The sequence below is a fragment of the Lampetra fluviatilis genome, chromosome 39 (assembly GCF_964198595.1).
Source record: "Lampetra fluviatilis chromosome 39, kcLamFluv1.1, whole genome shotgun sequence".
NCBI lineage: Eukaryota > Metazoa > Chordata > Hyperoartia > Petromyzontiformes > Petromyzontidae > Lampetra > Lampetra fluviatilis.
Genome location: NC_136313.1, coordinates 9,502,954 through 9,791,311, shown reverse-complemented (window position 1 = coordinate 9,791,311; position 288,358 = coordinate 9,502,954). Strand labels below are relative to the sequence as shown.

Below are 288,358 nucleotides of genomic sequence, written 5' to 3'. Positions count from 1 at the left end.
GTTTATTTTTTATTTTTAAACGATGAAATTTGTTGAGGGTGAAGCTTACAAGGTTGCAATCTTGAGCTGAATGCCGAAACCCACAACAGCAATTTTGTCGGCAGTATATTTCACTCGCCCCCCACTCCCCATCACGGTGATTAACAGCGGTTGAAATATGCATCGTTATTTTGTGTTTGTTTTACAATTCATAGACGGTTTTTGTTACTACAATTTGATATAATGTACAAAGTGAAATGTCGAATACGTCTCATTGTATCTTCTCTTGAGCTTTAACGGGGAGGTGGGTGGGAGGGCTGGGTGATGTTGGCTGTAAGTCGGTCAGTGGTCGCCCAGGATCGATAGATGTTAACCCTTCACGGGTCTAACGTGACTGAGCGTGCCAGCAGCAGCATCATCATCATCGTCGTCATATTTAAATGTTGAGTTTGTTCCTTTAAAGTGGCACAGTCTTACGTGACGTACAGCAACATTGGAGACGTGACCTCTGTGACCTCCGTGACCTCCTTGACCTCGCCACCAGTCCATTATTTGTGTTTGACAAATTCTCGATATGTGAAAAAATAATCTGTTTAAACTTGAGCTACTTTTATGAAGTCATCGCGTTATGAAGGATTACCAGCATTGAGGGAGGGCCTGAGGATTTATAAAAATGTGGGATTTTTACATTTACATTATTGACATTTTTTTGTATCCGGTTTAAAATGAAAACTGATTTTTTTTTGTACAATAAAAATTGTGTGGAGCAACCTGTTGTCCAACCAATGGCTTTATTATGATTTCAAAATTATAATTCAAACAAACTGATCTCTCTCTATATCTGAATCATCTCAAGCCTCCCCGTAAATCACGTGACGTTTGTGGCCACGCCCACTCTGACCCTCTCCCCTCTCCTCCCCGCCCACTGTGAAAACAGATGCCGGCCTCTCCGTGCAGCAGCGCCAAGGCCTTCGTGCCGCCTCTTCCTCCCCATCTTCGTCGCTCCTGGCTCCCCGCGCTGCCGTTTCTCCATTCCCGCATCTCCGATTAGCATTGTTGGCTACGTACGGAGCGAAAGAAGTTCAACATCAGGCGTGGTTCGTCCACTAGGGGCGTTGGGGCGCTGCCCCACCAAGCAGCTGGAGATGAGAAATGATTGTCCTATTAAAAATACTTTTCTATAAATTGTTTTGTTGTGTTACATTTTTTAAAATCATGATTCTTTCAACGTGAATTGCCTCCTAAAGATAACATTTTAAGTTGTTCATATTAGAAACCGCTGCCACACCACAGTCTGATTTGTGCCTCTGGGAGGTCTCGGGGCGGCTGTGAAGGCGTCCCGAGTGAGAGATGTCCCCCTTCATTCACTGCATTGCAGCCACGCCGCTTGAGACCTCTTCAGGGCGATGGTAAAAGAGGCGCTCGCGGCCTGCACGCACCTGAAGGCTGTGTCAAAGGTGCTGTGTAGTGTGGACTTGTGGGTCACGGGGACAAGCATTGGAGTGCTTTGTTGTTTAGTTTCGTATTGATTATTGGTAGACAAGACAGTTGCATCACGGGAAGGCCAATAAGATGACGAGGAGGTTCTTCATGAGAACGTCTTTTCAGAGGTCACTCACGACAGCCCCATCTCGTAGTAATGTCACCAGCCGCCACTGACTAACAACACGGGAATTTGCCATCCTTTTACTTCCGATTTCCCCATTCTCTCTCCTCTCCCTTCTCTTCCCGCTCCACGCTCGTCTCTCCATGCATCACATCCCTGACTCCACCTCCTTTCGTTCGTTTATGATTTCATTTGTATACTAACGCTACTATTTAAGTTACATTAAAGGGTAAAAAACTATCAGATTTGGTACAGAATTCTACGATACATGGCGGTCCAGATATATTGTGACCCCCCATTTAATTCTGTAAAACCTTTTTCTTTCAAAGTGAGGTTTATTTCAATGTTAGGGGTCAATTAATTTTGGGGGGGGTCACAAGACATCTGCACATGTATTGAATTAAATCTCCAGCCACCCTCCTCGAGCGAAAGAAAACTGCGTTGTATTTAAATTGTAAGACAAGACAGACACACATTGGCTTCATCAAGAAGGAAGCCCGAGGCATCGTGAACATGACCCAATGAGCGGAGCTGCTTGCAGTCAGCAGCCTCATTGCAGCTGGTTACCATTATCTCAACAGCTATTGTTGTTTTCCTAGTCACATACAATAGCTCTTATTATTTTATTATTTCCCTTATACGTGACTTTACCGAAAGAACCAAGAATATGAATCCCTGCAGTCACGAAAGCTTTAAATCGAAAAATAGCTCTTCGTTCATTAGATCATGAAACATGCGTTTGCAAGACTGGACAGAGTGAGCACGTGTCTGGGAGGAAACAATGCCTTGTTCGTTACAGTCGATAATCGACCAAATGGGGTCTGTTGTTTGTGATCTAATGACGCATATGACCAGGCGAGTGTGTGTCTCTCTGTGTGTGGGGAGCGGTGGCACAGTGGTTAGCGCGCCGCGTACGCAAACGAACCCGACAAACCCGAGTTCTATTCCCGCTCACGGCCAACACCAGTGACGATGATCTGAACCGGTCCTGGGGCCTCCCCGAGGTCTACTCAGCCTTAAGCGAGTACCCGGTGCGGTGCGTAATCATCAGCACTGGGGGAGACAAAGGCGGCCGAGGTGGGGGCGTTGGCTACTAACGCCCTCGTGTGTGCTGTTCCGGCCTTGTTCGCTGCTCGGGGAACGGTCCTCGGACCGGTCCCCTTAAAACAGAGACCCCAGTGACCCCGTGCCGGACTAAGCTAGTGCGGGGCCTGTAGCACATGTTATAAAGGGGCCCTAAATAAAATAAAACCATAAATATTAAAACACTAATTTTTAACTTGAACAGTAAAGTGATTGTATTTTTTCATTTGATATACAGCCAGCTAATACGACAAATCGCTAACCTTAAACACCCAGTCGTTCATAAAAGTTGAGGGCGGTATAGTACTATAGTAATAGAGCAAGTGCAGAATCACTGAACCGAAATTGATAGCTTGAAAGCATTTAGCGCAGGGCCGTTGAAAGTGCGGGGCCCGTAGCTACATTTGTAGCGACTTTTGCTACGATGATCATCCGGCACTGCAGTCACCTGCCCCCCACAAAGTCCACGGGTCCGTCGCACGTGCTGACGGCATGGGCCTGGCTCGCCTGGCTCAATAAACTCCGGGTCACTGGGAGAAGATGAAGAAGACAAAAGCCACTCACTGCACACCCTACGTTCTCTGTAAGGGATAAGGTCGGGAAATGGGGAGGCTCCCACCAAACGCTGCGAAGATTGTCGCCGCTTCGGCCGTCCACCGGTAACGAGTCGAAGGTCAGACCTCACCTTCCTGTCCGGTCCTGTGGCCAAGCCACTTATTATTATTATTTACCCACGGTCTAAACACCAAAAACACCCTGCCATCGCTCTTGACCGTACGCTCACCGACCGGCCAGCACCTACCAGTAACACGGGGTCAAAGGTCAAGGCGAGGTTGTGAACCTCGTGGGGAAATTGCCGGGCCCCACCTGGGGCAGCTGAGCCAGGGACAGCCACGCAATGCGTCACTCGCCCAAGGTACCCGCTTCATGGCACCTCCTGTACCGTGCTGCTCAACCCGGCTCAGCAGTCGTCTGACAAACCTGGTGAGACGCCCACCTCCGGGCAGCCGTGAGCACCACCTCCCGGAGCACTGAGACCCAACTACAGCTCGAGTGGGCTTCCTGCCCTAGCCCACGCTTGTACCTACAGACGCCCGCAGAGGGGAGACATTCCCCGAAACGAACACCAACTGGCTCTGAGCCCAGCGAAGCCTTTGCACTGACACGGGACCTCAACATCCCACGCCAACACAGCTCTGAAGTCCCGCAGCCCCGACTGGAATCCACTCCAAACCCCGACTCGGACGGTATGGGGAGTGGGGCGGTTGGATCGGCCACTGAACGGCACGGCGGAGAGTTTTGTGGGGGCTACGAGTTTCTTTTCCGATACGGGGTGTACTCTATTTACGAAAGGGATGCGTTCTTTAAAAAAAACGCGTAAAACGACGTCGTGAATCGGAATAAATTTTATCATTAATAGATTTTTATTATTTTGGTCATTAAAACTCTACTCTTAACCTAAAACAATATACACCTACATCACTTTTCACAACACTCAAATAATGAACAGAAATATTAAAACGGTTGAATAGTTTAAAAGAAAAAATAACCTTTCCAGGGAACTCTCTGAAAGATATTGCTGCATCTTGGACTGGCGATGCGATGTCGGAGGCATTGTGTGATGGGGACACCATGACGCGGTAGCGGATGGATGACGCCAGCCCCCCTCGTGGCTTCTCGTTTGATGTCACTGCGCGTGTCGTAGAGAAATTTCGCTAACGCGGAAATTCGATTGCGTTAATCGGGGGAAAAAAATTGTGTCCGTAACTTGTCAATTTACGTTAACGCGAAATGTCGTTAACCGAACGTTCGTAAAACGAGGGATACCTGTAATTGGGGGGGGGGGGGAACTCAGATGCGAAGCTCTGCATTGTCCACCCCTATGGTGTGTGCGTGATTTTAAATTTACAACCTGGATGGTCCATTTCTTATACAAGGGACTCCTTTACTTATGAACTTACTTATGAACTTACGAACTTTCGGAGATACGAAAAAACCTGTCCGTATGACCATTTGCCGCTTCGAACCGACAGTCGTAAGTTCAACCACCGAGCAATAGATGGCGGTGGTGGCATCCACAGGAGACTATACAACTGTAGTGACATGGGAGGGGAGGGGCTGCTGGGGGGCTCTGGGACCCTGGGCGGCCCAGGCGCTTGGGCCCCTTGGCGCCGGGCGCTGGGTTCCCAGGCGGCCCAGACGCTTAAGCCTCTTGGCGCCGGGCTCCCAGGCGCTTAAGCCCCTTGGCGCCACCAACGGGGGGGGGGCTGTGTGTGCTCTGTGGGATATCTGGGGGCGCACACGGCCCCACCCCTCGTTGGGGACGAGGCATAAAAGGGGAGCTCCCTGGACAATCAGGGCCAGTTGTAGCTCAAGACCCAAGACCAGCCATGTGAGGACCCTGGGACGTTGTGAGGGCCAGTGGTGGGACTCTGGAACTCCTGACTCTACGACCTTGTGAGGGCGAGTTCCAGAGCGTAGCCAGAGTAGTGTATCTAGGTACCTAGGCTGTGTACCTAGGCTGTAACAGAGTAGTTGGACTGTTGGAGTGTTGGAGTGTTGGATTGTAATAAAGAAGTTACCTCTACAAGTGTCTCCGGAACCCATTACATTTGGAGTCAGAAGTGGCCATGGAGACAAGAAGTAAGCCACGTACCTTCAGTCCTGATGGCGATGTCGAGGAGCAAGCAGCGATGGGGCGGCCAACGCCGGCCGACAACAACACCGCACCGCCGGCCGACAACGATGCCGCACCGCCGGCTGAGCAGCTGTCTGCTCCGCCGACCGTCCCCTCTCCAGCGTCGGGAGCAGGGATGGAGGAGGCGCTGCTTCGCCTCACACAGCTTCTCTGCGCCACCGCCTCCCTCCTGGGCGAGATGCGGCGCTCACAGGCAATGGCGGGAGGGAGAGAAGAGGCGCGGCGCTCGCCCGAGCCCGCCGCCACCGCCGTTCTCGCGACCGGCATTTCCGCCACAAATGTGGGGGATACTTCCGGGTGTGTCGTCATTTCTGCCGAGGGAGCAATGACCGCTGGGAGTAACGTCACTTCCAGGCCAGCGCGGTCAAACCAAACAACGCCGCGTCATCAGCGCTGCGACCTTCACTGCCGGACGACAGCTGGCTTCAACCTAGCATACCGCGTCATCAGCGCTGCGACCGGACAGTGAGAGCGCCATTCTTACTGTAACCGGCGCCGGGGCCGGCACATCGACCGACACGCTGGTCGTCGCCTCTGCTCTGGCCAAAGGTTGGAGGTCGGGAGACCAGGCCCCTGACACTTCGTCCATTTACGCGCTCCGGATTAATGATTTTTGTTGACATTTTCTTCGTTGTCGTCGGGGAGTCGTGATTGTTGTTGGGTAAACTGTGTGGAGCTTCGCTCGTGTTGTCAATGTGTGTGCGAAACTTTGCTTGTGATTGTTAACAATGTATGGTTTGTATTGAGCTTTGTTCGTGATTGTTAATGTATAACTTGTGATGTCATTGTTAACGATGTATAGACTGTATGGGGCATTTATCTTGAGATGGTGACATGCTGCCAAGGATTTGGAATTGTCGTGCTGGCTCTCAAATATCTTGGGGTGCAGATCCTGACCAGGATGGCCCAGCGGGTGTTGCGTGTCTAACACGAGAGTTGTGGTCCCGTCATGCTATGGTTGACGGCTTGACCTGACAGCCCGGAGATTGAAACACTCCGTGGCATGTCTAGCCTAGTGGGCTGTGCGCTCACATGGCTCGGAGAGTGTGGTCCCGTCATGGAATGGCTGACGGCTTGACCTGACGGCCCGGAGGTTGAGACCCTCCGTGGTGCGTCTGGAGCTGTAGGCTCGCCCTGACGGCCCGGAGATTGAAACACTCCGAGGCGCGTTGAAACAGTGGCTGGAGATTCGTGGTGTTCAGGTGTAGTTGTCCCGTTACGTTGGGACTGTATCCCTCAGTTGTTAGGGTGCATGTTGTGCAGGGAGTGAACGATGGGTCGTCTCAGCTCGGTCGGTACAGCTATATGCTGCGATGCGAGTCTTGGAGAGAGACTGGGTCGTCTCAGCTCGGTCGGTACAGCTATATGCTGCGATGCGAGTCTTGGAGAGAGACTGGGTTGAAGTTCCCCCGATATGGCCGACGCGTGCTACTGGTTGTGACACCGCGTCGGAAAGGCGGTGGGGCGGTAACACGGAAATTCCCCCCCCCGATATGGCCGACGTGCGCGGTTTTAGGATGGAGACGCCACGTTGGAAAGGCGGGGGGTGCTAACAGTTGACATGTAATGTCGGTGGTGGTCCTCATTGAGGGCTGCTGGGACGCAAGCACGGGATGCCTTGGAGATGCGGTTCGCGCGTGCGGCCAGCATTTATGGACAGCAGGCAGATTTATTTTGTTTGTGTCATGTCAATTTTATATATATATTTAAAAATGTAGATACTGGAGCAGCCCTGAAGTGCGACTTCTTTGCCCAGTACATGGGTCGGCCCTGAAGTACGACTTCTCGACCCAGGACGTAGACAGATGTCCGGATTAGTGTGTGTAGAGGGATGCTCGACATGTTGGTCTTCGCCTTCTCTCCACCTGACGGATGGGAGGCTGGCAGGGTGGTGTGGAACCCTGCCATCCATGTGGTGGTTGTGCATCCGCGTCGGAATCTGTATATTTGTTGTTGTTAATTCCCCGTTTTCTATGCGGATCCCGAGGAGGGCTAGGTGTGCCGCGGATCGTTTGTTCACGTGTCATTGCTTCACCGTTTTGTTGATTGATGCTTGTATATAGTGTAAAGTTGTACAGGTTAGTTATGGTATTTATGGTTGCTTTCTTGTTCTCTTTTCTTTTCCTGTTGAGGCTCGCATATTTTTTTCTCTCTCTCCCTTTCGTTAATTTAAACTTTCTAATTATTGACAGCCGGGACGGCTAGAGGCTACATAGAGGAGGATAATGTAGTGACATGGGAGGGGAGGGGCTGCTGGGGGGCTCTGGGACCCTGGGCGGCCCAGGCGCTTGGGCCCCTTGGCGCCGGGCGCTGGGTTCCCAGGCGGCCCAGATGCTTAAGCCTCTTGGCGCCGGGCGCTGGGTTCCCAGGCGCTTAAGCCCCTTGGCGCCACCAACGGGGGGGGGCTGTGTGTGCTCTGTGGGATATCTGGGGGCGCACACGGCCCCACCCCTCGTTGGGGACTAGGCATAAAAGGGGAGCTCCCTGGACGATCAGGGCCAGTTGTAGCTCAAGACCCAAGACCAGCCATGTGAGGACCCTGGTACGTTGTGAGGGCCAGTGGTGGGACTCTGGAACTCCTGACTCTACGACCTTGTGAGGGCGAGTTCCAGAGCGTAGCCAGAGTAGTGTATCTAGGCTGTGTACCTAGGCTGTGTACCTAGGCTGTAACAGAGTAGTTGGACTGTTGGAGTGTTGGATTGTAATAAAGAAGTTACCTCTACAAGTGTCTCCGGAACCCATTACACAACTTTTAAAGCCATTCCCCGTGTTTAGTGTACATGTCGTGCAACGTGTTTGGTATCGACAGACAGACCTCTGGAACCTAACTAGTACGTAAGTAGAGGAGTCCCTGTACACGTGGATTACTCCTGTGCCTTAACAGCTTGGTGTTGGTGAATTTAATTGAAATGACCTTTTAAACAAAAAGTGACGTGAGCCTTTAATGTTAGGGGTCGTCAAAGCACAAGACGCTACAAAGGTAGACGCACCAAAATGAGCCACACACAGTCATCGATTGCTCTGAACCGATGGCAACGTTTTCATTTGTTTAATTCCTCCCAAACACAGGTCAACACATTAACCGACTGTATTTCTCATAATTTTGCGGGCGAACGATTCGGTGAAGTGGATTACTTCTACGTGGAAATCACAAACAACGCCGCGCGTTAACGCAGTGTCGGCGTAACCACTTGGGTATGAATTGTTATAGGCGACAGATCGAATTGGCGTCTTCTCTGAATCGCGTAACAACGCGTGTGGAGTGTGTGGAGGTGCATGTTTACCAACAGAGTGCTTGGTACCCCCCTACATCCGAAACCTCCCCACCACCCGCGTCCCCACCCCCCTTACCCGCGCGTTGAATGGCACGTGGCTTGAAGCCAATCAGAATGGTGGAACGTGGTGGTGTGTAATATGACGTTCTAGATTTGAAGCTTTCGTGACTGCAAGAATTCATACTCTTAGGTTTTTTTTTTCCTTACGTGACTTTACCAAAAAAACCTAAGAGTATGTAATATGACGAACACTGGGTACAAGTTGGGGGGGGGGGCAATGTGGTTTGGGGGGGGGGGAATACCAACCCGCATTGACCAGTGCGGTGAAGTATGGTCAAAGGACAAGTGTGGTTCACACGGTTCGGGTGTCCTCCCACAGCGAACACATCGTGGCTGGTGATCGATGTCTCCAGATAATTATAAGACGCACTTATTCCCCACCCCCTCCCCACTAACCCCTTTATCGCATACCGTGTCAACCCATACGGTGTGCCCCGTATTCTTGCACAGAGGAATTGAGTTGTCAGGTCCATAAGGCGTACAGCCGTTTCAATATGGGCAACAACAAACACGTCTTTGTTTGTATTTCTGCCTTGTGATAGCACTTTGTAGGATGAACGTTGAGATTTACAAGGGGCACCGGGTGACCAACAAGGTGTGAATTGGTCTGTAATAAGGCAGGCACTGATAAGGGGTTGACGGGTATGTAGTCGTATTTTAAAGCAAATGTTGGGGGTGCATCTTAGAGGGGTCCCGGTAGGCGTGTCACCAGACTTGTCGACTCACTGACGCCGCCGTGCCTAGCAACGGCGGCGTGACGTCACAACGCACCCGGCTCGGCCAATGAGCGCTCGCGCGCGTGTCCGCCGAACCGAGAGCCGGCAGGAAAGAATCGGCGCCTACCGATTTGGCCGGACTTCTGACGCGACCCCACCTACAACCGCTGACCGTTAGCTCCATGCCACAAATGCTCTCTTGTGGCTGCTTTACAAGGACTTGTTCGCTAGACGGACGAGCCCTCCGGAGAGCGCTTCTGCCCCGTCGAACGCACCGCAGGTTTTGGGTGCGTCTCACTTTCCAGAACGTCTTCACGATCCGGGGGAATGCGGTAAATAAACACACGAGTATTGGGCGATGCCTTATTCGCGAACACTCACACACACACGCGCAGATTTTCGACGGCACGGAATCCTCGTCTATGTGCTGTTGTAGCTTTATACGCTACGCATGTCACACGCACGATATAACTTAACAACGATCAGTAACGCGAGCGAGGAGGCTATTGTGTGCCGCATTGCATACTCGTTTGCAGGGGGGGTCACGGACACTCTGGAAGCTGGGAGTGTCTGAGAGGTGGGCGGTGGGGGATGGTTGGTGGGGGGTGGCCCTAAAATTCGAAGGTTTTCCAATATGGCCCTACGTTCATAATAAAGACAATTTATTTTCTAAATCGTCCCCCTCCCCCGTCCTTCCACTTGGATCTGCCACTGGGCTTGTCCCACTAGCTGGATGTGGATTACTCTCCTTTACAAAGGTGACGGAGAGTAATCCGCGACGTTCACTACACCTCACTGCGCTCGAATCGGAGGAAACTCGACGCATCCTCCGGCCGCTGCCGAGCGAGTTGCTGAACCCTCCCACAAGTTTCTCTGCGCAGCCCAAGTGAAGTAGGCATGAGTTTTGCATTTCTGATATTTCAGATGGTGGATTTGTCAAATTTTGGATATGTTTATTTTTATTTAAACTGATGAACGTTTATTGGGTTTAATTGTTTACGCACCAAATGTAATACCTTCACGTTTCTAATGTATTTTGTTCAACAAGGCAAGAAATCGGGAGTCCAAGATGAGTCCATTGCAAGAGTGACCTCGGGGGAATTCGTCTGCCAGGAGGTGGCGGTGATTTCCGTTTACCATCCCAATTCAGTAAATTTGCGGTGTAATTCTTCAAGTGTGGACCCTGACGCCGGCACACACAACGGCCGTTGCGGCGCATTATTAACGGGGGCGGCCGTCGCTCGATTCGAACCTTGAACCTCTGTGACGAGCGGCAAACGCTCCACCGCTCGAGCAACCTCGCCGCCAATTTTAATAACGTGAAAGCATTCGTCGCTGAATCGTGCAATTTGTAACGCGAAGTTGCGAGCGTAAACCAAGTAATTGTACCGTGAACACGAGTGTGCGGCATTTTATCGTCGCGCTAATCGGCTTCTAGAGGGGAATATCTTCGATTTGGTGACAACGGGTTTCTAATTCTAGCGCTGCCTTCCGCCGCCGCCTGCCACCGTGATGGCCTCTCCCCGCTGCTACATGCCACGTCGTTGATGGATGATGCCGAGCTGAGCGCCTTGACGTGTGATCCGCCGCAAGCATCCGGAAGTCTAATTCGACCCCCTGATGAGCAAAAAGATCACCACCCCTGGCTTCGTGGGAGGTCTCTCGTTCTACTCTGCCGTCCCCGTAGTCTGGAACGCCCTCCCAGCCATCTGTGCTGTTGACTCCCTGCCTGCTGCTCTCTAGTCCAGCCTCAAGACCTTCCTCACCATCACTCACCTACGAGCGCCACGTCCACCCCACGACCTGAACCTGCCCCACCGTCTCAAGATGCCGTTTTTTCCATCCATGATGCCACACCAACATAAAGTCGCAACCGTGAAGAAGGTTATCGTAGCGGGAGGCTCGGTGGCGCGCGGTCGACAGCGGCGCACGAGGTCCGGCCTGCCTGGCGACCTTGCCGGGCCACACGCGTGCTCGAGGGCCCGCGAGTAACCACGCTGTCCGTCGTGCTCCTCCCCTCACCGCTCAAGCGCCTGCTTCCCGCACGGCATTGGCTTCAGGTCGCACGGCGAGACCCGGTGCTCCTCCCGTCGCGACGCTCGTTGGCGTCCCACGCCGCCGTCACTTTAGCGATCGCAATCATCTCCCCGTACGATGCAGAGGGGTGGAGGGAAGGGGCGGGAGGGGGTGGGGGACAAGGGGGTGTTCGTTGAGCGACGCGAGAGAGCACGCGACCAATCGCGTGCTCTCGCGCAAACTCGTCTCGTCTGACAGCCTTCGCTGGCGATGCCCAGGAGGAGGGAGACAGCCGGACGAAGTTGGGTTGCGTTTTGCGTCGGTCCTATGCGCCCGCCCGCCACCCCCCCCCCCCCACACCGTGCAGCGTCGTCGAACTTTTGGTTTCGTCGGACGGCCAACCACGGTGCGACGTCGCCGGCGAAGTCGCGGCTGCACCCGCGAGGTGACGCGCCCCCCCCACCACCCCCGCTCACCACCCCGGGCCGACGCCGTCACTGCGAGGTGGACGCCTCCGACTCCCTGCTGGAAGACGGCAACGCGAGGGTGAGCACCCGCGCTGCAGCGCGCCTAGAGCAGGGCGGTCTAAGCAGGGGTGACCGCGATGGGCAGAGTGGACGGTGGACGGCAAGAGGCTCCTCTTACACTCGCACATCTGAGCCGTGCCACCGCGGTAAACGGGTGTTTGTTTCTTTTCTTTCCACTGGCTGCTAAACGAGCTGAGCTGCAATACGAGATTGCTTAGGGGAGGCCCAATCCGGTCGCGTGCGGGGAGCGCGCTCGAAGCGAGCGAAGCCTACGGCGAGACCAGATTGGCCCGGTCCACCTCGGCATTCGCGGCGCGATGCTAGGACCGTGTCGGTGCCTGCGGTCGTGCCGCGGCAGCTCTCCGATGTGCGTTCGGGGTATGGATGTCCACGACGCTTCGCTCCACGTGCCGGGAGGGGTCCTGACGTCACGGCCGTTGGACGTCACGCGCTAACAACCACCCAAAACACTCGCCGGAGGGGCTCTGCTGATTGGTTTTGCGAAGGAAAGCTTGGGGTGAGCGGTGGGGTGGGGGGGTGTGGGGGGTTATGGGTCAGGAAGGTTATGGGTCAGGGGGGTTATGGGTCAGGGGGGGTTATGGGTCAGGGGTTAGGAGGAGGAGCTGGGGCTTACATTGCGGCAGCCACGGCTTTAAACAAGGCGTCATCCATTCTGTGTTAAGGCGACAAAACAAAAACCAAATCTGAAACCAACGCAAAAACAAAACGAGGGTAGCAAAACGAGCGACGAGGTGACGGGAGAGGTTCAATAGAAGAGGAATTAATCGGGAAACGGAGGACGGGCGATTAGGACAGGGCGATGTTTTACGGTTGCTGCGATATGGCGACGCCGACGTTTCAATCATGGCTCGTTCCCATCTTATTCAATCTTTCCATTTTCCCGACCAAAATGTTTGTGAAAAAGCAATAATTAAAAGTTCGTAATAACAAGAATGATTAAAGTTCGAATTATGTGGGTATTACCTGCTAAACGAGTGCCTTGCAAAGCGTGTTCTGGTCCAATTGGCGGCACGTGGTTAATCTATACATTAAAAAAATAAATTCTCGCGTAACTGACGGCACGTGTGTTCGTAGGCACTGTGAAAAAGTTACGGTGACTGGCACGTCCGTCCTATGGCAGGCTTGCGCTGCCGCGAACCGCAGTCGAATGACATTCAAAGCGACCTTCATTCCCTGGCGGCAGGCACGGCGAAGCAACTAAAGCGACACGATTGTGAAACGAAAATTGCCCTAGTTGAGGGAAACCTGCCGTCATGAAAAATCATTCCACCGCGGACCTTCAAATTGTATATTTCAAGATTGTAAAACGATATCGCGGCAACCCTGGCGAGCGTGCATACGTAGGGGGAAGAGGAGGCGTGCTGCATGCGGATCCTGGGAGTGAGGGAGAGGGGAGGACCGTGGAGAGGTCAGAGGGCAGGGGGGCGAGAGAGCCCTTAACCTTTGACCCGCCCCGCTTATAAGACCCCTCGCATGGTGTGGTGGGGCCGGCCTGGGAGAGGTCGTGGCTGGGCGTGTGGGCAAGGCGAGGTGAGGCCTACCTCTCCTCCTCGGCGACGGCCTCCAGCTCCTGCCGAAGTCTGCACCGTGACACGCGGGGACCCCATTAAGCACAGACCGTCCAAAAGCCAGGCTCTTCGTCGTCATCATCATCCACTGCTGGATGAAGGCCTCTCTAAGCCTTCACCATCTCTCACACATTCTCACGAAGCTATTAAAACTACTAAACCAATTTTATTTTTTTCACCAGGTTAAGGCCCACTGAGCTATGCAGCTCTTTTTCAGATGCGACCTGGCCACAAATGATAGCTCAACGAAGTGGCTTATCACGTGGTAATTTATAGCAGCCAAATGAGCGTTGATTTTAAATGTGGAGGGAAAAACCGGAGGACCCTGCGAAAAATCCAAGCGACCACAGGGAGAACATTCAAATTAGAAATGTACAGGCATCAGGGTCGGGATTGAACCCAACGACCTCCTGTATACCGGGCAAGGGCGTTAACTTATCGCCATCGTGGCGACTTCAGTTAGATTCTCTCCGTTCCGTCTCCGGCTCGACGCGGGTACGGTGGAGTCCAGCTCAGAGGTCGGCAACCAAAATAACCAGAAGAGACATTTTTTGTCGAATTCGGTTCACAACTCAACATTTCAAGGGCCGCAATGCACTGCGATGAATACGAGACGGCGGTCCTTCATAAATAACGTCACGGAGCAGTCCTCAAAGAGCTTCACGCGGCTCCGAAGCTGCACGTTTGCCGGACCCCTGATCCAGCTCGATCAACAATCCATCCTGCTCCCGACGGGCGCTTTCCCTCCTTTGGCCGCCACTCTATCATTCGTGTCGACCATCGTTTATCCTTTGAGCAACGCGGCCTGTCCAAGCCCCACTGGACTTTTTTTGACGGCCGATGTGACGTCTGGAATGTGTGTACGTCCCCTAATCTACGCGTTCCTCTTCTCGTCTCTCAGTTTGGGAGTTCAAGGGCTCACTTCCCCCCCTACCCCCCACTGCCCCCCACCCCCACAGCTAGGGGAGGGAGAGCCGCGCTGGAAGTTGAGGAGTGCCCTGAAGCGAATGCTTCCAGCTGGTCACCGCGGTCCACCACAGAGATACGTCCCTTGAGGTTCATCCCTCCCCTGGCTTCATCACAGATAAGAGTGCTTCGATGGCACTATAATCACATTCCGTCTACTGCTGCTGCTCGTGCGCCGCCGTGCAAGTGCAAGGTCCCCTCGTCATTGTGATCCGCAGCTTCTTTCGTTTTGTTGAAGAGAGAGAAACCGCGGACCCAAAAAAGACGATGCGTTTTGTAAAAAAAGTTGCACGTGCGCGTATCCATGCCGGATCAAAACTCGCTGGTGGTGATCGATGAACGAATGGTAGCACCTCCAGTGGCTGCAAGGGGTGACGCAACTCCATCGCACAGAGCAGCAGTGGTCAACACGTGGGTCGCTAAATATGAATTTGTGGATCTCAGGGATTAATATCCGTGACAAACGCTCACATAAGCACAGACGGCTGTTTTCGTTATGGCTGATGGCAAATAAAAATCCGCCACTTCAAAATTCGTACACTAAAAAAATACATGTATATAAAACAACTTCCTCTAAATAGATGGCGCTTGTACTTTGTCTCTCGCATATTCCAGGGTTAAATGCATTCGGGTAGCTGTCAGTCAGAGCTTTCTGGTGGAGGCAAGTAAAAATCCTTGACTAAGAATTAATAATGGTATTCCTTCGTTATTCACAAACTTGCTGTCCGCGAATTTGGCTGTCCGCAAATCGCATCTGGAATTCTACACGACGACTGCTGCATCGAGAGATAAATTGATGATAGAGAAAGCGATGAGAGATAAAGTGACGATAGAGAGTGATGAGAGATAAAGTGATTAAGAGATAAAGTGATGATAAAGTGATGAAAGATAAATTAATTAAGAGATAAAGTGATGATAGAGAAAGAAATGAGAGATAAAGTGAAGAGAGATAAAGTGATGAGAGATACAGTGAAGAGAGATAAAGCAATGAAATAAAGTGAAGAGAGATAAAGCAATGAGAGATAAAGTGAAGAGAGATAAAGCAATGAAATAAAGTGAAGAGAGATAAAGCAATGAGAGATAAAGTGATGATAGAGAAAGTGATGACTGAGAGAGTAATTAGAGATACAGTGACGAGAGAGAATACGATGAGAAAAAGTGATGAGAGAGAAAGCTAATGCATTGATTTGAGGTAATTCATGATATAGATTTGTTTTCGTAGGCCAATATTGTTATCCGCGCAATTTTCCATTCATGAGCCTCTCCGGAACGCATCCCTTGCGAATAACAAATATTTAAACCACAATATATGCCGCGAGTACTTCACGTCCCGAGTATATTACGAGGTTAAATCCATCCGGCTAAACCGGTGGTCAGACCCCTTGTGGTGGACGACGACGGCGGAGCGCGTTGAGAGGCACCGACGTGGATCAGAGCACTCCTCGGACCGGCCACCGGTGGCACGGAGCGTTTTGGCGAATCTCACGACGCCGCCGGTTCCTCGCAGGCGATTCGGCACGTGCGTCTGCGAGCTTAGGCTATTGGCCAAAGTTGCCCGCAAATTACTCGGTCGGCCGCACGTCACACAGACGTCGCTCTACCGACTGTGAGGACTGGGCAGGTCCCTCCGGAAAGAGACTTGCACGGCGTAAACAGTCGTAATTGTAATCATAGTAACTGACCGATGTTAAAGAATGATATCGATGCATCTTTTTTTTGTTTGTTTGGGCTGGCCATCGAACAAAGACGGTCACCGCATCGCGCACTTTCAGATGCGCTTCTGCAGAAAGTCTGGAACGCTCTTCCAATATTAGGAAGCCACTGGAGCTAGACACTTTTAAATAATCTAGATTGAAATCTCATTTATTTAGAACTGATTTTTGTGTTTAGTTTGTTGTCCTTCCCCTGCACTTCCAATTATCCACGGTTGCCTATTCATGGTGCAAAAAAAGTTCAACGTACAGTATTTACATTATATCTGTGGGTCTCACCTCATTGTTTCGCTGGCTTCCCTCAACTCCTCCTCGAGCCTGCACACATCGTCAGCATCAACATAATCGTTACCATCATCATTAAACACCATCATCACCATCAACATTAACAATGTCTTTTTTTCATTTAAATATTTCACCGGGATAATAACCCTGAGATTGGACGCCTCGTTTGCAAGGGTGTCAAGTGACACATTCATAACAAGCTCGTGATGACAACAAACAAGGAAAAGATCCCCCATATAGCCTCAACAGACTGTTGAGGCAAGTGCTGTTAGCAAGTATGAAAGCCGGAACGGCATGTGAAGGGGTGGGTGGCCAGCACCACGCCCGACCGCCTTTGTCTTGCTAGTAGCGATATTTACATACCGCACCAGGTACTCAGTCGACATAGGGGAGGCCCAGGACCGGTTAAGATATTCGTCACCGGTGTTTACTCTGAGCGGGAATCTAACTCGGGTCGCGGGGTTGGTATCACGGCACAAAACCACTACACTCCCGCTCCCCACACACATAACCACTACACTCCCGCTCCCCACACACATAACCACTACACTCCCGCTCCCCACACACACAACCACTACACTCCCGCTCCCCACACACATAACCACTACACTCCCGCTCCCCACACACATAACCACTACACTCCCGCTCCCCACACACATAACCACTACACTCCCGCTCCCCACACACATAACCACTACACTCCCGCTCCCCACACACACAACCACTACACTCCCGCTCCCCACACACATAACCACTACACTCCCGCTCCCCACACACACAACCACTACACTCCCGCTCCCCACACACATAACCACTACACTCCCGCTCCCCACACACATAACCACTACACTCCCGCTCCCCACACACAAAACCACTACACTCCCGCTCCCCACACACATAACCACTACACTCCCGCTCCCCACACACACAACCACTACACTCCCGCTCCCCACACACATAACCACTACACTCCCGCTCCCCACACACATAACCACTACACTCCCGCTCCCCACACACATAACCACTACACTCCCGCTCCCCACACACACAACCACTACACTCCCGCTCCCCACACACATAACCACTACACTCCCGCTCCCCACACACACAACCACTACACTCCCGCTCCCCACACACATAACCACTACACTCCCGCTCCCCACACACATAACCACTACACTCCCGCTCCCCACACACACAACCACTACACTCCCGCTCCCCACACACATAACCACTACACTCCCGCTCCCCACACACACAACCACTACACTCCCGCTCCCCACACACATAACCACTACACTCCCGCTCCCCACACACATAACCACTACACTCCCGCTCCCCACACACATAACCACTACACTCCCGCTCCCCACACACACAACCACTACACTCCCGCTCCCCACACACATAACCACTACACTCCCGCTCCCCACACACACAACCACTACACTCCCGCTCCCCACACACATAACCACTACACTCCCGCTCCCCACACACATAACCACTACACTCCCGCTCCCCACACACACAACCACTACACTCCCGCTCCCCACACACATAACCACTACACTCCCGCTCCCCACACACACAACCACTACACTCCCGCTCCCCACACACATAACCACTACACTCCCGCTCCCCACACACATAACCACTACACTCCCGCTCCCCACACACATAACCACTACACTCCCGCTCCCCACACACACAACCACTACACTCCCGCTCCCCACACACATAACCACTACACTCCCGCTCCCCACACACATAACCACTACACTCCCGCTCCCCACACACATAACCACTACACTCCCGCTCCCCACACACACAACCACTACACTCCCGCTCCCCACACACATAACCACTACACTCCCGCTCCCCACACACACAACCACTACACTCCCGCTCCCCACACACATAACCACTACACTCCCGCTCCCCACACACATAACCACTACACTCCCGCTCCCCACACACATAACCACTACACTCCCGCTCCCCACACACACAACCACTACACTCCCGCTCCCCACACACATAACCACTACACTCCCGCTCCCCACACACATAACCACTACACTCCCGCTCCCCACACACATAACCACTACACTCCCGCTCCCCACACACATAACACATAACCACTACACTACTGCTCCCCACACACATAACACATAACCACTACACTACTGCTCCCCACACACATAACACATAACCACTACACTCCCGCTCCCCACACACATAACACATAACCACTACACTACTGCTCCCCACACACATAACACATAACCACTACACTACCGCTCCCCACACACATAACACACAGATAACCACTACGCACACAAAACCGCTACATTACCACTCCCCACACACAACACACACATAACCACTATGCACACATAACCCCTACACTACCGCTCCCCACATACATAACACACAGATAACCACTACACACAAAAACGGACATACACAAACACGGCAAACCGTATACAGTGCAAACGTTTTCAATATTAAACTTCTAAAGTATATATTTATATTCATATTCTTTGGGTCTTTCGGTAAAGCCACATAAAAAAATAATCACAAGATCACGACGTTTCGATCGCAACACAAGCAATCGTCATCAGGTGAGAGCCGCTGAAGCAGGAAAGAATATCTGGCGTGAGCGCTGCTGAGGCAGGGGAGTTATAAAGGTTGGAGATGGGTGTGGCCCAGGGGTCAGTGGGCGGGGCTAGAGATGAAATTTGCATGTAAAGATAGGAGAAATCTTGATAAACGAAGCTGTGGGGGTGGCCATTGCATTGTGATGTATGCATGCAGGGTTAAATACGCGGTGTCACGGCCAACGCGGCTCGCGCGAACGTGAGACCGCGAGCACGTGAATAGATAAAACATCGCGCGGCCAGTGTGGCGGGACCCATTGTGCCTCCCAGCAAGAGGGGTCCCAGGCTCGGTTCCCTACTCGGGGGCCTGCGTAGAGATATTTGTTTGTTGATCTCCCCCCGTTCTGCATTGGGGTTCCTTCGGGCTTTTCCGCGTTTCCTGGCACAGCAGAGAAAACTCGCAAGTGCCACCGGACTTGGCCAACCATCCCAATGCTGAAAATTTGACACTGCAAATTACTCAATTGTGAAGCCACGCACACCACAGCGACAGTGACCCCCCCCCCGCCCCCACTGCCAAACATCGGCAGAGCCCTTCTGAAAAAGAGATGAGACTCGCTGACGCTTTCCTGGGTAAACAAGTGTGATACTAATAAATCCAATTCTAATAAATGACAGAATAATAAACTGGCAAATGAAGAATGGCCGGTGGCTTTTGAAGTGCAGATATAAGAGTCATTACTGGCTGGACCAGAAACATCATAGAGTGCAAATTAAAAGCCGGTGGAAAAATAATGACGACGACGACATAGATGATGAACTCAACGGTATACACAGCGTCTCGCCGTGTACCCCAAGTCGCATTCGAACGGGCGCAGAAGACAAAACTAAACAAACACTCTGGGCCAAATTGTGGTCTGGTGATATTGTGTGACGTCATCGGTGACTTGTCCGAGACCATCATCAGCTCACTGCACTCAAGAGAGCCTGGTTTCATCACTGGTGGCCGAACCCCTAATCTGGCACTCAGGTTCCCGGTGGTGCTGGCTCAGTTGTTAGGCAACCACTGTCACCGCCTCCAACTCTGGGATCTCTGTTTGAGTCCCACGCCGCACCACGAGCCTCCACCCGTAACGTTACACCCGAAACATTACGACTTTGCTGTTGGTGCTTGCGAGTGCGTACAGTGGAACTTCTTTCGCACCGTACGTAGCCAACCGTGCTCATCGGAGTGTGGCGATGGTTGGACAGCGAGGGGTTGGGGAGACGATGGGAGAGACACCAAAGGGGGAGAGAGAGGAATGCCTCGTTTCCACAGGCTGTGGGAACAGCCCTGGCTCTGGGTCGGCACCAAGCCAGACCAAATGCCCCTTTTCCACTGGCACATCTAAGCCGAGCTTGCGCGGGGCCCCTCGCAGCAGGGGGCCGTTCTCCACCGGATAATTGCCGAGCCGGAAACTAGACCATGACAGGGAGGCCTCACATACGTCTGCATGTGGATCGGGCCCAAGCAGGGCCTAGAGGCGGATGGGGCTCTCTCGCTCGGCCCTCGCTCCAGGCCCACCTGAAGCAGGGGAGGGGCAGGGATGCGGAGCGAGAGAGGCCGATCCCAGGTGGCCTCGTGGTACAAGGCAGCCGGGCCCTGCCGCTGTGACCGGGCCACTGGGCCACTCGGCTCCCCGGCATTTGTGGAAACGAGGCAAGCAGAGTGCGGGGGGCCCCGAGGCAGAGAGGGGAGGTAAGCACGTGGGGGGGGGGGGGGGCGTGCATGGGGGGGGAGGGGGGGAAGGGTATGGTGGGGAGGGATCGGGGGATGGGGGGAGCTGTTACCTTCGCTTTCTCCTGCGGAACCGCGCCTCCTCTAGCCTTCATTGGGGATGGGGGTCAGGAGGTCAGGGGGGGTCACACGAGGTCACATGCGATGGGGCACAACACACGGCGAGGACGCTGGACCGCGGGCAAATAAAAACGGCAACGGCAGCGGCGGGATCGATGGCGGAGACGATGGGGCACAAACATGCAGTGTGGCGCGGAGTGTTGCGAGTGCACGCGGGAGTGTGTGTGGGCGAGTGTGGGCGAGTGTGGGCGAGTGCGGGCGAGTGTGGGCGAGTGTGGACGTGCGCTCACCGCATGACCCCGTCGGGGATGTGGATGTGCTCCATGGGCAGCATCTGAGCCAGCTCCACCAGGCTGTGCACGTAGCGGACTTTACTCGAGAACTTGGTGCTGTAGAGACAAAGATCCCCATATAGCCTCAATAGATTGTTGGGGCAAGTGCTGTTAGCGAGCACCTATGAAGACGCGCCTCCGATTAGCACGGTTCAACATACGTACATACGAGACCGCATGTCACACGAGGGGGTGGGTGGTCAGCACGACATCCGGCTGCCTTTGTCTCCCGAGCGGCAATGCATACGCATCGTGTCCGGTAATTATTTGATGCTGAATCGACCTAGGGGAGGCCCAGAACCGGTTCATATAATCGTCACTGGTGTTGGTGGCCAGGAACGGGAATCAAATTCGGGTTTCCAGGTTTGTAGCGCAGCATGCTTACCGCTACACTACTCAGTGCTGCTCACGCGCACACACAGCATCGTCGTCGTCGTCATGATCATCCACGATCGATCCACTGCTGGATGGAGGGCTCCCCAAGCCGTCGCCAGCTCTCGCGGCGCCGCGACGATCAGTCTCATGGCCCGCACGCGAGCCCACGGCACCGCTCCACCTGTGGCCCGGTGGAGCGTAACGCTCCACGTGGAGGGGCTATGCAAGATACGACTGACAGCCCCCCTCTTTCTCCCGACTCACTTTTACTCAAATTGCTACGATGTTTTTAACCCCGTACACAATAATACATAGGCGATAACTATATATGTGTTATGTTAGTTGCACTGTCTTTTGGGTCGAGAGGAAGTCAGTCTCAGTGACAGTGTTAATAAATAGATTTAAAGGTACAATTACTCGCGATTAAGTTATCGTGCGTCTTGCTTTCATGCCGGCCCATCGGTCGAGGATTTCCTCAAAGGGGGTGGAACTTGATGGTGCTCTATTGACACGTTAGCCAGATGCGTTTAATCGGGTTTGGTTCATGGCAGGCAGCAGGTAATTTTTTATGAATATTTTTAATTCAGAATTTTTCTTAACGTGTTCTTACTTACTCTTTGACTCTTTCGGTAAAGTCATGTAGGTGTAAAATAAAATAAATCACGACGTTTCGGGCGCAACACTTTCCCACCTGATGATGGACGCTTGTGTTGCGCCCGAAACGTCGTGATTTTTTTTATTTTACACCTACGGGACTTTACCGAAAGAGCCAAAGAGTATAGATTCCTGCAGTCACAAAAGCTTCAAATCAAGAGTGAACTTACTTATTTATCTGTTGATTCGGGCCCCCCCCCCCCTTGTGGCCGACTAGCCCCCTACGCATCGCATAACGCTGCCACATACCCCCCCACCCCCGCCCCATTGTCGCCCCCTGCCACGAGCCCATCGTCTCTTGAGGCGGCGTCTCGCCCAGGCCCACTTCCCGCTCTTAACGGTCATGAACCTGCGTACTTGACGCGTTCCTCTGTCTGCCCATGTCTCGGTGTAATTCCAAGCGTGCACTTCCCTGTGCTCGCAGACTCACAGCGCACATGCGGACAAACGTTTGCCGTGCGGCTGTACAGACTGTTGGTGTGGGACGTGCGAGCGAGCACCCATTGAGGCCGGAACATTTAAAAAAAGCCTGGTGTTGGTCGTCTCCGGCAGGGCCTTACCGTCCCGTAAGTACCGCTGAGTACCTGTGAGTACCCGTGAGTCCCCACGAGCATCCCCGAGTACCCCTGAGTAACCGAGAGTACCTGATGAAAGGCCGGGAGAAAGCCAGCACCGTCCGGATGAACCAGGATGGGTGAACGATAACCAGCGACTTGAGGTTCTTCCGTAACCTGCCGGCACAAGGGCGGTTAGAACGGCAGCGGATTCAAGGTGGCCGGGCGGCTCGGAGGGCAGAGACGCCGAATCCAGGTTTCAGTCGCTGCCTGTGATTACACCGGGCTCTCGGTTGTCGCGCCTTTAGCCGGATCACCAACGGCTGCACGAAAAAAATCCCCATCACATTCAATTTGTTTGTGCACTTAATTATGGGTGAATTTCATCTGAGCGGCCACTTTGGTTGCGAGCGCGGTGTCCCTCCATTCACGAGCGTTCGGTTTTCTTATCGAAATCTCGCGACGACGCGATTGACACATTTATTATTACTACTACAGGAACTTTTTCGACGGACGAAATCAAATTTCCGTGCGAAACGAAATTTGACGATGGCCATGCGCCGTGAGATCATCAAACAGTTTGTTCGTATCTCTGAAAGTTCGTAAGTCGAGTGTTCATAAGTAGAGGAGTCACTGTATAAGAAATGGACCATCCAAGTTATAAATAAAAAATCACGCACACACCATAGGGGTGGATAATGCAGAGCTTCGCATCTGGGGTGCCCCGTGTTTTTCTTTCTAATTACAGGTATCCCTCGCTTTACGAACGTTCGGTTCACGACATTTTGCGCTAACGTAAATTGACAAATTACGGACTCAGTTTTTCTTTTTCCCCGATTAATGAAATCAAATTTACGCATTAACGAAATTTCTCAACGGCACGTGCCGAGACATCACCAAACGAGGAGCCGCCCGGGAGGCTGCCGTCATCCATCCGCGACAGCGTCACGGTGTCCCTAAACTACAAATTATATTTTACCAGGTAAGGCCCACTGAGCAACGTAGCTCTTTTTCAGAAGCGACCTGGCCAACGTTGTACATATATTCCTGCAGTGTAACAGCAGCAACGCCTCCACATCACCGCGCCAGTCATTCCAACATGCAGCAACTTCTTTTGTTCAGTTGCCTGAAAAGGTCATTTAAAAAAAAATGTATTATTCACTCCTTTTAATATGATGTTCTTTGTTATAATTTTTTGTGCATTGTGTAAAGTGATATAGGTGGATATTTTTAGGTTAGTAGTACAGTTGGAAGGACTGTTTGAAGTGGGTGGGTGGCCAGCACTTTAGTGGTGATGTTTACACATCGCACCGGGTACTCAATTGAGGCTGAGTCGAACTAAGGGAGGCCCAGGACCAGTTCAGATAATCGTCACTGGTGTTGGCCGCGAGCGGGAATCGAACCCGGGTCACCAAGTTCATAGCGCGAACTGCTACACTACCGCTCCCCACGCACTGAAACACGAACACTTATACACATGCGCAGACACACGCACTGAAACACTAACACTTATACGCATGCGCACAGATACACGCACAGAAACGCAACATGGTCCCACAGAGAGACACACTCACACACAGTTATGCACACGTACAGGCACACAGCAAAGACACACATACATAATTATGCACACGTGTAAAGACATTTGCGAGCAGTTATAGACACGCATAGATACCTAAATAAGCACACAACACTCCTGCTTCACAAATCTGTCCCTCCATACAGATATTCCAGTATTTTTTACCCATCCCATCAGCCAGACGGCCTTCTGGGAGTGCACCATTTCAGCAGCATTGGTTCAACGCAGGCAAATTCAGGACTGGTTTCGACACACAGCGTCCCATCGGTAGAGTCAGGTTTGTTTAAGCCAACGCCGGTGAACTGCCAGGCGTTCTTACAGGCAAGGAGCCCTCTCTGTTAGACACGGGCCTGAGCTAGGCTAAGGTGAGCGAGCGTGTGAGCACGCGTGTTCCCTACCGCCGGTCGATCATGGTGTAGCAGCGCTTGAGCCAGCCCAGGCCGGGCATGCGCCGGTGCGGCGTGGCACCGTTGAGGTACACGATCATGTAGTCCTCGGCCACGAGCAGCTCCAGCGTGTTGATCACGTAGCTACGCATGGCAACGCAACGGCAGCAGCAGCAGGTCAACTCTCACCCCCCGACTACGGCGCAGGAGACTCTCTCCCCTCTGGGTGTCTCAGTGGAGACTCTCTCCCCTCTGGGTGTCCCAGTATAGACTCTCCCCTATGGGTGTCCCAGTGGACACTCTCCCCTCTGGGTGTCTCAGTGGAGACTCTCTCCCCTCTGGGTGTCCCAGTATAGACTCTCCCCTCTGGGTGTCTCAGTAGAGACTCTCTCCCCTCTGGGTGTCTCAGTGGAGACTCCTCTGGGTGTCTCAGTGGAGACTGTCCCCTATTGATTTCTCAGTAGGGACCAGTGTGTGCCTTCTCTATTTGTTTATTACAAGGGTAACATTCATCGTCCGAATTTGCAAACATCACGTGCAAATTTCTCAATTGTAATTTACATATCAATCCGTGCCTCCAATTAGCACGGCTGGCTATGTACGGTGCGAAAGAAGTTCAACGTGCATACAAACATAGCCCCCCTGCTGTGGAAACTTGGCAGGACCCTCCAGAAAAAGAGTCGTGAGACTCTGAGGATCTCCTGAGTACAGAGCGAAATCCACAAATATATTTCAACTTCATTTGGGTGTAATTTGCGTGTATTCTACTGTTGCTGTGGGTCTATACTGCTTTGTGTGTTTGTACTGTGCCACTTCGTGTCTCTGTGCTGCCGTGTGTCTGTGCTTTGCCACTCTATTCGTCTCTGTGTTGTGCCATTCTGTGTGTATCTGTGCTGTTCTGTGTGTCTCTGCCGTGGCGCTTTGTGTGTCTCTGTCCGTTAGCTTCGCTCTATGGGTTTGTGTGCTGTGCCGCTCACAGGAAGAGGTTCTCCATGATGTAGCTGTAGTTGGGCTGCCGACTGTCCGGCATGTAGCAAGCGGCGAACACGATGATGGCGTTGAGGCCCTCTCCGTAGTAGCCTGCGGTACACACACACAGACAGACACACGCACACAGATAGACACATGCACACAGACACACACACAGACACACAGATACACACAGACAGATACAAAGACACACACAAAGATCCCCGTATTGCCTTAACAGACTATTTGGGTAAATGCTGTTAGCGAGCACCTATTAAGGCCGGCAACGGTACACGAGGGATGGGTGGCCACCACCACACCAGGCCGCCTTTGTCTCCCCAGTGGCGATGTTTACACACTGCACCAGGTACTTATTTGAGGCTGAGATAAGCCCAGGACCAATTCAGATAATCGTCACTGGTGCTGGCCGTGAGCGGGAATTGAACTCAGGTCGCCGGGTTCGTTGCGAATCGCACTAACTGCTCTGTCACCGCTTCCCCGCATTAGTTTGTGACTGGCCGATCCGATAGATGAACATCCTACGTTTATTCAAGCCGTACAGTCAACACCAGGTGGGAATTGAGAGCCAAAGGCCACGATGCAGCAGGGCGATATTTGGTGAAAAATGAGCTAAGTTTTCCCCAATCCTGGCCCGCTGGCTGCAAAACGTAATAATCTGTCGCACCGTTATATCTTTAACCCTAAAATAGTTTACGACAGCCCAAATGTCGCGCCAATCCGTGAGCAACTTCACCACAGCCATCGTGCGAGTTGAACACCGTGGAACAAGCGCCTGATTTGACGGGGGTATTTCCACCGCTGACTTCACGAGCGAGGCCCAGCAGCGACGCGCCGGCGGTGGCTCACCGCCGTGCGACAGCACGCGGCGGTACGGCTCGATGGCGGACATGTCGATCCGGTACTCCTGCTCGCCGATCACCACCGAGCGCCACAGGCTCGCGCCGCCGCCCCCCGGCGCCGCGTCGTCGTCCCCGCCGCCGCCGCGATCCGAGAGGCCCGGCGGGGCGCGCTCCCCTCCGCCGCGGCCCTTTATCGGCGTGTCGTCTGCGCGCGTCACACACGCACGCAGGCGTGAACATGCACACGTGCGTACATATGTTGAACTTCTTTCGCACCCATACGTAGCCAACCGTGCTCATCAGAGGTGCGGGGGAAGGACATCGCAACATGCACACGTGTGTAGACACGCACGCATGTGTTCAAGGTATTTGTCATGGAAACAAAGATGCCCCTGCCCTCCCCACCCCATAGCCTTAACAGACTTTTGGGGAAAATGCGGTTAGCGAGCACCTATTAAGGCCAACACAGCACGCGCAGAGGTGGGTGGCGAGCACCCCACTAGGTACTCATATAAAGCTCAATCGACCCAGGTCCGGTTCAAATAGTCGCCACTGTTATTTGTCATAAACAGGAATCTAATTCAGGTCCCTGCTTACCGTGACACTACCGCTCCACTACACAGGAACAGACACACACACGCAAATAAAGATTCCCCGTATGGCCATGCAGACGGCTGGGGCGAGTGCTGTTAGCGAGCACCGATCTATGCCAGCTTGGAGTATGGGGGGTGGTGTGGTCAGCGCCACGCCTGGCCGACTTGGTCACTGCACCAAGTATAAGCGGAGGCCCAGGACCGGTTCAAATATCGCTCGCTGCCGATGCTAGGTGTGACCGGGAATTGAACCCAGGTTGGTGGGTTCATTGCGCAGTTCGGCAACTGTGAGTGTAAAGGAGGCTTGTGAAGGAAGCTACTGGCCAGTTGAAGGCAGCTGCCCTCCTGCAACAGCGGAGGGCATAGGGAGCGATGCTCGGAACAACAAGCGGAGCACTGGGCGGCTAAGACGCATTGAGGTGGCACAGGTGGTTGATCTACCAGTCATTTCAGTCACACCATAATGCCCGGGTCTGTCAGGTGGCCTCCTGCACCTAGGGGGCTGGCACATTAGTCAGCTCATAACACCCGGCCGGGTCTATCCCAGCGAGCCTTCCACACTGCACGTGACAGCCTCGAAGTGTACCTAGCCTGACACAAGCACTGTGCAGTGTCGTCACCGCCACGTAGTGACGAACGGCGGTCGTCGTCGTTGTTGTCGCGTGCGTGTGTCCGTGCGTGTGTCCGTGCGTGTGTCCGTGCGTGTGTCCGTGCGCGCGCGTCCGCTCACCCTCCCACTCGAGCTCGTTGCCCGGCGTGTACTCGATGGAGTCCGCCTCGTCAGGGGTGTCCATGCCGTCCACGTCGAAGTCGAGGTCGTCGGGCGTGTCGACGCCACCGTCGTCCGACAGCAGTGAGCCCTCGCTGCGGTCCAGCGACAGGCTGATGTCCGGCGCCTGCAGCTTGCGTCGCCGGGACGACGCGCCGGCGGCCCCGCGGCCTTCAACGCCGCCGTCTGAGACGCGCCGGGGCACGCGGAGGAACGGGCAGGTGGGTATGCACGCGGTTACGCACAGACACGGGACGACGGGTGCAGATGCAGACGGATGCAAGATGTTCGCACACGTGCATACAACCGGACACACACACACACAGATAAATACAGATACAAAGACAAAGATCCCCTGTGTGGCCTTAACAGACTGTTGGGGCAAGTGCTGTTAGCGAGCACCTATTAAAGCCGGCATGGCACACGAGGGGGTGGGTGATCAGCACCCGCCCGGCCGCCTTTGTCTCCCTTGTGGCGAAGATTACACATCGCACCAGGTTCTCACTTAAGGCTGAGTCGGGCTAGGGCAGGCCCAGGATTGCTTCAGATAATCGTCACTGGTGTTGGTCATGAGCGGGAATCGAACTCGGGTCGCCGGATTCGCAGCTCGCTAACCGCGACGCTACCACTTCCGACCCAGAGACATATGTACAGATACACGCACATAGACACATGCAGACACGTAGAGAGACATACAGACACGTAGAGAGACACACAGCACACAGGTGTTGCACCGACATAAACATATACAAATGTACGGACACAGACGCAAATGAACGCCACAAGCACGCGCACAGATACGCACACCGATGCACGCGAGGTCATGAGTATGTGCGCACGACTGCGTGAATGTAATAGGTGCTCGCTAACAGACGTTACTTCAGCAGTGATAAGTATTTAATTGGGTGATATTTGTCTGTGTGTGTAGGGAGATATTGGTGATCCTGACTTAACGTGTTCTTCACGTGTTCTTAACGTGTTCTCACGAAGGGCATCCCAACAGTCTCTGCAGCTCAACGGGAGATCTGTCCGAGGTCTGCGTGAGGAATCCGTTCGTTATGGTTCAAATAAAGAGCTTCATTGCGAGTTTTGTGAAGAACGATGCAGTCATGGTTATGATGCCCTTTATACAGGAAAGCCTTGGCTTAGCCTCAAGACCCCTCTTGAGGAGGGTCCTGCCACATTGGGACGGTTGTCCGAGTCCACGTGCTCGGCTTCGCGTGCGCGGAAGCCGCGGAGTTGCCCAAAAAATTTTTTTTCACAGAGATGGCTTCAATACTCCACTGGTGTACTGTACTGCCATCTCCTGGCCACCGCTTGGCATTAATGATTGCCAATGGCACTTTGAAATCTGGCTCTCTGCTGATTAAAACTAATTATCCGGTGATGCTGCTGCTGCGATGGCAGTGGTACACAAGCACAAATAACAAAACCCTCAACCTTCTAAAAGGAAAACATATATCATAGACGTTTCGGGCAATAACCCTTCTTCATATAAAATGAAGAATGGCCTCTCCAAGGTCAACTTGGTCTCTCCTAGGTCAATCTTAGCACCTGACAATGAGCACCTGGTGAAAGGGGTTCAAGAGAGACAAAGGTGGCTGGGGCAGGTAAGGGGAAGGATGCGATGGTGGTGCTGGGGAGCTGGCTCCATCCCAGCCGGGCTTTGCGTGCCAGGGCCCGGCCTTAGCCGGCCGTGGGGGTGCGCGTTAACGAGCCGCTCTGCGCGGCTGCCGTTGGCGGCGCGTGCCGGGCGAACAAAGCCAGGCCTTGTTATCCGCGTGCGTGCCTCACCAGAGCCTCTGAAATCCCCCTCGGGGGAGGACCCCTGCGGGTCTAGGGGGTACGAATGCTCCATGTCCCCGTCTTCTGGAAGGGGCCTTTAACACACGCACACACACAACAACACAGAGACCACCCGTGCATAGCGTTAGCAGGCTGTTGGGGCAGGTGCTGTTCAGGAAGGGCTGTGTAAAAACCGGAACGGCACGCAACAGGGTGGGTGGTCAGCACCACGCCTGGCTGCCTTTGTCTCCCCAGTGACGATGTTTACACACCGCAGCAGCTTACTTATTTGAGGCTGAGTCGACAAAGCGGAGACCCAGAACCGGTTCAGATCATTGGTGTTGGTGGCCGTGAGTGGGAATCGAACTCGGGTCGCTGGGTTTGCAGCTCACCGCGCGAACCAATGCGCCACAGTTTGTTGTTCTTCCCCCGCACCTCCGATTAGCATGGTTGGCTAACTAGGGGCCATCCATTTAGTACGTACGCATGGAGGGGGGAGGGGGGGTTAACTCAAATGCGTTCGCTTGCGTATGGGGGGTCCACTGACAATGTACGAACGCATAGGAAATGGGGGGGGGGGGGGTGAAGCCTCAATCATAATTTGTCTACATTGGCCTTCAAACTATCTGTTTGCTTAAACACGTTAATATTATTCATCCTTGATCGTTTCTGCGTGGATTAAATATCGGCGTCAAGCGTACGTACGCAGGGGTGGGGGTGGCGGTGTAAAAAGTCCGCGTGCATACAGGGAGGGGGGGAGGGGTCAAGTTGACAGATTGTTGCGTACCTACTAAATGGATGGCCCCACTACGGTGGCGAAAGAAGATCAACATACAAACACACACACACAGACATACACAGAGACAAAGATCACCTGGACACCCTTAACGGACCGCCATAATTATTATACACATTAAGGCGCATGGATACACATATTACAATATACCACCTGGAACATCCCTCGTGATGGTGGTGCGTCTCATTCACAAGGGTGTCCATCGCTGTCGCACGACTCGCGATGACCCCTGGGTATTGTAGTGCCCCTACACCGCGCCTCACAATCTCCGCCGCTCCAGAGGAATCGAACTCTCTCCCTGCCCTCTCGTGTGTCCGTGACCCCCACTTACTCTGCATCATCGTCACCATCGTCACCGTCATCATCATTAACACCCACAATGAGAATCAGGGCTTCGTCTCAGCCCGACCTCTCCAGGTCCATGTCCACACACCGCACCCTGCATCACCATCTCGCTGTGACCACCTGGGCCACTCTACCAGCGACTCGCAAAACTATTACCGCACCCGGCACACCACATCCAGACTGACCATCTCGCTGTGGCTTCTACAGTCACGTGCCGCCTAGTCCCGTCCATAAGAGCGACTCGGGTAAGGTCTGTGAGAAATTGAGCCCTGATAAGAGCGTCAGTTACTAAAACAACAGTGGTCCTGCTGGGTCCCCACGATGACCGTGAAACCAATAACGGGCAGCAGCAGCGATCGGTGCACGCGGCAGGCGAATAGTGACAACAATCCGCAGCGCTGCCTTTGTTCCATTCTGCTGCCACCGTTTGTTCGGTGGGGAAGCCCTCGGGGCGACCCCGCAGAAGCCTCGGACATGACCCGGACCTCATCGTCCAGCAAGCAAAAAAGTCGGCGCGCAGCGACCACGGGCAGACGGAGAAATGGACAGACACACACACAGATGGACAGACACACACATAGATGGACAGACACACACACAGATGGACAGACACACACAGATGGACAGACACACACACAGATGGACAGACACACACACAGATGGACAGACACACACACAGATGGACAGACACACACACAGATGGACACACACACACAGATGGACACACACACAGATGGACAGACACACACACAGATGGACAGACACACACACAGATGGACAGACACACACAGATGGACAGACACACAGAGATGAACAGACACACACAGATGGACAGACACACACACAGATGGACAGACACACATACAGATGGACAGACACACACACAGATGGACAGACACACACACAGATGGACAGACACACAGAGATGAACAGACACACACAGATGGACAGACACACACACAGATGGACAGACACACACACAAGCCAGACGTACTTCACGCATTGACACACACACGGGGGGGTGGGGGTGTGAACGGATAGACGGACGGAGCGGACGGAGCGCACGACACGGATGGACACGCACAGCGGATACGCCCGACGGGAGAGCACACAGACTGCCATGCTGATGGACAGACAGACGAGCACACGGATGGATACGCGGACAGATCTCTGAACGGGCTCGCTGGCACGGGGGGGTCAGTGGACAAATAACAACAATCAACAATCGCGTGGAAGCGCAGAGCCACTGAGCAGTGCACTGTACTGGAAGCGTCTCAAGATGCTGCAGGGGGAGGGCGGGGGGGGGATGCAGGGGGAGGGGCCGGGGGGGGATGCAGGGGGAGGGGCCGGGGGGGTGCAGGGGGTTCAGGGGGAGGGGCCGGGGGGGGGATGCAGGGGGAGGGGCCGGGGGGGGATGCAGGGGGAGGGGCCGGGGGGGTGCAGGGGGTTCAGGGGGAGGGGCCGGGGGGGGGGTGCAGGGGGAGGGGCCGGGGGGGGGGTTCAGGGGGAGGGGCCGGGGGGGGGGTGCAGGGGGAGGGGCCGGGGGGGGGTTCAGGGGGAGGGGCCGGGGGGGGTTCAGGGGGAGGGGCCGGGGGGGGGGTGCAGGGGGAGGGGCCGGGGGGGGGGTGCAGGGGGAGGGGCCGGGGGGGGGTTCAGGGGGAGGGGCCGGGGGGGGGTTCAGGGGGAGGGGCCGGGGGGGGGGGTTCAGGGGGAGGGGCCGGGGGGGGGGTGCAGGGGGAGGGGCCGGGGGGGGGTTCAGGGGGAGGGGCCGGGGGGGGTTCAGGGGGAGGGGCCGGGGGGGGTGCAGGGGGGGAAATAAATCCGACGAGACCGCTGGGAACAAATTCCTGGCGACGAAACGAAATGGGCGGTAAAGACGGAGCGGTGGGGCCAACGTAGCGCTAACGTTGGGCTAACGTTGAGCTAACGGTTCCCAACCTCGTTCTGACGTTGACCCAACGTTGGCCCCAAGCCCACGCCACCCAACGTTGCCACGTCTATTGACTGGGTCGCGACATCGTCACAAGCGCTGCGAGCCGAGAGGCCGCGTCGCCCCCCCCCCAACCGCACTGCGCCCTCCCCTAACGGAGACGATGGCGAGGGAGGGATGATGATGGTGGTGATGATGATGGTGGTGGTGATGATGGTGAGTAAATATTAAAATGTGGATGATGAGCGCTGGTGAATATGAGAAGCCGCGCGAGGTTTCACCGTCGGAGCGTGACGCGAACTCTCCCGCCGCGAGCGATGCGCGGCCCCGTCCGAGGCTGCGGCTTGTTTCTTTATTATTATTTCTCTTGCGGCTCTTGCGGCTCCTCACGGGGTGATCACCGGCGGCGGGGGTCGTCAACAAGGCGCGCGGACAGCGCAGCGCCCCACAGAAGCCTCCTCCCCCTCGTCGTCGTCATCGCCCGCGTCATCATCCGAGCACCGCCCCCACGCACGTGGCGCGTCACCGCGTGATGCAGCGCCCAGGCCTCGAACGGCGCCACGCGCTCTCCTCTCTCTCCTCGCTCTCTCTCTCACACGCTCCCTCTCTCTCTCTCTCCACTCCCGCTCCTCCCCCCCCTCTCTCTTCTTCTTGGGGCATGACATCCACGCTTTCTTCTTTTTTTTACGATCAGAGGAAACAAGAAGATGCTCGGTGTATTCGGCATTTTGCTTCGTTCATCATTTAGTTTTTTTTGTAATGCTTTGCTCTGCTCTCCTTACCCCTTCCTTCTCTATCTCTACCCCCCTCTCTCTGTACCCCCTCTCTTCCTACGCCATGTCGCTCTCTTTTTTTTTACGATCAGTGGAAACAATAAGATGCTCGGTGTATTCGGCACTTTGTTTCGTTCATCATTTCGTAAATTTTTTTTTTAAAACGGGGTTTTATGTAACCCTCGCTCTCTCGCTCACTCTCTCGCTCACTCTCTCTCTCGCTCTCTCACTCGCTCGCTCTCTCTCTCGTTCTGTCGCTCATTCTCTCGCTCACTCTCTCGTTCTGTACGCCGCCCCCCTCGCAGTCCGACGGCCTCCGACGGGTAGCTCATAACAGCATGCAGAGCTCCCCGTCATCTGCCACGGAGCACACGGCCTCCTCCATCGCCCACCGCTCCATGAAGGCCGGCACGGCGTGGGTCAGCTGCGCATGGCGGAACTCCAGCCACACCCTGGCTCCGACCAGAGCGCGGAAGATGCCCAGGCTGCTGGCCAGACGTTTCCCCTCCAGGGCCACCTTCCTCGCCCTGTAAATGGCGAGCTTGGCATAACCGACGAGCACGTTGACCAGCCCCTGAAGATGTTGGGATCCGTCGCCCTTTCGGTATCCAAAGATGAGGACCGTCGGGGAGAAGTGGAGTCTGAACTTTAGGAGGATGTTTCTCAGGACCTTGAACAGCGAGTCCAGGCTCTTGCACTCCACGTATTGGTGCGCCACCGTCTCCACTTTACCGCAGAACCGGCACTCCGGGGGCGTGTCGGTGAAGCGCGCCAGGGAGGCGTTGGTGGTGACGGTGCCGTGGGCGATGCTCCAGCTGAGGTCGCCGATGCGGTTGTACGTCGGGCTGGAGTAGAGTTGCCTCCAGCGAGGCCTCTCCGGAGAGATGCAGGGCAGGGCTTTCCTCCAGGCATGGTCCTTGTGGCTCCTCAGGGTGTCCTGTTGGTGAAACCGGACCATGTAGGAGTAGAGCACCTTCCTCTTGACATTTGCGAAGGCCACCTCTGGTAGGTCTTCCAGCCGGCACAGGTTGTGATCCGCCTTCGCTTGTCGGCATTGGCGATGCAGCGGCACGACGGAGAGCTCCGGTGGAGGGGGACCGAGAGGGGCCTCGTCGTCCCCAACGCCGATGGGGGGCGTTCTCCCCGCTGCCGCTGAGAAGGCCCCCTTGGCTTCGGCCAGGATCCGGGCAGCCACCCGGAGCGATTGCAGCCCTGTCTTTGCGGCCATGTCTGCTGGTCCGAGCCACCGGCCCCGTGTTCCAGGCTCCACCAGATCTCCCATCCTGGTGAGCCGCGCGTTGGTGAGGCGCCTCTCCATGCCGGGGGTGGCGGTGGTGGACGGCAGCTTTGTCTGCGGGTTCCTGAGGATCGGTTCGAAGACCAGATCCTCGGCCGATCGCGGCTGGTTCAGCCTCCTGACGGCGAGGGAGATCCACGTCTGCAGGACGCTCCTGTAGAAAGGTGGCAGCTGTCCCAGTGGGAGGCCCTGCAGGTCCATATAGAATAGTTGTTTGGAGCACTGCAGACCCCCCAGCTGTTTGAGTAGGAAGGAGGCCGTGACGCTCCAGTCCGGTGCAGGGGTGGTGTTCTCCACCTCTCTCCTTCACTCTCCACCTCTCTCCTTCACTCTCCACCTCTCTCCTTCACTCTCCACCGCTCTCCTTCACTCTTCACCTCTCTCCTTCACTCGCCATATCTCCTGCACCACACATACATCTCTAATCCCCGTTCTCTCACTCCCGCTCCATTTTTCTTCTCCCCCCTCCCCTGTGCCCTACATCTCCCTCCCTCTCCCAGAACACGCGCCCCCCCCCCCTCCGCACCTCTACTCTCGCCCGTCCCAACCCCCCCCCCAGCCCCAACCAACCGGGTTCATTCAAACGTCCTGCGGTGCTCGCAAGAGGAGAGGCCACGCGCGGCAGTGTCAGAGCCGGCGAGTTGTGCAGGCGGAGCTACCTGCACTGGGGCCCGCGGGCCGGAGGGTTCAGGCGCCGGTGTACGAAGTGGGGCCTGGCGGGAGGGGGGGCGAAATTGGACTGGGGGCGCCGTTTAATTCCCGACACAGGGGCCCACCGCGCCAACCACACTGTGCCACTGACCTACGCGTTGTGCGTGTGTGACGCATGTGACGCATGTGTACTGTGTGCGTGTGTGATGATGCGTGTGCAGTGTGTGCATGTGTGATGCGTGTGTAGTGTGTGTGATGCAGGCTTCCCAAACTCGAGTCCTCAGGGCTCACAACCACCACCACGCAACTAAAGAGTTTGCCTTTAGACTAAACAGTTTGCCTTTAGAGCAGGGGTGGGGAACGTCCGGCCCGTGGGCCGTATAAGGCCCGCAAAATCATTTGGTATGGCCTTGCCAAGGCAACCACAGGCGGGACTCGAAATCCAATAAATCTAGGCACAAACCTGGAAAAGCAGTTGCGAGTAGCAACATCATCAATACCAGCTAACATCACACGCCTCACCAAAGAGAAGCAGTTCCAGCCATCACATTAGGGGTGAGTTAATGAAATGTTTGACCAAATATAACAGGCTAGTTTTTAAGTTGATAATTTTGTATGGCCCGCGAATGATGTTATAAATATCCAAATGGCCCTTGGCAGAAAAAAGATTCTCCACCTCTGCTTTAGAGGCTATAACCCCGCTTTTCCTGATTACGACCGCTTGTGTTGCGATCAAAACGCCGTAGTTTTGTGTGCTTTTTATCACTGAAAGAACCAGAATAAATCTACATTAGACTGCCAGTACGCTCACTTTTATTATTTTATTATTATTTCTATCTACGTGACTTTACCGAAAGAACCAAAGAATATATATTTTATTTATTATTTGGCCAGCAGAGGGCAGTAGGGACAAGCAGAGTTTGACACGTAGGAGGCTTTCGCGACCAATATCCATAGAAAAAGGTTGTTTTGGGGTTAGATCGCGCAAATATATAAATGTGTCGTCAAAACCCGCCACCACCCGACACAGCCAACTAGTAAGGGTGTTACGTAAACAGAAAATGCCAATTCGTCACTAGTACAGCACACCAGTGTGTTGGGGAGCCCAGGCACAACATTTACAATCCGAGTACGATGTTTCGCCAGTAATTGCAACTAGCTTCATCAGGCGACAGCCAGATTTGTGGAGTCCACCTGTTTCGTTCCTTAAATAGAGGCGTTGATGTGATGACGACACTTGTGCGCCCTTCTTGCGCAAGAAGTGACAACCCTTACTGATTGGCTGTGCGGCTTGTAGCGGTTTTACCGACACATGTATTTACGCGATCTAACCCAAAAAAAACTTCGATCATCGAGGTACAGCAAAATTCACGCGCTGTTCAGTGCATGAGGGTGAGGTGCTGAACGCATTTGAGGGGACTTGCAGCTGCTCACTTTTACACATTTCCCATTCTTGCGCTGCAACGTCCACGCCCCCCCCAATCCGCCAACCGGCACGGCCCTCATCCAGCAGTGGATTGGCAAAGAGGCTGTACTGTACTGTGCCGTGATGGCGAGATGTTAACTACCTCGCCTGGTATGCAGGAGGACGTGAGTTCGATCCCGACACTCACGACGCCTGTATATTTCTGGCCAGGTCGCTTTTGAAAAAGAAGCTATAGTATAGCTCAGTGGGCCTTACTTATGTAATAAAAGACTTGACCACGATCTCTGGCTCAGTGTCCTTTATTTGGTCCGTACTGTATTACCCACACGGCTGTCTCCTCTTTGCTCAGTCCCCACAGTGCTGACTCCGATGTCTCTCTCTTCTCCACCAGCAGCCCCTCTGTTGGCCTCTGTCGCTCCTGTAGCCCCCACAGCAGCTCCGCTGCTGTTACTCTCAGCCCCCCTGGCTGTAATCGCTGCTGCTCTTCTCCCTCTTGCTTACTCCGCAGCGCTGACAGCCTCGTGCTGTCTCTCTCTCTCTCTTCGTCGCTCCTGCGACTCTCTGCAGCCACACCGCTGCCTCCGACACACAGCCTTCCTGCTCCTGCGACTCTCTGCAGCCACACCGCTGCCTCTAACACACAGCCTTCCTGCTCCTGCGACTCTCTGCAGCCACACCGCTGCCTCTAACACACAGCCTTCCTGGCTGTACTCTCCGCAGCTTCTCACCACCCTTTAGCTCCCTGCTATTGTCCGGGGTTGGCTCCCGCTGGCCAACGGTGCCCCCTCCTCACGTTCGCCCGCGCGGCCCCACTCTTTTCCATTCACACCCCGACTGCCTTCTCCTTCCGGTTTACCCACTTAAGGACCCCAACCTTTTCACCCACGTCACCTGGCTCCGCCTCCCCGTGACGTCACATCCGGAAGGTCGCTTACGCCCGCATTACACTTATAAAATGTAAAAATATTTTTGTTAATTTTTTTTCTCCGAATCATCCAGTTTTTCACTCAAGATTTAGAAACGTGCATTTAGAGTATTTGGCTGCTAGAAATTTCCACGTCATAAGCCATTTCTTTGAGCTATCATTTGTGGGCCTGGTAAAAAACAAAATATAAAATAATGCAATAAATATGAAAATGATGTGCTCATATTAGCTGTAGGCAATTGGAGTGAACAGAACCAACAAGACACACAAAAATACAAATGCGGCGGTACAAATTACACGGCAAAGAATTGATTCTTGCATCGAATCGTCACCCTACCTTCATCGAGGGAATTAGTCGTTCAGCTGGTTCCAACAACTGAACGATCAGTTGCACACAACCAAGTTGCACCCAACTGAATTGCGCAAACACGCGGACCTCTCTGCAACCCGTTGTTGCTGCCAGCGGAAACGACAGAGTCAACTCTCTCTCGCATCGACCTGCTCAGCCAATCGGAGCGCCATGTATCATCATCCTCGTCATCATCGTCGTCGTCACGTGACACATTTTTGTGAACTATGAACGGTCGTCACGATCACGAATTACAACCGCTGTACTATTTCGTTGTCGCACCTAGACGTGGACACAGCGGTGGCAAGCGGGCGGATGGGTGATCTTCACGCTATTGGGAGGGTGACCTGGCCCAGGTGCGGATCCGGCGCCACGCTCAGCCATCACCCGTTTAACGAACCCGCCGTACTCGGCAGACGTGGCCAAGCGTTAGTGCGGTTGCGCTTTATTCTGCAGAGGTTTTCGCACTTTGTATTCTGCCAGTCGCCCCGATTATAACTGCGAGTGGGTGTAACAGCCGCGGCAAAGAGTATGCGCCGTCTGATTCACTCACAGTGGATGTTAAAGATCCAGTGACGTCAAACGGCGTGAGGGTCAAAGTAGAAAAATTGGCACATTACACCGCAAATTTTCAAACTTGCCAAAATCGAAATTTACACCGCAAATTACTCAATTAGGATTACACACACAGCATCAGCAATAATCGCCGCCTGGTACTAGCAGCCAAATGCATCACGGTCATGCTTGCAGATGAGACTCAATCCTGATCCCTTGAGTTTTCACCTGGTCACAGCAAAAAAAAACTTGCAAACTAAGCTACAAACTCACATGGGGAAATCTTCATCCTGCCACTCCTCCTTGAACTCGGCTCCCTCCAGCAGCATCACCGTCCCCGCTTCTCTGCGCACCGCAGCCAACACAGACGGCGGATTTCACACGCTCATCGCTCCGTCAATCAACCCACCGTGCTGGACGAAGGTCGTCCACTCCCCCCCCCACGCCGTATCAGTCGGGGGGGGGGGGGTTGTTTGTCGATACTTCATCACGCTGGTTTGGCAAAGGGGGGGTGGGGGAATGGGATGTGCCCCAGGACCTGCTGCAGACATCACTCTCGCCAACGGATGTCAGCCACGCAAGAATGGAACAGGGGTCACCGGGTCGTAATTTTGACCCTCCTCCTCGTAGATAACAACACCCTAAAAGTCTTACGGTTGCATTTGTTTAAATTATTTTCCTTGCCGCGGTCCATATTTCTCAACAGCGTTGCAATACGTACCGATTGAAAACTTTCCTCTCATGGATCGCTTCGTTTCATTATCAAAAGAACTCCGGCTTGCTCCTGCCTGCTCAAATTCTCCTCTCCGCTTCCTCATTTTAATCCCGATCCACCTTGAATGATCTAGCCCGGGCATCCACGATCGCACGTGTTCTCGACGGGCACGCGTCTTTTAGCCTACACGCTTCACTCGGCGGTGCACGATCTGCCTGCAGTAGCCGGGACGCGGCTGGACAAAAAACGTAAACAATCTTGAGTAGATGAGTAGAATTAGGGGGAGGCGAGAGCCCATATCACCCACGCAAAATGAGACCGCATCTTGGTCTCTTGAGTTCGCCCCTGGGTAACCGACATCAACGTTCCTTGAGCTGACTGCACGACAGAAGCAAGCAGACCGTATCGCCACTCCCTCTGTTTATCGTTTGTTTTAAAGTGTTGTTAACGTCCGGTGCGTCCTGCCTTCCCCCAGAGTTTTGTATGGGGTGCCCCCCCCGGTGCCCCCCCCCGGTGCCCCCTCCCGGCGCCCCCCCCCCAGGTGCCCCCCCCCCCCGGTGCCCCCCCAGCTTTAATAAAAGTGACACAGATTTGCCGCCCATCCTCATCGTTCACCGATCATCCGCTGAGATCGGTCTCACCCTCTCCTGTAAAACATCCTTCGTGGCGACGCACCCCCGACCTCTTCTTTCAAACAGTCGAACTTAAAAAGGTCCATCTCACAATCTGGAAGATACGCTCATTGTTGTTGTTGTTGTTATTTTGCCGCGTGGCATTAAACAGGAGTGCCCGGAGACAACCTGCCCCCCCCTCCCCGTGAGTAGGAAGACGCGAGCAGAGCGGCGGCCTCACCTCCGATCCCACGTCTCCTCGCCCGACGCGTCGCCCTGGCTCGGCGCGTCGCTCCCGGCGGCAGCATCGCGGCACGACCGCTCCTGCCCGCCACGGGGGCCCCCACCGCCCACATCGTCTCCGGCCCACGCGGTCGCGGCGCTGTCCCCGGCCGCCATGATCCCAGTTGCGATCCCATCCGTGATCTCATCCGTGATCCCAGTCGCAATTCCATCCGTGATCCCGTCTGTGATCCCGTCCACGACGCCATCCACGGTCCGATCTGCGATCCCACCGGTGATCCCATCCGTGATCTCACCAGAAATTCTATCCGCGATTCCGTCCGCGATTCCGTCCGTGCCGCACGTCAGGTAGAGGTATCTCAGGAGGTCGCCTTTATCATCCTTGAGTTGGCGGCCGTGACGGTACGGTCTACCGCCTCCTCCTCCTCCTGTGGATGTTAAGTCCACCTCCTCAGACTGTTTGAGGTCCTCATCCTCCTCCTCCCTCTCATCATCATCATCATCTCCTTCATTATCGGCATCACCACCATCGTCGTCATCACCGTGGCTGTTCCTCCGCGCGGGACTCCACTCGCGTCGCTCCGGAGCGGCGGCCGCGTGGGCGATACCTCCGCCACGATCGCTCATCCCGACATCGTCCACGCAACTCCCGTCCTCCTCCTGAGCCTCACCCCTCGCCGGGGCTCTCTCCTCCTCGCCGGCCGTCGCGAGGGAGCGCTCGCCTCGTCGTCCCCGGGCGCTCGACCCGCGGTTCGATCCATCGAGGCCTTGGGTCTCAGGACGGCGGTGGAGCCGGGCCGGCTCAGTATCCGTGGTGCCACCGGCGCCACCGTCGCCGCGTCTGTGGAGTCCGGCCTGGAGGCTCCTCCTGCCTTCTTCCTCTGCGAGCTCCATACGGACCTCCCCTCCCAGGCTACGCTATGGTCACAAAAAGAGGAGGTCTATTAAATTTACAGAAATCGCTCCGGCGTTGCAGATCCAGTGGTGGAATGAACCTGCACCCCAAGCGGCGGGCCAGTTCACATCCACAATAATACAAAGTCTCGCACGCGCTCGCCGACAATAATTTCCAAGCCAGTTAATGTTGATATTTTAAAAATTCTCTGTTCAAAAATAGTTATGGCCAAGTCCAGCACCCGATGCGATAACAACACAATGGTGACGATCAGAGTCGCAACGCCGGTCTATAACGTGGACACTTGCGAGCTTATCAGAACGCAGCTTTCGAACCACAAAGTTAACGCGTGCATGACTCGATCAGCAGCGGCACAGGGGAAGTGTGACCGGATACCTGAGTGCGTGTGGCTGTGTGTCCAAGTGTGTGTGTCCGTGTGTCCAGTGTGTGTGGCCGTGTGTCCAAGTGCGTGTGTCCGTGTGTCCGAGTATGTGTAGCAGTGCGTGTGGCCGTGTGTCCGAGTATGTGTGGCAGTGCATGTGTCCGAGTGCGTGTGGCATTGCGTGTGGCCGTGTGTCCGAGTGCGTGTGGCGCAGCTCGGGAAGTGGGCGCTCCCGTATCTCGCTTGGCCGCGCTTCCCGTGCGCAGCAGCGGTGGCTGCGAGCGGCGTGGCGTGGCGTGTCGCATGATTCAGCAGAGTGGATTGTGCTTCCTGCCGGTCGGCTGAAGCACGGGTACACACACACACGGGTACACACACACGGGTACACACACACACGGGTACACAACAACACAACAACAACAACTACCATTTGCCACTAAGTGGCGGTGACGTCACCCCGACGCTTGTGCCAGGCTATGTGCATGTTGAGGCCACGTGAAGTGTCGAACGCCCGCTGGCAGGAGGTCACGGGGCAGACCAAGGTGACACGCGTCTACTGGCTGAGATGCCTGGCTGATGCACCACCTGTGCCCTCTACTGTGCCAACTTGCTGTGCTGTAGCTACCCAGCGCTCCGCTCGTTGTTGTGAGCGTCGCTCCTCCGCCCTCCGTTGTTGTTGGAGGGCGACTGCCTCCAACTGCCCAGTAGCGTCCTTCACCGCCTCCTCCACAGAGGCCGATCTTGACACTGCTGGTACCACTCATCGGCAAGTCCACTCAGCTCCACATCCTCCTGTACCACATCACTCCATCTCTTCTCTAGCTCATGCTGTGCCCGTTTAGCCCCCTCTATCCGGCTGAACAAAGCTATTTAGGCATGCGGTGGCTGGGCATGCGGGCTACATGACCCAGCCAACGCAGCCTTGCCTGCCGGAGAAGCTCACCAATGGGACTTTGTCCAGATCTTTCAGGATTTGGGAGCTCCTCACACAATCCAGCCTGGTTAAACCCAGGATGGATCGTAGGCAGGCCAGCCTAAATGTTTCTAACTGGCGAAGATGTTCGATCAGGGGGGTCCATGTTTCGCAAGCGTAGAGAAGGGAGGGAATGGCCGTGGCCGAGAAGACCTGAAGCTTCGTGCGGAGCGACAGACCAGGTAGCTTCCACACGGCGTTACGCAACCGATGAGAAGATAATGCCGCTCGACTGATTTGGAGTAAGACCTCTGCTGTTAAACCGGAGCCGGTCATGAGTATACTGCCCAGCTATGGGAAACTCTCCACTCTCTCCACAACTGCCCTATCACCAATTGGGAGTTGTGGGGGTGGAGTGTCAGATGATACAAAATGCCCAGGCAGGTGCTTAGTTTTGGTGGGGCTGATGGTAAGGCCCCACCTCTTAGTGGCAAGCTCCAAGTTCAGCAGCAGTGCCTCCAACTCCTCCTCTGAGTGAGCAGCAATTACCAGATCATCGGCATACGTAACATGGTTGACCAATAGGGAGCTATCCCTTGACCGCACCCGGGCATCAATCAGCCTCCCATTGTATCTGTACCAGATGGAAATTCCTCTGGTACAGCCATCGAAGGATTCACGAACTACGTGGTCAAAAAAAATGTTAAATAATGTGGGAGCCAGAGGACAGCCCTGTCGCACCCCAAGGTGAACAGGGAATGGCTCTGACTCCCAACCACGTAATTCTACCCGGGCCCGCTCACCATCATGAAGGTCCTTAATGAGAGAGTCAGGGACTCCGAAAGCACGAAGAACAACCCAGAGCCCAGGCCTACTGATGGCCTTGACCCGGTCAATAAAGCAGAGATGTAGGTCCTGTTGGAATTCCCTACACCTCTGCTGTAGCAGACGGACAGAAAATATGGCTTCTGTGCAGGACCGCCCTTTCCTGAAACTGCATTGGGGCTCCGCAAGCCTCTCCTCAGCATGCCTGGAAAGGCGATGTTAAATAATCCTTGCCAGGACCTTTCCCGGCACACTGAGGAGTGAGATGCCCCTGTAGTTGTTACAGTCTGAGCAGTCCCCCTTCTTGAAGAGGGGGACCACCAGGACATCCTTCCAATCCTGTGGAACCCGTTCAGTAGTCAAGACTGTTGTTATGATGTCATATAGGGCATTCTGTGCACAATCGCCACCCTCTCTCAGCATTCCGCTTGGGAGATCATCTCTGCCCAGTGCCTTTCCTGATCTCAGACTCTTGATCGCCTTCAGTACTTCCTCAAAAGATGGCACCTCAGCCAGCCACTCACAGGGGGTAACTTCTTCCAATGTTTGAGGCACCGCAGCCTCAGCAGGGTCATTCCCACTTTGTTCCACGATGTTTTCCCGGCTGAGGGATTTCCCCTCCCCCAGGACCTCACAGAAATGCTCAGAAAATCTGCAAACCTGTTCCTGGGGGTCGGAGATTGGATCACCGTTATATCCCCTAATGATGGTAATAGGTGTGGCTATGCAAATTACTTTTTGATCGAGTTACAGTATAGAGTGATTTGTGATCGCGGGTCATTGAGGCAGACTCCATCTCCTCAGCAACCCGCAACCACCACCCATCCTTGCAGCGCCTCATGGCTCTCCGAACCTCCGAGCCAAGGCTGCGGTAAGCCTCCTCATTCTCTGATGTAGGATGCTGTAGACGATGAGAGTGGGCCTGTCGCTTTTTCTCAGCCAGCCTGAACACCTCCTCTGTCAGCCAGGGTGTCTGGGGAGGTCTGGACCGTGTACCCAAAGCAGCCATTGCAGCTGCATGAGCCACAGTCTTAAACTTCGCCCATTTCCCCTCGACATCAGGAGGAATGGAGGATGATGCCACTTTAGCTAACACCTGTGACAGGAGGTCATAGAAGGCATCTGACTCATCGGCCTTGCCTGCATCCCTCCATGGATGTTCGTCTTCGGTGGGGACATGAGTAACCACGACCACCACACCTCACCTCTGGTTGATGGGAAGGCGAGCCCAAAGTAGCCTGGGGTTTACAGCTTCCCATACCTCACCGCCACGCTCCCACGACCCCTTCATTATTTTGTTCAGAAGAAGAGCCTCTCCCTGTTGTTTGGCAGTCTCCTGCCCCGAGTAGAGGACTGTCCACCCCTCATAGTGGCAGGAGCCAGAGCCGGTCCACCGGACCTCCTGAATACCACAGAGATCCAGGCGGTACCGGTCCAGCGGAGTGACAGCCTCTCCTCCGTGGCCACCCGCAGTGGTTTTTGGTTGTTTGTGGTGGAGCCAGGGTCTCCTGGCTCCTCCACCAAATGGGGTTTGGCCAGGAAACATCATAGACGCTTGTCCCACACACACACAGGTACACATGCACGGGTACACACGCACGGGTACACACGCACATACATGGAGAACTGGTACACACACACACACGGGTACACACACACGGAGAGACACACGCACACACAAAGCATGACCACACACATACGGATAGACACCCACACACGGAGCACGGGTACACCAATACCCCGCCGTTCGCCACGAAGTGACGGTGACGTCACCATGGCGCCTGTGCCAGGCCAGGTGCACTTTGAAGCCACGTGAAGTGTCGAAGGCTCGCTTGCAGGAGGTCACGGGACAGACCCTGCAGGTTCCATGGGTTGACTGACTGAGATGGCTGGCAGGTGCCCCAGCTGTACCCCCTACTGTGCCAACTTGCTATATTTTATCCGCCCGGTTGTTGTGAGCGTTGCTCCTCTGCCCTCAGTTGTTGTTGGAGGGCGACTGCCTCCAACTGCCCAGTAGCAGCGTCCTTCACGAGCCTCCTCCACAGGGTACACACACGGGTACATACACACACGCAAAGGTCTCCCGTGCAGCCTTAACAGACTGTCGGGGCAAGTGCTGTTAGCGAGCACCGATGAAGGCCGCCACGGCACACGACGGGGTGGGTGGCGAGCACCACCCCCGGCCGCCTTTGTCTCACTGGTGGCGATGTTTACACACCGCACCAAGTACTCGTTTGACCGAGGGGAGGCTCATGACCGGTTCAAATAATCGTCACTGGGTGTTGGCCGTCAGCGGGAATCGAACTCGGGTCGCTGGGTTCGTAGCGCAGCGCGCTAGCCGCTGCACTACCGTTCCCCACACACACACACGCGGGCACACACACACGGAGCACGACACACACACACACACGGAGCACGAGACACACACACATACACGCGGGCACACACACACGGAGCACGACACACACACACACACGGAGCACGAGACACACACATACACGGAGCACGAGACACACACACATACAAGGGACACAGCACCTGTATGCCCTTACAGATTGCAAATGCTGTTAGCAAGCACGGGTGAAAACAACACACTGAGACGCACATCACGCGTCGTGTGCTCATCCAGGCTGCAAGTGCTGTTAGCGAACACCCTGTTGAGATGGCGATCGGCTCGTGAGCGCACGTGATGGCACGGTCGAGATGTTTCAAGTTTGAGATATATTTTGTTTAAACCAGGTGAGAAGCCGAGAGGCCAGGGGTGAGTGTCACTTGCAAGAGTGACCTGGAGCATCCAGACTGCCAGTCGGGGCGATGATTGGTGCTGTCGTGTGTAATCCCAATTGAGTAATTTGCGGCTAATTCTCGGATTTGGACAACTACTGACCCTGACGCCTGGCACTCTTGCGAATGTCGTCACGGGATCTTTAACGTCCACGGTTATTGCACACCGCAGTATTAACCAGGGCGGTCTGCTGTTGTCGAACCGTGGAACTGCTGCAACCAGAGGCGAACGCGCGACCACTCGGGCCACGTCACCGCCAAATTGTGAGGACGAGGTCACTTGGGAGCGCCTATTAATGCTGGAACACAGCCGCTAAGCACACTGGCCCACGAACCACCCGTATGCCCTTATGCACAGCACATGGCAGGTGAACACACAGGATAAAGGTCCCCCATATAGCCTCAACAGACTTCTGGGGGCGAGTGCTGTTAGCGAGCAGCACGCGAGGCTGTAGGTGGGCAGCATCACGCCCGGCCACCTTCGTCCCCCTAGTGGCGATGTTCATACCACACCAGGTGCTCATTTTAAGGCCGAGTCGACCGAGAGGAGGCCCCAAACCGGTTCAGATACTCGTTATTGAGCGGGTAATTGCACCCGAGTCACCGGTTTCGCGGCGCCGTGGGGGCGGCCCAAGCCTTCGAGCTCACACACGAGAGCGGAGCGAGAGGCACTGGCAGACGAGGCGAAGGTTTGGGGACCCAAGTGGGTCAGAGGGGCCCCGTGCAGAAATTAGGGACGAACAAAATATCGCCTCGAACTCGGATCGGAATATAAACATCCCGATGAATCTCCATACCTCTCAGCCCCATATCAGTGCCCTACCTTATTGCAGACCAATTCAGACCTTATTGGTCACCCCGTGCCCTTATAAATTTCAACGTTTGTCGTACAAAGTCCCATCAAAATGGAAAAACACAATCAAATAGACAATCATCTCATTACACATTTATCTCATCTCGCTACGGCACGAGCTCTTGTCCGCATCGCATGTCGCGAAATCTCTCTCGTCCGCATCTCTCTTCTCTCATCTGGCTCTGACACTCCTCGAAGACTCGATTGTAATCATCAACCACATCAGAGCATCAACAAGGCCGATGGGCACATCTCCGTGATGAATGGGGAACTCAAGACACACCGCAAGAGTGCGAGTGTGGCCATGCAACCCAAACTCTGGACCATAAAGTAAACCCACTGTGGTCTGTGCTCCTTCAACGGAGGAACAGCAAAGCTACCACGAACTCTCTCTCTCTCCCCAATGCATAAGAACAGAGCACAGTGGCACCATCAACACACACACACAAAATATAAACATCACCCGAGGGGGTGGGCGGGCCAGCACCACGCCCGACCGCCTTTGTCTCCCTAGTGGCAATGTTTACACACCGCATCAGGTACTCATTTGAGGCTGAGTCGACCTAGGGGAGGCCCCTGGACCGGTTCAGATAATTGTCACTGATGTTGGCAGTACGCGGGAATCGAACCCGTGTCGCCGGGTTCATAGCACAGCGCGCTAACCGCTACACTATCGCTCCCCACAACACACACGCACGCACACGCACACACGCACTCTGTAGACGCCCCATGTGCGCTGCTTACAAACACAGTTCGCGCGCCGCCAGTCGAGTGCGTTCGAGGTCCCCTGCTCAACGAGCGCCCGGGTGCTCCGTGACGCTGGTAGCCACCGCGTGATGATTCATTGATGAGTGCCGCGAGTGTTGCCTTTGTAAGGACAGCCGCGCGAGCCGGGCTCCGCTTCGCCTCCGCGCTCCCCCAGCACAAGCAGACTGCATCACACACGGACAGCGCTCTCCGCGTCTCTGTGTGCGCGCGCGCGTCTTGTGTGTGCGCGTGTGCGCCGGCCGCATTAGTTACCGGTCATTCGTATTTTTGGACATCTACTAAAAATCGCAGCTTCCGAGTAAAATCCGCACGGAGGGCCGCTGCTGCGCTGCTTCCGCACGGCGGCTCTCGATCCGCCGCACTTCACGACAGCGACCGGTCACTGCGCACGCCTCTTCAACGAGTAGGACATTAAGGATGACCCCCCCTCCTCCTCCTCACACAGTGCAGGGACTGCGGCCACCAGAATCAAACAGTGGACCACGTCGCCAACAGCTGCGTCGTGCGCCCGCTCCTCCGGCGGACCGAGTTCGTGTCGCTGTTCCCGCAGCTATTATCGCCCGGCTCACAAACGTAAACCTGGCCGTGTAACTTGCACCTAATTGCCATGCGCTACAAGAAGAAGACTACATATCCATTAGGGGTCGTCAACAAACATCGGCCAGTCAATCTACTGCGGAAGGTCTTCCCCCAGGCAACCGCTACCCTTTCTTCTTCATGGTGCTTCGAAATAATCACCCAACTCCTTCACTCTGTCCTTGTTCTGGCCACCGACCATCATCTACTTTAGTGGCGCGTCCAGCCCACTCACATTTCGAAGCAGGTTGAATTGCGTCCCTAACCCGCGTATGCTCTCTCATCCACGCGTTCCTCTTTATGTCTCTACAACTAATTACAGGTATGCATATTGAGATATATTGAGATATGCATACCTGGAGTTACACAGAGGGCGCCGCGGTGGCGAGATGTTAACTACCTCGCTTGGTATGCAGGAGGTCGTGGGTTCGATCCTGACCCTGTATATTTGGAGTTTGCATGTTCTCCCTGTGGTCGCGTGGATTTTTCTCCGGGTCCTCTGGGTTTTTCCTCCACATGTACAAACACGCGTTCAGAGTATTTGGCTGCAATAAATTTCCGCATGATGATAAGCCACTTCGTTGTGCTATCATTTGTGGCCAGATCACTTCCGAAAAAAAGCTATATAGCTGAGTGGGCCTTACCTGGTAAAAATTAAATAGTATATAGTAGTAAATAGCAATGCTGCCTGCAATGTGGTATTGCTAATTCGTATACAGAATTGTCATTCGACCAAATATCCAGTCGGGTTTCCCACTGTAGGCGAGATTTCAAACACACAAAGTGGTAACCGAGGTGGCTGAGTGGCTCGGGGTGTCAGATCGCTGAGCCAGCACTGCTGAGGTTCTGGGTTCGAATCCAGGTTCAAGATGACTCTGGTTAAACTGGGCTCTCAAATGTAGCGATGTTGATGACCTCAGCCCGGTTGTCAATGACTTGCACGGAGACCCATAGATCCGCATAGTGACCCATAGACTTACAACTCTCGTAGAGACCCATGAACTTACATAGAGACCCATAGACTAAAACAGTCACCCACGTACTCACTTAGAGACCCAAAAACTAAATAGAAAACCATATACTCAGAGACCCATTAAGTTATTTAGAAACCTATAGACTTTTGACTCACTGAGACCCCTAGACTTTCTGAGAGACCCATAGACTCGCATAGAGACCCACCGTTTCGCGTACAGTGAGTTGGTGTATTATACGTACATGTGTGGAATAGCGATGAAATACGTTTGCGCGCAGGAGTGAGACGGAGTGTGGCATTGCAGGCTCACGAGGCCCCGTGACGCAGCACTGGATAGACCCGTGGGTTTTTGAATGTCATTGTCCAAAATATGTTTTTTACCGCAATACGCATCTCGCTCGATAATTCAAATGCGTGGAAATTGTTTTAATAAGCTGAAAACGGCGGTGACCTAAGTGAGCCTAGTAGCGTGTCTGGCTGTTTTCGTGATGAAATCCCGGCTAGCTGAACGAGAGCTTTGCACAACACGGGATGTGTTCTTGTGAAACGGAACTCCGGATCGTCCGCACCGAGCGGCAGGGCTGCCAGCGAAACGCACGGACGCCGAGATGCGCTGATGCGCAGGTTGTGTCACGCAGCCCTCCGATACATGGCTTCGGGGTTTTAATACTAATAACACCAACAACAATATCAATATGCACTCATAAGGAGGGGCCTTTATATACATAAAAAAAAGTTTTAAGCCCCCGGGAATGAAAAGGAGACGGCTGTTAAAGAACTGTAACAGCAGGGTGGCTCATTCATAGCCAAAGGGGAACAGCCCAAATTAGACCAAACGTTGTTAAACGGAGAGGATTTAAGATGTCAACACTGTCCGAGAGTTCCACTGACCAAGGTGGTGAAGTATGATCAAACAACAACCAAAACTGGCAGCTCGTGGATGCCTTAATCCAGCAGTGGATTGACATTAGGCTGTACTTTGGAACTACATTTTTGCTTTAAAGTATCCTGAGATATGTTATTTTTACAACTGATCATGCTGCATAAATATAAATATCGCGGACGATGTACTTATAAACGGGTTACATTAATGAGACCCGTTCGTAAGTCGAGTTGTTCTAATCTCGAAACTCAATATTTGATTGTACATGGGTCAGTGTTCTAAAATGTGTTACGGTTCAACAAAAAAGAGAAGCACTGTTAAACTCATAAATAAGAAATATTGGACATTTGCACATCATACTGTAATAAATACTGTATAGTAAATAAAACATGAGCTAAAGTAACATGAAAAACAAGGTTTTACTTTCACTTTCCTTGAGTCCTGATGCTGGCTTGCTTGTCGGAAGGGGATTAATGAGTCTCCACAATTTCCCACGCACACGCGCACGTGAGCGCACACGAGGCCAAAAATCCCCCCATATAGCCATTAATAAGACTGTCGGGGAAAGTGATGTGAGTGAGCCCCTATGAAGGCCGGCACGGCACACCAGGTACCTATTTGAGGCTGAGTCGACCTAGGGGAAGTTCAGGACCGGTTCAGATAATGATCACCGGTGTTGGTGAGTGGGAAACGAACACGGGTCGCCGGGTTCATAGCGCAGCGCGCTAACCACCCACTACACTACCGCTCCCAACACGCAATCACTTGCACACACTCCCAGCGGGATTCTCTGCCGAACAAACCAGTTCCCCGGGTCGGTTCGTAAGTACGACCGAGCGTTCGCAAGTCGGATGGCAAAAAAATAGTTTCATCTTATGGCGGTTCGTTCGTAAGTCGGATGTTCTTATCTGGGGGACTTCTTGTCCACTGATATCGTGTAAATTAGCATAGGGCAGGTACTATAGCGAAACATATTCCACATGCATCATCCATAAAGTTTACAATCTCCGTATTGGTATCACACATCGTCAGCCATGATCAATCCACTGCTGAATGAAGGCCACTCCCAATCCGCCGCAATATCTCGCGATCTTCTGATCTCATTGCTCCATCTCCTCCGTGGTGGATGGAACTCCCAGGACGCGTTCCGCTCCCATCCGTGGCTGTCGTCGTTCCGTCATTAAACTTGACGATCGGCAATGATCCCTGCGAGCAGTGACGTGCCCTGCCCTACCCCATGGCCCCACTTAATTGTCCGAATGATGTCACCAAGACTCGTTGAGGCTTTCCTGGGTAAACAAGCGTCGTCGTAATAATAAATAATAAATATCCTGCGTACGTTCTCTCATCCACGTGTCCCTCCTACACCGCATCCAGGCAGACGTTCATCTCCAGCAGGGAGCTGTCGCGGTCTTAATGGTCGGCGCAATGGGCAATCCACAGGTGTCATCTCCGGGCCGATTCTGTCTCTCTTCGAACAATGCAGGTCTCTCGAATCACCCACAAACACCACCGCCTCCTCTGTCCACCCAGAGGTAAACATCGGTAACAACTCCAGTTCGTCGATGGGAAAGGACGCGTTTGGTGGGGTGAAGTGTGGGTACTGCCACCGCCTGCGACATGTCTGAGCAACGCACGTGGAACGAGTCGGCCACACGCCGTCTCGAGGGTTCGCTTGGAGCAAGAGGCCCTTCCCCGGCAGTGACGTGAGCGAGCAATTGCAGCCCTGCTTCTTTGTCTTTGTTTTGTGCACACGCGCAGGGCACGTGAACACATCAAGTGCAACGCGCTCACGGACTGGAAAGTACAACAAAGAAGCGCGGGGTCGAGACGCATCCTTGGGACTTGGGCAGAAAGAGCGAGGAGGAAAGCGAGCGCGCGGCTTGCCGGAGAACACCGCGCAGCTGTTGGGAGGAGCAATTCTGTCCGCGAAAGAGAAGGCGGCGTGGGGCGCGGGGGCTTGGGCAGGACACGTCCCGGCTTAGGGGTGGGGGGGGTAGGACGTGGGGCCAGCGGCGGCCACGTCTTGACGACGGAGTCGCGATGGCCAAAAAAATTGTGAACGACATCGCAGGATCGTGGAGGGATGGCAGCGGCTCGGCGAGGAGCCGTGGCTGCACTGCGATCGTGGCGACGAACAACAACGCAGCGCGCACTGTGCGAGACGTACACGGATGCCGAAGTTTACACAGAACATGCGCGCGCGTATGTGTGTGTCAAGCTGAACGCGCATTCGACGCGAACATATGGTACAATGACTTACATAACATGTTGCTTGTTCTTGCAAGTGCTTATTGACTGCCCAGCAATTCCTCCGAACAATAAACACGCATCATCATCATCGGCATCATCAGCAGCAGCAGCAACACACAAGTCCGTGTCAGAAGTCCGTTCCGCCCCTCCTGCCAGAACGGATCCTCAGTGCTGCGCCGGCGAGAGGCACGTGGGTTGGCATCCTGTTCACAAGCACTCACTCACTCACACGCGGCGTCCGCTCTCTCGCTCTCTCGCTCGCTCACACAATGCTACAGATAAAGGCACCCCGCTGCGCAGCCGACGTGCGCTGTTGGTAGGCAAGTGCTCTGTGCTGTTAGCGAGCCCCTGTGGAAGCCCGGAAACACACCGCGCACATACACTCACTCACTCTCTCTCTTACACGAACACATCCACTTTCTCTCACTATCATACATAAACTAACATACACTCAACAACAACAACATACACTCGAGCACTCTAAAACAAACATACACGTGTACATACACTCTCTCAAGCACATACAAATGCAAGGGAAAAGGTCACCCGTATTGCTGTTAACAGACTTAGGGCAAGTGCTGTTAGACGGCACTTATCAAGGCCAGCACACGAGGGAGTGGGTGGCTAGTACCACGCCCGTCCGCCTTTGTCTCTCCAACGTGGATGTTAACACAACGCACGAGACACAGTCCTCATTTACGGCCGAATCGGCCACAGGGAGGCAGACGATCAGGCCACACACATGTCACCGATGCTGACCGTGAGCAGGAAGCCAACTCGGGACACCCAATTCGGAGAGCACGTCCACCCTGGCGTACGAAGGGGGGGACCAAATATTCCAGGGGGTCTGGGTGTCTCCCCCCAGAAAAAAAAGAATCTAAATTTGAAAACGAATTTCCGGCCTAAAATATATTTTTAAAAAGTCACGAACACGTAGGATGGACTTTTTATTTATGTTTTACAATAATGTCTAATAGTGTATTATATTACACTGCTCTGTTTTTTTTTTACCTTTTCTTGTTTCATTGTTTGTAATGGCAGAGATTATGGGTTAATAAAGTACAACCATAACCACAATCATAAAAACAGAAATCTATTTTATAGCAATATATGGGGGGGGGGGGCATTTTGAGTATATTTGAATATTGGGGGGGATGTGTGGGGGGATGTGTCCCCCCCAATATATTTTAATAAATACGGCCTTGCTCTCTAGGATACGTCGAGAGCTCCTAGACGCGCGTGGTTGTTCGTTGTGGGGGTGTTTATAGGACAAACAACAAAACCCCCGTAACACAGAGTCGCCTGGGAAATGCCCCAAATGCCCCGCATGTTCCCTTCAACCTTTCCTGCCTCTCCACCTTCAACCCCACCGGACCCCCCCCCCCCACCCCGACTCAGGTGAGCAACGCTAGGGGGGTCCCAAAGCCCCCCCCCACCCCTCTTTAATCTCTGATGTGATCGCGATGATGCTAATCCACGTGCCACTCACCCTTGGCCCAGCGTTGAGTATCGGCGACTGCCAGACCGGCCCGTATCCCACCCCGATGGTGCACGTCTGCCTGTTCCACCTTTTTTCGCGCCGTACGTAGCCGGCAAGCGTGCTAGTCGGAGGTGACGATGGTGGTGTAATCTGCGTGCGGTCTACCCCTGCAGCGTCCCTTCGTGAAGGAGAGATGCGGTGCATGGTGCGGGCACTTGTTAAACCATTAACTGTCCCCTTGTGTGTGCCGGGGTGAGCGGTGAATAATATTACATTTAATTTAATTCGGGAAGCGTTTCGCGACGAAACAAAAATCCGTCCCCGACTGTGGCGGCTCTGAACCTGGTGGAAGTGTGTCCGGCGGTGTGAGCCCACGAGCGAGTTCGGCCCGCATCATCCGCCTCGAGTTGCCGCCAGCGAGCCGGGGTCAGTCCTAAACCTCGACTGGTGTGCAGGAGGTCGTGGGTTCGATCCCGACCCTGACGCCTGCTGCTGGAAATTTGGAATTTGAGGTGTCTCTCTCTCTCTTTCTCCCCGTGGTCGCGTGGATTTTTCTCCGGATCCTCCGGGTTTTCCCCTCCACATTTAGAAACAACGTCACGCGTTTAGAGTATTTGGCTGCTATGGATTTCCACACGATAATAAGGCACTTCGTTGAGCTATCATTTGCGATAGCCAGTGTTGCTTATGAAAACGAGCTGCATAGCCCAGTGGACTTTACATACAATGAAACAAGAAAAGGTAAAACATAAATAAACAGAGCAATGTAATACAATACACTATTAGACATTATTGTAAAAAAAAGTCCATCCCATGTGTTAGTGATTCTTTTAAATATTGTAGGCAGGAGATGGCAGGAAATTCGTTTTCAAATTTTGATTTTTTTTCTGGGGGGGGACCCCCACACCCCCTGGTAGATTTGGTCCCCCCCCAATGTTGACTCCATGGCTACGGCCTTGTGGTACAATACAAACAAAATGTTGTTTAGTTTTAACGTGCGATGGGAGACTTGTTGGTTTGGCCTGGTGCAGCGACTTGGGCACCGCCGGGAGCGACTATCTTGAGGTGGACAGTCGCCACGGTGTTCACGCGTTGACCCTCCGGGCGGGGTCAGAGCCAGATAGAGCGGCGGCATTTGCGAGTCTCGAGTCTTCTCTCTGGTGGGACGAGTTGCTAGGAGAACTCGTCTTTGTCTTCTCTTGAGCCACCTGGCTTAGCCGACCCCGATGGTCGGTCTATGGCAGAGGTCGGGAAGCAAAATAACAAGAGGGCCCATTATTTTCGATTTTGGTGGAAAAAAAAGTTATATTGACCCTCAATATTTCAAGAGCCGCGATGCAATGTGAATAACGCCACGAAGCAGGCGTTAGAAAGAGCCACATGCCGCAGGGCTGCAGACCCCTTGTATGTGCATTCGTTTGTTGTCCTTCCCCCGCACCTCCGACTAACACAGTTGGCTACGTACGGTGCGAAAAAAGGTCAACATACAGGTACTCCTCTACTTATGAGCGAGTTAGGTTCCAGAGGTCTGTTTGTAAGTCGATTTGTTCGTAAGTCCAACTTTACTCCTGTCGATACAGTAAATTTAGCTGTGACGGTCCCACCTGATGACGGAGACTTGTGTTGCCTCTGAAACGTCGTGATTTATAATTTTATTTCTATAATTTTTTCTATTTTATATTTACTTTTACCTACGTGACTTTACCGAAAAAACCTAAGAGTATGAATCCCTGCAGTCACGAAAGCTTCAAATCTAGAATTGATATCAAACACGTTGTACGGCATGTACACTAAACACAGGGAGTGGCTTTACAAGTTGTACAATCTCCTGGAGATGTAGATGCCACTGGTTCTTCACGTTCTGCAGATGTAGATGCCACCATCGCCATATATTACGCGGCGGTCGATCTTACGACTCTCGGTCCGAACAGGCAACTGGACACACGGGACGGGGTTTGTTCGTATCTCTGAAAGTTCGTAAGTCGAATTGTTCGTAAGTACAGGCGTCCCTGTAAGAGTACATACCTAAACCGTAGGGCGGCCAATGGTCCGGACGGTGATGAGATATTGGCCTGAATAGTTGCAGCAAGTACACGATCGTCAGTGAGTGTCAACGGGCGAAGCAATATCGCTGCTCCGCGGACGGTAGTCGGGTTCCCGTACACGGCTGCCGTGCGCGATAACGACTTCGATGCCCCCCGTTACCGCTTCCAACGCAGCCGCAGCAGTAGCAGCAGCGCCAGAGAGCAGCGTTGTGTGTGTGCTTCGCTCGTCGTGTGTGCCTCACTTACAGAGAGGCACTGCCCCCGTGTGGAAACACGCGAGCAAGCGACTCAGCTTTCGTGACCAATATTATCCATAATGGATGTTTTTTTGGGGGTTAGATCGCGTAAATAACAAATGTGTCGTTAAACCCGCCACCACCCGACACAGCCAAATTATCCAGATTTGTAACGTAAACAAAACGTGGCAATTAGTTACTCGTTCTGCAATCGGTGCGTTGGAGAATCCACCCACAATACTTACATTCGAGAACGACGATTCCACGGTCATTACAACCAGCCTCATCAGGCGACAGTCAGAATTATGGATACATCCTCCAACTGTTTCGGTCTTTTCTGCTTTGCTAACCATCGGGTGTCCTGTTTATCCGATTCTATTCCCGCTTGACACAGTCGAGGCGTCGCCCTCGTGGGATGAGGTCAAATCCATTCGGAAATCCTGCGTTGCCGTCACTTCTGTGTCCGTGGACGGCCCGCGGAAGTTGACATCACAGAGCCACCTTGTGAGATCCCTTCAAGTGACACCTGGTGCACGGTAGAGGGCAGCACTTTCTAACCCCCCCCCCCCCTGCCATAGAGAGCACAGTCCTGCAATGCTTTAGTCCAGGGGTCGGCATGCGGCTCTTTAAGGACTGCTTCGTGTAGTTATTCGCATTGTGTAGGGGCTTTTGAAATGTTGATGGGTTTTTTTTTACCGAATTAACAAAAAATATAACTTCTTGTTATGTTGCTTGCCGTGCCTTGCTCTCGTCGCACAACAATCAAAACAATAGTGTACATACTTGATGTGAAGCTTTCGTGACTGCAGGAATTACCCTTTGGTTCTTTCGGTAAAGTCACGTCGAAAGAAAAGAAATTAAATTAAATAATAGAATACGATGTTTCGATTGCAACACAAGCAATCGTCATCAGGTAGAACTAAATTTGAGAGAGACAAAACACAGACACGGAGACGCACAGACAGTCACACAATCAGAGAGAGACAACATGACCGGGTTCGTAGCTCAACAGCAGAGTACATGTTCACGTGCCATTATTTGGTGATACTGCTCCGTTGGCAGTGGTGCACAAACAAAACAACTTAACGCGTTCGTCAACAACACTGTGGGCTTCATGGGAAAATATATATCATAAGTCGACGGTTCGGGGAATGGTCCTTCTTCATAGCCCGTGTCACTTATTACATTTTGAGGACTTGGCTGCTGCTCTACATTTCCATGTGTACAAGCCACTTCGTTGAGCAATCATTTGTGACCAGGTCGCTTCTGAAAAAGAGCTATGTAACTCAGTGGGTCTTAACTGGTAACATAACGACGTGTTCATAAAGCCTGTCTTGGCCGGGCAAACTTTTAAATAAATATAATAATGAACCTCATATGATTTGTTAAACATTTCTTCACGTACCATCAGACACTAAAAACTAAAAAAAAATGGGTATTTTTCCATAAAAAATTTGAATTTGTTGACGACTTGATTCAACTTCCTCTATGTAAAGACGTATTCATCGGAAAACACTCAATTGAAAATGTACGTTCCTTTTTTATTAGAAAGAGCACAAATGTATGAACGTAATGCTCTATGAGGGTAAGCTCCTATCTTTTACCGTTTTCGAATTATTCAGATTTGAACATCGTAAAATGCGTATTTTTTGCGTTCATAACCGCTTTAATCCGAAATTTCTCAAAAACAATAAAAGATAGGACAGAGGTTCTGGCTTTAATTGTATTTGCTGTTTAACGCTCTATCAAAGGAAAGAACCCGCAATCTTATATTTTTAACGGTTTCTGAAAGACACGCACAAACATGTTTATGGGGCAATTTAAAGCGAGATTTGGGGAGCTTAAAATTAAAAAATCTCGGATTTCCAGACTCTTCCTGTTGTTTGTGACCGAAGAGCTACCTATGCACCAAATTCCAACTTTCTATTTTGTTGGGAAGTACCCTAGAGAGTTTTTGAGACATACAGATGAAGGTCTATATTTAGGAAAGTTTTCAATGTGGCAAACAGAATCGATTGCCGCAAACTAAATATCGAGAATCGTGATAAGGAATCGAATCGTTACTTCCTCATACATCACCGCACGCGGGATCCGGATCCCAGAGTAAGCGAATGCAGCGACTGCGTGACCGTATCGATTAGCAATTGTTGCGATTCAATTCCGGATTATTGGAATCGATCCTCTCTCGTCTCGTTTTTTAAAACGGATGATTGCCGCATTGACAACTCAAAGTGTAATTAGCATCGACTTTGTGTCGTTAAACCCGCCACCACCCGACACAGCCAATTAGCACGTGCGCTTTCTCACGTAAACAAAACATGACAATTCGTTCCCAGTCCAGCACGCGCTTCGTTTACGCGACAAACCTTCATAATTGTGTCGGGTGGTGGCGGGTTTATCGACACATCTTTACGCGATGTGGCCCAAAAGGCCTCTTGGTCGCGAAACTGACTTAATGAAGGCATATCGTAATTGCCGATGGAAGAGTTAGAGTGCATCATCTTGGTTTTTTCGGTAAAGTCACGTAGAAGGGAAATAATAAAATAATAAAAATACAACATAATAAAATACAATTCTCACGACGTTTCGGCCACAACGCAAGCAGCTGCTGCCAAGCTTGGTGGTGTTCATTCAGACGCTGTCTTTCCGACAGCCCTGTTCTTCACCTGAGGGCGGCTGCTTGCGTTGTGGCCGATACGTCGTGAGAATTGTATTTTATTATGTTTTATTTTTATTATTTTATTATTTCCCTTCTACGTGACTTTACCGAAAGAAGCAAGAAGATGAATCCCTGCAGTCACGAACGCTTTAAATCGAAGAGTTAGAGTGCCCGTCACCCTGCACCATGCAATGGAAGCCCCTTTCCGAGCGAGCACTTTCAGGGCTGCATCTCTACCTCCACCTTACACTCTTACGGACGTGTTCCACAGTTCTGGTCCAGACGTCTTGTGACTACCATTCAATTCTCTAAAAACTTAACGTGACTTCTTTTTTTAAAAGGAAGGTTTATTTCAAACGAAATCAATATGCAAACGGGGAAAAAAATGTTTGGCAGTCAATTAATTGTGGGTCACAAGACTTCTGGACCACCCTGCACATTCACACAAAAACACGACAATCGTCAATAACACTGTTCATGTGGCCTTGACAGAAAACAAATATTACAGGCGACGTTTCGGACCGTGGCCCTTCTTTATGACACATGGCCTTTTTCATTGTGCTGTGAAGAAGGGCCATTGCCCGAAACGTTGCCTATTATAGATGTTTCCTTTCAAGGCCACACACACAGAGTGTCGTTGAGCAACATAGTGCATGTTTCTGTTTGTTAATTGTGCTTGTGCACCACTACCAAAGTAAATATAGCACGGCAAATTAATTACTGATTTCCCCTTACACTTTCTGCCACAATGGTAATGATACCGGGTGGATTAACTCATCCAGTGTCGATTCGTGATCCGCCACAATGTTGTGAGTCGTCCTTCCCCAGCACCGCCGATGAGCTCGCTTGGCGACGTACGGTGCCAAAGAAGTTCAAAGACAAAGATCCCCCGTGTAGCCTTAACAGACGGTAGGAGCAAGTGCTGTTAGCGAGCACCTATGAAGGCCGGAACGGTACACGAGGGGGTGGGTGGCCAACACCACGCCCGGCCGCCTTTGTCTCCCCAGTGGCGATGTTTACACACCGCACCAGGTACTCATTTGAGGCTGAGTCGACATAGGGGAGGTCCAGGACCGATTCAGATAATCGTCGCCGGCGTTGGTCGTGAGGGGGACCACCAGGGCATCCTTCCAATCCTGCGGAACCTGTCCTAGTGGTCCAGACTGTTGTTATGATGTCATGTAGGGCAGTCTGTGCACAAACGCCACCCTCCCTCAGCATTTCGCTTGGGAGGTCATCTCTGCCCGGTGCCTTTCTGGTCTCAGACTCTGGACCGCCTTCAGTACTTCCTCAACGGATGGCACCTCAGCCAGCCACTCACAGGGGGTGACTTCCTCCTCCAATATTTGAGGCACCGCAGCCTCGGCAAGGTCATCCCCACTCTGTCCCACGATGTTTTCCAGGCTGAGGGATTCCCCCTCCCCCAGGACCTCACAGAAATGCTCAGCAAATCTGCAAACCTGTTCCTGGGGGTCGGAGATTGGACCACCGTTCTTTCCCCTAATGATGGTAATACGTGTGGCGCTACAGGTTACTTTTTTATGGAATTACGTAGGGATTTGTGATCGCGGGCCATTGAGCAGACTCCATCTCCTCAGCAACCCGCGAATCACTGTTACATTGTTTGTGTGGCTTTATTTTGGTGATTTTGAGGACGGTTTGGTCTGGCCATGTTTGTTTGTTGTGGTACAGAGTTAGCCTGATAACTTTAATCTAAATAGTCTTATGGTTGTTATTGTTTGACTTGCATCCCACTGGGATTTTTTGCACACAACGTTGAAATGCGGTGTTGTTTCCTGGAAGACTTTGCTGTTTCTTCCAGGATTTTTCTGTTGCGTGTAGTCACTTTAAGATGTTTCTCGTTCATGTTTTGTTGCGGTTGCACCCGAGTCAAGAGCCGCATGGCTCACAGGGTTATACCGAATACAGTACATGAAACTGAAATCACAACAACAACAATAGCCATTCGCCACTAAGTGGCGGTGACGTCACCACGACGCTTGTGCCAGGCCATGTGCACCTTGAGGCTACCACGTGAAGTGTCGAACGCCCGCTGGCAGGAGGCCACGGGGCAGACCCAGGTGCCACGGGTCGACTGACCGAGATGACCGAGATGACTGGCTGATGCACCACCTGTGCCCCCTACTGTGCCAACTTGCTGTGCTTTAGCCACCCGGCGTTCCGCTCGTTGTTGTGAGCGTCGCTCCTCCGCCCTCCGTTGTTGTTGGAGGGCGACTGCCTCCAACTGCCCAGTAGCGTCCTTCACGAGCCTCCTCCACTGAGGCCGATTTTGACACCGCTGGTACCAGTCATCGGCACACACACAGTGAAAAAACTGAAATCACACACAGACACACACACACACGCACGGGAGAATCGGCTTGTTAATCGACTCCCTGTTGAATCGTGCCCGGGAATCGAATCGCTCCCGCTACTGCTGCGCACCCGTGGACCCGGATCGCAGAACGGAGGCCGCCTGCCGCCTGCAAGTCGACATGAGCAGCAGTAGCAGCAGCAGCAGTATCAGTAGAAGCAGCAGTAGAAACAGCAGTATCAGCAGCAGTTCGCCTCTCCTGGGGCTATCAGCGGCCAATTGAACGGCGTTTGGGGACTGATTGTGCGTCCGAGATGGTGTTCGAGTCGCTGGTGGTGGATCTGCTGAACCGCTTCCTCGCCGACTACGTCGTGAACCTCGACACATCGCAACTCAGCCTGGGCATCTGGGGGGGTGAGGAGGAGGGCGAGCAGTCGCGCGGAGCCTGCTGCTTGTTGTTGTTGTTGTTTCTTGTTGTTGATGTCGTCAAGGGTTCCAAAGCGGGTTGGGCGCACAGGCGCATTTTCCGGAACTCGGCCCCGGCCAGCTCCGCGACATAATTGCTCTGTGTGGCTTTGTCGGGTTTGTTATTTGTGTCGCTCGATATTTTCCGGACATCAGCCGCTGTTTAGCGCTGCCTTGGCAGTGTAGGGCTTTGTCGACGTAAGGCACTACCACTACGACCTGTGATAACGCCTGCAGGATTGTAAACCGCGTTCCGATGGTCGTGGGTGAATGAACACAACACGGCGAGGTTGGATCTGGCGTGCCAAAGCAATTACCGGCTTAAATGCATCACTTGATTATAAATTGTGTGTAATTGCAAATGTCACGTTGTATTGTATTATAAAAGTGCCAATTTAGGTCAGTTTGTGTCGGTTAGAAGTTAAATTTAGTGATGGATTGGGGGGGTTTGGACAGTTTCACTTGATGAAAACTACGTGTAATAATAGTGTTAATACAATGGTCAGCATGTGTTCACAGCAGCTGTGTTTGTGTGTGAGTGTAGGGCGTCTTCATGTGCGTTTTAGGTAGACTCGGCATGAAATGAGCGCTCGATGCGGTTAACACGAGCGACGGGGATACAAAAGTGGCCGGGCGTGGTCGCACGTCACACTAGCCCTTGAGCACTTGCCCCAACAGTGTTAAAGGCTACACAGGGGATCTTTGTCTCATTCACGTGTATGGAATTGTTCACGTGTAGGGGTGTGTCTGTGCAATGTGCATGTCGATGAACCTGCAATCAAAGTGCACCTAGCCTGGCACAGGTGCGGTCGAGTGACGGCTGTTGTTGATGTCGGTGTCTGTGTATAGGGGAGCGGTAGTGTAGCGTTAGCACGCTTCGATATGAACCCTGACTCGCTCCTGGGACTCCCCTAGGTCGACTCGGCCTCAAATTAGTATTTGGTGCAGTGCGTAAACATCGCCATCAGGGAGACAAAGGCGGCCGGGCGTGGTGCTGGCCACCCACCCCCTCGTGTGCCGTGCCGACCTTTATAGGTGCTCGCTAACAGCACTTGCCTATACAGTGTGTTAAGGCTACACGGGGGATCTTTGTTGTGTGTGTAAGTGTTTGGGTGTGTAGGTGTTTGTGGGTGTTTGTGTGTGTGTGGATGTTTGTGTGTGTGGGTGTTTGTGGGTGTGTGTGGGTGTTTGTGTGTGTGGGTGTTTGTGTGTGTGGGTGTTTGTGGGTGTGTGGGTGTTTGTGTGTGTGTGGGTGTTTGTGTGTGTGTGGGTGTTTGTGTGTGTGTGGGTGTTTGTGTTTGTGTGTGTAGGGGGTTCTGTGTGTAGGTGTGTGTGGGTGTGTGTGGGTGTTTGTGTGTGGGTGTTTGTTTGTGTGTGTGGGTGTTTGTGTGTGTGGGTGTGTGTGGGTGTGTAGGTGTGTGTGGGTGTGTTTGTGTTTGTAGGGGGTTCTGTGTGTAGGTGTTTGGGTGTGTCCTTGGCTGTGTTTATGGGTGCCTCGCCTGTTTTTGTGGGTGTGGTTATGTCTGTGCGTCTCTCGGTGAACCTAGCCTGGCACATGCGCCTTGGCGACGTCACCGCCGCGCCTCGTTGAGAACGAAGGTTGCTGTTTACATGTCTGTTGTATGTACAGCACATGTGGTGAGCGGTGGCGCAGTGGTTAGCGCGCTGCACCACAATCCCAGCCACCATTCTGGGTCATTGCTAACATCAGTGGCGAGAGATACAGGAGCTGGCGCTGTCTCCCCTAGGTCGACTCAGCATCAAATGACTACATTGTACAGTTTGTAAAGATCAGCAATGGGGGGAGATGAAGGTGGCTGGGCATGGTTCTGGCCACACCACGCCCCTCGTCCACCCAGCCTTCATAAGTGCACGCTCGCAGCCTTGAACAACAGTCTGTTCAAGGCTATATGGGGGATCTTTGTGTATGTGTACACGTACAAACAATATAAGTCAATGTGTGTGCATGTGTGGAAACCACATTGCAATTATTCAACGCTCTAATATTATGTAACTTTAATATGACGAGTTTTGAATGCTGAATTACAATGCAGTTGCGCAATGCATGTGAATGAAAATGCACGCATGCTCATGTCCTACTTGAAGCTCATAGTAACTCGACCCTTTCATACAATGAATGGGTCCAAATCTTGTGGCGCTATTATGCAAAGCAGACGCTAGACACAACAACGAAATGCCTCTACCCAGCATTGCCATGAGTACAGAATAATGTATCCACAGTATGTTTGCAATCGTGTACATCACTGCCATCCATACCCAGTGCTGTTGTTCTGCAGTGGTAACTATAATAATTTATACCCAGTATTGCAATGTACTACGTACACTATAACCTACACCCATTATTCGAATGTACTGTACAGCTTAGACAATCGTGTGTACACCCACTGCAGTAACCTTAAACATGCACAGTGCTACCATTCATACATAACAGCACTTTGGTATGCACTCAGTAATTCGTACACGGTATACAGCAGTCGACACAGCATTGTAATTTGTGTATATTGTGCATCGTACACATTGCTGCGCAGTGAAACGTGGGTGCGTGGGTCGTTTTAAAAGGCGAGGGTTGTTGGAGCGTGCAGATCGGGGAAACTTCAAACCCGCTGCAGTTGTACGATGGCGCAGGAATGTGGCAGTACAGCAAGTAGGTGCAGACTTTTGAGTGTTATTCCGATGTAAGTTGCTCTGTCCCCCCCCCCCCTTAATGTGCGCAAAGCCCCCTGCTTGAAAAATAATTGGACGAAAATATCGACGCTGGCCCATCCTTAAATAGCCAGGACACTCGGTGAGGATTTCCCGGATAAATGGATTACGTCATTAGAAACCTCACTTTGTCTCCAACTAACCCCGTGCATTACATTTTAATCGCTACGACCCTGACATACACACATGCTAATATCATCCCCGGACACTTAAAATTATACTTGAAACACTACTAGCTCCTACATTAATCCAAACACTGCGAACCATAGCACCGGCATCAACTCTTTACTTTAACTCGCACCGAAACCTAATACTAAACCAACAGTAATGTGAACTAACGCTACAAATACTCACGTAAAACTAACTTTAACTTCAGTAACCTTATCTCCTATCACCGAAGCACGGTATCGCAATAAATATGTTCTATGTTGCACAAACCCTACTACTAACATCGGAACACATTTTTCCCAGTGACTCTTACAACAATCCGAGCACTAACTACCTAACACTGACCCCACACTATCGAATCTACCCCATAACGATCAAGTCAAGGTCATGAGGTCATCATGGCCAATGTTGCCATTTCTCCTGCCAGTTCCTGAACTTGTTTCAACTTCGACGCCTGCCCTCCCTTATGCCCCCTCACAGTGTCTCCCACCTTCTGGATATCGTTCTTCCCTTGGCCAGTGGCATCCGGATGCTGAATTCAACCCTAATTTCTGAGTTGAGGAAGCAGGGTCCACGAACTCATTCTGCGTAGCCGCCTTCGACTGTCCCCGAGCGGCCTACACAGGCCTTGCTCATCTGGTTGAGGGCTGAGATAGAATGCGGCAAATACTTTCAAGAACTCGCGTCGGTGTGTGGTGGATGGTGGCCGGGTGAAGCACTGGTCGGTCAATAGCCATGCCCTCCAGAAGTTTGTTTTTATTGAACTATTACAAATAAAGTAGCAATAGGTTTTTACCCTTTTATCTGGCACCAAAAACTGACACCTTTATACAAGGGATCATGTTTGCAATAACCACAACACAAGCAGTCAAAATGCAAACAAAAAGAGACAACTCTGATAATGATATGCACTGTCCTTGAAATTGATTGGTCCACACCCGAGACGGGGTTTTTTAGAGCCTCGTCTCCACTGGTGTTGGACCAGATGACGCCAAAAAAATCCAAAAATTTGATGCCTTGAGTTTCCTGGCTGGCTGCTGCCTGGGCTCCTCTCCAGCTCGACACTAATCCTGTTGTTAGTAGCTGCTGTGGGTCGTTGTCACCGAAACGGCGTTAGAAGTTCGGAAGACATATAATAAATAGCGATCATAGAAAACAAACTCGCAATACACATCTTATAATTTTATTACGTATGAAAGCTAATTACTTTTGAGTGGTCGGAGTACAGGATTGTGAGAAGTTTAAAAATGACAGCTCTCTGTTAAATTTTGTTGCAGAGCAACGGGTTTTTTTACTCGTGAATAATATTAATAATGACCATTGTTTATCCTGGAAAGCCTCACGTAGAGTTTCATGACTCCTTTTCATGAAGGTCCTGTTACATGGAGATGTTTGCTCAAGTCCATCAGTGAGTGGTTGGCTTCATTTGGCAATAAACGGGAGTACATGGAGAAAACCCACCATGCATATGAGAGAACAACAATCAAAGCTCTGCAAGGATATATCCATCAGTTGTTTACATACTTCTTGCTGCCAAAGCACTCTCACTCAGTTAAAATACAGCACTTTAGCCTAGGACAGTTTACCCTAACCAGGTATATGCCCGTATTCTTAATTTACTGTTGAGCTAGGCCACTTAACGATTTGGCAAAATGAAATTGTCACGTGGTGCACGGCGATTATTATTTCAGCTCGCTGGTGAATTTAAAGAACGATTCTCACAGGCAAATTTAGAAACCAGATATTATTTGGCTTGAAACTGCATTACGCATCTTTAGGACAAGGTCCAGGAAGTAGGAATAAAATCCAGAAGATTAGAACAAAATAATTATAACAATTATCATGTTAAACGCTTGTACATGTGACAGTTTATTTGATTGGAAATGTCGGGTAGTGGAGGTGCAACAGAAATTTGCCTTGGCCATTATATGGCCTAAGCCAAAAACCAATTAAGAATCATGACACCGCCTATGAAAATCTGCTTGTTAAATTACATTCCCTCACAACATTAAGTCTGTACACTTATTGTGACAGCGCGGAATATCAGAGGCTTTTTATTTTATTACTTTGCTGGTTTACTCACTGAGTCTCATGACCCTTTTTCAGGAGGGTCCTTCCAAGTGTTTGCAGTCACGGGTGATGATTGCTGAGTATAATCCTTCAAGTGCACATGGCCTGGCACAAGCACTGTGGTGATGTCACCGCCACGAAGTGGCGAACGGCGGTTATTGTATAATCGAGATTGACTAATATGCACACATTGGCCTGCCTACTCTTGCGAATTATGTCACGGGGATGTTTAATACACCCGCAGTATATTACCAGGGCGGCCTACTGGGGTCGAACCGTGAACCTCTGCAGAAAAAGGCAAATGTGCTACCACAAGGCTGGGTCAATGTTAAAACTGCCAATTTGATGAATTGCGAGCGAGTGTTATATACAATCAGTACATGACAAGCAGCTTTGGAGAGACACGTGCTTAAACAGCGGCAATTTGTCGCGACCTTGCTGACGCAGCTGCTGGTGACACATGGATCAGTTAAGTCACATAGCAGAAGAAAGTTGTGCGAATAATATTTATTGATTTATATTTAGCGACTTGCTTACCTTTCCTATACTTTGTGCTCCTACCGGTTTTTTTTATTGTTGTAACTTTCTGACCCCCTGCCTCTACTGGACATCTGTGAAAATAAACTCCTTAAAAAAGTAAAAAAAAACAACGGTTTTATTCACAACTTCGTTTAACTCACGGTGGAGAAGTACGTCAATGATGCGGCACCTGCTCCCACATCAACGCTTACTTGAATTAATTGATGACTTTATAAATTAATCTTCAATGTACAACTTTTGTTTGTGTGGAGTGAGGGTGCCTGTAACTCGTTGACACGGAGCAGGTGCGCCTGAGACGACACGTGGCGCCTGCTTCTTGGGCGAGGCGGTTGGAGAGTTGAGGGACTGCGACGTTTTTGACCTACACATATATATATAAATAATAAGGCGTCCATACAAAATGTAAATTGCTTTAAAGTAGCGAATTAATTGATCCATTAATACCGATTTTGATACAGGCATGCATTGTCACCGGATCTGAGTTCGTGTGCAAAAATTGATTGGACTTCAGGAAGTCGACTCAATTTTGATTACAAGATTTGACCACGACACAGGAATCAAGTTAAGTAAAACCGTTGAATAAAACCGTTGAAAAAGAGCTTCATAGCTCATCGGATTCCTCCTTGGTCTAAATCAAGCTTCTGATTCTGAAGTGTCATAGCCTGCCCTGCCACAGGGCATGGCTGTGCCGCTATGGAGAGATGTCCTCACGCTCGGGGTGATATTCCAAGCCCTGAGCCAAGAGTTTAATGTTCGCATTTCTATTGCGGGGGTGACAGCCACCGTTAAATTCCCTACAAAGTGGCACTCAATTTATCGACCCCTGAGGGCTGATGGGCTCACTCAATATCAAACTAGGATTGTGAACTTTCAACATTCGGAATGCGAGCCGCTCACTCTACCTGGTGAGCCACTTGGCCGGATCTTGTTTAATTGTCTCACTCCACCTTGTGTGTAACTTGCAAATACTATTATGTTTGCACATTTCTCATTCGAGTTATCGTTCAGTGCTTTCCTCCCGTAGCTAAAACAATTATGTAACTACTGTATGGTTTTTTCGGTAAAGTCATGTAGGTAAATAATTAAATTACATAAATTAAAACTAATTTTTTTTTATTAAATACAATTTTTACCTACGTGACTTTACCGAAAAAACTAAAGAGTATGAATCCTTGCAGTCACGAAAGCTTCAAATCTTGAATTAAGTATGTAACTACTCTTGGCCCAGCATCGAAATGCTGAAATGCTACTTCCTGCAAATTCCTCTTGAGATTACACGTAGCAGCAACATCACAAACCTCCTGCGCAAAACGTGGCAGTTCAGTTTTCCAAAAGCACTCCAACGTGATCGCGACTCCTTTATTCCGTACGTCTCAAGAGGAAGTATCCGCGTCGTGATACGGCAGAAGCTTTTTGCTGTACAGTACTCTTGCTCAGTTTTTGTTGGCTTATTGGTGGGATTTTAGCCAAGATGTCCTTGGTGAGCCAGGTGTGGCAGCTCGCGTCTGCGTTCCCAGTGACTTGAAGGTAAGGGCGGCATTGCAGTGGTGACAACTTGCACCTTAGCCAGGAATGTCCTGGGTTCAATACCCGACTCGGGCACTTTTCTCTGTGGGAGTTTGTATATTCTCCCCCCGGTTTTGCATGGGTTTGCTCCAGTTTCCTTACATAGCTGACCACTCCACCCTCCAACAATGTAACTGGCATTAGCCAAACATCCCAATGCTGAAAAATTACCTGAAAATTACCCTATTGGGATTCATCATCATCACGATCCATGGGCAGATTGCATGTAAGTGTCCTCTGCACATTTCGTCATTTGTTTCCGTTTTCCTGTCTTGTGGCGATCTGCTCAAGATTTGGGATTACACAGAGAGGAATAGCTCCACAGCTCAGCCTACTGCTAAAATAGTCTTGAGACTCGGGCCTTCCCGAGTAAACAAGCGTATGTAATGTTAACGACGAGGGTTGGTCGATCTCACGCAGACATGAAACTCCCACACCTGCCGAGGCTGTGAGAGGTAATGGAGATGGCAGTACAGCAAGTGGGGTTTGTGAGTCAGGCGGTGTGGAACTTGGAACATTATCGGCTTGTATCTCGTGGGGTTTCCCCTTGTACTCCTGTTTTTTGTAGCATGATAAAGCTCCTTGAAAAGGAATTGGCGAAATAATTCCTTTTCAAGGAATTGGCAGGACCATCCTGCGTACAGGTCTTGAGACTCGATACGTTGCTATTACTGTCCAAGGCTTGCTGCCATCACAGGAGACGTAACGATTCGGCAATTAAAATTGATTCTCACGTTCACGATACATGCGTAGAATTGCGTGCTCCAATTTTTTTTACGTTTAAGGCAAATTATATAAAAACATAACCTTGTAAGCAAATTTGCAAGAAAAAAACAACGTGGTATAAGACGAGACTTTACAAACGAGACGAACATTAAAACACATCATGGGATCTCTCTTGCCAGTATCAAAATATAAGAATATGTTTTACCCTTTCTGGCAATAAAACATTTGTGTTAAGATGTTCACATCGAGCTCTCAATGTCCTGATGGTGGCATTGTCTTTGTGCTGTTGGCCTTTTGGCGTCCTCTGGTCGAACGCTGTTTAAGACGAGGCTCTAAAGAAAGCTGTCTCAGTGGTGGACCAATCAGTTTCAAAGACAATGCACATACTGTCAGAGCATGTTTCTTAATTTGCATGTTCACCACAAGTATATGTCGTTAATGCACACATGATTCCTCGCAAAAGGCTTCTGTTTGGTGTTTTAACATCTTAACACAACTGTTTTATTGCCTGAAAGGGTAAAACATATTGTTATATTAAAAACACAATGTATGATTCTTGATCCTGAATGGTGAATACCAAATCTCAGGAGAGGTGGCTTGTAAATGTGCTGAGTAGTCTGTCCGTGATTACTGCGCATTGGGCCGCAACCATCATAACTGGTTTTTCCGGAACCATAGCGGTCGCATTGTTTCGCCAACGTGCAGAGCTTAAAATGAAACTCCGCAATTCCCCAATGCGTGTTTGCGTGACACAGAGAGAGAGGGGGGAGATCCGAGTCAAGAGACTTGGCACCGACAAATGTACATTGTTGAGAAATGTACTTCTACAATGTAAGACGTGTCATTTGTCAGTCTGCTAGGCACGGCATCTGTTTGAGTAAATATTATTATGCGTATTTTAATCATCTGGGTTAGGCCACACGGTAGTTTTTGTGCCAAAGTTATTGGCACTAATCGCCCCTACGACGCAATAAAATGGTCACGTTTCCAAACGATATTTTTTTCATTTGCTTCATGAAGCTCAAAGCAGTTTGAGCGAAAAGTCCTCTCTTGATGTTGAATTCAGCCACGAAAAAATGTCTTGAGCCACCAGCGATGAGGATCTTTATCGGTGAGAATTTGATTGCTACATTGGTCATGCGTAAATTATGTATTTGCATAAAGGTGGCATTCTTGACGGGTGGTGGAGGGTTAAAGACGAGAACTTTGGCGTGAAACTACCACCAGAGTTTTAGACATTTGAAAGCTCTGCTCATTTACGAGCCTTTTTGAGTTTGTCATTGCGTTGTCGTATGCCGGCAAATCTGGGAAATGCTTGGCGGTCAAATTGAGTCTTTGGGGAGCACTTAAACTGTGAAATTTCATGGTCAGTTTTCTGGTTGACTCTAAAATAGGGGAAGACGACAGCTCGGACTTCAGAGAGCTACCCATGGCCATGAGAATGCAGCAAGGCTTAATAAAATATTAAATGTTGCACCCCTTTGTCAATCCACTGCTGGATGAAGGCTTTTCCATGGTGTCGTTTGACCATACTTCACCACACTGGTCAGTGCAGGTTGGTGAAGGGGGTTGCAGGGGTGGATGCGCAGGAACGGCCTGGGCTCACCGTAGTTACTGTTACTAGCCATGGTCGGGAGTTGAACTTGGGTTGCCGGGATCATAGTACAGTGAACTAACCACTGCGCCACTACCCCACCGCTCCACCCTAAGGGTTCATTATTGAGCAAAAATCCGGCACGAGTCGATCTCTGCCTGATCTTAGCAGTTTTTTTTTTGCCTAGCCCATGAGCAGCTCAGCGTGCTTGCGGTTTTGCGCAGTCAGCAGGAGCCAGGGGAATCGACGTGGACAGGACGGACAATGCGCAGTTTTCTTGGGGACGTGGGCGGGCGAGCGGGCCGGCGGGCGGGTGGCTGAGCGGGCGGGTGAGCGGGCCGGCGGGTGGGTGAGCGGGCCGGCGGGCGGGTGAGCATGCCGGCGGGTGGCTCAGCGGGCGGGTGAGCAGGCCTACGGGCGGGTGAGCGGGCCGGTGGGCGGGTGAGCATGCCGGCGGGTGGCTCAGCGGGCGGGTGAGCAGGCCGGCGGGCGGGTGAGCATGCCGGCGAGCGGGCCGGCGGGCGGGTGAGCATGCCGGCGGGTGGCTCGGCGGGCGGATGAGTGGGCCGGCGGGTGGCTGAGCGTGCGGATGAGTGGGCCGGCGGGTGGCTGAGCGGGCGGATGAACGGGCAGGGGGGTGGCTGAGCGGGCCGGCGGGTGGCTGAGCAGGCGGATGAGCGGGCCGGGGGGTGGCTGAGCGGGCCGGCGGGTGGCTGAGCGGGCGGATGAGCGGGCAGGGGGGTGGCGGAGCGGGCCGGCGGGTGGCTGAGCGGGCGGATGAGCGGGCCGGGGGGTGGCTGAGCGGGCCGGCGGGTGGCTGAGCGGGCGGGTGAGCATGCCGGCGGGTGGCTGAGCGGGCCGGCGGGTGGCTGAGCGGGCGGATGAGCGGGCCGGGGGGTGGCTGAGCGGGCGGATGAGCGGGCCGGGGGGTGGCTGAGCGGGCGGGTGAGCATGCCGGGGGGTGGCTGAGCGGGCCGGCGGGTGGCTGAGCAGGCGGATGAGTGGGCCGGGGGGTGGCTGAGCGGGCCGGCGGGTGGCTGAGCGGGCGGATGAGCGGGCCGGGGGGTGGCTGAGCGGGCGGATGAGTGGGCCGGGGGGTGGCTGAGCGGGCGGGTGAGCATGCCGGCGGGTGGCTGAGCGGGCCAGCGGGTGGCTGAGCGGGCGGATGAGCGGGCGGGTGAGCATGCCGGGGGGTGGCTGAGCGGGCTGCCGGGCGGCTGAGCGGGCCGTGGGGCAGGCGCTGAGCTGTCCTGCGTCTTGGAAGGGGATGCGGTTGGGGAGGGGGGCGCAGGGTCTGGGCGTGGTCGAGGTATGTGAGAGGGGATGGTCACTTGGCAGTAGCCCATTTTGACGATAGGCCTCTCCTTTTTCAAGGTAAACCAAGGGGTGGATGAGGGGGGGGGGGTATTTATGGGGGTGATCGCCCCTCCCTCTACTACCATTGAGACCCCGAAAATTGGTATCTTATTGGCATTTCGCAGACAAAATGTTTGGATATTCTTTGGATCTTTTGGTAAAGCCACGTAGATAGAAAATATAATAAAAATATCACGACGATCGAAATGTTGCAACGCAAGCAATCGTCATCAGGTGAATAAATTTGTTATTTTTTTTTCACCTGATGACGATTGCTTGTGTTGAGATCGAAACGTCGTGATATTTGTATTATTTTTTCTATCTACGTGGCTTTCCCGAAAGACCCAATGAATATGAATTCCTGCAGTCACGAAAGCGTTAAGTCCAGATTTAAAATGTTTGGAATTATTTTTAGTTCATTTAAGGCCCGAATTAAAAGGCTTGAAATATCGGGTCTGGACAAATCTGGGGTTAGTTAGTTTGCACAGAGAACACAGCAGCAGATTTAGCACATGGAAAATAATAAAAACATTGTTAATCCATTCATAAAAATGCTACATAAACAAAAAACTTGAAACGTGTTCTATACATAGTGGAGAGTTGTTTTTTTCTTCTTGGTTCTTTCGGTAAAGTCACGTAGAAGGGAAGTAATAAAATAATAAAAATAAAACATAATAAAACATAATAAAACAATTCTCACGACGTTTCGGCCACAACGCAAGCAGCCATCCTCAGGCGAAGAATGAAACACCCCAAGCTTGGAGCGTATATTTAAGCTGGGTTAGAGGGGGGGGAGGTGGGAAGAAGAGCGCCTAAACAAAATAATTTGCATATCAAGAGGAATTCAGCATATGGAAAATGCGTAGGAGGTGGGCGGGGGGGGTTCCAAATCAATACTATGCCCGTGCATTATGCAGGATTAGCAGCATCAAAGGGGGGGGGGAAGGGGGGGAGCATTAACAAAGGAAAGGAATGTTAGTATGTAGCTGTAGTTACTAAACAACCACGTAAAAAACTACAGTATAAACTGCATGACAAACTAAAGTATAAACTACATAGCATCATCAGTAAACTTACTATACTCTACAATAAGCTGAGTTACTAACAGTAAGTAATACATGAAAAATTCTACGTTGTAAAAATTATATAATATGCTTCCATCTAAACTTTATTCTCTTACATCACACGCGTCTATACCGTACTATATACTTCCATAGGCAAAACCAACATTAAATTACATACTGTATTGCTATAAACCACCCTATACCTTATACATTTTTAATATAACACTATGTATTATTCTACCCACCCTAATGTGTATCAAAATGGTTTATTACGTCCTTCCAGTGATTGCTAAGCCAGAATCCATCTTCTCGGTTAAAATTGTCTCTGTGTTTGTAAATGTGGATCGCCTCATGTACGAATCTCTCATGATAGCCAGATGGCTTGCAGAGAACCTCTGTCTTGGAGAAGTCAATGTCATGTGAGCCCACTGAGTTGTAACAGTGATCTGCCACGGCTGAGGTGTTTGTCCTACAGTGTTTCAGGTCAGCTTTATGTTCACGGATGCGGTCCGAGACATGTCGTTTGGTTTCCCCAATGTAACTGCTACCACAGAGGCAACTTAGTTTGTAGACACCAGGGTACTGTATGTCTGGAACCACATCTTTTACAGACGGTACCAGATCACGGATTTTATGTACTGTGTTGAATCGGACCTGGATCTTGTGTTTAATCAGGATTTTGGAGATCTTTTTTGTGACCCCAGCAATGTAGGGTAAGGTGATGGTCTTGAAAGGCTCCTCAACAGGATCCTTCTTGGTGGTTGGAGTGATGGCTTTGCGGATTGTGTAGTCGGAGTAACCATTAGCCTTAAGAGCTTGGCGTACGTGTTTGAGTTCACTGGAAATGTGTTCATGGTCGGAGATGCATTGGGCTCTATGATATAGAGTCCTGATGAGGGAATTCTTCTGGGATGGATGGTGGTGGGAATCCGGTTTTAGATAAGCATCCGTGTGGGTGGCTTTCCTGTAGACAGAGTGGCTCATTGAACCATCAGGTCTCCTTTTGATTAGGACATCCAAAAAGGGGAGAGTTGTTTGGCAACGTTTATATGTTTGTGTCGAAGTTGGCGACTGATGGAAGCGGGCAGTGGCGTTACTGTATGGGCTATCCGTTTGAAATTCAATAAATGAAACATTGAAAGCGTGGGACGTTGCAGTTTTTCTCAAGCCTCACTGCTCCGCTTTTAAATTACCGTTGGCCCTTTAAGACCACGATTGGTATTCGAGGCTTCGGGACTGAGCGAGTGTCGATCGATCTCGGTGCTGTCAATGCCGTGAAGAAAGAAGAAAAAAACTCTCCGCCAATTTGTGACCGCGCCGCAGACCTTTCCAGCACCAGAGCGAGGGTCATCCGTTCTCCGGCGTCCTTTAGCGGCGACCAGATCCACGTTGGCACCGCGGTGACGTCACGCCGCGGCTTTTCTTCATCGGTGCCGCCGTCCGTGGGAGTCTTCGTCACGCTGAATACACGGAGCGATTCCCGGGCACGGAAGGGGAGACCGCCACAGTGGGAAACTTGTCCAGCCTGCCGTAGCTCTGTGCCCGGGCAGGTCCCACGCCGGACACGGCGGGGAGGGTCTAAGCTGTGTTAAATGAACTTCTCATTAGCAGAGCCTCGGGGTGCGTGATTAGTCAGCCTTGGTAGATGATGGACAGAAGAGAGTTGAAAATACGGAGTTTGTTTTTAAGGAGAAGCAGAAAAAAGACGGTCACTGCATCGCGTGCTTTCAGATGGACTTCTGCGGCCGTCTGGAATGCTCTTCCTTCTGATATTAGGAAGCCGCTAGAGCTATGCACTTTTAAAGATTGAAAACGAATTTCTTTAGAACTGCTATTTTGTGTTTAGTTTGTTGTCCTTCCCCCGCACCTCCGATTAGCACAGTTGACCGCGTACTGTGCGAAAAAAGTTCAACATATGCAGAGTAGGAGTAACGTACAGTGTTGTGATGTTTCCCCACATCACCCCCACTGCCACCACCACCAACGCTACCACCCATCGCAATCACAACACCTCCATCACCACAACTACTGCCACAATCGCACCATTCACCACCACGTTTGTTAGCTCTGTCCATGCAGCACACATCAAACAACAAACCCCATCTCTCCTGACCCTAACATTCAGAGTATATATTTAAACTGGAGGAAACCGATGAGCTCTGAAGCTCTTTTTCACAGTGGTGGAAGAATGTCACTTTCCTTTAGTTGGGGTCAGGCTATCCATGGCATAACCACTGTTTTCTCCTCCAAACAGTGGCACTGATTTCATCCAACTCAAACCAGGAGTTGAACTCGCACGATTCCGATTGGGATCGGCTCGCTGTACTCCGTGAGCCAGCTGGCTGACCCTACAGCTTGCAAACACCCGACCGCCGCCGCCACAAAAGACAAAGATCCTCTGTGTAGCCTTAACAGACTGTTGCGGAAAGTGCCGTTAGCGAGCACCTATGAAGGCCGGCACTGTGGCACACGAGGGGCTGGCGTGGCCAGTATCACGCCCGGCCGTTTTTGTTTCCCTAGTGGCGATGTTCACGCATCGAACCAGGTACTCATTTGAGGTTGAGTTGACCTAAGGGCAGACCCATGACCCGTTCAGACATTCGTCACTTGCGTTGGCCGTGAGCGGGATATCGAACTCGGGTCGCGGGGGTTCGTAGCGCACTCCGCCGCCACCGCCACCCGCGTCTCCCAGCCTCTGTCCGCGCCGCACGCCACGCGTCGTGTTGGTTGCGGCTGTCAGGGAGTGGTCGCCTCGCCCCGACAGTAGCGCTCGTCCCGTCACCCCTCCCCGCGCACTCTCTCCCGCTCGCTCCCTCGATCTTTGCCTCCGTTGCACTCTCGCGGTTTTCGCAGTGGAGCATGCGGGGACTGTTAACGAGCGCGCTGGGCAAAGCGGCCGTGCCCAGCGGGTGCGGCGTACGCGTGCGGGCACCTTCTGGAAGGTGCCCCCCATGTCGCCTTCTGGAAGGTGCCCGCTGCCTGCCAAGCCCGTTGGCAGCGGAGGGAGCCACGCCCGAGCGTGCGGTGGGGTGGACGGTGCCAGGCAGGGTGAACTGCAGCGCTAGCGGCGCTCTCTCTATGTTGAACTTCTTTCGCACCGTACGTAGCCAGCTGTGGTGGATCGGAGGTGCGGAGGAAGGACCACAAACTAAACACAAAAAGCAGTTGTAAATAAATGATTTTTATTTTATTTGGATCGGGTCAAAAACGAATAGATAACGAAGAAGGTAAGAGTGGTAGTGTCCATCTCAAGACAAGCTAGGAGAAAGTGTTCTCGGATGGTGAGAGGGACATGTGAGTTACGGTTAGGGGTGCCCATCTCAGACAAGCTGGAAGAAAGCTAGCTCGGATGGCGAGGGGGAAATGTGACAAGAAGAAGTAAATCCATAACGGAAGAAACGTTGATGGATGTGGAAGCACCAGGTTGGAGACCGACAGAGAGGCCGACAAAGAGGTCGTTTCAAAGCTGTGAATGAGGTTAAGAGAAGCACTTAGCAGTGGACGTGGAGGTGATGCCCCAGGACTGGAATAAGTGGACAGAGGGGAGCAAGGAGGCAGTGAGAAGACATGAATCCCTGCCCACAGCACAGCAGACACAGCACATAGGGGCCGAGTAAGGTGCCCACGTGCAAAGACAAAGATCTCCCCCATGTCGCCTTGAACAGGCTGTAGTAGCAAGTGCTGTTCGCGAGCACCTATGAAGGCCGGCACGGCACATGTGTAACACACATACACACGGGGGCACCTCAACTCGGAGCCCTAGTGCATGGCGTAGATCTTGGCCAAGTGTCCACGCAGCGTGTGTTGTGTCTGCATTTGGATTCGATCCACGAGGTCCATGTGAGTCGTGATCTGGGTGAGGCTCGGGTCTCCACGCGCCTTCCTCGCATCCTTGATTTGATTCTTGAGCTGTTCTGCCTCCTGGCGGAGTTGCTCCACCTAACTGCCTTCATGTGCTGCCAGTGAAGCAACCAAATGAAATGTGTGTGTATAAACCTGACGACCTGTGTTTCGATTCCCGCTCCCGACCAATAACAGTGGCGGATATTTTAATCGGTCCTGGGCCTCCCCTAGGTCAACTCAGCCTAAAATGAGTACTGTACCTTGTGAACTGTGTAAACATCGGCGGGGGGGGGGACCAGCAGCCGGGCGAGATGTTTGCCACCAACTCCCTCGTGTGCTGTGCTAACCTTGATAGGTGGTTGCCAACAGCACTTGCCCCAGCAGTTTAATGAAGGCTATACGGGGAATCTTTGTCTTGTGTGAGTGCTCCCGTGGCCAGGAATAGAGAGGTAAGGGTTAATTAAAAGTAAACCAATAAACAGATCACAGCCCTTTGCCAATCCACTTCTGGACGAGCGTCTGCACATGGCCTATATTGGTCATGCCGATTTGTTGAACCGTTCCTAGGACCCGTTTCAGAAGTCACTCGCCACTGACATTAGTCGTGGTTCGGAGTTGAACGCTGTTGGTGGTTGATGATTATTTGGTATCTTCCGCGTGCACGGGGATTGCCTCTCGATCCATCATTTGATTGCCTTCATCCGGCAGTGGGCAGAGAATGGCAGGTGTGGACAGCACTGTTTTGCGTTAGACGCGCGAACTCTGCCTTTGTCCACAGCACCCAATTACAGTGCAATTTTGGATTTATCTTCCACAGTCCCTGCCCCGGTGGAGAAGTTGATTTATTTTTTATTAGGCCCCTCTATTAAACCAAACTGGATGTTTTACGACTAGGGCTGCGTTACAAACTCGGGGCATCTGTAATGTTTGAATTGCATTAGCCTGTTACCAGGGGCGCAGCAGGCCTGATCAAATATGCACACATTACACAGGCCACAATATTTTAAAACGCTGCCTCTGTGAGAGATTTTAACTTTTAAAGTAAACATGATTAAGTAGGTGAAGCTTGCTGTCAAATATTTTCTCAGTAAACGGGCTTGGTGTTTATTTGGGCTGATGTTATTCCTGTAGAAGGCTTTCTGCTGCCTCTTATGCGCCCATGCACGGGTCTCGTCAAGAGTTACTGGTTTTTACGCTTTATTGAGACATTTTGAGAGTGGTTGTCGCAACTCCCCCATCCTTGAGCCATTGCGCCCAAAATATTTTTCAGTCACGCTAAGGGTGGCAAATGCTAACAATGATTTCCCGGAAGCATTTTTGTTTACAGATCACAAACAAATGTGTCTCATAGCAAAGTCTCCGTGGTTGCTCCTTTCGACACGAATGTTACGGGAAGGGTGCCATAATCCGTCGGATAGAGAAAATAATTTTGGATAGAACTACATCTACGAAATGAGTGAGTGTAAATATAAATGTGTCTTCTTGGTTCTTTCGGTAAAGTCGCGTAGAAGGAAAATAATAAAAATAATACAAATAAAACAATAAATCATTCTCACGACGTTTCGGCCACAACGCAAGCAGCCGTCCTCAGGTGAAGAACAGGACTGTTGGAAAGACAGTGTCCGACAGACCTGTTCTTCACCTGAGGACGGCTGCTTGCGTTGTGGCCGAAACGTCGTGAGAATTGTATTTTATAATGTTTTATTTTTATTATTTTATTATTTCCCTTCTACGTGACTTTACCGAAAGAACCAAGAAGATGAATCCCTGCAGTCACGAAAGCTTTAAATCGAAATTTATAAATGTGTCGTTAAACCCGCCACCACCTGACACAGCCAATTAATAAGATTTGTCACGTAAACAAAACGTGCCAATTCCTTACTAGTTCAGCACACCAGTGTGTTGGAGAGTCAACCCACTACAACATTTACAATTCGAGTACTGTGACGTTTCGCCGGTAATTACAACGAGCATCATCAGGCGACAACCACAGTAGTGGAGAAATCTTCCTCCTGTTTTGGTCTTAAATCGAGGGGATAAACGTGATGTCGTCACTTGCGAGCCAATCAGGTGGCAAGACCAGAGGTGGGGGGTTAATGTAGTCATATACATTACAATGGATTTATTTTATTGGTCTCGAAAGCCTTATGTTGGAAGAGTGTTTATAGGATGGACAGTGTACATACACGAAGATTTCTGCTCATGGTGGATGTTGCCCATGGTATAATCATGGTTGTATTTACCACGTTAGGTGGTACCGACCAAACCCCTCGGCTCATGGGCTGCTTGGCTGATCGTCCTGGTACGTGCGTCACTGTGCTGCGAGGCCAGCCCTTTCGAAGCCTCAATTGATCAGCAACTTTTCTCGACACTTTTAATGCCAGTGAAACAAGTGGACTTGGCTATTTTTCATGCAAAGTACAGGAGGATAATTGTTGAGGGTGGATCGGGGCCAGACTGATTAGCAGAGAGTTAAACAAGAGCTAGGATGGAGCACTCTTTGACAAAGCAGAACTTTAAGATACATCGGGACGTAAACCCAGCGCCGCCTGTTCGCCTAAAATCACGGCACCCCTTCTGGATCACAGCAGCCTCACTCCACGCCACAAATACAAATGGAGGCGAGAGATGGAAGCGAGAGTCTGGATTGCGGCAGACGTCAAAAATCAACGCCTCGTACGGCGACCCTTCCGTCGAACCTGCCGGTCTCAACCTTCCACGCCGCCGACGGTCGACCATCAACCGAATCGGGACCCGGGGCTTGTGGCCGATGCGGCCGCCTGATGCACAAATGGCGATTCAAAGATTCGGCAGCTTTCGAGTGCGGCTACGAATGCCAAACCATCGACCACATCGTAAACACTCCGCTGCTGCTGCTGTCTTTACTTCTTTAAAGGAGGAATGGACGAGATCCACTCTGCTTCTGAACAGACAATTTAGTGGATAACAAATCTAAAATTACATCTTTAATCTGCTGTTATTAATCTATACGAAAGAAGAAGATCAACTCTGTAAACGATGAGAAGACCCAATCGCAACAGAATTTATGCAAGGCCATGCGCCTCGATACATCACCCCCCCTCTAAGAATGGGGCCCATTGTTTTCCCTCTAGGGCAGTGGTGTTATTGACCAATGTTTGGAGTTTTTATCATTATTCGCTTTGGAGATAGGGCAATCTCCACCGAGCAGAATGCGTACTTGCAATGTTCGTGAACCCAGGCAACTGGGTGGAACAGAATGCATCTCTGCCAACGCGACACTGTGGCGCCGTGCACGCTGTTGCCACTTCGCCCGTTTCGTTTGTCCGCGGAGGGGAGAGAAGGGGTTGGCACGGGACACCGGGGAGGGGGTGGCGGTGCCGCGGGGCGAGAGGGTGCGGCATGTGCGGTAAGGGGAAACTCTCGCGACCAAATTTAAGAGCCGCAGCATGAACGGAATCTGACCGTGTGCCCGAGCCACCCGTAGAGCGCCGTGGGGAGGTGGGGTGGGGGGGTTTCTCTGTTGAAATGCTTTGCCCACCATCGCAATTGTAAACACTGCTGGCAGTTGTACGCGTGGTAATGTATAATTCAACGGATGTCTGATTGGCAGCACAGTGGCTCGTGCAATGTGCCATGAACCCAGCGACCTGAGGAGTGCGAGTCCCGTATGAACGGCGGAAGTAGAATTGGCTGGGTGGCTGTGGCGGCACTGCTGAGATGCTGGATTCAAATCCAGGAAGCCGCCTGCGATTTTACAGTCACCAATGACTGTAGGAAGAAGACCCATCACGTGACAATTTTGTTGTGCTCTTAATTTGGCTAAATTTGGCTACATTCCAGCTCTTGAGAATTATAGTAGTGATGCAACATTACGCTCTGAGGCAATTGCTGCCCCCTTGCTGTGTGGACCAGATGTCACTTGAAGGGATCTCAGATGTAGCTCTATGATATCCACATTCACCCGTGCTGCATGTGCGCGCCGGCTCTCGTGTCGTCCCCCGCCCCCCCGTGTAGAGGAGGGGCGAGCTGTCTGCACGAGCCTCGCTGGGCAGATAATTTACACACTGCGGATCGCAATGCGGACGACCCCACACCGCTCTGCCCCGTCTTTCGCGATGTCTTGTCGAACACCCGTGTCTGCATGCGCGTGCATGTGTCTGTGTGTGTGCCCCTTCGTGATGCCGTTTGTCCGCACAGTGCATCTTGTCTGGCTCAAGCTACTTGGCAGCATCGCAGCCGCTTAGTGGTGAACGCCAGCCCCTGTTTGTGTGTGTATGTGTGTTTGTGTGTGTTTGTGTGTGTGTGTTTGTGTGCGATCAAGGGATGGCTCCCTATTGGTCAACCACGTTATGTATGCCGATGATTTGGTAATAGCTGCTCATTCAGAAGAGGAGTTGGAGACGCTGCTGCTGAGACTGGAGCGTGCCACTAAGAGGTGGGGCCTTACCATCAGCCCCACCAAAACTAAGCACCTGCCTGGGTATTTTGTACCATCGGGCACTCCACCCCCACAACTCCCAATCGGTGATGGGGCAGTTGTGGAGAGAGTGGAGAGTTTCCCATACCTGGGCAGTGTGCTTATGACCGGCTCCAGTTTATCAGCAGAGGTCTCACTCCGAATCAGTCGAGCGGCAATATCTTTTCATCGGTTGCGTAACGCTGTGTGGAAGCTACCTGGTCTGTCGCTCCGCACGAAGCTTCAGGTCTTCTCGGCCACGGTCATTCCCTCCCTTCTCTACGCTTGCGAAACGTGGACCCCCCTAGTGGAGCATCTTTGCCGGTTGGAAACATTTAGGCTGGCCTGCCTACGATCCATCCTGGGTTTAACCAGGCTGGATTGTGTGAGGAGCTCACAAGTCCTTGAAAGATCTGGGCAAAGTCCCATCAGTGAGCTCCTCCGGCAGGCAAGGCTGCGTTGGCTGGGTCATGTAGCCCGCATGCCCAGCCACCGCATGCCTAAACAGCTTTTGTTCGGCCGGATTGAGGGGGCTAAACGGGCGCGGCACGGGCTAGAGAAGAGATGGAGTGATGTGGTACAGGAGGACGTGGAGCTGAGTGGACTTGCCGATGACTGGTACCAGCGGTGTCAAGATCGGCCTCAGTGGAGGAGGCTCGTGAAGGACGCTACTGGGCAGTTGGAGGCAGTTGCCCTCCAACAACAACGGAGGGCGGAGTAGCGACTCTCACAACAACGAGCGGAGCGCCGGGTGGCTAAAGCACAGCAAGTTGGCACAGTAGGGGGCACAGGTGGTGCATCAGCCAGTCATCTCGGTCATCTCGGTCAGTCGACCCGTGGCACCTGGGTCTGCCCCGTGACCTCCTGCCAGCGGGCGTTCGACACTTCACGTGGCCTCAGGGTGCACATGGCCTGGCACAAGCGTCGTGGTGACGTCACCGCCACTTAGTGGCGAATGGCGGTTGTTGTTGTGTTTGTGTGTGTGCCTCTTGCGAACTCTGCTTTACGAACCCGGTGACATTCTATTCCTAGCCATGACTGACATGAGTGGTGAATTGATATCAGAATTGGTGCTGAGCCTCCCTTTCGGTGGTCAGTTCGGTCTTAATGGAGTACCTGGTGCGGTGTGCCAACATCAGCATTTGCAGAGACAAAGGCGGCCGGCCGTGACACGCTTGCCACGCCACCAATTTGTGCTCTTTTTTTGATAGACGCTCGCGAACACTGCTTGTGGTTATATGCTCAGCGTCAAATCCACTACTACTTTTAAGAGGCAGCTGAAGGCCCCCGTCCGTTCCATCGGCCATATGAGGCACTGAATGCGAGTAACGACTGGGAATTGCCTTCCTTCTTGTGAAAACGTATGCGTTTAGAAATTGTATATTATCATTTTCTTTACATAGAATTCTCGGTTTTCTTTTCACGTGTCCCCTGGAGCAGTGCATAATGATGACCAATGTATCCATAATAACAAAAAAAGATTTATTGTTTGATTTATTATTCCGATGATTAACAAAAGCTTGTTCTGCGTGTGATGAATGTGTTTTGGTGCTCAACATAGATGCAGCTAACTGTGCTCGTAAAAGCAATTTTCTACAATTCGTGTGTGTTCACACGTTACTTGACCCCTCGCGATTTGAAAGAATTGCATGACTTTTATTGAAGCATTCGGTAAAAAACCCGAATGGTCGACTGGACAGTGACGACCCACTGAGCAGCCAACAGCAGCGATGCTCACCCCGCCTTGCCCATTTGATGCACACACAGCCGGGCGGTGCTTCGTGCCTTGGCCGCCTTCCCGGCTGCCTGTCGTCACACTTGTTTATCTCGCAGTGTAAGTCGCTCGCAGGGGGGTTACGCCATTAAGCTGCATGCGTGCGTTTGTGTGGCGAGCGGTGGCGCAGCGGTTAGCGCATTGGCGGTGGGCGTGACGACGCGTGTCTGCGTGCACTGCGGGGAGCAGCGGTCAAGCCATCAGCGCGCCGCGCTCTGAGCCCGCCTACCCGATTTCGATTCCTGCTCATGTCCAACACCGGTGACGATTTTCTGAACCCAGTCCTGGGCCTCCTCTAGGTCCACTCCGCCACAAATGATTACCTGGTGCGGTGCGTAAACATCGCCACTGTGGAGACAAAAGCGGTCGGGCGCGGTGCTGGCCACACCGCCCCCTCGTGTGCTACGCCAGCCTCCATAGGTGCTCGCTAACAGCACTCGCCCCAACAGTCTGTTAAATGCTCCATGGGGGATCTTTGTCTTTGTGTAATATTATTTATGGGTGCGAGCCAACTGAGATGCATTCCCTCTCAGGAGAAGGAGACCTGGGTGGAAAACTAAGCGTCCTTCCTTTAAGCGGCGGTGCTTGAGAGTGTGTGTGCCTCTTGCAAGGTCGATCTGGCAGTCACCGCAATTAGATATTTGAGTGAAACTTAATGAGATTAATTTACAGGGGCTGCGTTTGTTATTGTGTACATGGATATATGTGTGTGGAGCATAATGTTCCTGTTTCATAGCGCGAGTGTCATACGTGGTTGGCCCTTTCTCTATGGCGGCAGGGTGGCGATGCAGTGACGACGCTTGTGCCTGACAGCAAGAAGGGGCCCGGGTTTGGTTCCCTACTGTGGCGTCTCTCCGCGTGGAGTTTGTAAAAAAAATTAACCGGCGGTGTCGCCGTCCACCGGACGATGTTGGCATTAGCAGGATCAGAATCTTTATTTATCACGGAGGAATCCGATGATTAACCACATTAGCAAATTGGAGTTTCCTTCCTGCAAAAAGAAAACGCTGAAAATAAACAAACAGGGTAACTATTAAGCTAGAGCGAACTTTTTTTTATTTTACCAGATAAGGCCCACTGAGCTATACAGCTCTTTTTCTGAAGCCCACAAATGATAGCTCAAGGCAGTGGCATATTATGTGGACGTTTATGGCATACAAGTCCTCCAAACACACGTTTCTAAACGTGGAGGGTAAAACCAGAAGACTCGAATAAATATCCACGAGACCACAGGGAGAATACACAACCTCCAAATATACAGCAGCAGCAGCAGGCGTCAGGGTCGGGATCGAACCCACGACCTCCTGCGTACCAGGCGAGGTAGTTAACATCTCCTAGCCACCGTGCCGAGATATTTTCAGGCCAACTGGTGTTGACGTGAAAAATGACTCAATCGAGATTACAGAAAGTCGGTGAAGTTCATCCTGTATGTATGTTGAACTTCTTTTGCACCGTACACAGCGCACCGTGCTAATCGGAGGTGAGGAACAAGAGCGAAATAAAAGAATACTGCCGTGTTGTCTTGTGCTGCTGCAGGTGATGCCGTGTTGGAGAACTTGGTGCTCAAAGAAAATGCTTTGGTAAGGATCGCACGACGACAAACTCGTATGCTCACGTCTACGCAACAGTAAGCATGCACACAAAGACAAAGATCCCTCGTATAGCCTTAACAGACCTTTGGGGCAAGTGCTGTTAGCGAGCACCAATTAAAGCCGGCATGGCGCACGAGGGGGTGGGTGGCCAACATGATACACAGCTGCCTTTGTCTCCCCTGCACTGATGTGTACAGAGTGCACCAGATATTCATTTAAGGCTGATTCGACCTAGGGGAGGCCCAAGACCGGTTCATATATTCGCCACCGATATTGGTCGTGAGTGGGAGTTGAACTGGGGTCGCCGAGTTCATGACGCAGTGTGCGACTCAAGGTGCTGTTAGCGAGCACCTAGATACAAAGACAAATATTCCCCTATAGCCTTAACAGGCTTTTGGTTGGTGGCATTTGCTGTTAGCGAGCACCTATGAAAGCTGGCGCGGCAAACGAGGGGGTGAGTGGCTAGCACCTCGCCCTGCTGTGTTTGTCTCCCAAGTGGCAATGTTTATACACCGTACTAGTACTCATTTGACGCTGAGTCGACCTAGGGGAGACCCAGGACCAGTTCATATAATCGTCACTGGTGGTGGCCGTGAGCAGGAACCGAACTCTGGTCGCAGATTCGTAGCACAACACACTTAACCACTACACTACTGCTCCCTGCCTGTATACGCACACATGCATGCTCACACACACGCACAAATAAACGCACACACTACACCCGCAGTAATAACCAGGGCTGCCTGCCTGATTTGAACCACGAACTTTTGCACCAAGTGGCGAACGCGCTACTGTTGGACCACATTCCCCGCCCCTGTTATCTGCCCTTCGGACTGTACGGCGAGTGACATAGCGCGGCACAGAAGAGGCCCGCGGCTCCCTTCTCGCATAGCTGGGCTGCCGGCCCGAGCTATTTTAGTGAGACCGGAAAAGCTTCTGTTTCCCGAGGCCAGGGGCTGCTGTATGAGAGCACTGGCCTTGCCAGAGCGTGCGCCGGTATGCGGGGCAGTGCGGCTGCCCCCTCTCGCCTCGTTTACTGGCTGGCCCGTGATTGAGTTGCTCAGCCCAGTTAGGGGCTGGTTGCCCTCACCAGCTATCTATCGTGGGTGTTTAAACGATTGTCTGGCTGACTAATTGCCCATCTGGTGGACGTGTGTATGTCGACACAACAATGCACAGAGGTGTGCTCTCAAGGAGCAGGAAGGCAAGACTCCCTCCCATGTTTTGATGGCTCTTATAGTCATTTACAGAACCGGTTGGATTTGAATGTTTACTAAATTATTAAACTATCCTATGAGACCTCCTTTGCCAGTAGCAAGATATCGTAATAGGTTTTTACCCTTTTTCTGGCACAAAAAACAGACACCTTTATTTATACAAGGGGTCATGTTTGCAATAACCACAACACAAGCAGTCAAAATGCAAACAAAAAGAAAAAGAAACAACTCTGATAATGATATGCGCACTGTCCTTGAAATTGATTGGTCCACACCCGAGATGGCTTTTCTTAGAGCCTAGTTTCAAGGACAGTGCATATCATTATCAGAGTTACACTATGAGATCTCTTTTACCAGTGGCAAAATATAATGGTAGGTTTTTACCCTTTTAACTGTTTGCTTTATTGACTACTTGTGTTGTGGTCATTGCAAACATGATGCCTTGAATAAAGGTGTCAGTTTTGTACCAGTTAAAAGGGTAAAAACCTACCATTATCAGAGTTGTTTCTTTTTGTTTGCATTTTGACTGCTTGTGTTGTGGTTATTGCAAACATGATTTCTTGTATAAAGGTGTCAGTTTTTTTTGCCAGATAAAAGGGTAAAAACCTATTACTATTAAACTATTTTTTTTTTCTTTTGCCAGGTAAAGCCCCACTGAGCTATATAGCTCTTTTCAGAAGCAACCTGGCCGCAAACGCTAGCGCTCCGAAGTGACGTATAATGCGGACGTTTATTGCAGCCAAATATTATAAACGCACGTTGATTCTAAACGTGGAGGGGAAAACCGGAGGACCTGAAGAAAAATCCACACAACCATGGGGAGAACGTGCAAACTCAAAATATATATTCGTCAGGGTTGGGATCGAACTACCACCTCCTGTATACCAGGCGACGTATTTAACGTCTTGCCGGATGGCGCCCTTGTGTGTTTATTTATAGCCCTTTAATCGAACCACTGCTGGATGAGGGGCTACCCACGCCTGGCTGCACGGACCATGTGGGTTATTTGTCCAAACTTGAGGGCACTGGGTGGTCTGAGAGTGTCAAGGGGAGGGGAATGTCCATGAACGGTTCTGATGTCACTCACCGTCGATGAGACCTGTGGTTAGATATCGAACTTATGTCGCTCGGTGCGCAGTACATTGCGTAACACAGTGCGCTACTGCTCCACCCTCATTATATTATTGCCAAACACGAAATACAAGTATTATGTAATAAATATACGCATAGACGTGCGTGACTTGAGTGCTTGATGTAATTACTATGGAGGTTACAGAAGGTCAATGCAGCTTACATTTGGCACAAATATCGATTTGAATACATTTTTGCATTGGGCATCCCACAAAAGTTGGAACAGCTGTTCACTCAGAGGGCAGCGCCAGCTGAAAGTGCCAGACGTTTTTAAGTGTCATGCTAATCACAATGTTTCCACCAAACACGGGCATCTGTTATTTGTTAACACATTTGACAGCCGAGCAGGGGAAGCGTACTGGAACCCGAGTGAGATGGAAATGAGTGCCAAGTTTATTGTAGAAGCTCTCAGACTTGGCCTGCCTGACATGTGCTGTCTATGTCAGTTGAGCGCGCGACTCGCGAAACGTCAGGATTTTGTTGTTGCGCAGCTATGAATGATGCGAGTGGGCTTGACAGTGTGGGTGTGTGTGTGTCAAATCGGCCTCAAGTGAGTACTTGGTACGTATGTAAACATCATCACTGCGGAGATAAAGGCGGCCGGGCGTGGTGTTGGCCACCCACCCCCTCGTGTGCTGTGCCGGCCTTCATAGGTGCTCGAAAACGGCACTTGCCCCAACAAAGTTTGTTCAGGCGATAGGGGGGATCTTTGTCTTGTGTGTGAGATTCTGAGGATTGAGGTAGACACGCACAGAGTTAACCCTTCCGTCCGTCTCTGTCTGGCAGAGTGAGCTGGACGTGCCGTTCAAAGTCAAGGTTGGGCACATCGGTAAGTGTCAATATCATTGCGTATGGCATTGCCATTCTCTGTCCACTGCTAAATAGCAGCCTCCCTGACTTGGTGCTTTTGTTCTATTGCATTTATTTTATGATTCCCACTCCATCGGTAAGTCGATGAATTTGGCATCACAGTTCGATTACAAGAATCAAGTTATTTTTAGTTTTGCGCTCCAAAATCATTGACCCGAGTTTGATTCCCGGCCACGGCTAACATCAGAGACCAGTCGTATATCTGCTCCTCTCCTAGGCGTACCCTAGGTCTACTCAGCCTTAAATGATTACCAGGTGCGGAATGTAAAACATCAGTTCTGGTGAGACAAATGCAATGCTAGCCCCGCAGTGATCTCGCGCGCCACGGCGGCCCTTCATAGGTGCTCTCGAGCAGCACTTGGCCCGGTGGCCTGTACGGCTCTACGGGGGGCCTTTGTCTTTGTGTCTGCGTCCCTCTGGTGATGCCCTGCCACGGCCACCCTGCCGCTGCCTCCCGTAGGGAAGCTGACCCTGAAGATCCCATGGAAGAACCTGTACAAGGAGGCGGTGATCGCCAGCCTGGAGGGCGTCTACCTGCTCGTGGTGCCCAGTGCCAGTGCGTTGCCGCCGCCGCCACCGCCGCCACCTCCCCTTGTTATCCATGATGTCATTAATTGTTTAATTGTGTTTATTTAATTGGAGACAATTTGTCCCTTTTCCCGTATTTTATCCTGATTGTGTTACCGGTGTGTGTGCTTGTATGTGTGCATGTGCGTGCATTCCTGCGTGTGTGTGCCTGCATGCATGTGTGCACGTATGCGTTTGTTCATGTGCGCACACGCGTGCATGCGTGCGTATGTCTTCGCGAGTGCATGCGTGTGTGTGTGCGCACACCTGTGCGTGTACGTGCGTGCGTGAGTGTACTCGTGTGTGTGTGTGTGCGTGACTTGCAGGCATCAAGTACGATGCGGAGAAAGAGGAGAAGCAGCAGTTGGAGCTGAAGCAGAGGGAGCTCCGGCGCATCGAGGAGGCCATGATGAAGGCAGCCGAGCGCGGTGAGGGGGGCGCGGTGCGGCGCAGGGGGAGACGTCGGTTAGCGGAGGGCGGTGAATTTGAACGAAGCGTTCAGAGGTGCATGGAGGGAACGTTCGCAAGTGAGAGACGTCTTGTCGACCGTGGGTAGGAGGGTCGGTGGGATTGGGCAGGACATGTCGCGAGAAGCTGCGATGGCCGGCGGTCGAGACTAATGATGGAGTGGCAGCCCAAGGGAGGGAACGCGCCCCGAGAGGGAGTCCACCGCGGAGATGGAGCAGGCAAATCGGCTCGTGTGCAGGTGCTAGGTGTATTGTTATATTGCTGGACCGTGAGCTTGAGGATGGTTTCTTCCTGCAGTGGATTGATGGTGGCTTACGACAATATCGATTAAGGTGCACAATCAAGAGCTCGCAATCAAACAAGCTTGGAAAATGTTAGGGGTGGGCTACAGAGGGTGGCCGCATTGGAACGCACAGCATCTTGGGAACACACAGCATTATGGGACATCACTTCGCAAGAAGGGAGAGTGCTGAATTGGGCAAGGCTGAGGAGATCAGTGGTCGGTGATAATCTAGGTCAGTAGAACACAAACACGGGGATGATGAAGGCAGTAGCAGAGAGTTGGGGGGGGGGGTGGAAGGGGGTGGGGGTGGGAGGAGGGCGGTAGCGGTTGCGACATCTTAAAGCAACTACGGTTGCTGCAATATCGATATTTTGTACGATATACGATCCATAATAATCGTATCGTCCATCTCGAAAAATATTGTTGTACCGTGGCTATCTTTGCTCATTTTAAATCTCAAATACAAGTACAAAGTTACGGCTAACTGACATTGTGATATTCGTCGTATCTTGAAACTCGGCACCGCATCATATCGTTTAAAGCGACATTGCGGTGATGCTCGTAACCAGAGAGGTGGAGGCGTGCAGCGGTGGGCGTGACGACGCGTGTCGGCGTGCGCTGTGGGGAGCAGCAGTGGAGCGCAGCAGTGGAGCGATCAGCGCGCTGCACTACGAACCCGGCGACCCGAGCTCGATTCCCGCTCATGGCCAACACCGGTGACAATTATGTGAACGCAGTCCTGGGCCTCCCCTAGGTCCACTCAGCCACAAATGAGTACCTGGTGGGATGCGTAAAACATCGCCACTGGAGAGACAAAGTGGTCGGACGTGGTGCTGGTCATACCGCCCCTTCGTGTGCCACTCCAGCCTCCATAGGCGCTCGCTAACAGCACTTGCCCCAACAGTCTGTTAAAGGGGGGGGATCTTTGTCCTTGTTACCGCAGAAAACCCGACCACGGTGCAGGCCGACACGTTCACGGAGAAGCTGGTGGCGCAGGTGATCAAAAACCTGCAGGTCACCGTCTCCGGCATCCACGTGCGCTACGAGGACGAGGTGAGCCGGGCGCGGTTGGCGGGGCCATGCCGAGTGTCGACCGCGCGCGTGGTCGACCAGACGAACGGGTTCCTCACGCCCAGTTTAAAATAACGTCGCACCTTACCCTTTTCCACTGGCATATCCGAGCCGAGCCAGCGTGGAGCGCTCCCGCACGGTGCGGATGCTTTTCCGCTGGCTGCTCGATGCGCCGGTCTCACGAGACGTCTCGGTACGCTGAGGATGCGGGGGCGTCACCGCTCGTGTGTGTACGTGTGTGTACGTGTGTATACGCGTGTGTACGTGTGTGTACGCGTGTGTACGTGTGTGTACGTGTGTACACACGTCAAAGCGTAGCCAAATACGGACAAGACTCAAAATCACAAAGGATCGGAGAGAGCAGGTTTGTGCAGCATATGTGTATGTACGTGTGTTCTTCTTTTGCACCGGATGTAGCCAACCGCTCTGATCGGGGGTGTGAAGGAAGGACAACAAACCGAACACAAAAAGCAGTTCTGAAGAAATGAGTTTTCAATTTAGATTTAAAAGTGCATAGCTCCTGTGGCTTCATAATATGGGAAGGAAGATCATTCCAGACAGCCGCAGACGTGCATCTGAAAGCGTGCAATGCAGTGGCAGTCTCTGTTTGATGGCCAGCCAATAGCATTGAGGCACTGCTCGTCTCCTGTAGGAATGTGGAAATTCCACATTCCTACAGCGGGGGTGAGTCTGTCCATGGAACAACCAGTGGTGACTTCCTGACAAAGTGATCATCAACTTCTGTGTATTCATAAAGTGGTACTCATTTGATCAACCCCAGAGGAATGATGATCATGGGCTAAGTCAACCCCCACCAACCAGGATTTGAACTCGTAACCTTCCGGTTGTGATCCACTGTATATTGTTACATACATTGAACACAAATGTTTATCGTTCTATACAAAATGAGTTTTAGCCATTTGTCTAGCACATGGAAAAGTCCCCTTGTGAATTTTCTGAATTTTGGCCAGGAATCAGCTGGCGTGGGTTAGTGGCCAGGCTGATCCACTTTGGTAGGAGCACTTTATGTTGCCAGTGGGATATCTACATGGAGATAAGGTCTTCTGGGAAAGCTTGTTCTGCCATATAAAAGTGACGTCAAAGTGTCTGCTGTTCGTCATGGTTATGAGTACTGTTAACGTGAGCGAGGGCTGTGTGTGTGTGCCTGTGCCTACGCGTGTGGAGCGGCAGTGTAGTAGCAGTTAGCGCTCTGCGCTACGAACCCGGTGACCTGAGTTCAAATCCTGCTCATGGCCAACATCAGTGACGATTATTTGAACTGGTCCTGGGCCTCCCCTAGGTCGACTCAAATGAGAACCTGGTGCGGTGTGTAAACACCACCACTTGGGGGTTGAAGGCGGTTGGGCGTGGTGCTGGCCAACCACCACCTTGTGTGCCGTTCTAGCCTTAATAGGTGCTCGCTAACAGCACTTGTCCTAATAGTCTGAAAAGGCTATACGGGGGATCTCTGACTTTGCTTTGTGTGTCTACACATGTGTGTCTACACATGTGTGTGCATTGTCTGTGTGGTTAGTAGGGTTGCTGTTGTGGTTAGCGCGCTGCGCTGTAAATCTTGAACTGCTTCTGTGTCTCCCCGAGGCCAACTCAGCCCTAAATGAGTACCTTGTGCAATGTTTATACATCAGCACTGGGGCTGGTGACACCATCCCCTCGTGTGCCATATTGACATTCATTGGTGCTCGCTAATAGCACTTGCCAAAACGATATACGTAGGCTGTATGGGAAAGCTTTGTTTTTCATATATATGTGTGCGCATATGCCCGTGTGTGCGTGTGTGCAGATTAACAACGCAGCAAAGCCGATTTCAGTTGGAATCACGCTGCGCGAGCTCAGCTTCAAGGTGAGATCCATATGACGGTCGCTCTTCCCATTGACACCACCCAGCCATTCTCTGTCCACTGCCAAATGGAGGCCCACCCTCCCACTTTACTGCTATTGACACCCCGGCGTGCGGTCTAAACCACCAACGTTTAAATTCCATCGTTGACAACGTTTCTCATAATGAGTTGGTGTTCGTGTTGTTGATCACTTTGTGGGGAAGGCATCAGTGATGGAGCTATGGATAGACTTGAGCCCCCTGCCAAAGGAATGTGGAATTTCCACCACTGGTTCGGGGCTTCAAGTGGGAGATGAGCATCGCCTCTGTTCATTCCTCATTGAAGATAGCGATTTGAGAAGATAGCGATTTACGGTTATTTTTCAGTTGCAATAGAGGTCCGATATTGGCAATGTGGCAAGATGTTAACTCCTCACCTCCGATTAGCACGGTTCGCTGTGTACGGTGTGAAAGAAGTTCAACATACATACAGGAAGAGCTTTACTGAGCTTTTATGTTGCTTTGTGTAATCTCAATTGAGTCATTTTTCACGTCAATACCAGTTGGCCTAAAAATATCTCGGCACGGTGGCGAGATGTTAACTACCTCGCCTGGTATGCAAGAGGTCGTGGGTTTGAGCCCGACTCTGACGCCTGCTGCTTTATATTTGGAGTTTGCGTGTCTCTCTCCACGTGGTCGCGTAGATTTTTCTTCGGCTCCTCCGGTTCTTTGCTCCACATTTAGAATCAACACACGTTTGGACTATTTGGCTGCTATACATTTCCACATGATGATAAGCCACTTGTTTGCGCTATCATTTGTGGCCAGGTCGCTCGCTTCTGAAAAGAGCTGTGGGCCTAACCTGGTGAAATTAAATAATAGTTTTAGTTTGAAGTGTTCTTTGCCGATGATGGCGGTGGTGGTGTTCATGATTTCAACTTGTTTTTCAGACATCAGACCAGAACTGGAAGCCATGCTTATTGGATGACAAGGCCAAGATTTTCTACAAGGTAGAGGGCTCGGGCTGACCTTTGCCACATTGCATCGTCGTTATTGCCTTCACTCATCCAGCAGTGGATTGTCAAAGGAGCTGTATGTGTACCGTGTTGCCATTGAGGGACTGCGCGTTGTCTTGGTGTGGTCTGGGACTGTTTTTCTTGTTTTTCTGGCTTGCCCATGCTTGCATTTGATGTTGAAAAATCTGCAGGAATTTATGTATTGACACAATTAGTATTTATATACGGTACTTAATTTATAATTTATTTTTTGTGACTTTCTTACCTTTTCTCTGATTGGCACTCCTATCGTTTTGTATGTATTGTTTGTTGTTGTAACTTGCGGAACCGCCTCTCCTGGACATCTGTGAAAAAGAGCTTCATAGCTCATCGGATTCCTCCTCCAGTCTAAATCAAGATTCTGATTCTGATGATTCTGTTCACCGCAGCTTGTCTGCCTGGACTGCCTGTCCGCCTACTGGAATGTGGAGAGCACCATGTACTCGAGGGACAACGCGGAGAGGGCACTGGTACGTCCCCACAGGGCGTTTCCGTGTGAACGAAACAATTCTTATATTACCAGGTAAAGCCCACTAAGCTTTATAGCTCTTTTTCAGAAGTGACCTGGCCACAAATGATCGCTCAATGAAGTGGCTTATGATGTGGAAATGTATAGCAGCCATGTTTCTAAATGTGGAGGGAAAAACCCAGAGAAAAATTTACGCGACCACAGGGAGAACATGCAAACTCCAAATATACAGCAGGCGTCAGGGTCGGGATCGAACCCACAATCTCCAGTATACCAGGCGAGGTAGGTAACATCTCGCCACCGTAGCACCCTTTACATTCTTTAGCACTCTCCAATCCTTCCTTCTGTTACGTAAAGATGGTCCAACATGAATGAAAGGTTGTGCTGCAATTACGGACCTACCCCAGCGAAAACAGGCCACATTTATGTCTCTCTGAAATGGGGAGATCACAATAACTCTCGGAGGGACGGTTTAATATGAACAAAAGTTTGGCGTAAGGCTGTGTTGCTATCAGAGACCAACCCGATTGGAAACCAGTCAACTTGATGAAAGGGTTATTGCCCTGTACTTGGAGACACAAGTCAAAGCCCAAAGACTATTCGCATTGGGCTGATTTTCAATCGGCCGAATCCCTAAAACAACACAACTTTTTAACAGTATTTGGTTGCTATTGGATAATTTCTGCAAGAGACACAGAGATTGGAGCACGGTAACCGAGCCCACACACAAAGGTAAAACGTGAGATGACCAGCGTTGTAAAACACGATTGTGTTTGTCTCCTTCAGGGGCAGCTGAAAGACACCGTTGCATCTTCCAAGTTCATGCCCAAGGACTTCTGCTACAGTAAGTGGCCTCGGAGCAAAGCTTGCGCTTTGCCATTAACAGAGGTATGAGGAAGAGAAAGGACATTTCAGAGTGGAAGAAAGAACAAGGCCAATACATGTACAATTTGTGGCTCTCCTTCCTCACACTACCTGTCAATGTTGGGCAAATTCTGACCTTTAAACCTCAAGTTCGAACTAAGGTGGCTTTAGCCCACGCTGCACCCAATCGCGTTGCAGTGATGAAGTAAGGGATTGTGGGTCGAGGCGGTGTAAGTCAGGTCATAGTGGCGGGCTCGTAGGGACAGCCTCAAGAGCCTTCCCTGCACCTGTGCCGTGACCCGTACGGGAATTGCTGAATGAGGGATGTAAAGAATTGTCCTGTGGATGGCGGCATTGACACAGAAAGCACGTTTTTACCGTGGTACGAAGCCCGATTTACGCGCGAGTCTTCTCCGGGTGCTCTGTGTTCTTCTCTCATGCACGGAGAAAACGCAGTAGGATGACCATACGAAGTAGGACCCTCCTGGCAAAACGATCTTGACACTCTGGTGATACTTTCCCGGACCGAATAAAGGAATTGCAACAAGAGAAAAGTTACACAGACTCGCCGCTGATGTTCGCCATGGCTGGAAATCGGACGCGGGTCGCTGGGTTCTCACCACGTTAAACCCCCTCTGGACATTCTAGAATAAGCGTTATGAAACCCGTAATTATGTGAGGACGCCAAATTTCCTCACCATCTCGCGTAGTCGCGTGATGCTTACAGTTTTGCTTGTTAATAAGAATGAGGCTGTGGTTGTCAGAGCCGCTCCGCTTAAATGCCGTTGCATCTCGAAGCGCTGCACATGCGGATTAGTGGCTTGCAGCTCAACACAGATTTGAATGGGGCACCCCCAGGGGTAGTAGCACCAGGCCTGCAAGCGGGCATTAGTCTGCCAGTCGGGGGCAAAGTTGAATGTGTGTAATCCCAAGCGAGGAGTTGTCAGGTAATTTTTTCAAATTTGGACGCCAGCACACAGCGGCCTGCTCTTGCGATCGTGAACGTCCACTGTGAAACGCAGGAGTATCATTACGGTTCGTACACAGCGGTATTAATCGGGGATGGCCGCTCGATTCGAACCGTGAACCTCTTGAACGCGTGACCGCTCAGGCTACGTCGCCGCAAAATTGTCAGGACGAGGTCATTTTCTTAGCGCCTACCAAATGACATTTAGGCATCTTGAAAATTTGTTTTTAATATTTTTTTTTTATTCACATTTTCCGACACATGGTGCACTCCAGCAGTAAACATACAGCTTGACATAGGTCCTACGTGTTCTTACTCATAGAGCCCATCGTTGGAATAGCACAAGGTTGGCTGTGTTTTTTAATAAATACCGGAGAGGTGGGGAAAGAGGGGGGCGGCATCTTGGAGGCATCATTTTCATAATTAACGTCTACTCTGAAGCAGACGATGCGGAGTAATTCATGGTTAGTACGCCGCCGATAATAACCAGGGTGGCCTGTCAGACTCGAATCGCGAGTCTCTGCAACAGGCTGCGTGCGTGCTACCGCTGGGCCATGTCACCGTGAACCTAGCCTGGCACAAGAGGCGTGGTGACAGCAGCTTGTTAGTCGTGGCGGCGGTTGTTGTTGGACGTCACGTTATGTACGTCTCTTCGTCCCCACCCCCTCCCACGGCGCTTGCAGTTTTCCGGCCGATCTCCGCGTCGGCAAAGCTGCGCATGAACCCGAAGGGCGACGTGGAACTCACAATGCCCAAGATCAACCTGGACGTGACGCTGCAGGACATCGACACCGAGCTGTGCCGCCCGCAGGTCAGGGGTTCACGGCCTTGGGGGCACGGGGGGGTGGGGGTCAGTGGGTCGTGTCCGGGGTAGCGTGGGTAGCGACGCACGCCTTTAAAAAAAATTATCTGGGATGTGAGCATCGCTGGTAAACGAGCGTTTACTGCCCGTGCCGAGCGGTGGCGCTACTGGGCCTTCTGCTTGGACGGCCGCAGCCCTTGTGGTGAGGGTGGGGGGTGGGGCCCCCCCCGGGTGGGGCCCCCCCCATGGTGCCGTTTGTCGTGGAGCTCCAGGATTCTAGGACTCGGCGACGGTGAACGAGCGGTGATCGACATCCAAGTTGGGACGGTGCGCGACTGGCAAGGGGGTCGATGAGTTACGTGGAGATGTTGAAATGGAGCTGTCGCACGTAACAGTCGCCTGTACAGCCATGGAGCATTGCCTGCAGCAGGCAGGACAGCAAGCGGGTGATAGACCTATATTGGGAGCTTGGTTATGTGATGCGGGCGTGGTGTAATGGTGAGCAAGCATTATGCACTTCACGTGTCCTCAGTGCGCCCAGCCTGGCAGAAGAGCCACGATGACGTCACCGAGTGGCGAATGGCGGCTGCTTTGTTATCGGTGGCGATGACGACATTGATGATGATGATGTAGACAACGAGGGCACTTTTTTGACTCGACAGTACCTGAGCATCATGGAGGTACTGGAGTCCTACGACCTCATGACCCGCAACCTGCCCTACCGCAAGTACCGCCCCCAAGTTCCCGCCAAGGGACATCCACGTGCATGGTGAGTGGTGTCCCACGCGCCTCCCTCTTTGCCTCCCTCCATCTCTCCGCTCTCCTCTCTCCAGCCTCTCTCCTCGCCTTGCTCCTGCGGCCGTCTGGAACGCTCTTCCTTCCGATGGTCATAAGCCACGGGAGCTATGCACCTTTCAGTCTAAATTGAAAACTCATTTCTTTACAACTAATTTTTGTGTTTAGTTTGTTGTCCTTCCCCCGCACCTCCGATTAGCACGGTTGGCTACGTACGGTGCGAAAGAAGATCAACACACGCACGTAGACACATGCTCCACAGCCATGCTCTCCGATCCCTCATGATTTTGAGTCCTGCCTGTATTTGGCTGCTCTTTTATTAGTGGCTCAGCCAACCAAATTCGATTTGACCTCCAGGTGAGAATTTAAGGGACCAGGACAGGAGTCTCATTTGCAACAGTGACCAGGGTCACCAAAATGACGAACGCAAAACAAAATAACATCAAGTACAGCGATGACGCAAACATAAGTGTCGGAGCAAAAACACAAAGAGCGTCGCATGAGAATTAGAAATTATTGCACGAAACATAAATTAACTCTAGATTTGGAGCTTTCGTGACTGCAAGGATTCATACTCTTAGGTTATTTCGGTAAAGTCACGTAGGTGAAAAAATAATAATAAAAAAATATAATAATAATAATAAATGAAAATAACTAAATGTAATCACGACGTTTCGGAAGCAACACAAGCCTCCGTCATCAGGTGTAACTGCTCCAGTAAAATTACTGTAGCGTGTGAAGGAGTAATTTTACTGGAGCAGTTACACCTGATGACGGAGGCTTGTGTTGCTTCTGAAATGTCGCGATTTAATTTATTATTATTATTTTATTATTATTCTTTTTTTTACCTACGTGACTTTATCGAAAGAACCTAAGAGTACATAAATTAACGTTAAATTATAAATTCCCCGTAGTGTAAGTCGGCTCAGGCAGATAATGTTTAGACTGATTACAGCACAATTAAAATATTGAGTTACTGAAACCTTAAAGAGATATAGTGTGACTATCATATGGATGTACGTATCTATGTTGAACCTTTTCCGCACCGTATGCAGCCAGCAGCGCTAATCGGAGGCCAGCACGGTTGGCCGCAGACGGCAATATGAGGATCACCGCCCCTAATGTTTCCGGTGCGCGTGCCCAGGTGGGGCTACGTGACCAAGGGCGTGCTGGAGGAGACGGTGCGGCGCAACGCCTCGGCGTGGTCCTGGAAGCACATCCGCCTGCACCGCACCAAGCTGCGCACCTACTGCCAGCTCTACCGGCAGAAGCTCACGCAGCGCACGGCGCCCGCCTACCTCCTCGAGGAGCTGCAGGTGAGGCGGTCGCTCCGCTCCGCCGAGTACCGCCCCAGCAACCACCCCCCCCCCCCCCCCCCCGCATGTAGTCATGTCAACTTTCGGAGGACGTCCTCTTAACGAGGCGTGGTCACTTAAAACTTAGAGTATTAACCTACCTGCGTGCAACCTTTGAGCGTTATTCCAGTGCATTGGCTTTCTCTGCGGGTTCTTCGGGTTTCCTCCCGACATGCATGGGGGATCTACGGGTGAAATGCGCCTTATAAATGTAAATTATTATTGTACACTGCTTATTTTTTGTGAAACTACCGAATGTAAATGTATCTACGTTGTCTTCAAAATCGACGTGATTTTCTGCTCCAACGAGCATTGAGGCATTGGTGCTTCTCTCATGTTTACAGCCCCGAGGCATTGCTGTAAACTCCACATTCCTATGGCAGTGTTGAGGTCATCCAATGCACAACTCCCTGTTGACTTCCCCCGCAAAGTGGTATGAATTTTATCAGCCCCCGGGAGATGATGGGCTGAGTCAACCCCCAAACCGGACTTGGATCTCGTAACCTTCCGATTGCGAAGCTGCTCACTCTACCGCCGAGTCACCTGGCGTGGCGAGCCCAAGAGTTGAATTTAGTCGAGACAAAGAGGACAGCGACAACAAAATGATGACACCCTACAGAAGGTGGCTGGCTCGTGCACGGCTGGGGCATGGTGTAAAATTCACGGTGGTGGTGGCGGTGGTGACGTTGCAGGAACTGGAGAAAGATCTGGACGTCTTCAACATTACTCTGGCTCGGCAGCAAGCAGAGGCCGAGGTACGTACATCGGGCTGAGGTCAGCAAGTGGTTTCATGAACCTATCCGTGTGGACGTTTTGAGCGTTCTTCCAGAGTGTGGCATGCGTGGGCTTTCTGCACCGTTTCCACCCGCATGCAGAGCACGCGTCTCTCGGTCTGTGCGAGATTGTGCGTGTGCGAAGCGGTCGCGTTCTGGTTAGCACACCGCGCTTCAGAATCAGAATCTTTATTTATCCTGGACAAGTCCGATCAGCTATGAAGCTCTTTTTTTACAGGAGTGTAGAGTGGGGGTGGGTCAGAAGGTTACAACACCAAAAGATACACGAAATGATTGGAGTTTAAAGTAGAATCAAATCACGAAAAATAAATACGTAAATAGACAAGTACAAATATAAGTACAAATGGCAAACGTATATCAATTCCTGCCGATATATATCTATCAATTCCTGCTACAAACCCGGTGACCTGCGTTCAACTCCTGGCGACGGGTAGCAGCAGTGGCGCGTGGTATCTGAATAGGTCCAGGGGCTCTACTAGGTCCACTGAGCTTTAAACGAGGACCTGGTGTATTGTGTCAACTTTAGCTTTAGGGGGGACAACGGCGACCGGGAATTGTGCAAGCCACGCAGCCCCCGTTGTGTGCCGTGTTCACCTTAATAGGTGCTCCCTAACTGCACTTTCCTCAACAGTTAAGGCAACATGGGTGATATTTGCCCTTGTGTGTGTCTCTCTATGGACGTGTGTGTGTTTGTGTGCACGCAATCCTGTGCGTGTGTGTGTGTGAGGAGCGGTAATGCAGCGATTAGCAGGTCGTGCTCTGAACCCGGCGACTCGGGTTCAATTCCTATTCACGGTCAAATAACAATGATCTGAACCGGTCCTGGGCCTCCCCTAGATCGACTCGGCCTCAAATGAATACCTGGTGCGGAGTGTAGACATCGCCACTAGGGAGACAAAGGTGGCTGGGCATGGTGCTGGCCACCCACCCCCTCGTGTGCCGTGCCAGCCTTCATAGGTGCTCGCTAACAGCACTTTCCGCAACAGTATGTTAAAGCTTAACAGGGGATCTTTGTCTTTTTTATGTGTGTGTGTGAGTGAGGAGCGGTAGTGCAGCGGTTAGCGCACTGCACTACCAACCCGTCCAGTGTCCCCGTTTGCCACTGTGGTGGTTGTGAGGGTGCCATGTGGGTAAACAGCTGACTTTGCATCAGCCCAATGGCATTGCTCACAACGCCACACAGCGTGGCCGTCCGCCACCACAAAAGAGGCGGGGGCTGTTTTGACGGCGTGTGTTTGTGTGCGTGCACGTACGTACGTGCGTGCGCGTACGTACGTGCGTACGTACCTGTGTGATTGCCCGGCACTGACGCAGGCCAAGAAGTCGGGTCTGAAGATTTTCGGCTCGTCACTGGTGACCCAGGGCCAGGAGGAGAAGAAGGAGGGCTGGTTCAGCGGCTGGGGGTGGGGCGGCTGGGGCGGGGGCGGCGCTAAAGAGGAAGCCAAGCCCGACGTCAAGGACCCCAAGTCCGTCACGCAAAGTACGCCATCGCCTACCTGTCGCAACCCGTGCTGTTATGTGCGCGCGTGCATATGCACGTGAACTAACGAGCGTGGGTGTGCGTGAGTGGGGAGCGTTACCTACCCGAATTCTGCTCACGGTCAACACCGGAGATGATTATCTGAACCAGTCCGGGACCTCCCCTAGGTTTACTCAGCCTCAAATGAATACCTGATCTGATGTGTACTCATCGCCACTGGGGCGGTTGTGGTGCTGAAGACTCACCGCCTCGTGTGCCTTGCCGGCCTTCAAAGGTGCTCGCGAACAGCGCTTGCCCCAACAGTCTGTTAAGGATATATCTTTGTCTTTGTGTCTGCCTGCTGCAGGCCTGAGCCAGCTGATGACCCCGGAGGAGAAAGCCAAGCTCTTCTCTGCCATCGACTACAGCGAGACGACAGCTGATCGCAACATCCCCGAGGACGTGAGGGCTCGCCTAACATCGCACACTGCCTGACGTAGCACTGCCGTGCTTTCCACCACCTGATACACAGAGAATCCCGTTCTGTTGCACAACGCGACACTTGGCAAGCGCGGCGGTTCCGCCCCAGTGGGGGTGGAGAGAGACTATTGCGTCGCGTTCCCCTGCACGGCGTACCGTGACGTGGGGGCCGTGCCGTGCCTGCGCCTTCCGCAGTACGTCTCGCAGAAGCTCTTCTTCAAGCTCACGAGCCTCTCGTGCACGGTGCGTGAGCGCGACGCCGACCTCCTCAAGGTCAAGGTCACGGACGTGTACGCCGCCATATCCCAGCGGCCCTCGGCGCAGGCCTTCCGGTGAGGTCGCGCGCGGCAGGAGGTTTGTGAGGAGGTTGTGCGGGGTCAAGGGGTTGGTGGGGGGGGAAGGATCACTGGCATAGGCCCTGATGCAAGAAATGAAATGTTGGGGGGGGGCCTTGTCCCTCCTCCTTCCTCTTCATAGCCCGAGGCCCGGGCCCGCCAAGTCACGTCAATGGTTGATGACTCCGAATCTTTAGCCTGAATATCGACCACGAATGTTCTTGTCATTACCCCTTAATCATTGATCCCTGAATCTTGAACTTGAATGTCGATCTTGAAATGTGACCCTCGAACCCTGCATCCTGACCTCTGAATTTTGAACCCTCAATCCTGATCCCTGAATCTTGAACCCTCAATCCTGACTCGAGGAACGTGACATCAAAAATCACGAGTTGGCGGATCATCTTCGTCGTTCTGGTGTCTGTCCTTGCCCCACCTCTGTCCCTGAGCCAGCCTTGACGCCCGCCTGGAGCAGTGCTGGGTGACGGGCCTGGCGCAGGCCGGCAGGCCTCCGCGGCTGCTCACCTCCCAAGGGGTGGCGCTCGTACCACGGCCGCCCGGCTTCACCGCCACGGCCGTAACCGCCGTCACCGCCACCAGCGGCGCCGGCGGCCGTGGCTCGCTGCTGGAGCTGATGTTCGAGACGAACCCGGCCGACAAGAAGTGCGACCAGCGGCTGCGCGTGGAGTCGCTGCCGCTGGAAATCGTCTACGACGCCGTGAGTTGGCTTGCCGGAGAGGAAGCACCGTCCGTTCCGTTGACGCGGACGGCTCTCTGACGTTACGTCATTATAGGCGCGAGTCCCATGACGTACACGTACGTCATAAGTTTTTGACGTACACCTCATCAGAACGGGAAGGGGTTAATGATAATTTTATTTATAGAGCGTCTTTCATCAAGGATCTCAAAACACTGTACAAGACACGGCAGCAGCCACTCGGCGTGAGGATAGCTCATTAAACAGCAAACTAAGAAATGGAAATGGAATACAATTATTATTTAAAGCCATTTGCTGATTAACTATCAGTTTAATAAACAGAAGTGTATAAATACGTGTTATGATGAGCTTTAAAAATGTCCACAGACTCAGAGGTCCCCCCGATATCTTGTGGGAGAGAAAGAGAGAAAGTTCCAGTCTGGCGGCTGCTACAGGGTAGTAGCAGCTCAGTTGCGCATAGACCATAGCCTTGGCCTCGACCGCAGAAAAGATCTGCATACCCAGATGTTAGAGGCCTTGGGCGGACGTTTGGGATGCAGCGTGTCTCAGGTGATGTGTGGGCTGACCCTACGAACGATCACCCACGTGTTTAAAGTGTCCACAAGCTTACGTCCGAAAACGTGGAACTGCCCCTGGGTTGACAGGTGTGCGCACATCCAGCCTCTTGCGTGTCTCACCCCGCCCCTCCCCCCATATGCCCTCTGCCTCCCCGTGCGCCTGCAGGCCACCATCAACAGCCTGGCCGACTTCTTCAGGCCGCCACGCGACGTGCACCTAGAACAGCTGGCGTCCGCCACCATGAACAAGTTGGAGGAGTTCAAGGAGAAGACCTCCACAGGTTTAGATCATTTGTTGTTGTTGTTATGTCACGTGCTTGCTGAGGGAAGTGTCGCAGAATCTCACGATTCTTCTTCAGGAGGCTCCTGCCAAGTTTTCGCAGTCAGGGGGCCGACTATTGCTGCGTGGATTCCAATTGAGTAATTTGGGGTGTCATTTTGTCAAATTTGGAAAATTTCGAACGGGGTGACCTACTGTTGCGAGCGACGTAACGCGACCTTCAACGTCCGCTGTGAAGCGTACGGCGCGTAATATTTTACGGTTAGTATACACCGCAGTAATAACCGGGGCGGCCACTGCAATCTAACCGTGAACCTCTGCAGCAAGTGGCGACCGTGCTACTCCCGGGCTACATCGCCCCAGGTGAACCTAGGGGGTGCGGAGGCGCAAGGGGCACGTGTGGTCGTTTTGGAGTGTTGGCGTTGTTCACAGAACTACCTCTTGAATTATTTTAGTTTCCTCCGTTATCCACTCCGCACACTAGGGGGAGCACACCCGCCAAACCCATCTGGCTACGGGATAATGTTTGGAGCACAGCAATCGCCGAAGTTTTTAATTCTTACAGATGAAATGTAATGAAATTAAGTGAAAAGCAAAACACTTTTTTACGTGCGATCATTGGTGACCGGGCTGCCACCATCAACCCACCGCACTTGAGAACACAATTTAATCACGGGCGGCTGAACCCCAGATATGGAACCCAGGATCTTAGCCGGTGGCTCGTTCGCGGCGATCCGACATCCTGAGCCGCCCGGTCACACTCAATGTCTTCGTCTCACTCTCGACCGTCTCCTCGGGCGGCCAGGGCTGGCGTACATCATCGAGACGCGCAAGGTGCTGGAGCTGAGCGTGGACCTGCAGGCGTCGTACGTGGTGGTGCCGTACACCGGCTCGCTCGCCAGCGCCGGCAGCCTCCTCATCCTCGACCTCGGCCACTTCAAGGTGCCCTGCCAGCTGCCCCCCGCTGCCCCCCGCCGCCCCCTCCACTCCGACCATCCTGGCTATTTCACTCTGTTTTGTGTGGTGGTGGTGGTGGTGGCGGAAGCACACGTGGCCTGTAATCCTCCAGCAATGTGGAGGCAGCAGCGAGGGTTGGTGGATCACCGCACACACCACTGGTGGTGCTGAAGTGGTTATAACTTGACCCTTTTGTTCATCACGGGACACCTTTATTAATTGGCCGTGTCGGGGCGGAGGTTCGTTCGGCAAATCAAAGTCGTACGTTGACGGTGTCCTGTGATCACTTCACCTGGAGTGCGCCTGATCTCGTCGGATCTCCGAAGCTAAGCAGAGTTGAACTGGATAGTTTTTTTTAGATGGGCGACCACCACGCACGGCAGGTTGTTAGAGATTGCTGCAGAGCTAAGTGCTGGGCAACAGATGGCATTGCAGAAAAAATCCACATCTGTGATCTCTTTAAAATGCTCTCCAAGTTCACAAACCCATACTCACCAGCAGGATGCCAGTTGGGCCATGGATCTCTGTGTGAGTCTAATGGTCCCTGTGTAAGTCTGTGGATCTTTGTTGGAAGCTATGGGTCTCTGTCTGTGCGACCCTCATCCGCCAGTCAGTTGACAAAAAGGGCTCTCAATATGCGTGCAGTATGATGATGACATTGAAGACGACGACGAATATGACACGCAGGGGTGACTGGCCGTGCGTGCAGGTGTGCAGCGTCCATACGGAGCACAGCAAGCCCATCACCGTGGGCAAAACGAGCATCAAGGAGATCATGGAGCGCGCCTACGAGAACTTCAACGTGGACCTCACCGACGTGCAGATCCTCTACGCCCGGGCCGGTGAGTGGGTGGGAAGGTCGGGGGAGTTGCGGGGACAGGGTGAGGGTAGAGAATGGCAGCCGGAGAGCAGAGGCACGAGGTGGGGGACGCCTTGCGTGCGTACGTGTGTGTCAGTGAACGGGCCGCAACGTGATCGATTCTTGAATCGCGATTTCTCTGCTGTGAAGAGAAGGGCCATTGCCCGAAACGTCGCCCGTTATATAATTTTGTCGAAGAGCAGTGTTTTGGACGAATGTGTGTTGGTAATTTTTTGGTATTCGTGCGAACGCACTACCGCCAGCGGAGTATCGTAAAAGAAATACATACGTGCGATTCTTGTATCGGATCACCACCGTGGTTCACGCGAATTCATCAAAGCGGGGTTGGCCAAGGTGTCAATTGACCTGCACGTAGCAAGCACATTACATGCCTCCTCACTGCTGGCCATAAGCTCGGGGGTATGGAAGCTGATCGCTCGTTTGCCTGCCTGTCTGCCGTCTGCCCACCCGCCCTCGTCCGTGCGTGTGTCTGCGTGCGTGTGTCTGCGTGCGTGTGTCTGCGTGGGTGTGTCTGCGTGCGTGTGTCTGCGTGCGTGTGTCTGCGTGAGTGTGTCTGCGTGCGTGTGTCTGCGTGAGTGTGTCTGCGTGCGTGTGTCTGCGTGCGTGTGTCTGCGTGCGTGTGTCTGCGTTCGTGTGTCTGCGTGCATGTGTCTGCGTGCAGATGACGACTGGAAATCCGCCCGTGCTCAGAAGCACACGTCCATGCACATCCTGCAGCCCATGTCGCTCATGCTGCAGCTGGCGAGCGCCCTCGTCACGACGGACGCCCGCATGCCCAAGTGGGTCCCGCCCACCTCCCACTTCGTCGCGGCTCAAGCGCCGTCGATCGTCCAAGAAAATCGCACGCTCACAAAACGTGACATCGTCATCGCCACCGTAGTCACTGTAGTCATCGCCACCATCGTCTTCGTTTGTTACTTCTACCATGCAGTGCATCTCGAGGGTCGGCAGCGGCGGTGGTGGTGGTGGCTACGCTGCACGTGGCTGCCTGTAACCCAGCGCTGTAGAGGCAGCGGCGAGGGGTTTCTGAATCCACACGAATGTTGCGAAACTCCCTTCCCGTGGAGGTGCCATACCCTGCCACGCCAGAACACAGGGCGGTGCAGCAAAGATGTGGGCTCTGCGTGTTTTGTCTTGTCGCCTTCGCACATACGGGTTCTCTCCGTTTGCTCCTGTTCCTCCCACATGTGGGCACGCATGCAGTGGTTGATACACCTTCACGTGTTGAGGACCGCAGAGCTTGGGAAATGTTTTGGTGCCGGCTCCTTGCGTGGCTGCACTCGTCTGTGGTTCCTCCTCGCACCTCTGAGCCGTTCTCTCTCTCTCCGTTCGGGAGCAGGCAAATTCTGTGCTCGTTACAATTTAAAATGACTTATCGCTCAGCAAGGAAGTGCTTGAAGATGAAGAAATGCAACATTCACCAAAGCAATGCAGTTGCGACCGGTGGTTCCGAACGTGCCTGGACCCGCCGGGCCACAGTCAAACCCTCCAAAAGTTTTGCCGATTGCCGCTCAGTTACAGAACGTGGTGTTCCATGGGAAAAAAATGTCTGCAATAGTTTCGCGGATCGCTTACCAGGGCATTATGGAGCAACGTAATGTACGGGTTGTCCGCGGAACCGCTGGTCTATATGGACAACGAGACACCAGAAACGAGAATAAGCAAAATTTTAAAGCTCAAATGCACTTGGCACGACTCTCATTTTTTGTCCACCTGGTTTGCGTTGTACGTTTGCCACCTGCCAGTCGTGTCTTTAACTTACATTGAATCATTGCGGGGGCATTAATATTAATAATATTTACGCCATATGCTGTTCAACTACTTTGGTACCAAAATGCGCGGGTGTCCCTTCAACAACTCTAAATTTTGTCCGCCGTCCTTGTATTGAATCCAAAGTGGAGCGTAACCTACAGCTGGGAAGATATCTTTGCAATAATACTGATAATTAGAGTGGTGCTCAATTGTGTATGGGTTAAACGTTCATCAACAAGATGTTACATTCAACATCTCGTGACTGACGGCAGCCAGGGCGGTTCACGGGGTGGAGGAGCGACACGGTTCGTCGCACCCGCCACGCGCGGACTGCTGATGCCGCTCGAGTAACCGTGTGCTTACTGCGCATGCCTGCGTGCGTCTGTGCGTGCGTGTGTGCGTCTGTGCGTGCGTGTGCCTGTGGGTGCGTGTGTGCGTCTGTGCGTGCGTGTGCGCCTGTGCGTTCGTGTACGTGCGTGCGTTTGCGCGAGCGAAGGTTCAAGGTGTCCGGCGAGCTGCCGTCGCTGCTCGTGAGCATCTCGGACCGCAAGCTGCGTGGGGTCGTGGAGCTCATTGACAGCATCCCGTTCCCCCAGCAGCCCAAGACCGCCACGCCCGCGCGCATCGCCAGCAAGAAGGCACGGCCCTCCGTCCGTCTCTTTGTTTACGCGGCATACGGGGAGGGGGGTACGAGGGGGGGCACGGGGGTGAGGCGGTCGCGTGGCGTGGCGCTGGGTCGCGTGAGTTTCTAATGGACAAATGTCTCGCATTAGTGTAATGTGATTGTGGATGGGGGAAATGCATAGCGATTAAACATTACGACTGGTTATGGTAATGGCAGCCACAGCGAAGATATTTTGCTAATTGTGATCATAATGCTGATAGTCATGATGGTGGTGGTGGTGGTGATGATGATGGTCATATCAAAATCAGAATCTTTATTTATCCTGGAGGAATCCGATGAGCTATGCAGCTCTTTTCACAGCTGTGCAGTAAAGGTGGGTCATAATGGTGGTGATGATGGTTAATGATGTTTATAGTGATGTTGATAACGTTGATGGTGACGATTATGATGATATTGATCAGATTGATGATGTAAATTTTTTTAATGATCATGATGGTGATGTGATTGATAGTCATTATAAAAATTGTGATAATGTTGATTATCATGATTGTATATTGATGATATTATTGTTGATATTGAGTGTGATCGGAACAGTGTTGTTGACAATCGTGGTGTTGGTGGTGGCGTTGACAACGATGATCATGATGACGTCACTGCAGGCGCTGCCGGCTGCTGCGAGTCCACAGTTCAAGCCGGACCTGCTGAACTTCCCCGCCACCAGCATGAGCAGCCGCGTCCCCTCCAGCGATCGCATCACCGGTACATGGGCCTATCGACACGCGTGTCTCCTCCCCACCGTGCTTTTCCACCACAGGCACAACTGCAATCACAACCACAATCACAACCACAATCACAACCACAATCACAACCACAATCACAACAACAACAGACAGAATGAAAAATAAAGTTTGGACTAATCGTGCGAATGCACAGATTGCATAACGCTTCCCAACATGTGTTTGTCTCTGGAAGTGTTTCATTAGCGGTAGGGACGACGATGACCGGTGGCCGTCGGGGCACAGTGCTTTGCCTGTTTGCAAATCGTGATGTTTTTGAGCCACCAAGGTTTCGGGCCATGTCGTGGTTTTCTCCAAGCTGAGTCCCATGTCGCAGCAGCTCCACGCGAGCGTTTGGTTCGTCGTGGATCGTCTTGGCGAGAGTTAAAGCGCGACACCACTGCCACCCCCCCCCCCGGTGACAACCACACGGGCACGTGGCCGTCCTCTCGAGGGAGAGTTCTGACAGCAGAATCAGCTGGCACCATATCGGGTCGTAGAGATGAGCTCTGTCAGATGGCCGCCGTGTTTATCGGAGCCCGATAAATTAACCGCAAACGAACGTAAGTCGAACGTCACGTTTCGACGCTCAAAAATTCGACCAAAGCGCCCGATCGCTCCGTCCCCGATGGAACGCGAAGCGCCGGCCCTCACCGCGCTGCTCCCACACCGGTGACGCCGACGGTCGTGCCCCCCCCCTCCCCCCCCGTCTTACCACAGACTCGGACTCGGAGTACGCCTCGGCGGAGGAGGAGTTCTTCGACGCGGAGAGCTCGGTGGAGGCGATCCGCGCGGGCGTCGCCGGCGCCGGCTTGGGCCGCGGGCCTCCCTACTACTCGCGACCCTTGTCCGGTGCCTTCCCGGCGGCCTTGCCCCCCATCAAGCCCGTGCTCAAGGAGCCCCCGCAGAACATGACCGACCTGCAGCTGCAGTTTGAGATCAAGCAGGTCGGCCGTGCATCCGCCCGCTCGTCCCCGCGTCTCCTCGCTTGTCCCCGCGTCCGCCCACTCGTCCCCTCGGTGTCGTTTGTTGGGTCGCGGTGGACTTTGTGTGTTGGCTCGTGAGGCTATTTTAAGCGATTAGCTCACTCGCCCGTTACTCGCTCGTCCATGCACTCGCTCGCATATGCACCCAATCATTTCACTCACCCACCCACCCATCCATGTACTTGTTCGCTCATTAAATTATTCACTACTTACCCACAGCCCCCTGCCACCTACCCTGCCACCTACCCAGCTACCCACCCACTCACCCACCCACCCAAACCCACCGAGCCACCCTCCCATTTCTCCAATCGCTCAATGACTCATGCACTCGTTTGCTTATCGAGTACTCACCCATCTATACCCTTGCTCCCACCCACCCATGGCCACGCATTCGTTCACTTGCTATTCGCTCTGCATAGGAAAGCGCTGCCCTCTCTTGTGTGGACCAGAGGTCACTTTGAATGGATCTCAGAGGTAGCTCTGTGATAGCCACTTCCATGGGCCGTACTGCTGTGCGAGAGATCCGATTGGCTCGTTCGCCTCCTGACATGACGCCGCCGCCGTCGCCGTCCCGTCCGCCGTTCACCGTTCCAGATCTTCCTGGAGGTGTGCTGCCAGGTGACGGGCGGACAGGAGGGGGAGCAGAGCGGGACGACTGTGAAGGAGCGCCCGGTCATGCAGCTCGAGGCGGCGCACCTGGGCACCGAGCTGACGATGCGACGCTTCAACCTCCACGCCGCCTCCTACCTCAAGGAGATCCGCCTGTCCTGCCTCGAGTTCACGCGTGAGGATCGACCGAGCGGCTGAGCGAGTGGGCAAGCGCGTGGCGGGCAGGGCAGGAGGACGTGTGGCATGGCCGTCGAGCTTGCAGGCGGTTCAGCTGCACACTTGTCCATGGGGCGAGAGGGACGACATAGGTCGCCGCGGTGGCGAGATGTTAACTCCCTCGTCTGGTACACAGGAGGTCGTGGGTTCGATCCCAGACCTGACGCCCGTTTATTAGGAGTTTGCGTGTCTCTCTTCCCCCTGGTCGCGTAGCTTTTTGTCCGGGTCCTCCCGGTTATTCCCATTACATTTAGAATCAACTTGCGTTTAGAGTATTTGGCTGTGCTACTTGTCCACGTAATGATAAGCCGCCACCTCGTTGACATATCATTTGTGTCCAGGTCACTTCTGAAAAAAGGCTTTCTTGGTCAAATAAAAAGTTGGGTGTCGTTTTAAGTGTGCCAGTCTACAAAGACATACAGGGTTTATTTACCCGTTCCATTTCTTGCATCAGGGCCCATGCCAACCACGATACCCCCATGCCAACTACAAGAGTTACAATGGACATTTATTCTTCCTCTTCTGATGGGGGGCCGATAGTGCAATTGAAATATAACTGTGACGGGGGGTGAGGGGGGCGGGGTGGGGTGGGGGGTAAAGATACCAAGCATGGACGCCGACGGACCGTGACGTCATGCCGTAGATTACCACTTTGTCTGTCTTGCCGACAGAGCCGGACGGTAAACCCATCAACATCTTAAGCACGTACGACAACGAGCAAGAGGACCTGCTGATCATGAAGTACACCAAGGTGGGCCGGCACCACGATCCGCGACCTTTCACCCTCTAACATCGGGCCCTCTCTCATGCTCGTTTTGACGCTTTCCAGCCAGGATTAAACACATTTATTTTTACCAAATAAGGCCTACTTCGCTATATAGCTCTTTTTCAGAAGGGATGTGGCCACAAGTGGCTTATCACGTGGGAATGTATAGCAGCAGCCAAATACTCTAAATGTATGTTGATTCTAAATGTGGAGGGAAAACCCGGAGGACCCGGAGAAAAATTCACATGACCACGGGGAGAAAATGCAAACTCCAAATATTCAGGAGTCAGGGTCGAGAGCAAACCCACGATCTCCAGTATACCAGGCGACGTAGTTAATATGGCACCGCTGTGGCACCCATATCATGCCCTAACTACTCAACATTTCTGTCGTAAACCTTAACAAGTGTTTTCTTTTTACGCCGTAAAGCTCAGATTTTAAAGCATCGGCGCATCAGCTTTGTTCATCTCTCCGTCCGTTAACGAGGGGGCTTGATAATTCTTGTAAGCAACATCCAGTGTGAACAAAACTTTTGTAAAAAAACGCGTGCTGCTGTTCGGGACTTACCCGCTTAGATACCAGCCACGTTGATCGAAGAGAGTCGTCCGAAACACGGGAGACGCAAACGAGAGAACAAAGGACAATTTTCAAATATGCCGACGCATTTTGCCCAGACGGCTACCCGTCGCTGCCTCCTGTAGAGCTAATTAACTACTTGCCAAGGACCGGCGTGTGGCAGAAAGCGCTGCATGGTGTGATTTTGACTTCCAAATTTGCTTTTAATCACATTAATTGCGGCTGCGCATGTGTTTGCCTTGCCGTGTTGTGCGTGTGCACCAGGCGTACAAGAAAGGCCCCGAGTTCGACACCACTTTCAAGCGCACCATCCAGAAAGTGCAGGTGAGTGAGGTGCTCGTGCGTGAGGTGGCATCGTATTGCAACCCCAAAACGCGGCTCGGAGCCATCGTCTCTTGCAGTTCCTCTCAACCTTTGTCGCTCCACTTTAGAGCGGCCTACACTGAACTGCAACATCGCTGTTGGTCCCGGGTGGGTGGGTTTGGTGAGTGGGTGGGTTTGGTGGGTTTGGTGTGTTTGGTGGGTGGGTTCGGTGGGTGGGTTTTTGGTGGGTTGGTGGGTTTGGGGTGGGTTTGGTGGGTGGGTGGGTGGGTGGGTTTGGTGGGTGGGTTCGGTGGGTGGGTTTTTGGTGGGTTGGTGGGTTTGGGTGGGTTGGGTGGGATGGGTAGGTTGGGTGGGTGGGTTGGGTGGGCAGCCAGCCAGGGTTGGTTGCTGACGGTCGACGTGCCAGCCTACATAGGTGCTCGCGAACAGCACTTGCCCCAAACGTCTGTTGAAGCTATACGGCGGGGGCATCTTTGTCTTTATGAAGGTGTCCTTCTCCTCGCTGGACGTCCTGCTGCACACGGAGGCGCTTCTCTTCTGCATGAACTTCCTCATGGGCCTCGCTCCTCCGGCCAAGGAGTCCGACGGCGGGGCGGCGGCCGCCGGGGCGCCACCGCCGCCGGCCTTGGTGGGGGACGAGGAGGACGAAGAGCCGGGGGCCGTCGTGCCCACGATGACGGCCGATTTGGACTCGTCCCACGAACTCGCCCTGTCCGGACAGAAACGTGAGCAGAGAGCGCCGTAACAAGTCGGCGTTACATCGTAGGCTTCACGCGTGCGTTTTCGGCAGTAAATATTCCGATTCGTAGCAGGTATTTGGGTTGGAAGAGATTTTGACTTGATGGGTTTCATGACCGGAGGATGCTTGATGTGAGTTTCAAGCGAAGCGTGTGCCGTGCTAACTGCACTTGCCCCAACAGTCTGTTGAAGGCTATATGGGGAACCTTTGTCTTCGTGCGAATGTAAATGGAAAGCGAGGGTACAGCTGTTAGCACGCTGCGCTACGAACCCATCAACGTGAGTTCGATTCCCGGCTCAGGTGCTCGCTAACAGCACTTGAGCACTTTCCCCAAAGGTCCGTTAAGGCTGTGCGGAGGATCTTTGCCTTTATTCTTGAATATAAACTAGCAAATAATTGCACATCCCCAGACAAATGCGGTGTGCGTGGAACCCAAGCGTTGTAGTTTTTCTCCCCAAGTTTTTTTATTCCGCTTGTGCTGTGGGCGCCGTGTCACGGGAAGAGAAGTGTCGAGTGGCAACTCTCGCCCGAGCAGCGCAGGTCCACGCGCAGGGACACGCGGCTCGTGCTGTACGTGATCTGCAGGTGCCGTCCGTGGGTGCTGTCTCCCCTGGGATAAGAGACCCCTGCTGTTTGTCGTCGTTGTTGTGACGCTTTTGTTGTCGTTGTTTGGCTCCACCGCCGACCTCCCTGTTGGCGCTGCGCAGCCGAGAGGAAGGTCAAGGATGATGAGCTCATCTGCTTCCACCTGGAGGCCAAGCTGGACGCGTTCAACGTGTGCATGCGCAGCCAGCAGCATCGGATCACCGACGTCATCATCGAAGGTGCGGGCACCCCGGCCAACCGCTCCATTACCACACCCATCGCCCACCCCCCTAACCACGTACCCACCTCTGGTTTTCGGAGCGTAGTGGTCAGAGTGATACCCACTGGGATTTTTGATTATCAGTGTCCGCCGTCCGCTGGACTTCTTGGAATTACTGTCAAACTATTGTTGTTATTTTACTTGATAAGACCCATTGAGCTTATATAGCTCAGAAGCGACCTGGCTACAAATGATATCTCAACGAAGCGGCTTATCTAAATGTGGAGGGAAAACTGGAGGATCTGAAGAACAATCCACGTGACCACGGGGAGAACACGCAAACTCCAATTATACAGGCGTCGGGGTTGGGATCGAACCCACGCCCTGCTGTATATCAGGAGAGGTAGTTAACATCTCGCCACCGTGGCTCTCATGCCCCCTGGCAAGGTCTCGCAGCTGCTGAACGGTAGACATGGGACATCCACGGTTTGGGGAACGTACGCATGAGGGTTAGAGACGTCATCATTGGCTGGTTGAGAACAATGAGTGGGCCGGCGGTCGAGACTGACGACGGAGTGGCAGTGAAAGGAGGGAACGTGCCCAAGAAGAGGTGGGAGTTGATCATATCGGTAACAATTTGAATTTGTAACGCACTCAATATTCACTCTCGAAGAGAGAGCACGACTCGGATGCACCAGGAACCAAAGACAAGCGGGGAAGGCAGCAGCCACGTGCTGAGTGGGTGCCAACAATTGCTCAGGCTCTGCAGTCCTCTATATATAAAGCTGTTATTGAAGATGCAGCGCCCAAACAGAGCTCATGTATGGGCGTCGCACGGACCGTTGCATGGCAGCACCATGAGGGAATGTGACAGGTTGGAGGGGGAGGCCTTCATCCGGTGGTAGCGGATTGAACAACAGCCGATTACGATGTGACGAGCCGTGTGGTGCGTGCGTGCCGGCTGCCAGGCCTGGACGTGAACCTGTCGCAGAAGAAGACGCAGACGGACGTGTCCGTGGGCCTCAAGAACATCACCGTGCTCGACGCCGACCCGGACACCATCCACAAAAAGGCGAGCGATCCGTCGGCGGCCCAGACTCGCACAGAGACTCAGAATCGGTTATTGTCTTGGATTATTCCGCGATTACCCCCATCCATAGTGCCACGGAGCGATCCCTTACATCGTTTAGCCTCACCGCACCGTCTGGGCTACGCGCGCAGAGGAAAGGAGGCAGATTTCAAAAGGACGTGGGATCCATTCTTAGATTAAAAACACACTTTTAAACTACCAACCCCCCCCCCCCCCCCCCCCACTTGTCCAGGACCTCCGGGCTCAGTGCCCCCCTGGGACGCCCATCGAGGCCCCCCCCCCCACTCCCCCCCCCCCCCCAACTCAGCCATCGCACGCAGCTCCTCACTCTCCCGCACCTCAGCCACTTGCCCTCCTTCCCCTCCCCGCACCCCCCCCGGTGTGTTTCATAATGGCCAACCCTGTGACATGAAGCAGTCCTCCTGAACCTTCCTCTCTTCGAACCTCATCTCCACTACCCATTGCCTTCCTCTTCCCTCCCGCCGCCCCTCTTTCCCTACCCTCCCCAACCCCTCCCCTACCCTCCTCTACCCTGCCTTACCCTGCCCTAACCCCTAAGCAGAGGTCGCAATCGGGTACCCGATACCCGTACCCTATCCGATACCCGGCTACCTGTACCCGGCCGGGTATCGGGTAGGGTACCCGTTTGCGACCCTGGTGCGGCCGGGTACGGGTAAGGAATCAAAAACCCGTTTGCGACATCTGCCCCTAAGTACCCCCTGTCACGGCCACCCATTGCTCGTACCTTCTACTCACCTGCCATCTAAATCATTCTTGTGTTTCCCGTTTCTTTTTTTAACTAACTTAAACTCGGTTTAACACGTAGGCTTTCGCCACCAATATTATTCATAATAAACGTTTTTGGGTTAGATCCCCTTATTTATAAATGTGTCGTAACCCTCCACCACCTGACACGGCCAATTGCCCGATGATGCTGGATGTAATTACCAGCAAAGCGCCGTACAACTCAAAACTTGTAAATGTTGTGGATTCACTCTCTAACACACCGGTGGGCTAAAGTAGTGAACTATTTGTCTTTTGTCAACGTGACACATTCTCTTACTGATTGGCCATGTCGGGTGGTGGAGGGTTACGACACATTTATAAATAACGCTATCTAACCCAAAAACGTTTATTATGAATAACTTAAACTCCTTGAACAAAGGCTCCTTATAAAATAAGATATATCCAGCCGTAGGCTCTCTAATTAAAGGCGTGCGCAGCCAGTAACTTAGGGCAGTGTGTTTATTGTTGGAAATGTACCAATGCTTTTGAAAAGGTTTATTTTTTATTTTTCAACCACCCGTGGGTGTTCCATTCTGCCTGTTTGCTGCGCAGGTGGTGTCCATCATCGGCAAGGAGGTGTTCCGTTTCGGCATGACGTCGTACGTGGACGCGACCAAGGGGGGCGCCTACACGGACATGGCGGCGGTGGACGCGCGGATCCTGCTCGTCGTCGGCTGCATCCAGATCGTCTACCTCAACAAGTTCATCTCCGCACTGCTGGTACCCACCGTGGCGGGCGGGCGGGCGGGCCCGGCGACCCCACCGCGGGTTTGTGTGTACCGTGGGTTTGTGCGTACCGCGGGTTTGTGTGTACCGCGGGTTTGTGCGCACAGTGGGTTTGTGCGTACCGTGGGTTTGTGCGTACCGCGGGTTTGTGTGTACCGTGGGTTTGTGTGTACCGTGGGTTTGTGTGTACCGTGGCTTTGTGTGTACCGCGGGTTTGTGTGTACCGTGGGTTTGTGTGTACCGTGGGTTTGTGTGTACCGTGGGTTTGTGCGTACCGTGGGTTTGTGCGTACCGTGGGTTTGTGCGTACCGCGGGTTTGTGTGTACCGCGGGTTTGTGTGTACCGTGGGTTTGTGTGTACCGTGGGTTTGTGTGTACCGTGGGTTTGTGCGTACCGTGGCTTTGTGCGTACCGTGGGTTTGTGCGTACCGTGGGTTTGTGCGTACCGTGGGTTTGTGCGTACCGTGGGTTTGTGCGTACCGTGGGTTTGTGCGTACCGTGGGTTTGTGTGCACCGTGGGTTTGTGCGCACCGTGGGTTTGTGCGTACCGTGGGTTTGCGTGTACCGTGGGTTTGTGTGTACGGTGGGTTTGTGTTTCCCCTGTATACTACATTGGACTCGCCCCTCTTACCCTCACTTCCCATTGTGCTCCGCTCTGTGTGTCTTCATTAATTCTACTTCAGTCGTTCGTGGCCACATCTTAGTGTTGCACTTATCTTCTTACTGTGTACGTATGTACGTTGAACTTTTTGCACACCGCACATAGCTAGCTGTGCAAGGCTTCAAGGTGTAGACTGGTCCTGTATCACAGCAATGTATTGTGAAATACGACCGTGTCATCGGTTATACCGCATTATAACCGCGGAGCACTGCATCATCATTATTATTATTTCACGTGGGTGAACGTGGGATTTTGTTTGTAGGCCACACGTGTAATGTGTCTGCTACTGCTGCCCCTCTAATGGCAAACATCTGGAAAATAAAAATATTGTGCATCAGGTTCCGCGGTTATGCCCCATTCATTTATTTTTTACGTTTGACCAAAAAATCGAAATGACGCAGAGTTTACAGAGTTAATTAAATAAAGTGGCTGGCTGCTGGGTGACGTCCAGTTGAAAATCACGTGGCTGTGAAAGGGTTAAACATTATGGGCGCTGCCTACTACAGTGGGGCGCAAGTGCCAATCTAATACAATCGCTGCAAAAAAAAGTATATATACACGGTGAAATCCAGGAATCTTTGTACTATTTCCACATTTTTTTCGGAAAAAAGAAGTTGTGCTGCATTCGTTTGGTTATCCACATTTTTCTGTGGGTAGAGCGCAATTTCAGAAGTGGCCACCAAGGGCGCTAAAGTTAATTCTATTGTTCCGAATTTTTTTGTTCAGAAAATCTTCACCAATTTACAAGTTTCTGAAAGACCCTGCAAAACCTTACCCCGAGTACGATTCTTTTGGATAACACTCAATGGTCCACGCAAATGGTTTTACAAACCCACTTGCATTGCAAGAGGTAACACACAAAACTCCGCACAGATAGATTCAAGAATCCTTTTTCAGTGCCGGAAAAATCGCATCCCCAGCGGGTTTGGGTGTTTCACAAATCTGTGGCGATCTGCCAACCCCCTTGCCGTGCAAGTGCCGTATCGCAAGCGCCGTTCCCCCGTTACGTTTCTCCCGCACGCGCAGGACTTTGTGAACAACTTCCAGCAAGCGAAGGAGGCGGTGACGGAGGCGACGGTGCAGGCGGCCGAGAAGGCGGCCTCCAACCTGAAGGACCTGGCGCAGCGCAGCTACCGGCTGGCGCTCTCCGTCACCGTCAAGGCGCCGCTCGTGGTCGTGCCTCGCAACTCGAAGTCACGCGACGCCATTGTGGCCGACCTGGGCCACGTGGCGGTGTCCAATGCCTTCTCGCTGGCGCCCGTGGGGCGGCCGCTGCCGCTGCCGCCCATCGTGGACACCATGACCGTCCGCCTCAGCCAGATCAAGCTCAGCCGGTGATGGCCTCATCTGCCCCTCGCTCCCCTGCTGCCCTTTTGTCATGGCCGTGTTGCCTCCTTGGCATATCCTGCGCCGTCACCCCCGGCCGCTGTCTGTGCTGCTTTAATTAATTTCTGTGCCACCCCCCTTGTCCCTTCCTGCGCTGCCTACCTCGTCAGTTCCCGTGTGACGTCGTCTGTATCGCTCGCATCGTTTACTGTACCGTCTTTGTCACAAATCCTCTGCCACCCTCCTCCGCACATTCTTGTGCCACGCTTCATTTCACCTCCTGTTCTCTTCTTCTCGTCGCTTTCTCTGACGCCCTCCTTGCCTGCGCCACGCTTCATTTCACTTCCTGGGCCGCCCTCTTCATCGCCGCATGCGGCACCCTTGTCATCACTTTCCGTGTATCACCTTACCCATTTCGCCCCGCGAACACCGCACCTCCGCACCACCCGTCCACCACGATTGTCACAAACGACATTTCGCCTGTTGCCTCGTTGGCGTATGCAGCGCCGTGGTGACGGACTCTCGCGTGGACGGAGAGGTGATGATGCTGGAGCCGGTGAACATGGACCTGGAGCTGCGGAGGAACCTGGCGGCGATGTGGTACACGGAGATCCCCGACGTGGACATCTCGGCAAAAATACGGCCCATGATGGTGCGACCCATACAAAGATCCCCCGTGTAGCCTGAACAGACGGTTGGAGCAAGTGCTGCTAGCGAGCACCTATGAAGGCCGGCACATTACACGAGGGGGTGGGTGGCCAGCACCACGCCCGGCCACCTTTGTTTCCCCAGTGACGATGTGGACTCAACACACCGGGTACTCATTTGATGCTGAGTCGACCTAGGGGAGGCCCAGGACCGTTTCAGATAATCGTCACTTGTTAACGGTGAGCGCGAATCGAACTCGTATCGCCAGGTTCGTAGCGCAGCGCGCTAACCACTGCGCCACCGCTCCCCATCGCCACCACCACCACAGACATCTCCCTGTCTCTTTGAACACATGCCAATGTGTGTGACGCTCTCGCGTCCTGAAGCCGTGCGGTCAGGATTAACGCTCATGGCGCTGCATTGTGGATGACGGCTGGTGCCGTGACGTTTACGTGAAGCCACTGCTGGATAGAAAGACTCCCTGCGTCGTGTCGGTCGGGGGGGTGTGACCGTACTTCACGCCGCTCGGTGCAGGTTGGTGAAGGGGGGTGGCACAGGAACGGCTCGGCTATCAGTCGCCACTGATGTTAGCCGTGGTTGGGAAATGAATCCAGGTTGCCGGATTTTACCGTTGCGCCCCTGGACACCCAAGTTTGATTCCCGTCCGTGGCTAACATGAGTGGCGAGTGATATCTGAACCGGTCCTGGGCCTCCCTTTTTACCAACCCACACTGAGGTATAATCAATCAACCTCCATGACCGACACGGTGCTGGGAGGCCTTCATCCAGCAGTGGATTGACAAAGGGTTCTGAATACGTCATTATCGCGTAACAAGAGGCGAACGTCATGGGACCTCCTTTGCCAGTACCAACATGAGAATAGGTTTTCCCCTTTTTTCTGGCAACAAAACAGGGGAAAACCTATTCTCATATTTTGGTACTGGCAAAGGAGGTCCCATGATGTAGCTGCTCACCCTGAGCTCTCATTACTCTGATAGAACATTGTCTTTGTGCTGTACGCCTTTTGGCGTCCTCTGGTCTAACACCTTTTGAGACGAGGCTCCAAAGAAAGCTGTCTCTGGTGTGGACCAATCAGTTTCAAAGACAATGCATATATTATCAGAGTATGTTTTTTGTTTGCATTTCTGACCACAAGTATTGTGGTTAATGCAGACATGATTCCTTGTTAAAGGTTTCAGTTTGGTGTTTTAACATCTTCACACAGCTGTTTTGTTGCCAGAAAAAAAAGGGGAAAACATCTTCTCAAGAGGCGAACGGTTAAAATGTCACCCGCAGGTGGTGCTGAGCCAGGACGACCTGATGCTGGTGATGACGACACTGAACGAGAACCTGTCGGAGGGGGCGGTGGCGCCGGCGGACAAGGAGCTGCCGCCGGTGGACGCGCAGAAAGACGTCGACGGACGCAAGGCGGTCGCAAGCGACGCGACCAGCCAGGGTGAGCGACCGTGGCGGCATCGACAGGCGTCCCCTTGGGGCGCGGCTCGCGAACATTTCCCTTGCCGAGCGCCGAACACCTCCTGGCGGTGGGCCACGCACGGACAGGCGCACACACCTCGGCCACTTCCGTCACTGAAAGGGCACCTTGCGGTGGGTCACTGGGATGGATGACAACTTCCAGTTAGATCACAGACGGAGGTCACTTGACTACTGTGTGCTGTGTAGAACGATCGCTGTTCGTCAACGCTCCTGTCGGCAAACTCCACTTTCATTGAACAGGCACAGCGTCGTCACTCTATAGAATGTGGGGGGGGGGATAACCTCTTCCTCACCGAGGGCTAACAGGACTGTCAAAGGACTTTGGCGGGGAACGAACATTAAGAAAGACAAATCCCCCATATAGCCTTAACAGGCCGTGAGGGCAAGTGTTGTTAGCAAGCATCGATGAAGACCGGAACGGCCAGCGAGGGGGTGGATGGCCAGCACCACGCCCAGCCGCATTTGTCTCCCCAGTGGCGATGTTTACACACCGCACCAGGTACTCATTTTAGGCTGCGTCGACCTAGGGGAGGCCCAGGACCGGTTCAGATAATTGTCACTGATGTGTGTGACGTAATGCAGCGCGCTAACCGACACACTACCGCTCCCCACACATTAACGCACACACACATCTCGGTCACGTTTGTCACTACAAGAGGCCCTTGCTCATATGGAACTAAGTGCACTACAAACACGTTCCTTCGGAGTGGGCAGGTAGGAACTTGGTTGGACAGCGCATTTGTGTGATCCGTGTCACACGGCGCAAGCTGCGTGGGACGGCGCAAGCTGCGTGGGGCGGCGCAAGCTGCGTGGGGCGGCGCGCCACGTGGTGCTGAGCCCGCCCGAAGCATTCTATGAAATACAAATCGAGGGCGTGGCTATGCACGACAGACAGTCAGACAGACATAATCCCTTGTGGGCAGTGTGGAACTGTTGTTCGTACCTGTATTATCAATGCAGTATTCCCCTCTCTGGCTTTGATTAGTGCAGCTAAGCCGTATCAAATCGGGAGGTAGGCCTCATGTGGCCACTGTCCATTTGAAATGAAGTCACGCGTCGGATTTGGCGGTTGATGAACTCCGTCGTGATCGTGATTCTCGGTTGTCGTGGTTCGTGGTTGTGGTTGCGTGACCGTCAGGCGAGAAGGTGGTGACTTCGGCGGTAGTGGAGACGGGAAAGCCTCTGGTGACGCGCACGACGCTGAAGTTCGAGTTCAACCTGGAGGCGGTGTCGCTGGTACTGCTCGTGGGCACGCCCCAGCAGGCACGTGGGGGCCCTTGTTTCACGTCCCTTGTTCATCACTGTCATCATTCTCCCCGCGCCTCCGATTAGCTATGTTGGCTACGTACGGTGCGAAAGAACTGTAGCATGTATACGTACATAGAGCATCAGCTAGGGCTGTGAAGGCCTCCCCATGCAGTCGCCGTCGCTCACGGTCCTGCGATGTAGCGATCCGTCTGACACCTGCACACGAGCTCATTTCATCGATCCGAATGACGATCCGTTTATCGTATTCGGGCCGGCCCCTTACCTCCAGAGGTCACCGGTTTGTCTCTCGGCACCGCCCACTTGAGAAAGAGTCTTGAGACTCGGTGAGACTTCCCTGGGTAAGCAAGCCGAGCGCTAATGGAAACTATTCACGTCCCGCGATCAGATCTGCAAGCGCGACCCGCTGTGTCGGCTGGGCGAGTTCCGGCTGCAGACGATCCGCACCGGCGGGCGGATGATGTCGGACGGCACCATGACCGTGACGCTACGCCTGCACAACTGCACCTTGGACGACCTTCGACCCGGGGACAAGCTGACCGCCCGGTGAGCAGGCGTGCATCACGTCATTAAATGAACATTGTTTTATACTCTTTGTTTTTTTTTTCGGTAAAGTCACGTAGGTAAAAAATAAAATAAATAAATTCAATTAAATCATGACGTTTCGGAGGCAACACAAGCTTCCGTCTTCAGGTGGAACCGTCACAGCAAAATTACTGTATCAGTAATTACTTGAAACGTCGTGATTTGATTTAATTTATTTATTTTCTTTTTTTAACTACGTGACTTTACCTAAAAAAACAAAGAGTATGGACCCTTGCAGTCACGAAAACTTCAAATCTAGAACATTGTTTTGTTTTGTTGCTCGTGCAAATTGCATCGAAAAACTTCAACTATTGGAAATTGCATTTAGACGTAAAAAAGGGGGCGAGAATTGAAAAGTGAATTGACACGAACCAAGGGTGCGGAGGTAACAAGGTAACAACAACACAAACGCCAGACCCTAATGGTCTGTTATGCGGATGATGTCATTTATACAAATCAGGTCTCAAAATAATCTGTTGTTACGCGGGGAGCTATCCGCACAGACGATTTATCTCGCGGCACGACTGCGATAGCGTGATCAGGATAAAAAAAATTAATCTGCGTACAAATATCGACGTTGCTTATTAAAAACTAGCTTTATTACCCGGCTTCGCCCGACACTTGGATTCTTGTCTTGGATTAATACACGGCCTACGGGGAGGGATAGGGGGGATGCGTGACGTCACCAGGCACACTGCGTGACGCTGCCGCATGCGGGTGACATCACAGATGTGACGTCACCGCTCACTTGCCGTGCAAAATATATCTATTATTGCGCCCCCCCCCAAAAAGACAAAAGTCTATTTGTATTCTTTTTGCATTGTGTACAGTCTGGAAGCTACCCACATGCCAAATTTCAAGTTTGTTTCATGTTGGGAAGTATGCTAAACATTTCGAACAGACACACACATATTCACAAATTTCCCTTTTAGATATATATAGATAAAACATTGTGTCTCCCCATCGCGCGAACATGCGCCAGCATGGTGTGCATGCGTCTGGGCGAGCACCGCAAGGCCATGCTGGAGCTCGGCTACCGCCAGGGGCGCGAGGGCATGCGCGCCGACGTGACCCTGCAGGACCTCGCCGTGTGCGCCAGCGTCGAGTTCCTGCAGACGGTGGCCGACTTCTTCGTCAAGGGCATGCCGGCGGCGGCCGACGCCAAGGCGCCGCCCACCGCCGCCGAGTTGACGCCCAAGGGTTCGGCCATCAGGGCGGCCGCGCGGTCCGCCAGCCAGGAAGGTGCGCCGCGTTCTGCCTGTGGCGATGACAATCCGGGTGGTTCTTGGTGTTTTGATGGAGCCGTCCTCCTGTGCTTTAGGCCGGGGGGCCGCTGTACACGCGATGAGCAGATTGCATCACGTCTTGTCTCAACACGTTTGAAAGGGGCACCCCCCCTCCCCAGTGGTTGCTGTCCCTTTGCAGCACAACAGTGGCTCAGTAACTGTGGCTCAGTAACTGGTCTGCCAGTAGGGGGCGATGATTATACACTATGTAAAAAAAATTGTTCCTGGGTAGGAAGTGTTATTTCCTAATTGCTTATGCCTCAAAAGTACAGAAAATGGCTGTGATTCCCCACAAACTTTGCTTTTGTGACCAGGACAGTGATATTTTAAAATTTACCTATTTTCAATGAGACAACGTGTGCATTTGTGTCTTTTGTTCGCATAAAGTCCCGGTCACAAAATCTAAGTTTGTGGAGAATAGTAGTCATTTCCTATAGTTTTTAGGCATAAGCAATTAAAAAAGAACACTTAGTACCCAGGATAAAAAATTGTGTTACATAGTGTTACCATGCTATGCGTCATCAATTTGTGAGTACATTTTTTAATTGGGCAAAATTTGGACCGTGATGCCCAGTCTCAAGCTGCACTGCCCTCTGCTGCTCACATGCACTCACTTGTACCATGTACAGCCCTATCGTCAATCCACTGCTGCACTGCGTACGCTCGTTTTTGTGCTGCGCAGCTCTCAGGTGTGTTTTCGGGTTGGTGCCGTGCGTCGTTGGGCACGACGTCCGACGTTTCAGCTCCAGGAAAATTCAATTGGGGAGGGACTCAATTCATGCTCCCGCTGGCAACACCCCTCGCCGAACAAGAACCGATTTAGGTTCCTGAAGAACCTCCTCGCTCGTAGTTAAACAGTATACAGTAAATATAAATATATATTTTAAACTAAACTATTTGTTATTTTATTAGGTAAGGCCCACTCCGCTATATAACTCTTTTTCAGAAGCGACGTAGCCATCACAAATGATAGCTCAACGAAGTGGCTTATCGCGTGGAAATGTATAGCTGCCAAATACTCTAAACGCAGGTTGATTATAAATGTGGAGGGGAAAAACCGGAGGACCCGGATAAAAATCCACTCAATCACGAGGAGAGAGCCATGCAAACTCCAAAATATACAGGCGTCGGGTCTGAATCAAACCCAAGACCTCCTGTATACCGGGCGAGGCGGTTAACATCTCACCACCGTGTACACGGCACATTCGCTGCAACCAGAACTCGCATCGGGGACCCAATCCACTGTTTCTTTTGGCAACAGGCGGCAGCAGCATGGGCCAGCAGCAGGTGGCGACACCACCACCTCCGAGCCGCATGGTCGTGAGCGTGCGCGTGCGCGACCCCGAGATCGCGTTCGTGGCCGACCTCCGTCGCGCGGGCAGCCCCGCGCTGCTCGCCTCCATGCAGCTGGAGTTCGACATGACCCGCGAGGACGACGGCGCGCAGGAGATGATGGCGGCCGTGCGTGACCTCAAGCTGCTGGCCTGCCCCTTCGTGCCGGACCAGCGCACCGGCCACACCACCACCGTGAGCGGCGCGCACACCCTGCGGTGGCAATAATGGGGGTTGGGAGCCGGCAGTGGGGAGGCAATGGGAGCCCTAAAAATATATATACAGGTAGTTCTCTACTTGCGATGGAGATGCGTTACGACGACCCCATCGTAAGTCAAAAATGTCGTAAGTCGAAGATGGCCTAGCCTACCCAGGAGTCTTAAACATTGGTGATAATTTAGAAACCAGAGCAATTTACAGTACCGTACTGTATAAACTATATACTGTATGTATTCATAAAAAAAAATACACGCGCTAACACCGAAACAACTTAACTCCGTCGACCGCTGGTGAGAGTGAGGCACCACACAAGGCGGGAGATGCGTACATCCCGGCAGCGTCCCAACATACACTACCGTACGTCGTACGCTGCTGCGTTTGCCTGCCGCGCGAAATTTAAAATATTTAACAATTTTTTCGTATCGATCCCGCCATCGTAAGATTGAAATATCGTAAGTCGGACCATCGTAACTCGGGGACTATCTGTATAATTATTATAATGAGAATTTCTGCTGCGATGATTGTAGCGTAGAGATTGAGCCGTCAGGCTGCTGCTCGTTGGGGTGTGCCACCGCAGTGCGGGGTGTCACCCGCGATGACGTACGAGCAGTGGGAGGTGCGGCTACTTCCTTGACATTGGTGCATCGTATCTTGGGCGTGAGAATTGATGAACTGTTTGTATGTTGAGCTTCTTGTGCAACGTACGTAGCCAATCGTGCTTATCGGAGGTGCGAACTGGCCCATTGGTCAACGGGTCGATGTGTTGGTAATTGGATAGCGAGTTGAGTGGGTTGTGCGTGGGTAGGTAGGCAGACAGGTGGGTGGGTAGATAAGCAGATAGCTAGGTGAGTCGGTATTTGGTTAAATAGGTAGGCATTTGTAGGTAAATAAGTGGGGGCGGGTAGGTGGGTGGGCAGTGGGAATGTGTAATTTCCACCACTGGCCCTGCAGGGGGCTGTAAGCGGGAGGTGAGCACCAATGCCTCGATGCCCCTTTGCAGGTGCTGCAGCCGTGCTGCCTGCTGTTCGAGAGCAAGCAGCAGGGGGGCAACACCAGCATGAACGTGGAGCTCAACAGCCTGACGCTCAAGGTGTCGCCCGTCATCATCAACGCCGTCATGTCCATCCTCACCGCTCTCTCCACGCCGGCGCCCGAGCCCGGCGCGGATCGCGACGCCGACGCGGAGCAGCGGGACCCGTGGGCCGTGCGCTCCCTGGACGACGTCAAACTGTGGTTCCTCGCATCCTCGTCCTCGTCAAACCTGTCCCAGCTGGCGCTGACGGCGGCGCCCGCGGCGGCCGCGGCAGCGAGGGACGCCGATCAGGCGGCGGTGGTCGGCGCGGAGCACCTGGAGGTGAAGGTGGAGTCGGTGACGTTGACGCTGGAGGCCGGCGTCGGTCACCGCACGATCCCGCTGCTGCTCATGGAGGCCGAGTTTGGGGGCGACGTGGAGAACTGGAGCTCGCTCATGCGCGTCCAGTGCCAGATGGCGCTGGAGGTGAGAGGGCCGGAGGCGACCAACCGGTGTAGCCGCGGTGATGGTGGCCCGCGGCTGTGCGGTGGGGCGTATGGCGGCAGTGGCATTGTGTGTTGTGTGTGTTGTGTGTGAGCGGGGAGTGGTAGCGTAGTGGTGAGCGCACTGCGCTATGAACCTGACCGGTCACGGATGATTCCCGGTCACGGATGATTATCGATAGCGAGTTGATATCTGACCCGACTCAGTCTCAAAGAGTATCTGGTGCAGAATGTATGCTTCGGCACTGGGGAGACAAAGGCGGCCGGCTGTAGTGTTGGCCAACACCACCCCCACATGCGTTATGTTGCTGTTCATTGGCGCTTGCTAACAGGCTATAAGGGGAATAATTTATTTACTTAAATGTACAGTATATGTATTAGAGTGAGTGTGTGTGCGTGGGTGCGGTAGTTTAACGGTTAGCACCCTGTGCTAGGAACCTGGCGGCCCGAGTTTGATTCTCGCTCACGGCCAAGACCAGTGACGATTATCTGAACCGGTTCTGCGCCTCCCCTAGGTCAACTCAGCACCAAATGAGTACCTTGTGCGGTGTGTAGTAAACATCACTACTGGGGAGACAAAGGCGGCCGGGCGTGGTGCTGGCCACCCACCCCTCCTGTGCCGTGCCGGCCCTCCTAAGGCGCTCGCTAACGGCACTTGCCCCGACAGGTGCTATACTACAACGAGGGTCTGGCGGTGTGGGAGCCGCTGCTGGAGCCGGTGTTCCTGGAGGAGAACGCCCGGTGGCAGGGCACCGACGTGAAGAACGACAAGAAGAAACGCAAGAAGATGAAGGGCAAGATCCTGCAGGTGGCCGAGGAGGTGGAGCAGAAGCGCTGGGAGCTGAGCGTCAAGGTGCGTGCCCAACGGTGCGGGTGATGCCGTTGGCGATGGCGATGGCGGTTATAGTGAACGTAACCATGCGAGCGGTGGTGGCGGTGATGGCGGTGGTGACCGTGGTTATGAGAGTAATGGTGATGAAAGTCTTGGTGGTGACTTTACGAATGAGAGACAATCCAAAATAAGTGGTAAATCACAACAACAACACATGTGCATGCAGATGTAAACGCATCTTAACGTTATTTACAAAAATGAAAGAGGGCATTGAGGTTACAAGAGCGGTGGCAGGTGGAGGTCAGGGTGGAGGACACGAGCGAGAGACAGCAACTTTAAGCAAGATGCTGACTCGTGACCCCTAGCACCGAGTTGCCAGCGGGGCAACTTGTCACGTGGCTGACGATGACGATGGTGGCGGTGTTGCAGCTCAACAAGAACGCGGTGGAGCCCGCGCAGACGCCCGACGAGATCGACGCGCTGCTGGAGATGCCGCCCGAGACGGTGATCTGCGTCTCCTCCGAGGACCTCATGAACGTCACGTTGTCCAAGAGCAGCATCGCCATGCTCAACAACCTGGCGCGGGTGAGCTCCTGTGCCCAGCTCGCCGGCACGCCCGTCCCCCAGTCACGCAGCCTCGCTGTCACACTGCCACACCTGCACACCATCACTCTGCCACCTATACACCTACCTGGCAGCCTATTTGATTGACGCATGTACGTCTGTATGTTGAACTTCTTTAGCACCGTACGTAGCCAAGCGTGCTAATTGGATGTGCGGGGGAGGGACAACAAACTTAGCTCATTAACCTCTTACCTACCCTCCCAGCTATCTACTTATCTACATACCTATATATTTGCCTACCTACTAACCCATATGTCTGTCAACCAGCCTGCATACTCACACATCTCTTCGCAAACCCACCCACCCACACAACAATCCACGTACCACTCCATCTCCTCCGTGGATGACCTCTCCCGCTATGACACGTGGATCAGAAACACCGACACTGACAATGGAAGTGGAAAGTGCGCTAAGAAGCATGGGAGAGGTGCATGCTTAGACTTACCCAATTGGAATGCAATCCCTTTTAAAAGCCAATGATCTGGCCAAGTTGATGTTGTAAGACCCTTAACCACCCACACCAGGCCAATCAGTTCAATGGCGCGCGATCGTTTACCGGCACGCCAAGTATTATTATTTTTGTTGCCATTTGAGCTCGCGGTTGGTAAATTGAAGAGCATTTCTGGCAACGAAATTCAAAACATTCGGCCAGCTGAGTCGCACCGCAGGAGGGGGAGGGTCGGGGTGGGGGGGGCGGGGGGCGGGAAGTGGGGGCGGCGTTTGAGGCGCCGGCCGAGGTTGGCGGCAGTCGGCAACGCCGTCGTCACCGTGCCGCCCGCCGCAGGCCTTCACGGAGGCGGCGAGCCAGTCGCAGGAAGTGCTGTCGGAGCAGGAGGACCGCGCGCCCATCATGGTGCTCAACTGCCTGGGCCAGCCGGCGTACGTGGCGCACGGCGCCGGCGTGTGCTCGCTGCACGCGGCCGAGGGCGGCGCAGTGGCGCACGCGGCCACGCACAGCCAGCTGCTGCGGGACGGCGAGCGCCTCAAGCTGGAGTACGTCGTCGGGGAGAACGCCAAGGATCGCTCTTTCATGGAGCGCCAGGCGGTCAAGTTCGCCGTGGGTGAGCGCCGGGCCGCGCGGGAGCCCTGGGGGCGTCGGTGAGCGCCGGCGCCCCTCGGGGAGAGACTTGGAACGCTCCGGGCGGTTTTCTGACGGTCGTTCCGTTTGCGCCGAGTAGCCGTGGTTACCTTGGCTCTCCGACGTGTTTTCGACTCGGCTCCCATCACCTTACACCACCGACGCAACAAAACCTACGCTGCGGTGTTGTAACTTAGTATGGCAATGTGATAAAGAGTACTGTCTATCCAATCAAAACATTCGCTGTGATATTTAACCTTGTTCCACCTTGCCATGACCTTTTGCTTACCCGATACCCTAACTGATTCCACCTCAGTCCTTTCATCTTGGGCCAGATGCCTCCTCCATTCCATGACCTCCTCCTCGAGTGGCCAGCAGTGTTGAACCCTTGCCGTGTGCTCAATTTGATGAGCAGCTCACGCCTCTGTTTCCCCATTTCTCGGTATTCCTATGTCCTGGTATCCCCATGTTCACCTTGCTGCCATATCTCCATATCTTGTGCCCCATGCCCCCATGTCCCCATGTCTCTGTACCTACATGTCCCCCGTGCCTCTGTGCCACCACTTCTCCATGCGTTCCTGTCCCCATGTAGCTCCGTGTCTCTGTGTCGCCATGTCTCCATGCTTGCGTGTCTCCGTGTCCCCGTGTCTCCATGTCTCCATGCTTGCGTGTCTCCGTGTCTCTGTGTCGCCATGTCTCCATGGTTGCGTGTCTCCGTGTCCCCGTGTCTCCATGTCTCCATGCTTGCGTGTCTCCGTGTCCCCGTGTCTCCATGTCTCCATGCTTGCGTGTCTCCGTGTCTCTGTGTCGCCATGTCTCCATGGTTGCGTGTCTCCGTGTCCCCGTGTCTCCATGTCTCCATGCTTGCGTGTCTCCGTGTCCCCGTGTCTCCATGTCTCCATGGTTGCGTGTCTCCGTGTCCCCGTGTCTCCATGCTTCCGTGTCTGCGTGTCCCCGTGCCTCCGTGTCCCCGTGTCCACAATATCTCCAACGTCTCCTTGCCCCCGTGACCCCGCGCCCCCCATGTTCCCAATGTCCCCGTGTCTGCCCCCTCCCCCCGCCCCCTGCAGCGCTGGTGGGATTCTCCAAGCTGGAGGTGCCGCTGTCGAAGGCCGGCCGCTACGTGTACAGCGTGGCCAACGAGAGCGACCACAAGGTCATGAACCTCGTGTGTCAGGTGGACGCCGCCAACGGCATCAAGACGCTCACCCTGCGCTCGCCGCTGCAGGTGCGTGCGGGCGCGTCCGCCACCTGCATTGTCATCGACATCGTAGCAGCTCCGTCGTCGTTGTACGGGCGTCCCTCGACGCACGCAGTGGATGCGTTCTTGCAAAGTTGCGCGTAAAGCGGAATTCCGTATACAAGGCCCGGTTTATTTTCCCCATTGACTCCCATTGTAGAATTGGAAATGCGTTGCTAAGGGAAAAAAAATCGGCCTCGACCTAAATCAAATCACACTTGCAAGGAAACCTTTTTTTAGGCACGTATTTAATGGAAAATGTATAATCGTATAATACAATATTAATAATAGTACTCAAAATCAGATGCAAAATTAATATACTGTACGGTACCAGAAACTGTGGTGAGATGCATGCAAGGACACATGACAGACCATATATTGTTCACATTTGTTCGAGATTCAAAACTCCGTAGCTGCGAATTTAACGTATATCAAGTTCATTCCCAAATGTATAAGTTACATTTTCGCGAAATTCTATATATTGAGATGCCGTATAACGAGGGATAACTATTTGTTACTGTTTACACCACTGACCGAGAAGCTATGGAAAAACACAAGAAAGTCTGGCGTGTACGTACGGTCATTGCCACCGGGGACTCGGCATCTTGTATGTATCTATGTTGAACTTCTTTTGCACCGTACGTAGCCAACTGTGCTAATCCTGAGACTCAGCGACGCTTTAATTGGGGTATCGATGAAAGGACTATTCCTAGACGCGCTTGGGTAGAGTAGTGGCGCAGTGGTCAGCCCACTGCGCTATGAACTCACATCCTTTTGTACGGATCTTTATTTTTTCATTCTCCCTCGTAAAAACGATCCAAAAATGAGTCCCTTTCTTTGCTTGTTTACTCAGGGAAAGCCTCACACGGAGTCTCGGGACTGCAGTGGGGGGTGATTATTGAGTAATTTCCGGGTTATTTTTTTTATTTGGGCCATGATGCCGGTACACAATGGGGCCAACTCTTGCGAATGACGTCACGGGATCTTTAACGTCCGCTGTGAAGCGTACGGCGCATGGTTAATTTACGGTCAATACACACCACAGTCAATAAAGAGGGCAGACTGCTGAGGCCGAACCGTGAATCTTTTGCAACAAATGGCAAACGCGGTACCGCTAGGCCGCGTCACCGGCCCGCTGGTCGGTGCTGAGCGATGTCCGAACTCTGTTGAACTGCCTCCCTTCACCGCTTCACCAACCCGCACCGGCCAGCCTGACTCTTAAACCAGCCCCGTAGCCGACGCAGTGTGGGAGCAAGGCCTTCGCCCAGCTGACGAGGACGACGACGACGATGATGACGGTGACGATTACTGACACCACCGCGCGCTGCGCGTCCCGCAGATCAAGAACCACTGCTCGGTGCCGTTCCGCGTGCTGATCCGGACGAGCGACGGCGAGGAGACGGTGGTGGGGACGGCGGAGGCGCGCGGAGAGTTCAACGTGCCGTTTCCGGCATACAGGTGTGGGCCTCCCTCCCCCCTGTCCCCGAGACCCCCCCCGCCCACCCCTGTGGACCCCTCCCCATGCCCCGTCTTGAACGGGGTGACACGACTATTCCCGTACAGATGATTTGATAATGTAGCAGACTGTCTTACAAAATCGTGTTACTGATAGTATGTATGTTAAACTTCTTTCGCACCGTACGTAGCCAACCGTGCTAATCGGAGGTGCGGGGGAAGGACAACAAACGAAACACAAAGTAGTTGTAAAGAAAGTAGTTTTCAATCTAGAGGATTTAAAAGTGCATTGCACCCAGTGGCTTCCTAATATCGGAAGGAAGAGCATTCCAGACGGCCGCAGAAACGCATCTGAAAGCGCGCGATGCAGTGACCGATTTTGCCGCAGCAAGGATAGAGCCTTCCCCCTTGCTGTAAAGCCATGTTCACGTCGATCAAAGTGTTGCCCAACACGTGGAGCACAACCAGCGCAAAGTGGAAGATTTACTAACAGGCAATTATTGCCTTCAGCCCCGACAACAACCGCATGATTATTTACGCGCATCGGCTTTCACAATATTTTTTATCCACGGTTGATTTTTGGGTCCGATTGCTTGAGTAAAATGTATCTTTGTGCACCCTCCTCCACGTGGCCAATTAATAAATGAATCGCGTGAACAAACCAGTGTGCTGGAGAGCAAATCCGCACACATTTACACCCCAATGTTAGATGTGTGCGGGTGGCTCTCCAACACCGGTAGTGCTGCTGAAGCAGCAATACATTGGCAGTGTGTTTGTTCATGACGTGACAACTTTATTAATTGGCCGTGTCGGGTGGAGGAGGGCGTAGTACGACACACATTTTTCCATTTCAATTTTTTTCTTAGTATTTTTTATTTTACCAGGTAAGGCACACTGGGCGATATTGATTTTTTTCAGAAGCTACCTGGCCACAAACGATAGCTGAACGAAGTGACTTAGCATGTGGAAATGTACACCAGCCAAGTAATCTTAAACGAATGCGGATGGAAAAGCTGGAGGACCTGGACAAACATCTACGCGACCACGGGGAGAACACGCAAACTCCAAATATACAACTAGCGTCCGGGCTAGGACCGAACCCGCACGACTTCCTGAATACCAGGCAGGAGGTTGTAAACATCTCGCCACCGCGCTCTGACCCAAAAATCAATGCTGACGCGTGCAGTCTTCTCGGCCGGCTCGTTAACCGTCCGTATCTTGTTCCCGCTTGCATTGGGCTCACGTCGCCCTCGGACGCTGCGCAGGCAGGACCTGTACGTGCAGCCCGCGGGGCCCGGCCTGGAGGGCTTCGGCAACGCCGAGATGTCCTGGGTGGGCCTGATTGGCAACGCTGCGGTGTCGCGAGCCGTGCTCCGGTGCCCCGCGGCGCAGGAGGGCGGGCGCCCTCTCACCATCGTGGCGACCACCGTGGACGACTGCGTGACGTACCGCTGCTCGGAGGAGGAGCGCACGGGCCCCGCGTGCCTCATCCACCTGCGCCCGCCGCTCACGCTGCGCAACCTCATGCCTTTCCCGCTCTCCTACCGCCTTAAGGTGCCGCGTGCCACGCCTCGCGATCGTGGTGGCGCATTGTGCTGCGCTGTGCCAGGCTGTGCCTGGCTGTGACCGCGTATTGCCACACTGTGCCTCCTTGCACGACGCCGTCACGCTGTGCCACTAACTAGCTAAACTAAACTATTTTATTTACCAGGTGAAGTCCACTGAGCTATTGGTTACAGGTGGCCTGACCACACATGATAAGCTTATTGAAGTGGCTTATTTCAACATTGCACGTGGGATTTCACAGTAGCAGCCAAATAATCTACACGCACATTGATTTTAAATGTGGAGGGTGGCAAAACGGAATGACCTGGAGAATAATCCACGTGACCACCACGGGGAGAGAGAGAGAACACGCTAACTCCAAATATAGAACAGCCATTGTCAGGGTCGAGCCCCTGACCTCCTGCATACTAGGCGATGGAGATAACATTTCCTTGCCACCGCGGTGCCCCAATGCCACTTAGTGTCGCGATGTGCCACGTTGTGCTGCCATGTGTAGTGCTGTACTGTGTAGGCACGTGACAACTCAGGAATTGGGTTATGCCATGCTTATCCCATCATTGCCTGATTGGTGAGAATAGGATTCGGTTTATTAAGTGACCGGTCTGGTGGCTCGGCGGAAGAACGAGCGGCTCGGTCAGAAGGTTTCGAATTCAAATCCTGGTTGGGGGTTGACTCGGCCCATCATCTCTTGCTCCATGTCACTAAAATTCATACCACTTTGTGGGAAAGTCAGCGATGGTTATCCTTCGGATAGATTCACCCATGCCACTGGAATGTACAGTTTCCACTGTTGGCTCATGGCTGAAAAAACAGGATATGGGCACCAATGCCTCAATGGTCATTTAAACAGGACCTCACTTGGGACTTGGGCTTTCAAAGTCACCGATAGCTTTGCTTATTGAAAAACTGCAGGTAAAAGTACTTTACGTAGGTTGCTTGCTAACAAACAAATTGGTCGCACTGCCCCCCACCGCCCCCCACCGTGCGACCCAGGGGTCGGACGTCCACGGGCGGCTGGAGACGGGCCACTCGGCCGACGTGTGCCAGGCGAGCGAGTCGAGCGCCGAGCTGGAGCTGTCGCTGCACGGCTACCTGGGCCGCGACTGGACGTGCTTGTGCGGGGCGCGCGACGGCCAGGACGAGCTGTCCCACCTCTCCTTCGCGATCGACGCGGCAGGGCCCGGCTCCTCGTCCGGCGCGGCGGCGGCGCCGGCTCAGGACGAGACGCTGCTGCCCCCCCAGCGGCAGTTCGACGCGAAGCTGCAGCTGACGGAGAGCGAGGGCCGGCGCACGGCGGCCGTGTTCAGCCCCTACTGGATGCTGAACCGCACGGGCCGCATGCTGCAGTACCGCGCCGACGACGCCTATCACAAGCACCCGCCCGGCAACGAGGGCCCCTACCTCTTCGCTTTCAAGCCCAAGGTCATGTTCAACAAAAACAAGGTGAGCGCATGTGCGTGTGCGTCGGTGCGCGTACGGTTAGTATGTACTGTATGTTGCACTTCTTTCCCATCGTACGTAGCCAACCGTGTTAATTGGAGGTGCGGGGGGAAGGACAAGAAACTAAACACACAAAGCACTTGTCAAGAAATGAGTTTAAATATTGATTTTAAAGTGGCATAGCTCCAGTGGCTTCCTAATATCGGAGGGAAGAGTGTTCCTAACGGACGCAGAAGCGCATCTGAAAGCGTGCGATGCGCTACGAACCCGGCGCCCCAGTTCGATTCCCGCTCAAGGTCAACACCCCTGACCTTAACCAGTGACCCTGACCCCTCGTGTGTCGCCCCCCTCCTCCGCGTGCCGTGTGCTTGTGTACGTGCGTGCGTGCGCGAGCACAGGTGCAGCTGCGCGTGAGCGACAGTGATCCCTCCTCCGACTTCTCGCTCGACACGGTGGGGAGCAGCGGCTGCATCAAGTGCAGCTCCAAGAAGAAGATGGAGTACGCGGTGAGCGTCCGCCCAGATCCTCGTCCAGATCTCCCCCCCCCACAATTCTCCCCGTCTGGTCACGATTACGATCCGCCGGGCGGCGGTGGTGGCTGCGCATGTGGCCTGTAATCCAGACGAGGGTTGGTGGATCGCCGCACGAATGTTGCACAACTCCCTTCCTGTTGGCATCGAGGAGGAGCCATACCCTGGCTCGCCAGGAGAAGGCGGTACAGTCCAGCAAAAGCCTGTTTCCACCTTTACGGGATCGAGTGTTTCCTCCTCGCACGCGTGGGTTTTCTCCGGGTGCTTCGTTTTCCTCCCACGTGCAAACGCTCATGAATGGGCCGGTAACACCTCAATATATAGAGGCCCGCAGACCTTGGGGGTGGGGGGGAATTTGGCACCGGCTCACCACGCGGCTGCCTTCCCGCTCGTCCGTGGTTCCTCCTGACACCTCGTACGACGTTGTGGTTTCGGGGTGTTAGCCGTGTCATTGTGTCGACGTGTTGACGTTCACGGGAGAGGCGGGACAATGACGTCAAGATGCCGCGTACCATGACATCTGTCCGCATCTTCAAAGTTATTTTTATCTTCGTGAAACTTAAAAACCATGTCGGACAACATATCTAAAAGATTAAAAAGTTTTTCCACTTATGTAATTTTCATACGTGGTCCTCTGTACTGATAAATCTACGAACACAGGCACAACTAATTTTGTATAAAGTTTTCAAATTAATTAACTAATTTTGAAAGATTGTGTACACCACCCCCCCACTGCGCACCCCTCCACCCCCAACCACCATCGTTAATCCCACCTCCCTCCCACCTCCCTCCCACCTCCCTCCCACCTCCCTCCCGCCTCCCTCCCGCCTCCCGGCCACCCAGGTGGGCGTCACGATTTCGCTGACGAGCTTCACGCTCACCAAGGTGGTCTCCTTCCAGCCATACTTCTCGCTCGCCAACAAGTCCCGTCTCGACGTGGAGGTGTCCGAGACCGGCTCCGACGCCTGGCTGCTCGTGTCGTCTAACAAGGTATGTATGTGCTATGTATATATATATACACCATATGTTGAACTTCTTACGCACCGTACGTAGCCAACCGTGCTAATTGGAGGACAACAAACTAAACACAAAAAGCAGTTCTCAAGAAATGAGTTTGTCAAACTCGATGATGATGATTTGAAAATGCAAAGCTCCAGCGACTTCCTAATATCGGAAGGAAGAGCATTCCAGACGGCCGCAGAAGCGCATCTGAAAGCGCGCATTGCGGCGACCCTCTTTGTTCGAAAGGTGCCGACGCCGGAGGAGAGGTGGGGGAGGGGAAGCGCCACCGCTCACGTTCAACGACGAACAAATTATTTTTCAGACTTCATCGGTTCGGGATCCTGTGACACTTGTTTGCCGTGTCTCCGACATTCTTACGTTCCCCCACAACCCCTCCCCCCCGACTCACGGCCGTGCCTTTCTGTGCCCCACGGTCGCCGTCGCGCCCGTCGTCCGGGCTCCGCAGTGTGTGCCGTTCTGGCCGGAGGACACGTCCCAGCGGCTCCAGGTGCGCGTTCACGGCTCGGGAGAGTGCTCCAAGGCCTTCAGCTTCACGCAGCAGGACAACGGCACTCTGCTGCAGCTCGAGGGCAAGGTGCGTCCGCCTGCTGTCCGCCCGCCGTCCGTCCCGCCGCGGCCCGTATCTTTCCTCGCCTCCTACTTGCTGCCCGTTGCGATTTCGTGCCGTCGAGAATCAAAGCCAAAGATCTTTTCGCACGTTTTATTTTTCTCCACCTAAAATGACCTTCGTTAAGTCTCTGCAGTGCGATGTGCGTCCGCACGGTTCAAGGGAGGGTGCTGAATTCCACGTGGCGGCCCACAGCACAAGACGGCGGCTGTGTCGCACTGGCGATCACCAATCGCGACGTAGCAATGCAAAGCCCGTTGGGCTGTTGGTACCCAAATGTGATTGCAATGCCATGGGCGCAGTCACGTACGTACGCTGGCAGTTCAGTCGGTCAGTATCCGGTATCTTTTATTTAGCCAGGAGATAGGACAGACCCATCGAGTCACATGCAACATCATTAGCTCTTTTGCAAGGGTGACCTGGCTTTCATCAAGATAATCGCACATCAATTAAAACAAATATTTTAAGTTAATCCAGCTTACCAACTTAACTTCCCGTTGGGAAAATCCCGTCACAGTCCGATCCAATCAGCCAACGCAAGAATAATGAGACAAATGAATGCACTCGGTCTATGGACTTGTCGATTATTCCCCCGAGATGGACTTAGCCTGAAATTAATATTTATTTTTTCCGGAAAGATCACAGTCTGGCTCATCCCCGTCCCATCTGTCCTGTCGTATCCCATGTGCCACACGCGAAAGGCTCTGGTCATGATTCCCTTGTCCCAGTGCGCGTTGTCATTGTTGTTGGTGCCGAGTTGTCGTGGCGCGTGTGCGCCGAACGGCACATGCTCTCCAACCGCGTGCCGATGTGATTTAACGTCTCGGCTTATTTTATATTTATGATGGCTTTAATCTCTTGCTCAAGCCGTGAGGCCTGCGCGTCACGCCGAGGGTTCACCGGTGCCGGTGAACAATGCTCGTTCCCTGTCACGTTTTAGAACGGCGGAGACAGCTGAACCTTGGTGTAAATTGTCGTCAAGTCGAGAAGTATGAAAGTTCCTGTCATATTTGGGCTTCCGAAAACTACGACCCCGGAGGTTCATTTGTTTCATTCGTAGAGCAAGGTCAGCCTGCAGTCCTCCACGGTTTAATGTCTCTTGCTAAAGTTGGTTAAATGAGCAGAAGTCGGGGAGAGTTTCTAAAGGGCCGCTTACACGTGTCCCATTAGAAAGACGATCTGGTCGAGAAAGACTTTACAAGTCTCACGGAGAGATCATAATTCAAGCACACCAAGGCTATAGGTAACTTCGGCCCTGATTGCTGGCCCGGTTGGAGGCATCTGCCCTGTGCGTGTGTGCATGCATGTTTGTGCGTGTGTGTGTGTCGCAGCGAACCATTTTAACACCGTCATGTGTCGAGTCCCACTCCCACCCTAAATGTTCCTCTTTGTGTCTGCGTGACCATCTCGATGTCAAAGATTGCCAAGGGCAACGTCCAGGTAGGTGACGCTCTTTTGCAGCTTCATTTTTTTCCCCACGCAAATTCCCCCCCCCCCTTCCCCGTGCCGACCGTTGTTATGACAACAGCCGCTAACCGCGCGCTCCAGATTACACGCCGCACACCGGTCACCTGCGTGGCCATCCGCGAACCGGCCACCGTCGTGATCACACTCCGCGGCGCTCACCGAGTGTCAGGAGTGTCACGTGGTCAGGACTGTCGTACGAGGAGAGGGTGGGAATGCGCTGCCCCCAGCGACTGCTCGTTGTAGCTTGGATACACTTGAGCCGTGAATTTGCAAAGTGACACGCGAGCGCGTAATGGATGGGCGAGCGACGCGTTGGCATCACGATGCCCTCGACTCGAGACTCGGTCTCCGATCGAGCAGCGTTGGCCGCTAAGCTCACGGCGTGGGGCGTTCGACTGGGAGCGTTGCACGCACGCCGTGCCGTCACGACGGGGGTCCTGGTGAGTTGGGGGTGTCTTGGAGGGGCTGTGGTGGGAGGGTGGGGGGCACGGGGACAGGAACCGCTGATGTGAACTTCTCACAGGGGACGTCGTCAAGGCACAGCGAAGGGCGCGCGGCCTCCTCTGCCCTGCCCTGCCGCTGCCGTCCCACGCGCTTCACTAAGCCAATTGAGCACAAACCAAAAATACTCTCACCACCACCACCACCTTAATGATGAACATTGACTTACGATAATCATCATTACATAGCAGGCCGACGTTTCGGGCAGTGCTGCCTTGTTGAGTGCACAGAGAGACGAGACAAACCTGTTGGATTGGTAAAAGAAAAACTCATTACGCTCTTGAATAACACTGCGGCTTTCGGAGGTATCGTACAGTTGCACATGGTGCTATGAAGAAGGACCATTGCCCGGAAGCATCGCCTATTATATATATTTAATTGTTGCTTGAAGGCCACAGTTTTGTTGATTAATGAGTTGAGTTTTGTTCATTGCGCTTGTGCACCACTGCCAACGCAGCAGCAGCAGAAGCAGCAGCAGCCGCCTCGCCACGTAACATGTTTGGTCGAATAATAGGCGATGACGTTCGGAGGGAGTTGACGTGAACAGTTTTAAGTTGAGAAGTGAACAATTCCCATGAACAGACATTGAGTCTGTAATAGGCCTGCCCTTGCCGTGTCGGTCATGGGAGTTTGTTTGACCATTCTTCACCGCGCTGGACAGTGCATGGGCCCTACGGTGGTGCGGTTTTAACTCCCTCGCCCGGTATGCAGGAGGTCGTGGGTTCAATGCCGACCCTGACGCCTGCTGTATATTTGGAGTTTGCACGTTCTCCCTGTGGTCATGTGGATCTTTCTCCTCCACATTTAGAATCGACATGCGTATTGGAGTGTTTGGCTGCTATTATACATTTCCACGTGAATAAGCCACTTCGTTGAGCTATCGTTTTTGATAGCCAGGTCGCTTATGAAAAAGGGCTACAAAGCTCGGTGGGGCCTTACGCTGATAAAATATTAAAATGTAATAGCTTGTAGATCGATGAAGGGGGGTGCCCAAGTCCGGTTCCCACCACTGACATTAGCTGTGGACCAGGAATCGAACTCGGTTCGCCGGGTGCACAGCACGCCAACTACCACGCCAGCACTCCCCGCAGCCCGAAACTTTACCCTGCTGCTTTTGTCCGTGACAAGACAGTGATCGAGACATGAAAGGTGGTGAGGGTCGTTTAGGTTTGTGCAGAAACATTCCCTTAACGTCCAATTGTTAACGATGTCCTCTTGGACCTGTACAGCAATCACAGGGTAACACACTTGGGGCGGAATCGATGTTGCATCTGAAGGGGCGATTGATTTTCTATTGTAACTTTCTGAACCCGTGCCCCTACTGGACATCTGTGGAAAAAGAGCTTCATCGCTCTTCGGATTTCTCCAGGACTCTGATTGGCCCCCGCGCGTCAGCGTTGGGGATAAATTAACGGGCAGTCCGTTGAGCCGAACGTGCCTCAAGGAAATCGCGCACAGGGTCAAAACGATATAAAACAAATACAATAAACACTCCTAATGGGCTCGTGCGATATTTCAAACCGAATCTTATGCAAGGGTTTATTTTGTCGCTTTGTCGTCAATATGATTTGCATCTTGAAAGCTTCGCCCTTCCCGAAGTGGCGCAGCCGCTGCCGGGTCGGGACAGTCTGGCGTTGGTCGCCGATGCGCTGCCCGGTGAATCGTCTCTGCGTTCGATTCGAGAAAAAATGTGATCAAATATGGGCGAGGTTTTGCATTTGATGGTGAAGGTTTTTTTTCTCCAAGTATCGAGTGTTTATTTTTGACTAGGTGAGAGCTCAAGAGGTCAGGATGAGCCTGCCATTGCGAGAGTGACCTCGTCACTAAAATGACAGAAGCAATCAAATAAAAAGAAACAGTAGAATTGCGAGGCAAAGAGAAATCGGAGTAACAACCACCAAATAGGAATTCCAGGCATCTGTCACTAACACTCTGGTCTTAAAAAGAAATATATGTTTGGTAACATTTTGGGGCTATGGGCCTTCTTCATAGCACATAAATAAAATATATCAACATATATTATTTATGTGCCATGAAGAAGGTCCGTTGCCCAAAACGCCACCTATTATATTTATTTCTCCTCTTCAGGTCACATACAGCGTTGTGATGGACGGGTTGAGTTTTTTTACTTGTGCTTGTGCACCACTCCTAGCGCAGCAGCAGAAGTGGCATCGCCGAATAATGTTTTTCAAATATTATTTAGAGCCAAAGCAACAACGCTGGGTGGCTGTACGGTGATTAATGTTGCATACAGCCAAGTGTAAGATGTACAAACAAAAGTAATGTGCATTTTGAATTGTAAATCACTTTATTTTCGTCTGGTGTTGGATTTTATCAAATATCTACCAAGAGTGGATTTGTAGTGATTCCCGTGATGGAAAGATGTATATTGTAAGTGTCTGGGCGGCTCGAGCATTGGAATATTGAGCTAAGGGGGGGCCCGGGTTGGAATCCGTGTTGTGGCCACCCGTGATTGAATTGGGTTTTCTCGTTTAGCGAGTCGATTGTCTAAGCTTGCTCACCATCGGGAACTGCACAAAAAAAAGCCCCATTATATTTGTCACTCCCATTTGGCAGATTCTACTTATAATAAAATAAAAATAATTAATCAAATGGTAATGGACTGCCATCTCTAGAGAAAGACATGTAGCAAAGTGCACCCCTAGTGTGGATAAGAGGTCACTTGAAGGGATGTCAAAACTAGTTCCGTCATAGCAAGTTCTGCGAATGCATTGCCCAGCCAAGAGTTGCGCGTTGACGCTTTGTCTCATCAGCTGACAACAAAATGATTGATTACAAATTGAGGAAGGAGACAGTTTAAAAATAATAATTTCACCCAGTGAAGGTGTACTGGTGAAACACGGACCAGAGTAGAGATCCGAATCGCAGGGGGACTAGCTGGCCTAACGCCTCCGGGCACGTCGTCCGTCTGCCCCCCCCCCCACCACGCAGTACGTGGGCTTGGTGATGGACGTGAGCCTGGGCGAGCACTCCACCGTCATCTCCTTCGCCGACTACTTTGAGGGTTCCGCGCCGGTGCACCTTGTCAACCACTCGCACGAGGTCGTTGCCTACATGCAGAGGTACCGCTCACCCCCCCCCCCCACCCACAACCACGCACAACGGGGATTTGTTATTTTTGTTTTGTTTAAACCAGTGGAAGGATTCGGCTCACATGGTATTCAGCAAAAGTTTATTTATTGATGACCGACAGGCAATGCCACCGGTCATGCAGCAGGTAACACACGCCTTCGGCACTCCGCGCTCCCCTCTCTTCTCTCACTGTCCACCGTTATCCACTGGTCTGCGTTCGTCAACGCAGTCAATCATTGCCCTCGGGCTTTGCTGCAGATGGTCTTGATGGTGCTGATAGCGGAGGTGGTAGTTTTGCTGCCGATAATGATGAAAATGGAAGTGGTGCTGCTGTTGATGATGCTGATTACATTGCTGCCGGTGATGCTGACAATTCGTGGTGATCGTGGTGGTGGCGGTGGTGGCAGCGACTCAAATGACGAGCGCACGCTGCAGCCTGGGCAGAGTGTGCTCTACACGTGGAGCGACCCCTGCCGCAAGCGCCACCTGCGCTGGACCTGCTGCGACCAGAGCTACGAGCTCGACCTGCTGAAGGTGCCCGCCCCGCACCGACGGACGCACGGCTCCCGCACCCACCTCGCTACCTCCCTCGCTGGCGACGGCCGTGTCCTCTCCCTGGCTCCCCTCGGCTGTTCTTGCCAGAAGTTTCAGCTCGATGGCTTGTTATCACCAAATGCCTTTGCTCGGAAAATGTACCAAAACTTCATCAATAGCACTGCCCTAAAATGAGAATGTAAATTTTAACAGGTGACATTGCAGACCTTCATTGTAACAGAGAGAGAAATATAAAGGCCTTGAGAGATTGCCCTTAATGTCACCTCTTGCGTATTTTTGTCCCTCTGAAAAATAGTGGCTGCAGCCAATCGGCATCTCTGAGGCATGTGACTTTGCCGACAATGGCAGCCTCTACAAATCAGCACACTGGGGAGATAGAGGCGGCCAGGCGCGGTGCTGGTGAAACACCGTGCCCTCGTGCCATGGTGCTGGCTCGTTGAATGAGTTGTTGAGCCAGGCTGGGCCAGGACTGTGCAAGGACACAGCGCCCAGGGTAACCAGAGGGCACAGGCTTAGATATTTATTGACTTGTCGCTCTAACAACAAACAACCACTTGTGTTTAACAACGTGTCATAAAAAGAGCAACAAAATACGTTTAATTAAAAAGAAGAATTCAATTGACATTTTAAAACTTTACACCTTATCAGTCACTCTCATACTGTCTGGGATACTTCGGAGCAGAGGTGCCCTTACACGACTCATCTGGCAGGCCAGCATGGTACCTTGCTCACTGTGTCATATATATTTATACACACGTGTGTTTAAATGCCCATGTCAGAGCAATGAGCAATGAGCCGGCACCACCGAGATACTGGGTTTGATTCTGAGCTGCAGCCCACGTGAAAGGCGTTGTTCCCAAGTGTGGTGAATTGATGGCCTCAGCCCGGTCGCGTATATATCTGCACGTAAAATTAAATCGCCTAATCGCTTTTTAATGTAAGACCGCCCCAGCCCAGCTGCGATTGCTGAGATTGATTTTAAAAATAATTTTGACCTTGAGCGATATAAGAGAACTACAACCGAGGGCATTTAATGACTCTCCCATTCCCCCCCCCCTCTCCTCCGCCGGTGCCAGGTGTTATCCTGGCTCGGCTGAGCCACGCGTTTGTCAATACAGTGCCTCTCCCGCGCGAAGAGGTGAGGAGCTCATTATGAGCCCCGCTAATCTATCTGAAGACGCGGGCGGCCAAGCCCAGCTGGGCTGCGCTCCTAATTACAATTGGCTGTTTTTGTATTCGAAAAAAGGCGCTAAAGGTGCAGCCCTGCAATTGCTTTCTCATGCCAGTGCTGGCCAAGGGGGGGCCTCCACTAGAAGGAGCTCAAGAAAGCCCCATCTTCTCTGCACGGTATTTTGCCCAGCCCCTTCAACGCTGGTCAGACCGCCCTGGAAGGCGCGGGAGCACCCACGCATTTTCTCACAGCGCTCGACCTGCCGATCGAATAACTGCGGCGCACGAGTTTTTACTGCGGGTAGACGTGGGCGCGGAGGAGAGGGGACTTAAGAAACGTGCCCCATTGTTTCACGCTAGGGGAGATGGGATCGAACTGGTGAGCGTAAACTATCACAGCACAGCAGCATTACGTTTGGTTTTGGATTGATAGAGCATCTTAATGCAACCGAATCTGATGACGTTGTAGGACTAAAAGGTGTTGCTGCAGTAGTGACACTCTTGGCTTACTGGGTTCGAATCCTGATTCAAACGTCTTTGTGTTTGTGAATGTATACGTTGTGTGCCCCCTTCTCGGCATGGGTTTCCTCTAGGTGTTTTGGATTCCTCCCAGAGAAAATAATAATAATATTGGTATTGGCCAAAAAATCCCAATGCAGAATTCTCCTGAGAGTCTTTGGACTCTTTGTGGCTCTTCTAGCTAATTAAGTAATTATTGTTATTAATATGAAAGACCGTATGGGTTGAAAGACCGTGTAGAATAGTAGGGGGTAGACATCACAGGGACCAGTGGGACAACGAGCATCTTTGAGCAGACAAAAAAAGAATTTGCGTCGTTGTGGAGAATATATACAGAACGATAACCAAACGCACCATCCCATATTTGTCTCTGCGCATAATTTTTTTAAAGTTTGATTTATTTTTGCATCCCGTCAGCGAAACGGCTGTCGAGGTGCGCATTTTAAAGCCGGCCCGACTCTGGTTGGCATTTGAACACTGGATATTAAACCCGGTCCAGAGTTTGCTCCAATTAAACCGATGTTGCTGAAGAAATTCTCTTCCGAGACGGCCGTGTGGCTGATGGTATTTTTAAAGAAACTAAAAAACGTATTTGTTTTATGGAGAGACAAATATGGGAAGGGGGTGTGTTGTCTGATAATTTTTGTTACTTTTTTTTCAGCAAGGATCAGCTCGTCGGTTGTGTAGATATCCAAGGTGGAGGTAGGCGAATTCCTGACCCGAATGTGGGGGAGGCAGCTTGACCCAATGACCTTCCCCATCTGCGCCCTCCTCTCGCCCCAGGACGATGCCGGGAAGGTGGAGATTGGTGAGGAGCTGCGCGTGTCGTGGGCTTGCTTCCTGGACGGCCTGCAGCGTTGCCTGCTCTTCACGGCGGACGTGGAGGTGGTGGCGCGGGCGCAGGACGCCCCGCTGGTGGAGCGCGCGCGCTCCCGCATCGCGCTCTCGCTGCAGGCGCTCGGGCTCTCACTCGTCAACGACGCCGCCAAGCAGGAGATCTCCTTCATCGGCATCACCAGGTTGGGAGGGCGATGAGGCCGGCGCCACTCGCCGATGGGCGTGTCCGCGAGGGTCGCGGCCGAGGGCGCAGCAAAAATGTATTTGAAAAGTTATTTCGCCGGTTTGTGAAATTGTGGTAAAACGGAACATCGCCACAGTTGTGAGAGTCCGCGTGAGGATCTCGGTTCAGGGAAGTGAATTTACGTGGTGCTTAAACGTCACAGCATCTCATAGAAACTATTACGCAAATCATTCACTGGGGGAAGGGGAAGGAAAAAAAAACACACGTAACCGCAAACTCGCTCACCGCTGCGCCCGTTCTCTCGTTGCACGCTCGCTGCTGGCGCCAGCTCGGGCGTTGTGTGGGAGGAGAAGCCCAAGCGGCGCTGGAAGATGATGAGCGGCAAGCTGAGCGCGCTGCTGGAGGAGCGCTATGTCAAGTTCGCGTTGTCCGACGGCAGCGCGGAGGCGCACGGGCGCGTGCGCATCGACTCGGACATTGAGGCATGATGCGTCGCTCGCCGCGCGTGCAGTGCTTCCGCCACCGCCATCATTCCACCCCCGCGGTTCACGCTCGGCGTCGTCTTCGAACACCACGTGATCGCAGACGCGGCACCGGCACAACGATCGCTGTTGTTGCAACCCCCGCGGTTAATGCTTAAAGAGGGTTGCCGCATCGCGCGCTTTCAGATGTGCTTCTTCGGCCGTCTGGAACGCTCTTCCGATATTAGGAAGCCACTGGAGCTATGTACTTTAAATCTCGATGGAAACTAATTTCTTTAGAACTGCTTTTTGTGTTTCGTTTGTTGTCCTTACCTCGTACCTTCGATTAGCACGGTTGGTTATTTACGCTGCGAAAAAACTTAAACGTACATATATACATTGGCATTGGCAAGTGCCGTAGTTTGAGCATTGGGGAGTCTTTGACTTTTGAACTTAGTTTTCTTTTAAATAATTAGTTGTCGTTTTTTTAGATTGCACGTTCTCTCCACCCCCGCGATCTTCTATAACCGCCGCCACTGCTGACTGTCTTGGGCTGCGATCGTCCTTGTAACCGAGCTGCTCAGCTCAGTGGGGCCTTGCCAGTTTCAGATAATGAAGTCTTGAGCCTGCGAACTTGAAGTGTGGACGTAATGGCTGTGCCCTGCGTCTGTGCGGCAATGCAGGTGGACTTCACCAGCTCTCCCATGATGCTGCTGGCTCCCAACCAGAGGGCAATTCGCCGCCACTTCCTGCCCGGCGTGCGCGTGGAGTACACGACCTGGCCGCACCAGACGAGCCTGCGGGCGCGCATCAACCGCATACAGGTGGGGGGGGGGGGGCCCGTGTAGCACGCACGCTCACTCGTGTACGCCGTACAAAAGTACAAAGACAAAAATCCCCTATACAGCGTTCACTAACTATTGGGGCAAGTGCTATTAGTGAGCACCAATGAAGGCCGGCACGTCACGAGGCAGTTGGTGAACAGCACCACGCCCGGCTGCCCTTTTCTCCCCAGTGGAGGTGTTTACACACTGCACCAGGTACTCATTTGAGACTGAGTCGACGTCGAGGAGGCCCAGGACTGGTTCAGATAATTGTCACTGGGAATCGAACTCGGGTCGCCGGGTTCGTCACGCAGCCCGCTAACCGCTACCCTGCCGCTCACCATATACATACTCTGTACATAACGACAACACCCGCCATTCTCCACTAAGTGGCGGTGACGTCGCCACGACGCCTGTGCCAGGCCAGGTGCACTTTGAGGATACGTGAAGTGTCGAAGGCTATACACGCATACACACACACAAACTTTTAAGGCTTGTTCTTGCTAACAAAGCTTCAAACTTTGTCAGGCGGCCCAGAACAACACACTCGACATATATCTACGTATGTTTCCACGAAATAAGAAGTTAACGCTTATGTTTTTGAAGCCAATATTTTATTGTGTGCAACTATGGTGAGATATGAAATACCTTGCCTGGTATACAAGAGGTTGTGGGTTCGATCCCAACCGTGACGCCTGTATATTTTGAGTTTGCATGCTCTCCCCGCGGTCGCATAGATTTTTCTATGGGTCCTCTGGTTTTTCCCTGCACATTTAGAATCAACATGCGTTTAGAGTATTTGTCCACGTGATGATGATAAGCCATTTTGTTGAGCTATAATTTGTGATAGCCAGGTTGCTTTTGAAAAAGAGCGGTATAGCCCAGTGGGCCTTACCTGGTAAAATAAAACTAGTTTATCGTTTAGTTTTAACGACGTGCCAATGGTTATAGGTTCAGCTCACGGCAGGTGCGTTGGTGAGCAATTCTCACAGCCAACTTTCGCAGTTAAAGACGACGTTTTGCCTGAAGCTTGCATTTGCAGGAGGTCTGAATAGATTGAATTCTGCGTAGGAACCGTTTGCTGTGTTGAGTTGAGTTGCGTCCCTTGAGTGTTTTTACTTTTTGCTTCGACCCGACCACGACGACGCTTAGATCGACTCGCAGATGCCGGGCTCCGTGTTCCCCGTCGTCTTCCACCCCGTGCCACCCCCCAAGTCCATCGCCGCTGACTCCGGTACGAACACAAAGACAAAGATCCCCCTGTAGCCTTTTTCACAGGATGGTGGGGCAAGTGCTGTTAGCAAGCACCTATGAATGCCAGCATGGCACACGAGAGGGGGTGGGTAGCCAGCACCACGCCCAGCACCTTCGTCTCTCCAATGTTGATGTTTTTACACACAGCACCAGGTGCTCATTTTAAGGCTGAGTCGGTTCAGATCATCGGACCGGTTCAGATAATCGTAACTGGTGTTGGCCGTGAGAGGAAATCACACTTGGATCACCGGGTTCGCAGTGTAGCACACTAACTGCTGGCACTGCCGCTCCCCACTCCTGTACGAACAACAACAACAACCGTCTTTCGCCACTAAGTGGCGGTGACGTCACCACACGCGTTGGCACGTGCGCTCGCTCGCTCGCCAGCGACACGGCACGCAGGCGGCGAACGGGTTTGTGCGTCTCGCTTGTGCTCACGGAGCGTGTGTGACGTGCGCGCGTGTGGCACGTGCGGTTGTGCGTGGTGCAGAGCCCAAGCCGCTCGTGGACGTGAGCATCGTGACGAGAGTCGGGGAGCACAGCAAGATCACCCAGATCAAGTGAGGCACACGCGGGCCATTTTCCATCACTCTATTCATTATTATTGTCTCTTAACAACAACAATAATCACGAGGATAATTACAATGTAAAGCCACGTGTTAGTGCTTTGCTGGATGGAAACCCCCCCCTCCATGCCACATTAGCCGTGAGGATGTTTCACCACAATTGACCACGCGAGTCAGTCCGGGTTGGTGACGGTGCGGTGCCTCGAGGTGGGCGTTACGGTGGCGCTTCGTAGACCCAATTCACATATCGCTCCGGGAATCGAACTCGGGTCTGCCAGGATCAGAGTGCAGTGTGCCCAACCCCCATGGTGCCGTTCCCCACCCCTTAGTCTCTCGGGCTCTGGTGGCGTGGAATCCTATTTCCTTACCGAGAGCCAAGAGGGCTTTCAAATGCCTGCCGCTAATGCCGCAGCGTCCTCGAGTAATGATGTAGTGCGAAGCATAATTTGGTCTCGCCGACTGAGCCCGCTAAAGTTAGAAACGCAGTGCTGCTGCCGGGTTGGAAATTTTCCCCTCCAGTGCCCAATGAGTGCGGCTCCGATGCACGTGCGGTGACAGAAGCGAATGTCGTTTGTTGGCCATTTCGCACGTACGCCTCATGTGGCCGCGGGGCGTATGAAGTCAGTTTAATGAGCGTCATACAGTACAGTGACCCACACGGGCTGTAGGTCCTCGCCACCGTTGCTATCAGCAGCAGGAGTTCCCACCCACCGGTGGTCCGCAAAGCCATGGGAAGCGGTCCGCGCAACTTTTGCCCACACGTTTGTTTCACGAAACACCAGATGTCCTTTTTCTGCACGGTGGGCCACAAAACACGGCGTGATGACTGACGTTGAACCGGGGTTTCCGCCGCTCTGAGCCGTTCTCCATCCGATTTTCCGCGTGGCTTTCAAGTCCCGTCGTGTCTCCCGTGGCAGGTACTTCAAGGTCCTCATTCAAGAGATGGCCCTCAAGGCAGACATGGGCTTCCTGGGAGCCCTGCTGGAGCTCGTGACCGCCGACAGCACGCTGGCCTCCGAGGGCATGCTGGTAGCGCCACGCGCTCGGGGGCACGGCCAGGGCAAGCGCGGGGGCAGGGTCGCACGGTGGCGGCGGGGTCGTTTGCTTTAACGGCGCCCGTTAGCCTCGCGGCGCCCGTTAATTGTTAATCGAGCGGAGCTCGTTAAATTCACGACGCTCGAGAAACCCGTGAGTCGTTAATTTGGCGGCGTGGGTGAAATGAACAACGCAAGTGACGTCCGCGACGCTTGTTAAGTTCACGAGCGCGCATTAAGCACAACCCTCCACGCGTGTTTAAATTAACGTTAACGAGTCGCTCGGAAAGAAACAACGTGAAATCCAAGGTTCTCAATTGGGCAGTAAACAATGTTAAATGAAGCATGGGTTATTTACTTATTTACGACAAATGTAAAAATTACCCAAATAGTTCAGCGTCTGACATTCACCCAACCACCTCCCGCCCCTGCAGCCCCCCCGGTGTTGTGATGATTTGCCGCGATTCGGGATGGCGATTCAGGATTTGATTTCCGAATCAAACAAAAATGTTCTATACTTCTTTCGGTAAAGTCACGTAGGTATAAAATAAAATGTTCTCTTCTCAACTATTTGTGGCCGCAATAGTGGCGGTGTTGCCAGGTAATGATTGCGATGTTGCTGTTGTTGACAGTTGGTATTGTTGCTACTGGTGGTTGTGTTGCTGCTGACGATTGCAATGCTGCTGCTGACGGTAGCGATGTTGCTCCCGGTGATTGTGATTGTGTTGCTGGTGCTAATGGCGCTGCTGTTGATGACGATGAGGGTTGATCCTGACACGTTCCGCCGTGACGACAGCGATGATGATGACGACGGTGGTAACCGCTCGACGTCTCCCGGCTGCCGTGTGCGTGCGAAGGTGAAGCTGTTTGAGGACGACCTGAAGGCGCTGGAGGATTGTGCGCTGGAGGCGACAGCTGCTGACACGTCGGCCGTGAGCTTCTACGAGGACCTGCACATCTCCCCACTCAAGGCACGCACCTCCGCGCCGTCGACGCACTCGCTCGCTCTCCCTCGCCAGTTTTATTGATGCCCAACTAAGCTTGAACGCGTTCGCTGTCTGTCTGTCTGTGTCAGTCCGTGCGTCTGTCTTGTATCGGAGCGAGGGGGGGGGTCACAAAAGCGCTGTTAAAGATTATCCAACGTGACGTGAATTTTGTTGGAAGGTTGCTTTGCTCTTCACGACTTGCCCTGGAGAACAGCCGCAAGGTGGTTCAAGGGGTTTGTCTGAAATTTTGCCGATAAAAAGGGTTATTCTTAGCGGTCAAGGTGATGGAGTCATTACTGATATTTAGACACTTCTGTGGTGAGGCAGGCAGAGGGAAGAGAGTAGAAGGATTAACTGACTCTAGATTTGAAGCTTTCGTGACTGCAAGGATTCATACTCTTAGGTTTTTTCGGTCAAGTCACGTAGGTAAAAAATAAGAAGAAGAAAATAAAATAATGATACATGAAAATAACTAAATTCAATCACGACGTTTCGGAGGCAACACAAGTCTCCGTCTTCAGGTGGGACCATCACAGCTAGATTTTACTGATGTTAGAGTATGGCGTTAGGTGGTCTAAATAATGACTCCACACTCGGAACTGTGGTGCAGTCTATCAACTATGAAGTCGGTCGGTCCTTCTACCCTCTGCCCTGAAACGGGGCCCATTACCCAGAATGCCAGCCTCTTCTACGTGTATTTTCCTCTTGCATTTCCGCGGTTTTCGACGAACGCAGCGGCTTTCATCGCTAGCGCGGTCTTCATCGCCGTTTTTGTTTGATCTTCCCGCACCCTCCGCCGGCCACAGATCCACCTGAGCTTCTCGCTGAGCGCCGGCGGGTCGCAGGACGGCACCGTCTTCCCGGGGGGTCAGGCCGAGCAGGGCCCCTTGAGGACCCTCAACTCGTTCCTGCAGGGCATCGGAGCGACGCTCACCGACCTGCAGGACGTCGTGTTCAGGTGCGTGCTCGCACGGGGTCGGGGGTCGGGGAGCCGCGTAGCGACGCGACCCGTTCGCCGGTTGCGATCCTCCACCCAGAGCCGCGATCCCAGAGTTCGACCTCGGCCGCCTCCAGGTGCCGGTCGCCGTTTCTCCCTGCGAGTGTCTTTGGTGGTGAGCTTCTCACTTCTGATGCTGTGATGCTGACGGTGGTGGTGATGTCGGGCCCCCAGGCTGGCTTTCTTCGAGGTGAATCACAAGTTCTACACCGGCAGTCAGCTCACCGCCGAGGCAACGCGGCACTACACCAAGCAGGTGAGTAGTCCTCCTGCTGCTGCTCGTGTCCTGTCACCGCAGCCGCCAAGGATTTTCTCCAGTTGTCGGGCACTTGATATGTCGAGCAGGCTAGTCGTAGATAGGCCGTGGCTCGTGATGTTGACCCGCTGTGGGTGTCGCTCTGGTCAGGTCCTCCGTGGTGCAAGGCTCAGACCAATTGATGCCCCACGGTCTGTATTTCACCACACTCTCAAGGGTCAGGGTCGTTTGAGTTACCCCACTTCAGGATGTTGACTTTTGACCTCCCTTTGCTATGTGGGTGAGTGAGTGAGTGGGTGAGTGAGTAGGTGAGTAAGTGAGTGAGTGGTTTAGCAAATAAGTTGGTGGGTGTGTAACTGAGTGGGTAGGTGAATGAGTGAGTGGGCACAGTGAATAAATTGCTGTGTGAGTGTCTAAGTGAGTGGGTGGGTGAAAAGGTGGGTAGGTGTGTGAGTGAATGGGTGGGTGAATGAGTACGTGAGTGATTAAGTGGGTGAGTGAGTGAGTGGTTGATTGGAGCTGAGTGGACTTGCCAATCACTGGTAGCAGTGGTGTCAAGATTGGCCTCCTGTCAGTGGGCCTTCAACACTTCACATGACCTTAAAGTGCACATAGCCTGTTACAAGCGCCGTGGTGACGTAACCGCACTTAATGGCGAATGGTGGCTGTTATTGAGTGAATAAGTGTGTGGGTGTTTGAGTGAGTAGGTGGGTGGGTGTGTGAGTGAGTAGGTTGGTGAGGGTGTGAAGGGCTCCTCCTCTTGTGTCATACCAACACAGTAATAGGTTTTTTTTCCAGTTTGAGGCACACAATATGGTCGAGCAGTGGAAAGACATGGGCCTACGATATGTCCCGGTGTGTAGCCCTCTGTGAGGCTCTCTAGAGTAGCCGCAAGGTGCAGTGGTGGCACTGGCCACACGCAGAGACACGCGTCAACACGGACGCATGAGCGGCGTCCCCTTGCCGTCGTGCTGGGCACTTCTCGCGGTCGATCTCGAGCCAGGAATCAAAATGAAACTCGTGGAGTCGAATGCGGTGTCGTTGGAATCGTAGGAACGGCTCTTGCGGTTTTGTTTTTGTGGTGAATCGCCGAAGCGTACAGCCGCTGGTGACCCCTTGGAATTTCCGCTCGCTTCCGATATATTTGGACCGGAGTTTTGTCAGAATTGGCAGAGAAACGATCAGGAACGCTGTGGACAAATCCGAGCCTGCCAAAATCGTCCCTCCCAATTCAGTTAAAATTCCATTCCAACATGCCCATCGTGGGCACAACCTCCCCCCGTCGCGTGCCGGCTGCCTCGCCCCCCTCGCCCCATGCTGGCCTTCAAAAATGTCTAACAGCACTTGGCCCCCGACAGTCTGGACGACTAAAGGGAGAGGGCCCCTTGTTCTCTGCGTCCGTGTGTGGTGCCCGCGCAGGCGTTGCAGCAGATGTACAAGGTGGTGCTGGGCCTGGACGTGCTGGGAAACCCATTCGGACTGATCCACGGTCTCTCCGAGGGGGTCGAGGCGTTCTTCTACGAGCCGTACCAGGTGAGCTCGCGCCCATCGGTGTATCCCCCTGCCTCCCCTTCCGTACCCACCCCCCCCAGTACCCTGCCCAATATGCCTGTTGTTATAAGCATCAGATATGGTGCAGGTCGCAGCTGCCCCCTCTTCTTCTATCGTACGGTGGGGAGTCGAGCAGCAACAGCCTCGATGTGTTCACGTGGACGTTGAGGCTGACGCACGCGCGTGAGCCAGTGTGCACCACGGCTTCCCGAGCGGCCTGGTTTTATTTAGCACGTGCTTCTATGCGGTGACTTTAACACAGTTAGAGCACCAGATACACAAAGGAAATAATTCATGAAATAAGTAGATATGTCTGCCAATGTTATATTTGTGCGAGTGGACGTCAGCCCCACGTAGCCACAGAGCCATGTGACAGCCTCCTCCTCCAGCACGTGCAGGGTAACAACAACAACAACAACACCACTAACAACAACAACACCACTAACAACAACAACACCACTAACAACAACAACACCACCCAGTACGCCCGGCGGCACGGCCTGACAGCGGCCTGGTGAACACCTGAAACACTGCCGGGTGGGCAAATGATCGTGGTTCAAATCCTGGCTTGGGGTCAATTCAGCCCATCATTTACCACCCCCCAGGTGTATAAAATAAGTGCCACTCTGTTGGAAAGTCAAGACTAGTCGTGTGTGGATAGACTCGCCACTGCCATATGAACGTGAATATTTACACCATCGGCTGAGAACCAGGGGTGGAGATGAGCACTTCTTTCTGAATAACCAGCATTGTACGTCCATGCTATTTATGAGTCGCCAAGATCACATTGCGAATGCACACCAAGGTATTGGGCAAACTATCCGCAGGCATTGGGCGCCACGGTGGAGAGATGTTAACTACCTCGCCTGGTATACAGGTAGCCGTGGGTTCCATCCCAACCCTGACACCTGCTTTATATTTGGAGTTTGCATGTTCTTCCCGCGGTTGCATGGATTTTTCTCTGGGTCCTCCGCTTTTTCTTTCCACATTCAGAAACATGCGTTTTAGATTATTTTGCTGCGATAAGTTTCCACATGATACGCCACTTTGTTGAGCTATTATTTGTGGCCAGGTCGCTTCTAAAAACAGCGATAAAGCTCAGTGGACCTTACCTGGTAAAATAAAAATTTGAAATGTATTAGTTTCGTTTATCCTTAGTTTATCCCAATGCACGACCCTCCTGAGTCTCGTGAGACTCACTCAGGGACCCTTTTCTGGCTAAATCATTGGCATGGTGCGGAATGACACCACTGTCCAATGCTCTTGCCGTGCTACGTTTTGCGAGCTCCGTTTCGATACATCGCTCCGCTTCGATAAATCGCTCCGTGATGGATTTGGGAGACGCAGCCACAGACGTCACCTCCGTGCTTTCCCCTCCCCTTGCTCCGGCACTGCAGGGAGCTGTCCAGGGGCCTGAGGAGTTCGTTGAGGGCATGGCGTTGGGGATGAAGTCCCTCTTCGGACACACCGTGGGTACGTGTGGTTTAGCGCTGTGGTTCCAAAACGCGCGTTCCGCGCACCGCTGGATGGGCTGCAAGTCCTTTGGAGGCGGCCCGCAAGGCCACTGCACATGACGATTTTTTTTCACGAAACACGGTGGTCCCCAACAAAACAGTGTCGAGGGTTAACAGTGACGCGCGGTGTCCAGGACGGTTACGGACCACTTGGTTCAGAGCAGGGGTCGGCAAACCAGAAAGGATATTTTTTTCAAATTCGTTAAAAAAACGCAATATTTCAAGAGCCGCAATGCGTGCCAATGCGAGACGGTGGGTCGTTAATAAATAAAGTCACGAAGCAGTCCTTAAAGAGCCGCATCGCAGGTTGCGACCCCTGGGTTAGAGTCTGCCCCTTGTGTCCCCACCTACAGCACAGCAGCCACCGCGGCCTCTCGTTCCTTGCCCACTTCCTCCCCCCCCCCCCCTCTAGGCGACTGAGCGCCGCAGTTTATGACCAGCAGGTTAAGTACGATTTAATGAAGATAATCATCGAGCGTGCAGGCAGTGCAACTGCACCGCGGCGCTAAGGCTGGACGGGCCCCGGCACCGGGGCTACCAAGAGGTGGGGGTGGGATGGTGGGAGGGGGTGGGGAGGGGGGCAGTGGTGAATTTGAAGAGGGAGCAGCCATTTAATGCCCTGCACTAGGACCCCCACCCATGTCATCCACGCACCGCCACTCTTCCCAGACGCTGCAACAACTCGCAATACTGCCGCCCCCCCTCCCCCGCCTGTGACGACGCCGCTGATATGTGTGCGCGCCCATTCGTGTGCGCGCTCACACGTGTAACGCGCTCACACGTGTACGCGCTCACACGTGTAACGCGCTCACACGTGTACCGTGCCCCTGGGGGGGACAGGTGGCGCGGCCGGCATGGTGTCCCGCATCACGGGCACCATGGGCAAGGGCCTGGCGACGATCACCATGGACGAGGAGTACCAGCGCAAGCGGCGTGAGGAGATGAACCAGCAGCCCACGGACCTGAAGGAGGGGCTGGCGCGGGGTGGCAAGGGCCTCCTCAAGGTACGGCGACGGCAAATAAAACAATTTGGGAGAATCCACTCACGTGTGTGGGTCGTGTGACGCTGTCCCAACGCGCGTCTCTCTTCGGGTAGTCGTCAATGAGCAGCATGGAAGCCGCCTGGGTAGCCGTCCGGGCAAAATGCACTTGCGTATTCTCATCGGGGTAAAAGAACACGTTTGCATATTTGCTAAATTGTCGATTTTTTTTCTCTCTGGTTTGCATCTCTCAAGTTTCATGCAACCCAGAACTTTTCCCCCACCAGCCAATATATTTGTCCTTGTGGGTGGTGTACGTGCGTGCGTGAGTGAGTGGTGTCATCGATTGGCAGGCCCAGCGCACAGCAGCGCCGGCAGCAGTAAAGCTGAACCAGTCAAGCTTGCGTTTCAAACACGAACAACTCGTGCGTGCGTGTGTGTGTGCGTGTGTGCGTGTGTGCGTGTGTGCGTGCGTGCGTGCGTGTGTGCGTGTGGTGCGGTAGGGAGGGGTAGGGTAGTGGTTAGCACACCGCACTGTGAAACCACTGATCTGAGTTCCATTCCTGCTCACACTAGCACTGGGGATACAAAAGTAGCCGGATGCGGTACTGGCCACCCACCCCGTTGTGTGCCGTGCCAACCATAATGTTTGCTCGCTAACGGCACTTGCCCGAACATTCTGTTAAAGCAATACAGGGGATATTTGTATTTTTCCTTGTGTACGAGTGTTGTACGAATGTTTCTCTCTCGGCAGGGCGTGATTGGAGGTGTCACGGGTATTATCACCAAACCCATTGAGGGTGAGTCCCCACTGCTTTCTCACAACCAACGCCTGCATCTGCACACTTTTTTCTTAGCTCTATTCCCCGCACTGATTATATCCGCTTGGCGATTATATCAGAGCCGCGGCACTAGACAAAGACTTCTCTCCGAGCGCACGCGCCTAACAAAAGGAAAGGCGGAAAATAACTCCGGAGGAGCAAGCGCTGAAAAGCATGGCTGAGCGATAGAGCGAGCGATAGAGCGAGCGACCGAGTGATTGAGCGTGCGAGGCTTCCCTGCCGACATGCGTGTCGCCGCGCCGGGCTGGGTGCAGGTGCGAGGAGCGGCGGGGCGACCGGCTTCCTCAAGGGCGTTGGCAAGGGGCTGGTGGGGGTGGTGGCACGGCCTGCGGGAGGCGTCATCGACATGGCCAGCAGCACAATGGAGGGGATTAAAAGGTGGGACGCACAACAACGACAACAACGACAACAACGACAAAAACAACAACCGGCATTCACCACTAAGTGGCGGTGACATCACCACTGCGCTTGTGCCAGGCTAGGTGCACTTTGAGGCCACGTGATGTATGAAAGGCTAACGGCTGATAGGAGTTCACGAGACAGACCCAGTTGCCATGGGATGCACCAGCTGTGCTCCCTACTGTGCCAACCAAACTCACTGCATCAATAATAACATAACACCCTTGCACCGCTCGCCTTTCAGAGACGAACCCCCTGCAAACATCGTTCACACAATACAACCGTTCATAACACACGTGGCGCGTAAATCATATCGGGTGGTGTAATTGACAAATGTGTCGAGTTTTTTATTGATTGTGCTTGTGCACCACTGGCAACGCAGCAGCAGTAGCAGCAGCAGCATCACCCCACGGTTCCGCATCACCACACAGTTTTTATTGTGATAAGCGCGCAGGCCCGGGACAGCCAGGTACAGCACACCGGTGGTTTCAAGGTGGGTGGACGGAAAAAACCCACGGTGGGGAGGACTTTTGGCTCTTTGGAACCATACGTAGGCGGGTTGGGGGGGGGGAAGGCTCGACGCCTCAACCCGTGGAAATCTTCCGTTGGACAGGGGACACGTGGGTGGGATGGAGAAGGCTTATAAATGTGGGGGGCGGAAACGAGGTAACCAACATTTTAAGGGGACACCGGGTGTGGGCGGGAGGGGGGGTGGAAAAAGAACGCGCGATAAACCATACAACGTACACGCAGCATTATGGGTGGGGGTGACAATCTCTCCTCCGTTCTGGGTCCATCTCACATTTACAGACAGGGGGGCATCTACCCCTCCTTTACTCTTATTCAAAGCTCCGCAGGAAGGGGGAGGACCACCTGGCCTCAAATTCCCACTCTTTCCCTTTAAGCCAGGTTTGTTTGGGTTTGATTGCGTAAATATTAACGTGTCGTTAAACCCGCCACCCCCCGACAGCCAATTAATAAGGTCTGTCACGTAAATGGCCGTGTCGGGGAGTGGTGGGTTTAACGACACGTTTATATTTACGCAATATATCCCAAAAAAAAACAAAAACCTCTAATGGATAATATTGGCCGCGAAAGCCTTCGTGTCAAATTTTCCCTCCAAGTTGTGTGGGACAGCTGTTCGGTGCCCGCATGGGCTGGCTGGGTGTTGCGCCATTGTTTCCACGAGGGGGGGGGGAGTTCATGTTCATATGCAGTGCGTGTTAAACACAGTTACTGACAAAGTTCCAAAACATCAAGTGGCCAGCAACAAACAGCACTGTCGGTTTGATAGATGAATAGCGCGTACACGTTTATTGACTTGAGCAAGGTTATTCTGATCGGGGCTCGGGGAAAGAGGAGATGGGGAGGGGGTTCCTAAGTGGAGCAGCGCGAGGGGAAGAGGCAGAAAAGGAAGTGAGGTGACCTGCAGTGCGGTGAGTGAGCAGTTGAGTGAGTGACTGGGTGATTGATTGAGTGGCTGTGTAAGTGGCCGAGTTGAGTGGATGGGCGAGTGTGTTGTTGCGACCTGCAGTGTGCTGCTTGAATGCAGTGTGGATGAGATGGAGCAGTGGTAGACCCAAGTCCTCAACATGGTGGTGGTGGTGGAGATAAGTAATGGTGGTGCTGATGATGATGATGATTGTGATGTCAATGTTTGGTAGGCCAAGTCCTCGGCATGGGTGGTGGGGGTTACTTGAGCGTGCTTCTCCATATAACACAACAAGTGTACAAGGGCCGTTCCCGCTTGCCCTGTATGTAAACGGAGGAGCGACGCGGCGCAGGGACGCACGGCGATTGGGCACGCGAAACACGCACGTGCGCGAAACACGCGGGTGCGCGAAACACACGCGCGCTGACGGCGGCGCGCGTCTGTCCTGTGCCGCGTGCGCGGGTGGCGTGTGCAGGCAGGCGGAGGCGTCGGAGACGGTGGAGAAAATGCGCCCGCCGCGCGTCATCCAGGAGGACGGCATCATCCGCCCGTACAGCCGTCGCGAGGGCGAGGGCAGCCAGCTCGTGCAGGTGACGGTCGCGGGGCGCGGGCGTGCGGGCGCGCGGGCGCGCCTCGGCTTGTTCTCGCGGACGTAGCGCCGGCGCTACGTCGCGCCGCGAGCTCTCGGCGAGCGTTTCTTTTTGACGGGGTGGCGCTAACCGTCGAGCGACTCCTCCCGCCTCCTTGTAGGCGGGTCGTGATTTGTCTCAACCGATACCCCACACCCACGGATTTGATTTATTTGTCCTCGTAGTAATAATCAGGAAACTACTTACAACGTGACTTGAGCATCTGGAGGTGCTGTGGAGGGAACAACAACACGGACGAGGCATCGAACAACGGAGATGTAGCCACACAAATTTGGATAAAACATTTAAACCGGTCACGATTAAATTCAAGAGTAGATTCTTTCGTGCTGTTTTAACAGTCTCATTTGTAAAAAAACAATATTGTCTCGTTTCGATAGTTTTGTGCCTGACATTGACCTACGTGAAACATTAGCCAATCGTTTTTGTATAATGCACATGTATATTAAGTCATTCATTAATTGACGTTCACCTAGCACACTATTTGATGTGTGCGTGTCGTGGGCATGCGGGGCAATTTAATTGATGAATCGACGCGTCGTCACATACCCAGTACCCCGGGCTGCCTGACACCAGTTTGAAACTTTGTTAATTGTGAAAAAAAATGCTTTTAAGTTCGGGTGAGGCGCTCCATCATCACCACATTGCGGGTGTTAAAATATCTGGGAGCGATGAGTTTTTGACGTCTCGTTGATGGTCAAGCGTGTAAACGCAGCGTTGCGGTCAGCGCGCTGTGATTCTCTCGTAACGTCAGTGCGGTGATGGGATTGCCTTTCTAACTTTGAAGTCTTTTTATTTCACTTCGAAGATTCCAAATTCGAGTCAGACGGCCTGAGTCGAAGTTCTTCGCCTCCCTCTCAGGATAAGAGCCGTTGGTTGGCTCCGAGTTTGCGTCTTTCTTGGCGTGTTTTGGTAGGCTCAGCTTTCTCATTACCCAGGTAGGGCGCGACGCTAAGCGGGGCAGGCGTCAGTGTTAGAAGTTCGACACCGAGCCCAGGCTATTCTCCAACACTGCCTTTACGCTTAGTGCGAAAATTAAACACGAACAGCAATTCACAGCCCTTTGCCAGTCCACTGCTAGAAGAAAGCCTCCCCATACAATATTGGTCATGTAGTTTGTATTTTGACCGTACTTCACTCCGCCAGTAAGTGCGGTTTGTTAAAGGGGGCGGCTAGGAACAGTTCCAGTATCACTCGCCACTGATGTTGGCCGTGTCCCGGAATCAAACTCGGGTCGTCGGGTTGAAAGCGCAGAGCGCCAAGCCGACGCCACTGCCACACCTCCAGTGCCTGAACCTCAACCCCTATCGTCTCTTAGCCCTGCCTCTTCAGTGCCTTAATAAAACATTTTTTCCATTAGGGGCCGATGTTGCTTTGTGTTTTTGTGTTATTTTTGTAATTTACAGGTAATTTTCTAATTCGGACCGTGACATCGAACACACACGTGGCCTCTACCCCCTTTCGAATCACATCCCGGCATCTGTGCCCGATCCACCGCAAAGCAGGCGAGCGCGTAGCATTCACGGCCAGTACGCCACAGTATTTACCAGGGCAGGCCACTAAGCTCGAACCGCGAACCTCTGCGATGAGCGTCGAGTGCGGCGCAGCTCGGCCACGCTGCCGCCCCAGTGCTAGGAGGACGACGGCGGCGGCGTGCGTCGCTGCCGTGGGTCGTGCCTTAGTCGCTCCGGCTCGAGGAAACCCGCCACTGCGTTGCATGGGGTGGCAACGCATGCACGCACGCGCAACGCACGCACGCACGCGCGCCGACCTGGCCGGCATCCTAACGCTGTGTCTGCTTTCCCTCCCCCCCACGCCGCGCCGATCACGCTCTCAGCCGCAGTCTCTGCCTCCAGGACAAGACCGCTTCACGTAACACTTTTCTTTTGTTTTTACCTCATCCATCCATCCATCACCAGGTCAGGATGGGTCGAGGTCAGGTCGGGTGGCGGGGTCACGGGCAGGGTCGTTTGCACGCGCTCGGTGACGGTGCTTACCACGGTGTATTCTCGCGTTTTGGGGTCGCGGTGGCAGAGACGTAAAAGCGATTTGTTGGTTCGTAGCTGTGAAGATGTCTCGGGTTGCAGCTGCGGCGTTCAAATTTGTTACGAACAGTGTTTAAAGCCACAGTTAAGTTGTGGCTCGCAGCTTTGATCCACTCACTGTCCGATGCAATGCCAAATCATTCAAACAATAACGCCTCGACAGGTGAGCGACGATTCAGAGCGACGTCTCGTAGAAGCCTGGGCCTACCAAATTCCAGTCCTCTCGCCCATTATTTCTCCCCATCGTTGAGTGCATTTGCGTGTGCAACAACCGCGCGTGCATCTGGGTTATGGCGACACACCAATTGATTATTGGATATAACTCTACGGGGCTTTGCATTGTATTCCCACATATGCGTGGGTGGTTTTTATTGCCAGACAACAAGATTTACTCTACCATGTACGTGTGTATCTGGAACTTCTTTCACACCGTGTGTAGCCAACCGTGCTAATCGGAGGTGCGGGATGAATGGGATTGGCAAAACATCTCTCGGCAACAAAAAAGATTCCTCAACTTCCATGGTGGCCTTCCGCGTGTAGATAACGCGCGTAATTAATCGTAAGGAAATTGTTGATTGCCGTGAGGAGATAACAGGACTGGAGTCTGGGAGGCACCGGCTCCGTCGCCCACCCTCCCCAAACGCGACACGCATCCCTGTCATGCGGGAGCTTGGCGGGTGGCGCCGTGGTTAGCGCGCGACCCGAGTTCAATTTCCGCTGACGGCCAACACAAGTGGCGTTTATCTAAACCGGTCCTGGGCCTCCTCTAGGTCGACTTCACCATCAAATGAGTGCCTGGTGCGGTGTGTAAACATTGCCAATGGGGAGACAAAGGCGGCCGAGTGTGGTGCTGGCCACATCATCCCCCCCCCCCCACCGTGTGCCGTTCCGGCCTTCATAGGTACTCGCGAACAGCACTTGCCCCATTCTGTTACAGGCTATGCAGGGGATCTTTGTCTATGTGTGTCCTTGAACCCCTCCGACCGCCGAGCTCTCGCTCTGTTGGATCGATCGCGGGCGGTTCATGGTGGCGTGCATGCAATGTGGTGCGAGCGAGCGGGTCGCGTGTCCGTGCTGCGGCGTGTGCACGCCCCTCCGTGTGTCCGTGCTCCTCGCTACGCCGCACCCAAATTGAGCCCAGCCGCATGGCCACCAGAGCCATCGGCTGGAAATGAGGGTGGAGGCGTAACTTGGACAAGCCTTGGTATTTTATTTATATGCATCCACACGTGTCCTCCAGGGTGGTTATTAAGCTTTGATGATTAATTTCAGTAGCACCATTATTGTGCTAAGCTCACGATTTGAAAATGTTGTTTTTTAAACATTTGATGACAGATTGCTGTTCCATTGGTTGGCGGTCATGTGGCAAAGACATCCATGCAGGACCGCTGTGACTGACACCAGAGTTGCTATCCCAATGAATGATCCCTTATTCTATTGATTACCAAACAAAGTGTATTGTGACCACCCATGGTGTGTGATCATATATCATATACCACCTCATTGTCCAAAAATTAAAGGCCTCACTAATGCCTGCCAGTGTCATTTCCGGTTTTTGCTTTGGTCCCTTGTAATTCATGAAGCTCACGTTGGACTTGCGTCCCAGTGCTATTGTTCTCTCTGGGTTTTGGCGAATCTTCCTCCTCTCCGTGCGCTGCCACGCCCGACGTGACGCCGTGTGATGCTGGAATGTTGCCGTTCTAAAGCGCCGTCTCTCTCAGTCCCGTACGTTCAGCGCCATTACGTCCGGGTGTTTCACTGCTATTCTCACGGGCGACATGCGTGGGTCACAGCCTCCGACACCGGCCGGCGGCCGTAACCCGGCATCCGCTCTTTCTCTCTGTGCCGCGTCGCTTGTCGCCACCGTATTGTTCGCTCGGCGCTGCTGCCGGCATCGTTAGCGCGGGCTGGGCGGCTCGCTGGGTGCCGTGTGCGACTACGTGGGACGGTGGCGCGTGGTGGCGCATGGTGCGCGTAAGTTAGCCGTGTGCGGTGCGGGGTTGTGCGGTGTGGGGCCTTGGCAAATTGTGTGCAGACAAACCTCAACGCCTCCTTACAGACTACACTGTAAATAAATTGCGTCGCTGCCACTGGTGAACAAATGTTCGTGTTTTTGTTCCGGATTATTTCGTCGTAAGCATTCGCTCTTCCCGACGGTGCGCTGCGACATTATTTGTAAGCGTGTAACAATTCCCCAATCCCACTACCCTCCTGCGATTTAATGAACCGTCAAGATTGAAGCGTTGATTATATTTTCAGTGTCGTTTTTTTTCCTGTCTCTTTGGGACTGTGCTTCGCGTACGTTCAGCGCCATTCCATCCCATTTTTTTCATTTTTAAGATAACGTTTGCATACAATCCGCATAAATTGTAAGCGATGTTCTTTTCTTTGCGCAAAATCTAATTTTAATCAGTGAATGGTTACATGCTTAACAATAATCAGCAATGCAAATGGATACACCATCGAACTGTAGGAGTCAACACAAATTAATTCCAACACGTGGTGACAGGTGAGATTGTGTGCGCAAACTGGTCATTCACATTCAGCTTTGAGTCATAATTGTAGGTGGTGTGTGACCTATGACAGTCGCTGCAAACCTGCCTAACGCTCTTCCCCCAGTGGCCAAAGCTTTTCTAGCTTGGCAACGATGCAACAAGGTTGGTGACCGGTGGGCCGGGATAGTACACTGGTAACACTTGTGGCTCCACAGCACAAAGGGCCTGAGTTCGAATCTCAACCTAGACACCTTTCTGTGTGGAGTGTGCATGTTCTCGCCCCCTGTTCTGCGGAGGATGAGTGTCGGAGAGTGAGTGAGCATGCAGTTTGTATCTTCTACTCCCTGTTCTGCATGCTTTTCCTCCGAGTTCTACATTTTCCTCCCACAGCGAAAGAAAAAAAAGCCCGTACATTGTTACCGATATTGGCCAAAACATACGCATTGGTGCAAAAATTTCCTGCAAATTACTCGACAGGGATTATGTAAGCAACATCACCCCCATGTGAAAAACTTGACAGGCGCCCTCCCGACAAAAAGAGTACTGAGACTCGCCTAGGCTTTCCTGGGCAGGCAAGTGTCAACACACAAATGGATAGTGTCAAAGAGAACCGCCACATGCCCCACAGTGGGTGCTTGTTTTGGGCAATCAGTGGCAATTGAACTGCGCGTTGTAAGAGATCGTATGGCTCCTCATGGAGCTGCCGTCTGGGCCACGAGTGGAGGCGCAAGAAACAAAATACTCGCCCACACTCGCCACCAACACTGCATTGAAAGATTAAAATATATAGACGTGGTCACGTTCCGGGACGATGTCGATGAGCGTGATAAGCTCATTGTTAATTGCGCTCGTGCACCACTGCCAACGTGGCATCGTCAGTTCTGATGATCAACAAGTAATAATAATGACGATCCTTGCCAGTTGCCAACGGCGTAGTTGACTGGCACAGTGAAAGTAGGAAGAGTTAAAAACTCCTTTTCGTCTTTAGTTTGTTGTCCTTCCCCCGCACCTCCGATTACCACGGTTGCCTACGTACGGCGCGAAAGAACTTCAACATCCATAGTTGGTTGGAGTGAGGCTGGCAAGCTTGGAGTTGATGGAACCTGGCTGGCTTCTTTAGCTTCACGAGTTGCCCTCTGCGGAAGAAACACCCCGAGCCTACCCGTGTCAACGCATCGATGCCGCACGAGCATGATGCTCTTGTTAACAAAGATGTGTTTGATTGGGGGGGTTCACCGTTGTCTTTCACGATGCGGGCACTCTTTACACTAACTTTGAAGCCTTAATCATCTGAAAATGAAAAAAGGCATCGGTAGTGTGTTCATCGAATTTTGCCAGTCGGTGGCGAGCAATGAACTGCACATTGAGACGAGGTCTCGTTTTGAAGTATGGCAAATCTTTGTGATTGTTAGCCACGGTGAAAAAGGTTTTTGGATGTTACTACTAACAAAATTACGATAAAGAATACAATGGATATTTACGTAGCATTTAGATTCACCGCATCTTAGGATGCTGTACAGAACAGTCAGCGTATTTTATAGATTCATAGGGAGAAGCAGTCGGGTCATAGACTAGAGCGAAATAATGGAGGTATTTAGCTTGGACCTGAAAAGGGGCAGGGAATCGACAGCACGGGTGGCTGGGCGAAGGGCTCGCTGGGAGTACTGGGTGGTGTTTCCCCGGTTGGACTGGGGTAAGAGTCTTGACGTAGGTGTGAAAATCCCGAGGTTGGAGCAAAGTCCTCCGACAGCTGGAGGGACTGGCCCAATGAGATTTAACGTAATTAAGCTGCGCTAATCGAGCAAACGACACATGGTGGTCGTGAATGAAAAATATAGAACAAAAACTGAAAGGTGTTCATAGACACGTGAAGAGATGCATGCTGGGAATTACACCGAGCGACAAGAAGCGGAGCGCTTGGATCTTGAGACTGTACACAGCAGTTTAATGACGTCATCCATCCCGTGAAGAAACGTAAGTGGGCTTGGGAAGGAGACACGTCAATCGAAGGGATGACGAGCGACGGTCAACAATGATAACGGCGGAGTGGCGGCCAAGGATTGAAACGCGTCCGAGAGGACGACAGCCGCGGAGATGGAGCGGTGAGATCTGTTTGTGTGCAGGTGCTGGGCGGATCGTTTGCATCGCAGAACCCCGAGAAGTGGCGGCAGCAGCAGCTTGGGTAGTCCATTCAGAAGTGGATCGATCATGGCAGAGTTGAATTAGCTCACAGTGTCCCAGTCGGAATGTTTTGTGATTTAATGATTGGTAGCCTTCTGGATAACCCCGAATTCTGACTTACTCGAGTCTGGCTTTCGGAGGTTGAATCGTGCCGTAGCGTAGCATTCTCGATGTGACGGTGCACTGGGAAGTCTTAAGCACCGTTTACCGTGACGGGGGCGGGGAGCTCCGAGCAATGCGTTTGTTTTGCTTTGCGTGTTATCTGTTTTGTCTTGCTCTTGTTTTGTGTGTGTGGTTTTTGTATTTGAACCCGGCTCTTGTCAGAAAATCGAGAATGGGAAATTTGCACTGGACCAGTACCGGGCACACGAGTTCGTCACAAAGGACGGGCGCAACGTGTTTCTGGTGACGAACAGGCGAGAGACGCACGCACACACACCCAAGCCACACACACACAAGCCACACGCACACGTGCACACACACGTGCACACACACGTACATGCGTGCACACATGCACACACCCAGCCACACACGCGCGCGGACACACACAGCCACACACAGCCACACACACAGCCACACACACAGCCACACACACAGCCACACACACAGCCACACACGCGCAAGCACGCACACGCGCTCGCACACACCCAACCACGCACACACCCAACCACGCACACACCCAGCCACGCACACACCCAACCACGCACACACCCAACCACGCACACACACATGCATGCAGGCAGGGACAAACGCACCACTGCCATCAATCCTCATGCTTTGCATGTGGGCAGCTGCAACAAACGAGGCAACCTCGTGGTCAAGATTAAACAAAATATTTTATTATTACAAATAGGGTGTACTTTTGAAGATAATTATCCGTCGCAGCATGGATGAAAGCCAGTCGGTCTGAGTGTCCAACACTGCGGGTATATTACGAGCATTTCTCCCTTGGCAAGAAAGGTGGACAGATAATTTTTATCTAAATTACAGTCCTGATTGCCTGACATTTTGCCCAAAGTGAAAGCCGATTCATGATTGTACCAATGATTTTCCCACATATCGTAAGGGTCTTATCTGTACATCTGAAATCTTGGAAGTTTGAATCCAACACTTTCTGTGAAAGATGAGAAACCCCATAAAATCCGGAAAATCCGTGTAGGCTGCAAACAAATAGAAATCACAACACACCATAACTCAACTCACGACGATTCTAAATGTGGAGGCAAAAACCGAAGGACCCGGAGAAAAATCCACGCGACCACGGGGAGAACATGCAAACTTCAAATATACAGGCGTCAGGATCGGAATCAAACCCACGACCTCTATATACCAGACGAGGTCGTTAACATCTCGCCATCATGGTGAGATGTTAAATATCACTGATTTAAGGTCCAAGCCTGGAGGACATTTTCACAATTCTGGCGTCGTGTCTCGCTACTGCTCGTGAACATCGCACCTTGATATGTTGTTAAATCTCATCGTGGCAGTGTCTGTGTGGAGCACACACACACATACGTGAGCCCTCTCGCACGCACAGTTCTCACAAACTTTTCACCGCCACACTTCCTTGCATTGCACTGCACGCACACACCCAACACCCGTGGTGATCCCATTGTTTCCCCGATCCTTGCCGCTTGAAGTGCTCGCGCGAGCTGGCAAGCCTCGTGCATTCGTGCTGCGGAAACGTGATGGATGACCCTGACAAATGCGCAATCACAACAACAATGCTGGCTGGAATTCACCACTACTTTTTTCTCCTTTGACTGACTGTCTCTCTTCATGAGGGGGGGGAGACTTTCATCCAGCAGTGGATTGACGAAGGGCCATACAATATACAATTGACACCATTTACAGTGGGATGCTTTGATGGTGGAATGGTCAGCACACTGGACTGGAAATCCAGAAGTCGCCGGTTCCATCTCGTGGCACGGAAGTTGAAACAATGATGGAAGTTTGTTCACCCAGCAGTATAAATAACTACACCACCGATTGAAGCCCCAAACCTGCATGACATTTTCACAATTTTGGCAACTGTCTGATGATGCTGTCGTAAGCACCAGCGAAATGTCCGTACCTAATTGTTAAATGCTCGTAGATGGCTCTCCAACACCTGCTGCTGAACCAATAATACATTTGCCACGTTTGTTCACGCGACAATTTTTATTCATTGGCTGTGTCGGGTGGAGGAGGGTTTACGACACACATTTTACTCGGGCGATCCGACTCAAAAATTAATCGTGAATCAATATTAGTTGCGAAAGCCTACCACGTGTTAAATTTGCTGCGCTGCGGAGTTACGTGCGGTGGGGTAAGATGTAGGTACCTCTTTCGAAGACGCCTGGCCAGCGGTGAGAAAGGGAGGGGGGGTGGGAGAGGCCTTACCGCGGGCAGCGGCGTTCGCGATCGATCGCAGATTTTGCTCCGTCACCCTCGCGCCTCCCACCGTGACGACGCGCGTGTGCGCCGCGTGTTTGGCCTGCTGGGCGCCGCACGTGATGCAGGCGGGTGATGTTCGTCACCAAGGACGACATGTTCGGCCAGGTGACGTGCGACTGGCAGTACATGTTCAACGAGTTCACCGACCCGCCGCTGCGCGAAGGACGGCGCCTCTGCATCCTCGCTAACGTGAGCCGCTTCACACCACCCCCACCACCCCCCTCTCCCCTCCCCCCCCCACTCCAACCTTCCACGACCGAGAGATTTCTCTCTCACCTTCATCGTCATCGTCGCTCAATATTCACACCGCGCCTCCTGTGCGCTACACCTCGAGGCGCCCTGCAAGAAGGGTACCTCCTTGTGGCAGCTGTCCCTGTGAGACACAAGGTGACCACGGCACTTGGCCAGCGATTGGGCATTAGTCTGCCGATAGGGGGGTGGGTGGTGTTGCTGCTGCTATGCAGCTTCCCAATGAAGTAATTTGAGAGGACTAATTTTTTTAATCAAATCTGGACTGTGGTGCCGGAACGCTTTGGCACCCTCTTTATAGCGTAACATCACGCGGGGTTTACACAGGTCAGTGTGAAGCACACGCCGCGCAGTATTTACTGTGAATACGGTGGTGTCGTCGTCAAACTCTGCCCTGCTGTCATGGGCTAGTGCAATGGATTTGCAATCCGGAGATCGCGGGTTAGATTCGACCTCCCGCAAAGGCAGTTGATAAAATGATGCAAGTTTCATAAATCCCCGGCCCCCCCCCCCCACAAGCGCCTCTGGTCCCCCCCCAGTGGTGTGTGATGAGGTCACACCGAAGTCAGTGGATCTGCAGGCCGTATGTTGTGGGCTCAAGTAAAAAAAAATGTTACTATTTAAAATTTTTATTTAAAGTAAACTCTTTTAAAACTATTTCAACTCTTTGGTTCTTTCGGTAAAGTCACGTATAAAGAAAATAAATTAAATAATAGAATACGACGTTTCGATTGCAACACAAGCAGTCGTCATCAGCTAGAACTAAATTTGAGAGAGAAAGACAAAACACAGACACGGAGACACACAGACAGACACACAAGCAGAGAGAGACAACACAGAGACACACAGAGAGAGACACACAACATAAACACAGAGAGAGAGAGAGACACACACAACATAGACACACAGAGACCCAGCGCCTCTGTGTCGAGGCCTTAAATATAGAGAGAGCGGGGGGGGGGGGCAGAGAGAGAGGTGGTTCTGCTGGGGCAGATAAATTAGCATGTCAATGAGAGTTATATAGTTATTTTTCAGAAGGGAACCTGGCCACAAATGATAGCTCATCAAAGTGGCTTATGTGGAAATATATAGCAGCAAAACAATCTAAACTCACGTCGATTCTAAATGTGGAGGGAAAAACCAAAGGACCCAGAGAAAAATCCACGCGACCACGGGGAGAACACGCAAACTACCAATATACAGGCATCAGGGTGGGGATCGAACCCACGACCTCCTGCATACCAGGCGAGGTAGTTAACATCTCTCCAGAGTGAATGGGGGCTGTTCTGCCAGCAGTTCGAGTAAATAATGTCAGGGCTGTCATTGTCTTGTTGCTACTACTCTGCTGTTGCGCAGGAGAAGCTCAAGTCTGTCTTCCACGTGAAGAATATTGGGAAAATCCTGAACTTCCCCACGGACTCCATGGCCGAGGTGAGTCCGTTGGCCATACTTCATCAGTGCTTCATCAGTGCTTCATCAGTGCTTCATCAGTGCTTCATCAGTGCTTCATCAGTACTTCATCAGTGCGATTTGGCGACGGTCGGGGGAGGACGTGCCCAGGACCGGCACGGGTACCGCTCGCCACCGATGTGACCGAGAATTGAGCTCAGATCACCGGGTTCATCGTGCGATGCGCTAACCATTACCTCACCGCTCCCCTCCTCCCATACTGTCTTAAGTGGACTGTTCATTATAATTTACAGGCCTTTTGGCAATTCACCGCTGGATGAAGTCATGTTTCTGTACGCACTTTTCTTCACGCGGTCGAATCCCGTAAACATATGAAGGCTGCCTTCATGGAATGGACTTTTCAGCTGCCACGCAGCATGGGAAGACACACTTCCACACACAAATGCACTCTTGTTCTCAGGACCTTCATTTATTAGCCTGTCCCTCTCGTGCAGTGCTTCTCAACCTTGTTTGGCTACTGTACCCCTTGTTGAATTTTGCCTAAATCAACATGGTTCTGAGAAATGTATGAAAAATGAATATCAATATTTTAACCAATGGGACCTTTTTGCCTCCAAAATGTTCTGTGTATCTATTTGGTGTTTGAACATCTCAACACAACTGATTTATTGCCAGAAAGGGTAAAACCTATTCTTATTTTTCATCAACATTTAAACCAATTGTCCATTGTGTGAGGTATCATAACTAGCTAGTAACTGCAAGCAAATAAAAACAACAACGGACGCTCTGTTCGCGCTCGCTGGTCACTCTTGGAAACTGCATTGTTTACGATCGGCGAGTTTAGAAAGGTCTTTTATAGCTTGATTTGAAGCTTTCGTGACTGCAGGAATTACTCTTTGGTTCTTTCGGTAAAGTCACGTAGAGCCAGTGGGGGGGGGGGGGGGGTGGCATGTGCCCCCCCAATGATCCGATCGAAATCCTTCATTTCGATCGGATCATTGAGGTTTATTAGTAATAAATCGGAATTTTGTGAACCCCACTGCCACTGTGTAGCATATTATTACGTGCCAGGGACTCTATGAGATGATAGGACAATAGTCCGAGTCCTTAATTGGCAATAAGTAACGGCAAAGCAGTTATAAGTGACTCACAGAATTGTGCGCAGTTGCGTAATATAGTACACGACTTCCCTGAAGGCATTTACCTTCAGCGAGCGCGATGCTGATCACACACGGTTCCAATTCGACCCTCGATCGATGGCTGCGCCATCACCGCACACGCGTCGAATAAAGAGCAAGGGACAAGTTCTTACTTAGTAACGACTCCTAACATTTTTAATTGCTGGAGGGGTTGTCCCCCCTACCTGAAAATCCTGGCTCCGCCATTGCCACGTACCCCCAGGGGTCCGCTTATCGCCGGGTGAGAACCACTGCTCTCGCGAGCCCTCGTCTCACCCCCTGCTCTCCTCCCACAACAGGAAATGCTGAAAAAGCTGGAAGAGGCGCACCGAAAATGGAAGGAGCAGCGCTTCCTGACTTCCTCCGAGGACAATCCAGACGGCAGCGACTAGGCCAGTCTGTGCACGCGCGTGGCACTCTGCGTGGCATGCAGCAGTCGAGGAAGGTGTCCTGTGCCAGAGGAAGAGGAAGATGCTTGGCACGTCTCTTACCGTCTTGAGCCACGCCTCCTCCATCCTGCGCTCGTCTAGCGTGACCCCCCCCATCGTCAGCCTCTTCCGCTGTTGCCCTCTTGGCCACCGCCACGCAAACTAACGCTGGGGCGCAGGCCGGACTGCGAGGGTGTGGTTGGTTTGCTCTTTTAAAACGCGCGGCGAGCAGCACCGCTCGGTGAGGCCCCCGGTAACGCAACAGCCGTCCCCTTGCGTAGCAGAAGATGGAGACTCAACAAGATGGCGCCGCCCCTCTCGCACACACGCGCACACACACACACGCGCGCACGCACACACGCGCGCACGCACACACACGCACACCCAAGTGCTTCCTACCCACCCTGCCGCCCTCCTGTCTTGACATTCAATGCCCGTGGGGCCCGGCGCTGCCTCGCTAACTTTACCCAACCTTGTGCCGCTACTCTCGGCACGTAAGATTTTGAGCCGACGTTTATTTTGCCAGCGGCTAGCCGTGGATGCGAGTCGAACCCTGTGTTGCTTCTTGTACGTTCTGTACTGCCACCGAGCACACCGCAGAAAGATGCAGATAGAGATTGGCTGATGAAAACCATTGGATGTGTGTGATTATTGTTCAGATTCTGCCCATTACTTCAGGAATGTGTGTCTTGTTTAACACCACCAGCTCAACAGAGACATTTGTAGGCTACTGCTGCTGCTGCTCTCATGTGAGATTTGCTAGACTTCAGTTTCCTGACTCCAGTCCAGTCTGCTCATGCTCACCAACCACCACTCACCCCTTTGATGCATAAGGTGAATGATAGGCCCTAGTGGCTGGAATTCAAAGCTGGAGTGGATTAGGGCCCCACGGACCGGTTCACCTGCGTAGGTTGCCTCTGTTAGAGGCAAGGGAGGGCAGCAGGAGCGAAGGAGAGTCGCAGCCCCGTTGCATCTATTGGCCACTCCCGCCCCGTGTAATGTCCCATCATTTCACAGAGACATATGCAATGCACATTGTGGAATTAAAATGTACTGTCATGCGCACAGTCCTACCCAGTTGTTCAGAGCTGCGTGGGTGGTGATTGATGGATCCGATGGCAGCGGGTTGAGCATTTTTTGCCACCGGCTGTTTTTTTTAATTTGTACCTGCAGCTTTGTTGGAGAGACTTGTGTTTGAGTGAATTATATCGGTTAAGCGTTTCATACCAGGGGTGGCACCACACTGAGTGCTGCTGTCCAATGGAAAGTGGAATGTTCTGCTTTGCCAACAAGACTGCTGTGTGCATAATAATAACATGTGCTTTGACAAAGGATCACTCCAAATAGTCAGAGGGTACACACTTTCTTGCAGAGCATTTTTATACCATTACGCTGAGTAAGAATCGACACCATTAATAATCTGCGTGCGAATTTTTGTGTTTTATTGAGGCTAACTTGTGGGGGGCTCATGTTGCTCGTTCAAATGGCTCAGATTTAATCTCGCCTTGGGTTTCATACAGCACTCGCTCGTCATTGCAGTATGTTTTTTGTATTTATCTCTGCACGGTTTACATTTTTTTTCTGGTAGCAGAAAGAAGAAACGTTTTAGGCAACTCTTCTAGTAAAAAGACAACTTCACTTTTTAAAGCCGTTAAATTTTAAAAGAAGTGTACCGATTGCACTCCTTTGCCAAGGCACTGTGCCGAGATTTGGCTCACGCAGAGCCACAATCACGGAGGCCTGCTGCTGCGCCCGCAGAGCATCCGCGGTATCGAGCGTTCCATTTTTCAGATTGTTCGGGGTGGCATAGCGCACTTAATGTGTGCTCTTATCCCGGCAGGTGGGGCCCTCGCCACTTCGGTCATTTACGACTCGCGGCACGCGGCTTGGTCTCACCCAACTCCCTGCTGAATTCTGCCCAATTCCTAACCTGCCCAAGCGCGGCCTTGATGCCACCGTTTACTCTTAACTGTCATAAAATTAGACGCCTGGCGTGACTTTGGGAGTGTCGTTATGCCGCCAGCTGGTTTCCAAATGGATGGCTGCGATTTTGTTGGTAAATTTGATGAGTTTTTGTCGGCGGGAGTCTGATTCGGCCGCGAGTTCGTTCACGAGGACGCCTGACACTTCAGTCTCTGCCGCTGCGCTGATGTAGCCAGCGACCAGTCTCGCCTTAGTTTGGATGGTAAAGTTGTCGGCCCATTTCCGCTCAGTCATAACTCCGCATAACCTAAGAAAATGAGCTTTTTTCAAATCCTGTTATAATCGACGACAACTAAGCTTTACTCCATTTCACGATTTGTAGATGCAGCTCGTACAATTGAACAGGGGCGGCCAGAGCGTCGATTGCGATCTGCACGCAGCTCCCAGGCAGCTCCAGTGCGGCTCCGTAGAGACACAACTAATTTGTAACTTTTCACTTCAGAAAATTCTGCGGATGCCGGAGTGGCCCAGGCCACTCGTCCCTGTGGCAGCGGAGCCAGACGCGATTACTTCCGAGGCGCTCCCGCAGATTTATAAATTTGAAACTCTACAGCCAACCAGCACGAGCGCACTGGCCGACCACCACCCGACGTGACTGCCCCACGTGGTCGTGCGTCTTGTGGCTCTCGGCCACGTGGTTTGCGGCTCATATGGCTGGAAGTTTGGCCGTCCTTGCCATAGAAGAATGGCATCGTATGATTGCAACTACACACTCTTTATTCATGTCTAGGCCCCATGGACTGTGTAGTCACACCCCACCACTTAGTCGGGGTGACTTTTGAGGTTCTCTCGAAGGGAGATGAAGGCTCCCTGCAGTGAGAGGGCCCTCTGGTTTACATAACAGCCCGCATGCCAAATCGAATGTCACATACATACATATATACTCCACGTACTCGTCTGAAAACCAGTCCTTTGGGACCACCACAGTGGTTGCACTTCTGAGTGTCATTCGCTTGTCCAAATGAAACGACTAATCCGGCCAGCTGGATCGGCTGTAGAGCAAATGGCTCATAATCAGAAGGTTGCGAGTTAAAATCCTAGTTGAGGTTTGCTCGGCCCATCGTCCCTCCAGGATCAATAAAAAAAATGTTGCACCGCTTTGTAGAGAAGTCAACAGTGGTTGCCCTAAGGATAGTCTCGCAACCTGCCATCGGAACGCGGAATCTCCACAAATTGGCTCAGGGCTCCCGGGAGATAAGCGTCGTCACAACGCTCCGTTAGAAACCACTGACTTGCCATGTTTTTGATTCCAATAGAGACTCCAGAAGGCTTGAGCACCCTGTGGTCGTCCTTGAGGACTGGGATTGTGGAGGTCAGTAATTTGGTTTACGTTTGCGTGTGCGATTTGGAGCGTTTCTTTTGAGGGGGGGGGGAGTGTTGTTTTCAAGCACGTACATTGCACTAGTCTACTTGGCCATTCACACGCCGTAATTTGTATTATTGTCGCGTTCGCTGTAAAGTCTTGCCGGTGTTATGTTTCCTTTGCGTGGCGTTGATATGCGGCACAATGTTAGGATTCATAAGAGTTGGTCGCCGTGTTTGAGCTTTCTTAAAACTGCTCAGACGCGGGACGTGTCACCCCTTTCCGCTTTTGGTGGAACGATGCAGTTGAATATCGATTCTTATGGCTCACGATGTATACATTAAATTGCATGTGCAAGAATCACAAAGACAAATGTTGCGGATAATGTGTATGAAATAATGGAACAGGTAAAATTGCAGAAACATGACAGAAAAAACGAACAAATAGTACAAAGGAGACGGTAGAAGCAAAGACGAATTGCATAGAATCTTGAATAAAATCAAGAATAGCGACATTTCATCCAACCACCTGGCAGGGTGAGTCGTTTACACACCGAGCATCATGCCTCGCAGCCCTGGCCGGGAACTGAGACATAAGAGCCCGGTTCCCATTCTGCTGTGGAAATAAATCACCCTTGAGACTCGGCCCTCGGTACACTAAAAAACTATAAACAATTTTTATGTTATCAGGTAAGGCTCACTGAGCTACTATATAGTTATTTTTCAGAAGCACCCTGTTCACAAATGATAGCCCAATGAAGTGGCTTATGTGGAAATTTATAGCAGTCAAATACTCTAAAAGGATATTTCTACATGTGGAGGAAAAATCCACGCTATCACGTGAACATGCAAACTCCAAATATACAGGCGTCGGGGTTGGGATCGAACCCACGGCCTGCATAGCAGGCGAGGGAGTTCACGTCCCGCCACCGCGGTGCCCACATGGAGGTGGCCCCATGGCCGTACTCCAGCGAGTCGGGAGCGAGGCATCTTGGGTATGTATCTAAATCAACATTGGGGTGCAAGCTGATCCAGCAGGGTAAGTTATTCAGCACAAGGAAATGACATTCAATCAATGGGCCAATGGACTTTCCAGATTAATGGTTTCCAGTAGCATTTGTTGACACAACCTAATTTTTTGCGGCTTCAAGGTATTCGTAGATTACGCTTGTCAATAACATCGGGTCAGCAGCATCGATTTGCCTTTTGACCAAATCCCCCTGAATGCATCCAATCTCAGGAGTTCTCAATCCAAGGAGGTTTTAGTTTGGTTAACGCTTGGATGGGTGTGACCACCATACATACAACTGATTAATATAGAGGAACATCACCGCAAGTGCTGCGATGAGCCAGGAGATGGCAGTACGGCAATGGGTTGAGTACAGATTTTGTCCACTCGCTTGATCGAGTTTGTGGATGGCATCTGTATTGAGCTTGATCGCCCTTGTTGTGCGCGTGGGTTTTCTCCAGATATTCCGGTTTCCTCTCACAAGACAAACACGAAAGGAATGAGCCAAAGATCCTAATGCAGGATTCTTGTAACAGCCTTTAAGACTCGGTGAGGCTTGCCCGGGTGCATGTTCACCATTAGTTTATTATTTAACAGGCCACACGTTTAAGTACAGCCAATATTTAATTACGCAAAAGCCATTGTAAAGCATTAATCTGAAGGGTCTCGGTTGCATTTTTTTCAACAATTAAAATCCCCCTTCATTACTTAGTACTGTAGTAGGAATTTAACAGTGCATTGATTTTTTTTAATGACATACTCCTGTTATATTTACGATAATGCCGCAGACAACACCCTATACATGAGATGGAAAATAGAAAAGGAAACTAATCAAAATGTAAATACGAGACAAAAAGAATTGATTCTTGAATCGAATTGTGACAATTCATCATATCACTGGGGGAAGAAATCATTACACGCCTTCCCGTTAGGGTATCCCAGAGGTCCATCAAGTGACCATGTCTCTATATCCTAGTTAAGCCCAGTCTGTCCACTAGCTTTAGGCATTTGAGGTCGTGGGCTGGACATTGTTAGTCAGCAATGTGGTGCTAATTTTGCATGGAAAGTAAAATAAAAACACATTTCCCGCAGCCACAATGCCTCCTTCCAGAGGGCATGTACGCAGCCCTCTGGAGATAATAGTATCAGCGTGCCGAAGTACATGGCTAGCTATTGCGAGCGACACACGTGGCCTACACGCAGCGCTCTGCAGTGTGCGTGCGCGTGTTCCCGGTGCCCATCGGCGGTGGGGACTGTGGATCAGAGCGCAGGGGGGGGGGGGTTGCCCCAAATCCCCCCCCCCCCCCACCTTGGCTGCCCTTTGATCCGTGCCGTTAATGAGCTTTAAATTCGTCGCCCGGGTAGAATTGATCGGTGGCCAATTGCATCTGTCCTTGTCCTGCGTGACCTCGGAGGGCAGCCTCGAAGGGCAAGGGAGACGGTCGCTGTCGGCCGCACGGGCCTCGTTTGCACAGCGCGCACGGCCACGTCCTGATCCTACCCCACCTCTCGCCAGGTGACACCGCGGGACGTATTCGGCGACCCAGGAAAGCATTGCCGGCCCGGCGAAGTGGATGTCGGAGACCTTGTATAATCAAGGCACGTTAAATGAATAATTATTAATCCCATGTAAAAGGTTTGCAGCTCTCTCCGCGAAATTTCAAGTTGGGTACTAAAAATGAATTGAAGACGCGGAAACGTGGGATGGGGGGGGGGCCCTCCGCCAGCTTCTTGTTGACGGTGGTGGCCACGCTGAGTGAACGGCGAGGTGATGGCAGTGCGAGATTGGGTGTCGTGGATGGGGAACGGACGCCCGCGAATGTTGGGCCGTCTCCCACAAGTGGCGTGAGAAAAAACAAATACTGAGAAAATTAAACTGAACGGAGAAAGAGATCGGAATCAAACGTGGCACTTTGTTGGTCAGCACTATTCTCAGCGGCATTGCATGATATGGGCTTAGTTGTGTCTGGGATATGATCAACGAAGAGTTGATAATAATATCCAAAAGCTTCGGTTTTACGGCCAGATAATAAGTGATGCAATTTATACTGGTAGGAACCTCCTGGTTACACCAGCCCACAGGGGATTATTGTGTCCGTCCATCGTGCAGGGAGGGGCTGGGTGGGGAGGGTGGGGAGGGGCTGGATGGGGAGGGTGGGGAGGGGCTGGGTGAGGAGGGTGGGGCTGGGTGGGGGGTGGGAGGGGTGGGGCTGGGTGGGGAGGGGCTGGTCACCCCGTGGTGCCCTTATAAAACTTAACGTTTAACCTACTCACGCCGGCTTGTGCCCGCCCTCACAGTCGGCCATATTTGCGGAATACACCACGCCGCCGTTGACCCTGGCCATTGACCGAGTAACCCAACTTTCCTACCAGCTCCCTCCGCAGGAATGTGTTTATAATGCTCTATGGGCTATATATACACACACATGTTGCATTCATTACCTGTTACTTTTCAGGAGTAACTGGGTGCCCATTTCTTCCACACTTTAGCAATGCATTGTGATTAACAACTCCACTGTTAATAGCTCTTGCCTACACCTCCAGACAACACAGCAGCGAATTCACAGGCTTAGGCTTGCTAATTTGGCCTGAAAAAAACACCGATTACTATTGTCACAACTTTTTAACTAAAACTTGTTCAATTGCCGACAACCCATCACTAACCGGAACTTTTTAAAATCCAGATTGAAAACTGATTTCTTTCATTGTTTTTAGTGCTTAGTTGTCCCTCCGCCGCACCTCCGATTGCCACGGTAGGCTACGTTCGGTCAAGCAACCGACATGACCTCCAGATCATCGGAGGCTTTCATCCTGAAGTGTATTTACAATGAGCTGTAAATAAATATTTAACAACATCTGTTATTGGGTTTCTGCCAAATAGCTATTACTAATGGTGTTCATTCCAAGATAGCCCTAAGTATTAAGCATTCAAGCCTTAACCATTGCCAGGCAAAATAAGGATTTGGGCAAAACAAACTCATTAGTGGAATTGGCCACGCAAAAACCAATACAGAACCCTTCTGGGTCTTGAAACTCGATGAGGCCTTTCTGGATAAATTGCATTCCAGTATGAATTTTATTCAGACCATTTAAACCAAGCCTTGGTGGATGGCATGTGGGCCTCTAATCCAGCATTGTAGATGCACAACGATGGTCTAATGGGTCCACACACAGGTTGTGAAACTCCCTTACTGTTAACTCTGGCTATCTGATTATGCTGGTTAAATTACTGGCGAAACGTCGGACTCGAATTGTAAATGTTGTCGGTTTCCTCTCAAACACACCATTGTGATGAACTAGTAACGAACGTGACAAACCTTACTCGTTAGCTGTGTCGGGTGGTGGTGGGTTTAACGACACATTTACGTGATTTAACCCAAACAGAAACCTCATGGATATTGGTAGCGAAAGCCTGCTACGTGTTAAACCCCATTGCACCATTCCCTGGCTTCCCCAAGACGGTACAGCAAGTGGAGAACTAATCTCCATGTTTCCATCTGTACGGGGCAGTGTTGCCCCCCCCCCTCACACGCGTTATTACAGACCAATTCAGACCTTATTGGTCAGCCCATGTGCGCTTAAGAATCTCAACGTTTATCCTACAAAGTCCCATCACAAGGGAGAAACACAAACATTGAAACAGCTGTACGCCATATGGAATTTAAAACCAAATCTCCCTCTACAAGAATACGGGGAAACCCGTATGGTTTTGACAGCGGAGTCATCTCCACACAACGCCTGATGATGCTGAGTGTAATCTCAAGCGAAACGTCGTACAGGATTGCCAAAATGTTGCTTGCTTTTGAAGATTCCTTCTGGATTCTGGTAGAAACAAATCAATTGGCATATTTGTCCACGACTTAATTCGATTGGCCTTGTCGGGTGGTGGATGGGTTGGGTTTTAGTGAACACATCGATCTAAAACAAACACAACTAATTATTAATCAAATTGGTCGTGAAACCCTACGTATTTTCTCTTACTCGCAATTGTTTTTTTTGCACATTTTCTATTTTTGCCTCATTGCTGTAACTCTGTGTGAACTTCTTTCGCACCGTACGTAGCCAACCGTGCTAATCGGGGTTTGCTCCCTGTATTTCATTCGGCTTTTGTTGTTGTTGTCATTGCGGGTGACCTAAGCAACTCTTGCAAAGGACCCGTCCTGCGGTCCTGGTCTCTGGAGTTTTATTCTCACCCGATGAAATAAAATAAATGAACTTGAGACTTTCACCACCAACTTGACGCGCTGTCGCCACGCAGCCTCCAGGCCGCCATGTTGGGCAAGGAGGGCCAATCGGCTTTTCAATGGGACGTGTGACGTCACACAGTCGTCCCCCCATCCTATTATGGAGGTGAGGGGGGAAGCGAGGTGAGTGACCTCACCTAAGATGGCGGCGCGGGTTTCACTTTGGCGGGAAAGCAACGGGCGTCATGGCCGATGGCGAGGGCTGCCGGCTGAGCGATGTGGTGAGCGGATTCAGCGGCCTCAGCTGTGCCGGGGGAGAAGAGGAGGAGGACGACGACGACTCGAGAGGCAACGAGGTGGGGGGCAACGATGAGGATGACGAGGAGGGAGCCTCGACGGTGTTCGGGCAGCTGGCGGAGTTGCCGGCAGAGCCGCCGGATCGCAGGGCCACATGTTCGCGATGCGGGTGAGCTGGGTTGGGTTTTCCCTCAGAACATGAAACACTAATTCGGATTTTTGTTAGTATCGTAAGACGTAGTTGGATTAATAACGATAATAATCGACAATTATGTGTTGGGATTTTTTTAAATACGCTTCACAGTGAGCCTTGTTAAAAAGTGATGAGTCGGGCTGTTACAGTACGGGAGTCACGTGATTTAAATGCATTACTCGACAGTTAAATGTTAACATAAGTTAACATTTGTAGATGTCATTAAGTTACATTCATTACCCGCTAAGGGGAAACATACGTTCCATCGGTGCAAAATTTTACACAGCTGCATGTTTACAATGTATGAGATTCACTCACCCCATCAACCCTTAAGGTCGATAAAATTAGGAACACCACTCGAAAGTCAAGAGGAGCGATCCAATGGATGGACTGCCCCCTGTCATGTGAACGTGGCATTTCCACCACTTGTTCAGGAATGTCAGCAGCCCAACGATTGTTTTATTTTATTCGTTAAATTGAACCACCTCGATTACAACAAACGGCGTCCTGTACAAAGAATAAACATAAGAAAAACCATCAACACATTCGTCAATGACACTGGCATTCGGGAACATGTAATCCGACATTTTTGCAACGACCCTTATTAAAGAAGGGTCATTGTGCGAAATGTCGCCTTATGAAGAAGACATTTACATTAAGGGTCATGACGCGAAACGTCGTCTACTAGATATTTTATTTTCCTTATTTGAAAAAGGGACATTGCCCGAAACGTCGCCTCGTGTGTATATATTTTCTCTTTTAAGGCCACAGCGTTATTGACGAACGTGTTGAGTTGTTTCTAGATTTTAAGTTTTCGTGACTGCAAGGATTCATACTCTTTGTTTTTTTCGGTAAAGTCACGTAGGTAAAAAAATTAAATATATTTTTTTACCTACGTGACTTTACCGAAAAATTTTAAATAAATTATTTTTTTACCTACGTGACTTTACCGAAAAAAACAAAATAAATTAATTTTTACCTACGTGACTTTACAGAAAAAAATAAAAATTAATTAATTAAAAAAATAATTACCTACGTGACTTTACCGAATTTTTTTTTACCTAAGTGACTTTACCGAAAAAACTAAAATAAATTAATTTTAAAATAAATAAATACATTTCCTACGTGCCTTTACTGAAAAAAAATTTTACCTACGTGACTTTACCGAAAATACCAAAGAGTGTGTGTTGAGTTGTTATTTCGTTATTTCGTGATTGTCTGCTTGTGCCACTACTGCCAAGGCAACAGCAGCGGCATCGCCACCACCACCACCGCGAGACATTTGGGGAAGGTTGCGAGTTCAAATCGTGACTTGTTGGGGGTGGCCTCGCAATGAGAGCCGCTCTCACCACCACTAGGGGTGTGCGTGGGGCCACCCTCGTGTGGGTTGCCCTCTCGTCGCGTCTCGGGAAGCAAAAGCAGCTCCTAGGCCTGCGTCGTGCATGGCTGAGCGACCACAGCATCAACTCAACAGATCGGTCTATCAAAAACAATCCTTTAGATCAGGGGTGGGGAACGTCCAGCCCGCGGGCCGTATGAGGCCCACGAAATCATTTGGTGTGGCCCTGCCAAGGCAACCGCAGGCGGGACTCGAAATTCAATAAATCAATACCAGCTAACATCACACGCCTCACCAAAGAGAAGCAGTTCCAGCCATCACATTAGGGGTGAATTAATTAAATGTTTGACCAAATATAACAGGCAAATTTTTAAGTTGATCATGTTGTATGGCCCGCGAATGATGCTATACATATCCAAATGGCCCTTGGCAGATAAAAGTTTCCCCGCCCCTGCTTTAAATGAACAAAAATGTGTCTTGTGTGTATATAACAATGGGAGCGGTGGCTTAGCGGTTAGCGCGCTGCGCTACGAACCCCGGCGACCCGAGTTCGATTCCAGCTCACGGTCCAGACCAGTGACGATTATCTGAACCGGTTCTGGGCCCCCTCTACGTCGACTCGGCCTCAAATGAGTACCTTTTGCGGTGTGTAAACGTCCCCATGAGGGAGACAAAGGCGGCCGGGCGTGATGCTCGCCACCCACCCCCTCGTGTGCCATTCTGGCCTTCACAGGTGCTCGCTTACAGCACTTGCCCCAACAAGTCTGTTGAGGCTATACGGGGGATCTTCGTATGACAATACCAATGTTTATGGCTGCGAGGCTACATTGTGAGCAGCAGCGAACAGTGCGGCAAAATCATTTGAACTGCTCCAAAGTATAAACTCCCTGCCCTGCCTCCATCAAGCAGCACTGACCAACGTGGTCCTGCTTTTATTCCTTTTGTCGCTATCAATCCCCCCATGTTTTTGATACTTGTCATGGCTGGTAGTTTGCACCGGTTGAACCTGTTTCTCGATGAGAAAACTCAAGTGGATTTGGCCAGGGTACATTGCTATTTAAGGTATCATGACGATAGAACGAGACCAGAGATGGAATGGCAGCCAAAGGCGCTCCCTCTATCCGGCAGTGGTCAGGGAGTGGCTCGTGGTGGTGACAATGATGAATATGAAGCCACCAAATGTGGCCTCGGTTTAATCTTGGAGGAGGCCGCCTACAATGCGCTGAAACGTTGACATTCTGATTGGCGGCAACGGAACTTCGTCGCCTATGCGTTTCTGATGATGATGATGGAATGTGGCCACGAGGTGGCGAAAGAGACCTTTCCTGAGATGTGGATAGCTTGGAGCCAAAAATCTTGTTATGATTGAGGCACTTACACCAACTCGGAATGCGATTTTGATCATAAAAAGTAGCGCAGCCATTTAGCAGCATTATCAAAAGGAATACTTGGTGGAGGTCATTACTTTAGGCATTCAATTTTACTGCGTTAGGCAAGACTTGTAATAGTTTCTGTAGATACATGAAAACATCACAGAGTCTCGATACATTTTCATTGGAGTTCTCAACAGTTGTTTTGTACGCTCAGGTATGAATCTGGTATGCCCTATGTCTGTCGAAAAGCCACACGTGTCCGGGGACAGTTTTCGACAAGCTTGAGAATGGTTAACCTATTTGCTGTACTGCCATCAACAAGCCACTTTGTCTTACATGATTGCCTCCGCACGATCCACCGACCCCACCACCCCCCGTCCCCTCCTCGCAGGCATGCATCATCACAATCTCGAGAACACTCAGAGGCCGTGATCCCTCTCAGGCTAATTTTGGTAGCCATCAGTCTGCGACTGAGGTGATAGGATTCTAAGAAAAGAATTGAGAGTACGTTGAAGTGCATCTCCTGATAACCGTGGTAATCTGCCAATTGCCAGTTACATACTTCAATTTGTTTTGTTTTGGTAATGTTACGATTCCGTCCGGCTCTCTTTCCACCATTATTCTGAAGCACAAAACTGAGATTCAAATGCAGCATTGGAGTGTCATTATGGCCTTGGAGGCAAAACAAAATGGGGCTTCGGAGTCTAGGAGCATGGAGCCTGGCTAATGGAGTGGTTTTCAAGGGCTTGAAGATAAGCGGTCGCATTAGGGCCCAAGACCCCCTCGGGAACACAGCGGCAGGCTTGGTTGATGAACTGTGTTTATTGGTATGCACACGCGTGCCGTAGTGTTGTCAACCTGATGCTGCTGGGCCCGTTGGAGGAAAAAACAACAAAGGAGGGGGAAAATATTTAATAACATTTGACATGTACGTTTATCTTTACGTTTAGCAAATTTTTTTTAGGTTTAACAAATTCACCATTTGATGCCAGTGTCTAGCGTCTGGGGGTGGTTACAACGTTAAGACCGAAAAAAAGGGACGTAAATACCGAGATGATAGTTGAATACGCGGCAGTCATGCGGTGTAATAATTGCCTTATCGTTCACACTTCCTTTTTATTTAATTGCGCCGTGTCAACATTTTTGCTCGTAACTTTTTTCTTCAAAGCCAATGCGTCCCACTTGATTCAGGATCATGGAAATTTCCCTTCATCCTAGTCAAATCACTTTTAGCCTTTCCTGAAAAAAAAATAAGAAAGGCATGTGTTTTAAGCGGGTTTTTTTGTAATGGAGATGAGTGGCAAGAGCTCCAGACAGAATACTCTCACTACAAGGTTTTACCGCAAACTTGAATTGCGTTCTGCTGCGTTTTTAATTTTACAGCAGAGTTTGGTGACAAGGATGGAAAACTTTCGGACAAAATATGTATCTACTTTTACTGATGCTGCCTAATTGGCTGAAGTGCAATATGTTTATAATATAAACTACAGTTCACTGCGGACGTTGGGGGAGTGTTTCTTTTTTGCTAAAAACATGTAGCCCGGCGGCGGCCTGTCTTAATTATTATTGTGTTCACTACCGAACGAGTATGAGAAATCTTCCTCTGTGTGACACGTCTCCATCCCTACGCGAAATTGGACTGGGAGGAATGGAAACACAAAAAGAATTGATAAATTGTTACGTCGCTAAGTCATAATTCTATCTCGGTTTATAAATTAAAAACGAGCAGGGCCCGATTCACTGCTTCCCCCAAGCGACTGTGCAGTGTGTGCAGACGCATGATAACTGGGTGACCCCTGAGCATAAAACATGTTTCCGAGCAGCTCGCTTATGCATTCATAATTTTTATTAGGGTGTTGTATTATTTAATTTTTCCCCATTGCGTGTTAACTGTGGTTTTATTAGTATAAACACTGCGATTCATGTTTATTCCATTTCTGAGTGAGAGTTGTGTGCCCGCTGCCTTGCATGATCTTGACGGTATTTCACCTGTCCCTTGAATTCACTGTTCGGGGGGTTAAATTTTTATTCTCTTCGTTCAGTGCTTCAGATAAATTCACTCATTGACGATGTAAATCTGAGAGGTCAGAACATCTAGCGTCCGCATTCTTCTCTTCCCCCTTCTCATTAATTATCATCACCAGTTTTATTTTCAGCGCAGCTCTCTTCACATCCACTGCTCTGCAAAGCCATGCCCTGTCTCACCAACGCGATCACAAAAAGAACGTTATTATATTCAGATCCCAGGAGCTTTGGCGAGAATTATTTTCATCCATATGTACATTTAACTTTTTGCCCTAGCGAATAAACTTTAGCTCCTCATGCTCACTGCATATTTATACACCCGCATTTGCAATGTTTGATGGAATTGACTAATTCTGTGCTCCATCAAATACATTAAAAGCCTTCTGAGTTGTCAGTCAGTCAGCCAACTGAACAACTTGTGAATGAGCAGTGGATCGTGCTGAGCGGCGAAGCAATGGCCACTGGAGAGCTCCGACCACAGAGCGTACCAGCAATTGATCATCCCAGGTCTCCTTTGCGAGCCAGACATGCTGTCCCAGTGGGCCTCACTTTATTGCTTATGGAGTTTATATATCGGCATGTATCATCAAAAATGTTGAAATAAATAGCGATCGTCGTAATGCACTTTTGATGCGCATCGATTTACCGTGCAAATCAGACATGACTGAGGATTTGGTGCCGATTCGCCACGTTAAATCGAGACCCGCGCGTGCACGTGTGGTTAGAATAAAATATATCCTCTCAATTTTTTTATATCATCAACTTGTGTTTGATCGCTGAAGCAGCAGCAATTTAATTTACTTCATATCCGTGTGTGCATGTGCGGTTTTTTTGTACATGCAGTGCGTAATTATTTTGTGAAATGTTAATTTGCATAGACATTGGCATGCGTGTGTTGTGTTACATAGTGCACGGTATAATATTGCTGTGGCCTGCCAAGTGTCGTCTTTCGCCAATGCATTTGTAAGCGAGGTGTTGCAACTCATTACTCGGTTAAGTACAACACGTTTTGAATAAATAATACCTCAGTTTTTTTGTTCATGTCTGGGCCAGAATAGACCCAAATCCCTGGCATAATTCACGTAAATATCTGTGGCATAATTAAAATGGAGCACACTTTTGAAATCTAAATATACGTAACTGTGCATGATTCAAAATTGAAGATTGAAATACACATATCTCGCTGCGATCAATACATACATTGCATTCCAAATTCACGACGCAAGTTCAGCAAACCATTTAACTTCAGTATGCATGATGCGAGCTGGCATTTGGGGCACACCTTTGAAGTGCTTATCGCTAAATATTGGGCTCCTAACCAAGGGCTCTAAGGAACAGCAGTAGAGCCTGGTGTGAAGGTGTGAGAGGGGTGGGGGCTTCATCCGGCTCGGCATATTCTGCTTGTTTACCCACCTGCCCCCTGGTGTGTGCATGTAATTAAATTGGCACCGCTACAACTGAAAGAGACGGTTGGTGATTTGTTGGGTGTCTTGTCAGTTTGGTGGCACTATGGTCATCTGCCAGTCATATCAGTCGGTCAACCCATGGCACTTGGGTCTGTCCCGTGACCTGCACATAGCCTGGCACAAGCGCCGTGGTGATGTCGCCCTCATTTAGTGGTGAATGGTGGTTGTTTTTGTTACTATGGTTAAGCTTTTGAGTCCACTTTTGCTGGCCTCTAGACATTTTGGGCCATTGGGCCTGTGCTCAGCATCTGTTGAAAAAAATAAACAAATGTAAAGTGGCAAGTTACTCTTCAACACACAGGTATGCTGAAGTAGTAACTAATTGACAAGTTTTGTTTACGTATACCTGTCAACCCCTTATCAGCGCCTACCTTGTTACAGACCAATTCAGGCCTTATTGGTCACCCCGTGCCCCTTATAAATCTCAACGTTCATCCTACAAAGTCTCATCACAAGGAAGAAACACAAATAAATAGGCATTTTTTTCCCGTATGGAAATGGCTGGACGCCATATGGACCTGAACTCAATTTCCCTGTACAAGAATACGGGTAAATCGTGTGGGTTGACAGCTATGTTTACGTGACCAACCTTACTAATTGCATTTTGTCGGGTGGTGGTGGATTAACGACACATTTATATTTACGTGATTTAATCCAAATACCTTTATTATGGATTAAAATCGAGGTTTGGAAAATGTAGCCAGGCAGGTGGGTGGCTCGCTGAGAGGTAATTTCACTCACTGACCTGGCACCTGATGCCTGAGTTTGAATCCAGGCAATTTCCTGATTAAACCCAGTTCTCAGGTGTGATAAACTAATGGTTTAAACCCATTCACCAATGCCTACACACAAAACCCCCCGTAACAATAGTTTTGATTATGCACTTGATGTGGTTACATTCCAGCGCTGAGGATTAAACATCGATTCAATTGTCATGTGACAAACATTACTGTGAGTGGCAAGGCAGGTCGGAATGTGCTGCCCAATGCCAGAGGTAGCTCAGTGAAATCTGCTTTGGTGGGCAATTGTCTCGGGCGATCGGAAAGGATACTTCATCTTATGACGTGAATCCTTTGAATTCAGTTCAACTCTTGAAGATTCCCACAGTCGTGCGTGGCGAAATCTTGAGAGAAGAAATGTTCGACATGCAGCCAGACCTGGAAAACGACTCTTGAAATACAAGCATCTGCGAAACCACGCGTGTTTAATACATTTTAATTTAGCTGGGTCTTATTGATATGACAGGTAGCAGCATTAGCAGTGGCACTGGTGAGTGTATGTAATGAAACAAAAACGAATTAGCTGATTTAGAACGTGAACTTTGAGGATGTCTTTTGCTTTTAGTTGATGTTGAGGGTAGTGATTCACAGGCTAATATTCCAGACACTTTTCAGCAACTGGGCTAAATATTTATGCTAAATGTGTTATAGAAAATGTATGCTGATTTGCTGTTTCATAATCTACCACTTACACTTATTAATTATTTTCATTTTGTTTTGGCATTTGCTCTCTACTGTCGTGTTAAATTACTTATTTGAATTCAGGAGGGTGAACATTTTTTTTAATTGCCTCGTAGTTTATTTTATATTTTTTAAAGACTCATAAAATATATAAAAATATACCAATTATTTCGTTCCAGGTAAAAAAAATCACGTGAAAAATATATTCCACCGTTAAGATTTGCCAATCTTTAAAGAAAAAAGGCAGTAAAACATTTTTGCTTCACAGATGTTGAGTGGGAGCCTGCACGTGAATGCGTGTCATGGCACACAGCCAATTAAACATTAAACATATCCATAACAAACAAAAAACAATCATTAAAATAATCGTTGAATAATTTCCTATCGCCCCATGATCTATATCCCAGATAAACATTCTACATGTATTGTTTCAATCACTTGGACAGCCAACATTTTCACTTCATTATAATTCCCACTAAGTTCTCATTATTGGTTTTCTGATAAAAATAGCAGGCGAATTAAATTATTTATTTTTATTAAGGAAAAGCCAATTGCCTAAGTATTGCTATATCCTGGAAATGTGTCACGTGTCATTACACTTGGAGTCACAATGCGAAATGGTTGCACACCATGAACTAATGCCCACTAATCTATAGACACGATAACAACGGCAATCAATTTCTCGCACAAAGAAAAACACGCAAGTAAGCACAATGTAATCAAGAAGCCATTCGCTACCTTTCTTTGTTTCCTGATTTTTAAAAAACGAGGACTGCTTGGCGGGAAGTTGGGACCACCGACGGAGATGAGGACCATCACCGAATGCTCGTTTGTTGAGCGTTGAGATGCGCTCACTTTGCACAGTGATTGAAATAAATGAGTGTGGTGAACCTTTACAATAGTCTGTAGACTAAGCTGAGCGGTAGGCCTCGTGTGGTTAAACCCACTAATTGGGGTGCACGTGGTTAATTGTGCTTGCGTGCATTACCATTAATTATTATCAATCGCCGTTAAACAACAGTAAGGACCTTTAATTTGAAGAGGGAAAAAAATGTATGCTGTTTATAACATTTGTGTAGCGCTTGAAATTAAAGCAGTTGTGTATTGCATCTGGTAATGTGTAGTACTCATCTGAAAACATAATTCGCCTCCGTGACACATTGTAAACAATAATGTTGCACATGTTGCGAATTTTTACCCAATCCAGTTCCTTCAAAACATTTACTCAAATTAAAAGCTATTGAAACCATGCTCTTTGGTTCTTTGGGTAAAGTCACGTAGGTAGAAAAAATAATAGATTACGACGTTTCGATCGCCACACAAGCAATCGTTCTCTATCCCACCTGATGACGATTGCTTGTGTGGCGATCGAAACGTCGTGATCTATTATTTTTTCTCCCTACGTGACTTTACCGAAAGAACCAAAGAGTATGGATTCCTGCAGTCACGAAAGCTTCAAATCAAGACTATTGAAACCATTAAAATTAAATGTATACCCACTGTATACTGTTATAAAAACCAAGTACTACTTTTATTATTATTTGTCCTGTTTACCCAGGAAAGCCTCACAGGCTCAAGATTATTTGAAGATAGTCCTGCCATGTGGTCGCAGGAGGGAATGACGATTGCTATGTATTTTCCCAATTCAGAAATTAGCAAGGAACTCTTGAGATTAAACTAATTTGGAGTGTGACGCCAGCGTGCGAAACGCTTCTCTCGAATGACGTAACGGAATCTTCCACAAACACTGTGAAGCAGACGCCACTTATTTTACGGTTTAATAATACACCCGCAGTATTCTGGTGTGTGTTTTTTTTGTGTTGTAACTGTAGAAGTCAGTTTCAGAAACTGAAATGAAGCTCCTGAAGAAGCTCCCATAGCTCATCGAAGTGGCCTATATCATATGTGGTAATTTAGAGTAGCAGCCAAATAATCAATACGCATGTTTCTAGATTTGGAGGGCACAACCGGAGGAACCCGGACAAAAATCCACGTGACCACGGGGAGAACCTGAAAACTCCAAATATACAGGCTTCAGGGTCAGGATGGAACCCCACGACCTCTTGCGCACGAGGCAAGGGAGATATCATCTTGCTACCGTGGTGCCCTACGGAGCAAAACGCCGCACGTTGTACCCAACTGCACTCGGCACACACCGAAAACACTGCATAGCCGTACAGCACAACCATGAAAAACCTGCACGCGAGTTAAAAAAACAAGCGCTGTGTTACAAAATGCAACAAAATGAAATTATGGGAGGAACATAATAAATCTTTAAAATGTAGTGTTTATAACCGTGTACCGCTTTGGGCTTGTGCCTAATTAATCGGTGTTTATTGTTTTCTGTTCAAACGTCAGTCTTGTGTGCGTGGGGCGGCATTGCCTTGTGAATTGATTTCTCCCGTCGTTTTCGCTGTCCCTGTGTACCACTGGGGAGAGATTCGCGACCGTACTTCACCGCGCTGGTCAGTACGTGTTGGTGATATCACTCAAACTGTCGTGAAACGTAAGTGGGCTTTGGGCTTGGAACTTTACTTAGTAGGAATGATGGCCGGTTGTCAAGAATAATGATGAAAGTGGCAGCAAAAGAATGGAAGTCGTCCAAGAGGACATACACCAAAGGAGATGGAGTGGTAAAATCTCCTGTTTTGTGGGTTTCAAGCAGGTTATTATATCGCAAGGATTGCCTCCCCATTTCGCAAGGTGGAAAATTGGGGAGACATTCATCAAGCAGTGGATTGACCATGGCTGATGATGATGATGATGACAATATGTACACACATAGTTATATGTGATCTCTGTGCTGCTCCTGTTCAGCATGGTTACCTGGAAATCTAGGTTCAATCTCTCTTGCTGCCACCTGCATGGCTTAGGCAAAGTGCAGAGTTTGTACGTAGATCGGATGGTAAAGACTGATGCAATAAGTTCCGTTAGGCCACTGTTACTCAATGACTCACCAACCCCGCCATCATCACCAACGAAGCAATTAATTGAATGATCGTGGTTTGGGGGTTGCTGATTTATCATTTCCATTGTTAAAGTATTTCTTATTGGTAGATGCTTGCTTTCTTTATTGGGGTTTTATTAATGCAAGTGTATAATAAGCATAATTTATTATCGATTAACATACTACGATTTTTTTGCACGTGTCAGTGTAACAGTGACGTTTAATTGCAATGGTTCACGCAGTACACTATGAATCGGGGGGGCCTGAGTTTATTTTCCGGGAACTGGTTCTGTGTTCCTCACCAGCCTCTTCACCAACCCGCTCTGACCAGCGTGGTCAGTATAGTGGAACAACCCCACATGATTGACATGGAATTATCCACCAGTGGATTGACAAAAGCACTGTAAATTATTATCTAACTTATTTTTGACCAATTATTCCGAGCTGCGCATCAACATTGTATAATAGATAACGATTGTTCTTGAGTTATTTTCTGCTTAAACAACGGATATTTTCAGATGTTGCCATCTGCTGATGTTTTGTTTTTTGCACCGTAGAGCGTGGACCCTCAATGGACTCCTCCCAGTTCCTTCAGCGCCCCTCCGACAGCGTTAGACCCCACAAGGCAACCACCACAGACATCATATTACAGGCCACTTTATATGCATTAGCAGCATCGGGTAAATTTGGCGATTTCATCACAATGAATTGTAAATCGATTCCAGACTGTCGTAATTGATTCTAAGAAAGCGTGGAGGAACGGTAATTGATGATGGTACATCACTCGCGTTTTTGTTTGTATTTGTTTATATATTTCTTCTCTCCCAGCAAAGCCTTCCCCCACCCACCCTTCCTTAAACGCACGTTGTGTGCCGGAGCCATTGCTGCTTCCACGGTAATTGATCGTAGTCTCCAGGGATCGATTTTGGGGTGGAGATGAAAGCGCGTGTGCTGGCGTCCTTGTAGCGGCGATGGGCTACAGGCACGAGGAGATGTCGCAGTTTGTGAGTGCCCATCTCTGCCCTCGGACATCGCTTGAGTGGTGTTTTTGACACCAGAAAGGCCCCCTTCATGCGTTGGCGGAAAGAAAGTTTCAGCCGACGTTTTAGTGAAATAAACAACAATATTGTCACTTTTATGCCGGATGAGCCAGTTTTTCATTTTTATCTTGGCTGGAAAGTGTTTTTTTCCATTAACGTGAGAATTAGGCCCATGATGTCAGCCAAGGGACATGGTGATATACTGTGTGAGTGCGTTAGTGTTTCTATAATGCTCTGTTGCCATTAGCGGGTTTGCCGTTGGCGCGTAAAAAAATAATAGTTTTTCAAAAATAATGGTAATTCTGCACACGACCAACTGTGATATTGCGAGACTTTATGAATTTGTCTCCTCTTTTTTGTTAATGTGCGCATCCTGAAGCATTACAGTTACTTTGGCCATCTGGTGGTGCTCGTGGTTTATTGGTCATAATCGCTGGCATTTTAATTTGGAATCTTTTGTTTCGTGACCGCTGTTATTTTTACACGGTTAGATGACTGCCTCTAACCGATTTCATCAAAAAAGCACAGTATTGAACCCACCTCTTTTTTTTGTTGACTCCCATAAATTGCAGCTTCGAAAGATTCCACCAATTAGCCTCATTCTGAGACTCTGGGTTGTTTGGTGCGTACACTCTTGGGGGCTTTGCACACCGGCGCTATGCGTCGTGATGGGGGAGGGGGTTAACCGTGGTGCAGGCGCTCCGCTCGGTTTGCGAGACGAGAGCTCGAGACGTGGGCCTCGTTATCCTCGGGCTGAATTTCCGAACGGGCGAATGTAAATGCGCGCCGTTAAGCGAATCGCTAATTAGGCGAGCGGGGCCCCGCGGATGGAGACGAAATCCACGCTTGGGCCCCTTCTCATAATTCATTCACCGTCTGTGTATTCATTCATTTATAAAACGTTGCCTTAATGTTCACTTTTTTTTCTTCCGTCATTTTAGTCAAGGTCCAACATTAATCTCGCAGCACAAGACACCTCACCTTGGCCAGAAAATGACCAGGGGCCATTTCCGTGGTTTTATTGATTGGTTTAAAAAAGTCAAAGTAGTTTCTCGCTCAAAAATAGCATTCCTATGGTGATGTGGAGTCTAATCGTAGAACAACTCATCAAAGTAGTACTCATATTGTGAACCACGGAGGGCTGAGAGGCTAAATCAATCCCTTGCTGGTACTTAAACGTGCAACCTTTTAATTGCAAGCTGCATGCTCTGTCCACCCTATCATCTGCTTGGATGGAATTCAGAAGATAATTATTATGATCAATCTCATTGTCTATCAAATGCTGGATGAGCACCTCCCCAGTTATCTAATGCTGCATGAAGGCCAGTCATGGAGTTGTTTGACCATACTTCTCTCTTGTAAGTGCAGGTTGCTAAAGGGAAACTGCCCTGGGACTGGTTCAGTTGTCACTCGCCACCGATACCAGCCATGGCTGGGAATTGAACTCATGTCACCATGAACATATAGCGTAGCACGCGTACCACTGCCGCCACCTGCTTCACCCATAATTTGGTTAATTTGCGGTTAATCCCGTATTTGTAATTTGTGCTTTGAGGCTGGCTCACAGTGACCGACTCGCACGCTCGACGATGTTGCTGGGCGTCTCGGGAATCTGCGGCATAAGCAGAAGCCAGCGCACTCTTGGTAACGATGCCCCGCGGCGCTGACAGTAATGATGGCGCGATCATGAAGCAGTAAAGAGGTGAGCAGAGAAGTGAGCGGCGGCGGTGTCATTGCCAACGTGCGCATTAAGCGTTCCCGAATCGAACACCATCACCGCCTGGCGCCACCAATACCGCCACCAAAACCACGCACACCGGTGCAGCGGGTAGCTGGGGGTGGGGGGGGATTTATTTGGAGGAAGGGTGGGTGGGTTTTTTGGGCTTTTGGTTTTCTGTTTCGTTGTTACTTTTTTAATATTTAATTTGAAACGTTGGGAGGTGAAGCGGGCATTGGCACCCCGGTGCGGCCCTGAGTTGCGAGCGCAGGCAAACCGAGCACACCGAGTGAATGTAAAAGCAGGGGCTTGAGGCTACGAATACTGATTTATGTCCCAGCGGAGAGAGAAGTTTGCGGGGCGGGGAGGAGAACGCGGGCCGGAGTGGAGGAGCCCCGCTCTGACTGCTGCTGTTGCTGAAGCTGGCCACAGTTGTGCTGGGGGAGGAGAGGGCTGCGGTGTCAATGGATAAAGAGAGATTGAGTGAGGGAGACTTGGCCATGGGGAGGGGCTGTGATATAGTTCTCCGTTAAGCGGCATGCTGGCACGCTCGAGAGAAGACGGGAGGGAATGGGTGTGTGTCGTGGCCTGCGAAGTGCCAGCCCAAGTAACTTTGCTTGTTGGCACGCTCTTTGTATTGGCGTGCGGGAAGACGGACGGTCAGTGGCGGAGGAGGGGGTGGGCAGCTGCCCGTGTGCCCGCCTATCCTTCCGGCATCACTCATATCCTCGGGGGTGTGTTCTATTAACTCACAAAGACGGAGGGTGTGGCGAGTGCCGGTCTTGGTTGACGTGAGACATTGGTTTCTTCCCACCGAATCTTGAGCTCTGGGTAGTCATCCAAGATCCACTCCATCTTGGAAATCACAGGGGTGCTCCTCACCCCATTAAAAACGATTATTGCTGTAATGAACGCCACAGTAATGGGTGCAGGTTCTGTGGCTCTTTAAAGAGACTAATCCGGTGGAGCTGGTGAATCGCACGCCGGTAATCGTCCCTGCCGCGTGGCTCAGCTTTTCACTCGCTTTCTTCCTCGACATATCTCGCATAATTCTTACAATCAAATCGTTTGTGAATGCCCTACGGGTTTTTTGTTTGTTTGCCAGAGTGGCTGCCGAGCATCTCCCGTCTCCATGCTTGCACCCACAGTCAGTTTTGAGGCTGGTTAAAGGGTTAGTTGGGAAGGCTTGGGGGGGGAGGAGTGGTGGGGTGGAAGGGAGGGTTTGTTGGTTGACTCCTTGGCTTCGCTGTGAATTCCTGGACTGATCTCAAAAACGCAAAAATAAACAAACAACCAGAACTTGTGCACGGTATGGCCACCAGCACCGTCAGTAGCAGCGAGGGTTGGGAAGGCATCGGGTCGAGAAATAAAAGGGGTGGTGAAATAATAATAAAATATATAAGATTAAAACACAGGGAAATGTGTACCAGATGGGTGAACTGTTAAATCCGCTTGAGTGCCCTAATTTTTCGTCGTGGGGATGCGCTTGCCGCCGCTTGATGGATCGCGAGCACGCGGGAGGGGCCACTCGGACGCCGCCACATTCTCCGGCGTTCATGCTGACGGATGCGTGGAAAATTAAAGTCATTTTGAAAAGAAAAATAGGGTAAGGGGGGGTAGGAAGGGGGGGCGTGTAATGAAATGAAATTAAACTCGAATTGCTTCCTTTTGCCTTGATATTTAACCACCACGTCTGCTGCAGGGCTTGGAATTCGTGGGTGCAATTTATTCGTGGCGTTGCAGTGATGTGCATTTTATATTTCTTTTTTTTACCCCACCATCGCAATCGAAGCTCGTGTGCTGTGACCTTTACATCTTCAAATTATAAAATAAAACCCGACCTTGTGTTTCCCAGCCCATCCCAGTACCGAGACTGCGAATCTCCTGGCGGTCATCCGGAAACTTTTTTTCGGCGATGGTGAACGCTTAGGCAAAAGGGAAAGGCCATGTTGTAAAAAATGTTCAATGCGACCGCATCTCCGTGTTTGTCTACACGTGGGGCTAATGTCCATTATTGTTTCTAAAGGTCATTTCCCTTAGACTTCAGTCAGTGATTCGCTCTCAAACACCGGCTCTTTAAATATTCGATGGGATTGCCATGACCTGTATTCTTGGGGACTGCTCGCGTGCGCGCGATTAGCGGTCTTCTGAAAACGCCCGTGTTACTGTTATTAATCTGCATTTGTCCGTGCAGTGGCAGCCTTCTCTTTCCTTCCGTAAATGTGTCTCCGCTTTGTTATTTATGTTGTTGTTTTTATCCTTCTTTGAAAACCCCGTATGAGCTCGTCAGCGCGTCTCTCTCCCCTCTCCTCGCCGTTTCTCTCCCCCTCGTCGCTGGTTGCGAGGTTTTTCCCGACAGCCTGCCGAAGAGCGCGACCGTGTGACCTTCGCGATCGTCGTTTTAGATTCCCTTAATGTCGCTCTCGCTCGGCTCCTCCTTCGGGGTGTTAAAAAAAACTCTTAAAAATAATCCAAGTAAGGGGGCGGTTGCATTTCAAACAGGTTTAGCAAACGTGCTCTGGACGAGAGGTAATCTCCCCTTCAACAACTGCCCAACGTTGTCCTCATTCCAGTTTTACTTTTTCACCAGAACTGATGCAAGTGTTAGCAGAAACGTAAACTGCCTTCACACAAACTTGTCATTCATGTCCATTCACTCGGTGAGGATGTATACAAAGCAAAACTTTTTGTTGAATCTCAGCAGTTCTCCTGTCTCGGCAGAATCTGCCAAAGGGACCTCCACGGGATTATTAACTGCCTAATAATAACTTTTTGCTTTATCGGGTGCTCCATTTAGTATCTCATCACAGCCATTCACAGGGGGACGCCCACGTTGCAGCTGTCCCCCTGTGCGATTCCGCACCGGCCTGCATGTGCGCCTTCGTCCGCCAGTAGGCAATCCATGAGGGTAATTTGTGGTGTACTTTTTTTCATTTTTTTGAAAGTTTGGACCATGATGCCGACAAGCAATGAGCCTAATATTTTTTTATGATGTCGGGGATCTTTAACGTTAATACACCCGCAATATTAACAAGGGCCACTGGCCTGATTCAAACCACAAACCTCTGCAACAAATGGGTAAACGCGCAGCCGCTGAGCCACATCGCCGCCCCGTTATTAAAACACGTTCCTGCGGAGGGAGCTGGTAGGAACGTTGGGTTGCTCGGTCAATGGCCAGGGTCAACGTTGGCGTGGTGTATTCCGCAAATATGGCCGACTGTGAGGGCGGGCACAAGCCGGCGTGAGTAGGTGAAACATTGAGTTTTATAAGGGCACCACGGGGTGACCAGCCCCTCCCCACCTAGCCCCACCCCTCCCACTCCCCCCCAGCCCCACCCTCCCCACCCAGCCCCTCCCCACCCAGCCCCTCCCCACCCTCCCCACCCAGCCCCTCTCACCCTCTCCTCTCCACCCAGCCCCACCCCTCCCATTTTTGGATGCACGACGGACGGACGGACACAATAATCCCCTGTGGGCTGGTGGAACCAGGTGGTTCCTACCAGTACTACATATTTTTTAAGTCAATTTAATTCCCACACTTAAATACTATATTTTCACCATGATGACAGCCAATCCACTGCCTCGTATCCTCACGCATGTTAATGCCTGCGAAGGCATCACGCGCTCATGTATTCGTGTACGCACTCGATCGTAGTCATGATATATGGTCACGTTCTACATTTAGTTTGTCATTGTAGCTTGAAGTTCTGCAACAGTCGGCTTTGGCAACACACAGACAGCAGAGCAAATAACAATGGTGCGCTACGGTGAGATGCAAATAGGTAAGATCGTCAGTGGGAATGGCGGTACGCGGGGTCCAGGACCTGTGCTCGACAACCGCTCATTTCGCGGCCGGCTCACGTAGCGATCTGCATGTTCCTCGGGTAATTTGGCACGATTTGTTGTGGTTTGCCGCCGCGCGCGGTGCGCCGAGTTACCGCCTAATGGCCTGTCCGTCACGCTGCTAAGCAGAACCGGGGGAAAAAAAGCAAGTCAAGCGACGTGTTAACCCGGTCCCAAGCACCCTTCTCATGACAACCGCCGCCACCCCCTCCACTCGCAGGGGAACCAGTGGGCGCAAGGCCCTGGTGTGCGGACGGGCGGCGTGTGCGATTTTGGATGATTTTCTTCGTTTGGTTTTCTGCTCCCACGAGTGCGGGCAAAACGAATTCGATCAGTCAACGTGCGGGAGGGCAGAGGTGTTGGGTTTGTGTGATGTACATATCAGCGTTTGTTGATAGTAGTGGTGCGATGACCTAATTGATTCATTGATTCGAATAATTTTCAAGCTCGCACTGCATGCGTAGAATGGCTCTTGTAAGGATAGTTTTTTCCCATTTTCTACGTAAAGATAATAAATAATAATAACATTTATATGGGGCTTAAATGCCATAGCAACTCAAAGTGCCTAATATCACATCTCATCTCAACCATGCAATGCGGGACCCTCAGTGGCAGCTGACCCTATGCAGCACAAGATGGTTCAGCGAGCATTAGTCTGCCAGTAGGTGTCGTTGATGCCTGTGGGTAATCCAACTTGAGTCATTTGCAGGTAATTTTTCAGCATTGGGATAATTGGTCAATTCCGGTTGTATTGTACCGGGTTTTTTTTTTATAACTTTTTGAGGACACCGAATTGCTGAAAACCAAGTGGAAACCCATGCAGAATAGGGCAAGAGCATACAGACTCCACACAGAAGGGTGCCCGAGTAAGGAATCGAACCGAGGTATTTCTTGCAGGGAGGCGCATGTGTCACCACTGCATCATTCTGCCGCCCTAAATTTGAATTGGGCATTTCCATCTTGACGCGGTTAAACACTTCAATTGGAGTTGCCGCAGTTCATCGTGCCGCTCGTTTGCATTGCGTGGGAGTAAACAGAATAGATGTACTGTATATATGTAAATCCCGGTCCGTTTGTAGAGAGAAAGGGCCAGGTTGGACTTTCCATAAGGTTCGCATGAGACGTGACGGTTTCAGATTACATGAATTTCATGTAAAGTTATTCATCATGAAATTCAGATTTGGACGGCCGTGTGGGTGTGCAGCCGTTTATCTTTGTGTAAATCTCTCCTGTAACCGTGGGGGCCATTAGACTTTAGAATGCAAAAAAAAATAAAAAGGACATTAGTGAAGATAATGTAGGTTGTGCCTCACTGAAATACTATCCCAGATTCCCCTTTGATACATGCATATACAATTATTACAAGTAGGTGTTAGTGAACGGAAACTTTTTTGAAAATGTGTTTGGAGGGGAACTGTGGCACAGTGGTTTGCTCACTGCGCCTAACATGGAAACCCGAGTTCGATTCCCAGCTACAGCTAACATCAGTGACGAGTGACATCTAAACCAGTCCTGGGCCCTCACCATCACCACCTGACACTGATCGTTGAGGTGAAGTTTGGTCAAACAAACCCCCATGACCAGCACAGTGTCGGGGGGCCTTCATCCACGAGTGGCTTTACAATGGGCTGTAGATTAGTATTCTATTTTAAATGTATTGTGTGGCTAAAAACTCGTTAAGCAATCTAATTAGCAAGCAATTAAAACAGACTGAAATTTAAAATTTGAATCGAGAAGTGACTTTTTTTTAAGTAAGGCTATCAAAAAATACCTCGCAAAAAAGTGGACCTAGATACATTATTGGAAGGCAGACCGGGATGAAAATCATGAAATAAGAAGTGTTTTTTTTTTTTATAAAAACTGAACTCAATAATAAAGAGTAACTTACCAACGTAGCGAGAGAATAAAGTTGTATATCTTGCCTAGACATTGACAAGTAAAATGGAACAAAATCTGAATTTATGTGTGTAGAGATGCATGGATTGGTGGCTGAATGAGGAGCACATAAATTGGAGAACAAATGCAATTGAGACATCATATTGAAGGTTAGGAAGAGTAAATGAGCCTGGGCAGGACATGTCGCTCAAAGGGATGATGGTTGATGGACGAGACTAGTGCTGGAATGGCAGCCGTGAGAGATTACACGCCCGAGAGGACATGCAACACGGAGATGGAGTGATGAGATTAACTAATGTGCAGGAGCGAGATGGATTGTGGCGTTGTGGGACCGTGAAGGATGGCGACAATGGGGGGAGGAAGAGGTCTTGGTCTGGCAGTCGATTGATGACGGGTGTTGATGATGATGTTTATAAGAAAGATGAACACTCACGTGGTGCGTTTTGCACTTCGTTATGATCCCCACTACTCGGGTTCAATTCCTGGCCGAATGTCTTCGGCAATACCATTTAACATTTCCAAACCCTCCCAGGCTATGGTAATCATACGTAGCTTATTTTTCCTTATTCCTTATTCACTTCGATCTAAATGCATGCATTTCTAATCATACGAAGGCTATTTGTAAGGAGGGTACATTTGGAAGGACTTATACATGTATTTCTAGCTTGAATTTGATCATGAAAGCGCATTAGAATATTCAAGTTAATTGGAAACCAGGTAAGTGTCTCTACTGCGCGATTAAAGTCGTCCCTCTCCATCACCATCGCTCGTCCTGTGTCGTCACCATCTAATTCACTCCTCGTCTCAGCGCTCCATCCCCGCAGCGATGCTCCTCTCGTGTACGTTCTCACCACTGGCTGCCATTCTGTCGCCAGTCTTTTTCAATCATCCATCGCCTTCCATTGACATGTCCTTCCCAGGCCCGGCGACTTTCCTCGACTCAACATGGATGTCCCAGGTTTTCATTTATTCCCTAATCGGTGTGCTGCTATTGTTGTCGTTCGGTGTAATTCTAATAACGCATCCTCCCATGCTTCTTTTCGGTCAAATAAAAAACAGCAGACCGTTGTGAATGGGTAAACAGAGCTGCTGCATCATATATATATATTTTTCGTAATGTTTTTCGAACCGGTGCCTCCTATGTGAACAAGCTGTGGCGTTCGAGCAAAACTTGCGAACAGGCAAAACGTTGCGAGAGCACCGTGCCAGAATAAACGTTGTTGTGCTGCAGTGCGCGGGAGAGAATGGCGTGCGTCTCATAACCTTTACGTTTGGCACGCAGGTGCAGGAGCACTCTCCTGCCCACTGAGCTCTCGGTTGAGCCTTTGCAAAATTCTGCTCGCATTCGACTTGCCCTTTTTCGGCGCTGTAACGAAAATAGATCGAAGGAGTGCGTTTGGTTTTTTTGCAGCGAGTCGGGCCTAACGTTCCACTTAGGTTGTCTGGGAAAGGAAATTGATTGAGAAAAATTGTTGTGATATCAAGAAAAAAATGCCGTTGTGGAAGAATTGAGTTGTATCTTATTCTGCACAAGTGAATTCTTTGTTTGTCTGTCTCCCCCTCTCTGTCTTTGATCGTTTTATGTTTGGGTTTTCTAGGCGGCCCCAGAAGGTGTGTCTCTGTCCCTTCTTGCCGGCTCACCCACTGGAGGTTTCCACGCGTCTCTATATTGTACAGCATCCGGCCGAGGCAAGTTACATGTCACCCAGTCACCCTGGCACACAGCAGCCCACACACCAGTGTGAGTGTACACAGGATCACACGCCAATCCACAAACCATCTCACGCACTCACCTACAGATAACACGCCAGCCCACACACACAAGCTGACACATAGTTCGACATACCTTTACACTAGCCCACACCAATCCACTTACCACCCCATACATTCACCCACATGCATGCTCACACAACAGCCAAGGTAAATTCTACCCAGCCACAAACCAGCCCACACACCAGCGCATGTATGTATGGATGTTGGACTTCTTTCGCACCGTACATAGCCAACCGCACAAATCGGAGGTGCGAGGTTTGCACACCAATCCTTTGAAGGCCCGCATGTACACGATGCGTGGGTTACCAGAACCATGCCTGGCTGCCTTCGTCTTGCTCATGGTGATGTTTTTACACCACAACAAGTACTCATTTGAGGCTGAGTCGACCTAGGGGAGGCTTAGGACTGGTTCAGATAAATCATCAATCGTGTTGGCTATGATTGAGACTCGAACTCGGGTCGCCAATCCACACACACCTGCTCCACACACCAGCCCACACAAGCCTCCAATTCTTATCGGACAGCTCTGAACACAGCATAGGCATGTGTGCACAAGGAAAGGTTAATTTGTTTTGGGGGTGGCGCCACGGTGGCGAAATGTTAACTACCTCGTCTGGTGTACAGGAGGTCGTGGGTTGGTGCCCGACCCTGACGCCTGCATATTTGGAGTTTGCATGTTCTCCCTGTGGTCGTGTGGATTTTTCTCCGGATCCTCCGGTTTTTCCCTCCACATTCGGAAGCATACATTTAGAGTATTTGGCTGCTATAAATTTCCACATGATAAGCCACTTCGCTGAGTTATCATTTGTGGCCAGGTTGCTTCTGAAAAAGAGCTACATAGCTTAGTGGGCCTTACGCGGTAAAATCGTTTTACAATAGTTCCTGTCAACACTCTCCAGCACACCACCACTTGCTGGCAGAGTGGCACCACTTCGCCAACATACTGGGTACAACGGCACAGCCGACACATCGGAGAGCAAACTTGTGGTTTAGAGACGGGATGCCTCGCCCATAACTCAATTAGTCGACTACAAATAAAAACAACCACTTTTTTGTGGTCGATTACTCTGGTCTCTTTAAAAATGGCCGCCGCCACGACATCCTGCCTTCCCCGAAGGTGGGAAACCCACCTACCAATGACATCGCCAAGCCGTGCCCCCATCACCGCCTGTCCAGCGTCACATGCACAGGATCGGAGGTGAAAGACTATTCTTGTGATACCAGGTTAAGTTTGGTGATGGGATCGATAATCAGTAGAATTATAACTGTGTACCTAAAGTGATCATTTCCAAACTCATTTTGTTGTTTTTGGAGCATTATGGGTAAAGGAATTTAGAATCGGACTCCATTCTGTGTCTCCACATCAATTCAAACCTGTAAAATGATGATAAAACTCATTGCGACAGATAAAATTGTTCAAGCCAGAAAACCAAAAATATCCAATAAGACATGCATTGCCTTGTGCAGAACATCTCATTTATAAATTTGCGTAATTGTTGTTGCCTGTAGGCAAGCTAATGGGTTCCCTTTAGTGTCAGGGTTAGCCCTCTGCATACGTGGGCTGCCAAAACCTTATGGCATTCGCGGACAGTGATGACTTACGGTCATGATGAGTCCTCATGAGTGTGAAACCGGTCGACAATTGTGTGGGTTTCACTGCTTCCTTGTTGAGATAGCCACCTTTTATAGATTTTTTTTGAGTTGGTGGATTAAGTGGCAATATGGCCACACATCCATTGATTTTGAGTTAAAACTATAAAAAAAATATTATTTTACCAGGCAAAGCTCACTGAGCTATGTAGCTATTTTTCAGAAGCAACCTGGCCACAAGCTCAACGAAAGTGACTTATCATGTGGACATTTCTCCTAGCCAAATACTGTAAATGCATGTTTCTAAATGTGGAGGGAAACACCGGAGGACTCGGAGAAAAAATACACACGACCACGGGGAGAACATGCAAACTCCAAATAAACAGGTGTCAGATTTGGGATCGAACCCACAACCTCCTGCATACCATCTTGGTTCTTTCGGTAAAGACACGTAGAATGGGAAACCTGAGGACGGCTGCTTGCGTTGTGGCCAAAACGTCGTGAGAATTATTTGATTATGTTTTCTTTTTATTGTTTTATTATTTCTATTCTACGTGACTTTACCGAAAGAACCAAGAAGATGAATCCCTGCAGTCACGAAAGCTTTAAATCGAAATCCTGCATACCAGGCGAGGGAATTAACATCTCGCAACCAAGTATGTTGTCTGTATAAGGCTGATAAACATGCAATGCACATCTTTGTTGTTAAATTTGTCTGCACATCATAATCAGCCATGGTCAATCCACTGCAGGTTGAAAGCCTCTCCAAGCTGCCACCACTTCTCACATTCCTGTGGTTCAACAATCTATCCATCGCCTGCACATTAACTGATTTCACCGCTCCATTTCCTCAGTGGATGCCACTATGAATAAAAAATAAAAGCATGTTTTCTTCCATTGGCCTATTGGCTTTCCAGACAAACGTTATCCATATTATCCAGAAACGTTTGTTTAAGCAAGCAAACTCTCGACTACTTTGTATCTCCTGGCTCTCATCAGCAGGCTTGTTTCAATGAACGCTCCTGGGATTCCAGATTTTTTGGCAAAGCACCGAAATAATTGGTTAGCCCAGTTTTTATCTCATTCCTATTCCCGACCAACTCGAACGGCTCACGTCGGCGCGGCTCGCCTCCTCTAAGTCGCGATCGCTCAGCGGGTTTTTTTTTTTGCTGCGCATGCCACGGGAGCCGGAACGCGGAGCGTTACGAGAACGGATTCCGTCGTTAGAAGCGACGCGTTGCGCCCTGCTCCATCGATTGGCAATTACGGCGGTCGGAGCCTTCCGAGTGGAACTTTCATTTGGGTTTTTAATTGCCCGCCCCGCGGAGCGGCGCGACGGGCGTAGTGGAGTGCGCGCTCGCACACCGCTAGCCCATGCGCGCTAATTGCGTCACGCCGACGCGCGTGCGCCTGCCGCCCCTCGGTGTGTGGGTGTGTGTCTGCGTACGCGCGTGTGTGTGGGGAGCAGCAGTGTGGCGCTTAGTGCGCTGCGCCACGGACCCACCTTTCCCGAGTTCAGTTCCCGCTCACGGCCAACACCAGTGACGATTATCTGAACCGGTTCTGGGCCTCCTCTCGGTCGACTCAGCCTCAAATGAGTACCTGGTGCGGTGCGTAAACATCGGCATTAGGGAGACAAAGGCGGTCGGGCATGGTGCTGTTCGAGCCCCTAGTTTTCCGTGCTGGCCTTCGTCGGTGCTCGCTCACAGCATATGCCCAAAAGGTCTGTTAAAGCTATGAGGATCTTTGCGTTTAGGCAGGCACATGTACGTGGGGAGCGGTAGTGTTGTGGTTAGCACGCTAACTTAAGAACCTGACCCACTCAAGTTCGATTTCCACTCGTGGCCCAAATCACTGATGAATATCTGAACTGGTTTTGGGTCTCCGCTTCGTTCACACAGTCTTTAATGAGTACCTTGTGCTGTGGTGTTAACCACGTTGATATTATCCTCACTGCTCACTTATAGCATTTGCCGTAACAGTCTGTTTAAGCTATCGGGGGACCTTTGACATTGTATTTGCTCGCATATATATGTGTGCTTGTGTGTGTGTGCACACGTGTCTGTGTGTCTCTTTGTATGTGTCCGTGTGCTTGTGTGTGAATTCATATTTGTACACACGTTTATATTCGCTATATTCAGCGTGCAATGATTTTCCCACCTTCCACTTTGTTTTGTATCTGCTGTACATTGACCTTCTTTCGCACCGTATGTAGCCAACTGCTAATAGGAGGTGCAGCCGAGGGTGGAGGGGTGTGATTTGGGTGGCAGGGTGGCTCAGTGGTAAAACTTGTGTCTCACAGCAAACAATGTCTTGGCTTCAATTCCCCCTACTCGGGCCCCTTTTGACTGTGGAGTTTGTGTGTTTTCCCCCCTGTTTTGCTTGTGCTTCCTTTAGGTTCTCCGGGTTTCCTTCCTTCGCTAAATAAACCCCCCACAAACAATGTAACTGATATTGGGCAAAATCCCAATGCTGAAAAATTACCTGAAAATTACTTAATTGCGATTACACATGAATATCTCCCTCTACTACAAAACTTGGGAGGACCCTCCTGAAATAGTCCTGAGACTCGGTAGAGCTTTCCTGGGTAAATAAGTGTAATATAATAACAGTTTGGGGTCACAGTTCGATTCAATAATATAATCCTATTTGTACTATATTAGCTTATCTTTAATATATAGCACCTTAATCCAAGGTGCTTTACAATAATTATAAAGTTGTACATGAGATGATAGTGGTTGAAATAAAGAGTGGCGTTATTAAAAGCAGTAGTGGTTTAATTATGGTGACAGGAGGACAGGTGGGAGTGGTTAAGGAGGCGTTGGGGTAGTCATGTCTGTTGCGTGCACAGTCCTTGCTCTTTGTCTCGTGCTGTCTCTTTGCATTCATCCCCAACAGTTGGCCTGAAGAAAATATTTGCACAACATTGGCACAAATCGTAAATGATCAACTCTTACACGGGACAGTTCAATCCAAAAATATTCCATTTTAACGAGTGTATTGTTACACTCCTAATACCCACCTGTACTTAGCTATGGTCGCCCGATGTCTTAGAACGTTGGGCGCGTGGGACGAGGCTGCGGGCGCGTGGGACGAGGCTGCAGCCGCGTGAGCGAGTGTGTGCGCACTTGTGTATGTGCAAACGTGCACGGATTGAGGTCAGAGGGCACCATATCTGCCTTGCTCAGATAAATTATTAACACCATCTCAGGTGATATGGCTGCCAGAGTGGTGTGTTGGGCTGTCAAAGCGTACAAATAAAACTCCCGGTGGGTATTGACCCGTTCGCCTTAGATGCTGCGCTTAGCCCTGGATTTATGGGGGGGGGGGGGTGGCTATAACGTTTTCCTAAGCATGTGGCCTTCTGATCACCAATGTGTTTGCAGTGGTTAGCGCGCCGCGTGGACGTGATAGGCGCACGAGCACCGTTGCCCAATGCGCACTGCTCCAGAGAAAACCAATTACGTGCCAAAGATTTGGGTTGACACAAGTGGTGAGATGGCTCCTAAACAAATAGACAGACAGCCAGATGTCCTTTATTTATGACAAGGTGAGAGCTCATTGTGGAGAGGTGTAATGACCACGTCAATTCATAAAATGATATTCATTCCTAAGCTTACGGTGCACGCATCGAATCTCTGCCGTAGGAATCGCAATCGGCTTGTTAGGATTTGCACGTAGCAATCGTATATCTATACTCTTTGGTTTTTTCGGTAAAGTCACGTAGGTAAAAAATAAAAATAAATTAAATCACGTCGTTTCGGAGGCAAAACAAGCTTCTGTCTTCAGGTGGCACCGTCACAGCAAAATTACTGTATCAAATTACTGCTGTGACTGTGCCACATGAAGACGGAAGCTTGTGTTGCCTCCGAAACATCGTGATTTCATTTATTGAAAAAATTTACCCACTTGACTTAAACCGAAAAAAAACCCTTGCAGTCACGAAAACTTCAAATGTAGAATAAAAATCTAGAATGGTATATCTCTTTGTAGTTTTCATTTTTACGTAGTAGCGGCGTCGCGCATGCAAATTGCGTCTCAAAACGCCATTGAGTTTGTAACGTGCACAGTTGGGTTTTTTATGCTCGGAGGCTCCCACAGATGAACGGCAGCCACCGCTGGCGGCGCTTCGACCAAGTTTCCCAAGGTCTGCGGTCCTGCAATGGGATGTTTTGCCAACTGTGTTGAACATGATTGGGGCTCGCGGAACCCCCCTGCTGCCACAAAATGGCTTCCTACATTCTCCGCATTGTTAAGCAAAAGAATCGTGATAGATCATCGAATCGTGTAGCGGCGAATCATTGCATCTCTTTTATTGAAACTACAGTTTCTGTTGTGCAAGGGGGATTATGGTTAAATGTCTTGTTCAAGGCCAGTCCGGTATCTTTCATTTCACCCGGAGGTGTAAAATCTATTGGGGCACATTATACATTGCCTCTTTCGTAAGGATGACCTGCGTTACATTGAATCGTTTTAAGTATTCTGAATACTGAAAAAAACATTCAAAATTTAACAGAACCAGACTACATTTAACAAATTATTGAACAAAAATATGAGTAATGCAAGGTAAAGATGGCGAATCGCACGTAAAACAAATGGACAAAAAAGTGGGGAAGGTGCAATGGGGCGGTTCATTCACTGTGCGATGAACCCAAAAAATCCGAGTTTGATTCTAAGCCACGGCCAACATCAGTGCTGAGTGATATCTGAACCAGTCTTATGGTCAAACAACTCCCCTTAATCCTCACGGTGTGAGAAGGACTTCATCGAGTAGTGGATTGGCAAAGGGCTGTGAATTATATTATTTGCTTTTACATATAAAACACTTTCTCATGAACATAAAATAACGCATCTTATTATTTTAACTGTTATTAATATTCATTTACATTCGTAAGGCACACTCCATCCGTAGATCCCAACCTGTTTTGTGGCACTTTCCAGGGGACATTAAAAGCTCACGAGTTCATCGCCTGGATTGTGATCCAGGAGGGATTTAACTCTTCTGGTGTCAACATGCCGAGTACCACTTTGGGGGAAGTCAACAGTGGTTTATTTTTTTATCTGGAATTTCATCATTGGTGCAGAGGCTATAAACAGGAGATGGCCACCGCCCTGCACTCATTTGAGCCAAGAACTACTCAAACATTTTACTCGGGCTTTATAGTTATATCATTCAAAGTCAGCGATGTTATTACTAAATAATTAAGCGTACAGCCTTGCAACCGATGGGTTAGGCGATGCCTAACTCAAGTTAAGCATTCACAGTGGAGACGGTTGAGCGTGCTTGGGTAATAATTCATGCTTGAGCATGGCGCCAGAATGTAAAGGCTTTTAACCCTTTGTGAACAAATCTAAATCTTACATGTCCAAACGATGTAGTGATGTGCCAGCATGCTTAAAAATAATGCCCTCGTTGCATATCAGCAGTGCTATTATTGTTGTTATTATACATTTGTGTAGAATTTAGACATTGTATCACTGGGTAAAGGCAGCCTGCTTAATCAGAATCAGAATTTTTATTTAGACTAGAGGAATCCGATGAGCTCTGAAGCTTTTTTTCTCAGATGTCCAGTAGGGGTGGGTCAGAAAGTCACAACAAATAATACAAAAGAATAGAGGTTTTTTTGGGTTGGATCGTGTAAATATATAAATGTTTCGTTAAAACCTGCACCACCCGACACAGCCAACTGGTAAGGGTTATCACGTAATCAGAACATGCCAATTCGTCACTAGTACAGCATCACCGGTGTGTGGGAGAGCCAAGCCACAACATTTACAATCTGAGTACGACGTTTCGCCAGTAATTACAACTAGCTTCATCAGGCGACAGCCAGATTTGTAGAGAGTCCACCTGTTTCGTTCCTTATATAGAGGCGTAGATGTGGTGACCACACTTCTGTGCTCTTGTGTTAAGTGGGAGGGGGTATTAATGAGTCAACGTACATTATGCATGTACATTATGCATGTACATTATGCATGTACATTATGCGAGCCCTTTTATCTTGTCCTTCCTGTCCATTGTGTATTAAAATAGCCGTACCAACTGTAATCCCTATTGAAGTAAGGTGGCCTGTATAGGCATGCATTTAAACAATGCGTAAAGACTGTGTCAGCAAGTCTCGAAGTGAAGACAGGGTGTCAGCGAGGTTGGATACAAAGAGAAGGCGCCAGCAAGTCTGGAGGGTCTTGGTTGGGAAGTGTCCAAAAGAGACAGCTGGGGAAATTCCCCCAGAGAATCCAAGAGGATAAAAGCAGGGCAAGAAGAGATGTTTGGGGCCTACGGAGAGGGACTCGGGCCGTCGTCGCTGTCTTCACGTCATCGCTGTCTGCTCGGTCATACGATCTCCACGTCACATTATCTCATGACGACGTGGTCCTAAGCTACGGTTACGTGCAATAAAAAGAAACCTCTAAAGTTCGAGTCCGGAGTCGTTACAACTGGTGTCAGGAGTGGCAAGATGTTAAGATACTGCGGAGGAAAAAACCCACCGGGTGCAACTTCGGACGAAGGAGAGGAAGTTGAAGAAGCCCCCCTCCAAGCGGCCCCGGGAACAGAGATCCCGGTCAACAAAACCCTGGAACGATCAGAAATGGTGGGAGAAGACTGAGCTGGATGCCAGCAGCCATAGCTGCAAACCACGGAGGGGTGGCAGGAGTCCTTACAAATGTACTCTTTGGTTTTTTCGGTAAAGTCACGTAGGTAAAAAAAAAATGAAAACAACTCCATTAAATCACGACGTTTCGGGCGCAACACAAGCGTCCATCATCAGGTGGGAAAGCATGGCCTACCGCCATACTCTTTGGTTTTTTCGGTAAAGTCACGTAGGTATAAAATAAAATCAATTATACCTACGTGACTTTACTGAAAGAATCAAAGAGTATGGATCCCTGCAGTCACGAAAACTTCAAATCTACAAATGTATTATTTGATGATTCGCTTCCACGCAGCACTAAGTCGGTTGCTATCCGAACGGTTCAAATTATTTTTATTTCTTTAACTTTCGATAGATTCTCTAATTAGTCTTGGCCAGTAGTAGCTAGTTTTGCACAGAACTTCAACATCAAAATCAATTGAGTGTCCTTGTTGGCACGCGTGTTCTGCTACTGCTGACAGTTGTATTTGGGAGTATTTAATATTCTCTGATGTTCTTTTAGTCTCGTGCTGATCATTCGTCCTGTTTGCCCAACATAGCATTTGCCACAAAAACCGATAGGAGTGCAAAGTATAGGAATGCAAAACAAGTTACTAAATGTAAATATTAATAAATCGATACAAATGGAATAAGTACGTGAATTCCTGCCGATTTTTCAACACCAAAATCAATTTTGGGCAAGGTAGAAAATCAGTCCCAGACCACACCAAGTAGTATTTTATTTAGAATCAGAGGTGATGATGGCATTGGTGTCTGGGGATATCAACAATGACAATGCCAATGACGGTTATGGTTATGATGTTGATGCTGATGATTATTACATTGATGATGCTGATGCTGGCAGTGATGAAGACTGGTGACTTGGTTATAATCATGATAATGATGGCAATTATTGTTATGGTGATGGCAATGGTGACTGATTACAAGCACATATGACAGTGATGATGTTGATCATGATACCGCTCCCACTGATTAAGGTATTGTTGTGCGTATGCGTGCCGTACCGTTCGCTAACAGCACTTGCCCCAACAGTCTGTTAAAGTCTATCTGGGGGTTCTTTGTGCTTGCGTGTGTGTGCGCGTGTGTGCGCGTGTGTGCGCGTGCGTGCGTGTGTGTGCGCGCGTGTGTGTGCGCGTGTGTGTGTGTGCGTGTGTGTGTACCCAGGAAAGTCGCGTTCTGCGCACAGTGCCGCTGTTGGCGGCCTGCCTCTCCGCGCACGCCTGCACCGTGCTGGTTGGCCGCCGCTTCCCCGAGGACCGGTGAGGAGGCTCACAATGGCCGTGTCTGAGTTTGTGGGTTAGCAGCGCCGGGGTCCTGGTTGGAGCCTCGTTCCAGGTGTCTTTTCTTGAGTGGAATCAAAATGGCCGAGTTGGAGCCACTCCTTTGTATGAACCCTAGATTTGCTTGTCTGTCTCATTATCATCATCGTCATCAGCCATGGTCTCTCCACTGCTGGATCAAGGCCTCCCAAATCCATCGCCGTCTCGTACGGTAATGCGATGCAACACTGCGTCTAGCTCCTGCGCACGAGCATATCTCATGGCGCCATTTGCTCGGTGCACCTACTCTTGGCTGTGTTCCCTGCTTTGGTTGCCACGCCATCGTGAATCTGGACTGCTGACCATCGATTGTCGTATTCGTAGAGTTCAAATTGGTCAAGTTGGTTCAAGTCCATGTTCCAGTCTCCCTCCATTATTAATTGCGCTACCATTCATGGTCTTAAGCTGGACAGCAATGACTGCACCAAAAAGACCAGAAAACTAAATTCAAATATTTTCATTCAACTTTGTGCAGTCCAAAGCTGGGAAGTGATGCTGCCATGGCTACTCATCAGCACACTGGACTTGCAATACAGGGGTCGCAAGTTCTCCCCGTGGTCACGTGGATTTTTTTTCCGGTTCCTCCGATTATTTTCCTCCACATTTAGAAACATGCATTGAGATTATTCACATTATTTTGCTACGATAAATGTCCAAATGATAAGCCACTTTGTTGAGCTATAGTTTGGCCAGGTTGCTTCTAAAAAAGAAGTTCATACCTCAGTGGGCTTTGCCTGGTAGGATGGGGATGGTTTAGTCTTCTATGTATGTGTTTGGGTGATTTGTTTATCTTTCTTGTACTTTGCACTACTATCGTGTTTTTGCATTGTTGTTGTCATGTTCTTACCCGCCCCTACTGAACATCTGTGAAAAAGAGCTTTATAGATCATCGGATTCATCCAGTATAAATATTCTGATTTGATTTCTTGGTGCGACAGCTGAAACAATGATGCAAGTTTCTTACATTAACCTGGCCTCTGTCTACCCAGCAGTTTCTAAGTGGGTGTATGCCACAGATAGCCGATGGTCACGTCGCGTGTGGTGGGTTAAAGCATGGGGACTGCCAACCTCTTCCAACACGTCTAGCCGGCGTGGAAGAGTAGACCAAAATACCCTCAAGGAGCAAAGCTCCCTCTAGCGGAGGCTGTTTTGCCAAGCATTGGATTGAGCACGGAATTTGCAAGGGCTGCATTTTAATCTCGACCAGCGCTGGGATTCAAATTATTATATATAAATTAGATGACTGGCATACGGAGAATCGATTTGCATCACATGAAGGTGTGCTGTGTAGCGATAGCTGCAGGAGCTCTATTGAATGAACTCCAGAAGTATATCTGGGTCCGTTCCCTGATGGGATGGTTCAAGGCTTTATTATTGCCCGAAGGAGTTATAGGAGGAAAACGTCTTAGCCTTAGGACATGGAACTCCCTAATAAGACGGTCAAAATGTAATTGGTGATTTAAACTAGAAATAAAAACTTCATAGCCAGATTTCTAAATGAGTCTGTAAATCTTTATATAGCGTGTATAAATATATAGCCTGGTGACAGACCATTGGTGCACAGCACATTTGTTTCCCTCCGCAACAAACTCTCGGTCATAAACCATCGTGGGAAAGATTATGAATGGCGAAACTTCCACACCCCCCCCGCCCCCTCCGACACACGTAATAAATACTCATAAAACGGACAATAACATTAAGCAGTGTGCCACCAGGAAAAAAATATAGACAATAGTGAAAGCCTCAAATAGAAAAAAAAGCAATAAAGGAGTAAACAGAAAGCCAGACAGAGGTGCAGACAAATACGAAATATTGCAGCGAGGGGTGTGACACGCTCATTCAGCGCGTTCCGTGTCACTAGCGCCGATGGCTTAATTTAAACTAAAACTAAACTTTTATTTTTCCAGGTAAGGCTCACTGAGCTACTATATAGCTCTTTTTAAAAAATCGACCTGTTCTATCACAAATGATAAGCTCAACGAAGTGGCTTATCGCGTCGAAATTTATCGCAGCAAAATACTCTTAAACGCATGATGTTGATTCTAAATGTGGAGGGAAAAACCGGAGGACCCGGAGGAAAATCCACACGACCACTGGAAGAATATGCAAACTCCAAATATTCAGCAGGCGTCAGGTCAGGATCAAACCCACAACCTCCTGTATCCCGGGCAAGGTAGTTAACATCCCACCAACATGGCACCCTTTTTTGGATGTTTGGGCTGCCTCTTCTTGGTTCTTTCGGTAAAGTTTGGGGTGCCTGTTTGACCCAGGAGAGGATGATTGGGGTCGTCGGGTGGGGTGGGGGAGGTTTACATTTTTTTACCTTGTGCTTCCCAAGCCACTCACTTTTTATGTGGTGATGGGAGGTGCGATATTTCCACCCCAGCGCTTGACAGAGTGACCATGATGTTTAATTGGCAGTGGTGTTTTGCGTAAGCTCGGCTGCGTACTCTGTGTACTCGCTAGGGGGGGGTCTGTCCACCAGTTGCAACGGTCTGGTCACAATTACCCACGTGTGGGAGACAAAAGCAGATGGGCATGCATGGTCCCAGCCACATTTCCGCCATCGTTTGTCTTGCCGCCTCTATTAGGTACTCGCTAGACATCAGTATTTTATTAAGATTAATTCAACTGAAGGCTTTTAATTAGAAAATGTAAGTGTTTGTTGTCTCCCAGTTGTATTTCAATTGTGCCAGCGGCATGTTGTCATGAGAAAATTATTCCGGGTAATATCTCAGCGAGCAATGGACGAAGAACATTCCAGGAAAATGACGTTACTTAACTGCTGCTAAAGTGGCTTAAGTACATATCTTCCTACTCGGGGCACCGCACATCAGCAAACTGAACCTTTTTGATTATATGTGCTGGAATAATGAAAATTACTCTGAAAATGTATCTGATACAATGTGTTTTGTTGTGCAGTCATTGCTTACTTGGCTGAGACCATCAGCTCGTTATGCTTGAGAGTCCGGTTTAGACACTGATGGCTGAATCCTAGATTCAAACCTCAGATACTGAACTATGTGGCTCAGTGCTGTGTCACACTATCACTTATTCCCTTGAGCTTTCTGGGAATTCGCTTGTGTAGAAGGTAATATAATGCATAGAAGGCAAAAGGTGTTAATTGGGTTTTTTCTCAGAGGTAAAAGCTTGATGAAGGAAGTGCTGGAAGGAAGGATGTTGGAACAGAGGCCAAGAGGCAGAAGAAGAAAGGTGCTGCTTGACGATTTGAAGGCGGGGTTGGGGGGTGACTGTTCAGTGTATTGAAGAAGGAATCTCAATGTCGGGCAAGACGGAGGGAGTTTGAGCTATAGAGCTGCCATGGGGCAGAGGGCTAAAGAAGACTAAAGAAGAGAGCCCAAATATAATGTAAACGCAGAACCTCTTTGTCTCTCTCTTCCTCCCAAGATTCCCTGAGCTGGCACAGGTGTGTCGTAGCCCCAACACGCTGGTGCTGTACCCCGGGCCCGGTGCTGTCGACCTCTACGACCTTGTCGGCGCCTCCTCCTCCACCTGCGCTAGTGCTGCCCGTGAGAGTAGCGCCATCCTCCTCGGCGCAGGAGATGACTCTCCCGCCGCCGCCAAGCCTGGACGGGCAGACGCGTTCGCTCCCTGCGGTGCCGTCGATCCGACCCCCTTGGCAGATGCCTCCCGCGTCCCGACCCCCTCCTCGGTGAACGGCGCTGTTCCCCTCTTCACGCTGGTGCTCATCGACGGCACCTGGCGACAGGCCAAGGACATGTTTGAGCGCAACCGCCTCCTGCACATTCCGCGGCGGGTAAACCCAGCTGAAGTGGCACCGACAACCGCTGCTCCTGTACGCTAGCTCCGTCTCCTTGGCTCCGTACTCGTCCGTGTGTCGCTTCTCTTGGGGGTTCTTGGATTTGCAGGGCGATATATATTTTTAATTTTCTTGCCGCTCATCTTTGCTGGAAAAGTGCACCCCAGTGGTTATTTCAAGTCGCATGCAATTTTTTGTCAACATAAAAAAAATATGTATGGCGGTGATTTAGTCACCCTGAATGTGCCCGATTTTATCAGATGTCAAAAGCTAAGGTGGGTTAAGCCTAGATGGTGGTTGTACTGATGACCATCGCGCGTAAACATCGTTTGTCATAGTCATAGGCTGCTGCGAAAAATGCACTGACCAGCATGGTGAAGTATGGTCAAATATCCCACATGACCTGTAAGGTGTGAGGAGAGGGCCTCATTCCACAGTGGCTTCACAACATGACTGTCCATGTAGAATAACAATATATAGTTCTGGGCAGGATTCAATTCCATTGGTAGTCCAAGGCCTTTGTTTGAAAATTCACATTCATAAGGTAAGGACATGTCTCTCAATGGGGCTACGCATTTGTGCAAAGAATTTGATAGACCCTGGAGTGTTGCAATTATTGGTTCTGCCTTCTGCCACAGCACTATATGGCTATATGTGAAAACACATTGTATCAGTAAGTGGGCATTAAAGACTGTACAGCTTCATTCATTAGAGGCAGGATATTTTGTACCGCAGCTTGGCCTAAATTTCTTGCTTGAAAGCTGTGGCTAGATTGTAAAGCGCAGCAATAATGGAAATTCTCTTCGTCATTTTCTCGTTAGTAAAGCAGTGATGCTCGTCCTTTCTTTGAATGCTTGTCTGTGTGTTAAGCCATTCCTCTGATTATAATATTCCTCGGTGTAATCATCAGACATTGTCTAGCCACTGCTTGATGAAGGTCTTCCTATGCTATTTGCCATTCATCACAGCACCTATGCCACAGTCTTTCTCACTGCTGCACATGAAGTGAACTCATCATTCCATCCCCGCGGTTATCATCCTCTCCGGCACATTCTATGCTTTGGCCACCGTTGAAGCCAACCTACTTTTCTTAACATTCAATACGAGGTCTCTGATTTGCGTTTGTTCCCTGATGAATGTGCTTCTCCCCCTGTGTGTGGGTGTCGTTTTGATCATGGATCTCTTCTTGCTACTTTTTTTTAGTACACTTTACAGCTTTTGTTCCCTTCACAAAGTTGACATCCAAAACCTCCTCCTCATCTTGGGGCATGTAGACACACGTGTCAATTATTAACCCTTTCGCATTCCGAGACGTCTGCAAGTTGCAGGGTGGGTGCCGCTTACCGCTGAATCCCAGAACGCGCAAGCGGTTAATTCTTTTTAGAGAGGCATAGTGCTATTGTTTTTAAAGACATTGCATTCGCTGCAGAGAATTGTAGCGACACCACCGCCGCACTCTGCGAGAGCCGGCACCAAACTGTGCCACGTACCTTTCTGCATGGTCTTGTGGGAGCCTCGTTACCAAGATAGTTATTTAATTTTCTTGTTTATTCTGAATCAGAATCGAAAGAAAATACTGGCGACGTACCCGTACGTTGTCGGCACACTGGAAAGGGTTAAAGTCCTCTGTCCATTTTATATGGGGACGGTGGCTCACACTGTGGAAGCAGCGGTAATTTCTCTAGGTTTATTTTCTCTTTCTCACACCCACCTAGCTGCAAGATGTCCAGGAGGCAGCAGTACAGAAAGCGGGTTCGTTAACTTCGTCTGCAAGGGGGCTGTTCAGTGTTGTCTCTTGGTGTGCGTGGATTTCATTTCCGAATTACTCTCATTTTTTTCCTCTTGCAAAAAAGTCATTTAAAATGGAATTGGCCACTCATTTCAATGCCGGACCCTGCTGACAAAGAATATTGAGATTCAGTGATGCTTTCCTGTGTAAATAATTGACATCGGCATTGTTTATTAAAACGTGCAGCCCTTGCCAATCCATTGTTGGACGACGGCCTCCCCCGCACTGTATCAGACGTGGGGGTTGTTTGACCATACTTCATAATTCTGGTAATCGTTGCAGGTTGATGAAGGAAGCAAAGGGGGGGTGGGGGGGGGCGACAAGACCAGTGAAAAGACTTGTCATCGCTGGAATCAAACGCAGGTCACTCAGGTTATAGCACTGTGTGCCAATGCTCCACCAAACAATCATTTTTATGACTGCATGTGCAAATGTATGCTGTCAAATTTGTCCATCACCTGGCTAGCTAAGACACTTTATTCAGGCTACTGTAGCTCGCTTTATAACCCTACTTTCCATCGTTAAACTACAACAATCCCAGTGACGATTCTCTGAACCGGTTCTGGGTCTCTCCTAGGACGAATTGGCCTCAAGGGAATACCTGGTGCGATGTGTAAACATCGCCACTCGGGAGACAAAGGCGGCCAGGCGTGTTGCTGGCCACCCACCCCTCGTGTGCCGTACCACCCTTCATAGGTGCTCGCTAACAGGGCTTGGCCCGACAGTCTATTAAGGCTATATGGGGGATCTTTGTCTTCAGAGGGGGGAGGTTTGTGTCCATGTATGAGAGACGAGAGAGAGAGCGTGAGAGGGCTGTGTGACGGAGTGGATAGAGAGGTGGTTATATCATAGGCTCTATGGGGTATTTTGCGCTGTGGTTCTTCGTGTGCGGTGTTACATTTGATGTTTTATTACTGTACTTTTAAATTATATATTAATTTGTACTTCTCATGTTAAAAAGGTTGATCAAGAGTGGAACATTTTGGGGCTGAAACCTAACTCGGCTTTTCACATGGGAGGAGTCTATGGGAGAACGACGATTGTTTAATGAGCGATCGCTTAGCGAGCCATTTTCAAAGACCAAATATAGCAATTAGACCATTACAATTAATCATGATCCCACCTTGGTTAACATTGCTAAACAGGAATCCCTCATTTAACATCGTGGATGCGTTCCTGAAAAAGTGACACGTCAAGCAAAAACCGCGTTGAGCTTTAATTTCTGCACGGAATCACATTTGCACTGTAAAATCAGCCTGCAGTCATCCCTTGGTGGGACAAAGCACTTAGATGAGCGTGTGCCATGTACTCTGTTATTCCGTGTATTGTATCACACCACGCAGCCTCGCAGCTCAACAAAGTAGTCTGTCGTCTACCGCTCAGAAACGGCGTTATAACAACGGGCTTAATCTGCGTTGGGCGAAAAATGTTCCACCGTATTATAACACGTCGTATGAACACGCTTTAAGCGAGGACTTGCAGTATTCTGTGATGAGAATTGTTATTCAACTTTGCAGGTGAGCTGAAACAATAGTAATTGGCACGGTGTTAAACGTACGCACAGGCGACAATTTAATGATGGCTGTGTCGGGTGGTGGAGGGTTCTTAGCGACACAAATTTGATCAAATCAAAATCTCGGGCTAAACCCAAAAAATCAATTCCAAATAGCGACGACAAAGACGGTGGTGGCGGCAACGATGAAAGAGGTGGTGGAAAAAAAACCTCACGCAATTTATTTGGGCATAAATCGGCAGTTGTTTGCGTGTTATAGCACAGCCCAATCGATGCTTGGGCTAGGACATGGAGCAGCGAGCGGGTCAATTCAATCATGACATTTCGTTGGTCATTTATTTTCATGTATTACGATCGGCTGTTTGTTACCTTGTGCAAACATGCGCACGTATTTTTTTTTCTTCTCAAAATTACATTTCCCCCTCTCCCAATGGGAATTAGCTCATCGTCTGGGTGCAATGTACGAGGTTTGAAAGAAATAAATTGCAGGCGCGACATTTCGAGAACGGTGAGGCACCCAAAGTTCACTGTACGTCCGTGCGCACCTGTGTCTGCACACCTATTAAAGAGCCCATTCGAACGAGAAGAGCCCTTCGCACGCAGAGAAAATTAATCAGAGCTTTTGTTGTACTGAGCAAAATGTGGTTTTGGTGAAATGCATAAAGGTCTTGTGATTTTGTAGGGAAAGCGTTGCGTTGCTTTTCTAGAAAATCTCCACTTAATGATAAGAATTCGAGTGTACAGCCCTTTGGCAGGACCCTGCTGGGATGAAGGCCTCTCCAAGCCTTCTCAGATTAATTTGCAGGTTGTTTGACCTCAGACTCAACTATGCTGGTAATTTTGGTTTGATGAAGACGTGAGGCATAACAACCTGTTCAGATATCACGAGTCTGGGAATTTAATTCAGGTCACCGGGTCCAGAGCACAGTTCGCTAACCACTAAGCCTCCACTCCCCTCGGCTCGGTATCAAGACACATTTCTAGGAGGGTTCTACTTGTAATATTTGTCCATTTCCCTTTCGGGTGTTTTCGCTTGTGGTACAAAACCAGCGTTCCCAGTGAACATACTGCACATGCTGGTTGTTTTTTTTTCCTTCCGCGCACCTCGATTTTCCTTCCCCCACACCTCCGATGAGCACGGCTGGCTACATACGGTGCGACAGAAGTTTAACATGCACACATACACGCGAGCATAATAGCGCTCAACAGTCCGCAGTGGTGGCCATCGAGCTCCTTGCTGCGCTGCCTCCTGCAGCTCACTTAATCTCCCTACAGGTTGAATTGTCTCGCTCGCAGACGGGATCTCTGCGTGATCCACCAGCCCTGCCTCCAAAGCGGACGCGCAAGCAAGCGCGTGGTGCGGCCACATTCACCGCATCGCCCGTTTTTTTACAAATGCGGGGCACGTGGCGCAGATTAATTATCACGATGACGGTGGCCTTGCCGACACCATCGTGCCGTGCCAGCTCATAAATTAATTGTGCGCAGACGTTGGGCTCGGTGCATTCGCTTCGGCGGCGAAGACGTTAAAGGTTAGGGTGGGACAGAAGTTCACGTGAAAGTTGGAAGCGAGAGGACAGGAGAGAGGGAGAGAGAAAGGGAGAGCACAAAAAAACACGCTTGATGTTTGTAAAATTGTAATATTATTTATATTAGTAATTTATGACTCTTTTCAGAGGGCATTCCCTATCATAGCTGTTTGATGCTGAGCTGTCTTCATTTTTATTGTCAAACCCTCGCACGCACTGCGCGTGTGTGTACGTTCACGTCTATTAAATGTCACATGGCTTTGGCCGTGTGTCTCTTGTGCGACCGTGCCTGCATGTGCGCTCGCGCGCCTGTGCGGCTGCTGTCTGGGCTGTCTTTCAGGGAAGAGGTAGGCAGTGCGAGCGGCGATGTCTCCTCGGTCACTGGCGTGCCCCTGTAATTAATCAAGGGCCAAACTCCTGCGGTTTGCATGTTCGTGGGTCCAGGGGTTAATTGTGAGCTGTGAAATTTGCGCTGGTTGTCTTTTTAAGTTCTGATTTTTTTCTGGCTTCATTGTGACTGTCATCATCGTAATTTCTAGCATCATCGCTAGCAACATCATCAACATCTTCAGCTATTGTTATCTTTTTATTCAAGCTGCTTGAGAGCTCCACTGATATGATTGTGTTGCATTTCGCAAGGCAGACATATGGGTACTGGGTATCAACAGTAGTGTAATACACAAGGGGTACAGAATTTTGAAGAAACGAAAATTTTAATTTCGTCCAAGGCAACACAAGAAGAGTAATGTTAAGCCAAAGAGTTTAAGATTATTCTACCGCTGTATAAATTATAACTTGGACGAGGTGCTATAGGAGCTCATTATTGCAATGCTTGGGGGAGCAGTGGTGCATTGGTTGGCGCACTGCATCCGACAACCCAAGTCGATTTTCGCCTATGGCTAACATCAGTGGTGAGTGATATCTGAACTGGTCCTGTCCCCTTCCACCCTTCATTGGTCCACACCGACCATTGTGGTAACGTATGGATAAGCAACCCCAACGAATAACAACATTGTTGTGAAGGCTTTGTTCATCAGTGGATTAATAAGGGGATATACATTGGCAGCAAAACCAAATGTTGTGATCAAAGTTCCATAATACGTTGATATTTATAATATAGGGTAACTCAATAAAACATTCTAAATGCTTGGGTTGCATTTCTCATGATGCCTTGTCTATCCTTGGAGCTACGTGCAAAAAAGCACTCGCCACGGAGCAGTGCGGAGCCCGCAGGAATGAAAGTGATTCTTCACTGCAGTGGTAAAAGTTGGCCAAAAAAGGAAACGGTCAAAATATGGCGAGCCACAACAAAACGTTGAGGCTGAATGCAGAGCAGTGGAGCGCAATTTGCGAGCCTGTCATCCGCAGCGTTTCTCCAACAGCGCTCTCCGCCGCCTCGCTACATCTCGCCAATACGCAGCGGCGGCGACAGCAATTGCGGCAACAGGAAGGTTCAATTTTACACAAGACTGGCTCTGGGCAAAACGGTAGCAATGCTGTGTGGGCGGCTCAGCTTCAAATTCTTAATTTTCTGGCTTGGGTTCGTGATGGTTAATTTAAATTAATGTCTTCAATGCTTTCCAATTACGAATGAAAGCATCCTGTGTTGTCCGTCCATCTGTCCATCCGTTCGTCTGTCACATTGGGGTAATGAGAACGTTCTTAACATTGATCCGCAATAAACTTTAGTATAGAGTTGCGTTGCTGGTAGGGACTTGCCCTTCAGAAAACCAGGAAAGTTGATTTTTTCCTGAAACATGGAGGCATAAACCAGTGCAAAAATTTTACTATTGTCAAATATGCTATTAAGTTCTACCTTCCATCAGCGGTATTCATAATTACATAGTTAAATACTTCCCAGTACAAAATGCGCGTGGAAGGAGGTACATAATCCACGTGTATGCATTCATTTTCTACCTCGTTACATTTTTTGAGATTCCACGGACCGAGTTGGCAGTAGAGAAAAAAAGCACAATTTTCATCATGAACACTGCCTTATAATAAAGAAATATATCATAAGCCAACATATCATGGGAGAGTGGGGGAAATCATTCATATATCAATTCAGAACTGTTCATTTGTCAATTTAAAAACAAATTAGGGTGCCGCTGTGTAAAGTGAGATTTCAGAGTCAGATGAAGGGCTTCGGTAAGAAACTAGCCTATTACGACATTTTTTTCTATGATTAGGCAGTGCTAATAATTTTGGTGACTTTTAAGCATTCTTGGAAAGGATACATTTTAAATTAATTTTTTTAAAAATTCTCACCTCCAAATTCAACGGATAATTTAGCACGTTGTTTTGGGCATGGCGTTGATAACGCACGCCGCCGTCGCTGCATTCATTTTTCTTTTTCAAGTGACGCGTGAAGGATCGCTCATGGAAAACAGAGACGTCCCTTTTCACAGAGAAGGCCCCATACACACGCGTGTGCTGCGATGGTGCACCGTGACAAGGGGAGGTGCGAGGGGAAAGGTGGGGGGGGGGGCTATCGTGCCCAAAAGCATGGCTTGTCAGCTCCTTCTGCGACAGCCGATCGGCATCCGCGTCTCTTTAAATTCGCTAGGATGCTTAAGAGTCACCGACGAGACGCGCCGGTAAATTCGGCCCATCCCAGCAGCCTGCCGCCGCTCAAAGGGAGCTCCTTAATTCTGCTCGATATTCTCCAGCCGTTCCATTACATCCGTGGCCCGACGACGGCATTCTCTATCTAACAGAAATTTATTCTGATGGCTGTCCGCACCGCGGCAATGGTTTTCCAATCCCTTCACAACCACCGCTGTTTTATTTTTTTTCTTATCGTTTTACATATAAATACGCTCGGCATCCATCCATCCTCGGCGTGTCCGATAATGGTGCTGCGAGGATGTTGTCAATTAAGTTCACGCTCGAGTAATTTACGTGCACATTTAAGGTCCGGTTACACCATTAGCAGTGGTCTAGCAGCCTGAAGCCACATTTTGGGGCAGAGCATGCAAATAATGAATTGACCCATCCTTGATAACATTACTGGGTGGCAAGGTGGCATGTGCTGTGGTAACACTCGTGTGTCACAGTCAGGAGCGCCTGATACTGGTAGGAACCTCCTGGTTACACCAGCCCACAGGGGATTATTGTGTCCATCCGTCCGTCGTGCATCCAAAAATGGGAGTGGTGGGGCTGGGTGGGGAGGGGTGGGAGGGGTGGGGCTGGGTGGGGAGGGGGTGGGAGGGGTGGGGCTGGGTGGGGAGGGGCTGGTCACCCCGTGGTGCCCTTATAAAACTCAACGTTTAACCTATTAATGCCGGCTTGTGGCCGCCCTCACAGTCGGGCATATTTGCGGAATACACTACGCCGCCGTTGACCCTGGCCATTGACCGAGCAAGCCAACGTTCCTACCAGCTCCCTCCGCAGGAATGTGTTTTTGATTCGTGACCCGGGTGCCTATCTGCGTTTGTAAGCTCCCCTTGTTGTGCATGGCTTTCCTCTGGGCTCTCTAGTTTCCTCCCATAGCTAAAACAAAGCATGCAATGTGTGACTGGTCCTGGCCAAATATCCCTGTGCTGACAATTTACCTTGAAACTACTCGTAGCAATATCACCCCCCCCACCCCTACTGAAAAAACGTAGCATTGAGATTTTTTTTCTGGATAAACAAATGTAATCATTATAATAAAGAATAATTACTGTCGATATTGCATTGTGCCACGATGCGCTAGGAGGCATCATGGACTGGGGTAAGAAAGACACGCAATTTATATGTACATTTATATAAATAGGTTATTTATAATAAATAGAAACTGTCACTTGGATGAAAAATGCATATGAAATGGCGTCACTCACTTGTGCAGGTCTTCTGCAAATGCTGCCATTTCCATCAGCCTTTTATTATTCCAATCGTTCACCTCGCAAAGCCACACTGAGTCCCAAGACTCTGTTTCAGGAGGGTCCTGGCCATGCTGATAATACGGCGGTCGCACATCACGCACTTGACCCCTCCTGCTCTTCCATTTCTATTTAGTGTTTTCGTTTTCTGGGCTAGGCTCCCGGTGTTTTTGAGTGCTTCTGCACTCAAATTGTTTTTAAATGCTATAATGCCCAAAATAGTTCAATAAGGACGTTCATAGTAATTAAGGCGACAATCACCGCTTGTAATTAAGCTGCTGAAGTAGTCCTCAGAGGGACAATTTCTTTTAAGACATTTTTTTTCATCACCAAGATCTGGTAATTTTTCATTTCCCACATCTGGGCAATGAAGAATTTGAGCTTCATTCTGGATGGGGCCAGGGATAGGCTGCAGACAGCCGAGACGCTTCAGGACAGTGCCCAGCCCTCCACCAGTGGGTAAACAGGGCCCAGGAACCGAGAAAAGGGAAACTCCTGCGAGGAATAAACAGGCTGAGGGAGGGTAGCACTCGGTGGAGGAACTTAGCCCTGCCATAAATGCACCAAGTACACCCAGAGGGGCGGGGAGGGGGGGATGCTTCTCATGAGCAGCAGATAGTTGTGACGAGGGCGGTGAATTGGCTGTGGAGGTATTTCCTCTGGGGAGATGTCAGAAGAATTAGACGCAGAGTGGTGGTGGCTGAAATGGAGGCAGTCCCTCCAGTTTCAACGCAAGAGGAGGCAGCAGACAAGGAGAAGGAAGCGAAGCCCTCCGCGGTTTACCGAGCCGCCGGACCCGTCTTGGCCAGAACTCTCACTTGTTCAACACATGCTGGACATGATTAGACACGAATGGGAACCCCCCCTCCCCCCTTCGAAGTGCCCAAGTAGTGTGGAGAAGCATTACACACTACCTGGCCCAGGAGATGGTGGCTCTCTGACCCCCTAGGGCGTGCTGGGTAGGAGAAGGCTGGCATCTCCCATAGAACAGGCGGGGGAGTTTCTATTAAAGGCAGACTAAGTTATTGAATTTCCAGTAAAAGGCAAACGTGCAAAAAGAGAACAAAAACTCTAAGAGGGAAAAATATATATAAATAAACCAAACGTGATTGTTGTTGTGAAGAGCATGCCCTTAGAAGAGTGAGCCACAAGTCTTGTAACCATCAATGGGGCTAGACAGAAATTATGATTGTTACATCCTATGCCGTGTTTATCTTGCTTTTCTAAGAAATACGTTATTAAATGTTTTCGTTGAATACAAGGTTACAAAAACACAAACAACGGGGATGTGGGATCCATCAAACAAACGCCTTCTGGGGGGGGGGGGAAATAAATATATAAGCGAGGGAGTGCAAATCTGTCAAACAGCACGCCTCGAGACGGCATGAAAGGTAAAATAGGAAGATAGATGTGTGACAGTGCGGCGGGCGCGGTTGGGAAGTGCGCTCAGCGATGTCCAGCGGCTTAGCCATCACGAGTGTGCAGGCGCTGCAACTGCACTGGGGCCTACGTTCTGGAGGGATCCAGGCGACAGGCTGCCGAAAAGAGCGGAAGTCGGACAGGTCCATCCCGTGTGTTGCCTGCACTAGGGCCCTTGCTTACGACGCTGCGCCGCTGGCGATGTGCACGAGTGGACGGGCTCCATTTGCTTGCGCTAAATGTGCAACTGCTAACATATGAAGCTCAAGCACTGGCTGGAGGAGAAAGCGATAGAAGACTCTGCTAGTGTCTGTGTGATTAATAATGATAATCGAAACGAATTTGTCCAGGAAAACCACACTTGAGTCTGAACACACTTTTTTCTGGAGGATCCTGTTGCATTGGGATGTTTCGCCAATATCATTTGCATTTGATGTATTTAGCTTTGGGAGGACACTGGAGAGCTTACATGAAACCCACACAGAACAGGGGGAGAGAACGTACACCTCCACACAGAAAGGTTCCAGAATCAGGAATTGAACTCCTTCTCACTGTTACCAATGCAGCACCATCCTGATGAGTATCATGATAGCAATGGGCAATATGAGGATTGGTAGGAGAATTTATTACAAAAGTGAGACACGTTACAATGAATATTGCGATTCACACATCACGCAATATTCTCCATGGAAGTCCCTGACCTACATTGTCTTGGGCCTTCCCAAGGTCAACTCAGCCTTAAATGAATACCCGTGGTACTGTGTAAACATCAGTACTGGGGATTTTTAAAAAAGTGGCCGGGTGTGTTGCTGGTCATACCACCCCTGGGGTGCCCTGCTGCTGCTGCTTAATAAGGTGCTTACTAACAGCCCTTGCCCCAACAGTGTTAAGGGCTATGGGGAGGGTCTTTGTTTTATTTGTTGATCTGGGTGGTTATCTATAATACATCGAAACTGTCACGAGCATGAAATAGGGATATAAAGAGGTGTCACTCACTTCTCTCCAAGTCGTCTGCAAATGATGACATTTGCAGCTGCTTTTATTTATTTTTATTCCTGCTTCAAAAACAAACAATGAAAAAACGAAGAGAGAGAGGAAATTGTGCAGTATTTTCTCAATAAAATCTGGGGAAGTGGATGACATTTTCTGGGGAACTGGTAGAGAATAAATGGTGGTGGCTTTGACAGTGTTGGTACTGGTGACAGTGTATTGGTTATGGTGACCACTGGTCATCATATTGCTGTGGTGGTGAGGGTGTTGGTAGTGTCAGTCATTGGTTGGCAGTGGACGTGGTGGCGATTGTGTCGCTGTGGTAATGGTTGTGATCAAAGTGGTATTGACAGTGATGGTCGGTCATTGATGGTGACTCGTGGTGATTGTATTACAGTGATGATAGTGACCATAGTTTTGATGGTGGTGGTGATAATGGAGTAATGGTGTCTAAATTTAAATTTAAAGCTTTCGTGACTGCAGGGATTCATCTTCTTGGTTTTTTCGGTAAAGTCACGTAGAAGGGAAATAATAAAATGATAAAAATAAATCATAATAATATAAAAATTCTCACGACGTTTCGGCCACAACACAAGCAGCCGTCCTCAGATGAAGAAACAGAGCTGTCGGAAAGACAGCGTCCCAATGAACACCGCCAAGCTTGGCAGTATATATTTAAGCTGGGTCGGGGGAGGAGAGCGCCTTGACAAAGGAGTTTACATATCAACAGCGGAATGAAGCATATTGATGGAAAATGCAGATATAGGATTAGTCACTCCTTGTGGAATGTGTAATGGTGACTGTTAAAGATTATATATCAGTGGTGATGGTGACAGTGGTGGTGTTGTTGGGTGTGTAGCGGTAGCATTGTGGTTAGCACGTTGCTCTACGAACCCGGCGATAGGAGTTCGATTCCCGCTCACGGCCAACACCAGTGACGATTGTCTGAACCGGTCAAAGGACTCCCCAAGATCGACTCAGCCTCATATGAGTACCTGGTGCAGTGTGTAAACATTGCCACTGGGGAGACAAACGTGGCCGGGCGTGGTGCTGGCCACCCCCCACCCCCTCATGTGCCGTGTCGGCTTTCATAGGCGCTGCTTGCTGACAGCACTTGCCCCAACAGTCTATTAGGGCTGTAGGGGGGGGTGGGGGGAGCAGGGGGGATATTTGGTGTCAATAGTCATGGCGCATCGGTAATGGTGACTTGGTGGTGACCGCGTTGCTGCCGTGGCAGGTGGAGTTGCGGGAGAGCAGGGACAGCCAGTACGTGATCCGCTCCCAGCCCCGCGGTTCGTGCCTCTCGACGCTGGAGTGTGCCGCCTTCGCCCTCGCCGCCCTCGAGCGTGACCCCAGCATCCACGAGGTGCGTGGCTTCGACCGTCGACCTCGACTTGTTACACCCCGACTCGCAAAACCACAACACGTGACCCAGCGGTTTGTAATTCCGGTCCCTGAGACGGCTACCCCCGGGGCCAGTCCCCCCAAGGCAAAGCAATTCCAACACACACACACAAAAGGCAATCTTGAGGTATTTTATTTAATCTCTTGAAGGAAATCAAGTTTGAACCTTCAACCCAACAGGCTTTCTTCCAGTGTAAACTGCACAGCTTCTCCTTTCACTTACCCATTAAGCCAGTGAGTTGAGTATATAAGACACGCCGCATGTTAACTAGTTCAGAGTTGGTTAACTGGCGAGTGAGTGAGTGGCGAAGCGTGGAGCTGCCAAGCCACTTTCCCTGCCCAGTCTTGGGCATAACATTTGCTACACCACCCACCCGCTTAGCCATTGCATAAGTCAACTTATCAATTCTCAAAAAACTCCAAGTCGTCGAACCGCGGCCCTATACTGGCCTTGCGCAGCAGGAGTGGGTCCTACACCACCCCCTCCCGCTCGTCTTATTGATCCCCCCCCCCCCCCCCCAAAAATGTTTTTTAGCTAATTAATCATTCGTGGGAGGAAAAATTGCGCGGGCCAGAAACATCAATGCTGGCAAAATGGAGCTGCTAGGATGCCGGCTTGGCACCCACCGTTTGTTACGGTCATCAGCCATTGATCCCGCTAATTGCCCTAATGGGACGGCGTTGGCGCCCGTGACGACGGCCCGTTCCGCTCCCGCTATGGAATTCAGCGACGCCCTCCTTTTTCGCCTCCCGACACGGGCGCTCAATTAACGTCGAGTGGACGCCAAACAAAACAAGCAAAACAGACCGAAATTGAAAAGTTCTGGACCGTGGCGTGAAGCCGGACCAAATTACCTTTATGTCGAAGTGCGCGCTGCAGGAACGAATGGTATTATTTGAAAACGTGACAGGAGAGGCAACGCCAAATCCGTAACACGGGCTGGATAACGAGCAGGCAAGCACCACGCCTATTAAGTAGATCCTTCAGATTGTGTGTTCCTGTGTGTGCGTGTGCGTATGTTTATGTTAGGTCGACTCAGCCTGAAATGTGTACCTGGTGTGGTGTATAAACATCGCCACTGGGGAGATAAAATTGGCCGGGCATGTTACTGGCCAACCACCTCCTCGTGTGCCTTTCCGGCCTTCACAGGTGCTGGCAAACAGCACTTTCCCCAAAGGTCTGCTAAGGCAACACTGGGGATATTTATATTTGTTTGTATGCATATGTTAGTGTGCTGCGCTGTGAACTTGGTGACTTGAGTATGAGTCCTGGGCTTCTCCTAGATCGACTTAGTCATAAATTAGTACCTAGTGTGATGTGTACAAATCAGTACCAGGGGAGACAAAAGCGACCGGGCGTGCTGCTGACCACCCACCCTTTCATGTGCCGTTCCAGCCTTCATAGGTGCACGATAACAGCGCTTGCCCTAACAGTCTGTTAAGGCTATGCGAGGAGTCTTTGTATTAGTCTAATGTGTGGTGAGCGGTGGCATAGTGGTTCAAGATTCTCAGTGACCTGGATTCGATTCTTAGCCATGATAAATGGAATCTGTACCGAGTCTGGGCATTCTTAGGTTCACTCAGCCTTTTAAACGAGTGCTTGTGTTTGTCAATACCGGCAGTGGGGAGACAGAGGTATCCAGATAGATGTCTTGCTTGTGACACGATCGTCGCACAGGTGTGCCGTGTGCCGGTCTTAATAGGCACTCGCTAACAGGCACTTGCCTCCCCCCCCCAGTCAGTGTGGCTAAGTGACTGATCCCTTATTAGTGCAAATCAGGGGGGGGGAGCTCAATCTGGTGCAGTCGTTTCACTTCCTCTTTCCTTTGCCTGTTTTTGGTTGTTTAATTGAACCTGGTTTGGACCTCAGACAGTCCTCACTGTGCCCCCCCCCCCAACCTAAGAGCCCCGAGGGCCCCCTGCTCAGTACAAAGGCTTCCCCTGGCTCAGCCAAAGGGCTTCCTTCGCTTCACCCAGAAGGTCTCTCTTGATCATCTTAATGACCCCCTTGGCTTCTCTCTAAAGCCCCCCCCCCGCTCACTCTTCGACAGCCCCTCCCTCCCGCACCACCACCCAAAGCACTCTATGAACTAAACTATGCATTTTTTTTTATTTTACCAGTTAAGGCCCAATGAGCTTTATAGCTCGTTTTCAGAAGCGACCTGGCTACAAATGATAGGTCAACGAAGTAACTTATTGCGTCAAAATTCATAGCAGCCAAATACTCTGAATGCATGTTGATTCTAAATGTGGAGGGACAAACCGGACGACCCGGAGAAAAATCCACACGACTACGGGGAGAACGTGTAAACTCCAAATATACAGGTGTCAGGATCGGGATTGAACCCACGACCTGCTGCATACCAGGCGAGGTGGTTAACATCTCGCCACCATGGCGCCCACTCGACTTGTGGTGATTTGTTCCCCGTGCGATTTTCTAAATTGTCACGATTCGGTTTCACGATTCTATACAAGAATTGACTCTTTACTTTGTCATGTCCCGTTTGTTCATTCCACCTTATTTGTGCTGTGCTGTTCCACCTCGTTCGATTTGGAAGTTAAGTTGGTGTTTTTCTATAGCAGGGTTCTTCAATAGATGTGCCTCGCAGGGACATAAAGAGATACAGATTATTGAGATGAAATCCTGAATATAAGTAACAAAATAAATAAAGGGGCAAGTTCGCCTCCTTCACATTTTTCCTTCCACATAAAACACGGCCTTCTGGGAGTGCATAATTTAAGCAGCATTGGTTCAACACAACTGCTGATTGGCATCGAGTGATGAGATACTAATTGTCGCACCTGTCCTGAGTGTGCCTATGTTGTACCATAACTGCACAAATTACGCACTCCCACAAGGCCCCTTGGCTGATGAGATGTGTCTTAAAGAATACTCTCTCTTGTATGTGGAGGAACAGATATGTGTGCTAATTTATTTTTGAGTTTAACGACAAATAGAGATGAGAGACCCGCAGACAAGAGGTACCACAGTCTAGCGGTCTCATGTACAGGCGTTGTAACGTCACGCCGTCATGTGACCTCGTAACGTCTGTACACATGACTAAAGACGTCACATGGCCCGCCAACACACACTCGCTCTATTGTGTGGCCAGCTGCATAATATAGTTGAAGGACCTTGTAACAATGGAACAAAAGTTCAAGTTTATATAGTTAAATGAGAACTCAAGAGATCAGATTGGTCTCATCTGCAAGCATAACCTGGGGCATTAATCTGACAATAATGGGCGAGCGTTGCTTTTTTATATCTCCAATTTGGTTACTAGCAGTGCAATTTTATAATTGGTAAAATGTTTATCCCGACATCGGCACACAATGGCCCTCTCTTTTTGAATGATGTCAGGGAATCTTTTAATGTCCGCTGTGAAGTAGACGGTGCATAAGGACCATAACTGGGGCACTGCGGTAGCGAGATGTTAACTATCTCGCCTGGCGTACAGGAGGTCGTGGGTTCGATCCTGACCCTGACGCCTCTATATTTTAAGTTTGCATGTTCTCCCCGTGGTCGTGTGGATTTTTCTCTGGTTCCTCCATTGTTTCCCTCCACATTTAGAATCAACATGCGTTTAGAGTATTTGGCTGCTATAAATTTCCACATGATGAGCCACTTCGTTGAGCAATCATTTGTAGCTAGGCCACTTCTGAAAAATACCTATATTGCTCAGTGGGCCTTACCTGGTAAAAATAAAAATGTGTTTATAATAATTACAGATGTTACACCGCATTATTAATCAGGGGCGGCCGCTCGATTCGAACCGTGAACCTCTGCAACGAGCGGCGAACGCTCCACGGCAGCGAGGGCCCCGCCGTGTGACAGCTCCGTTGACACGTGTGACGCGGTTCCATCGCCAGCCTCTTTGAGTGTTCTTCTCCTAGTGATGATAACCCCACGCCAGGGAGGAGCAGGAGGAGACACGGCGAGTGGCAATAACAAAGCTGGGCTCTCTTTATCCACCCAAGCTTTTATTAAACTACGGTGTTTCTCTTCTGCTTCCCACCGTTGAATATGTACATTGAACTTATTACGCACCGGATGTATCCAACCGTGCTAATTATTCTTATTATGCTGATGTGCTCTGTCAATCAATACGAACCGCAGCTCTAAAACTCTTCAGACATGGGTTTTACGTTCAGCCTAACACTTAATTTTCGACAAGAGATGATTCCGTGCCACCATTGCGATCCCTATTTCTAGTCAGTTACTCCCACTTCCCGCCCCCCCGTTTTGTTAAAAGATTAAACTTTACGCTGGTCATGACATTTTTTTCCAAGGCCCTCAGAAAAAACGAAAAAACTTCCCTACAGTTACTGGGTGAACATTCCCCACACTGCAGACAAAACCGTGTAATTTGGAACGCTTCAACATTCCCGTATCATGTCCAAAAATGTAATTCAAATCCACTTCATGTATAGTGTGTAACACATTAAAAAAATGTCTCGGCTCAGCTTCCATAAGCTATGATGTGCCTTCGACATTATGAATATAAGTGCTCTTTATAGTCTTTGAAAATAAAGGATTTTGAACTTCGTATCACTGTGGGTATTTTGAATATCCATTGTTAAACTTTTCTGTTTATTTAGCTTAAGGTTTATTACATGTTATAAGCTGCAGGGCTATGTGGTGGACAAGTCAGTGCGGTAGAATACATTTTCGTACTATACTTCTACGCTCCCTGCGTCTGCTCCCCCTCCATCACCAACACGCGCTGAGCCAGCATGGTGAAGTACGGTCAAATCACCCCTCCGCATGACACGCACAGAGAGCAGTACGCGCACACCTACCTGTCGACATGCCTTGCAAACCGCCCACACCCAATTTAAACTCGTGTTCGATTTGTGACCCGTGTTTGTCGCGCGTCTCGGCCGTCCGTTTGTTAGACTGCGGAGGGACGCGAGCAACCGAGCTTAACTGGGACATTAACCATTTGAACGTTTGTCCGCCACGCCGCCAAATCTACATCAAACCTCCCTTTGACGAGGACCCACGGCGGAGCAAACGCGAGCGGCGCGCTCCACGGAGCCCTTCCCGCCCCCCAACCCCCCCCCCCCCAACATCCGCCTACAGCCGCACGTGATGGAGCGGCTTCTGCTTCGCGCGTGTAGACTCGGAGACTTTGCAGCTTCATTCCACGTTGGCGCACGTTCACTCGGGAAGCCCGACTCCGAAGGCCCTTCGTGGCCTTTTCTCACGCGCTATCGTTTTGGCAATTACGTCTTCTTTATCATTTAGGATTTTAGTCCGGCCACCTTCTGTGGTCTTAGGGTCAGATAAAACTCGAAAATCCAAACTGTAATTGGAGTGACGCAGTGGTAACACTTGTGTCTGACAGCAGCAGAGGCCCTGGGTTCGATACCCGCCTAGGGCCCCTTTCATAGAGCCTGTATTTTCTCCCTCTGTTAATGCTAAAAATAGAATAATAAAGTATAAACTTAGTGTTATCTAATAAATAAATAAATGCATCACGATTGCTCACCTTTACAGGTGACTGAGCTTAGTGTGAGCCTTGTGGTCCTACAGTGTGCACCTGTGGAATCCTGCTCAAATTTTAAACAGTTTTACCAGGTCAAAAATATTTCCCTCGGGTGCCCGATTAGTGCGACTACGATGCTTGCTAAGATGCAGCCCGGCGGCAGGGGTTGCCGCACGTGGCCCGTAATCCAGCACTGTGGAGGCAGCGAGTTTTGCTGGATCACGCGCAGATGTCGTGAAATTCGCTTCTCTTGAGCATCGAGGAGGTGCCATATCCTGGCTCGCCACGACAAAGTGGTACAGAAGAATGTGAACTGCGCCTGTTCCGTCTGTGTGGGATACGGCGTTGTCCACTTGCACACGTGGGTTTTCTTCTGAATGCTTCGTTTTCCTCCAACGTATGAAAGCTCATTCATTGGACAATGACACCTAATATATAGAGAACAGCAGAGCTTGCGTAGGGATTTGGCTCTGGATCACTAATTAGCTGCCTTTCCCCTTCGTCTGTGGTTCCTGCTTGCTCCTCTGGGTCGTTCCTTCTCCTGGAGAGTAAGTGACCATTGTGGCCTCATAACGATCATGTGGCCATGGGACCTTATCAAATGATATCGTGGCTCATAGGTCCCCAACCCTTCCCTACGCCCCACCTGTACCAATCCCATCTGCTTCACATTAGACGTTGAAGTTCCCATCGGTGCAACTCGCCATACGTGCAAACCCTTATCCTGAACCGCTTCCCGTGGGCTTGCGTGCAGACGCTGCTACGACCGCTGCGGGGCCTCTGCTCGTTCCAGCTGGAGCACGGCGCCCGCGTGCACCACAGCAAGGAGCACCTCCTCCGCAGCGGCCTCTACGAGAAGCCGCTGCCCACCAACAAGCGCAAGCTCAAGCGCATGCAGCAGCTGCTCTACTGAGGCGGAGGGGGGAGGCGGAGGGAGGGTGGGAAGCGGGAGTTTGGGGAGGCATTGCGGCTGGTGACAAGGGCCGGCCGCGGCGATGGAACGATGTGGGCAGAAGAAGAGCGATGGTCGGTGGAGGGCGGGTGATGGAGGAGGGCGGAGTGGGGACTGAGAAGGAGTCTGGGGGGGGTGGGGGGGCGGGCAGAGTGCAGCCCTGAGGAGGAGAGAGGAGGATGGGGCGGCCGATCGGTTGGCGAGCGTTCCCCTCGCTACGAAGGCCTCAAAGAGGTACGACAGCCGCCACGTGACTGATCGATGGCTCGGTGCTGGAGAGCCCAAAGACAAATGTCTCCTTTATAACCTTCAATAGACTTTTGGGGCAAGTGCTGTTAGTAAGCACCTGTGAAGGCCGACGCAACACAGGGGGTGGGTGGCCAGCACCATGCCCAACCGCCTTTGTCTCCCAAATGCTGATGTTTACACACTGCACCAGGTACTAATTTGAGGCTGAGTCGATCTAGGGGAGGCCTGAAACCGGTTCAAATATTCACCAGTTGTTGGTAGTGAGTAGGAATCGAACTCGGGTCACTGGGTTTCTGAGCACAGCACGCTAACTACTGCCGTGGAGAGCCCACGACCAAAACATGACACTCAGCATGGTAGCTGGTGTGTGAACAAGTCACCACCTCCAATGGAGAATGAATATTCGTTATGCAGGGTCATGAATAGATTTAATAATACATTCTGAATTGTCTTCTTTGTATTGTCTAATTTTGTATTGTCTGCCCTGCATTTGTATAATTTGTTCCATGAGCCTAAAGTAATGCTTCTTGGTGATTACGAGTTGTATGTTACTCAACAGCTACTAATAGGTAACTCTTCACATGAGAGTTATTTATATATTTAACTCGTGTCTGGCCCCATGGTGTACAATGCCGTCTCCAACCCTCATTATCCACTCTATCTCTCTGCTGACCTCTCTATGTGCTGCGATGAAGGATCGCTGCCCAAAATGTCGCCTATAATATATTTTTCCATTTTAAGGCCACACAGGGTTATTGACTTAATAGGTTCAGTTTATCCATTAGCCTCAAGGTATAATTGACTGCTAGGTGGCTAGGAGTTGGCAGTACCACTGTGGATTCTTGAATACGTTGTTAAATATAGCTGTGTGCAACTTTGGTTGTTATCTCCTATGTTTGTTGTGGGTTTTCTCTGTGTAACTTCACTTTACTCCCACATGCCAGACAGTCATTACTGGAATTGGACAAACATTTCAATGCAGGGCCCTCCTGACATTGCCACGGTGACGAGATGTTAATTACCTCGCCAGGTATACAGGAGGTCGTGAGATCGATCCCGACCCTGACGCCTGCTGTATATTTGGAGTTTGCATGATCTCCCCGTGGCCGCGTGGATTTGTCTCCGGGTCCTCTGGTGTTTCCCTCCAAATTTAGAAGCATGCGCTTCTAGTGTTTGGCTGCTACAAATTTCCATGTGATAAGTCACTTCGTTGGGCTATCATTTCTTAATAGCCAGGTCGCTTCTGAAAAAGAGCTATAGAGCTCAGTGGGCTTAACTTGGTAAAATAAAATAAAGATTAAGAGTCAATGGGGCTTTCGTGGCTAAATAAATAGCATTATTATTGTAGTTTACACACATTGTAAATACCATTTATTGATTTCTAAAATGCCGTTATGCTCTCTCCAATGTTATCCTCATAGTGCTATCGGCATCATGTGACGAGGCAATATATTCTAATTTCTTACAGAGTTAAAGAATGGTCATCAGAAGCAGATATAATAGAAGCACTGAAATCTCTTTAAGGGACCGCTTATCCACACTAGGGGGCAGTGCTTTCTCACTTGCTCTGCCAACAGAAAGAAAAAAATGTTCTTCACATGATCGTCAGATCGATATCTTTAATTACCACAGCTGGAACTGAGCCAGTGAGGCACCAGAAGCAGTGTATTTTTTGTGTGTGCAGTCATTGGTGACACGGCGGAGACCATGAACACCCTGTTATTGAAAAAGGTGTTTTAATCACAGATGAGGTGACATGATGGCAAGCTGTTACCTACCTTGCCTGGTATGCAGGAGGTCGTGGGTCCGATCCCGACCCAGACCACTGTATATTTGGAGTTTGCATGTTCTCCCTGTGGTCATGTGGATTTTTCTCCAAGTTCTCCGGTTTCACCCACACATTTAGAATCAACATGTGTTTAGAGTATTTGGCTGATATACATTTCCACATCATGAGCCACTTCGTTGAGTTATCATTTGTGATAGCCGGGTCACTGCGGAAAAAGAGCTACATAGCTCAGTGGGCCTTACCTGGTCAAATAAAAAAAAAATAGCATAACAGACAGCCTGGGTTCTAAGTCTCGGCAGTGCCGGCTCAACACTCTGGCCTCTGATTCATCCAGCCATGTCACAATCGATTCTTCTCCAAACGATTTGATGTGATGTATCGTGAGCGTGAGCACGAGTTTTAAGGAACTGAATTGTCTGTCGCGTGCGTGACTGGCATGGTCGCACAGCCCAGCAATCGTCAGCACGCCCACATGTCCACAGTGGCCTTCATCAGCGCGGTCCCTCACGTGTGTGTTAGATGAGGCCTGTGCCGTGTTTGTATCCACTCGATCCTGACCGCCCTGGGTCAGCTGTCATCGTCGTGTCAGACAGAGAGCAACGAGCGGCAAGGGTGCGGCACCTTATTAGTTTTAACACAATGCAATCAGTGTTCACGTGAGCTGTGAATCGTTTTATAATTATGATTGCTCCGCCTCACTGAGTCTCAAGACTCTCTTGGCAGGAGGGTCCTGCCAAAGTTATCGCATTAGGGGTTGCCGACGATTGCTGTGTGTTTTCCAGTTAAGTTATTTGCGAGTAACGTTTCAAACTTGGACCATGACACCGGCACAACGATGGCCTGCTCCTTTGAGAAATACATGACTCGATTTTTTTACGTCCATTGTGAAGTGAACAGCGTGTATTTGTACGAGTTGTACACCCGCAGTGTGCGGGTTATACACCCTGGTTAACTCTGCGATTTCGACCCGCTAACCTCTGCAACAAGAGACATCAACGTGCTACTGTTCAACCCGTGTCACGTCTCCCAGACTAGGCCATCAGATGAGCAGGAGTGATGCTGCAACAAAGGTGAATTTTAAGGTGAACTTGTGTGTGTTTTTATATGCATGTCTGTTAGTTAATGAAAAATGTAGAGGAATAAATATGAATAATCTAAAGAAATCGTCACAATAGTTTGGGGCGGGAATCTGACATTTTAATGAAATTCAGTCACCAGACCTGGCTTCCGTTGACTTCCGCAGAGAAAGAATAAAAGTGGTGAAAAAACCCATCACAACGGAAACATTAGTGCAGACCGCAAAACGACTTAACACCACACAGAGATGTCCAGCATTGTGTGTACTAAAGCACTCAGCCTTGTCCAGACCATTCATTCAAAATAACTAATTGTATCGCCATGTTGTTGTTTAGGCCACCGTTTCACAGGGCTAAGAACATGTGGTCACCCCACCAGGCAGCAGTGAAATAAAGACACAAGTGTAGACCAGTTTCATCCTCGTTCGGACTCGCCAATACCGTCATCATTGGTCATTAATCACGCTACTGAACATTGATGCCTACATCGTTGACTGTACTGTTGAGTCCTAATGAGGATGAAACTGGTCAACAGCTGCGTCTTTGTTTCACTGTTGCTTGTTGCTGGGAGCACCACATTTTCTCAACCCTGTGAGTCTGTGCTCTAAACGAGGCATGTTCAGCTCTTTGGAGCTGGTGGTCCCTGAGAGCTTTTGAACACACAATGTAACATCTTGGTGTGTTCTTAAATCCCGAGTGAAATTATCGTTCGGGGAGGAAAATGTATTTCCCAGTGAGAAAGCAGTGACACGTTGCTGTGAACGAACAGTGCGAGGAGGAGCGAGGCGATGAGGTGCCTCGAATAAATCCCTGGAACACCAAATGCAAGTGAATGGCTTGTAAAGGGACCCATGTAAAGAGACACTTGCTATGTCTCTACCAGTCCGTCCAGGTATGCCCTGGGACTCGTTTGGTGAAGAGCTTCGGGCCCCTCTGCGGATGCCTCCCGGGTCTCACCGGTGCTGCCCTGGCTGGCCCGGCTGTCCCCGGGGCTCGTTGTTATTGGTTGCTGGGCCTCGCTTTCTCCATCCCACGCTGCTATGCTGCGGTGTCTCTCATCTCTCTGCCCTGAACCCCCCACTCCTGCCCGCCTTCTACCCTCATGTCGCTGCTTTTTAATTTGTTTTTACCATTTTTCTGCAAAGCGTCTTGAAATGCAATTGCCTTTAGATGCGAGGTTAATTTAAATTGTTGTTGTTGTCTCTATATCAAGGCCACTCGTTGCTATGTCAGGCCACAGACTTTGATAACCACTTCGTAGGATGTCCCAATTGTCAAACGTATTGATACTCAATGGCATCCTATTTGTGCATCCTTGCTGATTTGTTATTCCGAGTCAAGCAATGGATTTAAGCCAGAAAGTTTTTACAATGTACATTTGCTTTTCATGGGAAATTGATCGAAAAAATAAGGACATTTTATAATGCTCGTTTTTTTTGGAAAGACATCTTTCATGACCGTGTCATCGCCTCATCATCATTACGTGAACGCGTTCACGCCATGTTTGTCTATGTCGTCGCAATAAACACAAGATTAATGTTCTCTCTCGCACGCTGTGGGTGTTATTCACAGCATTCTTGACGTTCGTAATGATAATAACACCAGCAACGGGGTCGACGCAACCCGTCGCCAGACCTCGACGGTCGATAAAACCGCGCGCACCTCCCTCCCAGCTGAGGCTGCGGCATCCGCACAGGGTGGATCCCGCCCCCAAGAAGTGGAATTTCCACAATTGGCTTCGGACAGCCAGCTAGGATGAGGAGGGGCGGGCGGAGGGTCAGGCTGCGGGCCGATCGGCGAACGTCGCGGCTGGGACTTGCGTGGTAGCCGTCATCGTTTTGACACAACAGTCGTCTCAACGGTTACATAACACCCACGAGTCAATGAGTTGTTGGGATTTGCGGACCACCGGTCGATTCAGCCCTCTGGCATTGTTACATTTTGTTTTCGTCTTGTTCCATCTCGGATATGCTGCCCGTCTCGTCTGCTCCGCGTGTCTATGTGTACAGGTATTAATGTGTCAGCTGGCCCATGAGTCTGTGTGTCCACGTGTCAGCGTTGGTGTGTAACTACATATTTGTATCTGCATGCCCACGTGTCTGTGTGTGGGGCGTCGCGGTGGCGAGATGTTAATGGCCTCTCCTGGTATGAAGGAGGTGTTGGGTTCGATCCTGACCCTAACGCCTGTATATTTGGAGTTTGCATGTTCTCTCCGTGGTCGCGTGGATTATTTTTCGGGTCCTCCGGTTTTTCCAAATGAATAGCCACTTCATTGAGGTATTATTAATGGCCAGGTCACTTCTATAAAATAGCTATATAGCTCAGCAGGCCTTACCTGTTCAAATATAAATAGTTAGTCAAATAAAAACTAGTAGTTTGTAACGTCTTGTTTGTAAGTACTCGCTGGCATAGCTCGGTGGGCATGGGTGCTGGTGTGATGAATATGAAACGGGGGCCCTGTTTCCAATTTCCCCTTCCTCTTCGGAGGCTGGCACCTGAGCCCCTGCACCCCATGGGTTTTGGTGTCGTTGGCAGCACCACCTGCACACGGGATAGCTACCCCCACTCTTTGTACTCTCGTCTCATTCGCATTGTCTCGCCAGTTCTGACTGTTAGCCTCAGGAAGACTTGGCATCCTGTCACGGATATAACGAAATAAATTCTAAGACGCACACGATTCGATGCACGTAGAGGGAGCGTGAGAATACATGTTACACTGATACGTTGCACGTCTCTGCAGTGTCATTTATAATCCAACAAAGTATTTGTTTTACGTATCTATTAAAAAGTAACAACGTTTAATCGGGGGTAATGCTTTTTCTGCGCATAAATCTTTTGGAGAAAATATCCTAATTATATTAATTGTATTAAAACTAAATTAAGAATATTTTACCATGGTGTTTGGAAATTCAGTTTGGGAATGTGTTAACGAGGCATGATAATTGCTGGCGTAAGTAAATTAATTACACTTCATCAATTAAATTACCCGCGCAGTTGAGACTTCCAGTTGTACAGCATGGCGAGCTTATGGAAATGCAATTGGGAAAGCATTGCGACCAAGTAATTATAAAACACACTTTCTCTTATGCTTTCAAAACAAACGCACACATACTCTGTATTAACCGTTGTGGGCTTTCCTTCATGTTTTGCTCGGATTGATTGCTTTGAATGGTCATACTCAAGCTCCCAAAGGGTCGTTTGGTGACCAGTAGAAAGAGGTGTGGACTCGAGTCATGTGACTTGGACTCGAGTCAGACTCGAGTCATGAATTTGATGACTTGCGACTCGACTTGGACTTGCATAACAATGACTTTGTCCCACCTATGAGATGTGGACTCGAGTCATGTGACTTGGACTCGAGTCAGACTCGAGTCATGAATTTGATGACTTGCGACTCGACTTGGACTTGCATAACAATGACTTTGTCCCACCTCTGCCAGTAGAGCTGGCAATGCAGCAAGTGGATTTGTGAACCCCCCCCCACGCCCCCCACCTTGGAGCAGACCTTTGAGTGGGTTCCGCTATATGTGCACGCGCTTTATTCCACGTGCACCAGTTTCACGACCCGCTTATAAAAAAAACTCCGTCTAAAAAAGGTTACTGGCCCAACACCCCAGACGCGGCACATCCATAAAGTTCCCGGAGAGATAGGGGCCCGTTCCAAAATATCAAGCTTTTTAAATAGAGCCCATCATTCATAAGACTACATCCAATGTATATCCTCTGGTGAACATCGCTAAAATACACATGTTTGGGGTGTAGGGGGGGGGTTGGGAGATGGACTGCCCACATCACCCCCCACCTCCCTCCGGTATTTCCCACTGCCTCATCCCGATGCGTGAGACTCCCGCGAAAGCGTTGGGTGCCATGTGAGGGTGTTATGGGTAGACATCGGCATCATGTTGTTTGTTTAGCGGTGACTGCAAAACAAGGACAGTGTCCCACTGTAGGAGGTTCCGTCCGTGTGACTAACAGCGCTCATGCAATAATTATTTTTTGATTAGATGATAAATCTCCTTGGTGGCATTAAGTACTGCTGGTTTCGAGCCGTTGCATACATTATTAATTTTTGCGGCAGCGTTCTCATTTGCTTATTTTCTCTGCTTTGTTGTTGCGTTGTTGCCTTCCATGACGTGGGGATGTTTCCACCGGGGCTTTACACTTCGGGGGGTGCGGCTGTCGGCTTACTGATCACTGCCAATCGGAGTGAAACCTTGAATGTCCGTGCAGTAACGAGTTGCACCGTCCTGACCATTCCTGACGGTTTGGTGAATTTGTCACAGTTCAGGGGAGGGAATTCAACTCTCTTATATATATTTAAAATATATAATTGATACCATTTCTCTTTTGCATCTCTTTAATTTTTGTGCATCTCGCCTGTACAGTTTGGTTCGCTCGAACAGCCCCAATGTAACATCATCGTATAATTTGCATTGAGTGTAATTTGTGGAAAACATCGGTTTTTGCGCGCGATTCATTGCATGTATAGTGAGCGTTATGAATCAATATTAGTGGATGACTTAATGCATGGTTACCCTCACTATTAAACATAACCATTTATCATGACCAGATATTATTTTGAACCTCCTTCCCAAAAGTTTTATAATATGATCCTAATTGTACAACCGTGAACATTTCGTCGAGGGCCCCCACCACCACATGCTAGAGGGGAAACATTCAATCTCGTGTACAATGGCAAAAAAAACACCCCTCCGCCCACTCAAATGCTGCTAAGACTCTTTTCTTTTGTGAGTCGCCATTGTTTTCTGCTCTCTTTATCTCTCTGCAGCGTGGCCGGGTTGGTTGTGTGACAAAAGATGTTTAGCTTCTGGCAGATATCATGCGGGGGGACAATTGTCGAAAAGGCCTTTGAAAGCTTGCCAATTGCATAAAATGAAAGGGACACGAGTTGCGGGGAAGAGAAGGGAGCTTACCAATCGGATTCGGGGAACAAATTGTAAAACAATTACCTCAATTTGTATTGATAATTCAGAGCTTACGGTCTGATACTTTAGAGTACGCTATTAACGTCGTTGTCCATCTTGGTCCAAATCTTATTTGCAAGCGATTAGTTTTCTTCGGGCTGTTGGCTCATGGCCCATGTCTTCACAGGCACAAGGAGACGACATCAAACACCTCCGGTAATACGCAGCAGTCTGAGGCTCTGATGTCTCTTGATGAAAGCTAAGTGAGCGGTTTTCTGCGTCTCGACCTCGCCTCAATTCGTACATTGGCATCGACATTTGTAGTTGAAGCGCTGTGAAAAACCCGATGGACTATTATCGTCAAATATATTTTAATATAACTGTGCCCGTTCATTATCTGAGGCCACCCACAGTCCTGGCTGGAGAAGATAAATGGCTTCAAAGCCTGGGTTGTACTGCCGTGCAGGCCAACTCCGTAGGTGCATCCTTGGCTTGTAAGGATGTTTTTCTGCGTGCCGCTTAGTGTTATGATTTCAAAGCGTTTATTCAATTCCCCATCTCTCATCTAACCTGGGTATATTCAAACATAATGGCAGGGCATCTTGAGTAATTAAACTCTATGTTTGTAGATTTGAAATTTTTGTGGCGACCCCTGAAATAGCAAATACGTTTTGAAATGTTTTGAATGCAACGCAAATCAACGCTGAGCACTGGTGTGCTGCATCTCCACGCTACGCAGGCACATCACGCGCCAGGCGACTCTCAGTTGAGTCCGGATACCGCAACCCTGATGCATTGGGCCGTGCGTTCCCGAATTGTCTTGTGAGTTTGCCGTGGAGAGTTGTGCCTCCACTAAACCTTGTTCCTTCCAGCCTGGGTTGTATTTTCACTTACATAAACAGTACACAATTTATATCGGTATGTACAATGAGGGAAAAAAGTATTTGATCCCCTGCTGATTTTGTACGTTTGCCCACTGACAAAGAAATGATCAGTCTATAATTTTAATGGTAGGTTTATTTGAACAGTGAGAGACAGAATAACAACAACAAAATCCAGAAAAACGCATGTCGAAAATGTTATAAATTGATTTGCATTTTAATGAGGGAAATAAGTATTTGACCCCCTCTCAATCAGAAAGATTTCTGGCTCCCAGGTGTCTTTTATACAGGTAATGAGCTGAGATTAGGAGCACACTGTTAAAGGGAATGTTCCTAATCTCAGCTTGTTACCTGTATAAAAGACACCTGTTCACAGAAGCAATCAATCAGATTCCAAACTCTCCACCATGGCCAAGAATGTCAGGGACAAGATTGTAGACCTGCACAAGGCTGGAATGGGCTACAAGACCATCGCCAAGCAGCTTGGTGAGAAGGTGACAACAGTTGGTGCGATTATTCGCAAATGGAAGAAACACAAAAGAACTGTCAATCTCCCTCGGCCTGGGGCTCCATGCAAGATCTCACCTTGTGGAGTTGCAATGATCATGAGAATGGTGAGGAATCAGCCCAGAACTACACGGGAGGATCTTGTCAATGATCTTATGGCAGCTGGGACTATAGTCACCAAGAAAACAGTTGGTAACACACTACGCCGTGAAGGACTGAAATCCTGCAGCGCCCGCAAGGTCCCTCTGCTCAAGAAAGCACATATACATGCCCGTCTGAAGTTTGCCTATGAACATCTGAATGATTCAGAGGATAACTGGGTGAAAGTGTTGTGGTCAGATGAGACCAAAATGGAGCTTTTTGGCATCAACTCAACTGGCCGTGTTTGGAGGAGGAGGAGGAATGCTGCCTATGACCCCAAGAACACCATCCCCACCGTCAAACACGGAGGTGGAAACATTATGTTTTGGGGGTGTTTTTCTGCTAAGGGGACAGGACAACTTCACCGCATCAAAGGGACGATGGACGGGGCCATGTACCGTCAAATCTTGGGTGAGAACCTCCTTCCCTCAGCCAGGGCATTGAAAATGGGTCGTGGATGGGTATTCCAGCATGACAATGACCCAAAAACACACGGCCAAGGCAACAAAGGAGTGGCTCAAGAAGAAGCACATTAAGGTCCTGGAGTGGCCTAGCCAGTCTCCTGACCTTAATCCCATAGAACATCTGTGGAGGGAGCTGAAGGTTCGAGTTGCCAAACGTCAGCCTCGAAACCTTAATGACTTGGAGAAGATCTGCAAAGAGGAGTGGAACAAAATCCCTCCTGAGATGTGTGCAAACCTGGTGGCCAACTACAAGAAACGTCTGACCTCTGTGATTGCCAACAAGGGTTTTGCCACCAAGTACTAAGTCATGTTTTGCAGAGGGGTCAAATACTTATTTCCCTCATTAAAATGCAAATCAATTTATAAAAAAAATATATGCGTTTTTCTGGATTTTGTTGTTATTCTGTCTCTCACTGTTCAAATAAACATACCATTAAAATTATAGACTGATCATTTCTTTGTCAGTGGGCAAACGTACAAAATCAGCAGGGGATCAAATACTTTTTTCCCTCACTGTATGGATATACAGAGATATTGTAATTCATCACTTTGTGTTTGTTAGCAGTATTTCGTGGCTTTTTTTTAGTGCGTCTTTACGAGAGGTCGTTAGCGTGCCCTTTAACGAGCCTACCGACGCTTAACTTGGCCACCCTGCGTTGGAGTAAATAGATGATGCGGGGTGCAGGCGGTCACAAGGGTGGTACTGTGAAACAAGCAAAATGCGCCAAAACAACTGGTGTCAATCCATAACAATTGTAAATGCTGTGGGTTTACTCTCCAACACACGGGTGTGCTGAAGTAGCAACTAATTGGCACGTTTTGCTTACGTGACAAACCTTACTAATTGGCTGTGTCGAGGGACTGTGGGTTAACACATTTATATTTACGTGATCTAGCCCAAAAATCTTTATTACAGCAACCATGCGCTGTGGAAGCTGACAGATTTCAAAATCTATTGCTCTGCCAGTCTCTCCTGGCCACCTCGTAGCCAAAGCAGGCAGTCTCCCGTGTCAGACTCACCCCGCTTAGTTTACGAGATCCGACGAGTTGAGACGCGTGTCCGGGTGACACGATTGTTCTCATCGTACGACACATGTTTTTAAAGTTACGAATCAGGGTTTGTCGACAGGCGGCCGGTGTGGGCCAGGTGTGACCCCGCGAAGCCTCTCCAGTGACCCCCACCTCGAAGATTTACCGATGAGTGGGATGGAAGTGGGATAACGAGAGATAGAGGTTGAGAGAAGTGTTGACACGAGAGATACAGATGAGTTAGTCACACGCACCGGTGCCGTGGCGTCGTTGTGGTTGTCGCATCGTACCGTCTGTGCGCGTGAAATACGGACTGGCACGTGGCCCCGCTCATTGTATTCCATGGCCCGTCGTAAATGCGGTTGAAGAAGCCCGTGGTGTAATCCAATGTAGAATGATATCACAGAGTGCATTTCATGGGACCTCGTCAATTCATTGGAGCACAGGAGGCGAATGTTGACCTATTGAGTCCTTTGATTACCGCTAATGTGCCGCAAGTGGTGCTCGCGTTAATGAGCACTAACTGAGCGCACCCCCATAGCCTGGCTGGCCCTTTGTCCTTTTTAATCGGTACCCATGTGCTGATCGAGAGGGAGACCCTGGGGGTCAAACCACCCGTGTAAAGCAATACCTGACATATGGAACACAAATTATTTTATATGTTTCATACACACAATAGAACGAACAAACAATATTTTACTTTTGACCCAAGGCTGAGCAATGCATACCCGAAAAGGACACGCGAATGCATAATTAATGCCGCTTGTTTATCCCCTGTTGCAGCAGCAGCAGCGGTGACGACGGCGGCTCTGAATTGCTGATCAGCCTTGACTTGGCGGCTTGCGCCAGAAGCGCCGTGCGTTTGAAGCGTGCGGACGAAGACCTCGATGATGCGGCGCATTTCCTCCCACGGCGCCCCAATCGCTCGGCAGGTCGAGCGGCAGGCCGCCCGCCCGATGCGATGCCCGCCCGCGTCCGCGTGCGCCCTCTCACTGGCCCAGGTTAACGCTCGGCAAGGGAGGGGGAGAGTGATGGCTGTGGTGGTGGTGGCAGCGTGGCACGGATTCCCTCGACGAATATGTCCCAGGTTTTACTAAATTTGGCGGCGTGGCACGTGAGTAGTGGCCACGTTCGCAGCGAGAGGTGTGCGGTGTGCTGTGTGAAGGTTGCACACCCAGACGAACGCGGATGAAATTAAGCCCCTAGGTAAAAAATTTCAAAAGTACCCAGCGGTGCTTGAACCTGTGCTGTGCCACGTCGTAACACAATTTAACCCGATTTGTTACAGTTTGGCGATCCCCCTTGACATCTGTGTGGTTAATTAACAGGAGCCAACAGTTTTGGAAATGCTGGTCTACGTGGAATCGAGTGACTTTGATTATCTGGTTATTGGATTCTACTGAATTTTAAGTTTTGGGTTTAAAATTCAAGGGAAGCACTGGGAAGCTGTTGGTGTGTGGGGTGGGGGCCCGGCCACTGGATGTACGCCCACGCATACGGCGCTTTGCAGGGACACTGTCGCACTAAGGGCCTTCGCATGCCACGGGGAATATTTGACCATACTTCACGCGAAATTGCCGCTGTTTAATCCCCCTTTGTGAAGGAGGACTGACGCCAGGAAAAAAGTTGTTTTTGATTATTCTTAAAATAGACTGCATCATATATTGAAGTGGGTCTGGATCTCATAGTAGAGGGATCTTAGTACAGTCGAGTGGATATGAATAACTTAGGAGTCTGGATCTGCATGTCATAGTAGAGTGGACGGTGGTCTCACACAGTGGATCTGGATGTCACAGGAGTGTGTATCTGGATCCCGGAGTAGATCAGGATCTCACAGTAACAGTGGATGTGGATCTCACTTGTGAGTCAATCTGGATCTCATAGAGTGGCTCTGGATCTCACTCGAGAACGGATTTGGATCTCTGAATCTGACAGGAGAGTGTAATGGATCTTTCTTAGGAGAGTGAATCTGGTCTCGTGCTATGGATTGTACTGTTAAGGGTTATCATTGGTGTGGGCTCATCAGTAGAGCAAGCTTGCAAAGACGGCAGCCGCCCGCTAAATCTGGCATGAAATTCCCACAGTCGGATTGCCTTGGTGGGACGTTGGCATTTGCCGGAATGTTCCCTCGCCTGCTAATGGAACTCGCATACATGAAGGTGCAATTGGCCCTAATTTGTTTTGGAACATCCACCAGAGAAAAGACAATTGCTGCATCGGAGACATTTAAAATCCATTACGGGGGGCTGCCCACTCCCCCCACCCTTTCTTGTGGGTGCAGCAGAATTCCGAATGTCAGCAACAATGCTGCGATGAAATGTGAAGGGGGGGAAAAAAAGATTTTTTTACGGTTTTCCCGTACGTATAAGAGCTAAATAAAAAAATATATGTGGAACAACAGTGAATAAACTGTGCTCTGATTTATAAGCTCGCATGCAATTTCAAGCTTGACCGAGTGTTTTATTTTTTTAAGGCCCTCACTTTGGTGCCAGGAACTTTATGCCACTTTGAGAGGCCCTCTCCTCTCGCCCTCCGTTCACCCCCCCCCACAACCCCCTCTCCGCGCGCCCCCCCCCCCCTCCCCATTTGTATCACTTGGTCTCTCCCAGTCACCCAGAATGGTGTGATAAACAGGACCCATTTGGGATCTTTCATCTGGTCGTGGAGGTGGGGGCGGGGGGGAGAGTGGTGGGAGTGGTGGGGGCCACGTTGCCTGCGCAACTCCACCGCGCGGCGTGCGTCAATGATGACAAATATACCTTTATCTTTAAAAACCGCTATTTAGCAGCTCATTGCACCGAGACGGACGACGCGCCATCGATTCGTATCGATTGCCGGCGAGACACGGGGCTCGCGCTGTTACTGGGGAGGGTTTTTTTTTCTTACGTCATTGGCAGTGGGAGACGGCGAGCGGCTTGCGACAGCCTTCGCTCTCGTCTCCGTGAGCGTGGTCCAGGCCCCTCGTGCTTCTCGGCTGACCGTTCGTAAACTGTTCGTGTCAGACATCCACGAATTAATATGAAAACTTCGGCGGGCCTTTGGGGATTTTTTTAAATGAGAAATGCCACGCCAAACCCGTACCATTAATTCCGGAGAAGAACATTTTGGAGTTTGGCCTCATTTTCTTGAACCGTCATCATCTCCCCCATGAATCATTTTATCAATCTCAGACAAATTCGTATAGTTTTACCATAGGCCGTAACCGTCATCGCCTCCGAAACCACAGCGGGCTGGTGCTAGGCAATAGTAACCTTTGGATTTCTGGGCAATACTTTGTGTAGCGGGTGCAGTTATGAAAGTAAAAAATAAACCCCTTTAACATTGATAATTAATGCATCTGCCATGAATAAGTTGAATGTACTCAAGGCTCACGATTCCGTTTCAAGAAATCCAGTGGCTGGCACAAGTTTAACTGCCACTGCAGATGTTAGGAATGATCTTACGTTCCATACACTAATCGTAGTTAACTCGGAAACAGATTGATAAACACTGTGGCCTTAAAAAAAAAAACTACATATGACAAACCACGTTTCGGACAATGGCCGTCATAGCACGTGGTTCAAAACAGCGGCTATAATATAAACTGATGTATTTTTTTTATTTTAAAGGCAATGTTGTTGACGAATGTGTGAGTTTTTGTCATTTGCGTTTCATGCATTACTGACAGTGCAGAATCACCAACATAATTTCCGAAGTTGATTACGGAGTTTTTTTTTATTTCTCCCACTTTTACCATCATTATCAGCAGCAGCAGCCATGATCAATCCACTGTTGGATGAGGGAGCTTCCCCAAGTCGCAAAATATTTCACGTGGTCCGGCTATGTAACAGTTCACTTGGCGCCCGCACAAAACGTTGATTTCACCGCTCCGTCTCTGCTGTGGACGTTTTTTGCTCGGGCATATTTCATTCCCACTGTTGTTGTTGCCGCGTGTTTGAAAGCATCGCGATACAAAATGCCATCTGGAGACGTAAGACAGTCGCGATGTCCTGGTTCCCCCTTGTTTCTGCTATGAAAAAAAAGGATCGCTGCTTAAAACATTAGCAAAGCGTTAGCTTTTTTTCTTTTTGAAGGCAAGAGGGTTGTATATTATGCTTCTATTTATAAATATATATATTTTTTTAAGTCCACGAGACATGCGTCGATATTACGTCTGTAATAATCGTTGCATTCACCGCGGCGTTTAAGCAATCATTTATTCCGAGGTGGCCAAAATTCTCAGAGGTCCAAGCGTTGAGCTGGCACCGCTGAGCGCCGAGTTGCTGGGTTCAATTCCAGGCAACTGCCTGCGTTTAAACGGGGTCCTCAAGTGCAGCGAGTTGATGGTTTCAGCCCGGTCACCAATGACTGCACACACACAACAACAACAAAACATGAATCGCACTCGTTTTTGGCTCTGCACTTAATTTGGCTAAATTTAAACCCTTGAGAATTAAAATATTGGTACGACCGCCATGCGAAAAACCTCGCTCTCTCATATGCAGTGGGAGTGAGAAAGGTCCTTCTGGATCTCAGAGTGAGTAGCTCTGTGATGTCCACTTCTTTTGGCCCTCCTCCAGCACGAAGGGTCGCCGCACTGATCTGTAAGTGGTCTGTGAGTGATCTGGAAGGGGTGTGGGTGACAAAAATTGATCCTTGCATCGAATTGTGACCCCGAATTGTGACAATTTATTGAATCGCCACGGGTGTGAATCATTACACCCCGGCTGTTCATGTCTCCTTATGTAACCTGGTGACAGCCAATTGATTTTTTCATTCGTTTGAAAGGAGACCTACATAGCCGTCGTGCTATCATGTAATACACCGTTCATCATTCGTGTGTGTTACCCACAACACACCACGAAGCGCACAATCCATTTTCTACAGCTTTGCTGTATTGTGTTGAAATGGATCCCATGGTGTTCACAGAGTTCCCTTGTCACTAACATTGGGAAACCCAGAATAATTTATTTAACCGTTTGTAGCCACCGTTGATGAGACTTAAAAGATGTGCTCCGTGTTTTAACGAATCCTACCGGATAAGTGTTGGTCCACCTGGCCAGGAGACTCGTGAACTGAAGATTGTTTACATGGAAACCAGATTTCACGTAAGCGCCTTAATCCCGTTGTATTTTTAGGTGGCACCCGGTGTAATCCGTGAGAGTGGGTCGTCATGTGCCGACATGCGGATTAAAATTTCACTTTTGGAAGAAAAAAACACACTCACACTTAAAATACATTTTCGGAACTATTTGCAAAGGCCCAGCATTTTGTGTGACTTCCATTTCTCTGTTGAAAAGACTTAACTAAAGACATCAATCATAAAATATGTCACCAGGAATGTCGACTATATTTCATTGTTCTATTCATGATGGCTTTGCAGTGGAATAATTCGTTAATTCAATGAAGGAGTCTACGGTATATGCAGTGGTAACTGCGCCGTCGCTCCCTGCGTGATTGATGTACGTACCTATGTTGAACTTCTTTTGCGCCGTACGTAGCCAACCGTGCTAATCGGATATTTCATTTATATGAATCCATAGAGGGTTTACGGTAATCCTTTATATCTGCGCGTAGTGATTGTTTCTCTGCGCGTGTGGCGGTCGTGAGAGATGGGTGTTGCGTCCAGATATGTGGGCTTCCTGACTCGGTGGGTGTGGAGTTTTTTTTGTTCGCCTGCTCTTCTAGCATGGGTTGCCTCCCAAAGATAAACACGTGCAATGTCGTTGGTGTGGCCAAACATCTGAATGCAGGAACCTCCAGAAAGCAAATCTTCAGACTTGGTGCGGCTTTCCTGTGTCAATAAATAAGTTAATTAAATGTAATCCATATGCGTGTGGGCGAAAACCCGAAATCCCGCGCACGGCAGGGCATGGCAATCGATTGTCCGGCACAGGGTGGGGTCGCTCACCACCTACTTGCTGTCCTGCATCACCACCCTGTAACCCGGGCGAGGTTTCAGAGTCGCACGCAAACCCACGCGGTTCACGCGCCCTCGCCTCCAAAGTCCCTGCATCCGTACGGGCACGCACCACCACGCATCCCAATGACGGGTCCCCTCACCTCCTTTGAATACGAGACGCGAACGTGTCACGCGCACGCACGCGCGCTACACGTCACGAGTCATGATCACTGTCGAACAATTATCGCTGTCGCTTGCGGCCATTAATTTTAGCTCGGCCGACCACGGCTCTGCCCGCCCCCCCCTCCTCCTCCGCCACCTCTGTCGGCTGGGTTCACGCGCGAGGGCGCACGCCCCGTGCCCACCCGGGCGTGGCCACGTCTCTTCTACACGCTGCTGCGCGTACACAGTGGCGTCGGCGCTGCCCTTCGTCTCTGTGTCCGCTCGTCTGTGTGTGCGCGCGCACGCGCGCGCGTGTGTGTGTGCGTGTGTGCGCATGTGTGTGCGCGCGCGTGTGTGTGCGTGTGTGTGTGCGTGCGCGTGTGTGTATGCGTGTGTGTGTGTGCGCGCGCGTGTGTGCGTGCGTGTGTGCGTGTGTGTGTGTGCGTGCGTGTGTGCGCGTCTGTGGGCGTGTGTGCGCGCGCGTGTGCGCGTGTGTGTGTGCGTATGTGTGTGCGCGCGTGTGTATGTGTGTGTGCGTGTGTGTGTGCGCGCGTGTGTGTGTGTGTGCGTGCATGCGTGCTTGTGTGTGTGCGCGTGCAGTGGGGAGCGGACACACGTGCGCAGCGCTCTTACCACTGCGCTACGGAACCCGGTGAACGGACTTTTATTCCCGCTCACGGCCAACACCAGTGACGATTATCTGAATCTGTCCTGGGTCTCCCCTAGGTCGACGCAGCTTCAAATAAGTAACTGGTGCGATGTGCATTAAGCATCACCACTAGGGAGACAAAGGCGGCCGGGTGTGGTGTTGGCCACCCACCCCCTCATGTGCCATGCTGGACTTCATAGGGGCACACTAATGGCACTTTCCTCAACAGTCTGTTAAGGCTATACAGGGGATCTTCGTCTCTTTGTCTTTGTGTGTGCGATGTGGTCACGTGTGTTTGTCCCCGTTGTGGGGAGCGGTGGCGCAGCGGTTAGCGGCCTGGGCTACGTAGCCCGTCTACTCTAGTTCAGTGCCCGCTCAGGGGTCAACATGAGTGACAACATTGGCCAGGTTTGCTGCGGAGCAAGGGTCCGTTGCAGCGGTATTTTAGCCAGGCCATCGAGGTCAGTTATCTTCGTACACCTGTGTGTGTGTGTGTGCGTGCGTGTGTGCGTGCGTGTGTGTGGAGCGGTCGCACGCTGCGCTTCGAAGCCGGCGCTCCGAGTTCGATTCCCGCTCACGGCCGACACCGGTGCTGGACCTCCCCTAGATCGACTCAGCCTCAAATGAGTACCTGGTGCGTAAACATCGCCACTAAAGAGACAAAGGCGGCTGGTTCTGGCCACTCATTATCTCGAGTGCCGTGCTGGCCTTCATAAGTGCTCGCTGACAGCACTTGCCCCGATAGTCTGTTGTATATTTACCCATGCTCATGAATACATAATTACATCTCAGTGCGCGTCTTATGAGTTGCAAGCATTAATGTGTCAGCTGGACCATGTGTCTATGCGTCTACGTGCCAGCGTTGGTGTGCAACTACATATTTGTCCGCGCGTCCGTGTCCCTGTGGGTTTGGGGTGCAGCAGTGGCGAGACGTTCACGACCTCGCGTGGTGGACAGGAAGTCGTGGGTTCGATCCCGATGCTTCACGTTGGCATATTTGGAGTTTTGCGTGTTCTCACTCCCCGTGGTCGCGTGGATTTTTCTCCGGGTTTTCCCTCCACAGTTAGAAACGTGCATATAGATGACTTGGCTGCTATAAATTCCCTACGCGATAAGCCACTTAGTTGGGCTAGCATTTGTGGCCAGGTTACTTCTGAAAGAGAGCTTTACCTGATAAAAGAAAAAAGATTGTTTAGTTTGCATGTCGTGTTGTGTATACGTGCGTCTCAGCTCTTGTACGTGTCTGCGCGCGCGTGTGTATGTGTGTGTGTCGACTCAGCCTCAAATGATTACCTGGTGCGATGTGTAAACATCACCACTAGGGAGACAAAGGCAGTCAGGCGTAGTGCTGGCCACCCACCCCCTCGTGTGCCGTGCCGGCCTTCGTAGGTGCTCGCTAACAGCACTTGCCCCAACAGTCTGTTACAGGCTATTCGGGGGATCTTTGTCTTTGTTGTTGTTTGCGTGCCGTGTTCGTAGCACTTCGCCTGAGCTCGTGTAAAGCAGCTCGTTCAGCATTACAACGGGCACGGAACCAGAAGCTTGTTTTCCCACGAGATAATTATACGTCCACATTGAACAAATTCTCTGGTTGATGCCGCTTCTCCGTTGGCAGTGTCGCTCAAAGCACACTTAACAACAAATCAACTCAACACGCACGTTGTTTCGTAGCCCATGACGAATACGATGGAGGGACATTGCCCGAAAACATCTCAGATAATTATACCTGTTCCTTGAAGATCACACACACGCGGTGTTTATTGACGAATCTGTTGAATTTAGTCCACATGTTGAGGTGATAATTTGAGTCGGTCTGCGCATACGTGTCTGTATATACGTGGAGAACTTCTTTCGCACCGTACGTAGCCAACCGTGGTAATCGGAGGTGCGGGAGACGGACAACTAAACACAAAAAGCGGTTGTAAAGAAATCAGTTTTCAATCGAGATGATTTCAAAGTGCAAAGCCCCAGCGGCTTCCTCATATCGACAGGAAGAGCGTTTCAGATGGCCACAGAATCGCGTCTGAAACGATGCAATGCTCGTCTATGTTCGTTGGTTCGCCAAAAGCCGCTGCTGTGAGCTTGGCCGGAGGTTGCGTGATGGTTTGTGACGAACTGTCTAAGCCTGTGTGTGATACTCAGTCTCTACTCACACAAATCTTCCCAGGTGTCAATACCTGTCAACTTTCTCAGGACTCCACGGTGTGAAACGCGATCTGCAACTTCAGTCCTCTGCCTCCTCTCTTTCTGCCTCTACAGCAACTCCGTGAGCCTGAAATGTCAGCCGAATGTATCTGGTGCGGTGCGTGAACATCAGCACTGGCGAGACAAAGGTGACCGGGCATGGTGCTTGCTTATCAACACTCGCCACAACAGCCCGTGGAGGCTACACGGTGGATCTTTGCCGTTGTGTGCGCGTGCGCACGCGTTCGTGGACCCATTCATCCATGCGTGCGTCCACGTGTGCAAAGGGAGTTGGAGTGGCGCTGCTGTGTGGGAGACTGCCTTTGAAGGAAGAAAAAAAATGGTATTTTGTTTGCAGGGCCCTGGGTTTGGGATTACAGTATTTGGCTTCAGGACACTATCGAATTGTCAGGCTCCCACAATTTGCCCGGGTTAGAAGGTGCGCGCACCTATGGGCTGGCTCACGTTGGCGGGCGCTCTTTGTCAATATCGAGCCAATTACAATCCCCGGGTGGATTACGACGACCCGACCGCTCCGCCGGTTAAGGGCGCCGAAAGGGCACGGTTCAGATGGCGGGTTCGGATTCTGGCCTAGCCACCCGAGTCCCCATCGCGGTGTCTCGTGCCAGCTGCGGGTTGGTGGCACCGTGAGCGGTGCCAGGCATCTCGGTCAACCCACGGCGGCTGGGTCCGTCCCGAATCTTCGAGACTTCACGTGGCCTCTAAGTGCACCGAGCTTAGCACAAGTGCCATGGTGACATAACCGGCGCTTCGTGGCGAATGGCGGTTGTTGTTGGTGGTGGTGGCCTTGTGGGCGGCAAGGTGGCGGGCGCAGTGGTAACACTTGCGCCTCGCCAGCAAGAAGGGCCTGGGTTCGATTCCTGGGCCGGGCGTCTTTATAAATGGAGTTTATATTCTGCTCTATTTCGGATTTATATAGCGATAGAATTTATATAGGATTTATATAGTGATATGATTTATATAGCGTCCTTTCCATGGTGCGTGTATGTTCTCCTTCTGTTGGGCAGTACGAGAGTGTGAGAGTGGGGAGTTTGTTGGGATGTTCTCCCCCGCTTTGTGGATGGTTTCCTCATTCTTCGAGTTTCCTCCCGTAGTACACACAGTGCAACTGCTATTGGCCAAACATACCAAGACACAAACAAAAAACTCGTAAAATTACTCAATTGGGCTTACAGCAGCAGCAGCAGCAGCAACATCGTCCCCATACTGAACAAAAACTTGGCAGGACCCTCTTGAATCAGAGTCTCGTTGGGTAAACAAGCGAAATAATAAATAACAATAAAAAAAAATTCAGGACAAACCGACACTTTTTTCAAAATTTCTTGCTGTGGATTTCACACCTAATGATGATTGCTTGTGTTGCAGTCGAAACGTCGTGAGAATGTTTATTGTTTTATATTTGTATTATTTTATTATTTCCCTTCTACGTGATTTTACCGAAAGAACCAAGAATACAACAACAATAATATTATTATAAACAATGTTGGAGTGTTGGCTTCTGGCAGGATGTGAGATCCACGCGCTCGTATCCTGGCTCGCTGCGGTCGCAGTCGAGGCGAAGCTCTGCACCCGTCGCCTTCGTAATCCCCCAGCGCATTCTCTTCCTCGCTCCCTGAGACCCGCGTCTCTCAATTTGCATTCGGTAATTCGAACAGTCCGATACAATGCGAACACGTGCGTGCGTGCGTGAGTGGGATTCAGGTGACCCGCCGCAAGAGCTACCACACGCCCAGGCAGATCCTGTGTGGTGCCGGATAGACGAATAGAGGAAAATAAAATAAAAAACAGGCACCACTCCCCCCTACCCCGCTCCACAAGATCGAGGAAGACGCGAGTCAAGGGGCTGCGGCCTGCGAGTGGACTGACGACAGCTTCCGATGGCGGGATCGGCGCCCCTGCGGCAGGAGACGCGGCGGAAGGGAGCGACTGGCAGAAGCCTCCCGCCTCCGGCAGCAAGCGGCGGCACGGGGAGCACAGGCGGCCGTGGATGGATACAAACAAGAAGGAGTTTTATTTGTCGATTTAAAGCTTTCGTGACTGCAGGGATTCATATTCTTGGTTCTTTCGGTAAAGTCAATGATTGCTTGTGTTGCAATCGAAACGTCGTGAGAATGTTTATTTTTATTATTTTATCATTTCCCTTCTACGTGACTTTACCGAAAGAACCAAGAATAAAACAAGGAGGAGTTTGAGTGGGTGAGCGGTGCGAGGTGGCGCGCCTGGCAGCCACATCAAGTAAATGAACACCCAGCTCTGTCCCGTGACCTCCTGCCAGCGTCGTCAACGCCACTCGAAAAGTGGCCTCGGAAGTGCACCTAGCCTGGCACAGACACCACGCCGCTGAATGGCAGCTCTTGGGCGGTCGGACACGCGTCGACGCGTCGGAGGTGTGCGTCTGATGCATCGGTGCTTTACATCTCAATGAGAATTCTCGCTCTCTCTGTGTCTTTTAAAATATTTCTTTTTGGTATTTGACACCGGCAGAGAAGGCCCCTCCTTTTCCAATCCCGATTGCGCGAAGGAATGCACCTTGAATATAGATGGGACCCTTTGTTTGGCCATATCACTGCCGCAACACACTTGATGATTCCCTAGAGGTCAAAGCACGTGTCTGTGTGTGCTGTCGTCAGCGGAATGCATTTAACGATATATCTCCGTATGTGCGTGCGTGCGTGCTTTTTGTACGTTACGAATGGGTTTCGGATTTATATTTTTTTTTTGGTAGGAGTGGGGAGGGATATCAGATTTTCTTTCATTTCTAAGCCCAATTTTTTTTTTTGCCCTTGAAACTCAGCCCGTCCCTTGCAAAAGAGGCCACGCTTCACGTCTCGCTCGCTCGCTGGGTTTTATTTCACTCTCCTGGTTAAATAAAGGAAGGCTGATATCTGTGGTTGGTGTTTGTTATGCATCTAAATGACTTTAATTGTTTATCCACCCAGTGGAATCATCTTTGAGTGCCACTTCGCGGGGTCGTCCTACGAATATACGCGCACCTCCCGCCATAGGAACGTGGAATTTCCGCCACTGGCTCAGGGATGTAAACAGGAGATATCCAGTCTCTCAAAACATTTCGATTTAAAGCTTTCGTGACTGCAGGGATTCATCTTCTTGGTTCTTTCGGTAAAGTCACGTAGAAGGGAAGTAATAAAATAATAAAAATAAAAAGCAAGCAGCCGTCCTCAGGTGAGGACGGCTCACCTGAGGACCTACACGGTAGGACAAACACCTGAGCCGTGGCAGATCACTGTTACAATTCAGTGGGTTCACATGATATTGACTTCTCCAAGACAGAGGTTCTCTGCAAGCCATCTGGCTACCATGAGAGATTCGTTCATGAGGCGATCCACATATACAAACACAGAGACAATTTCAACCGAGAAGATGGATTCCGGCTTAGCAATCATTGGAAGGACGTAATAAACCATTTCGGATCTTAACTGATTGTGTCCACGTTTACGGTGACTTTCAGACCGTGTTCCACTCATTGACATTGACTATATATCTTGTATTCTCCGCAGGGAATGGATTCTTTGCTCCGCTGCAAGCTTCCTACCACCACTCTGCCATTGACATATTTCGTTGCTTCCTCTTAGTACCTTTCACGCGACAGTTAATGGTATAGTGTATAGCATATTGTATAATAATAAATAGTATTAAAGTGTAATGTTTAATACAATGTATAAGGTAATATATAGTATCGTAATTGTATAGTGAATATACAGCAGTGTGGTATACAGTTGGGTGGGTAGAATAATACATAGTGTAATATTACACTATGTATTATTCTAAGACATAGGGTAGTGTATAGTAATACAGTATACAATTTTATGTTGGGTTTGTCTATGGCAGCATATAGTACGGGATAGACCCGTGTGATGTAAGGAAAAAGTTTAAAAAGTTTAGCTGGAAGCATATTATATTTTTTGCGACCTAGAATTGTAATGTATTACTTACGGTTAGTAGCTCAGCTTATTGAGAGTATATTTAGCATACTGATGATACTATGTAGTTTATACTTTAGCTTTTTACGTGTTGTTTAGTTACTGCAGCTACATACTATTAACATTCCTTCCCTTTATTAATGCTACCCCTACCCCCTCCCTTTGATGCTGCTAATCCTGCATAATGCATGGGCATAATGACTTCGAAAACCCCCCGCCCACCTCCTACGCATTTCACAAGTAGCACTAGTCGCATTCCTGCATTTCCCATAAATATGCTAAATTCCTCTTCATATGCAAATTATTTTGTCAAGGCGCTCTTCCTCCTCCCTCCCAGCTTAAATAGACGCTCCAAGCCTAGGACATGTCATTCAGACTCTGTCTTATCGACAGACATGTTCTTCATGAGGACGGCTGCTTGCGTTGTGGCCGAAACGTCGTGAGAATTATTTTATTGTTTTATTTTTATTATTTTATTACTTCCCTTCTACGTGACTTTACCGAAAGAACCAAGAAGATGAGTGTATAGTTAGTTTCCGTTGGGTTAGATCATCGTGGAGGTATAATGTCACGTTTGTTTTTACTGCAGCCCTCCACCACCCAACGGAGCCAATGCAATCAGGTTGTCACGTCACGTGGGCAAAGATGCCAAGAGATTTGGTTTATCGGCAAAATAATCTGTCGCAAAGCTGCAGATTACAACCAGCAGCATCAGGCGTTCACAAAGTGTCAGCTCTCGAATCATCATGAAGTCATTGGTCGTGACAGCCCATGTATAAAACTAATTAGGAGTGAGCAATGCAACAGATAAGGCTTCATCAGCCGGACTGCTGATGATGCTGCTGGCACACAAAGTACCTGGTTCTACATACAGCAAGCGGTCGATACAGCGTGTCAATCTGTGAGCATCACACTCACTGCAAACATTGACCACTCTGTCACATCTTCTTGGTTCTTTCGGTAAAGTCACGTAGAAGGGAAGTAATAAAATAATAAAAATAAAACATAATAAAATAACTCTCTTGGTAAAGTCACGTAGAAGGGAAGTAATAAAATAATAAAAATAAACTTAATAAAATTATTCTCACGACGTTTCGGCCACAACGCAAGCAGCCGTCTTCAGGTGAAAACCAGGTCTGTCGAGGCGACAGCGTCTGTCTTCTCGACAGACCTGGTTTTCACCTGAAGACGGCTGCTTGCGTTGTGGCCGAAACGTCGTGAGAATAATTTTATTAAGTTTATTTTTATTATTTTATTACTTCCCTTCTACGTGACTTTACCGAAAGAACCAAGAAGATGAATCCCTGCACTCTGTCACACATTGCCGCTCCTGATGCGTTCTTTCTCTTTGTGGTCGACGGAGGTCCTGGCTGGAAGGAGAGCGACTTCCTTCAGCGAGCAGTCCATCATAGAGGTTTTTCTTTTTAGGTTACATCGCGTAAGTATAAATGTGTCGTCCAACCCGCCTCCACCCGACACAGCCAATTAGTAAGGGTTGTCACGTCAACCACATGTGCCAATTAGTGACGAGCCCAGCCCACCGGTTGCGCGTTCGGGAGTGAACCCACAACACAATTACAATTCGAGTCCGACGTTTCACGCGGTGACCACAACCAGCCTCGTCAGGCGAACAGCCAGAAATTGGTCGCGAAAGCCCCATGAGTTGAAGTGAAGCGAGCAGAGTTGGAGTTGAGGGGTTTTTTGAGTCGGCGCGCTCAACGCAGGGCCCCTTGGCAGAGGTCGCAAACGGATTTTGATTCCTTACCCGTACCCGGCTTCACCAGGGTCGCAAACGGGTACCCGTATCCGGCCGTACCCGTACCCTACCCGTACCCGGCCGGGTACGGGTAGGGTACGGGTATCGGGTACCTGATTGCGACCTCTGGGATGAAGCCATGTTGCAGGCGCGGGTGGGTTGATTCTAGGAACTTGAATTGTGAGAAGAGACAAGACGTTGGGAAATGAGTGACAAACGGTGACTCACCAGTGACTCACGGCCTACCCGTACCCGGCCGCACCAGGGTCGCAAACGGGTAGCCGGGTATCGGGTACCCGGTTGCGACCTCTGCCCCTTGGTCTCTCTCGAGCGGGCGGCCGCCAGCTTTGGTCGAGAGCCAGAGGGTCCCCCATCATCGGCAGCAAGTGGCCTCGTCACAAAATGTTCTTGTTGCGAAAGTTTCCGCGTCGACGATCCCTCTCCCCTCCCCACCCGGCCACGGCCTCCTCCTGCAGAGGCGCTCGGTTCACAGCGTACGGAACAAACCGGTCCCGACCGCTGCCAGCCACCTCGCCCGGCAGTGATTGCCCCGCGGTGATTGCCCCGCGGCTCCAGCGGTTGTCTAACGCGTGTGTGTGTGTCTAACGTGTGTGTATGTGTGTCTAACGTGTGTGTGTGTGTGTATCTCGGCCTCGCTGTGCGCTGCGTTGCACCGCTAGTCGAGTAGATAACCTTGCATTCAATAAACCCTCGGAGCCAGGATGAACGTCCAACTCCAATCGTCATTTATTGATTGTAACAAGGTAAAACTGGTGAGAAAACACAGATACAGCATCTGTTATAATCCGGAAACACCAACACAATGAACACCACAGCATCAGAACATTGTCTTAGATAACAATAGATCCTGGACAGACCAGGCCCCTACATTACCACTGAACTAGACAAAAGCACAAGCCGGTGCGTTGCATACAGGCACATCGTGTATTCATCCCACTGCACCCCAAATGTACAGCATTACACATAACACTAAACTGTGGATGAGATACTTCGTCATCTTTACTCTCAGGATCGCAACATAGGCACAAGTCTGACTCGACCTACTAAATCACAAGTAACATCCACAATAATGAAAGTCGCAGGCTTCGTTACTAACTAGGCCTCGTATTTACTACAACAACTTAACGGCACCATAAAGGCATTTACATCACTATAACGGTCATTCCAACATTACAACAGCATTTCCAATATTATAGGAATATAAACAAACTTACAGATAATGCTTCTTAAGCTCCCACAATGGGCAAGTGCGGCTGTGGTCTCACTGAGATGCGATGCGTGCCGCCATCTTGACTTATCTGTGTAATGGCCGATGCCCGCGTGGTACAGTGGAAATCTAAAATCGTCACTTCCTGGTCACGTGACCAAAATTAGCATAAAAAAACAGGAACTTCCTGTGAACGCACGCTCCACATCTGCCGTGAGGCAAGACAGTGTGTCTAACGCGTGTGTGTGTGTGTAACGCGTGTGTTAGTGTGTCTAACGTGTGTGTGTCTAACGCGTGTGTGTGTGTAACGCGTGTGTTAGTGTGTCTAACGTGTGTGTGTCTAACGCGTGTGTGTGTGTAACGCGTGTGTTAGTGTGTCTAACGTGTGTGTGTCTAACGCGTGTGTGTGTGTAACGCGTGTGTTAGTGTGTCTAACGTGTGTGTGTCTAACGCGTGTGTGTGTGTAACGCGTGTGTTAGTGTGTCTAACGTGTGTGTGTCTAACGCGTGTGTGTGTGTAACGCGTGTGTTAGTGTGTCTAACGTGTGTGTGTCTAACGCGTGTGTGTGTGTAACGCGTGTTAGTGTGTCTAACGTGTGTGTCTAACGTGTGTGTGTGTCTAACGTGTGTGTGTGTGTCTAACGCATGTGTGTGTCTAACGTGTGTGTGTCTAACGCGTGTGTGTGTGTCTAACGCGCGTGTGTCTAACGTGTGTGTGTGTCTAACGCGTGTGTGTCTAACGTGTGTGTGTGTCTAACACGTGTGTGTCTAACGTGTGTGTGTGTCTAACGTGTGTGTCTAACGTGTGTGTGTCTAACGCGCGTGTGTCTAACGTGTGTGTGTGTCTAACGTGTGTGTGTGTCTAACGCGTGTGTGTCTAACGTGTGTGTGTCTAACACGTGTGTGTGTCTAACGTGTGTGTGTGTGTCTAACGTGTGTGTCTAACGTGTGTGTGTCTAACGTGTGTGTGTGTCTAACGCGCGTGTGTCTAACGTGTGTGTGTCTAACGCGTGTGTGTCTAACGTGTGTGTGTGTCTAACGTGTGTGTCTAACGTGTGTGTGTCTAACGTGTGTGTGTCTAACGTGTGTGTGTGTCTAACGCGCGTGTGTCTAACGTGTGTGTGTGTGTCTAACGCGTGTGTGTCTAACGTGTGTGTGTGTGTCTAACGCGTGTGTGTCTAACGTGTGTGTGTGTGTCTAACGCGTGTGTGTCTAACGTGTGTGTGTGTGTCTAACGCGTGTGTGTCTAACGTGTGTGTGTGTGTGTCTAACGCGTGTGTGTGTCTAACGTGTGTGTGTGTGTCTAACGCGTGTGTGTGTGTAACGCGTGTGTTAGTGTGTCTAACGCGTGTGTGTGTCTAACGCGTGTGTGTGTGTAACGCGTGTGTTAGTGTGTCTAACGTGTGTGTGTGTGTCTAACGTGTGTGTGTCTAACGTGTGTGTGTGTGTCTAACGTGTGTGTGTGTCTAACGCGTGTGTGTGTCTAACGTGTGTGTGTGTGTCTAACGCGTGTGTGTGTGTGTCTAACGCGCGTGTGTCTAACGTGTGTGTGTGTCTAACGCGTGTGTGTCTAACGTGTGTGTGTGTCTAACACGTGTGTGTCTAACGTGTGTGTGTGTGTCTAACGTGTGTGTCTAACGTGTGTGTCTAACGTGCGTGTGTGTCTAACGCGCGTGTGTCTAACGTGTGTGTGTCTAACGTGTGTGTGTGTCTAACACGTGTGTGTCTAACGTGTGTGTGTGTCTAACGTGTGTGTCTAACGTGTGTGTGTCTAACGTGTGTGTGTGTGTCTAACGCGCGTGTGTCTAACGTGTGTGTGTGTCTAACGCGTGTGTGTCTAACGTGTGTGTGTGTCTAACGTGTGTGTCTAACGTGTGTGTCTAACGTGTGTGTGTGTCTAACGTGTGTGTGTCTAACGTGTGTGTGTCTAACGTGTGTGTGTGTCTAACGTGTGTGTGTCTAACGTGTGTGTCTAACGTGTGTGTGTCTAACGCGCGTGTGTCTAACGTGTGTGTGTGTCTAACGCGTGTGTGTCTAACGTGTGTGTGTGTGTGTGTCTAACGCGTGTGTGTCTAACGCGTGTGTGTCTAACGTGTGTGTGTGTCTAACGCGTGTGTGTCTAACGTGTGTGTGTGTCTAACGCGTGTGTGTCTAACGTGTGTGTGTCTAACGTGTGTGTGTCTAACGTGTGTGTGTGTGTCTAACGCGTGTGTGTCTAACGTGTGTGTGTGTGTCTAACGCGTGTGTGTGTGTGTCTAACGCGCGTGTGTCTAACGTGTGTATGTGTGTCTAACGCGTGTGTGTCTAACGTGTGTGTGTCTAACGTGTGTGTGTGTCTAATGTGTGTGTGTGTGTCTAACGCGTGTGTGTCTAACGCGTGTGTGTCTAACGTGTGTGTGTGTCTAACGTGTGTGTGTCTAACGTGTGCGTGTGGACAGAAATGTCTGTGTCGATCCACTGCTGGACGAGGGACCGCACACCCCCATCGCCCATCGCGTACGGGAACCAGGGGGTTGACTATTGGACGACGCCGCGTGGCAACGCTGCTGGTGAAGCTGGGGAGACGTGTGCTGCACTGCCCTCGCCGACCCACCTTGTAGCCCCGCAGACACAGCCTATAGCACCTGCCGTGCCTGTGTGTCACCCACCCAGGCGCTATCCAGGCTCGACCCTGCTTGGCTTCCACGATCTGTGTTCAAGCGCGCCTAAGTCACATTTGTGTATGTCCGTATGGGTGCGCTTCTAGCGCTCAGACACTTGTACTGTATGTAATAACGCATGAAGCACTTGTGTTGTATACGTGTGTGTGTGTCTGTGTGCGCGTGTGTGTCTGTGTGTGCGTGTGTGTGTGTGCGCGTGTGTGTCTGTGTATGCGTGTGTGTGTGCGTGTGTCTGTGTGTGCGTGTGTGTGTGTGCGTGCGTGTGTGTGGCTGGATATTGAACCTCCAGGCCGTCGTCATTCCACTGCTGAATTGAAGGCCTCCCTCCCCATTCGTGGGTGCTCGCGAACAGCACTTGACCCTAGAGTCTGGCAAGGCTACACGGGGGATCTTTCTCTCTGTCCGTATCCGTGCGTGTCCGTCATCGTTTTGGGGAGCGGTGGTGCAGCGGTTAGCGCTCTGCAATGAATATCACTTCGCGTTCTGCTTTTCGCTTGCAAGTTTCAGATTTACTGCAATATACACCCGTCCTTGGGCGGGCAAAGGTCTGGTTGTATCTAGGCGTGCGTGGCCACGTCTCTGGTCTTATACGAATGTCTACGTCTGTGTGTGTTGTTGTTTGCGCGTCGTGTGCGTGGCACTTGTATGCGTCGTGAATGAACAGCTCGTTCAACACAAGAACGGGCACACACCCAGGAACTTGTCCTTGTTAGAGTTTGTACTCCCCCTGTTCTTGCATGGGTTTCCTCGGGGATTTGGATTTCCTCCCATAGGTAGATAATAAACCCGTACAAAGTAACAGATATTGACCACAACTTCCTAGTGCTGAAGAATCGCCTGCAAACTACTCAATTGGAATCACTAGAAAGTACTTTTATATTTTGCCAGGTCGGGCTAACAGAGCTATTTAGATATTTTATTTTGTCAGAAGTCACCTGGCTGTGACAAGACGACGGCTCAACGGGGTGGACTCATCATCGTGCGTCAAAAACGAGTGGCAGGACCCTCCTGGAAACAAAAATATTTCTTGAGACTCGTTGAGGCTTCGCTTAGCCTTGCACTGCGGAATCCACCGGCTTCTTGGTTTCGTCATCGCGGGAGGCGTTTGGTGGGGGCGATTGTGGATTCACGGCGCATGTGCCGTGGTTGATCATTCAGCGTCTCAGGGCCGTACATAAATGACGTCACGCACCTAGGGGGGGGGGTCAGACATTTGTGACGATGTGTGACGAAGGAGGGTGGGGGTTGAGAAATGTGACGTCACATCTAAATGCGCAACTTTAAATATAGACAACACGTTCTACTTAATTAAATATACTTTTTAATAAATGTTTTCTCTTACAACATCATAGTGCAGCACCACATTAAATACGCACTACAATTACAATAGTACTGGTAGGAACCTCCTGGTTACACCAGCCCACAGGGGATTATTGTGTCCGTCCGTCGTGCAGGGAGGGGCTGGGTGGGGAGGGTGGGGGCTGGGTGGGAAGGGTGGGTGCTGGGTGGGGGGTGGGAGGGGTGGGGCTGGGTGGGGAGGGGCTTGTCACCCCGTGGTGCCCTTATAAAACTCAACGTTTAACCTACTCAACCCGGCTTGTGCCCGCCCTCACAGTCGGCCATATTTGCGGAATACACCACGCCGCCGTTGACCCTGGCCATTGACCAAGCAACCCAATGTTCTTACCAGCTCCCTCCGCAGGAACGTGTTTTAAAGCGATTTGAAGCATGTTTTATTTTTAGGGGGGGGGCAGAGCTTTGTGACGTCATATTTGAGGGGGGATCTGACTTTTTGTGACGCCGTGTGACGAAGGGGGGGGGGTCAAAATCGTCCAAAATCTCGTGACGTCATTTATGGACGGCCCCTCACTTCGTGGCATGGATCAGAGCGAGGTGTGACCACGGCGCGCCAGGCGCTCGCGGGTCGGAGTCGGACATCCTCGAACTAATCTCATTAATCTCACTAATCTCACTAATCTCATTAATCACATTAATAATAAACTACGGCGACGTCAAAGGTGAGAAGACGCTGGCAAGTTGCTGGAGAGCGACATCCGCCGTTGCTGCTTGACGCGTCGGCGAAGACAAAGATCCACCGTGTAGCCTGTCACAGACAGTTGGGGCAAGTGCTGTTAGCGAGTAGCACCTATGAAGGGCGGCATGGCACAGGAGGGGGTGGGTGGCCAACACCACGCCCGACCGCCTTTGTTTCCCCAGTGACGATGTTTACTACACATCGCGCCGAGTCGACCTAGCGGAGGCCAGGGACCGGTTCAGATAATCGTCACCGTTGTTGACCGTGAGCAGAAATCAAACTCGGATCGCCGGGTTCGTAGCGCAGCGTAGCGCTAACCACGACTGCTTTGTCTGGTTATGTATAAACACACACACAGAGGGTGAATAAAAACTCCACTTCGTCGCGATTAACGCTGCCTTATATCAGAGCGGGTATATTGGAGGTGGCCCTTTCTGGCAGTGTCAGTGTGTGGCCCTTTCCTGCGGAGAGGGGATAGAGGGCAGCGACGTCAGACCGACCTCGACGTCGCGAGGCGCCAACACGCCGGGTACATCGCGGGGGCGACCAGGCGCGCGTCAAAGTCTTTACGCAGAGGACTCAACTCTGGCCTCGGGCTCCAGGGATGGATCTTGAGCCGCTATAAATCACCGCTAGCCGGGTCCAGGTCATTGCGGGGAGGGGGTGAGCCGGAGTCTCCGGGTGAGGCCGCGCCGGCCGTGAGAGGCGCGCGAGGTTTTTGGGGATTTTTCATTTTGCGCTGCGCGGGGTCCAGCGGGAGGCGAGGGGTTCGTGCGTTGGTGACGATGGCGACTCGTCGATTTTATTTGTTGACGCGTGGTGGTCCTTGGGTGACAAAATAGGAAGTTTTACATCAGCGAATGCATCGTTACATTGTGTGTGTGTGTTGAACTTCTTTCGCACTGTACGTGTCCAACCGTGCCCGATCGGAGGTGCGGCGCAAGGACGACAAAACTTAACATAAAAAATAATCAGCTCCAAGCAATTGAGTTTTCAATGTAGACGATTCAACAAGTGAGAGTAGCCAACAGCGTTGACTCGAAATCCCACGGCCGAATCACGAACAAACGTGCTTCCAATCGCGCTAGATCTCGGAGGCTGAGCAGGGGCACTGAGCCTGGAGCAGCGCTTGAGGGTGACCACCGCCACTAAGCCCCCCAACGACCACGTGAACCCCATGGCCCGCGTGGTGCAGGCAATGCCCTCGGTCAGCAGGGGAATTCACCAAAACTACAACACTCATTTTTATATTCTTGGTTCTTTCGGTAAAGTCACGTAGAAGGGAAATAATAAAATAATATAAAACAATACAAAATTCTCACGACGTTTTCACTGCAACACAAGCAATCATCATCAGGTGTGAAATCCACAGCAAGAAAATTTGAATAAAAAAATAAAACACTCATTTTGTTTTTGTTCTTTCACCAGGTAAAGGGCCGCTGAGCTGTTTAGCTCTTTCCTTTCAGAAGCGACCCGGCTCTCACAAATGATAGCTCAACAAAGATGGCTTATCACGTGGACATGTATAGCAGCAATACTCCAAGCACGTGTTGTTGATTCTAATTGGGGAGGGGGGGGGAAACCGGAGGACCCGGGGAAAAATCCACGCGACCACGGGGAGAGAGACACGCGACCCTCAAATGTGCAGGCGTCAAGGTCAGACGAGGTAGTTTACATCTTCTAGCCACCACGGCTCCACGTGTACACGCGGCTCCACGTGTGCACGCGTGGTGCTAATTGCCTAGCGGCATCCTGCCAAGCGAGCATTCCCATTCCTGAGAGTTGTGCCCAGGTGAAAAAAAACATTAATTAATGAATGCAAATAAAAGCGAGTTTACACAGCTGTTATTATTTCAGCATTGTGATCGCGTTTAGCTTGCATGGCGGATAGCGCTGCTTCGTGTACAGGAGGCGCCTCGTTTCCCCGGTCGGTGAAGGTCTTGGACACATCTCGACTCCCATCTTTTGGTGATCCACCCACCCCGTATCGCCACACCTCGTCTCTCTCTCAAGTCGTCTCTTCCCTTTCGAGACTTTGTTGCGTACAGACGCACGGCGACAGCTGCAGCGTGACGCCGAACCTCTTCAAGGCAACGAGTTAATTCCTTTCTCCGCCTTTAACTTCCCACGTTAAGTCGTTAGTCGGCCGAGAGCCGCCGCCATCGATCTTAATGACTTCATCAGCGAGGGCGCACACGTCACTGAGCGCTATGTTTAACGCGCTAATGGCCACTAATGCGGGCGCTTATTCCGCGACTGTTGTGATTATCGCTTCCATCAACATCGCCTGCCCGTTGTCATCGCGCGGTGGCGGAGCGAGCATTAGCGCGGGGAGTTCTGAATCCGGTGCCCCCCACCCCACCCTCCTCCATCCCACGGCATTGGATGGGTGGGTGGTGGGTTGGGGGGGGGTCCCGGCGCAGTTTCACCGCCTGCGCACGCGACAGCCGTGACGCCGCTCGGCTCGAAGTGGTGCGCGTGGGTCGGAGCGAGGCCCCGGGTCCATTGCAAGTGGCAGCCCGTCTCGCCGTCTCATCTTGCCGCTCTCCTTCAACGCGACCGACTCCACCACGTGCGAGGCAGGTCCATGGGGAACCTCGCGGGGGCGACGCGCTCGCTCGCTACTCCGTGTCGGCTCGTTTCGAGTCCGTTGTGGCGGAGTTCCATTGCGTCTTCAGTTCCCGTGGCCAATGGCACCGGCCCTGACTCTCGACGCTAACGTTAGGGCTGGACACACACACACACATGCACACACACACATGCACACACGCACACAAATATAAAGTATAATCCAATGCAGTGGATTGCTTTGCTTTCACACGTCTCCGTTGAAGGGGATTGGCGGTAGATGAAGCCACGTCAAATGTAGAAGAGGCTTTGCAGATTTTAGATTTGCCGTTCGCAATGCTCCCGGCAAAGTGATCCGGACCTGATGCGGTATCATTATTCGCGACAGGATAAGAATGTTCGCGATATGACGATCATCGCGATATTGGCGATATATGTACCCACGGTGGCGTGATGTTAATCACCTCGGCTGCTATACAGGAGGCCGTGGGTTCGATGCCTGCCTCTCTCCCCGCGGTTGCGTGGATTTTTCTCCGGGTCCTCCGGTGTTCGCCAACACGACTTGAAACACGCGCTGAGATTATTATTTGGCCGCTATAACATGGCCACGTGATGCGTCACTGCGTCGAGCTGGCAGTTGTGGCCACAGGCCGCTTCTGACAAGAGCTACGTAGTTCAGCGGGCCTTGCCGGGTCAAATAATTGAATTGTTTCTATCTTAATTTGAAGTTTTCGTGACTGCAGAAATCCATACTCTTTGGTTCTTTCGGTAAAGTCACGTAGGTAGAAAATAAAAAAATCTTGCTGTGGTTTTCCCACCTGATGACGATTGCTTGTGTTGCAATCGAAACGTCGTGATTTATTTGATACCTACTTGACTTTACCGAAAGAACCAAAGAGTAGCAATAGTTTCTAGTTTAGTTTGACCCCTCTTGACGAATCGACCCCCACACCCCCGACCGCCTGTCCCTGCCACCTCGGAGGAACTCTCCGGAGACGGGCGTCTCGCGGGTCGCACGGCACGGAGCGACGGACAAGGCAGACAGAGACAGACAGGACGCACGGAGGCCCAAGACATCGTTCGGCCCGCGACTCCGACTGCTTGTCTCCTCGTCCCGCTGTTTGCAGCTCCCTGGACATTGACGCCGCGCTGGGCGAGCCAATGCCCCCCCCGTCCTCCCCCAGGCTGCACCGCGCGCTGGAGAACCATCGCCCGCTGCTCTTTGTCCGCCCGTAGCCGCGGCGGCGCTTTGATGTGGCGCCATGAAAGCAGCACGAGTGGATTTGCGTTGAAGATTGGCGCGGGGGGGGGGGTGGGAGATTGTGGGGAGGCGGGAGAGGTGTTTGAGCGAGTTGAGGGAATTTGGGCCATAACTAACTGTGCATTCAATTGAAAGTAGACTATTACACAATTTTTTTAAACACATTTTAGTTTACCAGGCAGGGCCCATTGAGCTACGCAGCTGCTTTTCAGAAGCGGTCTGGCTCTCAAATGACAGCAGCTCGACGAAGTGGCTTATCAACGTGGACATTTGCAGCAGTCGACAACCACTCCAAGCGCGTCACGTCCATTCTGAATTGTGGAGGGGGAAACCGGAGGACCCGGAACACAATCCAGGCGACCACGGCGAGAGAGAGACAGAGAGACGCGCAACACCCGAATGTGTTGCACTTTGAACTTCTTTCGCGCCGTACGTCGCCACCTGTGCTCAACGAGCTCGCTCCACGTCGCTTCACGCGCCTTGTATCCTGGGGAGGGGGGGGGGGCTGTGACGTAGGGGGGGGGGGCTGTGACATAGAGGCTGTGATGCTCGCGACTGAATCGACGCGGATGCTCAAGTGACTGTTGCTGCTGCTGCTGCTGGTGGTTTGTGTCGCCATTCACCACCTACCGCGGTATTCGCCCCCCCATTCCCCCCCCCCCGCGCTTCTCGATAATTCTCGAAATGACTTCCACAACATTAAAGCTGGGACCGTGGATTTTTTGTTTTTTCTCCATCCACAATTGAGATTGAGAAGAGGGACGGTTGAAATTGTGAGGTGCGTGTGGGTATATTGGCCACAGTATAACATTCTGTCTTCTGCATAATCAACATTGGTATACTGCGTGTTCCATTAACACGCTTCCCAAGCCCCGCCGTGGATCATGGGGGTTGTTTGACTATACTTCACCACGCTGGTCAACGCAGCTTGATGGAGAGAGGGTCCAGAACCGGTTCAGTCACCGGTAAGGGCCGTGGACGTGAGTTCACGGTGCAGGACGTGCACCGCTGCCATTCCTTGTAATTCCACATCAAAGCACGACGACAAACCATTTTGTTATATATTTTGTATGACTACGCTTGCTTACCTGGGAAAGATTCGCTGAATCTCAGGACTCCTTTTCAAGAGGTTCCCGCTCAGTGTTCGCAATCGCGGGGGGGGGGGGGGGTCCGACAATTTCCGTGTTTCCCAATTAACTTAATTTCGTGGAATTTGTTTTACATGTATTTTTTTATTGACGTTGTCACGCGCCATGTACACACCGTCAACGTGAGCCAAACCAGTGATCAACAGCAGGGGATAGAGAGAAGTTTTTTTTTTATTGCTGCACATTTGGGCCGCCGTGACGCCGACACGCAGTCGCCCTCCTTGTTCTTCGAACGTCGCCGACGACATCGTTATCTGCGAAGCGGGTGACGCGTACATTTTTTCTCTTACGGCGAACGCGCGCGCACATGTGCAATATTAACTAGGGCGGCCTGCCTGATTCGAACCCGCGGTGAACTTGCTTCCCCCCCTTGGCCGAACGCAATACTGCTGTGGCAATGTCCTCGTGACAGGCAGCCTCTTACAGTGAGGGAAAAAAGTATTTGATCCCCTGCTGATTTTGTACGTTTGCCCACTGACAAAAAAATGATCAGTCTATCATTTTAATGGTAGGTTTATTTGAACAGTGAGAGACAGAAAAACAACAACAAAATCCAGAAAAACGCATGTCAAAAATGTTATAAATTGATTTGCATTTTAATGAGGGAAATAAGTATTTGACCCCTATGCAAAACATAACTTAGTACTTGGTGGTAAAACCCTTGTTAGCAATCACAGAGGTCAGACGTTTCTTGTAGTTGGCCACCAGGTTTGCACACATCTCAGGAGGGATTTCGACATGCGTTTTTCTGGATTTTGTTGTTGTTATTCTGTCTCTCACTGTTCAAATAAACCTACCATTACAATTATAGACTGATCATTTCTTTGTCAGTAGGCAAACGTACAAAATCAGCAGGGGATCAAATTATTTTTTCCCTCACTGTATACAATGACATCAGCATGCATCCGGCTTTTTTTTTCCCGTGCTACCCAAAACCGCAGGACAGGTCCCGCGGCATTGTCTGTAGGGCTGCAATTGTGTATCGGGTGGTACAGATTAAAGGGTGGCCCCCTCCTTGAGCGCACATCGTGCCTCAGCGGTACCCTCGGCTCGAAACCAGAGAGTTGACGTTTTCGGCACTTCAGCTTCACTTTCCGTTTGAACAACCCCGGTCTCTAGTCCCCCCCCCCCCAACCACTGTGGAGGCCTCGTGGCTGCACTTTGAGAGGTAATGAATTCCGTCTATGTTGAACTTCTTTTGCACCGTATGTAGCCAACCGTGCTAATCGGATGTGCCGGAGAAGGACAACAAACTTAAACACGAAAAAGCAGCTCTAAAGACATGAGTTTGTCAATCTAGATGATTTAAAAGCTCACAGTGGCTTCTTAATATCGGAAGGAAGAGCGTTCCAGACGGCCCGAGAAGCGCATCTTAAAGCGCGCGATGCGGTGACCGTCTTTGTTCGATAGCCAAAATGTTTCCGAAATAAATGTAGTTCAACTCTACTAATTCTGGGTCACCGAGAATGAAAATGATGCTTACATTTGTTGATTGGCTCCAGTTTTCAAGCTATGCTACTGGGTCAGTATATACGATCCTTGACTTGGGAATGGCGGAGGATAAGTGAGTTGGGAAGGAATCTCAATCTAAACCAGAAATAACTAAAATACATTTTGACTGGATCTATGAATACATCTATGACTGGGTTTGGACAGTACTTGCTTTTTGAGCAAAACAATGAATGATGCAATCTGAACCTGGTATTGCATCATACATGATATGAATTGCATCATGTTATTCCTAGAAGTCATGGATGATGCAATCATAACTAGACTTACATCCCTCTGCTGAACAAATTGCTCGAAATCAGCTCTAGAAATCATACAGTGTTGTGCTCTCTTATTTGTCAGTGTTTGATTTTGCAAAGGGACACATTTTGTTTAGTCAAAGTGAGCAGAGATGCCTCGTACTTGTGTGAATAAAGCAGATAACTTCTGCTAAGTTTGTGGTGAAGTAACTTTTGCATCACAAAAGTGCACTACAACCACTATGGTTAAGAAAGCCTATCACCTTTATTTTGGCTGCAAAAGTGTAGATCAGGACAAGATGTGCGCTCCACACATATGCTGTAACACTTGTGCAACAAATCTTCGCCAGTGGTTGAACAGGACAAGGAAATCGATGCCTTTTGCAGTACCAATGATTTGGAGAGAGCCAACAGATCATATCAGCAATTGTTACTTCTGCATGGCACCTCCATTTCGGAAAGGTGTGTCAAAAAAGAAAAAGTGGACTGCATTATCCAAACATTCCATCAGCTATACACTCAGTACCCCACGGAGAAGGACTGCCGGTTCCTGATGCATCAGAATTATTCTCACTTGAGTCGGACGAGGAAGAGGAACAGGATGAAACTTCTAGTCCTGAACTATCAAGGTCACGTGACCCAGATTTTCTCCCGTCCTTCTCTGAACCACACCTCATAACACAAGGTGAACTCCAAGACCTTGTCTGTGATTTAAGTAAGGCAGAGCTGTTGGGCTCAAGACTGCAGAAGTGGAATCTCCTGGCAGGTGATGTTAGGGTTTCGGTGTCCCGTGACCGTTAAAAGGATATTGTCCCATTCTTCTTCATGAAAGGTGATCTTGCAGCCTGCAACAACATAAATGGTGTGATGGCAGCCCTCAACATCGTTCATGATCCAGATGAGTGGAGACTATTCATTAATGCATCGAAGATGAGTCTTAAAGCTGTTTTACAAGTGCCCTCTCCTCTTAGTTCCCAATCTTCTCTGTTTCTCTGTATCCCTCCTTCTCCCCGTACCCAATCTCGTTTCTGATCATTCTCCCTCCTTGTACCCTTTCAATGGAATCCACGTCCCTTGTACGTGAAACAGTACTGCCCATCGGATTCAACACTGTCCACTGACTCAACAGTCAACACTGCCCATTGACTCAACACTGCACCATAGACTCACACGAATGCACGCTGGCAGTGACCAACTTCCATATGACCCATGATATTTGTGAAAATTGGAGTTTACAGCTCTATACGGTCAACCTAAATGGCTCCATACTGGAACCCAAAGTGGCTCAACACGGGATCTCAGAATGGCTCTATTTGGTAACCGAAAATGCTGTGGACGCCAGGTGGAGCTTAATTGAAGCGCTGTGAAATCGCAGGGGCAAGAGCCTAATTGTTGGCTATTTCGTTTCAAGTTATTACATATGACAGCTGCCGCAGATTGCCCCACCAGGGGCTAGCCGCAGGAATTAAGCTTCCACGGCAGTGTGGCTGATTAATGAAGGCCTATTAACCCGATTGGCCTAAAAATGAGAAAATAGGCCAGAAAGCGTTGACTGTAATGCGTCGAGCGTTTAATTTGCGATCGCCGCGCGGGCGCCGGCACGAGCCGATGGGGCCCGGCGACGCGGCCCCGGGTCGGGCGCCTCCTCCCTGCTCTTTGTTCGTCAGCCGACTCGAGCGGCGATCGCTCATCGCTTGATTAAGAACATTAGGGAAATTAACGACCCCGTAATCTCGCCTCTTCACCCGCTGGCCTCTCCTCCTCAGTCATCAGTCATAGAGCCATTGTCCGCTCCGCCCACCCGCCGCGCTCCCCTCGCCTTCTCGGGCAAGCGCCACGTGCCCACGACGTCTCCTTGTTGATGCCGGACGCCGCCGTGCGCGCGCAATCCCTGCCGCCGTGTGCGCGCGCAATACTTTCCATCGTGTGCGCGCGCGAAGCTACGAGCGGGCATGTGAGCGGTCGGGCGAGAAAGGCAAACTTCTCTCCGCCTGTCAGCTCCACTACCGTTTAAAAACGTCCCCTTTTTTTCCGCCAACCCGAATTAGCGATCAAGGTAATTGGAGAAAATTGTATCTCAGCAGGGAGCCCCCCGTTTACACCCCTCGAGTGGGCGGGCAGGCGAGGTGGCACTGTGAGCCCCCCTCCCCAGCCCCCCCGCTGTGACCCCCCCCCACAGCCCAGACGATCGCTGCCCCCTCAACCCGGCCACACCACCCACACTCGCGGTGGCCCGGGCCGGCGAGAACGATTTGCCTCGGTCGTTACCGATGGACGGATGGATGGATACGCTGTGTGTGTGTATTTATCGAAGGCGGGAGTGGGATGGGGTGGGGGGTTCGTCGCTGAGTCGTATAATTTGGAGTCGATGGCTCATTTACGCGCGTGGGACGTCTGCCCCAGCAAATAATTCGGCTGTCCGCATTGGGAACCAAGAATTATTGCCCAATTTCAGGACTTGCGTGCGTGCGTGCCTTTGCATGCGTGGATGTGTGTGGTAGGATTTGGGTAGTGGGTGAAGATGTAGTGCAGCGGTTAACGCGCCGTGCTCAGAACCCGGTGACCAGATTTCCGATTCCTGCTCACGGCCAACACCGGTGACAATGATCTGAACCGGTCCTGGGTCTCCGATGCGATGTGTAGTAAGCATCGCCATTGTGCAGATACTTCCTCGTGTGCCTTTCTGGTCTTCACAGGTGCTCGCTAACAGCACTTGCCCCAACAGTCTGTCAAGGCTACACGGGAGGCATTTGTCTGTGTGTCATAGGGTAGGGGATGCTACGGTTCGCCCCTTCCTTGACATGCGATGAGTTACCGCAATTCCGAGTCTACGGGTCTCTGCGTGTGGGGCATTAAGGTTCACGTAAAGATGCGTAGCGGCTGTACGTTTTACATGCAGCATTCACTTTTACGATACAATTTATGGGGAACAATCAATCAATTAAAATCCATCAGTTATGGACCGGTGCGCTCTGCGGTACAGGTGCAGGCCCGAGCCGGATCAGCGCACCAAGCGGCGATGGTGGTGGTGGAGTGGCCGCCACCACGCCCCGGTGCTGTTGTCAATGCGCAGCACCAGGCACCAGGCGCAGTGTTTCCCTCGTTATCCGCGACGAGGGATGCGTTCCGGAGAGGTAGGCCAATATCATTTTCCGTGAATAGACAATTTCACGGAAAATGATATCCACTGAGCTGTCATCGTGTTTGGCCAGGGGGGGGGGGGTGGAAGCCGTGAGCTCTGTGGGCTCTACCTGGTAAACGCAACAGTTTAGTTTGCTGATATTCACCCTGATAATTGTTTTTTTATCCTTTTATCTGGCAACAAACCTGACACCTTTTTTACGAGGAGTCATGTTTGCATAGACCACAATACCTGCAGTCATGATGAAAACAAAAAACATGAGACTAGGCTCTAAGGAAAGCTGTCTCGGGTGTGGACCAATCAACTTCAAGGACAGTGCATATATTATTAGAGTTATGTTTTTTGTTTGCATTATAACTACAGGTATTGTGGTCTATGCAAACATGACTCCTTGTAAAAAAGGTGTCAGTTTTGTTGCCAGATAAAAGGATAAAAAAAACAATTATCATATTTTTTACTGCCAAATGAGGTTCCAATGGTGATAATTCACCCTCTCACCGATGTCAGCCGTGGCCGGGGATCGAACCCAAGTGGCGAGGTTTGTAGCGCGGCGTGCCAAGCCACCAGGCCACCGCTGCCCCAATGCAGAAAGATCGACGCGCAGACAGATAGACAGAGAGAGAGACAACATCAGAGGCGCTCGAACAAGGTGGGTTGCCCTGTAGCACAGGGGCTGTCGTGACCGCACGGCCCTCTCCTCACCTCCCTCGTTGCCATGCCAACTCCCGGAGACGCGCAACTGGACCCGGGCAGCAGCAGTCGCCTGCTGTGCACGTCAGCGACTCACCACGATGCGACTGCTGTGGGTCAGAAACAGTGGGGCACTTGGTGAGTCTGTGGGTCAATGTGTGAGTCTATGGGTCTCTGTGTGAGTCTATGGGTCTCTGTGTGAGTCTATGGGTCTCTGTCTGAGTCTATGGGTCTCTGTGTGAGTCTATGGGTCTCTGTGTGAGTCTATGGGTCTCTGTGTGAGTCTGTGGTTCTCTGTGTGAGTCTGTGGGTCTCTGTGTGAGTCTGTGGGTCTCTGTGTGAGTCTATGGATCAGTGTGTAAGTCTATGGGTCTCTGTGTGAGTCTGTGGGTCTCTGTGTGAGTCTATGGGTCTCTGTGTGAGTCTTCGGGCTTCTGTGTGAGTCTATGTGTCTCTGTGCGAGTCTATGGGTCAGTGTGAGTCTATGGGCCTCTGTGTGAGTCTATGGGTCTCTGTGCGAGTATATGGGTCAGTGTGAGTCTATGGGTCTCTGTGTGAGTCTATGTGTCTCTTTGCGAGTCTATGAGTCAGTGTGTGAATCTATGGGTCAGTGTGTGAGTCTATGGGTCTCTGTGTGTGAGTCTATGGGTCTCTGTGAGTCTATGGGTCTCTGTGTGAATCTATGGGTCTCTGTGTGAGTCTATGGGCCTCTGTGTGAGTCTATGGGTCTCTGTGCGAGTCTATGGGTCTCTGTGTGAGTCTATGGATCTCTGTGTGAGTCTGGGTCTCTCTCTGAGTCTGTGGGTCTCTGTGCGAGTTATGGGTCTCTGTGCGAGTCTATGGGTCTCTGTGTGAGTCTATGAGTCAGTGTGTGAGTCTATGCGTCAGTGTGTGAGTCTATGGGTCTCTGTGCGAGTGTATGGGCCTCTGTGTGAGTCTATGTGTCTCTGTGTGGTGAGTATGTAGCGTCGGATCGCGTATGCACACACCGCCGGTATCCACTTCCCTGCCGTTCGCCAGTATCCACTTACCTGCAGTTGCAGCCTGAGATCGGTAGGGTGTGCCAGGCAGTACGAGGGGATAGAGAGGGAGCTGGTCCCAAGGGAGGCTGGGTTCCCTCCCCTACCCCAGGTGGGGGGCTGGGTTGGGGCCTTTCCAGCATCTTCTGGAAGGTTCCAGAAAGGGGGCGGTACCAGGGGCGGAAAGTCCTCTGGAGGTGTATAAAAGGGGCACCCCAAGCACAGCTCGGGCCAGTTGCTACGAAGACTGAAGAGCAGCTGGACTAGGACCCTGGCACCTCGAGCCCGCCGCCTTTGTAAGGGCCGGGCCGAGCTGGGACCAGTGGTCGAGACCCGTACCTTGGCCGGGTCGGGTCAGATAGCCTCCCCTAGGGCACTGCGAGCCGGAGGGCTCAGAGTTGAGTTCGCGGTGTGTGAGTCACGATAAGGGAGTCGTCTGATAGTTTATGAATAAACCGTGTTGCCTCTACGACAACGTCTCCATAAGAACTCGCTACAAGTATATGGGTCTCTGTGCGAGCGATCTCCGAGGGCACGAGTTGGTGGGATTCACGCTTCCAGCAACAAAAACACAGCTTCACGACTTAAGACGTCCATTCCCAGGCGCCGCGCGATACGGAAGAGAGAGATGAGAGGGCGAGAGGAAAAACACGAACTGGCAGCGGCGACCGCTTGCCAAGTCAGCGGGCAAAGTCCAATCTGTGGGCGCGCTCAGCTCCACGCACGTGCCAAGCGAGCGGGGGTAGTGCCTGAGACCAGGGGGGGTGGATGGGAGATTGGTGGCGAGTTTACGCGGGGGTAGCTAAATGAAAGCAATTAACGAGCAGCCCCGATCCAGCCCACCCCACCCCGCCCCGCCCGCCCCCACCGCGCGAGCACCCCCAGGACGGGCACGTGTCGCGCGCTCTCCGCCGCCGGGAAAAAAACATTTCTGTCGATTTCGCGAAGCCGCGAGCCGCGCGCGTCTCAAGTCGGGGGACCAGGCAACGGGCGACGAAGATTAATTAGAAGTGGTGGCGCTGGTGGTGGGGGGGGGAGTGGTGGAGGGGGGCAGTTTAAAAAAAAAGCAATCCGCTGCTAAATAATGAAATAAGGGGCCGCGCTCGAGGAGAGAGTGGCCCCCTGAATGAAAAGCGGGCGAGCGGCGAGGGGGGAATTGGGGGAATTGGGGCGAATGAGCTGCTGATGCAACGGAGACGAGGCAGCAGCAGCAGCAACACGCGCTCGCGTGTACAGAGACACGCATTCATTACATCTCCAAAAAGCAACATCCACGCGTGCGTCTGGCGTGGCGGTGCAGGGGGCATGCCGCAGTGCCGCGGACCCGGCCGGCCGAGTTCGATTCCCGCTCGCGGCCAACGCCGTCTGAGCCGGACCTCCCCTGGGTCGACACGGACGTAAATGAGTGCCCGGTCGCCACCAGGGAGACAAAGGCGGCCCGGCGTGGTGCTGGCCACCCACCCCCTCGTGCGCCGTGAGGTTCGCGCGCTGCGCTGTGAACCCGAGTTCGATTCCTGGCCATGGCCAACGGAGGTGAAGAGCGATATCGGAACTGGTGTCGTTTTCCCTCCGCTCTCATCATCATCATCGTCGTCACCCTCCCCGACATCTCGGCCCGGTCATTCCTCCCCCTCCACTCCTCCTTCCTCCCCTTCCTGCCCCAGCACTCCTCCTTCACTCTTCCTGCTGCTCGCCTTGAGCCGTGCCCTCCGCTTTGTCCGTCCCATCCCTCCACACTCCCTTCCCGTGGTGCACTGCAGGCAGCAGGGACGACAACACGATTAGGAGTAACAATTGCGTGGAATTGCCGGTAGCAATTATAATAAATTCTTAAGCTCACGGTACATTTTATCTATTCGTACAAGTTGTAAGTAAAGATCGTGCGTGACCCTTGCGGCCACTCGAGGCCGCTTCATTGATCAACACCTTTAAATACGAATCGAACATTTGCATTCAATCGCGACCGTGAATCATCTGGAGCGGAGGGATCGTTGCATCCAGAGCTGATGGCTTTTTTTTTTGCGCCACTCCGAACATTCACCCAGGTTTCTTCTGTTGGACGCGAGGCTAGCGGGAGGCGAGGGGGCTCTTTGTCCTGCCCGCGCTGTGCCCCGGGCGAGGATATTAGCTTCCCGTTCGCCGACCCTGAACAGAACCCGACTGAAATTGTAAAAAACTCCTTTAAAAAGGTTTTTTTTAAAACAACGGTTTCATTAACAACTTCGTTTAACTCGCGGTCGAGAAGTTCGTCAATGGCGCCTGAGACACACGGTGCCTGCTTCTTGTGCGAGCCGATTCCACAGTTTAAGGCGTCCATACGAAATGTAAATTGCTTTAAAATAGCGAATTAATTGATTAATTGATGCCGATTTTGATAAAGGCATGCCTTGTCACCGGATCTGAGTATGTGTGCAAAATGTGGAATTGATTGGACAACAGGAAGTGGACGAAATTTTGATTACAAAATTTGACCACGACAAACAGGGGAATCAAGTTAAGTAAATGCGTTGAAATAAAATATTTGAGTTGATAGCCTCAGTGGGCTTTACCTGGTAAGATAAAAGCATTGTTTAGGTTTATTTGTCTTTATTTATCAAAGTGATTTGTTCACATTTCCTAGACTTTGCACTCCTGCCGTGTTTTTTTCTGTCAGTGGTTGTCATAACGCTCTGACTCCGTTGCCCCCCTTTGAACTGGAGGTCTGTTTAAAAAAAAGAAAACATATTTTAGAATCTCATCGGATTCCTCCTCCGGTAACAAATAAAGATTCAAAATTCTTGGTCCATCATCGAATCCCCGTCGTGCACTCGCGAACGGGCCGCTCGTGCCAGTGGCAGTCCGCACTGTGACCCCTGACCCCATCCAGTGAGCCCGCGCGCTTCGACGCTTGGGAGTTTAAATCTCCCCGTCATCGCACAGCGCTCGCCCTATTTATGGACAAATTCCGCGTGCGTGCACAATGTGTTGGGCGGCATAAATCACCGGCCCGGTCAAATCCAAATGCGTTTCAGTGCAAAGGAATAGAGGGAGTGGCTGATATATCTCGAGAGGAATACAACAACAACCACCTCCCACAATCCACAATTGTGACAAGACGTCGCGGCGGTGAATGCCTTCCTGTAAACTCAACGCTGTTGTTGTGGGTGCAGGGTGGTGACGCGCCAGCGCCTTGCAGCGAGGACTCCCTGGGTTCGAGTCCTGCCTTTCTGGGGGGTTTTCCCTCCGTGTTCTCCGGTTTACTCCCATAGCGAAACAACAACAACAAATTCTCCATACACTCGATATGGTGTTGGCCAATCACTCTGATGTAGCGGCACCCTCCTGAAAAAAAAAATGTATATATATAAAAACAACTTTTTTTTTATTCTAGATTTGAAGCTTTCGTGACTGCAAGGAATCATATTTTTAGGTTTTTTCGGTAAAGTCACGTAGGTAAAACATCAAAATTAATGAAAATAAAATAAAAACAAAAATCACGACGTTTCGGAGGCAACACAAGTCTCCGTCATCAGGTGGGACCGTCACAGCCGAATTAGCTGCATCAAGTGAGGCAATGATTCAAGAAGTAATCCCTTATAAGCAAGTTGAAGGGGGGAGGAGAGGGGGGGGGGAGCTCATCATAATGTGGTAGCCAATGAATGGAACGTATCGGGAGGGAGGGGGGCGGGGCTCAAAGACAGCACGGAGTGCTAAGTACAACGCATCGGGAGGGGGAGGAGGGGGGGGCCAAAACAATGGACGACGGCTTGGACGCGGTTGCCGCTGCACACGCCAACACAATGGACAGAGAGGGGGGAGGGGAGGTCTGATACACATGATAGACAAAAGAACGAAAATGCCCATGTTTATACCAATGCTGGCTGAACAATGAAGAGAGCACTGCCAAAAAATAACTGGGGATGTTAACACTCGGTAAAGTAAAGTAAAATAGTGCCTGTCAGATAAGATGGTCCAAAAAGTGTAATTAAGTCTTTTTTGCGTGGTTGATAACATCTTTCCAATGATTACTAAGTTTGTACCCATCATCACGGTTGAAATTATGTCTGTGTTTGTATATTTGTATGGCTTCGTGTACAAACCTTTGATGGTAGCCGGGAGGTTTGCAGAGAACCTTGGTCTCGGAAAAGACAATTTCATGAGAGCCCACCGAGTTGTAGCAATGATTGGCAACGGCAGAAGAATCAGTTCTGCCGTGTTTCAGATCTGACTTGTGCTCGCGGACACAATCAGAAACATGACGTTTCGTTTCTCCAATGTAGCAATCACCACAAATGCAACTCAATTTGTAGACTCCAGGATACTGTAAGTCAGGAACGACATCCTTCACAGATGGAATCAGATCACGGATTTTATGCACTGTACTGAATCGGACTTGGATCTTTTGTTTGTTTAGAATTTTGGAGATATTTTTGGTCACGCCTGCTATGTATGGTAACGTGATGGTTTTGGTCGGAGTTTCAAGTGGCTGTTTCTGTGTGGTGGGAGAGACAGCTTGGCGGATAGTACGGTCAGAGTATCCGTTCATCCTGAGGGCCCGATGTACATGTCTTAATTCACCGATCAGGTGGTGTTTGTCAGAAATGCCATGGGCTCTGTGGTATAGCGTTTTGATGAGAGAATTCTTTTGAGATGAGAGAGCAAAAAATGTTATCTTCATGACACGTTGCAACCAAGGCTTTTGTATGCCTTTAGGAGGTTTTCCACCAATTCCCTGTAGTTGTCTGCCTTGTTGTTTCTGAGCAAATGTGTTGCCACTAACTGGAAGGCTTTCCATGCCGTCGTTTCCTCGCCACGCAGTGCACTGTGAAATGCATCATCTCGAAGAAGTTCACGAATCTGAGGACCAACAAAGACATTTTCCACGGAGGTACTTGAAAGCTGCTTGTGTTTTGTCCATGGCTTTGACAAAGTTCTTCATCAGACCCAGCTTGATGTGTTAGGGTGATAACAAAATCTTCCTTGGTTCAACAAGTGGTGGATGCTGAACAATTTTCCTCCCAGGCTCCAATGACTGTCAGAGTGGCCAATCTGTCTTGATGTAGCGGGAATCTCTCGCACGACGATCCCATTCGCAGATAAAACAGCAGTACTTTGTGTATCCAGTCTGCAGACCAAACAAGAGAGCAACAACCTTCAAACCGCCACAAAGCTGCCACTGATGTTGGTCATAGTTTATGCACCTCAAAAGTTATTTCATGTTGCTATAGGTTTTCTTAATATGGACTGCATGACCAACTGGAATTGATGGAAAAACATTGCCATTATGCAGCAAAACAGCTTTAAGACTCGATGAATCAATGAACAGTCTCCACTCATCTGGATTATGAACGATGTTGAAGGCTGCCATCACACCATCGATGTTGTTGCAGGCTACAAGATCACCTTCCATGAAGAAGAATGAGACAAGATCCTTTTGACGGTCATGGAACATGGAAACCCTAACATCACCTGTCAGGAGATTCCACTGCTGCAGTCTGGAGCCCAACAGCTCTACCTTGCTCTTGGGTAGTTCCAAATCCCAGACAAGGTCCTTCAGTTCACCTTGTGTTATGAGGTGTGGTTCAGAGGAGGAGGATGGGAGAAAATCTGGGTCATGTGACCTTGATAGTTCAGGACCAGAAGTTTCATCCTGTTCCTCTTCCTCGTCTGACTCAAGTGAGAATGATTCTGATGCATCAGGAACCGGCAGTCCTTCTCCGTGGGGTACTGGGTGTATAGCTGATGGGATGTTTGGATAATGCAGTCCACTTTTTCTTCTTTGACACACCTTTCCCAACTGGAGGCGCCATGCAGAAGTAACAATTGCTGATATGATCTGTTGGCTCTCTCCAAATCATTGGCACTCCAAAAAGCATAGATTTCCTTTTCCTGTTCAACCACTGGCGAAGATTTGTTGCACAAGTGTTGCAGCATATGTGTGAAGTCCACATATTGTCCTGATCTTCAATTTTGCAGCCAAAATAAAGGTGATAGGCTTTCTTAACCATAGTGGTTATAGTGCACTTTTGTGATGCAAAAGTCACTACACTACAAACACAGCAGAAGTTATCTGCTTTGCTCACACAAGTACAAGGCATCTCTGCTCACTTTGGCTAAACATAAATGTATCCATCTTAACTTGAAGCTTTCGTGACTGCAGGAATCTATACACTTTGGTTATTTCAGTAAGTCACGTAGATAGCAACACAATCCATCGTCTTCAGGTGAAACATATAGCGGGAGAGCTGCTGAGGCAGGATGTTATATAGGTTTGAGATGGGTGTAGCCCAAGGCTAAGTGGGTGGGGCTAGAGATGGAATTTGCGTGTAAATGTAAGATCGGAGAGCTGATATACCTCCACGACGACTAAGCTGTGGAGGTGGCCATTGTATTGAGAGATTAGCATGTCAATGTAAGAGAACCACCGCAACGGTGGCTGTGTTAGTGAGACATTCAGCCTGTTAATGTAAAGACATTTTACCTGGTAATGTAACTAGAGAGTCGAAATAACTGCTAACATCGGCAGGTAGGATGGAAACATCACAGCCAGTTCTGACTTAAACTGGTGACTAACGTTCTTCCAATGATTGCTCAGTTTGTACCCATCTTCTCGGTTTAAATTGTGTCCGTGTTTATATATCTGGATGGCGTCATGAACGAATCTTTGGTGATAGCCAGGGGGTTTGCAAAGTACCTTGGTCTTGGAAAAATTAATTTTGTGTGTTCCCACAGTGTTCAAACAATGATCAGCCACGGCCGAGGTATTGGCCCTACCGTGTTTCAGATCTGCCTTGTGTTCACGAACACGGTCCGAGACATGTCGCTTAGTTTCCCCAATGTAACTACTGCCGCAGACACAGCTTAGTTTGCAGAGGTGGGACAAAGTCATTGTTATGCAAGTCCAAGTCGAGTCGCAAGTCATCAAATTCATGACTCGAGTCTGACTCGAGTCCAAGTCACATGACTCGAGTCCACATCTCATAGGTGGGACAAAGTCATTGTTATGCAAGTCCAAGTCGAGTCGCAAGTCATCAAATTCATGACTCGAGTCTGACTCGAGTCCAAGTCACATGACTCGAGTCCACACCTCTGTTAGTTTGTAGACGCATCCTTCACAGATGGGATCACATCCTTCACAGATGGGATCAGATCACGATTTTTATGTACTGTGTTAAATCGAACCTGGATCTTGTGTTTGCTCATGATTTTGGAAATCTTTTTGGTAACCCCTGCTATGTATGGCAAGGTGATGGTTTTGATTGGGTCCTCAGATGGTTCGCAAATTCCATCTCTAGCCACGCCCACTTACCCTTGGGCTACACCCATCTCAAACCTCTATAACATCCTGCCTCAGCAGCTCTCCCGCTATATTGTTTCACCTGATGACAATTGCTTCTGTTGCGATCGAAACGTCGTGATATTTTTATTATTTTTCTATGGACGTGGCTTTACCGAAAGACCCAAAGAATATGAATTCCTGCAGTCGCGAAAGCTTTAAGTCAAGATATAGGGCAATTTGCTCAGCAGAGGGATATAAGCCTCGTTATGATTGCATCATCCATGACTTATAGGAATAACATGACGCAATTCATGGCACTAACTACCAGTGTCGAACCAGAGAATGCCAAAAAGCGATCAGCACAAGTACAATGCACTCTCAGGGCATTTATAGCTCGGGGCGAGCAGCTACATCATGGAAAAAAATATATTTTTTGCCACTTTCAAAGTATGAAAAATAAGAATATGTTTTACCCTTTCTTACAATAAAACACGAGGTGTGAAGATGTTCAAACACCAAATAGATACATCAAGTCGGCATTAACCACATGCTCTGGTGATATATGCATTGTATCTTTGAAAGTGATTGGCCTACACCAGAGACAACCTTCTTTGGGGCCTAGTCTCACCGGCGTTTAGCTAGAGAACGCCCGTTATTGCTAGAAACAGGAAAAACACTTATTATTTTTCATCATTTTTTAAACTGGCAAAAAAAAGTTTTAAATAAATAAATGCCAAAACGTTAGAGGCTCGTGGAACAAAGGAGACAGCACGAACGAGATGCAGCAAAGCAGACAAGACAAGACTAATGAGAGTAAAAGGAATTGCTCCGGGAATTCAATCGTGACCCCCCCCCGCCCCCTCCCCGCCCCCCCCCGGGAATCGTGACGATTCGCCGCCTCGTGAAGCCCAGTGAATTGTTACGGTCGACTCCGGGATCGACATTGGCCCCGGCGGCTGGGGGAGACAAATGTGGCCGGGTTTGTGTCGCGGTTGTTGCCACGCCCGGCACCCCCCGCCCCCACCCCCCCCCCCCCCATTGACGTCATAACGACGCCGCGTCACGTCACGTGCGCACTGCAGATTCCCACTTTCCGATTGGCTACGTCTCGTTGCGACAGAAGTTCAGCAACATGCGCGCGCACGCACGTGATTCGCATTGTGACGTCACTCAAGTCACGGTACTCGAGTTTCCGTCGTAAAAAGTTCAGAATGAGGATGTTTATTTATGACTGGAGGAATCCGATGAGCTGTAAAGCTCTTCTTCACAGATGTACAGTAAGAGGCGGGTAAGAACTTGACAACAACACACAGTACAAGAAAGGTAAACAACTCACCCAAATACAAATACAAACAAATAAACCATCCCCATCATAGCAGGCAAAGCCCACTGAGTTGATTCGGAACTCGTTCTGACCATAAAAAAACAGTGACGCGTGATATAATTGATGAACTCTGTTATAAACTTTGACCTTTGGCTAAGATTTAAAAAATAAGACCCCAAACAATCTTACGTCTTAGAACTCTCTTCCCTCCGATGAGCACGGCTAGCCACGTGCGGTGCGAAAGAAGTTCAAGTGTACAACACGAAAGACAAAGATCCACCCCGTATAGCCTGCACAGACTGTTGGGGCAAGTGCTGTTAGCGAGCACCTATGGAGGCCTGAACGGCACACGAGGGGATCGGGTGGCCAGCACCACGCCCGACCGCCTTTGTCTCCCCAGTGGCGATGTTTACACACCGCACCAGGTACTCATTTGAGGCCGAGTCGACCTATGGGAGGCCCGGGATCGGTTCAGATAAATCGTCACCGGTGTTGTTCCATGAGCGGCATTCGAACTCGGGGTCGCCGGGTTCGCAGCGCAGCGTAGCGCTAACCGCTACACTACCACTCCCCACGTACACACACACAGGTACACACACACAGGTACACACATACAGGTACACACACATACACACAGCTACACACACACAGGTACACACACACAGGTACACACACACACACAGGTACACACACACATACAGGTACACACACAGGTACACAACAACAACCGCCATTCGCCACTAAGTGGCGGTGACGTCACCACGACGCTTGTGCCAGGCCATGTGCACCTTGAGGCCACGTGAAGTGTCGAACGCCCGCTGGCAGGAGGTCACGGGGCAGACCCAGCAGGTGCCACGGGTCGACTGACCGAGATGACCGAGATGACTGGCTGATGCACCACCTGTGCCCCCTACTGTGCCAACTTGCTGTGCTTTAGCCACCCGGCGCTCCGCTCGTTGTTGTGAGCGTCGCTCCTCCGCCCTCCGTTGTTGTTGGAGGGCGACTGCCTCCAACTGCCCAGTAGCGTCCTTCACGAGCCTCCTCCACTGAGGCCGATCTTGACACCGCTGGTACCAGTCATCGGCAAGTCCACTCAGCTCCACGTCCTCCTGTACCACATCACTCCATCTCTTCTCTAGCCCGTGCCGCGCCCGTTTAGCCCCCTCGATCCGGCCGAACAAAAGCTGTTTAGGCATGCGGTGGCTGGGCATGCGGGCTACATGACCCAGCCAACGCAGCCTTGCCTGCCGGAGGAGCTCACTGATGGGACTTTGCCCAGATCTTTCAAGGACTTGTGAGCTCCTCACACAATCCAGCCTGGTTAAACCCAGGATGGATCGTAGGCAGGCCAGCCTAAATGTTTCCAACCGGCGAAGATGCTCCACTAGGGGGGTCCACGTTTCGCAAGCATAGAGAAGGGAGGGAATGACCGTGGCCGAGAAGACCTGAAGCTTCGTGCGGAGCGACAGACCAGGTAGCTTCCACACAGCGTTACGCAACCGATGAAAAGATATTGCCGCTCGACTGATTCGGAGTGAGACCTCTGCTGATAAACTGGAGCCGGTCATGAGCACACTGCCCAGGTATGGGAAACTCTCTACTCTCTCCACAACTGCCCCATCACCGATTGGGAGTTGTGGGGGCGGAGTGCCCGATGGTACAAAATACCCAGGCAGGTGCTTAGTTTTGGTGGGGCTGATGGTAAGGCCCCACCTCTTAGTGGCACGCTCCAGTCTCAGCAGCAGCGTCTCCAACTCCTCTTCTGAATGAGCAGCTATTACCAAATCATCGGCATACATAACGTGGTTGACCAATAGGGAGCCATCCCTTGATCGCACCCGGGCGTCGATCAGCCTCCCATTGTATCTGTACCAAATGGTAATTCCCCCGGTACAGCTATTGAAGGCTTCACGAACTACGCAGTCGAAATAGATGTTAAATAATGTGGGAGCCAGAGGACATCCCTGTCGCACCCCAAGGTGTACAGGGAAAGGCTCCGACTCCCGGCCACGTAGTTTTACCCGGGCCCGCTCACCATCATGAAGGTCCTTAATGATCGTGAGCAGAGGGTCAGGGACTCCGAAAGCACGAAGAACAACCCAGAGCCCAGTCCTACTGATGGTATCATAGGCCTTGACCAGGTCAATAAAGCAGAGATGTAGGTCTTTTTGGAATTCCCTACACCTCTGCTGTAGCAGACGGACAGAAAATATGGCATCTGTGCAGGACCGCCCTTTCCTGAAACCACATTGGGGCTCCGCAAGCCTCTCCTCAGCATGCCTAGCAAGGCGATGTTGAATAATCCTTGCCAGGACCTTACCCGGCACACTGAGGAGTGAGATGCCCCTGTAGTTGTTACAGTCGGTACGGTCCCCCTTCTTAAAGAGGGGGACCACCAGGGCATCCTTCCAGTCCTGCGGAACCCGTCCAGTGGTCCAGACTGTTGTTATGATGTCATATAGGGCAGTCTGTGCACAAACGCCACCCTCCCTCAGCATTTCGCCTGGGAGATCATCTCTGCCCGGTGCCTTCCCTGGTCTCAGACTCCGGATCGCCCTCAGTACTTCCTCAACAGCCGGTACCTCAGCCAGCCACTCACAGGGGGTGACCTCTTCCAATATTTGAGGCACCGCAGCCTCAGCAGGGTTATCCCCACTTTGTGCCATGATGTTTTCCTGGCTGAGAGATTTTCCCTCCCCCAGGACCTCACAGAAATGCTCAGCAAATCTGCAAACCTGTTCCTGGGGGTCGGAGATTGGATCACCGTTTTTTCCTCTAATGATGGTAATAGGTGTGGCGCTGCAGGTTACTTTTTTGATGGAGTTAAATAGTGATTTGTGATCGCGGGCCACTGAGGCAGTCTCCATCTCCTCAGCAACCCGCGACCACCACCCATCCTTACAGCGCCTCACGGCTCTCCGAACCTCCGAGCGAAGACTGCGGTAAACCTCCTCATTCTCTGACGTGGGATGCTGTAGGCGATGAGAGTGGGCCTGTCGCTTTTTCTCAATTAACCTGAACACCTCCTCCGTCAGCCAGGGTTCCCGGGGAGGTCTGGACCGCGTACCCAAAGCAGCCATTGCAGCTGCATGAGTCAC

General features: G+C 50.7%; 3 protein-coding genes and 1 long non-coding RNA gene across 10 annotated transcripts; 2 read left to right on the top strand and 2 right to left on the bottom strand.

Moving 5' to 3' along the window:
• Window positions 1-8,304: 8,304 nt before the first annotated feature.
• On the bottom strand, window positions 8,305-52,671 carry LOC144945978 (uncharacterized). Of its 4 annotated transcripts, XM_078874676.1 has the most exons (15): window positions 52,537-52,671; window positions 40,420-41,339; window positions 39,126-39,197; window positions 29,815-29,900; window positions 27,982-28,206; window positions 26,666-26,863; window positions 25,807-25,909; window positions 24,842-24,973; window positions 22,955-23,041; window positions 21,240-21,338; window positions 20,943-20,978; window positions 16,507-16,545; window positions 13,523-13,561; window positions 12,595-12,633; window positions 8,306-11,958 (listed from the first exon to the last, which is right to left on the bottom strand). In XM_078874676.1, the coding sequence occupies exons 2-15, from the start codon at window positions 41,313-41,315 to the stop codon at window positions 11,928-11,930; spliced, it is 2,082 nt and encodes a 693-aa protein (XP_078730802.1). In that variant the 5' UTR covers window positions 41,316-41,339; window positions 52,537-52,671; the 3' UTR covers window positions 8,306-11,927. The 4 variants fall into 4 exon arrangements, with proteins under 4 accessions (XP_078730804.1, XP_078730802.1, XP_078730803.1 ...); XM_078874678.1 differs by lacking the exon at window positions 12,595-12,633 and having other exon boundaries at window positions 8,305-11,958; XM_078874677.1 differs by lacking the exon at window positions 20,943-20,978.
• An 8,725-nt stretch (window positions 52,672-61,396) lies between these two features.
• On the top strand, window positions 61,397-175,973 carry LOC144945976 (intermembrane lipid transfer protein VPS13A-like). Of its 4 annotated transcripts, XM_078874671.1 has the most exons (72): window positions 61,397-61,674; window positions 85,125-85,168; window positions 88,315-88,357; window positions 88,859-88,954; window positions 89,292-89,393; window positions 90,660-90,769; window positions 92,589-92,648; window positions 93,575-93,634; window positions 94,069-94,149; window positions 94,935-94,992; window positions 96,663-96,790; window positions 97,444-97,550; window positions 98,721-98,892; window positions 99,624-99,686; window positions 101,040-101,205; window positions 101,552-101,646; window positions 101,860-101,996; window positions 102,453-102,717; window positions 103,441-103,555; window positions 104,360-104,496; window positions 105,221-105,353; window positions 106,053-106,170; window positions 107,640-107,781; window positions 108,428-108,527; window positions 109,265-109,491; window positions 110,125-110,314; window positions 111,027-111,106; window positions 111,962-112,021; window positions 112,509-112,746; window positions 113,468-113,584; window positions 114,534-114,637; window positions 115,994-116,161; window positions 117,854-118,161; window positions 118,658-118,805; window positions 120,098-120,257; window positions 121,437-121,561; window positions 121,953-122,110; window positions 123,132-123,391; window positions 124,697-124,962; window positions 125,987-126,484; window positions 127,169-127,354; window positions 127,763-127,918; window positions 128,742-129,018; window positions 130,106-130,263; window positions 131,615-131,733; window positions 132,996-133,284; window positions 134,290-134,739; window positions 135,135-135,242; window positions 136,110-136,256; window positions 136,735-136,863; window positions 138,316-138,336; window positions 141,817-141,947; window positions 142,365-142,491; window positions 144,985-145,220; window positions 145,551-145,704; window positions 146,367-146,507; window positions 147,660-147,741; window positions 148,252-148,321; window positions 149,245-149,356; window positions 150,219-150,332; window positions 151,154-151,305; window positions 151,519-151,600; window positions 153,020-153,133; window positions 154,549-154,624; window positions 155,506-155,669; window positions 156,400-156,445; window positions 156,742-156,865; window positions 158,794-158,908; window positions 166,011-166,102; window positions 168,188-168,311; window positions 169,728-169,802; window positions 171,259-175,973. In XM_078874671.1, the coding sequence occupies exons 1-72, from the start codon at window positions 61,575-61,577 to the stop codon at window positions 171,349-171,351; spliced, it is 10,203 nt and encodes a 3,400-aa protein (XP_078730797.1). In that variant the 5' UTR covers window positions 61,397-61,574; the 3' UTR covers window positions 171,352-175,973. The 4 variants fall into 4 exon arrangements, with proteins under 4 accessions (XP_078730797.1, XP_078730798.1, XP_078730800.1 ...); XM_078874672.1 differs by lacking the exon at window positions 138,316-138,336 and having other exon boundaries at window positions 171,259-175,972; XM_078874674.1 differs by lacking the exons at window positions 166,011-166,102; window positions 168,188-168,311; window positions 169,728-169,802; window positions 171,259-175,973 and adding an exon at window positions 160,803-164,514.
• A 4,114-nt stretch (window positions 175,974-180,087) lies between these two features.
• On the top strand, window positions 180,088-233,486 carry DTWD2 (DTW motif tRNA-uridine aminocarboxypropyltransferase 2). The gene is made up of 6 exons (XM_078874670.1): window positions 180,088-180,331; window positions 201,060-201,150; window positions 210,642-210,736; window positions 214,205-214,574; window positions 226,918-227,046; window positions 233,328-233,486. Exons 1-6 carry the CDS (start codon window positions 180,111-180,113, stop codon window positions 233,484-233,486), a joined length of 1,065 nt encoding a protein of 354 aa, XP_078730796.1. The 5' UTR covers window positions 180,088-180,110.
• A 39,076-nt stretch (window positions 233,487-272,562) lies between these two features.
• Window positions 272,563-276,719, bottom strand: LOC144946053 (uncharacterized). Its single transcript, XR_013639749.1, has 3 exons — window positions 276,691-276,719; window positions 275,672-275,769; window positions 272,563-272,672 (listed from the first exon to the last, which is right to left on the bottom strand). It is a non-coding gene; the product is annotated as an uncharacterized LOC144946053 (long non-coding RNA).
• Between the last annotated feature and the right edge of the window lie 11,639 nt (window positions 276,720-288,358).

Coding starts and splice junctions, on each gene's coding strand:
- LOC144945978 (XM_078874676.1), bottom strand. CDS start 41,315: ATGGAGCTCGCAGAGGAAGAAGGCAGGAGGAGCCTCCAGGCCGGACTC. Junction 29,901..39,125: donor CAGGATGAAGATTTCCCCAT/GTGAGTTTGTAG, acceptor CGTGTGTTAAAG/GCCCCTTCCAGAAGACGGGG. Junction 12,634..13,522: donor GCCGTCGCCGAGGAGGAGAG/GTAGGCCTCACC, acceptor GCCTTAACACAG/AATGGATGACGCCTTGTTTA.
- DTWD2 (XM_078874670.1), top strand. CDS start 180,111: ATGGCCGATGGCGAGGGCTGCCGGCTGAGCGATGTGGTGAGCGGATTC. Junction 214,575..226,917: donor TCCTGCACATTCCGCGGCGG/GTAAACCCAGCT, acceptor CTGCCGTGGCAG/GTGGAGTTGCGGGAGAGCAG. Junction 227,047..233,327: donor GTGACCCCAGCATCCACGAG/GTGCGTGGCTTC, acceptor GCTTGCGTGCAG/ACGCTGCTACGACCGCTGCG.
- LOC144945976 (XM_078874671.1), top strand. CDS start 61,575: ATGGTGTTCGAGTCGCTGGTGGTGGATCTGCTGAACCGCTTCCTCGCC. Junction 102,718..103,440: donor TGGAAATCGTCTACGACGCC/GTGAGTTGGCTT, acceptor GTGCGCCTGCAG/GCCACCATCAACAGCCTGGC. Junction 123,392..124,696: donor GCGGTCCGCCAGCCAGGAAG/GTGCGCCGCGTT, acceptor TTTTGGCAACAG/GCGGCAGCAGCATGGGCCAG.